Here is a 288,358-nt window from a genome sequence, read left to right on the forward strand (position 1 = left end):
AAAACCAAATGATTATTTTGGTCTAAATGAGTCTACTCCACCAAACTACTGTTATAAGCATGAGCCCCGTCAGACTGGTCGTGGCGGAGGTGTTGCAACAATATATAGTGATATTCTCAATGTTACCCAGAAAACAGGATACAGGTTTAACTCTTTTGAAATACTTCTGCTAAATGTTACACTGTCAGACATGCAAAAGAAATCTAATGTATCTCTTGCTCTGGCTACTGTGTATAGACCACCAGGGCCGTATACAGAATTCCTAAAAGAATTTGCAGATTTCCTCTCAGACCTTCTAGTTACAGTTGATAAGGCACTAATCATGGGAGATTTTAATATTCACGTTGATAATGCAAATGATACATTAGGACTTGCGTTTACTGACCTAATAAACTCCTTTGGAGTCAAGCAAAATGTCACCGGGCCCACTCATCGTTTTAATCATACACTAGATCTAATTATATCGCATGGAATCGATCTTACTGCTATAGATATTGTACCCCAATGTGATGATATTACAGACCATTTCCTTGTATCGTGCATGCTGCGTATAACTGATATTAACTATATGTCTCAGCGTTACCGTCTGGGCAGAACTATTGTTCCAGCCACCAAAGACAGATTCGCAAATAACCTGCCTGATCTATCTCAACTGCTATTTGTACCCAAAAATACACATGAATTAGACGAAATTACTGACAACATGGGCACTATTTTCTCTAATACATTAGAAGCTGTTGCCCCCATCAAATTGAAAAAGGTTAGAGAAAAACGTACTGTGCCATGGTATAACAGTAATACTCACTCTCTCAAGAAAGTAACTCGTAGTCTTGAACGCAAATGGAGAAAAACTAACTTGGAAGTTTTTAAAATTGCATGGAAAAACAGTATGTCCAGCTATAGACAGGCTCTAAAAACTGCTAGGGCAGAGCATATCCACAAAGTCATTGAAAATAACCAAAACAATCCAAGGTTTTTATTTAGCACAGTGGCTAAATTAACAAATTACCAGACGCCACCTGATTCAAATATTCCACCAACGTTAAATAGTAATGACTTTATGAATTTCTTCACTGATAAAATAGATAACATTAGAAATACAATAGCGAATGTAGATTCTACAGCGTCTAACACTTCAGTTTCATCCATCGCACCCAAAAATAAACTGCAGTGCTTTACAAATATAGGACAGGAAGAGCTAAATAAACTTATCACTGTATCTAAACCAACAACATGTTTATTAGATCCTGTACCCACTAAATTACTAAAAGAGCTGTTACCTGTAGCCGAAGAACCGCTTCTCAATATCATTAACTCGTCGTTATCTTTAGGTCACGTCCCAAAACCATTCAAGCTGGCGGTTATCAAGCCTCTTATTAAGAAACCAAAACTAGATCCTAGTGTACTGGCAAATTATAGGCCTATTTCAAATCTTCCATTTATGTCTAAAATTTTAGAAAAAGTTGTGTCTGCTCAATTGAGCACCTTCCTGCATAAAAATGATCTGTATGAAGAATTTCAGTCAGGTTTTAGGCCCCACCATAGCACAGAAACTGCACTTGTTAAAATTACAAATGACCTGCTTCTTGCGTCAGATCAAGGCTGCATCTCATTTCTAGTCTTACTTGATCTTAGTGCTGCGTTCGACACCATAGATCATGACATACTCATAGATCGATTACAAAACTATACAGGTATTCAAGGGCAGGCTCTAAGATGGTTTAAATCCTACCTGTCCGATCGCTATCATTTTGTTTACTTAAATGGGGTGTCATCTCATTTATCATCAGTAAAATATGGAGTGCCACAAGGATCCGTCCTAGGTCCCCTTCTATTTTCAATATACATGTTGCCCCTTGGTAATATTATTAGAAAATACGGAATTAGCTTCCACTGTTATGCTGATGATACTCAGCTATATATTTCAACGAGACCAGATGAAACTTCCCAATTATCTAAGCTAACAGAGTGTGTTAAAAATGTAAAAGATTGGATGACAAATAATTTTCTCCAATTAAATTCGGATAAGACAGAGATATTAATTATTGGACCAAAAAACACCACACAGAATCTTGTAGATTACAATCTGCAACTAGACGGATGTACTGTTACTTCCTCTACAGTCAGAAATCTGGGTGTTATATTAGACAGCAATTTGTCTTTTGAAAATCATATTTCCAATGTTACAAAAACCGCATTCTTCCATCTTAGAAACATTGCCAAGCTACGAAACATGTTATCTGTTTCTGATGCAGAAAAGCTAGTTCATGCTTTCATGACCTCTAGACTGGACTATTGTAATGGACTTCTAGGTGGTTGTCCTGCTTCGTCAATAAACAAGCTACAGGTAGTCCAAAATGCAGCAGCTAGAGTCCTTACCAGGTCAAGAAAATATGATCGTATTACCCCAATTTTACAGTCTCTGCACTGACTACCTATTAAGTTCCGTATCTGTTACAAATTATCATTACTTACCTATAAGGCCCTAAATGGTTTAGCTCCTGCGTACCTAACTAGCCTTCTACCACGCTACAACCCATCACGCACCCTAAGGTCACAAAACGCTGGACTTTTGGTAGTTCCTAGGATAGCAAAGTCCACTAAAGGAGGTAGAGCTTTTTCACATTTGGCTCCCAAACTCTGGAATAGCCTTCCTGATAATGTTCGGTGTTCAGACACACTCTCTCTGTTTAAATCTAGATTAAAAACGCATCTCTTTCGCCAAGCATTCGAATAATGTATCTCTTAAATTGTGAGTGTAGTTGCATCTGCATTTTTATTCTTTAGCTTGGGTTAAACTAATTTTACTTTGTTGGATCAGCAGCTATGCTAATGATGTCTCTATTTTGTTTCTATGTTTTGCCACGGGATTTACATCCCGTGGTAACTAGGATTTACACAAGCTCCAGTCTGGATCCAGAACACCTGAGAAGAGATGATGCTGACCCTCAGAGGACCCCAGATGATGCTAACCTTGAATCAACAAACAGAACTAACAATTATTGCTACATGTGTGACTGCATCCTATAATTACTATTAATTAATAATATTGATAGTTCATCATCTAGCTGACTACGTCTTGTATTATTATTATTTATTTTTTTTTTTTTTCTAAAATCCTGTCAAACGTGCACAAACTACTAGCTACTACTAAATATTGTAGAAACATAATTTTCTGTAAAGTTGCTTTGTAATGATTTGTATTGTAAAAAGCGCTATACAAATAAACTTGAATTGAATTGAATTGAAAAGTCTAGCTCAGGGATTCCTGTACATTGTTCGGTTCCGGAAACAGAGCCCCAGCAGCAGGGCAACTGGGTGACGGTGAGGCAGCGTAGTCGTGGGTCAAAACACCGCTCTTCTGTTCCGATCAAAACATTAAACATGTTCTCCCCACTCAGTGATGCACCCACTGAGAAACCTGATGAAAGTGCTTTAGTTATTGGTGATTCTATTGTACGGAACGTGAATATAGAGACACCAGCCACCATAGTCAAATGTTTACCGGGAGCCAGAGCGCCTGACATCTTGGTAAATTTAAAAGTGCTGGCTAATGCTAAACGTAAATACAGTAAGATTGTTATTCATGCCGGCGCTAATGATGTTCGACTTCGCCAGTCGGAGATCACTAAAAATAACATTAAAGAGGTGTGTGAACTTGCAAGCACGATGTCAGACACTGTAATATGCTCTGGTCCCCTCCCTGCTTACCGTGGTGATGAGATGCATAGCAGATTGTCATCACTCAATGGCTGGATGTCTAAGTGGTGCCCACAGAATAACATAGGTTTCACAGACAATTGGACGAGCTTTTGGGGCAGACCTGACCTGTTTAAAAGAGATGGTCTTCATCCCTCCTGGGGTGGCACCACTCTTCTCTCTAGAAATATGGCAAATAGTCTTAGTGTTTATACTTGACTAACTGGGGCCCAGGTCAGGAAGCAGACAGACTGGCTAAACCGACCGTCTGCTAGCTGCCTCCCGTCACAGAGGTCAGTTAATTCTCAGCACATAGAGACTCTTTCACCTAGATATCACACTATAGAGACTGTGTCTGTTCCCCGAACTAGAAAATACAAAAAACGTCCAAACCAAGTTAAGATTAACAATTTAATTGAGGTTCAACAAATAAAAAACAGAAGCAATATGGATAAACAAATGATAAAGCTTGGCTTATTGGATATCAGATCCCTTTCTACGAAAACACTTTTTGTAAATAATATGATCACTGATCATAATATAGATGTACTCTGTTTGACAGAAACCTGGCTAAAACCTGATGATTACATTATTTTAAATGAGTCCACCCCCCAAGATTACTGTTATAAACATGAGCCACGTCTAAAAGGCAAAGGTGGAGGTGTTGCTTCAATTTATAACAACATTTTCAGGATTTCTCAGAGGGCAGGCTACAAGTATAACTCGTTTGAAGTAATGGTACTTCATATAACATTATCCAAAGAAACAAATGTTAATGATAAATCCCCTGTTATGTTTGTACTGGCTACTGTATACAGGCCACCAGGGCACCATACAGACTTTATTAAAGAGTTTGGTGATTTTACATCCGAGTTAGTTCTGGCTGCAGATAAAGTTTTAATAGTTGGTGATTTTAATATCCATGTTGATAATGAAAACGATGCATTGGGATCAGCATTTATAGACATTCTGAACTCTATTGGTGTTAGACAACACGTTTCAGGACCTACTCATTGTCGAAATCATACTCTAGATTTAATACTGTCACATGGAATTGATGTTGATGGTGTTGAAATTATTCAGCCAAGTGATGATATCTCAGATCATTATTTAGTTCTTTGCAAAATTCATATAGCCAAAATTGTAAATTCTACTTCTTGTTACAAGTATGGAAGAACCATCACTTCTAACACAAAAGACTGCTTTTTAAGTTATCTTTCTGATGTATCCAAATTCCTTAGCATATCCAAAACCTCAGAACAACTTGATGATGTAACAGAAACTATGGACTCTCTATTTTCTAGCACTTTAAATAAAGTTGCTCCTTTACGCTTAAGGAAGGTTAAGGAAAACAGTTTGACACCATGGTATAATGAGCATACTCGCACCCTAAAGAGAGCAGCCCGAAAAATGGAGCGCAGCTGGAGGAAAACAAAACTAGAGGTATTTCGTATTGCTTGGCGGGAAAGTAACATATCCTACAGAAAAGCATTAAAAACTGCTAGATCCGATTACTTTTCTTCTCTTTTAGAAGAAAACAAACATAACCCCAGGTATTTATTCAATACAGTGGCTAAATTAACGAAAAATAAAGCCTCAACAAGTGTTGACATTTCCCAACACCACAGCAGTAATGACTTTATGAACTACTTTACTTCTAAAATCGATACTATTAGAGATAAAATTGCAACCATTCAGCCGTCAGCTACAGTATCACATCAGACAGTGCACTATAGACCCCCTGAGAAACAGTTCCACTCATTCTCTACCATAGGAGAGGAAGAATTGTATAAACTTGTTAAATCATCTAAACCAACAACATGTATGTTAGACCCTATACCATCTAAGCTCCTAAAAGAGGTGCTTCCAGAAGTCATAGATCCTCTTCTGACTATTATTAATTCCTCATTGTCATTAGGATATGTCCCCAAAACCTTCAAACTGGCTGTTATTAAGCCTCTCATCAAAAAACCACAACTTGACCCCAAAGAACTAGTTAATTATAGACCAATCTCGAATCTCCCTTCTCTGTCCAAGATACTAGAAAAGGTGGTATCCACACAATTATATTCCTTCTTAGAGAAAAATGGTATATGTGAGGATTTCCAGTCAGGATTTAGACCGTATCATAGTACTGAGACTGCTCTCCTTAGAGTTACAAATGATCTGCTCTTATCATCTGATCATGGGTGTATCTCTCTATTAGTTTTATTGGATCTTAGTGCTGCGTTTGACAAAATTGACCACAACATTCTTTTGCATAGACTTGAACACTTTGTTGGCATCAGTGGAAGTGCATTAGCATGGTTTAAATCGTACTTATATGACCGCCATCAGTTCGTAGCAGTGAATGAAGATGTATCCTATCGATCACAAGTGCAGTATGGAGTACCTCAAGGCTCAGTACTAGTGCTGATACTCTTCACGCTTTATATGTTACCCTTGGGAGATATCATCAGGAAACATGGTGTTAGCTTTCACTGTTATGCTGATGATACTCAGCTCTATATTTCTTCGCAGCCCGGTGAAACACACCAATTTGAAAAACTAATGGATTGCATAGTCGATATAAAAAACTGGATGACGAGTAATTTCTTACTGCTAAATTCTGAAAAAACAGAGGTGTTAATTATAGGACCTAAAAACTCTGCTTGTAATAACCTAGAACACTGTCTAAGACTGGATGGTTGCTCTGTCAATTCTTCGTCATCAGTTAGGAACCTAGGTGTGCTATTTGATCGCAATCTTTCCTTAGAAAGCCACGTTTCTAGCATTTGTAAAACTGCATTTTTCCATCTCAAAAATATATCTAAATTACGGCCTATGCTCTCAATGTCAAATGCAGAAATGTTAATCCATGCATTTATGACCTCAAGGTTAGATTATTGTAATGCTTTATTGGGTGGTTGTTCTGCACGCTTAGTAAACAAACTACAGCTAGTCCAAAATGCAGCAGCAAGAGTTCTTACTAGAACCAGGAAGTATTACCATATTAGCCCGGTCCTGTCAACACTGCACTGGCTCCCTATCAAGCATCGCATAGATTTTAAAATATTGCTTATTACTTATAAAGCCCTGAATGGTTTAGCACCTCAGTATTTGAATGAGCTCCTTTTACATTATAATCCTCTACGTTCGCTACGTTCTCAAAACTCAGGCAATTTGATAATACCTAGAATATCAAAATCAACTGCAGGCGGCAGATCCTTTTCCTATTTGGCGCCCAAACTCTGGAATAACCTACCTAACATTGTTCGGGAGGCAGACACACTCTTGCAGTTTAAATCTAGATTAAAGACCCATCTCTTTAACCTGGCATACACATAACATACTAATATGCTTTTATTATCCAAATCCGTTAAAGGATTTTTAGGCTGCATTAATTAGGTAAACCGGAACCGGAAACACTTCCCATAACACCCTATGTACTTGCTACATCATTAGAAGAATGGCATCTACGCTAATATTTGTCTGTTTCTCTCTTGTTCCGAGGTCAACGTGGCCACCAGATCCAGTCTGTGTCCAGATCAGAGGGTCACTGCAGTCACCCGGATCCAGTACGTATCCAGACCAGATGCTGGATCAGCACCTAGAAAGGACCTCTATATCCCTGAAAGACAGCGGAGACCAGGACAACTAGAGCCCCAGATACAGATCCCCTGTAAAGACCTTGTCTCAGAGGAGCACCAGGAAAAGACCACAGGAAACAGATCATTGTTCTGCACAATCTGACTTTGCTGCAGCCTGGAATTGAACTACTGGTTTCGTCTGGTCAGAGGAGAACTGGCCCCCCAACTGAGCCTGGTTTCTCCCAAGGTTTTTTTTCTCCATTCTGTCACCGATGGAGTTTCGGTTCCTTGCCGCTGTCGCCTCTGGCTTGCTTAGTTGGGGACACTTCATCTACAGCGATATCGTTGACTTGATTGCAAATAAATGCACAGACACTATTTAACTGAACAGAGATGACATAACTGAATTCAATGATAAACTGCCTTTAACTATCATTTTTGCATTATTGACACTGTTTTCCTAATGAATGTTGTTCAGTTGCTTTGACGCAATGTATTTTGTTTAAAGCGCTATATAAATAAAGGTGACATTGACATTGACATTAATATTCAATTATTATCAAAGAATTGCAGTTTGTAGTTTCTGGAACCCAGATGTCATTGAGTGGTCAAAAAGGTTTAATAATTTTTACTCTGTGTTATATTTACACAAAATATTTTTCCTACTACCATCTTTACTTTAGGTTCAAAGAAGGTCTAAATGCCCTTGGGCTCCTAGATGATCTTGTGGCTCACCCAACAGTTTTTCAAGAACAATTCCTGAAAACCGATGCTCAAATTACTGCTGCTGACATTGTGGAGCTGTTCAAGCCACAATTCACATCACCAATAGGCTCCCATAAAAGGAGACAAGAGACCAGGACCATTGCATTCTGGCAGGACTGGCTTCTGGAGGTGGAGGGTAAGACAGTTTTCAAACTCAGAACCACAAAAATCAATTTTAAATTATTACTTGTTAACAAAGTAATAGAGCTGCACAATTAATCATTAAAATATTGAGATCTCGCTTCCAACACCCAAAAAATATTATACCTATTTAAAACAGATTTGTCTGTCTGTTTAACCTTGGGCAAGTATGGTCGATCACAGGGTACAGCTGCCACTGACCCAGAGAGTCATAGATATGAAAAACTTTACAAATTGTATTTTTCAACCACACCTTATCATTATTTTTTTTTAATTATTCAAATTATCATAGATATTCAAAGAACTGTGATACAAGTTTTTAGTTTGAATAACTGATAAAAATAATAGAGTAAATCACTTTTTGAAAGTAACTTCAAATAAAGGTGCTTCAAATAAAGATTGTATCAATTACGCTGTTACACCAGCGGACAAGCAACTGTTTCATGTATTTGTCATTGTATCATTAATGTAAGAGATTGTTAAAAAATGATGATTCATCCAGTGATTAAACAAGTGAAGTCTTAATGAGAGAGTCATCGAATCATTCATACAAACTTTTTTTTTATATATTTAAACTTTATTAAATTGACTGCAGCAATAAACAATTTGTCAGAACCTTGAGTAAATTACTTTTTTTATTGTATTTTCAGAATTGTGTGAGAATTGTGATCTATTTGAAAGAGAAAAAAAAACATGATTCTAAATTGATCCAGAAACGTGCAGCTCTACTAAGTACTTAAAAGAAAGAGTTTATAATCATAAATTTTTCTCATCACTTGACAGGTGGAGATGCAGCTCCAATTTCTCTACCCGATATCTTAATATTTGCCACAGGATTGGAGAGGTTTCCAGCAATGGGGTTTCAACCCCAGCCACAGCTGTCCTTCCTCCATGAGGGTGATGAACGACTGGCAATGTACCCAACTGCAAGCACATGTTTACTTATTTTAAGAATTCCGGTCAAGAATACCTATAGGGATTTTAAAAGTGCAATGGAAACAGGGATTGGCTGTTCGGACCAGTTTGGTTTCCAGTAAATGTTTTGTTTTTTTCTAGAAAAGTTTTCTATTTTATCTGAGTTCCTGTCACGTTTTGGTTTTGTTTCATGTCTGTCACAGTCCTGTTATAGTCATGTGATCCTGCCATGTGTTCCTCATGTGAATGTGTCATGTTGTCCTTGATTGATTGTCTTATGTTTACAGGTGTCCCTTGTCTAGTAATTAGTCTAGTGTATCTTAGCCCTAATGTTTGCCGTTTGTCTTTGTCAAGTATTGTTCTGTATCCACTGTTTGTAAGTCTATGTTCACATTTTTGTTTTGAGATGCATGCCACGCCATGCCTTTTTTTATGTTTGATCTTGTTCTGAATATATACTGCACTTGGGTTCTTCAAACTTGCCTTCAGTGGATATTATTTACATTTGTTCCTTTGTAAGAAGTTCATATTTTTTATTCATGTTTAACATGTTCCGATGTTTTTACTGAACTGTTTCCCTGTTCACTATTTCACACAATAAACAGGCTGAAATAGTTTATATTGTTACAGTTTTATTGACTTTAACACATGAAAGAATTGTCTTATGAATGTTGCAGATATCAAGTAAACTGCATGTGAAATGACACATCTAAACTAAATTGATTGGATAATAACTATAACTTTCTGAAGCAGAAATATTATGAACATTTCAAGTAAAATCTATATGTACAAAGCAAAACCAAACCTTAGTGAGATGAATGAGTGATAGAAATGGGGAGAGAGCTACTGTACATAAATACAATGTGAAAACAAATAATACAAAGAACAATAAAAAGGTTATTACAGAGAGTCAAGAAACCTAATGGCCTCTCTTAAGAGGTCCACTCCAAGGTTGTCTCTTGGCCCTCCCAAGGGATCAACAAGTTGCTGAAGTTCACCCAAGCAGTCATTGTCCAGGGCATATTCAGTCAAGGGGACCTCAACGCTGTCTGGCCAGTTAAAAGTGGGTATCTGAGGTGAGTGGGGCACTTCTGCATCCAGTTGAGTTGGCTGCTCATCAGCACCAAACACTCCCTGAATCCCAGTCAGATTTTGAGCCTGTAAGCGAAGACAGCCACACACAAAGATCTGATATGGCGACATGTACCTTGCAGTTCTCAGGCGGTGATGGTTCCACTGATTAACAAAACGATGTAAGTCCCGGTTAATTCGAGGAAGGTAGATGTAAAGGAGTGCCCAAAGGTGCCTCTCATTGTTACAGTCTACTACTCCATCATCTTCTAAAAGGGTGAAAAGTGAATGGTACACATTAAGAACACCTCTCCAAACATCTCCCCACAGTCTCTCAATCCGTTGATTGTGGGTGCTCCTTCCCCTCAAAGCACTCCCCCTGTCAGAACCTCGAAAAACCTCCATGAAAAGACGAATGGCATTGTTCTCTCCACCTTGGTCACAGCGGACTCTTGATGGCACACCATACTGGTCAACAGCCTCAACAAACTTCTCCATCACAGTGCTGTTTTGGTTGTTGTTTGATGCTTCCAAAAATTTAACCAGTCTGCTAAAGCCATCAATAGCCCCGTGAATAACAATTCTCCACCTGAAAATGAAAATGAAATATTAATACACTTGCTAAAAAATCATTGTCCTGACCTGATGTATTATATATATATATATATATATATATATATATATATATATATATATATATAAAAGAGGAAGTATTCAAAACTATGCTCCACCTAATTAGCTTGTGGTTGCCATCCAGATGCCATAAAGAATCTGGGTATGTCCGCCTGTGTAGTCTGGAAGACATGGCTCTGCGTGCATCCCCTTCTGGGTTGGTCCAGAGCATACTTTGACGAATACGCCTCCATTGCATCAGTAGACCTTCTCCAAAAAGTCTTGCTCGTACAGCCTCTGGACCCAGTAAGTCATTGCCGCAGACTACCTGTTGGACTCTTTCATCCAACTCCGCATCAGAGATGTTTGTGAAACGCCCACGCAGAGATAGATTGAATGATCTGTTTAGGATCAAACATTTAAAAATAATTCTAAGTGTAACATTGATTTATTTTACATAATTTTAAATAATTCTATATGATTTTAGTTTGTAAGGAGTGAAGTCAAGCTGACAGTCATTATGCAATTAAACAAAATTATGACAATTCCCTTGGGTTCATAAGTAAGATCTATATTTACCCAAGACGTCGTTTCACAGAGCGACTTGAAGTGCCCAGTATTTCTGCAATTAACTGCAAAAAAACTGCAGTTGTTCAAGGGTGATGTGGCACTTTGGACGCCCAGTATGTCCCCTAACGCGTGGAACTATATAACCAAGGAAAGCTACAATAGAAAACATTTAATTAGATATAACAATGATTAGTGCTTTGACATCCACTTTACTTTGATTGTTTTTTTTTACACTTTATCCAAGTATGCTTATTTTCAACTGTTACAACTTCATGATTTATGTTTTCCATTACAGTTTGAGTACATCGAACATTAAAACCTCTAATGTGAAAGTACATTTATTTCTGTATCCATCAGAGTCCAGATATAGTCCAACCCATCCACTAGTTTCTCATAGTGAAAAACAACAATACCACCATGTTGTTGTTGCTGCCGAACGTCTGCCACAAACTCGCCAATTAAATTTAAGAGTCCGTCAGCTAGTTGGGATTCACAAAGTCTGCCTTTTGACCATTGAAGGCTCCGTGCCATCGTTTCCATTCAAGACAGAATTTAACAAGAAACAGGGCAATCAATGGATAGCCCTACCTTACAGTCAAATACAAAATAGAGGAGCTGGAACAGATATTTATTCATAATCAGTTGCCTTTTAGGTTAACTTGTCATCTATAGGCTAAACACCTTAAGGCCAAGAAAGAAAACAAAAATACTGGGCAGCCACAGTGACACAAAACAAGATCACTTACCTTGTAATTATTGTTTCAATAGAGTCCTGGTCGTCTGTTTGAGCCAATCGGGTGCACTCCTAAAATGCTCTATTGCAATCAGATAGAAACTGTCTCAGCGCCATTGTAATCCTCCTGGAAAGAGGTGTATTATAGTGTAATATAGTTAGGAGTAAAATAAGTGCAATATAGTTAGGAATATATTTAAGAAATAATGCTGATGTGAGGTCTTCCGGTCTCTCTATGAATCAAACATAATAAAATTCTATATTACAACAGTTCAGCACACTCATCAGTCTTTGAGCTCCTATCTGTCTATCTATCTGTCTATCTGTCTATCTATCTATTTGTCTATCTATCTATCTATCTATCTATCTATCTATCTATCTATCTATCTATCTATCTATCTATCTATCTATCTATCTATCGCAAAAAACTCATGACAAACTTAAAGTAAAAAAAAAATACTCTTTTCAACCCACCGTAATATGTTTAACAGTGTTTATCATAAGCTAAGTTTGTTTTCACAGTTACCTGTAAAGAAGTGTAATTTATAATTTTGAAAGAATGATGTATGGATTCCCTTCTCTCTATTTACTATACGATCATAGTATACGATGCGCATCATGGGCGCGCACCCAACGGAAGATGCCAGGTGACGTAGGCTCATCGTATCTATTAGGTAAGCGCTTGTTCGCAGTCTCATTAATAAATACAATAAAACGAATGTGTGCATCACCAAATTAATAGTCATGAGAATGATGACAAACAGCAAAGACAGGCGGTGTCACCGTGACACAACACCTTTATTTTATTTGAATTATTCATGATAGAGTGACTCAAGCACTACGCTGAGCTGACCTCATCAGCCATCATGAACCATCGACATTGACGCAAGGGTAACTTAACATTTAAACAGATAGATCACGAGTGTATTAGGGTTCCAAATCTATCCAACATTTTGTGAGAATATTGATTAATCTCGTGTTCTGTGTAGTAGCCTATTACAGTTTTTCTCAGTCGCTTTGGTACATTTCTCGAATCAAAGTCACAATTTGCAAAACAGTAAGTGCATTTCTCAAAACAACTCGTACAAATAGCAAAACACCATGGATTACCTGCAAAAGCCAGTCTCTTGCTCAAAATCCTTAGTTCATCTCTCAAAAATAAATATCTGTGTCAATGAACATGTCAGTGCCATCAAATGACAAGTCCTTGTGTCATAGTTTACGAATAAGACAGTCAAATTGCTTAGTCATGTTGTCAATATAACAGTGTACTCTGGAGAGATGTTCTGATGTAAACTATGGCAACATTTTGGATGACAGTTACTGTATTTAACAGTATGTAATATGCTTATGTATGCCATATATCCATTTCAAAAGTACAAATTTACACATTACTGTATGTGGGATATTGATTGAAAGAGACTGGATAGAATTCCCAGTTACACTTTTACTAGGTCTGGCCAAAAAAAAAAAAACCTTACAATGTCATTGTGATATAGAAAAGGAAAAAGAAATATGGGCACAAAGAAAAAAATAAGTCAATTGTCAGAATGTGTAACTCTTGTGTTCCCTTTCGAGAGTACTCTCGTACTGCGTAAGCTAGCTTACGCTATGGGAAAAGGTCCCCTTTTCTCAAGAATATGAAGCCAAAAATTATCCTTAATTTTTAATAATGTAAAACGCAGTGCTGCAGCACAGCAGACCTAAGCGAAGCGGCTCGCGCGCTTATTGGCTGTGCTGTGGCAACTGCAGCAACCTATGGTGAGGCGGCGGAGAGGAACGAACCAATGGGGGCGCTTCAATCAATCAATCAATCAACTTTATTGATCCCACAGGGGGCAATTGATTAAGAGCAGCATGTAAATAACAATAAATAATATAAATCACACGCATTACTCACACACGTAACAAAGTCCATCAGTCCATCACACACACGCACACATAACGTACAACAGTGCACAGTATTCATCAGCATGTGCAATTTTTCCCTTCTCCAGGAGCTCTATGTGGAATTTAAAAGTTTGATCGCATAAGGAATGAAAGATTTAGAATGGCGATTCGTCTTACATACCGGGAGCGCGTAACGACGCCCAGAAGGCAGCAGAGAGAATTCACCTGCCAAAGCGTGACCTGGAGCAGCCAGGATGCTCTTTGCCTTCCGCAGTATTTGCTGGTTACAAAAGACATTTAAGTCTCTCTGTTTTACGCCGATAATTTTAGAGCAAATCTTTACAATGTTATTCAGGCTATTCCTGTCTTTGATGCTCAAATTATGGAACCAGCAGATACAAGAAAAGTTTAAAAGACTCTCAATAAAAGACTGATAAAATCTGCACAGAATTACCGGCGAGACGGAGAAAGTATTTAATTTACGAAGGAGGTGAATTCTCTGTTGCCCTTTCTTTGCAATGGTAGCGCTGTTAAGATCAAATCTAAGATGTTCATCAAAGACAGTGCCCAAGTATTTGTATGAGGAGACAATTTCAACCTTTGCATTATGTATAGTGCTCTCAAAAACAATATCCCGATTTCTCCTGAAGTCAATAATTATTTCTTTAGTTTTAGATACATTTAGTTCTAAACAATGGTTATCACACCATGAGATGAATTCATTTAGAGCATTTCCATCATCCGATGCTGGACTTTGTAATAGTGACAGCAACACAGTGTCATCTGAAAATTTAACCAGGTAGCTGTTCTCCTGGGTGCTTCTACAATCATTTGTGTACATAATAAAAAAAAGGGGTGAAAGAACACACCCTTGAGGTAGTCCTGTAGAGAGCAGTAAGGGATCTGATAGATTGCCATTTACTGCTACCCTCTGTTCTCTGGCGGTTAAAAAATCTAAAATCCATGAAACAAGTTGATGAGGCAGGTTGAAATCACTTAACAGCTTGTTAATTAAAATATGTGTTTGTACTGTATTAAAAGCTGATGAAAAATCTGCAAACAATAACCTTGCATGTGATTTTGGTTTATCTAAGTGCTTGTATATGCTGTTCAAGATAAACAGCTTTGCGTCCTCCACTCCCCTCCCTGTTTGATAAGCGAATTGCAGGGGATCTAATCTCTCCTCTATAGATGTTTGCACTAAATGTTTAATAATTTTTTCAAATACCTTCATAATCAACGAAGTTAGAGCAACAGGCCTAAAGTCGTTTAGTGTCCCTGGTTTGCTAATCTTTTTAGGAACTGGAATCACTATGGATGATTTCCAAAGAGTGGGAACCACACTACACTTCAGTGACATCTGAAAGATGTGCTGGAATACGCTGCTCAATTGATCAGCACAATAGCGCAGTGTCCGCCCGCAAAGCAAATCAGGGCCAGGTGCCTTCCTTATATTTACTCTCTTCAGATGGTCCCTAACGTACTCTTGACTGATAATGATCTCATTTTGAGACAATATTGTTTCTCCTGTAGAAGTAACGTTTCTTGAAGGGTCATTTTTTTCGAAACGAGAATAAAAAGTATTAAAAGCGTTCGGGAGATTAGCATCAATTGTCCCCGTAATTGTTATAGGTTTCCTCCTGTCTCCATTTCCCTGGGTGACTGAGGACATTTCTTTAATTCCCCTCCACGCTGCCCGAAGGTCTCCACTGCTGTACTTGTTCTCTATCTTATCCTTATACACCCTTTTTGCTTTCCTTATCCCATTCCTTACTTCTCTATTAATTTCTTTCTTTTCCTGGCTACTCCCTGTATAAAAAATAAGTTTCTTTTTATTTAGAATGCTCTTTAATTCTTTAGTAACCCATGGTTTGTTGTTAGGGAATATTGTTATATTTTTACATGGGATATTACTGTCTACACAGAAAGATATATAAGATGTCACAGTTTGTGTTAGTTCATTTAAATCATTGCAGGAGCTGTAAAACACGTCCCAGTCTGTACATTCAAAACATGCCTGTAAGCTGGCAATGCTATTTTCTGTCCAGCATTTCACTGTTTTTACAGTCTTCTCCTGTCGCTTGCAGATGGGACTATAAGTAGGTATCAGGAGGAGACTGTTATGATACGATGCGCCAAAAGCAGGCTTGGGCATAGATTTAAAAGCGCCAGGTACTGAGCCTAGGCACAGGTCAAGAGTAGTATTGTTCTTAGTTGTTGCGCAGGTGATATACTGCTCGTAAGTTTTTAGTGTCCTGTGAATCTGGCAGTGGTTAAAATCTCCCATAATAAATTTAGGAGCATCGGGTGATATCGTATCGAGTCTGTTAGTCACTTCTGAGATTAAGTGAGCGGCTGTGGAGGCGTTTGCGCGCGGGTGTATATACACCAGGGTGAAGAAAAGCTGGGGAAACTCCCTTGGAAGATAGAAGGGGCGAAGAGAGATAGAGAGTAGCTCGAGATCCGGAGTACAAATTTCCTCTCGAACAGTAACGGTGTTACAGTACCTCTCATTGATGTAAAAGCAGACTCCTCCCCCGGTGGATTTGTTTGTTATTACAGGTGACCGATCCATGCGCACCGGGCACCCGAAGCCGCTAATGCGCAGATCCACATCCCTGTCAGCCTCTCCCAACCACGTCTCCGTGAAAGCCAGCATGCATGTGTCTCTGAAGTCGCGCTTAAACTTAGCATAAGCCTCCAGTTCATCGACTTTGTTACGGATGGATTGTATATTGGAGAGAAGGATGGAGGGGAGCGGAGGGAGCCGGCGTCTATCGGCCAACCCGCGTCTCCTTAGTCGGCGTGTGACACCCCCTCTCCTACCTCTCTTCCTTCGATGATTTTTGGGAGCTTTGTCAATATCCTCTGTTCCCACACTGTCCTTGCTGCAAGCCAGATATGGGCTGTTGTCCCTAGTAGCGGGTGCAACTGGACGGAGTTCGAGCAATAGCTCACGGGAGTAGATAATCCTGTGACCAGCCCCGCCGTCGTCATCGCTTCCCCAGGTAAAACGATTAAGAAGTGTAATCAACGCGATCAAGTAGATGCAATTCATGGCTCCAGGTTGACAGAAAATGTTTTAGAGTTTAAAAATGCACATCAACATAAAAAGAACAACAACAACGATCAGGCGTTCGGCATGCACGCTGCTCATGGGTCGCACGTCAGGTGGAGCGCCCCAGGTGGGCCTGACGTGCGACCCATGAGCTTCGCGCCCATTGGATGTCAGAGCGCGCCAAAATAGGCGTGGCTGGAACTATATAAGCCGCCGCTTTGCCATAGGGATCAGATTTCATCTCCTTCAGCGATCTCACCTGCACTTCGCTGTCTTCTCCGCAGAAGCCTCTACACGCCGTCGAAAAGCCTCTCAGCGGGATAGCACTGCAACGCAGATCTGAGGACGTCGGCTCGTGCTTCATCTCGACGCCGCCTTCAGCATTCGCTTCCTGCTGCGCCATCCGGCGTGACTATATCCTTTAAAAAAGCTAAGTGTGTTTGCCGCTGCATCACACTTTTCGCAAAAGAGCAAATTTCGAGGCGTTGTTTCAAATGCCTCGGGCCTGCGCTTCCTGCCGAGGCCCTCTGCCCAGCAAGGACCGCCACATCCTCTGTGTCTCCTGCCTGGGCCGCGAGCATGCTGAGAATGCACTCTCCAAGGGCGGCTGCCCTGAGTGCGACAACATGGCTATATCGACCCTGCGGGCTCGATTAGCTCAAACCAGCCACGATGCTCCACCCGCTCCGCCTCTTCTCTCTCAAGTGCCGCGTAAGAAACGCCGCTATCAGAGAATGCCTGAGCACACTGCTACACGCGAGCTCACGCCGGAACACTCCCCGCGTGCCTCGCCCGCTCTCTCTCCTTCGCCTGTCCTCTTCGTGGACGAGCAGCGCCAGTCTCTGCTCACCAGCGCCCCCTTCTCCTTCGGAGCGCCTGAGGCGGAAGAAGACAGACACGACAGCCTTTCTCTCGCCGCGTCCAGTAGTGAGGAATGGTCGGGCTCCATTGCGGACCCCCCCCCCCCCCTCTACAGCCCCCAGCTGAACCGGACAACGCGCTGATATCGACGCGGAGCTTACTCGCGTGCTTACAAGGGCTGTCAGCGACCTTCAGCTCGACTGGTCTCCTCCAGACGAGCCCGCTAAAAGCAGGCTGGACGAATGGTTCTTGCAGGGGCGCCCTTCGGTCCCTCCGCAAAGAAACGCCCCCTTCTTCCCGGAAGTTCACAATGAACTCACGAAGTCGTGGAAAGCCCCATTCTCCGCACGTTTGAAAACTTCTGTCTCGTCAGCGCTCTCCTCTGTCGACGGCGCCCGAGACCACGGTTACGAGAGCCTCCCCCCTCTCGAGGAGGTGATTGCTGCACACCTCTGCCCGCCCTCAGCCACAGGATGGCGGTCGAAGCCCGTGCATCCATCCAAACCGTGCCGCACCACCTCAGCTCTCGCTGGCCGAGCATACACCTCCGCTGGTCAAGCTGCTTCGGCTCTACACACCATGGCTGTGCTTCAGGTTTTTCAGGCCAGACTTCTCCGTAACCTGGACGAGTCTGCCCCAGATACCTATGATTTTAAAGATCTCCGCAGCGCGACTGATCTAGCCCTGCGTGCGACAAAGACCACAGCACAAGCGATCGGCCGAAGCATGGCAAGCCTCGCTGTTTTAGAGCGACACCTCTGGCTCACGCTCACGGAGATGAAAGACGCCGACAAATCCAGTGCGCAACCCTACAAATAAGCGCTGTCACCACAGTGTCCCAAGCACAGCATACTCGAGCTACTGGTCCCCTCATAACAGGCGGCCAGTGCCCGAAGCACATTCAACCCATAGCCGCACAAGCCGCTGCATGGCAGGCCATCCCCGGCATATCAAATTGGGTTTTGAATATAATAAAACGAGGTTACTCGCTCCAGTTCGCTCGCAGACCGCCGCGCTTTCGCGCCGTGGTCGAAACGAAAGTGAAAAGCGAAATGACACACGTCCTTCGCGCCGAACTGATAAACCTTCTTGCAAAAGGGGCGATAGAAACTGTCCCCCCTACGCAGCGCGAGTCAGGCTTTTACAGCCGCTACTTCCTCGTACCAAAAAAGGATGGCGGTCTCAGACCCATCCTAGATCTCAGACGTTTGAACAAAGCGCTTATGACGCGATCGTTCAAAATGTTAACTACCAAACAAATACTCGCGCAAATTCGCCCGAGGGATTGGTTTTTCTCAGTGGATCTGAAAGACGCTTACTTTCACATTCAAATAGCACCCCATCACAGGCCATTCTTGAGATTCGCCTTCGAGGGGCAGACTTATCAGTACATGGTTCTTCCATTCGGCCTCTCCTTAGCACCCCGTACGTTTACACGGTGCATGGATGCCGCTCTCGCACCCCTGAGAATGCGGGGAGTGCGAGTATTGAACTACCTCGACGACCGGCTAGTTTTAGCCCATTCCGAGGAACTACTGACGACACACAGATCCTGGATCCTCAGCCATTTAGAATGCCTGGGTCTCACGATCAACACTGTCAAGAGCGCTCTGTCTCCCAGCCAGAGGATTTCCTTGGGGATAGACATAGACTCTGTGACATGTACAGCGCGTCTGACGTCACAGCGCGCTCTCACTATTCAGCATCTAGCCGTGTCGTTCAAAGCCGGGTCTCTTTACCCGCTCAAACGATTTCAAGAAATGCTAGGTCTGATGGCATCAGCCTCTGCGGTTCTCAAATTGGGCCTGCTGCGCATGCGCCCACTACAACGCTGGCTGAGAGACCGTGTTCCAGCGCGCGCCTGGATTTCCGGCCCCGCGCGCATCAAGGTGACCCACGGCTGCATCACAGCTCTGGCCCCTTGGAAAATAGCCAACTGGTATCAGTTAGGCGTAAGCACGGGCGCTGTCTCGAAATGGAAAGTAGTCTCGACAGATGCATCCAACCTCGGTTGGGGCGCCCTGTACGAGGGCAGGTCTGCCTCCGGCCTCTGGTCGAGCCCGGAGCGACTGTTACACATAAACTGTCTGGAGATGATAGCGGTCGAACTATCCCTGAAAGCTTTCCTCCCATTTTTAAAGGGCCACCACGTTCTGGTCAGATCAGACAACATGTCAGTGGTGGCCTACATAAATCGCCAGGGTGGTGTCAGGTCAAAAACCTTGCACACCCTGACCGAACGTCTTCTGACATGGGCACATTACAACCTGCGCTCGCTAAAGGCAGCGCATGTACCATGTCCTGAACCGGGGCCCGGACATGCTTTCCAGGGCGAATGTTCCCCCTGGGGAGTGGTCTCTTCACCCACAAACGGTTCAGTTGATGTGGAGCATCTTCGGCAGGGCAGAGGTCGACCTCTTCGCCTCAAAAGACAACGCTCATTGCCCAATATATTTTTCAAAGAGCAGGGACGCGCTGGCCCTCGATTAGCCCAGACGCCCGCTTTATGCCTTCCCACCGGTCGCGATGCTACCGCAGGTCATCGATCGGGTCAGGAAGAGCAGATGTGCTATGCTGCTAGTAGCCCCACTCTGGACGACCCAACCTTGGTTCTCCGAGCTGATGCAGCTGTCCAGTACAGCCCCATGGCCAATACCGCTGCGGAAAGATCTCCTCACGCAGCTGAAGGGCGCGCTCTGGCATCCCCACCCCGAACTTTGGGCCCTTCATGTATGGCCCCTCAACGGGTACCCGGGAACCTCCCTGAGGGAGTGTTAAAGACCATTACGGAAGCCAGAGCGCCCTCAACCAGGCGCCTTTACGCGCAGAAATGGTCAGTGTTCTCCACCTGGTGCGGGACACGGAACCTAGACCCTCACTTATGTGACGTGACGGAGATACTCTCCTTCCTACAGGAGCGTTTAGATGCGGGCAGATCCCCGTCCACGCTCAAAGTGTATGCGGCGGCCATTGCAGCTTCTCATGCTCCGGTGGCCGGCCTATCACTGGGAAAAAACGAACTGGTCATTCGTTTCCTTAAGGGAGCTCGTCGGATGAACCCTCCCCGACCCCCTTCAATCCCTTCCTGGGACCTGTCTACGGTCCTAGAGGCCTTAAAGGGCCCCCCTTTTGAACCGCTTCAGTCTGTCGACATGAAGCTTCTTTCGTTCAAAACCGCTTTTCTACTGGCTCTGGCCTCAGTCAAGCGAGTGGGAGATTTACATGCGCTATCTGTAAGCGCTGACTGTCTCGAGTTTGGGCCTAATGACTCCAGTGTCATTCTCAGACCAAGACACGGCTATGTCCCCAAGGTGCTCTCAACACCGTTCAGAGCACAGGTCATCTCGCTGTCAGCCCTTTCCTCGCAAAGCGACGAAAGCAACACGAGCTTCATCTGCCCCGTCAGGGCTCTCAAAACCTATATTACGCGCTCCGCCTCATTCAGGAGGTCGGACCAGCTCTTCATATGCTTTGGTGGGCGCACCCGAGGTCTCGCCACCACGAAGCAAAGCCTATCGCGATGGATAGTAGACACTATCTCGCTGGCTTACAAATCTAAGGGCCTTCGCTGCCCGTTCGGCATCAGAGCCCATTCCACCCGAGGTATGGCCTCATCATGGGCGTGGTCCTGCGGGATACCACTGGATGATATCTGTGCTGCGGCAGGCTGGGCCTCTCCGTCCACATTTATTAGATTCTATAATCTGCAAGTCCCTGCCCTGCAGGCCAGGGTACTGTCTATATAGACGTGCTAAGCCTTATCACGTCCCCCTTTTTTTTCGTTCCCTACATAAAGCTCACTAAGGTTGGCTGTTGGGACTGGGATTTCTCCTGCTATAAAGCCCCGGGCTCTCGCCTCGGGCTGTGACAGGTCGAAGTTCCCGAGCACGCACGGCGTTTTACATTGTGTTCCCATAGCGTAAGCTAGCTTACGCAGTACGAGAGTACTCTCGAAAGGGAACGTACTCGGTTACTAACGTAACCTCGGTTCCCTGAGATGAGGGAACGAGTACTGCGTAACCTGCCGTGCTATGTGCTCGGATCGGGTGATCGCTTCAGTCGATTTAAAACCTGATCCCTATGGCAAAGCGGCGGCTTATATAGTTCCAGCCACGCCTATTTTGGCGCGCTCTGACGTCCAATGGGCGCGAAGCGCCCCCATTGGTTCGTTCCTCTCCGCCGCCTCACCATAGGTTGCTGCAGTTGCCACAGCACAGCCAATAAGCGCGCGAGCCGCTTCGCTTAGGTCTGCTGTGCTGCAGCACTGCGTTTTACATTATTAAAAATTAAGGATAATTTTTGGCTTCATATTCTCGAGAAAAGGGGACCTTTTCCCATAGCGTAAGCTAGCTTACGCAGTACTCGTTCCCTCATCTCAGGGAACCGAGGTTACGTTAGTAACCGAGTACGTTTTCCTCTGTCTATACAGTTTTTCTCAATTGCTTTGGCACATTATTCGAAACGGTCTTAACATTCTCTAAACTGTGAGTGCAAATGTCACAACTGTTTGCAGGAACTTCAAAACTTTATAGCATGTCTGCAAAATGTAGTAACTCACCCAAAACATTTAATTCATGCTTCAAAACCTAGTTATTGTGTCAATAATTTGGCCAAGGCCACCAAAATCTAAAGTATTTTTGTCATTGTGTGACCCACACTGGTCAAAATGTTTAGTTGTTTTTTCACCACAACAGTCAACCATGAACATTAAGGGTTTAAACAAAAATTTCATATTTGTTGAGAAAAGTCAATAGTATGTAGAAAAAAAAAAAAAAAAAGTCTATGAACATTTGTATTTTTACAGTGTTTATTTTTGTACTTCATGTGTATATACACAATACAAGTGTATTTACTGAACATGTAAAGTAACTGACAAGAGTAACAAGATTTCACTTTACATTTCATATTTGTGTATTACCACAAATACACAAACAAATAACATTCATGGGGAAAAAAAAAAAATTCTTGGTGGACATCTTGTCGCTCACGTTGGTCAGGCCAAAGATTTTCATCAACATCACATCTGATGTTTTCCATTGCCACACACCATGGAAAAAATCTACTTGAATGCCGCACCAATCCCCTGCAATGGTCAGCTGTGATGTCCTCACATGCAGCATTCATGGCATCCAACAAAGACATCTGATTTTGTGGTCTATGATCATACACTTTCCACCTCCATGCTGAAAAAAACTCTTCTATTGGATTTAGGAATGGAGAGTATGGTGGAAGGAATTCCACTGTTATCCTTTCATGTGCAGCAAACCAGTCCCTAACACTGTTGGTTCGGTGGAAGCTGACATTATCCCAGACAACAACATAATTAGACAAATGTGGTCTAACTAAACCTCTTTCTTGTTCTGGAATCAGGTCTCTGTAAAGTGCATTTAGGAAGGCCAGGAGAGGTTGGTTATTATAGGGCCCAATGTGTGCTCACACCATTCTCTGAAATGGCAGCACACATTGTAATATTGGCCCCACGTTGGCCTGGTGTGCCAATTGTGGCTCGGTGTCCAATGAGATTGCGACCACGTCTCCGGCCTTTGGACGGATTAAACCCAGCCTCGTCCACAAAAACAAGAATGTGGGTCATTTCATTTACTTCTAACTCCATGATTCTCTATGAAGAAACACAGAAAAAAATGTAACAGTAAATGTATTTTCTTATGGGTTTCTGAAACTTACAGTAAAGTAATACAGGCATCTTAGAAAAACAGGAAAACTCACTAAGTGCACACCATTGGTTTACCTGGACATACTGGTACCGCAACGCCTTGACTCTTTCACTGTTCCTCTCAAATGGCACCTTATAGAGCTGTTTCATAGTCATCTGATGTCTTTTTAAAACTCTGTCTATGGTGGAAATGCTGACAGAATTTATATTTGCAAAGACATTATTGTCATTTATGATTGCACTTTGGATCTCTCTTAGCCTGATGGAATTGTTGGCTATGACCATGTTGCAAATTTCTTGTTCTTGCAGTTGGTTAAATACTGCTGCTCTGCCACCACCACGTGTTCTTACACGCCTTACAATTGCTCTTCCACGAGCATGTTGCTGCAGTTCAGGGTTGTGAACGTCCTCCATTCTCAAAAACTTCTACAGCAGTGATTGTGCTGTGGGCAATCTACATATATATATACATTGTTGATTGGTTAAATGGTTAAATGGTTGATTCATATTAGAGGTAATTTGCAATTAGATTGCGAATGCAATTAGAGGTCATGTGCCAATTTAGCAGACATTACAAATAATGTCAATGTCAGATATATTTTAGAATATACATTCATGTATACTAATTATGATAATTGAATAGATCGTTTTGAATGTGATGGCTTACACAATAAAAAATGTCTGAGAAGTTCTGAAGTGTTTGACAGTGTAAGTGAGAATTGAGTCAGCAGTTTTGATCAACGAGCCATATGCAATTATTTGTTGTCCAAACTGCAGACAGTTGTATGTACTCTTTGCACACATGTGCTAAAGCATTTGCAATTTGCTCAAATCAATAAGAAATTCCAATCTGATGTGAAAAAGAAGCGAATTGTTCAGAGATCTGAACTTAATGTTTTGGGAAATAAAAAAATCATTTGAGAACTGAGCCAAAGCAATTGAGAAAAACTGTAAGCTTTCCAACTGAAGATTCATGAGATGAACCTTTGAGCTATTTCAGAGAAATGGTTTGTCATTGGTTTATCATCTACATTCTCCTCATTAGTAAATATTCACTTGCTTGTGCATGGCAAATTGTTCAAATTTCATGGCAAATTGACAAAAAGTCTAATAATAATAATGTTTTAAAAAAAAAAAGTGTACTTGGCAGTTTATGACAACTAGATTAACCATTTTGCATTTAATGACTTATATGATGAACTAAAGACCCGATGTTTTGGGGGGTAAGACTATTGCACAGAAAACTATATAATAAATTTTGAGCAACATAACATTAGCAACTGATAATGTAGGAATCAACAGAGAATTGTACATAATCATTTGCATGGATGTACCAAAGCATTTGCAACTTGTTCAAAGAAATGAGAAACTGCTTTTTTGATGTGAAACTGTGTTTTTTGAAGTATATATAAATAACAAGAAACACAATATATATGTATATATATATATATATATATATATATATATATATATATATGTATATATATATATATATATATATATATATATATATATATGTATATATATATATATATATATATATATATATATATATATATATTCGAAAAACACTGCAAAACAATGCATCTCAAATCTCAGATTCTCAGGCTTAATGGTCTTATCAGAAGGGGCTCTCTAACAAATAATGCATAATGGTTGAATTATAAAAATATGCTTTAGAAATATGCTACAGTATAAGTGTAAATGTAAATACTGTTTGGAGAAATGTGTAATTATATTGCACAATTTCTATTGTGATTGTGTGCTTGAACAGTTATAGTTAACTGTCTAAATAGGCCCATTTAAAATATGCTGTAATTATTATATGCAGTTATAGCCTATATTCTGAAAAGTCATTGTTCAACATGTATTTTCACCTTAAAAACTGGTATTTACAAGCTTAATTTAGGTTCTCTGTGTTTGAGCAAGAGCAGCACCAAACCAGTAGGAGGTGCTAATGTCCCAAAAATGAAGGTACGTGTTAACACGCAATTTACGTGTTAAAACGCAAATTACAGGTTAATGCGTAATGACGTGTTAACGCGTAAATTACGTGTTAACCCTTGTGCGTTGTTGGGGACGTTTTCGTCCACTAGGGGGTAAAGTTGAGTCTTATTTTGGCCACAACTTTCTCTGTGTTTGAGCTAATGGAATGATTTTTGGTGACAAATCTTATTTTGACCCATATTTTGGGAAAATGCTTTAAACTCAACGGTACACTGTGGGCAAATTCACTACCCTTTCGGGATGTTCGTGGATGAAAACATCCACTAAATTAAACTGCTGTAAAAATGTATCAGATAAATATTTTTTTCAATTTTTTTTGCATAAATCTATTAATCAACCTCAGTCCTGATCAAAACTACCAAATTTTTAAAAAGAATTCCAAGATTTTAACTTTTTAATTACCAAGTTCATAAATGATGTCACTGATTTGGGAAAAAAACACACAAAATTACATATTTTCAATATAAAAAGTGATTGTGGACTGGATTTTTTTTCCTTTTATCACAGTCTTGAGCATGTCAACGATTAGTAAAAAGATTGGCTTTGATGCATTGTTAGTTTTTGTGCAGCATTAGATTGAAATTTTTTCTCCCTAATTTGTTGTTGGTGGCTGTTTTTGCCCCATTGACTTCCATTATAACGACATTTTTTGATTGCAAAGCCATGACACCATATAATCACACATTCTTGATTGTTTGTGATTTTCACTTTTGGGAAGAGGTAAAAAAAATCTATTTTTACAGTTGATCACTAGGTGGGACCATTAACCCTTTAAATAGGCCTGTGCAAAAAAAAGGCTTGGTTTCTGGCTTGTATATGGAGTTATATTGAGTATAACAGCAAATTATAGTGTTTGTGTGTGTGTGAGATTCTTGATTGTTGGTGGTTTTCCCTGTTGGGAAGAGGTAACATTTGTTATTTTTTACAGTTGATCACTAGGTGGGACCATTAACCCTTTAGATAGGCCTGTGCAAAAAAAGGCTTAGTTTCTGGCTTGTATGGAGTTATATGGAGTATAATAGCAAATTATAGTCTGTGTGTGTGTGTGTGTGTGTGTGATAGAGAGAGAGAGAGAAAGAGAGGGTGTGAGAGAGACCTTTGTGCACTTACCTTGATGTACAGTATCTGAAAAAAATCTAAATATGCACCTCATGCTCTCATAACTACATGGAGTAAACAATAAAAAAAGAAGTGTGTTTATGCACCTGCTTCCTTTTGATGGTGAAAAGTACAGATGGCCTATATGTGAAATGCTCCTCTTTTCTTGATGGTAAAGCCAGTTTAAAACCTTAAAATCCTGTAAAAAAATCTACTTCGCATCAAATTTATGAACATAATGTATTATGAACCAAAATGCAATACCAACTTCAAATAAGCTGCAGCTCGCTGGAGGGGTCACGCTACATAATCATTTCTAAAACTTTGGTACAAGTCAAGCCCTTTCTCGTGTTGCTTGCTGCTCTTCTCACCATTAAATATCCAGCACGATGGCATGCAAGTGTTTAAATCCACGTACTTTGCTTTTGTTTAGTCTATTCGCTTGTTAAGTCTGACGTCAGGTAGCAGTGCTACCGTGTCCAAACACTCTATCAGTTACCACGAGAAAACAACAAAAGGTGCTAATATAAACTCACAATGTGATAGAATACTAGCGAAAAAGTTATAATATTAACCTTTAACTCCATACCGAAGTACCAGATAGCCATACAATGAAAATATAAATATTAAAAAAATATATAAAAATTATTTGTGTTTGGGAAGCTGTGAGCACGGAGACTGTAGTGTATATCGTAAGTTCGAAAGCGTTCAACTTAAATTATCAATATCAATAAACAGTGCTCATAAACGGCTGCTGAGGTCATATTCTCAAGTGAAGCGAGTTGAGGCCTGGACCCGGAAACAGCGCTTCTTACGTCATCACTTAACAACCGAATACAACCCGAATTCCGGAAAAGTTGGGACGTTTTTCAAATTTTAATAAAATGAAAACTAAAGGAATTTCAAATCACATGAGCCAATATTTTATTCACAATAGAACATAGATAACGTAGCAAATGTTTAAACTGAGAAATTTTACACTTTTATCCACTTAATTAACTCATTTAAAATTTAATGCCTGCTACAGGTCTCAAAAAAGTTGGCACGGGGGCAACAAATGGCTAAAAAAGCAAGCAGTTTTGAAAAGATTCAGCTGGGAGAACATCTAGTGATTAATTAAGTTAATTGATATCAGGTCTGTAACATGATTAGCTATAAAAGCTTTGTCTTAGAGAAGCAGAGTCTCTGAGAAGTAAAGATGGGCAGAGGCTCTCCAATCTGTGAAAGACTGCGTAAAAAAATTGTGGAAAACTTTAAAAACAATGTTCCTCAACGTCAAATTGCAAAGGCTTTGCAAATCTCATCATCTACAGTGCATAACATCATCAAAAGATTCAGAGAAACTGGAGAAATCTCTGTGCGTAAGGGACAAGGCCGGAGACCTTTATTGGATGCCCGTGGTCTTTGGGCTCTCAGACGACACTGCATCACTCATCGGCATGATTGTGTCAATGACATTACTAAATGGGCCCAGGAATACTTTCAGAAACCACTGTCGGTAAACACAATCCGCCGTGCCATCAGCAGATGCCAACTAAAGCTCTATCATGCAAAAAGGAAGCCATATGTGAACATGGTCCAGAAGCGCCGTCGTGTCCTGTGGGCCAAGGCTCATTTAAAATGGACTATTTCAAAGTGGAATAGTGTTTTATGGTCAGACGAGTCCAAATTTGACATTCTTGTTGGAAATCACGGATGCCGTGTCCTCCGGGCTAAAGAGGAGGGAGACCTTCCAGCATGTTATCAGCGTTCAGTTCAAAAGCCAGCATCTCTGATGGTATGGGGGCGCATAAGTGCATACGGTATGGGCAGCTTGCATGTTTTGGAAGGCTTTGTGAATGTTGAAAGGTATATAAAGGTTTTAGAGCAACATATGCTTCCCTCCAAACAACGTCTATTTCAGGGAAGGCCTTGTTTATTTCAGCAGGACAATGCAAAACCACATACTGCAGCTATAACAACAGCATGGCTTCGTCGTAGAAGACTCCGGGTGCTAACCTGGCCTGCCTGCAGTCCAGATCTTTCACCTATAGAGAACATTTGGCGCATCATTAAACGAAAAATACGTCAAAGACGACCACGAACTCTTCAGCAGCTGGAAATCTATATAAGGCAAGAATGGGACCAAATTCCAACAGCAAAACTCCAGCAACTCATAGCCTCAATGCCCAGACGTCTTCAAACTGTTTTGAAAAGAAAAGGAGATGCTACACCATGGTAAACATGCCCCGTCCCAACTATTTTGAGACCTGTAGCAGAAATCAAAATTGAAATGAGCTCATTTTGTGCATAAAATTGTAAACTTTCTCAGTTTAAACATTTGCTATGTTATCTATGTTCTATTGTGAATAAAATATTGGCTCATGTGATTTGAAAGTCTTTTAGTTTTCATTTTATTAAAATTTAAAAAACGTCCCAACTTTTCCGGAATTCGGGTTGTACTTTCACCACCATTAAAAGGAAGCAGGTGCATAAATACACTTTTGTTTACTCCATGTAGTTTTAAGAGCTGAGGTGTACATTGTGATTTTCTGAAATACATTAAGGTAAGTGCGCAAAGGTCTCTCTCACACACACTCCCTCTCTCTTTCTCTCTCACACACACACACACACACATACACACTCAATGTAGTATACTCTTATACTCCATATAGCTTCATATACAAGTCAGAAACTAAGCTTTTTTTGCACAGGCCTATCTAAATGGTTAATGGTCCCACCTAGTGATCAACTGTAAAAATAACAAATGTTACCTCTTCCCAACAGGGAAAACCACCAACAATCAAGAATCTCACACACACACAAACACTATAATTTGCTGTTGTACTCCATATAACTCCATATATAAGCCAGAAACTAAGCCTTTTTTTTTCACAGGCCTATCTGAAGGGTTAATGGTCCCACCTAGTGATCAACTGTAAAATTAACAAATTTTACCTCTTCCCAAAAGGGAAAACCACAAACAATCAAGAATGCATGATTACATGGTGTCATGGCTTTGCAATCAAAAAATGTCGTTATAATGGAAGTCAATGGGGCAAAAACAGCCACCAACAACAAATTAGGGAGAAAAAATTAAATCTAATGTTGCACAAAAACTAAAAATGCATCAAAGCCAATGTTGCTACTAATCTTTGACATGCCCAAGACTGTTATAAAAAGTAAAAAAAAATCCAGCCACAATTACTTTTATATTGAAAATAAGTCTTTTTTTTTCTGTGTTTTTCCCCCAAATCAGTGACATAATTTATGAACTTGGCAATTAAAGAGTTAAAATCTTGGATTTTTTTAAAAAACATTTGGTAGTTTTGATCAGGACTGAGGTTGATTAACAGATTTATGCAAAAAAAATTGAAAAAAAATATCAATCTGATACATTTTTACAGCAGTTTAATTGAGTGGATGTTTTCATCCCGAACAACTCGAAAGGGTAGTGAATTTGAACAAGCCACAAGGGGTAATGCGTAAATTGCGTCTTAACACGTAAATACGTGTTAACAAGACAGTTTCACACGTTTTGGCCCTTTTGGCCTTCCATTTACTAAGTACGTATGAACTAGCTACGTCGTTTTAGATGACGCCTGATACAGAGGCCTGATATATACGTTTTCTCAATAGACCCCTTAATCGCCTACGTCACTGTGACGTCACCACTTTAGCTGGAGGCAAAACATAAGGCAGAACTCATAGCAGGTGCGCTAAAAGTTTGAGGTTTTGACTTTAAAATGTCTTCTTGTTGGGTTTTTGGCTGCCAGAATAGAAGAATCAGCACTTTTGTTTCAAAACTAAAGTTTAACCGGATCCCGGCAGACATTCCTTCACAGAAATCAAGAAGACAATTGTTGTTGAATGCAATACGGTGTACAGACTGGACGGAGATGATCATAAATAATGCTCGTGTTTGCAGTGCACACTTCATACCAGGTAAAATAATCTATGCATATGAACTGGTGTGTTTTTTCTAGTAAATCAGCAAGTTTCTGTTTTATAGGTGAAAAGTCGCCAACCTTCAGCGCACTAGCTAGTTTAAATGTTAAACAAACATACAGCGATAGATGTGTGTGCCATCCTTTGAATGGTCTCTTAAAATAATACACATTGCTAATCATAGTTAGCCCAGCGATAGGTTACATTAGAAAATAAGCCTTGACAAAATTCCCCATACCACCCAAAAGTAATTCATTTGGCCGTATGGCATACGGGTCAGGTAGCCTGCTTCCATCCGCGAGAGTTAATTTAAAAAAAAAAGCTGTCACGGTCCTGCATAGTCAGGGACTGTACATATTCGGACAGTTCCGAACCTTCTTCTGCATCCATGTTTAATAAATCCCTCCTAAACTTGCTAGCTTATGCTTGTCAACATTGCGTCCTCGCCTCTTTTTGCCACCAGCTAAGTCCCGCCCACCCGGAGACGTTGGAATGTTTACAAACTTTTAAGGGGTCTATATACGTCGCTTCAAAAGACGGCTGATATATACGTTGTCTCAATATACGTCGCCTCAAAAGACGGCTGATATATACATTGTCTCAGTATACGTCGCCTGAAAAGACGGCTGATATATACATCGTCTCAATATACGTCGCCTTACACGAAATGTAAAGTTTGCATTACAGTAGATGTATTTGTAACCGGTTGTTACTTTTTAGATATTTCCCAAAAAGTGGTAATAGTGCATAATAATTACTGCATAATAAAGCCTATTTTATGTTTGATAAATTCTGCTTATCTGTTAAGTTGGTGTTGAAGTGAAGTACAGCACATTAATGTTCAGTTTGCTTGGATGCTACAAAAAGTAGGAGAAAACAGAGGAAATGCATGATTTCTGCTTGAATTACATTTCTTTCTTGTTTCCTTGTGATCTCAACATAAAAGAGTGTAATTTTAACAGAAATAAAGTTGTATTTATATTAGATATTCATTAGACATTCGATCTTTAACATTAAATTGCGTCAAGAACAAAGTCGTTCTAAGCAAACATGCTTAGGTTTATTAATTTATAATATTTGGGACGCTAAGGCTGTGATATTAATGTAGTCCACTGTGGCGCCATGGGATTGATTTTAACCCAAATATTTTTCTCGAAGTTTTAATCCTTATAAATTGAAACAAACGCGATGATCTACTTAATTTGCTTAACTATGGTGCGCTGACAGTATAGTTTTATATAATTACAGTACATAGAAATCTTTGAATTTTATATTTATTATTACATTAACTTTTATAGACATCCATAAGACATAAAACATCAAGATAGGATTAAATACAACCTAAAAATATTTTTTTTTAAATGCAATAAAATCAAGATCTTATAATAAAAACGTAATTCTATTGTTTATTTGATTGGCAAAAGTGCAAAGAAAAGATTTTCAATGTTTTCACTGATCAAATAATTGGTAATCTGTAAATATGAGATAACTGGGACAGAGACATGTTTAACACTGTGTCCCACCAACTCTCTTTTTAATTACAATGTTTAATTGTTTGTAAATCGAGGATACTAATAGTTTAATTTAATTTATTTTACAATTAAATTAATTTAATTTTTTACAAGACTTCAGCTGCTCATCAGTCTGTGGTCATCATTGCCTGGATGTCCTTTTCATGATGGGTCATACATGTTCAATATAGGAGACAGATCTGGACTGATCTAGCACATTCACTCGTCTCTACGAAACCATGCTGTTGTAGCACATGAATGAGAGAAGGACAGAATGAGAGCTGGCGTTGTCTTTGTCTAATAACCATGGACTTCTCTTGAAAGATATCATCTTGATGGCAGTATATGTCTCTGTACAATGCCAATGACATGTAATGCCTCCATGTCAGTGTACCCTCACACATGCCAGTCACCCATGCCTCTTGCTCTGATAAACCCCCATCCAATAACAAATGTTTGCTTTTGCATCTATCACTGGTAAAATTCTGGATGGCCCATTGGTCTTTGGGACTGAGAACTCATCTGTCCACATCACACATTTCCATTGTCTCTGACCATCTGAGAGAATCCGTGGCATCACTGCATAGAATTGATGTATAGCTTTCTGATGAGTCAAACCTGATACTCTGAGCTATTACCAATTTACTCTGATTATAGACAGTTTGAACCCTTTAAGCCCTGAGGCTTCACCTCAGTGAAGGTATTGTTTTTGTTTTGACATACACAAAAATAATGACTCATAACTCAAAAACTGTAGCAAGGAGAGTCAAAAGGATGGTATCATTTGATAGAAATCTTTCTATATTTTTAGGGGAAAAAATCTTTGCCCTCTGAATATTCTCATGTGGAGAAATAGATGATAAAATGTAAGAGAAATTTGCATGGTCAAGGGATATTTTTTTTATATCTCTCTTATTTGCCATCCAATATTTATCTCAAGATAAATCGAGCGCAGCGTTAGTTCAGTCAGGCCATGGAGGCAAGGCTGTGAACAGCTGATGTGGTCAGCTGTCAAATCGCTCCAATCACCAACCCTCCCTCCCTCCCCATTATAAGCATGAGCACACTACTGTGCACCTTCTGGTTGTCGTCTTGTTTGTTTCAGATCACTAAGGCTTCCAAAATCTTAGCTGGTATGGACCTCACTGCTGAGAGACACCCATCTTCATAACCAGGCTACAGGATAGACGTCCCACTGCCACATCTACATGATTATCACTGTTTGCTTTAAAGAATAATTAAAAGTCTTAATTGTTATGTATTTCTAAATTCATAGTTCCAGGGGGTTAATGTTAAAGCTCTTGTATGTTTAATTATTCTGGGAGCAAGAACCCCCATAAGGAACCATACCGCCAAAGATAAATTGTGTTTAATATACTCAAGTAAACTTGCCAAAGTGGTTCCTGTCTGAAATAAGGTAGGAGAAAATTTCATTTTTGGTGATGTTCTACATGATTCATTCATGTATCTGAATTACATTTTATGGTGATATCATGAAGTAATCAAAAGTTTCAGCATTTGAAACCAAGGTAGCCTTTCTCTTAGTCCTTGACAGTTTAGAAATTGTTGTTTTGAATTTCAAGTTTAGTCAAAGTCCTAAATAATTACACTTGTTTTATTTTACTATGAGACCTTTCAAATTACATATGACAATGACTAACTGAGCTGTATGATGTTTCTGACATATTAGGGTACATGGCACAAAAAAAAAAAAGATTTTATTTATTTAATTATATATAGTTATATAAAAGATAAACTACAGAAGCATTCTAGTTTTTATATTCTGCTTGCCAAGTGTCCAAAGGATATTTCCAACTGATTTCTTATTCACACGAAAAACTAAATGGATTGTTTGGATTTTAGACTTATTTCAATCGTGAGAATCTGCTGTAAATAATGATATGACATTTTTCACAATCAGAGCATGTGTTATGACATGACCAGCATAAAAATCCACGAGAAAGTTACACAATGTGCACACTTGGGAGTTTAATTCGATGATGAATATCTTTAGATCTATGACAGATTATGGTAAACTCTTTTTAATCAGGAGAATTTCCTGAAAATAATGACATCCAATTATGTGCATGTTTCAAGAAGTTACGAATAAAAACTTGTAGCATTGGGCCTTTTTTTCTTTGCTAATTTTTATGTATTTATATTTGTTTAAAGTGCTATATAAATAAAGGTGACTTGACTTGACTTGTTACATCAACCTCTTCCTTACTGCAGTCTGAAATTCAAATGAAATGAAACATTCCTCAAATTATTCCAGTAACATTTATTTTAACATTATTTAAGTTATCAGTAAAATACAGACTATAAATTAAATTATCAAATGGTCAGTAATATGTTCACACAATATGTTGTGATGGGTAGACGAACCGGTATCCCTCTCTAATCATCCATCCTCCTTATACCGTTGTGCCACTTGTGTCGCTTCTTGACATGGGTTTAACGACTTCTAAAAATTATGTAATATACTTTTATATTAATGGTAAGGTACTTTACAAACAGAATTGATTGGCAAGCAGCTGCAGTTCTGATTAATGCGCTATTGATTGACATTGGTTAATGTTTTCAATAAAAAGCAACCTATCTACAATGAACAGAGAGAGAGAGTTAGATATGGAATATGGTGGGGAAGCCATGAAAAAAAGGGCACCAAGCTTTTGTCAGAGGAACTTGAAGTTTTGCTGGACCTTGCCACCAGGTCGGAGATTACACCCCTGCACGTTTATAGCCACGTATCCCTTTCGTAATGTATACGCCTGATCAATCACTGATGGATTGGCGATAGGGATGAGTGTGCCATCCACCAGGCCCAAGACTCTGGGGATGCCAGCAATGGCATGACAGCCCTGCTGCACCTCCTGGACCTCCCGACGTGTTGCCGGCAGCCGGATGTAATCCCCGGCTTGGCACAGAAGGGCGGTGGTGACAGTGTGGACGTACCTTCACACCGAGGCCTTGCTTAGTCCGTAGCCCTCTCCCACCTCGATGAAGCTCCCTGTAGCAAAAAACCTTACACTGCAAGCAGCTGGACTTCAGGGCTTAAAACTAAATTCCGCCGTGTTAGCATGGCAAGCGCAGGTCTGAGAAGGTCCAACAGCTCCATAATGAGTTGTCTTTGGGAGACAATTTTTTTATATATAGCCACGTCAGACATGTTATAGACACAAAGACATGTTGGATAGCTGCCATAGTTGGCCGCTTACTGGACACCACCATGCCTACCCATTTATAGATCTTTTTGAGCCAAATTGTTTGCCAGATTTTAATTATCAAAGTTGATTGCCAATTTAAACGCTTTAATGACATTACGAAATAGCCTAGGCTAATTACCACCATATTAGTTCTGATACCACATAAAGTCAACTTCATAAATATGCCTGTATCCATTGCGAACATATTTTATTATTAGTCTTAAAATGTCCATAACATAAAATCATTGTTGAGCCACAACATTGTCAAAATAGAATAGTTTTTGATTTGTACTGCGCTAAGAGAGAGCTTACGAATAGTCCAGACCAACCTTACGAAAGTGTGACTTACAGAAGATATACTTAGCATATGAACGTGTTGGGAATCGTGCCATAAGGTTAAGAGAGAGGTTAAGGAATAGGTTAAAGGCAGGGTAGGTAAAAAATGTATAAAAAACTTTTTTTCCAAATTTGTTCAAACTTTATTTATATATCAATACATAATTAAAATGTAAGTACTCTGAAAAAGAAAGTATAAAAATCGGGTGTCTGTAGACCTCTCACGACTGTTTTAAAGACAGCTCATTATTTCCATTCACTCCACCCCCTCCCTTCTGGGCTCCTTCCAAAGCCTCTACTACGGCTCGCTAAGTAATGTTATGTTAGCTATATTACGCAGCTACATGTGCTAATGACACATGCTTAAATAAACAAAAAAAAAAATAAACAAAAAATATGTATGATCAAAATACAAAAAGAAAGATTTACCTGTCCAGCAGAAATAAAGCCATCAAGGAGTCACTTTTCAGCCCCTTGAGTTCCCTCAGTTCTCGCCATTGCAGGAAAGCCACGCCGATATTAACTTGCGTTTTATTTCTTTGTTTATCCAAAGACTTTTTGTTCATTGCCTTTTCTTTTACTGTTACTGTCTTCCTTTTTTTGCCTGGTTTGCCTTCACTAACTGCATAGGCCGGTACTGTGAATTTTGCTTGCTGTTTCTCTGCCATTGTTTTGGTATTCCTAGGATCCGTGCCTGTTGAATTCCTCAAATCAAACGTACGCGCGCAAGTGGGCAGGTCATGTATGGCAAAAGGGTGGTTGCCATGGTTGCGAGAGAGTGACAGTCGCCTAAGCCAATCCTATGTTTCGTCCCGAATGGACATAATGAGCTGTGTTTAATACAGATTAAACGGTCTAGATTCACTCGATTTTTATACTCTTTTTATCAGAGTACTTACATTTTAATTATGCATTGATATATATAGAAAGTTTAAACAAATTTGGAAGAAAGTTGTTTATAAATTTTTTACCTACCCTGCCTTTAAGAACTACATAGCGATAAGAACGTTTTGGGGAACTGGGCCCAGTTCTTTTTATCCTTACCCCATGTAAGACACCTCTGACATTTTCTGTGTTTCAGGAGTGGCTTAACAAGAGGAATACAACAACTGTAGCCAAATTCCTTGACACGGCTGCATGCCTTAACCCCAGCCTCAGTCCATTCCTTGTGAAGTCACTCGAATTCTTGAATCGATTTTGCTTGACAATCCTCATAAAGCTGCGGTTCTCTTGGTTGGTTGTGCACCTTTTTCTTCCACACTTTTTCCTTCCACTCAACTTTCTGTTAACATGCTAAGATACAGCACTCTGTGAACAGCCATCTTATTTGGCAATGAATGTTTGTGGCTTACCCTCCTTGTGAAGGGTGTCAATGATGTCTGATCATTGCTGTTTGATCAGCTGTCTGATCAGCAGTTTCCCCCATGATTGTGTAGCCTAGTAAACCAAACTGAGAGATCATTTTGAAGGCTCAGTAAACCTTTGCAGGTATTTTCAGTTGATTAGCTGATTGGCATGTCACCATATTCTAATTGGTTGAGATTGGTGAATTGGTGGGGTTTTGTTAAATGTGAGCCAAAATCATTACACTTAACAGAATCAAAGACTTAAACTACTTCAGTCTGTGTGCATTTAATTTATTTAATACACAAGTTTCATAATTTGAGTTTAATTACTATTAATACTAAATAATTAACTTTTCTATGACATTCTAATTTATTGAGATGCACATGTAGTCCATGAGAGGTTGGAATTTAATTTATTTATAAAATAAATATTCATTTTATTGGCTATTTTTTAAATGACCAGGATATAGGCCTAATTCCATGTATTTAATGGGTTCTGTTTATGTTTTTCATAAGAAGTCAAATTCTTTGGCTCACTGCGCGATTCGTGTTTAACATTTTTTTCTTGGAAAGAGGAAAAGAAGCATACATAGAGGGGAAATCTGTACCAGAGGAAAGCGAAAACTGATTTCTCATGTTAGATGCATCCTACCAGCAGCACATGCTTCTAAATACTGGGATGACAACGGAAAGAGAAGAAAATAAAAGAAAAACACTCCCTCGTCTGTTCACTTTTTCTTCCTTCACTTCCTTACACCACCCACCCCCCTCCTTCTTCTCTCTCGCTCGCTCGCTCGCCTTCCCTGTCCTTCTCGCGCTCCAATTTAGTTCGTTAAAAACATGAAGGAAAAGAGGAGCAAGTTCCAGCGAGGACCAAAGTCAACTGAAAGTTTACTCTGAACTGGGATCTCATCATTACCGAGCGGATGGACGGACAGGAAGGAAAATATCAATTCAAGTCCTTGCTGTGATAAGCTCCTAAATGAATAAACAATCACCGAAGTCATAAACTGCGCTTGCTCGTGGATGTGTGACAGTCGCGCCCGCGTGCGTTGAGCCAGCCGAACTCGAGGCATTCGCTCGGGCTCTGGTTCTCTCCACTGAAGGTCAGAGACTTCAAACCGAGAAGCAGAGGCGTCGCCACCCGCCGACTCAGCAGTCATGGCCGGGGCGAAACCGGGAGTACACGCGTTGCAGCTCAAACCGGTGTCGGTCCATGAGGTGCTCAAACGGGGGAGCAAGTTTATCAAATGGGACGAGGTAAGAAGACATCGTCCGTGTCTGTGGTTTTATGTAGCGTGATAGTCGACTGGTGTTACATGTTGAACTAATTTACAGAGGAACATCTGACACTCAGGATCTGTAGTTCAGCACTCTTCTTCTAGATCTCGAGTTTTTTTAATCCATACCTTGATATTCGAAAGACTTTTAAGTGTTTATATTTATAATCTAAATATTCTCATCTGGTGAGAAAAAAAAACTAACACAAAAAAATCAAAACAGTCTTTCTTGATGTGCTGAATATGTAAGATCATGAAATCCATGAGTCGGTTGAATATGGAGTTGAGTTTAATTAACCCTTTCACAGATTCTCGACTGATTTGTAGACCAGTTTAGTGTTGGACAAGAAACACTGTGAATCAGGATCATTTTCTGATGATTATCAAACCCCATTCTCAGTGCCATTAGTCAGGAAACCATGTTATTGTTTGGGTCTTTTAAACTTTTCCAGGAAGAAAGAACAGAAGTTCAAAACCATCCTCACAATTTTATGTTAATGTTAGGAAATTGTTGGGTATTGGGTCAGTGATATTAGGAGATAAATTTCATATCGGGTTGTAGAGTGTAAGTAATATTCAGCATACCACACTTTTAAAAACCTGAACCAACAGGTACATTCAGTCAGTCAATTGAAAGTAATAAAATGAATAGGACATACATTAAGTTAATTTGTAGTAGATATGGATAAATAATAATAAAAAAACATTTAACATATTGATGTTAGGTATGTTACATGAAGGTAGACTTCCAAAATCTATCAATATGATTAAGTCGCCTCCCACTGATAGAGATCAAGATGTCCCTTTTCGGGACAGTTTGAGGTACACATGACTACTGCTCATATGAAGGCAATTAGAATAAATTAATAATATAATAAACTGGAACAAGATCAATTATGTTTTCTTATTATAATTTTTTTCTTCATATGTATCCTATTTATTGTACCCACTCTGTAAAATGTCACTTGAGGAAATCAGTTTTCATTAAACATTTAAGAATCATTCACTGGAAACAGGAAAAAAAATAAAAATCTCTTTGAGAATTTCTTCTGATGGGGTTAATGCCAACATAAACCGATATGTTTACAAGAAATCACCATCTCCTCTGAAGTCTTCCGCATAGTTGCTCTCCTGGCAACAAGGGACTGTGTGTGTACAGATCCTGTTTCAAATCTTGCATTGGATAGCCATTACAGTTGTAATTATGTTGAAGGATTAGGGGGGAGGAAATCTTCGCCTCTTTTCCATTATTTGATCAAATCACTGAGCACTGTTTTTTTAGCTGATCCCCACTGCTTTTAACTGGAGTTCAAAGAGCCAACATCTTTTGATAAGAGCAGTGTTGAGTAGGAGAAAGTGGCCTGTACGACTTGATGCACTTCATGTCTTAAAAGTCATTAATAATTAACTTAAGCAGTCTGTAAATGCTGTGTGGTTTGTATTTGGTTAGCTCTACTTAGACTTGCTCCAGGTGTGTGTGTATGAAAGAGAGAGAAGTTGTTGTAAATCTTCAGTATTATAGAACTGTTCTGACTGTTGTCAAGTCACCTTTATTTATATAGCGCTTTAAACAAAAAAGATTGTGTCAAAGCAACTGAACAACATTAATTAGGAAAACTGCACTGCAGTGTGTCAATAATGCAAATTGACAAAGGCAGTTCATCATCTCAGTTCAGTTTAAATAGTATCTGTGCAATCAAGATTTGCAATCAAGTCAACGATATCGCTGTAAATGAAGTGTCCCCAACTAAGCAAGCCAGAGGCGACAGTGGCAAGGAACCAAAACTACATCGGTGACAGAATGGAGAAAAATCCTTGGGAGAAACCAGGCTCAGTTGGGGGGCCAGTTCTCCTCTGACCAGACGAAACCAGCAGTTCAATTCCAGTCTGCAGCAAAGTCAGATTGTGCAGGAGAATCATCTGTTTCCTGTACAGAGAAAACTGCATTTCATCTGGAGAGTGTGTGTTGGTGCATCCATTGGCATATGAGTCTGTCTTTAGAGGCATCCAAAAATAAATAACTAGCTGTATTTAACCACAATGGGGTCTTATTTTATCCTTAACTGAGGTCATAACTATAGTCATAGGTGCCAGAAAGGCAGTTCTATACTATTGTCTAGGCCAAGGGTCTTCAGTCGGGGGTCCACAGTGGTACTGCAGGGGGTCTGCCAATTAATGTATGATCACAAATATTTTTTTGTTAAAGTTGAAATGAAAAAAAAAAAAAACATCACAAAGTCAATTTTAAACATAAGCACCCTGAAACAAAAGCAAGAGAACCCACAGTTGATACTCCATTGTGTTTTTTTAGTTTGAGTTCTGGAAAATGTGAAATGTTCCTATTTACAGCCCTTTTTTAAAATTTGAGAAATTTAGCCAATCACAGACATGTTTGGTGATCTCCTGAAAACAATGGCCAATCAGAGGTGTTTGTTATATTCCATTCACAGAATAATCTTAAATGCCTCTGTTTTACATTGCTATTTTTGTTATGGTGAAGCCGTTGCTTGCACATTACATCTTCATTACTCACTAATTACAGATACTCAGTGATTAGATTGTTAATTGCCCATCCCACTGTAAAATTTAAATGTTAGGTTTTAGTAAACTTAAAGCTAAAGTTCAAGTAAATATTTATTTGTCCTTCTGGCAGTTACATTTTTATACTGTTTTAACATAATATACATACAACATAATCTTAATTATAATATGGTTCATTTATATTAATATTAAGCACAACACTATATGTAGCTCTGTCTGACACATTTTGTATTGGGGTCCCTGAAAAACATTGTAGACCCCTGGTTTAGGCTATATATATATATGTATATATATAAAATTTTATTATGATTATTATTTTTTTTAATAAAAATAACTTTTTAACTTTATAAAAGTTTTTTGTTTGTTTGTTTTGTTTTGTTTTTTAAGGCCCCTTTTATGCAATGTTCACCTGTAATTACCATAACAATGTATTTTGTATAAGTGGGGATAAATGGTTTTGTTTCATTGGGTGTGCAAAGTTTGACCCATGATACAATCACAGTGGATTACATTTATCACAGTGATTTATTTATTTATTTTATTTGTTGTAGCTCTAAGATCTACTATCCTAATTAAATAATCAGAATAAAACAAAAATGTGAGATTATTAATGTGAGAGTTATTTAACATCTCTTGTTAAATAACATAATATATAATATCTCTCTCTCTCTCTCTCTCTCTCTCTCTCTCTCTATATATATATATATATATATATATATATTTCTATTTTTTTTCTCTATCATAAAATAGGTGGATTTATATTTTTGTAAGTTTTCAGAGATAACAGGTGAATGCTGTTAAGTTATGTAAGAGGGCAAGACAGTGTTATGTTTTAGCTCTTAGATGAAAGGCGTAAGTCCAGTGGCGTAACTTTGCTTTGAAAAGTGGTGGGGACTTCGCACAACTAGTTTTGCTCGTTTTTTATTTAATAACCTAATTTACTTGGGGACTGGGTTTAGAGTTGGAAAAACTTAATTTCCGCTTTTCAAAAATACATTGATGTACCAGGGACAGCGCCAGTTAGTTTTTAACAGGTGCTGAGGGGGTGCTAGATCATTGACAGGGGGAGCTGGGCAATTCAAGGCTCCACTTCTTCCCACTGGTCGCTCTTTTGCGACTTACTTTCTCAGTTCGTCACACAAGCACAGTTTATTTTTATTTATTTATTTTGCTACAACATGCTATTAACCAATGTATGCTGATGAAATGTAATCATAATTTATAGTTATACGCAAATGGAAGTGGTTAACAAACAACCCTTTCTTTTTCATCAGTATTATTATTTATGATTTGAATTATGTGAACGGAGTTTCTCTTTTGCTATGTTATAAGCCCAGCTTTGGATAATTTCACTTTCGATTTCACGATCTTGTCACGTTTTACATAAAAATATAATTGTCTTTTTTGCTTACATCTACAGTATACACCTTTCACCTTTTAAGAAAAAAAAAGATGGATTCATTGTTATTTTTAATTAAAATGCACAACAACTATAAAAAAGTAAGATTCAATGACAAACTAGCTATAATGTTTATTAACAAAAACGAATAAGATGAGGCATGGCAACTACATGCTGTATTAGGCTATATAATGACTAATAAATTACAGAACATTTAGCAAACACTGAGGAATCAAATAACGTGGGGTAAACTGCAAATGTAATATTTTCAAAATGAAAACAAAACAAAAAGAAAAGAAAAGTAAAACTAAACTTACAGTGCTTGCATGACCCCCCCCCCCCCCCCCCACAAGAATACCAACATGTTCACCTTCTCTGGTTTAAGAAGTGGTCTTTTACTTTATTTTAGCGTGAAAACCATCAATATTCGCGTCACTTTTGCTGCACGCAGTAGGCTCATTATTGCACTGCATGAGTTATGAGTAATGCGTAAGGAGTCAACATTTTATTAATTCGATTTTTAGCTTATGAAGAATGATTTGTTGAACCTGTATTCCCTTTAATACATACTTTTCACAATATATTTTTCAATTACTTTCAAAAAGTGGTAGGGACAATATCAACCCTGCAAAAAGTGGTGGGTACATGTGCATATGTGTAAGTCACATAATGTTTCTGATGTCATAATGCATTTCGAATGATCACACAGACCTGGATTAAAGCTGTTAAGCTGTGCAAGCAAACTCACAATACATAATTATGTCATGTTGGGGCATGAACTCTTTTATTGATGACATTTTTGTTTTGTGAAGTAACAGTCCGGAGTGTGTTTGAGTCCCTTTCATGCCATCAATGCTTCTAATGCTGTGACAGTGCAGTTGTGTTACTGATAATACTGCGTACATACATAACTGCTTTTTGTAATATAACTGCCTACAATTGTCATTTTTTATTTTGTTATTCCTTACCTACTTATTTGTATTTTTTTTTTTTTTATTCTTTTATTATGTGTTTTTTTTTTTCGGTTGCTGTCATTCAGTTGCACCACGGAGCTTCTATCACGAAAACAAATTCCTAGTATGTGTAAACATACCTGGCAATAAAGCTCATTCTGATTCTGATAATATATACTGAGGAAATGAAACCGCACGAGACTCATTTTCACATGGTCCTGAATTTCAGACTGCAGTAAGGAAGAGATTGATGCAACAAGTCAAGTCAAGTCACCTTTATTTATATAGCACTTTAAACAAAATACATTGCTTCAAAGTTCAAAGCAACTGAACAAAATTCATTAGGAAAACAGTGTGTCAATAATGCAAAATGACAGTAAAAGCAGTTTATCATTGAATTCAGTGATGTCATCTCTGTTCAGTTTAAATAGTGTCTGTGCATTTATTTGCAATCAAGTCAACGATATCGCTGTAGATGAAGTGACCCCAACTAAGCAAGCCAGAGGCGACAGCGGCAGGGAACCGAAGTCTATCAGTGACAGAATGGAGAAAAAAACCTTGGGAGAAACCAGGCTCAGTTGGGGGGCCATCTGGATCCGCCATCTGGTCTGGATACGTACTGGATCCAAGTGACTGCAGTGACCCTCTGATCTGGATACAGACTGGATCTGATGGCTACGGTGACCTCGGAATAAGAGAGAAACAGACTAATATTAGCGTAGATGCCATTCTTCTAATGATGTAGCAAGTACATCAGGTGATATGGGAAGTGTTCCTGGCTCCGGTTTACCTAATTAATGCAGCCTAAAAATCCTTTAACAGATTTGAATATTAAAAGCATATTAGTATGAGTTTTGAGAACGTAGCGGACGTGGAGGATTATAATGTAACAGGAGCTCATTCATATGAGGTGCTAAACCATTCAGGGCTTTATAAGTAATTATAAGTACAATGTTTTAGGGAGCCAGTGCAGTGTTGACAGGAGCGGGCTAATATGGTCATACTTCCTGGTTCTAGTAAAAACTCTTGCTGCTGCATTTTGGACTATCTGTAGTTTGTTTACAAAGCGTCTAGAACAACCACCCAATAAAGCATTACAATAATCTAACCTTGAGGTCATAAATGCATGGATTAACATTTCTGCATTTGACATTGAGAGCATAGGCCATAATTTAGATATATTTTTGAGATGGAAAAATGCAGTTTTACAAATGCTAGAAACGTGGCTTTCTAAGGAAAGATTGCTATCAAATAGCACACCTAGCTTCCTAACTGATGACGAAGAATTGACAGAGCAGCCATCAAGTTTTAGACAGTGTTCTAGGTTATTACATGCAGAGTTTTTAGGTCCTATAATTAACACCTCTGTTTTTTCAGAATTTAGCAGTAATTACTCGTCATCCAGTTTTTTATATCGACTATGCATTCCATTAGTTATTCAAATTGGTGTGTTTCACCGGGCCGTGAAGAAATATAGAGCTGAGTATCATCAGTGTAACAGTGAAAGCTAACACCATGTTTCCTGATGATATCTCCAAAGGGTAACATATAAAGCGTGAAGAGTAGCGGCCCTAGTACTGAGCCTTGAGGTACTCCATACTGCACTTGTGATTAATATGATACCTGTTCATTCACTGCTACGAACTGATGGCGGTCATACAAGTACGATTTAAACCATGCAAATGCACTTCCATTAATGCCAACAAATTGTTCAAGTCTACGCAAAAGAATGTTGTGGTCAATTCTGTCAAATGCAGCACTAAGATCCAATAGCACTAATAGAGAGATACAACCACAATCAGATGATAAGAGCAGGTCATTTGTAACTCTAAGAAGAGCAGTCTCAGTACTATGATACGGTCTAAATCCTGACTGGAAATCCTCACAGATACCATTTTTTTCTAAGAAGGAATGTAATTGTGAGGATACTACCTTTTCTAGTATGAAAGCAACTCTTTTAGGAGCTTAGATGGTATAGGGTCTAACATACATGTTGTTGGTTTAGATGATTTAACAAGTTTATACAATTCTTCCTCTCCTATAGTAGAGAATGAGTGGAAATGTTCCTCAGGGGGTCTATAGTGCACTGTCTGATGCGATACTGTAGCTGACGGCTGAATGGTTACAATTTTATCTCTAATGGTATCGATTTTAGAAGTAAAGTAGTTCATAAAGTCATTACTGCTGTGATGTTGGGAAATGTCAACACTTGATGAGGCTTTATTTTTCGTTGATTTAGCCACTGTATTGAAAAAAATACCTGGGGTTATGTTTGTTTTCTTCTAAAAGAGAATAAAAGTAATCAGATCTAGCAATTTTTAATGCTTTTCTGTAGGATAGGTTACTTTCCCACCGAGCAATACAAACTACCTCTAGTTTTGTTTTCCTCCAGCTGCGCTCCATTTTTCGTGCTGCTCTCTTTAGGGTGCGAGTATGCTCATTATACCATGGTGTCAGACTGGTTTCCTTAACCTTCCTTAAGCGTAAAGGACCAACTGTATTTAAAATACTAGAAAAGAGAGAGTCCATAGTTTCTGTTACATCCTCAAGTTGTTCTGAGGTTTTGGATATACTAAGGAATTCGGATACATCAGGAAGATAACTTAAAAAGCAGTCTTTTTGTGGTAGAAGTGATGGTTCTACCATACTTGTAACAAGAAGCAGAATTTACAATTTTGGCTATATGAAGTTTGCACAAAACTAAATAATGATGAGATATCATCACTTGGCTGCATAATTTCAAGACTATCAACATCAATTCCATGTGACAGTATTAAATTTAGTATGATTTCGACAATGAGTAGGTCCTGAAACGTGTTGTCTAAGCCTAATGCAGTTCAGATATCTATAGTTCATATCTATAGTTCATATCTATAAATGCTGATCCCAGTGCATCCTTTTCATTATCAACATGGATATTAAAATCACCAACTATTAAAACTTTAACTGCAGCCAGAACTAACTTGGATGTAAAATCACCAAACTCTTTAATAAAGTCTGTATGGTGCCCTGGTGGCCTGTATACAGTAGCCAGTACAAACATCACAGGGGATTTATCATTAATATTTGTTTCTCTGGATAATGTTATATGAAGCACCATTACTTCAAACGAGTTATTCTTGAAGCCTGCCCTCTGAGAAATCCTGAAAACGTTGTTATAAATTGAAGCAACACCTCCCCCTTTGCCTTTTGGACGTGGCTCATGTTTATAACAGAAATCTTGGGGGGTGGACTCATTTAAAATAATGTAATCATCAGGTTTTAGCCAGGTTTCTGTCAAACAGAGCACATCTAGATTATGATCAGTGATCATATTATTTACAAAAGTGTTTTCGTAGAAAGGGATCTGATATTCAATAAGCCAAGCTTTATCATTTGTTTATCCATATTGCATACTGTTTTTTGTTTGTTGAACCTCAATTAAATTGTTGCTCTTAACTTGGTTTGGACGTTTTTTGTATTTTCTAGTTCGGGGAACAGACACAGTCTCTATAGTGTGATATCTAGGTGAAAGAGTTTCTATGTGCTGAGAATTAACTGACCTCTGTGACGTGAGGTAGCTAGCAGACGGTCGGTTTAGCCAGTTTGTCTGCTTCCTGACCTGGGCCCCAGTTAGTCAAGTATAAACTCTAAGACTATTTGCCATATTTCTAGAGAGAAGAGCGGCGCCACCCCAGGAGGGATGAAGACCATCTCTTTTCAACAGGTCAGTTCTGCCCCAAAAGCTAGTCCAATTGTCTATGAAACCTATGTTATTCTGCGGGCACCACTTAGACATCCAGCCATTGAGTGATGAAAATCTCCTATGCATCTTGTCACCACGGTAAGCAGGGAGGGAGGCAACAGTGTCTTTCTGTTGATCTCTGCCTCTTTACCACCCTCCTGTTTGTGTGCTGTTAATCTCTCCTTCTCTCTAAGGGTAACTGTAGTCAAACTTATGTGATCTAATGATCTATAATACATTATCTAATTCTCAGAATGAACTGGTGTGAGTCAGACAGTAAGATGTAATGCTCTAGTGCACCTTTAAAAATTCAATGAACCATTTCCCAAAACTAGGATAGACTGGGATTGAAAGCCAACTTGGATAGAATCCCAAGCAATCATAGAATGGTCCGCAGTTAAACTTAATCTCCCCCATCAAGACTGCTGCCTGTCTGTATAGTATACATGTACACTCATGCTGCACTAAATACAGTTGTCACTCCTCTGCTATCTGATCGACTTCACTCTGTACACTCAGTTTGGTTATTTGTGACAACTCTACATTGTGCCACACTGTACCACTAAACACGCTCCTGAAAAATCTAGGTGGTGACAACAGAATTTTCATTAAATTTGCACGCTGTTGATTACAGCACTCAACTTAGCAACTTAAAGGATAAGTTCACTTCCAGAATGGAAATCCTGTCGTCATTTACTCACCCTCGACTTGATCCAATGAGTTTCTTCTATTGTAAACAAAAGACAATTGAACAATTGAAACAATTGAAAAATGTTAAAAGGGCACCACTGACTTCCATAGTAGAAAAAAATAAAATACTATGGATGTTAATGGTGCCCATCAACTGTTCGGAGACTAACATTAGAGAGTATTGGGCGGCTTGTCTCCAAAAAAATTATTGATGACGGTCATAAAAGCCATCTGTTCTGGACACCTGTTTGGACCCCCCTCCCCTCCCTGTACAGCCCTTGTGTGACCTAAATATGAACCTGAGAAGGAATTTTGGTGGGAGGGAAAAGTGTTTTTTTTTGTGTGTCTTTGTTGGGAACTATGTGCTTTTTTAAACATTAAAATGTGAAATCGTGAAAATGGTATAAGGGAAGTTTTTATTAAGGATTTAAATACACAGTGCATTTCAAGAAAAAGGTTATAAACATAGACAAAATGGAAACAATGTAATGATCGTTTTTGTACTCTGAAAAGAGTAAAAAAACTACCAGATACGTTCATTAAGCAACAAATGGAAAAGATGTGAGAGCTTGTAGCATTACAATTTAAAAGGTGTTTTGTTTCCAGCTAGAAAAGAAAACTAGGTTACAGAGTTTTATAGCATTTGTACCTTACCTCAAACTAAAAAAAGAAGTGAATGTAAAGCAACGATACAAACCAGAAAAGTTGGTGTTTGTCATGATGTTAGAAAAAGTTAAAACAAAAGAAAAAAGAGGTATGCATTTACGCGGATCTAAAATAAAATACATCAGACAAGATACTTGTCAAATCTATGCCGTACTTTACCACTAACAAAATTTTTTAAAATCGAGACTGTTACTGACAGAGAGTTAAACAAAAGAAAAAAAGATCCCCCAGCAGAGTTTGCGAAGTCTCAGTTGGATCAACCTCACAGCATCGCTGACACACTTAGACTGCTTACGTCTGGTCCCTCTCAAACCACTTCTTCTTCGTCTTTGACGCAAAGCTTTAGGTGCATTTACTGCCACCTACAGGGCAAGAGTGTGGAGCATTGACGTTAATGAAAACTAACTCGAACATACACTAAGTAGACATCGAAAACGCCTCTTTTACCGACGCGGGTCCTGCCGCCGCGGCGTTTGTAAAGTGCATTTGCAGCTTTTGACCGCTGAGTGGTGCTTTAATCTCAAGTTATCAAACAAGCGCATCAAAGCACATTTCCGCAAATAGACGTCAGTTTTGCCTCGCTGATGTGTTACATTTGACTGCTTCAGTCACGGAAAATGAAAGAAAAACACTATAGTTTAAATATTTAATATATTTAATATTCACAGATGAAAGTTTGGTATTTATTAAGTTATGTGCATTTCTTAGAACGAATTCAAGCAGGATAAATGTCAAGCCTGTACCTGAGTCTGTGCTTATATTTTCTAAGCTACATGGTATTAAACCATATTTTAGATTTGACACATTTAAAAGGTGTGCAGTATTATTTATATTATATTAATTATGCATTATATTATTCAAAAGAAATTGTGGTTTACTTTGCATCGGAGCATTAAAAGTGGTAGCCTATTTTAGGGGGGTAGGCTACATGGATTAATATGCAAAATGTCAATATTTTAATATATTATGCCTATATTTTAACATATTTTAAATATAAATATATTTTTTCCTTTAATAAAACATGCATTTTTGTTATTCATTACCTGTCCTTTATTTTGACATAACAACTTATTGGGAAAAAGACATTTGTCTGTAAACTGATTAAGAAATTGTTGCATGTTTAAATGTGAAGCACTGTATAATTTCGTTCCCATTATTTAGGCCTAATTTGCCTAAAACAATAAACGAATAAAATTAAACCGGCACGATTAAATCTTTGAAACTCTAAAGAATTAATAAAACGTCCTCACGATTAAACTCAAGTTCTCTCATTATAATCAACAACATTCACACGATGTAAAAAAAAGCTTTAGTAATTGACAACTTAAGTGATTTTAAATGGAACCTTCTTTACTTGCTTTTAAAGTAGGGTAATATCATATGGCCTTAAAAAAAAATCCCAGTTTTTTTTATTTTAGAAAAAAAATCTGATTTATGATTTAAACCGATTTTTAAATCAATATTCAAATGACGAAGAAATTTTACAAAACAAGTTTTAATATAGTTCTTTATCATTCATTTAGCAGTCAAATTTATAACTGCAACAAGATGATTTAAAAAAACAGTACTGTTATTACCTTAATGCTGGAAAGACCTTTATTATTATTTCTTTTAAAACTAGCCCATCATGCATCTAACCATCCACTCAGTTTTAAGAGCTATCAGATTAAAACTGCCAGCTCCGCAGTGAGTCAGTGTCATGGACGGAGGACCTGTTAATATATTTTCTAGTTTATATTTTCATCTCGTTATGCCACTGGTTTAGATTTTTTTTTTTTAGAACTTATTTGTAAATAGAGCAGCGACTTTCTGTGTGTCTACACCGGACGCGAAAGTTGTCATCTGTGCCCCACAGCGAAAAGTGTGTCTAAACTTGATGACGTCACACTATAGTGTCAAATCATCTGAACGCAGTGTCAGAACATTTTGTCATAAACAGAACGAGCATCAGTTCACTGATGGGGATCGTGTCCAGTGTATCCATCACTGGGTTCTGCTGTCTTTTGTTGGATCGTTCCACTTGTGTCCGGTGTAGACCTGGCGTGCGTTTTTTATTGTTTTATTTTACAGCCCTGCTTGTTTTAATGTTTTTATTAAATATCTGTATTGACTGCATGGTCATATTATAGAATTATTTACTGCCATGCGACCTACAAAAGTAAAGCTTGGCGAGTCGATGAACGAGCATTGCTGCAGGTTGATTTTTGGCGGATATGCTGTGCTTGTGTTCCCGCGGTCTTCATTTCGTCATGTGAAACATCTCTCTCACTCCCAGCAGAGTCTGTGAGCAGCAACAACTTCCCCTCCGCACGCACTGATACCAGAAACACGCTCCGCCTTCACTCCATGGATAAAGTATTTCAGTATATTTAAAATGTTATGTTCATAACATAGCATATAAAATAATAATAAAAAAAAATAAAATAACAGGAGAGTTTCAAAGTGGCTTAAGCTATGTGTAAACTTTTTTCCCTACATCACATGCCAAACTAATAACATTGTAAGCATTACATCTTTAATTGCTGCTTTCTGCTGTGAAAATTTTGTTTGTGATGAAAATAACAGTACATTTTTGTCAGTTATTTTATCTAAACAGATCGATTAACTTCAAGATTTCAAAATCAGATGGCATGCTGATAATGTAGTAGCACTGTAAGATTACATTTGTATGAACGCATTATTGCAAAAGAGATTGAGTGTGAATCTGTTTAAATCATGCTTTAACCCGAAAATAATCAGTAAAAGAAACAGACAAACTCTTAACATCCCGCTCGACTCTTGCAGTCATTGTAACCTTCTGATCAAGCTAAATATGTTTAACATGAATTCTTGCTGAATATGCAGTTATATGGCTGTTGGCATGAATTGTACTACTCGTGATGGAGCGCTCTTGGAGCAGGTGAAAACCACAAAGCTCATATTCAAGTGTTTGTGCAAAAATTATTAATGTGCATTAATGACAGGGAGGCGCCGTCTCATCACTTTAATTTTTTCATGATAATGAATGTATCATTTTTTAATTAACATAATATCGTGGTGTCTCACATACATTAAAATATATATCTACAGAAAGCTTGAAATGTTTTTTTAAACGAAAACGAATTGTGTAATCTGTGAATGTTGCATTTCTCTCGTCAGAGAGACTGTGAATATAACCAAAACAACAGTCCTAACACTGTAAAAAAAAAATCCCGTAAAAAAACGGTAAAATTCCGGCAGCTGGGGTGCCGGAAAAATACCGTTAAATAACGGGCACATTAAGTAACAGTAATTTTCCGTAATTAAAAAATACAGTTTTTTGCTGTAATTTTACAAGGTTTTCTGTATTTTCTTTTAATGCTTAATAAGTTGTTTTACAGAAATTAAATATTAAATTAATATTAAAAATATTGTAGAAAGTTAAGGAAAAAAAACAACATTAAATTATCATAAAGTTTGAACACTGCTTTAATTCAAATAATCTGCCGTAAATGCGAAAATGTGTTTTAATAATTTATTGACATATCTGCAAGAATCTACCAATAGTTTGTTCAGGACTGCAATTTACAAATATTCTTTGTTCAAAACTGCAACAATATACCAGTATAAAGATTATAGCGCTGCAACAATATTCCAACAACAATTTGTCCATAACTGCAATAGTATAGAACATATTATTACAAACGATCATAACTGCAACAATATTCCAATTAAAAAATAAGCCCAAAAGTTTAAATTAGATCAAAACTGCAACAACATACCAATTCAGTTTGTTCATAACTCCAACAGTATAAAAATATATATAAAAGAATATCATAACTGCAACAACACACAATAAAAGAATTTTTCAAAACTGCAACAATATCGCAGTTTGGTAAACAAATAAAAATTAATTAATTTGTCCTTAACTGAACCACCTGTGAACAGATTAATTCATCTCGACAACAGATGATGCATGAAAAAAAATAATTCAACCATGAAAGCAAATAATCAGCAAGTATTTTAAGTCTGTGACACTGTCAAGAATTTCTGCTAAGGCAATGTAGGAAGATCTGACACTCAAAGTTTTACTCCATCCTTTCATCGCAATCTTGTTAATCAATGAAAGAACCTTTGGACTGACTGCCGATTTCTTTCTCGATGTGGTCTTCTTCACTTTCGATCCCTTCTCAGGGTTCATCTTAAAAAGGCATCTGTTGAATGAAAAAAAAATCCTTAGTAATGAAACATGGACTGTAACATATGCTGTGAATATATTTAAAATAAAAGCAGAACAATAAGAACTTGTAAAGGGCATGCTTGTGGTGGATGTTTGCTATAAGGAAGTATGTGAGAGGTTGTGTGTGAGGCAGACTGAGAAGGTTGTGACAATGTAAGAGAGTGTGTTGTGTGAGTATAAGAGTGAGGATGCATGTAGGACTGCACCATTAATCACATGCGGTTGTCAGATGCGTTTGCAAATGAATCGCATTCGATTATGAACAGGATATTGCGTAGCTTGTCAGTGAACTACAGCTCTGTGTATTAAATGTTGCTCGATTTGAAAACAGGTGATGGATATTTACTACTAATCAAAGGACTGGCTTTACTGACGAGACACGCCTGAAAAATGCATGTGATTAATCGTCTGGCTTTAAGAAGCATGTGTGAGGATGCGCGTGAGAGTGTGTTTGTGTGTGTGAGGATGCATGTGTGACTGTCTATGTGAGAGTGTGTGGATGTTTGTATATAAGGACGTGTATGTGAGAGTGTGTGAGTGTAAGGATGCATTTGTAAGAGTATGTGAAAGTGTGTAACTGTGTGTTTGAAGATGCGTGTGAGAGAGAGAGTGTGTGTGTGTGTGTGTGTGTGTGTGTGTGTGTGTGTGTGTGTGTGTGTGTGTGTGAGAGTGTGTGTGAGGATGCATGTGTAACTGTCTATGTGAGAGTGTGTGGATGTTTGTATTAGAATGTGTGTGTGTGTGTGTGAGGATGAGTGTGTAAGAATGTGTATGTGAGAGTGTGTGAGTGTAAGGATGCATTTGTAAGAGTATGTGAAAGTGTGTAACTGTGTATGAAGATGCGTGTGAGAGTGTCTCTAAGTGTGTTAGTGTGAGGATGCGTGTGTGACTGTGTGCGAGTATGGATGTGAGAGTGTGTGTATGAGTGAGGAAACGTTTGTGAGACTGTATCTGAGAGTATGTAAGTGTGAGGATGCGTTTGAGAGAGAGAGAGAGAGAGAGAGAGAGTGTGTGTGTGTGTGTGGATGCATGTGTGAAAATGTGGATGTGAGTGTGAGGATGTATTTGTGAGTGTGTGTATTTGAGAGTGTGTGAGTTTGAGGATGTGTGTGTGACAGTGTGTATATGTTAGAGTGTGAGAATGCATATGTGACTGTGAGTGTGTGTGTGTGTGAGAGAGAATGCATGTGAGAGAATGTGTATGTAATAGTGTGTGAGTATGAGAATGCTTTTGTGAGTCTGTCTATGTGAAAGTGTGTGAGTGTGAGGATGTGTGTATGACTGCGTGTATGTGAGTGTCTGTGTGTGTGAGAGTGTGTGAGTATGCATGTGTAACTGTGTGTGAGTGTGAGAATGTGTGAAGATGTGTGTGTGACTGTATGTGTGTGTTAGAGTGAGTGTATGTAAGGATGCGTAAGTCAGTGTTTGTTTAAAAAGTATGAGTGACTGTGTGTGAGGACACACGTGTGAGTGTGATGCGTGTGAGAGTGAGTGTATGAGTGTTTTTTTTTACCTTTTCACAATCTCTTGAGTTTCTCCTTGGTTCCTGGGTATGAAATGTTCAAGCAGTAGTATGACGCAAACATTAACTTCAGAGCATCGCAGAAGATGGTTATGTGGCTGTTAACTATTAACTTGGTCAACAGAAAACATAAAGTTCTCTGTGGTCAAAGGGGGAACTTCCTGTTGTCATGCATAAGAAAAAGAAGAGGTCAGTTACACTGTGATAAACTTACTGCAAATATGAAATAGTTTTCCTTTAAATATATTTAAACATACCACACACAATTATGTTTCTTACAGCTAGTAACTTGACATGAAAAGGTCCCTGCCTGTGACACAGAAGATAACTGCCTATGATGACGGTAAACATGACTTTTAAATGCATTGTAATTTCTGAACCGTAAGTGCAAACTGCTATGCAACAAGCTAATAGGTATTGTACCTTATTTCTGTGTAGCCCTTGATGTTGTGAATTGTGAGTTTTCAAAGAAACACCACAACTATTACAAATGTAATCTGTGAACATCTTTGCATTGTGCAACTCACCCTTTCATGTTGACCTTGGTTTTAGCCGCTCACAGAACTGTAAGGAGAAAAAAAAGCATGTAAATATGAAATTTTAGGAAATCTACAAAAATACAATTAAATATATTGATAAATGTATTATATCTAAAGTTCTGAACCTTATCTGCGTCACATGTTCATCCCTATCAGTGAGTCTATCAATAATCCCTATAAGCTTCAATAAAAGTGCTTTAATTATAGAAGGGTGATTAAAACTGTTATGAAACAGAAATTGTGAAACTTTTTTCCCTAGGAGTAGATTACAAGATTACAAGATTATATGAATTCTCAGATGACACACTGCAGACATTGTTTTTTCATTCACAATTTTAACTGGTCAATGGTTTTAGTCACCAGCTTTTTTAAATACTTTTAATATTTTTTATATATGCTTAAAAATACAACCCGAATTCAGGAAAAGTTGGGACGTTTTTTAAATTTTAATAAAATGAAAACTAAAAGACTTTCAAATCACATGAGCCAATATTTTATTCACAATAGAACATAGATAACATAGCAAATGTTTAAACTGAGAAAGTTTACAATTTTATGCACAAAATGAGCTCATTTCAATTTTGATTTCTGCTACAGGTCTCAAAATAGTTGGGACGGGGCATGTTTACCATGGTGTAGCATCTCCTTTTCTTTTCAAAACAGTTTGAAGACATCTGGGCATTGAGGCTATGAGTTGCTGGAGTTTTGCTGTTGGAATTTGGTCCCATTCTTGTCTTATATAGATTTCCAGCTGCTGAAGAGTTCGTGGTCGTCTTTGACGTATTTTACGTTTAATGATGCGCCAAATGTTCTCTATAGGTGAAAGATCTGGACTGCAGGCAGGCCAGGTTAGCACCCGGACTCTTCTACGACGAAGCCATGCTGTTGTTATAGCTGCAGTATGTGGTTTTGCATTGTCCTGCTGAAATAAACAAGGCCTTCCCTGAAATAGACGTTGTTTGGAGGGAAGCATATGTTGCTCTAAAACCTTTATATACCTTTCAGCATTCACAGAGCCTTCCAAAACATGCAAGCTGCCCATACCGTATGCACTTATGCACCCCCATACCATCAGAGATGCTGGCTTTTGAACTGAACGCTGATAACATGCTGGAAGGTCTCCATCCTCTTTAGCCCGGAGGACACGGCGTCCGTGATTTCCAACAAGAATGTCAAATTTGGACTCGTCTGACCATAAATCACTATTCCACTTTGAAATAGTCCATTTTAAATGAGCCTTTGCCCACAGGACACGATGGCGCTTCTGGACCATGTTCACATATGGCTTCCTTTTTGCATGATAGAGCTTTAGTTGGCATCTGCTGATGGCACGGCGGATTGTGTTTACCGACAGTGGTTTCTGAAAGTATTCCTGGGCCCATTTAGTAATGTCATTGACACAATCATGCCGATGAGTGATGCAGTGTCGTCTGAGAGCCCGAAGACCACGGGCATCCAATAAAGGTCTCCGGCCTTGTCCCTTACGCACAGAGATTTCTCCAGTTTCTCTGAATCTTTTGATGATGTTATGCACTGTAGATGATGAGATTTGCAAAGCCTTTGCAATTTGACGTTGAGGAACATTGTTTTTAAAGTTTTCCACAATTTTTTTACGCAGTCTTTCACAGATTGGAGAGCCTCTGCCCATCTTTACTTCTGAGAGACTCTGCTTCTCTAAGACAAAGCTTTTATAGCTAATCATGTTACAGACCTAATATCAATTAACTTAATTAATCACTAGATGTTCTCCCAGCTGAATCTTTTCAAAACTGCTTGCTTTTTTAGCCATTTGTTGCCCCCGTGCCAACTTTTTTGAGACCTGTAGCAGGCATTAAATTTTAAATGAGCTAATTAAGTGGATAAAAGTGTAAAATTTCTCAGTTTAAACATTTGCTACGTTATCTATGTTCTATTGTGAATAAAATATTGGCTCATGTGATTTGAAATTCCTTTAGTTTTCATTTTATTAAAATCTAAAAAAGTCCCAACTTTTCCGGAATTCGGGTTGTAACTGATAGACAGATATAAAGGGTAACCAACAGAAATAATTTATTAAAAAGTGATTAAATACTGACTAACAATATTTCAGACCATCAGTGAGACTATATCTGGAAGTAAACGAGTAAAACATGCAGACAAATTAAAGTAGTTAACGTTAAGTGAATTTCATTATACAAGCGTAATAACGTTACTAACGTTTCAAATCGCGCGTCACTTTAAGCGCTGGTCCTAATGAATCTGTTTCTAAATTCAGAATTTTCATCCAATCTCGCCTAGGAAAATATGATTTTTTTGAGCTCTTAGATTTTAGATCGATTATGTATATAAAAACCGATTTAAAACACTGCAATATGCGTCGAAGTTCGGTAAAGTTGACAACATATCTAACGTACAGATTCGAACTTAATGTTACCTGAGCTAACGATTAAATTCATGAGTTCTTAAACCACAAATTATAATAATATTTAATAACAGTATCGTAGACAACCAGCTAACGACTTTCCTGAAAGTCAGCCTGTTTTTCCCTCAGGGACAAAATAACGTTAGAAGTTAGCCACACTTAAGGACTAACGGCACTGGTCAGCGCCGAAGTTTGAAACACTGGTTTAACGATTCAAAATGGTAAACATTCTAAATGCTAGAACTCCAATATAGTCGAAATAACATATAGTAATGACCAAAATTAGAAAACATGAACTTTACCTGCTTATTTTCGACTCGCATCGAAGATTGACCGTGAAACTGAAGGTCGAGTGATTCCTTCTGCGCGCGCAGCAGCCCCACTGCGTGCTAAGAGTAGAATGTATCCTTGCGCTAGGGCGGGAATTCCTTCAGTTCGAATATTTAAAATCGTACTTTTTGTAATTTAAATATCAGCATATTATTATATTATTATATCACATCATGAAACGATACTATGAGAATAAATGTGTAATAAAACACCAAACTGAGCAGAACTATTTTGACAAGCGGAAGAAGATGTGGTCAGTCAGTTGACAGTACTATGGAAATACGATTCTTTCGGGAAGGATGTTTCAACAAACCGGTTCAAACTGTTTCAAGCAAACATGCAGTGTAGGCTACATATACAACATATTTTATCAATAATAATAATAATAATAATGAACGTGAACTTTTGTACAGTTATGTATATTTTTAATCTATTAAAAAATATGGCATTAAATTATTAATGCCACGCGCACACACACACACACACATAACTGCACATACTGTACATATACATACAGCGCACTGTTTTTGGTGTGTGAAATAAATCTTCAAATGCACATTGACATGTTTTTCATGTGATTTTACATAGAATATGTAAATTTACATTCTATTTCTGTAATTTTACAATTTTAAACTGTATTTCAAAATTACGTGAAAAAAAAAACTGTAAAATAAAACAGTAAAATTCCGTAAAATAACAGTTTTTTTTTTAAGTGGTAAACCAGTTCAGCAAGTGAAAGCCTCATAAGACACTGTCCATATGAAAGAGCAATTCACACCTTTATCTCGACCCCCACAAGCCATGAATAACTACCCGAAACCCAACCCCCTCCAGCTGAACAGAATTTGGTCTGTGTTTTGGCTCTGAGGAACGGTGTGTTACTGGGCTGAAACATGTCTGCACTCAGCAGCACTACTCTTTGTATTCATAATTTTCTCGCAGCCCATATTATTATTTTCACAAGACCATAATGATAATAACAAATCATCAATTAATAATTAATCATTATTTTACGAAAATCATTGTTATTTGTGATCGTGGGTGTTTGAGGAAGGCTTTAGGACCAAGCGGAATCCTCTGTTCCCGCCTCACTCCGCTCAGTGAGGCAGCTTCACTGTCTGCGATTTGACTTTACTGAATCAGATTGAGGCGAATACAACTTATTGATCATGAGCCCAACATTTAGCAAGGCAGGAAAACATTCATTCTAACGGAAGGAAGACGTATTTCATTGAGCTAATGCTGTTAAAGAGAGAGAGAGAGAGAGAGAGAGAGAGAGAGAGAAACGAGTCTAGGGGTATTCTTAAACTTGGAGCTCATTATATTGAAGTACAAATCCAAACACCAGAAACGTTATGCATTTTATAAATAATGAAATGTTATGAAAAGTATGCATTTTATTTATTCACATGCTGTATGGTTGAAATAATATTTTAGTTCACAACTTTAAGTTCCGTTGTTTAAAAAAAATGCTTTATTGGCTAATGTTTCATAAACCTTCAGTTGTTATGATCTAAAATCCATTCCATTATTAATTTCACAGTATTTTTACCACCTAAATGACTAATCTTTAAAGTCACAATTCTATAATGGTCAAAATTACTCAGGCCAATGGTATTTTTAATGACATTATTTTATTATTTTTTATTTTATTTTTTTAATAATTGTAGCCTACATAAATAGGTAAAGCAAAACAAATATTCGGATTGTCCCTTATTTTTTCCCCTTGTTTTCTCAAAGAATAAACACATATTTTTTACAAGAATAAACATGATAACATATTATTAATTAATAAAAATTATTTAAGCAATTAAAACCTTTTTTTAAAAACTTGAATTTAAATACTATTAAACTAACTTTAAATTCTCAAGGAGTTTATAAGTAAAAAAAAAAGTTCTAAATGAACTTGTGTTAACAATATAATTAGAACTAACAATATAATTCGATTTTTTAAAATGAACAATTCCTGTATAAAATGGGACAGCAACCTAGTGGTTCTCAACCTTTTTTTCCAGCGGGCCGCACTATGGTCTAAGTGCAAGTCGCATATAATTTACATATTACGTCAGCAATACAAACCACCCTGATTTATAATATTATAGCCTAACTATTATGATATATAATCTATTACATTCATTGAAATAAACAATTCTACTCCCCATAAATAAAACACCTGATGCTGTCGGGAGCTGACCAATTTTGTGAGATTCAGCTTGAAAGGAGTAACACAAAGAAGTTGCGATTGTAACGCCTGTGTTATACTTTCCGCATGAGCAATCCGGACGCAGACACGGCCAGCGCGGATGCAGACTTCTTCAATTTATACTTCTGAATGCGCAGGCTGATGGTCCGCTCTGCAATTGCCCAGAGTTATTGCACATCTGACTGTCTTTATATTCTTTTATTGACGGATTGCACAGGTTCGAGTAGCAATGAGCTTCTTCACTCTGTCTGCACATGTGCAATTTTGCTTTTGAAGCCTGCTGACCACGCGCACCTTTCCGCGCGGTCGTCTGCTCAGAGCCCTGGCACACACTCTCCAATGACGATTTTTAAGTCACGTCTACCTAGCGGTCCATAGCGGACTCGCGGACGCAGAAAGTTTGACAGAGGCTTTAAGGTGCAGGCTTGCATGACCTGACGCGCAACATTTCAGAAAATGTGGGTTCACAAATGTAGCCTATTTTGATCCAAATATGGAAAGCAGTTTTGAATTTAATAATATGAGGTTCTCTCCAGAGATGTTTTGCCACATTTCTTCAATTAAGGATTGCTACGTAGTGTATGGTGTTTCTATTTGCCTGAACTTCTTCAAGTGAGTTGCGGGGCAAAAAAAACGAAAATCCAGCACTTCTCCTTCAATACTGATACTGCTACTATTCACAGTTTGTAGCCTACATGTTCATTCGCTGGCATTTTTTTAATTTCTTTTTTTCTCCCTTAAAAAACAAATTTGTCCATTCTGATGCGCAATTTTACCTATTGGCTGTTGATGACTATTTGAATTGAATTCTGCCAAAGTGCGCGCTTGTATGTGTTCGTTAAATGCTTATGCCAGTCTGCTCATGTCTGAAAATAATATATGAAGAAATAAAATTCACATAAAAACATTAGGATATAGCTTATATTTCATTAGTAGCATTTTTTTTTTTAATTGATGTAAAAAACAAAATTTTACAAACTGATAGTTTTTTTTTTTTTTTTTTTTTTTTTTAATTCAGCATGTGGTGCGGGCCGCATTTGAATTCGTGACGGGCCACAGGTTGAGAACCACTGCTTTATATCAAACATTTTTAAATCGTCCACAGCTGAGCATCGCGGGAGGCTGATCTGCGCCAGAGCGAGTGAAGTGATTGTAATGAACAAAGTCATTTTCAGATGCAATGAAAAAAAACAAACCCTGGATAGCCTAGATTAGTCCCAGGCTCTATTCTGAAGTAAAATAATTATAATTACTGTTAACCAAGAGTAACAAATTTTAACGGATTAATCGCCTATTTTCATTTGCTGAATGTTTTCTTTATTTTTTATTTTTTAAACACGCTAAAAAATAAATTAAGTTTGTCAGAGGAAAAAAATATACGAGTCGGGTATATGTTTCATTTTAACGGATTAATCACCTATTTTCGTTTGCTGCATGTTTTTTTTTTAAACACGCTAAAAAATAAATCTGAGTTTGTGAGAGGAAAAAAATAGGCTATAAGAAAATATTTTACAACAAATCCTTTAAATTTAACAAATTTATCAGAACAAAACAATAATTAAAAATATATAATTCTAATGGATGAATATAAATGCAGTATATAATAATATAGGCTTAGTAATAAAAAAAACAAAAAATAATAATAATTTAAAGCTAAGCATAAGGTAAGGTAGGGCTTTCTCAATCGGGAGAAATCCAAACGTTTCCATATTCGTGATGTTGCCCATTTGAAGCTTAACTATTATTCATGAGGTAAATAGGCTGTGTGCGTTTCAGTATCGATGGAAAATAATCATAATTAACAATATGTCAAAGTGCTCACGCCAAATGTCTGGTGAACGACTGCTGTTTCCAGTGAATATGTGCGCGAGGCACCAGCGCGATCAAACAGCTGAAACAAATAATACTTAATTTTTGGTCACACATAAGGCATAATTCAAAAATGCAAAGTGTTGGTAGTTTGAAAAATCAAGAATAATAACAGAGTTAATACTAATTATTGCTGTGTGTGTGTGTATATATATATATATATATATATATATATATGTGTGTGTGTGTGTGTGTGTATATATATGTATGTGTGTATATATATATATATATATATATATATATATATTAGGGGTGTAACGGTACGCAAAAATCACGGTTCGGTACGTACCTCGGTTTTAAAGTCACGGTTCGGTTCATTTTCGGTAAAGTAAGGGAAAGAAATGCAAACATTAAACTGCAGGTTATTACTATAAACTTTTTTTTTACAATTTGTTTACACTTTTTTTTTTTTTATATACTTTTTAATAAAATATAAAATAAAAAAAGAATAGGAAATAAAATACTGCTGCAAAGTTCTCCACTAAATAAAATACTCTCAGTCTCAAACCAATATCATAAAATATAATGAAAAATAAAAATAAATAACTAAGATTACAGTGCAGCATTACCAATCCCAGCTTGTAGGCCTGCTCATGTTTTAAAAAATATATATAACTTAAGTGTAAAGTGCAGCATGAACCGTTTAAGTTTTTAGACCTGCTCAGATTTCGTTATTGCGTTGGACCGATCGGAATTAAGAGGAAAGGTCTGTTTAAATGCCGACGGGAGCTGCGTTTGAATTACAATCGTTTTTTTCCTAGTTTTAGTGATGTTCACACTCGCGTGATGCCTTTTCAAAACCTTCGGCCGGTGACACACTGGCGTATTGCACCTGTCAAACATAGTCTATTTTGCCGTCAATACTGTTGACGGTGTCCTTTATGTCACAAACACGCCAGGTTCCACCTCCACACAATCACAGCGCACACCCTCACCTGAGTACTAACCATCACCACCTGATCCTCATCACCAGGCATCCACCACAGCACTATAAAAGTCACACACACGCACCCAGTCATTGTCCGGTCACGTTCGCAACAAGATCATTCCTGTGCGCTAACAATTAGGACTAACTCCTCTTTACCTTCTCTCCAAGGATAACCTCCGAAGACTCTTCTTCCATCTTCTCTCAAAGGATTGCCTCCAAGATCCTCCAAGCCCCTACGGTGCGTGTGTGTGGTCACTACCTTCCCGGCACGGATCCCAACACCCATCCACTCCTCACTTCCCGCTTCTCTGCTTGTGTCTATACAATAAATACTAACTTCATCTGTTACTCCTCTGTCTCCGAGTGATCCGTAACAGATGACCGGACCTGCACCGAGAGACACAAGCATGAGCCTCACGGACCCCTTCCAGGAACTAGTGGATGCACTCCGTCGGACACTCATGTCAGCACCTGCATCACCACCACCAGCGAGCACTTCCGCTGATCCCGTCATCCCTCCTTCACCTGCCATGCATGCCAGTCCCATGGCACGGCCAGCGCCCTACTCTGGTTCGGCGGAGGAATGCAGCGGTTTCCTGCTTCAGTGTTCACTGGTCCTGGAGATTCAACCGCTCTCATATCCAACGGACCGATCCAAGGAAGCTTTCATTATCTCCCAGTTACAAGGCAAGGCTTTACAGTGGGCCGATTCTCTCTGGACCCAGAATAACCCTGTAACCCAGTCATATTCTAGTTTCATCGAACATTTCCGGGAAGTTTTCGGCAAACCTGCCTGGGACTCCTCGATAGGTGAGAGACTATACAATTTGAAACAAGGGAATATGTCTGTCAATGATTATGCCTTGCAGTTCAGAACTCTGGCGGCCTCTAGTGGGTGGAACGAACAGGCCCTTCTCACTCCCTATCGCCATGGACTGGAACCCAGAGTGCGGTTGACTCTTGCTGCATATGAGGATACCATCGGCCTCGAGCGATTCATCCAGCTGTCCATCCGCTTCACCACTCGTATGCAGTCGTGCTTAGAAGAGCACCAGGGCCAGGCGCATTCCTCCACACCGCTCTGCCGACCAGAGAACGTCAGCTCCCCAGAACCAGCCAGCGAGCCCATGTTAGTGGACTCATACCGCCTCACGATGGCGGAGCGTCAAAGATGGCTGGCCCGGAATCTTTGTCTATATTGTGCAGCTTCGGGGCATACCATAGCTGGGTGCCCCGTTCGTCCTCCTCGTCCCATGGTGAATGCCATCCTTCCTTCACGATACCAGATGAAACCACTCACCACTGTTGTGACACTTACTACGGCTGATGTGTCTCTTCCAGTTTCCGCCCTCCTCGATTCTGGGTCAGCCGGCAACTTCATCTCCGGCGCCCTCTGCCATCAGCTCAGGCTCCCAACCGTGGCCACGCCGGCCGCTTACCAGATCCACACAATCACCGGCAGGCCGTTAAGCAAGAAGTATGTACGCCACTGCGTGGGCCCTATCACCCTTCAAACAGGACTCCTACATCGCGAAGACATCCATCTGCTGGTTCTGGAGGATTCCACCGCTGACGTCATCCTAGGGCACCCATGGTTGGAGCAGCACAACCCGGTGATCTCCTGGAAGACCGGAGAAATCCTGAAGTGGGGTGAAGCCTGCTTTCAATCATGTATCTCTGGCTGTCCTGTTCCAGTGGAATGTCCCCCCGAACCACTACCAGTCTACTCCACCTCTATTGAAAGCCCTGACGAGAACCAGTCCATCTCCATACCCCAGTGCTACGCCCCCTTCAGTGATGTCTTCTGCCCGAAGCGGGCCTCCAAGCTGCCTCCACACTGGCCGTGGGACTGTGCAATAGATCGGCTGCCGGGTGAACCAGTGCCTAAGGGACGGATCTATCCCCTATCCATTCCCAAGGAGAAGGCCATGGAGGATTACATCAGGGAGGTGCTGGCTCAAGGATACATCTGCCCATCTACCTCCCCTGCTGCTTCCAGTTTCTTCTTCGTGGCCAAGAAGGATGGAGGTTTACGGCCATGTATTGATTATAGAGCCCTTAACAATATAACTCAGAAGTTCCGTTATCCTCTTCCCCTCGTCCCAGCGGCCCTAGAACATCTCCGTGGTGCCACTGTGTTCTCCAAGATGGACCTCCGCAGTGCGTATAACCTCCTCCGGATACGTGAGGGGGACGAGTGGAAGACTGCCTTCATCACCCCTACTGGTCACTACGAGTATTGTGTTATGCCATATGGGCTAGTAAACGCCCCCTCCGTATTCCAGGACTTCATGCATGAGGTGCTCCGGGATTTCCTCCATCAGTTCGTCCTAGTCTATATCGATGACATCTTGATATACTCCCGGAGCCAGGCTGAACATCAACGCCACATTGCACAGGTCTTGCAACGCCTGAGGGACTACCAGCTCTACCTAAAAGCAGAGAAGTGTTCATTCCATCAACCCTCAGTGCAGTTCCTTGGATATACCATCGACCGCAGTGGCATCCGGGATTGGCCCATTCCTACCACCATAAAGGAACTGCAGCGATTCCTTGGCTTCGCTAACTTTTATAGACGATTCATTCAGAATTTTAGTACTATCACCAGTCCTCTAACCCAGGGGTTTTCAAACTGTGGGTCGCGACCCACTCGTGGGTCACGGAATGGAACAAGGTGGGTCGCACAAAGTCACTTGGCTGCAGCTAATTTTGCGTTTCAATGACACACAGACACTAACACAGTTCAGTCTAGGGCTGCACGAATGTGACGAGTGGGGCGGGGCCTAGTGCCATGGGAACAGAGCTAGGCCGGTGGAGTGATTGGGAAATGAGCAACACTCACCGGTCTCAAGAACCACGGAGGAGATCGGAAAGATACAAAAGAGGAGCGATGACAGTGAAGGACGAGAGAGGACCAGGCCTGGGTTTTATTTTGTGTTTGTTTTTTATTTGTGCACGGCAGTCATCCGAGAGGGGCTGTCGCGCTGTTTTGTGTTTATTTGGTTATTAAAACTTTGTTTGATTGTCCGCCGGTTCCCACCTCTTTCCACGAAGGAGTCATCGAGGCGGTGGGCTGGAGTGAGTTCGCCCACCCCCCCCCCCCCCCCCCCCCCCCCGGCAACTCACTCCAGCCCACCACATCGAGCACCCTCGGCGGCAGACTCCTTCGCCCTGCTCGATGGCACTGCGGATTCACCCCAGCGGCGAAGGATCTTCGGCAGCGCGCCCCTCCTTCCTCCCTGGCTTCGGCACCAGTGTAAAACATTAAAATCTTCACAATCACAGGAAGAAGGAGGCGGGAACTGGGAACCCACTCATCACAACGATATAGCCCACCAACATTAATAATGAACTGCAATATCCTTAGTGTGATTTTCAAATTGCAATTAAGTCCGTGTGCGTTGCGTGTTTTGAAGGTCTCAGAGCAATGTCATTAAAAGGTTCAATCGGTCTTTTTTTACCTATTTCACAATTATTTTAATCTCCAAACTGTTTTAGATAGTTCTGCTTTGCTTCTTATGCTTTTCTAAAAAAGTGTTGGATTGTGCTCCGTTCTCGCCGACACACACGGAAGGATCATGAATGCAACAAAACACAGCAGCGCAGATCACACTTCACTGGAGTGAGCCTGCTTCACGTTTTTATGGACACTACATATTTTAACGCCAGTAAACAAAAATTAAAACTTGTAAATTTGTAGTGAAATTTTCAGTTGTACTCTAAAATAAAATGGTTATTTTTCTTAAATACTTAATTTCTGTCATAAAAATTTTAAGTAAGATTAGGTTTAAAGTAATTTCACTCGTTGTTTTTTTTTTTTTTTTAATATTTTGGTGGGTCGTGAAATATATTACACTTGTCTAGGTGGGTCGTGGAATGGAAAAGTTTGGGAACCACTGCTCTAACCAACCTCCTTCGTCAGAAGCCCTAGTCCCTGTCATGGACTCATGCCGCCATCGAAGCCTTCCAGGCCTTGAAGCTGGCCCTTAAGACCGCCCCACTCCTCGTGCATCCAAACCCAGATCTACCATTCGTCGTGGAAGTGGACGCCTCTACTACCAGAGTGGGAGCGGTCCTTTCTCAGCAGCAGGGGACGCCCAGCCGCCTCCATCCATGTGCCTTCTTCTCCAGGAAACTCAACCCGGCGGAGGTCAATTATGACATTGGAAACAGGGAGCTACTTGCCATCAAGCTTGCCCTGGAGGAGTGGAGACATTGGCTGGAGGGAAGTTCTCACTGACCATAAAAATCTGGAATACCTTAGAGCAGCCAAGAGACTCAACCCCAGACAAGCCTGCTGCGCGACCATTCTTCACCCGCTTCCATTGGTGGCCCAACATGGCCTCGGATGTCAGAAGGTACGTGAGTGGATGTACCAGCTGCGCCATGTCCAAGAGTCCTCGCCATCTACCATCTGGCAAACTCCATCCTCTGCCCGTTCCCAATCGCCCGTGGTCACACCTAGGAGTGAATTTCCTAACAGACCTTCCACCCTCTGACAACAACATATGTATTCTGATTATTGTGGATAGATTCGATAGGATAGGATTCTAAAGCTTGTCGTCTTCTTCCTCTGAAGGGTCTCCCCACTGCCATGGAAACGGCAGAACTGATGTTTAACCATATCTTCAGGTCCTTCGGCATTCCAGAGGACATAGTGTCGGATCGGGGTCCCCAGTTCATCTCCCGGGTATGGAAAGCATTTCACTCCCTCCTAGGTGTGGCCATCAGCCTGTCCTCCGGCTACCACCCACAGTCCAACGGGCAGACGGAAAGAAAGGTCCAGGAGATCGGCTACGCACAGAACTCCCTCCATCAACTCACCACCGGACTCACACCCTTCCAGTGCGTACTCGGCTACCAGCCACCTCTATTCCCCTGGTCTGGAGAGCCCTCTGATGTTCCCGCGGTCGACTATTGGTTCCGGGAGAGCGAGAGGGTCTGGGACGCGGCCCATCACCAATTGCAACGGGCGCTCCGTAGACGCAGGACGGCAGCCGACCTTCGCCGTTCCGAGGCTCCCCAGTATCAACCCGGTCAGAAGGTCTGGCTGTCTACCCGGGACATCTGCCTGCGTCTACCCTGCTGCAAGCTCAGTCCCAGGTTCATTGGCCCGTTCACAATCACCCAGCAGATCAATCCGGTCACCTACAAACTTCAACTCCCCCCCCCCCCCCCCCCCCGAGTACCGGATTCACCCCACTTTCCATGTCTCACTCTTAAAACCTCACCATCCTTCTGTTCTTCCCTCCACAGAACCTGGCGAGACGGAAGCCCCCCCTCCTCTCCTCCTAGATGACGGCTCAGCCTACTCGGTCAAGGACATCCTGGACTCCCGGCGGCGTGGTGGGCAGCTGGAGTACTTAGTGGACTGGGAAGGATACGGTCCAGAGGAACGTTCCTGGGTCCTACGCAACGACATCTTGGATCCCGCCTTGCTGGAGACCTTCCACTCCAGACACCCCAACCGACCAGCTCCCAGGGGAAGAGGACGCCCACCACGACGTCGGGGTCCCCGGCCCTCAGGAGCGGGCCCTGGGGAGGGGGGTACTGTCACAAACACGCCAGGTTCCACCTCCACACAATCACAGCGCACACCCTCACCTGAGTACTAACCATCACCACCTGATCCTCATCACCAGGCATCCACCACAGCACCATAAAAGCCACACACACGCACCCAGTCATTGTCCGGTCACGTTCGCGACAAGATCATTCCTGTGCGCTAACAATTAGGACTAACTCCTCTTTACCTTCTCTCCAAGGATAACCTCCGAAGACTCTTCTTCCATCTTCTCTCCAAGGATTGCCTCCAAGATCCTCCAAGCCCCTACGGTGCGTGTGTGTGGTCACTACCTTGCCGGCACGGATCCCAACACCCATCCACTCCTCACTTCCCTCTGCTTGTGTCTATACAATAAATACTAACTTCATCTGTTACTCCTCTGTCTCCGAGTGATCCGTAACACTTTATCAGTAGGCTTTATATTTATGCTAAACATGAAGTATAGATATTGTTGTCGTGAAGACAAGATCCTGGTCTGTCGGCGGTCTCCCTCTGTCACCTACAAAAGGAGCAGCAGCGCGCCAGCGCCGCGTCAGGCATGATTCTGGTGTGTAAAGATGGTAAAGACATAGAAAACGTGAAGCAGCCGTCACGCAACTGACACTCAGCAGAAACGCACGCTCACGCCACGCAGCCAGTGTGTCGCCGGCCTTAGAATCAACTGCAGGGTGGGATTTGCGCTGAACGCGGATACTTCCGCCACTTAATATGTTCGTTTGGAAACACAAAAATGTATATGTTCTGCATACAAAATATTTTATTCAGTACACACGTGCACCGTACCGAAAGCACTGTACCGAAACGGTCCGGTACGAATACACGTACCATTACACCCCTAATATATATATATATATATACATATATATATACATATAAATATATATATATATATATATATATATATATATATATATATATATAGGCCTTATATGTATTTACTGTTTAATAAAAATAGCATGCATATGATCCTTTGTGTAAAGGTCTTTTTTTAAAGGTAATTTTTGTTTAGTAGACTGTAGCCTAAGACTATCCTACATTTTAAAAATTAACAAATTGTAAAAAAAAATTTTTTTTTTAAATGTTACAATGTTATATCATAATGTTATTGTTGTTTTACTTCCTTCTTTTATGTCATTTTACAATTACATTCATTTCGCAATCCGTCCCTTTGCGCCACCTGGCGGTAGTTTCGCGAATGACTTTAACACGTGACTGAAAGCGGCGGTACGCGCGGCGGTAAGGCCCAGATAGGCTGGCCACCTACTGTAAGAGATAAAAGAAATACAAAAATAAAATAAATAATAATAATAAACTTAGTAGTGATTCTTTAAATCCTGTTTATCAACTCTTTGACATACTTAATCATTAAAACATTTCTATAGTCACATTTTATTTAACATTTTCTAAATGAGATCTGATTTATTTCTATATTAAGTGCTTCTGTAAGTTGTAATCTTTCGTTGTCATATCTTTTACATTTTATTAAAATAGGTTCAACTGTTTCAGGAAGGTCACATTTAACACAAAGTCCAGACACATGTTTTGCTCTTTTTATTTTTTTATTTTATTTTTTAATTAGCCCTTTTATTTCTAATTTACTCATTGGAGTATTAAATTCGATGTCTGACATTTTAATGTTTTTATCTGATCCACTACTTCATTACCTTCTATTCCTATATTGTAGGTATCCATACAAAATAAATATTTGTTTTTGTTTGTATTCTGAACAAACTCTGTAAAATGACTGACAAAATGTCTTGTCTCGTTGAAGATTTGCCTCTTTAAACTTGATAGTGCTGAAAATGAGTCTGAACATATGACTACTTTAGGTATATTAACGTGTTCAACCCACTGAAGAGGCAAAAATATGGCAATCATTTCTGTAGTATTAACTGACAGATGATTAGATGTTCTTTTTGCTATTCTATACCTAACCCTTGGAACATATGTGCCCTGTTTCAGAATCGTTAGATCCATCTGTGTATATGAGTTACTTTAAAACTAGGTTAGCCTATATGATCTTTATTTTTCACCTAAACAAAAGTCCTTGTTGTTTTATTTTATTTTAATGAGCCACTCACACTTACTTTAGTAGCCTAAATCCTTTAATGTCTTTTATTTTGTCACTATTAACTTCTGGCATGAAATTCTACATTCATAAATGTATGTTTTTCAAAACTCCCCAACGTTTAGTGGCATTTTACAGAGGTATTTGTGATGTATTTGGAGATGTTAAAAAGAATGAAAAGTCCCAAAGCAAGATTTTTGTATTCTTCATTAGAGGACTTTGGTTTCTTAATGTGAAAATCTGTTACCCCCTACTTTTTCTTTATCTTTATTTTATTTATATTTTTTTTCTTAAGTGTTGTTTTATTTTTTTATTTTACATTTATTTAGTTTTATGATGTACAGAGTGTGAATGAAAATTGAGTGTAATCTCAGACCGTATTTGTAAATCTACCAGTAATGTATGCCTTACATATTCTGTGTTAATGTTCAAAGCAACCATTGTTTTTACTTTAAAATTAGGTTAACCTATACGATTTTTCTTTTTTAAAAATCCTTGTTGGAAAAAAGTGTTTTTTTATTTTGTTTTAATAAGTCACTCACACATACTTTAGTATCCTAAATCCTTTAATATGTATTTTATGTTGTCAATATTAACTTCTGGCATTGCTATATCAGTTTAAACCCTGTAGACGCATACAAATATTAAACAGGAATGAATGTGGTAAGTCAAGATGGGATTTTCTTGCCAAAGAAACTTTTACAACATTACACGAAAGGCTAAATATTTCATCTCAAGTCGTGCATAGAAACGTGTCTGGTGTCTGGCATTTACTGTTACGAACATGTCAGCGAAGATTGTAAAACATCTAAAGGTTTTCGGGATTGCAACTCGACTGTAAATGAATTAGTTTTGCCGGGGTTATGGCGTTGTAAATGGTGGTGTGGCAGGTCAGCTAAAGTAAAAAAAAAAAATTGTGTATTCAATGGTCAAAGGGTGACAATTTCAACTTTATGACATAGGCCTGTGAACGCGAGGTTAGCTGAAAGTTCATTTACTGATCAAAAGGATGTGAGATCTTTTAACAAGTCAGACCATATAGGAAGATGTAGTTTAATTCAAGTTAATTTAGTTTTTTTTTTTAGTTACATTTATAATTTTTATTAACCCCCTAGATCTTTCAAGCATCAATGCAAACAAGTACACAAACACAAGCATACAAACACAACCACACACACACACACACACACACACACACACACACACACACACACACAAACATACAGAAAACATGAACATGCAAGCAAAATAAATACAAATATACACTCAAACAAGTACATAAATAAACAAACAAACAAAATAGGTCACAAACACGAAAATACCTATATTAGATTGAAAATGATCTGTCATAAGTTTTCTTTGAAATCAAAAGTGCTTTTTATACAAGTTGCTACAAATGTCTTTATTGTATAAAGTCAGAACTTTATACAATAGATTAGACGTTCTTTCTCACTTTAAAAATGGTGTTGATAACCATGCTGTCTAAAATGGTTTCAAAAAGTATTCTTTTTTAGCTTTCATGTAGGATTCATGTCCGCACTCAAGTGTTTTTAGTAAGAGTCCAGAGACAAATGAAAATAAATGTGTGAAGAAAAAAAAACAAAAAAAACATTTTCTCTTTAAGATGTTTTTAATGACAGACTAAATGGTTTAGATTGTTTAAAACAATTGAGTTTGTGCATTTCTCTTTAATATGTATACAGTAACCGATGAGTACATAAAGCAAAAGAAATACATAACCTCATAAACGCACTGTAGTTGATGTTAAACAATAAAAAAAATACTTATTTATATATCATAACTCAATTTCTTTTCAAAACACAATAAACATTCTTATAACTTTAACTGCGAACAACCGGTTTGGTTGGAAAATAAAAAAATGAATAAAAACATTTTCTTAGTTAGAATGCTTATAGTTTGTAGTAAAATCACATATATAAGCTAAAACATTTTTCATCAAATCACGCGGTTTTCACACACACTCCTCACAAAACTGTCAACAAGGACCTTAAGTTTTGTTTTAAAGTTTAGCTGTAGCTGAGACCTTGGTGGAATTATTTTACGCACAGTTTTGGGGAGGTTACTATGAACTTTGTAATAGGTTATAGATCACAAATTACCCTATTTAAAATCCAAAAGGTAGTGTAACTATTTCAATTTATTTAAAAAAGTAATGTAACTGATAACGTTTGATTACATGTTTTAAGACTTGTAATGTTTTCAACCGTTAATCTTTTGAAACATGTAAACAGGCCGGGGGTTAACATTAGAGTACTCAACAGCTAATGACGGTCAGACTTTTCAAAATCCTTCATCACTTAAATTAGGATTGTGATCTTTTTTATTTTAAAGCACCACCACCACAAAATCAGATTTGCTTGGAGATTGTTCTGAGATTAAACACATATTTAAAAACACAACAAGAAAGTTTAATAGCTATGATACTGTTTTGAAATCAAGTTTTATGCAGACCTATGAAGGGAAATGCCACGGCATCTAACAACGGGTTGGTAAAACAGTTCAATTTAACAAATAAATATACATCAGCCAAATAGGAAATAAGCATTTGTCTTTAACTACTGAAACATCTGGCTCATATTTTAGAGTAGTCAATGTGGTTTATGAAATATATCAATTAAATCTGTACATGTGTAAAAAAAAAAACATTCAGATGTAACATTTTCATTATTAACTACAATTTAATTGTTTTTTCTCAGTGACTGTACCTGATTACATTTATTTTTGTAATCAAATGATATACAGGAATTTAGCTACTAGTTGACCCCTAACACTGATTATGCATTCTAACAATAATAGATGGTGAAAGGGTTCATTAACCTTTTTAACTTAAAAAATGCGAACAATAGGGCTGCACGATGTGTCGTTTAAGCATATCGCGATGTACGAATCCACGATAGTCACATCGCAGGATGTGCGATGTAGGCTGTCGTAGTTGATCCGTTATTCACTAACTGTACGGGCCAGCTGCTCCCTGGCCCTTGACGAATGTGATTTGCGGAATAATTGCACAGCTTAACCATCATAGAGAGAAAGTTTATCATTTGCATGTGAGTTTAATTCCTGTCAGTTTAGAGAGAGAGAGAGAGAGAGGGAGAGAGAGAGAGAGAGAGCACGAGAGACTTTGACTTTTGAGGTCTTCTTTAATAATTCAATAAAACATAAAAGACCTATATTTTTTTAATTCAAAACGATTCAAACATACATATATTTACAATTTTCACATACAAAAAAAAAAAAACCTTAAACACAAATTAAACACTAAATCTCCCTGAGACATCAGCTTCACATAAAAAAACCATCAGCGCATGAAAAGAAAAATTACATTATTAATGAGGCTATAAAAAAAAGCATTTTCCATAATTAGTCTTTTCTTTATAAACCCTCTCATCACCAGAACAACATCCACATTTTCCCTCCCTTCTACATTTTTCCTTGTACACCAGATTGCCAACTTTGCTCCATCATATAAGACATTTAATAAAACAACTTTAGATTTGTTTTGTTTTAAATATTTAGGACCAAAAATAAACAATTCTTGATTAAAATTTCCTGTAAATCGTACACTCCAGCTTTCCATTAAGCCCAAAATTTGATCCAAACGTGGACATTCAATAAAAGTATGGAAAACAGTTTCAGACACCCCACAAAAAGGACAACCCCCATCATCTGAAACATTAAGGAGTGCTTTGTGTCTGTTTGTAGCTAAAATCCCATGTACAACTCTCCACTGAAGATCACCCACCCTCTTTTCAATGGGTCTTTTGTACAGGGACCGCCAGCTACCTTTCGGGGAAGAGCCTGATTCAAACACTGTTGTCCATTTAATATCTCTTACATTTTTGAGATGTTGATAGTTAATGGTTTTCACACATGCTCTGTAAAGTGTTTGTCTGTTCAAAATACTAAAAAGATTCAGTTCTGGTGTGTCCAAAGACAGTAATTTTCTGTCATCTTCTTGCCAGTCTTCTTTTTTTATGGATACATGCAATTCAGGAAACCAAGCTTTACCTCCATCATTACAATTCTCCACATGAGAAACTTTCATAAAATCCCTTATTGGAGCAGGGAAGACCTCCTCAAGATCATGTAAAGCCTGGAACACACCAAGCCGACAGTCGGCCGTCGGGCAGTTTTTGTGCGTCGGCCGACTAAGTTTCCTCAGTGTGTTCCGCACCGTCGGCTGAAATTGGTCCTCGTCGGCTTTTCTTCTGCCGATTCGACATGTTGAATCAGCGTCGTGCCGTCGGTGAAAGAGGGAACTCTGATTGGCTGTTCGGCTTAGTGAACGAGAATAATAGCAAAACAGCGAGCAAAGTCAAAACGGTACAGATAGAGGCTGTTCTAATGATATGTCATCTTACCTGATTGTTCCTTGGTGAATATTTCAATATTAACACGAGAGGAGTGGAATAAAGAAAGTGTTTAGCAGGATTAATATTCAAAACAGTAAGCACGCACTGCTTTGTTTACGGTTTGTATAACTTCAGCCGGCAGCGTCAGTTTCCCTTTTTGAATGACGAATATAGACGAATCATTTGACAGTTGTCTCATTTACACGCAGGCGCAGAACGCGCATTCTACCTAACAGTTGGCAGTAGTTCTCTCGTGTGTTCAAGTGCAGCTTTTTACCCCAACGTGAGGCGACAACACAGTTGGCTTTCATCAGCGCTAGTTCGTCGGCGTCGGCTTGGTGTGTTCCAGGCTTAACAACTTCTCAATTATGCGTTCAGACCTGAATCCCAGCATACGTGTCAAAACCTCTGCAGGTATCCAGTTCAGTCCCCTTCGAAGATGGCATATTTTGGAGACTCCTGCTTTCAACATTACCGACCTAACAGTGGCAGAACACAGCAACTCAACAGAGATAAGTGGATTAAAAAAACAGAGGCTCTTCATATACCCAGTGATTGGATTCATCCCATTCTCTTGAAAAGGATAACGTCTGCCAAGCTTGCAACACACCCTGATAGAATATAGTCAGTCCTTCTGAAACTACTCCTTCAAGGGACATGACAAACTAGAATTAAAAGTTAGTGAACTAACTTTGATGTTGGCTTGGCCATCTTGGCCATGGGGCAAAAGAGCCACAGTACTTGTGTGCCCAACATTCTTGAGTTGCCCCGCTGCAAATAAAATAAAAATAATAATACCATAAAAAAATACACCTGCAACAGTCTTTTTCCATGGTCCTTTGCTGTTTTCTTTTCTAATAAAAAGCCTAGGCTACGATAACAGCTACGACAGGGTTGTCTAGCTGGATGTGAAATAAGTCATGCCTATTTTTCTTGTGTATGTATTTCACAGTCCTGTCACCGTCGCGTTGTGGGCAACGACACACAAGATAACTGAAACAATGCATTTTAAATCAAGGTGATCATAAGGGGTCCAAGCACAATGGTTTGTATAGATGATGATCTTTTCAAGTAAATTATGAGTCCTTTTGTGAGTACTATTATATGCACAACATGAAAATAGATAACTATCATAGTGTCCCTTCTTCACTTTTTCAGTAATGTGTGATAACTTGATAAAAATATTGGCAATACTATTAAAATATGTTCAAATTTAATGACAACAGAATGCTCGGAGCACGTTATAAAAAGTATTCTTAAAATACACATTTCTGTTTTAATAAATGCTCATATTAAATCATAGCATAACACATAAGTAGGTCCAAAAATAATCAGTGATGCATATGCGACCATTTTGGTCGCAGTGTACTTCCCTGCTTTGTGGTGCAGCGCTGAGCAATTGCTGTGACGTTGAGCCCGACAGAGAAAATCTCACAAGCACATATAAACACTCATTTTCATGTGTATAATATATTCTTCTAATTGTTTTGTGCCATTTCGTGTATTAATGTGAAAGGCTGTAAATTCTCTATGTGGACTTCAAGTGTTCAGAGAATACATCGCGAGCTCGCGGCAAGTTGGCTGCTGCGAATATATCATGTTATTACTTTAAACAGTTCAGAAACATCTGAATTTAGCTCTTGGTGTGTTCTAACGTGTGGATTGCGTGCAATCGCCGTTTTAAAAGGTCTTAAATAAGAATGAATTCGCTCGTTGTGAGCTCCGTGGAGACAATGCCTCCAGCAGCTGACCAGCAGTGATTCTTCTCTCGTCTTTCTGACTGCTCTCTGCCCAGAAATCAATTATTAATGAGCCCTGACCCCTGTAATAATCAGATATGTTGGTTTAGCTTGTCAGTTTGAGGGATATTGGATTATTTACTTGTATTGACCGATTTAAAAGTGAAAGTAAACCAGACTCCGGGTATTGCAACAGTAGGGGCGCGATTTTTCTAAGACAATGTAAGTCTATGGGTAATGTATTAAACATTTAAAAATTAATTTTAAAAAAAACTTTAAGTCTGATCACTCTGAAAAGATATAGCACACACCACCGCTCTATCCCGCAGGTGTCTGCCGAGTTTGGGGCTTGTGGCTTTAAAGCCCTAGGAGGAGTAGCGTTTAGAATTTTTTTGTCTCAGAAAAATAATAATAAAAATAAAAAGAAGTTTAAATAGCATAACAGTATGTTGGCTTTGCCAAGCCAACATAATAATTGCTTATCCAGACCCATTCTTCTGTTTTTCTGCAGCAGAGCACATGCAACATCCATCCACTGCTGATGCTGATAATACAAAAGACCCTGCTACTTGCAAATGGAAAACGGCAATCCTAGAAAAAATGTCAATTAGTCCTTGTCCTCCCTCATGAACTGGAAGATAGAGGATGGCAGCTTTTAACCAGTGTTGTCCTGACCAGAAAAACTTAACAAGACTCTTTTGAATGTCTTCAATTATGTTTCTTCGAGGATCCAAAACCATCAACTTATGCCAAAGGTGGAAGCAATAAGATTATTAGCTATCAAGACTCTCCCCTTATAGGATAACTGGGGTAGCAGCCATTTCCATTTAGACAACTTAGCAAGCACTCCCTCTACTAATCCTTCCCAATTTTTCATCCTATATTCCTCTTTTCCAAGATGTACGCCTAAGAATTTAATACCTGTCTTCCCCCACTTTACATTTTCGGGGAGTTCAGTTAAAGAGCTTCTTTCAGAGCCATACCATAATGCCTCTGTTTTTTCCCAATTAAGTTTGGTTGATGAAGCCCCTTCATAAATCTTTAAAGCTTCCTTTAGAACTTGAACATCATATTTATTTCTGACCATAACAGTTATATCATCTGCATAGGCTGAGAGCTTAATAGCTTCAGCTTCTGGCTTCTCACTTACTAAAATACCTGTAAATTTAGTTCTTAATTAACAAAGTAGAGTTAACAGTAAAACCTTCCCTAAAAAAGTGTTTTGAGAGGTGTAGAAAAAAAGAAGAAAAATAAATAAGAAAAACGAAAAGGCAATTATACAGCTTAAAGGAAACTGAAAAATGCCAGACGCTCTCACACACGTGTCTCTCACACACGCACTCGTTCCCAGCATCCACTCCGAGAGAGAGCGAGAAAGCGCGAGAGAGAGAGAGAGCGTGAGAGAGAGAGAGCGCGAGATAGAGAGGGAGAGAGAGAGAGTGCGAGAGAGAGGGAGAGAGCGAGAGAGCGCGCGCGCGAGAGAGAGAGAGAGACAGATAGCGAGCGAACCCCGGCCGCACGCTCACCGTCTTCAAACAACACTAGCGCTGTCTTGCGCTCTCTCCCTCGCGCATTTTAATCAATTGACAAGACGGTGTCGATGTTTAAATCATTTAAAATGAGAATGTAAGTGTACTCACCCCATTTTTGTTTGTAAGAAAAAAATTTATTAGATTTCATATCGCAATATATATCGCAGAAAAATAAAATATCGCAATGTTATTTTTTCCCAATATCGTGCAGCCCTAGCGGACAATGTCGCTTAACACTAGTTTGGCAAACAAGGGTTTGCTCATAAAACAACCCAGACCCCGACTTGAAAGCACCATAACAAGTATAGCTATTGCAGAAATTTATTATAGAGACGCAGTAAGATAAACTCTGGATGCACGATTGACCGACTTATCACATGTTTACTATATTATTACAATGCCCTGCTTACCTAGTTTTATGATGAAATATGTCTGTAAAAATAAACAAACATACACACAATCTCCAGAATGGGGCTGATGATGGGGCTCATCATTTCATGGCTGGATACAGAACAACGGTTGCTCCATTACAACATAGCCAACACTTCAAGTTGGTTTTAGCACATGCATATTGTTCTCTTGTTAACAATTCAATAATAATTAATAAGAAACGATCTTTTATCTTATATCTGATATAAACTAGAATAATATAATGATGTTAAGCAAACGTCTCGAATGAAGACGAGGACAAATTCACAGAAATATTGCTTTGTATGAACAAAGAGGCCCGCTAACATGAGAGCAAAAACTAGGAAAACGAGTCATATAAGGCCCTAAGCACAAGACCAAACCATTACAATTAGGAAAAAGCTAACAAAGTCATGGAAACATGTCGTTCTGGTTTCAAAGTGTAACGTTACGAAAAACATTGCGGTTTATATCTCACAACTCTAGCAAATTTTAGGTGTACTTAACAGTTCTATTGTGCTGTTAGGGTATATTGTACTTATTGTCATTATGAATATTTGTATGCTTATTTTCATTTCGGCATCTTAATGAACGCTTACACAATTTGTCCAAGTGTTTTTCGACTGAATATTTTATTTAAAGATGAGGAGGTGTACTGGTTGAGTACCTAACGCACTCGTCTGTCACATTTAGGGTCACATTTAAAGTTTTCACCACTTACACTACCCAAAAAATACCCGAAACCTGTAACTCTATCGCAATTAGGGTAGTTAAAAATACAAATAAACTTAATGTCTGACACTTTTGTAACTGACTAAAAAACTGATATTTAAGCTAAACATACGAAAAAGATCGGTGCCTAAAACTGCGTCCACAAACATAATAAACTTAAATGAACAAAAGATAATAACCACCAATATGTGTTCACACAGTTAACTTTATTTAGATAATTCTACATTAACTTAAATGTACAAAAGACAATAACCACCAATATGTTCACACAGTTAACTTTATTTAGATGATTCTACATTAACTTAAATGAACAAAAGACAATAACCACCAATATGTGTTCATACAGTTAACTTTATTTAGATGATTCTACATTAACTTAAATGAACAAAAGACAATAACCATCAATATGTGTTCACACATTTAACTTTATTTAAATGATTCACGGAAATAAAATTACTCTTGAGTTGTTAGAAGAAAAAAAAATGTGTACTGACATAACTGCGAAATGACTGAAGGACCCTATGAATCGGTTCATTGCACCGAACTGTCCAAATGATTTAAAGCGTTGCCACGTACAATATGAGTATTTTGGGGTCCATGACAGTCATGTTTGAAGTCTGAGGTATGCTGGGTATTGTAGTTCCCAGCCCTGAAGATCTAAATAGCTTGAATGAGGTATTAGTTAAATTTATTAAATTGAACCCCTTTGTAAAACAAAAACATATAATACATATAATAACAATAAAATAATTGTTAACACATATTTAGACTAAACTATTATATTCAAGAATAATATGATATACATGTGCTAAAACAAGCTTGAAGTGTTGGCTTTGTTGTAATGGAGCAACCGTTGTTCTGTTTTCTTGTGAAGCATTGGACTTTAGGATTCGTGTGTTCCTGAAACCAAATAATTGTCTTTATCTTTAGAAAAAGACAATCATGTCCTGCTGTTGCGGTCTGAATATCCAGCCTGTCTTCATCATGAAATGATGAACCCCATCATCAGCCCCATTATGGAGATTGTGTGTATGTTGTTTATTTTTACAGACATAATTCATCATAAAACTAGGTAAGCAGGGCATTTTAATAATATGGTAAATGTGCTAAGTCGGTCAATCGTGCATCCAGAGTTTATCTTACTGCGTCTCTATAATAAATTTCAAGTCGGGGTCTGGGTTGTTTTATGAGCAAACCCTTGTTTGCCAAATTAGTGTTAAGCGACATTGTCTGCATTTTTTGATGCAGGTTAATGATCTCTTTCACCATCTACTATTGTTAGAATGCATAATCAGTGTTAGGGGTCAACTAGTTATTATATCATTTGATTACAAAAATAAATGTAATCAGGTACAGTCACTGAGAAAAAACTATTAAATTGCCGTTAATAATGAAAATGTTACATCTGAATGTTTTTTCACACACAGAAAAAACAGATTTAATTTATATATTTCATAAACCACATTGACTACTCTAAAATATGAGCCAGATGCTTCAGGAGTTAAAGACATATGCTTATTTCCTATTTGGCTGATGTATATTTATTTGTTAAATTGAACTGTTTTACCAACCCGTTGTTAGATGCCGTGGCATTTCCCTTCATAGGTGTGCAAAAACTTGATTTCAAAACAGTTTCATAGCTATAAAACTTTCTTGTTGTGTTTTTAAATATGTATTTAATCTCAGAACAATCTCCAAGCAAATCTGATTTTGTGGTGGTTGTGCTTTAAAATGAAATGATCACAATCCTAATTTAAGTGATGAAGGATTTTGAAAAGTCTGACCGTCATTAGCTGTTGAGTACTCTAATGTTAACCCCCGGCCTGTTTACATGTTTCAAAAGATTAACGGTTGAAAACATTACAAGTTTTAAAACATGTAATCAAATGTTATCAGTTACATTTCTTTTTTAAATAAATTGAAATAGTTACACTACCTTTTAGATTTTAAATAGGGTAATTTGTGATCTATAACCTATTACAAAGTTCATAGTAACTTCCCCAAAACTGTGCGTAAAATAATTCCACCAAGGTCTCAGCTACAGCTAAACTTTAAAACAAAACTTAAGGTCCTTGTTGTCAGTTTTGTGAGGAGTGTGTGTGAAAACTGCGTGGTTTGAAAGAAAAATGTTTTAGCTAGGGCTGGATGATTAATCGAAAAGTAATCGAATCCGAAATTCAGAACCTCTAACCGACTTAATTTTCCCATGTCAGTTATTTCGGTTTTTTAATCCTGTTAATACTTCCCCCCAAAAAACATACTACCGCATGTGTAGCCACATGACTCTACACCGTCCAGTCAGTGGCATAAAAGCAAAACACGGAGGTGAACGCCGGTCAACACATAGTGATGGCGCGCGAGCGGTGAGCCTTGCGTCTTCACTAAACTTTGTCAGTTGTATTTGTTATATGGTTTGGACATTAAAGCGATTAGACGGTCGGATGTGTATTATTATTTCGAGCTCCCATGTTCGCGCAGCTGCATTGTGGCATGAACACTCATACTGTATAAACAGCAGTGAAGATCTCTGTGATTTATCTCTTACACCGAGCAATAATCTATAAGAAATGTTACGAACATAGATAAAATAACTGCTGATAGTGACCTATACAGAGACGAGAGAGGGGAGAGAGGAAAAAAATAATAATAATAATTCCGGTTCCCAGACGCACTGCTGCTCGGCCCTCCACCAACTGGGTGATCTCCTCCGCAGTGCCTGGCGGTGGCACTGGACGGCCCTTGGCGGACGGCACGACACTCCTCCGCCGCCCGGTGGACGGCGACGGCTCCTCCGGTTTTGGGCAGCCGGCAGGAGTCCCCCGTTCCCTGCTCCTCCCCGTTCAGGCCTCCTCCACATCGCGGGCGGTCGGCAGCGAGCTCGCCCGTCCCCGGCAACTCACTCCAGCCCCCCGCCTCGAGCGTCCATGGCAGCATCCTCCTCGCCTGCTTGATGGCACCGCGGATTCACCACAGCGGCGAGGGATCTTCAGCAGCGCGTCCCTCCTTCTCCCGGGTTTCGGCACCACTGTAATAATAAAACCTTCATATTCATCAGGAAGGAGGCGGGAACCGGCGGACAATCGAAATGAAACTTTAATTACAAAAATAAACACAAAACAGCGCATCAGCCCCTCACGGACGACTGATGCGCACAAATAAAAAAACAAAACATAAAGCCCAGGCCTGGTCCTCTCTCGTCCTTCACTGTCGTCGCTCCAGTTTTATATCCTTCCATATCCTCTGTGGGACTCGAGACCGGTGGTGGGTCGCAGGTGTCGCTGATTTCCCAATCACTCCACCGGCCTCGCTCGTGTTCCCACATCCCTCGGCCCCGCCCCACTCGTCACAGTATCATTTTCACGTGTTATTAAGCCTTGCCACTTGCCACTTTAACCATTCAAAAAACTTTAAAGCATTCAAACACAAGACGCGGAAAAGCTGAACTGAGCAGCTGGTTACTCGCGCTGTGCTTGGTGCGCACCCGGAGAGAGAGCCGTGTCTCACAGACAGTAACACTGAACTGAGCTCTCCTTTGCGGAATTGCTAATGCAAACTTTTCACACCACAGACTGAACACAATTAATCATTGCTTGGTAATTGGCCAACAAAGTATTGACATTTGTATGAAGTTTTGTTTGATAGAAAGATATGTAATGGATTACAATCAAAGTTATCTGAAATTATCAAGATGAATTTGTTCTGACAGTTTAACTCTGATTTCTTGTACTATTTTATTACCATTTTCTAAACTATAGCAAATAAACTGATAATATGAGAATTGTTGAAGGTGTCTGAATAAATTTTGTTTTGACTGTATGTTTAATTTTTACAGTGCTATTTTACATTTAATTATTCGGTTTCTGTACCTGGACACTTACAAACTTGAAAAAACTTAAACACTGTGTAAATAGCACAAACAAATAAACAGAACGGACATACAAATTAAACACTTTCAAACAGGGCCCACTGGTACAACCTGCACCGGGGCCCTGCTGACCCCAGCTATGGCCCTGCTTACAGTACAAACCTTGTCAGTGAACTATGAGGGCAAAAAAACAAAACAGAAACAAAATAATCGTTCATTAATCGTAATCGAGGTAAAATGTTCAATTAATCGAGGTTTTGATTTTAGGCCATAATCGTCCAGCCCTAGTTTTAGCTTATATATGTGATTTTACTACATACTACAAGCATTCTAACTAAGAAACATAATATGTTTTTATTTATTTTTATTTTCCAATCAAACGGTTGTTCGCAGTTAAAGTCATAAGAATGTTTATTGTGTTTTGAAAAGAAAGTAAGTTATGATATATAAATAAGTCTTTTTTATTGTTTAACATCAACCACAATCCGTTTATGAGGTTATGTATTTCTTCTGCTTCATGTACACATCGGTTACTGTATAATTATTCAAGAGAAATGCACAAACTCATTTGTTTTAAATAATCTAAACCATTTAGTCTGTCATTAAAAACATCTTAAAGAGAAAATTATTTTATTTTTGTTTTGCTTTTTTTCTTCACGCAACTATTTTCATTTGTCTCTGGACTCTTACTAAAAACACTTGAGTGCGGACATGAATCCTATAGTGTTGCACGGTGCACCGATACTTCAAAAGTATCGCAAATCTCGGAAATTAAAAACGTTACGATTCCTAATTTTTTTAGTATCGATACTTCAAAGAATTACTGCGTTCCAGATTTGTAAGAGACGTATTTCATGTTGGTGTGTGCAACGCACGCTTCCAGTGCCTCCCTATGGACGTTTGTGTTTTTTCTCCTCACGCAAGCAGCAAAAAAGCACTACAGCGAGATGGCTGCATTAGTGGCTTTACTAAACTGATTTGGCTTTACTAAAATGTGTGCATAATCGCAATAAATAGTTTAAATAAGTTGTTCAGATGAACAAAGCACGAGGTTTTCTTGCATAATTAACATTTTAATTGTTTAGTCAGACAGTTCATATATAATATTCACATTAATCAGAGATTAAACGTGGAGTTATGTTCTGTATGCTAAATATGAAAATGAGCGTATCTGCACAGCACCTATAACTGCGATTTGTATCTGCTGATTGCTGATCGAGATTTACATGCTTGGCTCACTGACCCTGTATACTCATTAATTTCGTTCATAAACGAGATGTATCAGTTCATTCAACTCGTTCTCGAATGAGAAGATCTCTCGATCTCGTTCAGTGAAGGGCGTATGGGTTCCCTACATTCAACAAATCACATGCTCAGTCACATCTTGAGTAACTCTTTGACAGGATGAAACAGTTCACAGAGCTGTTCACGAGCTGCGCATGCTCTGCTAATAACGCTGCTGTGGAGGGAGGAACTTCAGTGAACGAGAAATATGAAATATGAGTCTAGTAGCAACGTATCGTCCGTGATGTCCCCAATGCGCGGGTCGGGGTGGGTAAAGAAATTTAACTTAAACTTTTTTACTTTAAACTGGCCGACGGTCCACGACTGGTAGAAAAAGATGACGCTCACTAAAGATGACGCTCATTAAAGCTCACTGGCTGAGTTTTCTCCTCTGAAAGAAAAGGTTGCACAACTGACAGAATAAGTTACAATATCTGAGATATTGCTGATAAATTTTATATTTGCTTTTTTTTTAACTTGAATGCCATTGCTTAAATTGATATTATTTATCTTTTGACATTTAATCTTCTGAGTTAAGAAACATTGTTTAATATAATCGCAGTTCATATTTCTATTCAAAGTTCAGAATCAAGATAAATTTATTACTCTTGTGTTTCTCATGATAACTGAGATAATGCTGCTAAATTTATTCTTTCTTAGAATGTCATTGCTCTAATTTATTTTTTATATTTTGATATTTCATATTTTGTTCAAATGTTTAATATACCTGCTGTTCATATGTTCATTTATTAGTGTGTTATATCATTAGAATGTTGTCCCAGTTTTAAAATAAAGCACATCAATGATATTTTGGAGTGTATTTTCCCTTTTCAGGAAAAGTATCGAAAAAGTATCGAAATCGCAATTCTTGACTAGGTATCGGTATCGAAACAATAATTTTGGTATCGTGACAACACTATAATCCTACATGAAAGCTAAAAAAGAATACTTTTTGAAACTATTTTAAACACCATGGTTAACAACACCATTTGTAAAGTGAGAAAGAACGTCTAATCTATTGTATAAAGTTCTGTGAGACATTTGTAGAAACTTGTATAAAAAACACTTGATTTCAAAGAAAACTTATGACAGATCATTTTCAATCTAATATAGGTATTTTCGTGTTTGTGATCTATTTTTTTTTGTTTATTTATGTACTTGTTTGAGTGTATATTTGTATTTATTTTGCTTGCATGTTTATGTTTTCTGTATGTTTATGTTTGTGTGTGTGTGTGTGTGTGTGTGTGTGTTTGTGATTGTATGCTTGTGTATGTGTACTTGTTTGCATTGATGCTTGAAAGATCTAGGGGGTTAATAAAAATTAAAAATGTAACTAAAGTAAACTAAATTAACTCAAATTAAACTACATCTTCCTATATGGTCTGACTTGTTAAAAGATCTCACATCCTTTTGATCAGTAAATGAACTTTCAGCTAACCTCACGTTCACAGGCCTATGTCATAAAGTTGAAATTGTCACCCTTTGATCACTGAATACACAAACTTTAGCTGACCTGCAGCACACCATTTACAACACCAGAACCCTGGCAAAACTAATTTGTTTACAGTCGAGTTGCAATCCCCGAAAACCTTTAGATGTTTTACAATCTTCGCTGACATGTTCTTAACAGTAAACACAAAAACATCAGATGCCAGACATCAGACGCATTTCTATGCATGACTTGAGATGAAATATTTAGCCTTTCGTGTAATGTTGTAAAAGTTTATTTGGCAAGACAGTTCGATCTTGACTTACCACATTCATTCCTGTTTAATATTTGTATGCATCTACAGGGTTTAAACTGATATAGCAATGCCAGAAGTTAATATTGACAACATAAAATACATATTAAAGGATTTAGGCTACTAAAGTATGTGTGAGTGACTGATTAAAATAAAATAAAACACTTTTTTCCAACAAGGACTTTTAAAAAAGAAAAATCGTATAGGTTAACCTAATTTTAAAGTAAAAACATTGGTTGCTTTGAACATTAACACAGAAAAGCATACATTACTGGTAGATTTACAAATACGGTCTGAGATTACACTAAATTTTCGTTCACACTCTGTACATCATAAAACAAAATAAATGTAAAATAAATAAAACAACACTTGTTTTAAAATAAAATATATAAAGATAAAATAAAAAGTAGGGTGTAACAAATTTTCACATTAAGAAACCAAAGTTCTCTAATGAAGAATACAAAAATCTCGCTTTGGGACTTTTCATTCCTTTTAACATCTCAAAATACATCACAAATTCCTCTTTAAACGCCACTAAACATGGGGGAGTTTTGAAAAACATACATTTATGAATGTAGAATTTCATGCCAGAAGTTAATAGTGACAAAACAAAAGACATATTAAAGGATTTAGACTACTAAAGTAAGTGCGAGTGTGAGTGGCTTATTAATATAAAATAAAACAACAAGGACTTTTGTTTAGATGAAAAATAAAGATCATATAGCTAACCTAGTTTTAAAGTAACTCATATACACAGATGGATCTAACGATCCTGAAACAGGACACATATGTTCCAAGGGTTAGGTATAGAATAGCAAAAAGAACATCTAATCATCTGTCACTTAATACTACAGAAATGATTGCCATATTTTTGCCTCTTCAGTGGGTTGAACACGTTAAAATACCTAAAGTAGTCATATGTTCAGACTAGTTTTCTGCACTATCAAGTTTAAAGACTTGCAAGAGATTTTGTCAGTCATTTTACAGAGTTTGTTCAGAATACAAACAAAAACAAATATTTATTTTGTATGGATACCTACAATATAGGAATAGAAGGTAATGAAGTAGTGGATCAGATAAAAACATTAAAATTTCAGACATCGAATTTAATACTCCAATGATTAAATTAGAAATAAAAGGGCCAATTAAAAATAAATAAATAAAAAGAGCAAAACATATGTCTGGACTTTGTGTTAAATGTGATCTTCCTGAAAGAGTTGAACCTATTTTAATAAAATGAAAAAGATGACAACGAAAGATTACAACTTACAGAAGCACTTAATATAGAAATAAATCAGATCTCAGTATCTCAAAGAGTTGATAAACAGGATTTAGAGAATCACTACTAAGTTTATTATTATTATTATTATTATTATTTATTTTATTTTTGTATTTCTTTTATCTCTTATGTTTGAGTTAGTTTTCATTAATGTCAATGCTCCACACTCCTGCACTGTAGGTGGCGGTAAATGCACCCCAAGCTTTGCGTCAAAGATGAAGAAGAAGTGGTTTGAGTGGGACCGGACGTAAGCAGTCTAAGTGTGTCAGCGATGCTGTGAGGTCGATCCAACGGAGACTTCGCAAGCTCTGCTGGGGGATCTTTTTTTCTTTTGTTTAACTCTCTGTCAGTAACAGTCTCGATTTTTAAAATTGTAGTTAGTGGTAAAGTACGGCATAGATTTGACAAGTATCTTGTCTGATGTATTTTATTTTAGATCCGTGTAAATGCATACCTTTTTTCTTTTGTTTTAACTTTTTCTAACATCGTGACAAACACCAACTTTTCTGGTTTGTATCGTTGCTTTACATTTGCTTCTTTTTTTAGTTTGAGGTAAGGTACAAATGCTATAAAACTCTGTAACCTAGTTTTCTTTTCTAGCTGGAAACAAAACACCTTTTTAAATTGTAATGCTACTTAAATTGTAATACAATTTTATTCCTCCCACCGAAATTCCTTCTCAGGTTCATATTTAGGTCACACAAGGGCTGTACAGGGAGGGGGGTCTAAACAGGTGTCCGGAACAGATGGCTTTTATGACCCTCATCAATCAAATTTTTGGAGACAAGCCGCCCAATACTCTAACATTTTTCAGAATATCATCTTTTCTGTTCAAACTCATACATTTTTGGAAGAAGTGGTGGGTGAGTAAATGATGACGAAGGGAACTTATCCTTTAATGCAGTAATTTAATAAAAAGCATTAAACGCTTAGACCATTGTTTAAAAGCAACACATTTAAATCAAAGTCCCTCTAAATGACACCAGTCAGTTCACGTACTACATTTGTAATGTCACTGGGAGATATTTTTATTCATACAAGTGATGATCCTATCTCTCCAGTTGATCTGTTTAATGGATATGTACGTTATAACATAAGCAAACAGGTGATTGGCTTTTTTTAATATGCAGCTGCCTATAACTGCAATATTGAGCGATGATTGGCTCTTTTAATTACTGCCATATTTATTTAGGATTTTTCCCATTCATGTACACTGTCTTTCAAAAGTTTGGTGTCACAAATTTTATTTGTATTTTTTTTACTTTTATCCAGCAAGAGTGCATTAAATTTATCTAAAGTGATAGTAGACATTTATAATGTTACTTAGTATTTCTATTTTAAAACCTTTGTATGAAGAGTGATCAGATGAATTGCATAGTCCTTCTTTGCCATGAAAATTAACTTAATCCCAAAAAAAACTTTCCACTGCATTTCATTGCTGTCATTAAAGGACCTGCTGAGATCATTTCAGTAATCATCTTGTTAATTCAGGTGAGAATTTTGACGAGCCCAAGGCTGGAGATCATTATGTCAGGCTGATTGGGTTAGAATGGCAGGCTTGGCATGTTAAAAGGAGGGTGATGCTTGAAATCATTGTTCTTCCATTGTTAACCATGGTGACCTGCAAAGAAACGCGTGCAGCCATCATTGCGTTGCATAAAAATGGCTTCACAGGCAAGGATATTGTGGCTACTAAGATTGCACCTAAATTAACAATTTATAGGATCATCAAGAACTTCAAGGAAAGAGGTTCAATTCTCGTAAAGAAGGCTTCAGGGCGTCCAAGAAAGTCCAGCAAGCGCCAGGATCGTGTCCTAAAGAGGATTCAGCTGCGGGATCGGAGTGCCACCAGTGCAGAGCTTGCTCAGGAATGGCAGCAGGCAGGTGTGAGCGAATCTGCACGCACGGTGAGGCGAAGACTTTTGGAAGATGGCCAGGTGTCAAGAAGGGCAGGAAAGAAGCCACTTCTCTCCAAAAAAAACATCAGGGACAGATTGATCTTCTGCAGAAAGTATAGTGAATGGACTGCTGAGGACTGGGGCAAAGTCATATTCTCCGATGAAGCCCCTTTCCGATTGTTTGGGGAATCTGGAAAAAGGCTTGTCTGGAGAAGAAAAGGTGAGCGCTACCATCAGTCCTGTGTCATGCCAACAGTAAAGCATCCTGACACCATTCATGTGTGGGGTTGCTTCTCATCCAAGGGAGTGGGCTCACTCACAGTTCTGCCCAAAAACACAGCCATGAATAAAGAATGGTACCAAAACACCCTCCAACAGCAACTTCTTCCAACAATCCAACAACAGTTTGGTGAAGAACAATGCATTTTCCAGCACGGTGGTGCCATGAGGCAAAAGTGATAACTAAGTGACTCGGGACCAGAATGTAGAAATTTTGGGTCCATGGCCTGGAAACTCCCCAGATCTTAATCCCATTGAGAACTTGTGGTCAATCCTCAAGAGGCGGGTGGACAAAAAAAAACCCACTAATTCTGACAAACTCCAAGAAGTGATTATGAAAGAATGGGTTGCTATCAGTCAGGATTTGGCCCAGAAGTTGATTGAGAGCATGCCCAGTCGAATTGCAGAGGTCCTGAAAAAAAAGGGCCAACACTGCAAATACTGACTCTTTGCATAAATGTCATGTAATTGTTGATAAAAGCCTTTGAAACATATGAAGTGCTTGTAATTATATTTCAGTACATCACAGAAACAACTGAAACAAAGATCTAAAAGCAGTTTAGCAGCAAACTCTTTGAAAACTAATATTTATGTAATTCTCAAAACTTTTGGCCACGACTGTATTTTGTTTATAGCGCTATATAAATAAAGGTGACTTGACTTGACTTGATAATATTGATAATGAAAATTGCCTCTTGAGCCCCAAATTGGCATATTAAAATGATTTATTAAATTAATGTTTAAATGAATTGATCAGAGAGAGTGAGTGAGTGAGTGAGAGAGAGAGAGAGAGAGAGAGAGAGAATGTAGCTGTCTGGCATAATGTTTTTTAAGCGTGAATATAAATGTCCAAATCCAATTAAGGACAGTTTGGAATGAACATACCCTCTGTCTAAACAAACCAATCTGACAGAGGATTAACAGGAACTATAATATTTATATTTTTCTCTCCAAGGGTATTCCAAAGGAAGTATTTAGGTTTTGTGATTAACTGTGTGAACGGCAAGAAACTATGCAAACATTTCTCTCAATGGAGCAGAAAAATAGCAACGACTTGGACACACAGGGTGACTGAGTAAGGGATTGGCTTGTGTGGGAGGATAATTTTGAGAGGGAAGCAGGGAGGGCAAACTGTGCATGAGCAGAGAGAGGTTTCATACACGGAGGCCAAACAATGAGATTACATGGAGGAAAATGCTGAGAAGTGACACCAGTCACGGTGGGCCACAGAAATTAGAGACCATAAAGGCAGTGAGGAGAAAATCACAGGAACAGAGCAACTTACAAACAATAGTCTATCTATGTTCCTGATGGCCCGCTTGCTGTCTCCTCACTTGTCAGTTTCTTTCCACTTATGTCTTTCCACCCCTTTATCATTCTTTGTTGTGTACTAATGCTAACTGCTCTGTTTAGCAGGGGCGTAAAATATGCGTGTTTGTATGTGATGTGATAAATCTGTAAATCTCAAACTGTTAAGCCCACAAGTTAAATATTATTGTTTTGACTATATCAAGGGTGGCACAAGCTGTGTGTTTTGTGTGTGTGTTTAAGAGACTATTTGACTTTGAGGAAGAAGGGAGTAATGCATGTTTAGTCATGTCTGGTGCGCATGTGTATACAAGAGTTCGGCACATCCCATGAAGGGAATTGCTACACATATTATAATATTAATGTTGTTTATGTTTTGATGGTTCCCTAAATATCCTAATTGAGGCTATGTGTTTTTGTGTAGAGATTCATGATCGAGCTTGTGAAAGAATCACATTTTCTGGAAATATTATTACATATATTGTAAATTTTCTAGACAGAATGAATCTAAACAAGTTAAGCAATGATGGTAATTGTAATTTTTTTTTTTATCCGAAACCATATTTTGACAAAACATTTAGTAAACACACAGGTGTTAAAGAATGTGTATAAATCTGTGTTCAGTTTTTCTCTGCTTTTACTTGAGACAGTAAGCAACCAACCAGAACACTACAGGATTTACACTCATGTATATTCATTTAGCAGACTCTTTCCAAATTAACATAGAAATGAGGAATACAAGTGATTTATCATAAGGAGGTATTGACACAAGAAGTTCTAGCAATACAAGGTTTCAAACATTGTCCTACACTACATGTCACGATCGGTGTTACTGGAAACATGGAGAGAGAACTAATAGCAGGTAAGTCATTTATTAAAGGGTTATCCAAAGGGGTAAACAGTCCAGGCAGGGGTCAACACCAAACATAATCCAAACATGAAAACAAGACAAGAAGACAAGGCAAGGGCAAGACTGATTTGACGGACATGAATAATCATAAGACATTAAACAAGGACTCCGTAACACAGACTCAGACAGACCGGGTATAAATACACAGAAGGATAATGAGGGAACAGGAGACAGGTGGGGAACAATCAATTACTCAACAAGGAGGAAGGTGACCAAATAAGGGAACAGGAAGTGATAAGGTGACAGACACCGTGAGAAAGGAGGACATCTAGTGGAACCCCAGAGAACACAACCCAGACACTGTGACAGTACCCCCCCTCTACGGAGCGGCTCCCAGACGCTCCACGACAGACACAAAACAGAGACCAAGAGGGAGGCGGACAGGTGGAGGCTCAGGGGGAGGGACGGAGGGTTAGAGAAGAAAAACATGGGGAACAGGCACCAGAATGTAAACACAAAACAGGGAGACCAGGAGGTAGGAGGACCGGAGGAGGTTCAGGGGGAGGGACGGAGGGCCAGACTCACTGAGGGGAACAGACAGAAACATAACAGAAACCAAGAAACACAAAACAGAATCCATGAAGGACATCATGTGGCGCCCACCAGGGCGGAGCAGAAGACCACCACAACCGTGTGGTCAGGACGGAAGCCCCCCAGGGCGGTGCAGAAGACCACCACAACCGTGAGGTCAGGACGGAAGCCCCCAAGGGTGGAGCAAAAGACCACCACGTCCTTGTGGTCGAAGCCAGAGTCCTCCAGGGCGGAGCGGAAGACCACCACAGCCATGTTGTCAGGACCAGAGCCCCCCAAGGCGGAGCAGACCTCCTTGCGCCAGGACCAACGGGACGACTAAACTCTGGTAAACCCCTGGTGTCCTAACTGGACTCCAGAAGATCGGTGCTGGCCTGACTCTGCTCTCGAAGATCATTGGTGACTGGCCTTTGAACATGAAGACCATCGGTGACTTGCACTTGTACATGAAGATCATTGGTGACTTGCATTTGCTCATGAAGATCAATGGTGACTTGCCTTTGTTCATTTAGAGCAGAGGTGACCTGCCTTTGTTCATGAAGATCACTGGTGACTTGACTCAGTCCTTGAAAATCACCAGTGACTTGACTCAGTCCTTGAAAATCACCAGTGACTTGACTTGACTCTGAAAGGTCAACGGTGACCAGCCTAGTCTCTGGAAAGTCCATGGTACCTAGCCCTGGCTCTGGGAGGTCATCAGTGACTAGCCCTGACTCTGGAAGATCAGTGGTGACTTGACTTGACTCTGGAAGGTCAACGGTGACCAGCCTAGTCTCTGGAAGGTCAACGGTGACCAGCCTAGTCTCTGGAAAGTCCATGGTACCTAGCCCTGACACTGGAGGGTCATCGGTGACTGGCCCTGACTCTGGAGGGTCATCGGTGACTGGCCCTGACTCTGGAGGGTCATCGGTGACTGGCCCTGACTCTGGAGGGTCCACGAACACCTGACTCGACTCTGGAAAGTCCACGGGCACCTGACTCGACTCTGGAGAGTCCACTGGAACCTGACTCGACTCTGGAGAGTTCACTGGAACCTGACTCGACTCTGGAGAGTTCACTGGAACCTGACTCGACTCTGGAGAGTCCACTGGAACCTGACTCGACTCTGGAGGGTCAACTGGAACCTAACTCGACTCTGGAGAGTTCACTGGAACCTGACTCGACTCTGGAGGGTCAACTGGAGCCTGACTCGACTCTGGAGGGTCAACTGGAGCCTGACTCGACTCTGGAGGGTCAACTGGAGCCTGACTCGACTCTGGAGGGTCAACTGGAGCCTGACTCGACTCTGGAGGGTCAACAGGAACCTGACTCGACTCTGGAGTGTTCACTGGAACCTGACTCGACTCTGGAGAGTCCACTGGAACCTGACTCGACTCTGGAGAGTCCACTGGAACCTGACTCGACTCTGGAGAGTCCACTGGAACCTGACTCGACTCCAGGGGGTCAGCTGTGACTGTCATCCTGTGCAGCGGCTCTGGGCAAGCAGCCATCTTGGGCCATGACTCTGGACAGGCGGCCATCTTGTGCTGTGGTGCTGGGCTGGCGACCATCTTGTAATCTGGCGCTGGACCGGTGGCCAATTTGGGCATTGGCGCTGGGTTAGCGGCCATCTTGTGCTGTGGCGCTGGGCTGACGGCAATCTTGTGCTGTGGTGCTGGGCTGGCGACCATCTTGTACTGTGGCGATGGACCGGTGGCCAATTTGGGCATTGGCGCTGGGCTGACAGCCACCTTGTGCTGTGGAGCTAGGTTGGCGGCCATCTTGGGCTGTGGCGCTAGGCTGTCGGCCATCTTGGGTTGTGGCGCTGGACTGGTGGCCATCTTGGGTTGTGGCGCTGGACTGGCGGCCATCCTGTACTGTGGCGCTGGACCGGTGGCCAATTTGGGCATTGGCGCTGGGTTAGCGGCCATCTTGTGCTGTGGCGCTTGGCTGGTTGCCATCCTGGGCAGTGGTGCTGGGCTGACGACCACCCCGCCGGAAGAGACAGGAGTGGCTGGGGCCTCCCACCGAAGCCGATGCTGCAGGTAGCGCACGAATTCCCAGAATTCTCCTCCTGAGACACTGGATCATCCAGCCCGCCATTGAAATAGTCTTTGAGGGCCGCATCGTTGTAGCCCATGCCCTCGGCCAGGGACCAGAACACCTGAGCCAGGGCACCCACTTCATTTCCCTCTTGGCAGAGGGCGGTCAACCTAAGATACTTGGCTCGCCGCTCCGCCATCTTGGCTGGGGAACGGAAAAACGACATACCGCTGGTTCCTAGAATGACGGAGTCCTTCTGTCACGATCGGTGTTACTGGAAACACGGAGAGAGAACCAATTGCAGGTAAGTCATTTATTAAGAGGTAAACAGTCCAGGCAGGGGTCAACACCAAACATAATCCAAACATGAAAACAAGACAAGAAGACAAGGCAAGGGCAAGACTGATTTGACGGACATGAATAATCATAAGACATTAAACAAGGATTCCGTAACACAGACTCAGACAGACCGGGTATAAATACACAAAAGGATAATGAGGGAACAGGAGACAGGTGAGGAACAATCAATTACTCAACAAGGAGGAAGGTGACCAAATAAGGGAACAGGAAGTGATAAGGTGACAGACACCGTGAGAAAGGAGGACATCTAGTGGAACCCCAGAGAACACAACCCAGACACTGTGACACTACAAGCTAGAATAGGAAAATAAATGTGTGGGTTTCATTTTCAGTAGATTCAGTTAAGTGCTATTTGAAGAGATTTAATTTGTTTCTTGAATACTGTCAGGGATTCAGCTGCCTGGATAGGATTAGAAAGATCATTCCACCAGCCAGGAACAGTGAATGAAAATGTTCTGGAAAGTGATCTTATTGTCTCTCTATGATGGTACCATGAGGCGCCGCTCACTTACTGACCACAGGCTTCTGTAGGGGATGTAGAATCATACATAACTAGCCACAACACTCTAGTATGCTTAAGTGCAACACTTGTAAGCATACTTGACTACTTTTCGACTATGCATGCTAGTTTGCTTTCACATGTAAGTGCCACATGTAAGTTCAGGTTTTTTTCCCTTATTCATTTCCTCCTTATGTTTTCCATTACACTTTTTGTTTCTTAGCTTGTTCTCCCACCAAACTGATCACATTCTCCTCCCTTTCTCGTTTCTTAATTTCTCACACATCTGTCCAGTGTTTGTCAGACGAAAGCTCACAGATCCTGTCAGAACACATGCTCAACAATGATGTGTGGTGGTCTTCTGCAATGTGAAGGCAGAGTCTTCTTTCTGAGTTTGTCATTTTAATCCAATAAAGGGTTTAATAAAAGGCATATGGAACAACATTTATATGACAGTATAAACAAATAACTAATACTGTAATATTTTAGTATGTGTATATTAGCATATTATATACAGTATTAAAATCATATACTCTCCCCAAAAAGAAAATTCTTTCCTTGATTATGATCACTGTAAGGGAAACAGGTCAATTTAGCTCAAGGGGAATCATTTAAGATTTTAAAAGGAATTTGAACAGAATCACTGTTTCACGGCTGATCACTGAGACGCCCTGCGATTCACTGAACGAGCCGTTTAACATCAAATCTGCGCTGGATATTAATATCCAAAGTATAGTGAAAACACTATCAATTAACACAGTAACAAGATCGGCAGTTTAAGACATTAACTTGTAAGCACAAAACACAAGATACTTCTCTTTTCGATATGAATAAGGCTTTATTAGATAAATCTAAGACATATAAACTAACACATAAGCACACGCACTCAGACATTCATACAAGTTGCAGGAAGATAGAACGTTAGGGAAAGATGAGTTTAAGATAATGGAAATGTGAAGTCCCAAGTTTACAGCAATACGTGATATTGCATAGACATGAACAGCCATTAATCACTTAATTAACCCTTGCATTGAGTTCCTCAATGAGGTTAAAATTATATTAGATACACCAGTACAAATGTCTGGAGGTAGTACTTGCGTCTCCTATGTAAAGTTGTCGTTGAAAGGGGGTTTCCCAATGTCGCTGATTGGCTGGAAGTTCAGTAGTCGTTGAAGTGACGTCTTTGGAAGCCAGTGGTTCGGCGTTGGCTGAAGATGCGGAGTTGTGTGGCTGGTTGAATTTTCTAATTCTGGTCTAATTTTGGATATGATTCCTATAACAAGAATATGATACATTTGACAAATAACTGATGGTCAGGACTGTTTCAAGCTAACAGATTCAAACACATACATACTAATCATGAATATGTAAAGTGAAAGTGAAAGTGAAAGTGAAGTGACATTCAGCCAAGTATGGTGACCCATACTCAGAATTTGTGCTCTGCATTTAACCCATCCGAAATGCACACACACAGAGCAGTGAACACACACACACACACTGTGAGCACACACCCGGAGCAGTGGGCAGCCATTTATGCTGCGGCGCCCGGGGAGCAGTTGGGGGTTCAGTGCCTTGCTCAAGGGCACCTAAGTCATGGTATTGAGGGTGGAGAGAGAACTGTACATGCACTTCCCCCACCCACAATTCCTGCCGGCCCGGGACTCGAACTCACAACCTTTCGATTGGGAGTCCGACTCTCTAACCATTAGGCCACGACTTCCCTCGTCCTTAAGCTATCCAATAGTTATTAAAAGACATACACAATAAGTGATTATAACATGATAGTCAAATGTGTGGGTTACATATAAATGAATATGGAGTTAAGCAATGGACTGACATTAATTTATAAGTAATTTTGAGTTCATTTTGGTCCACTTATATCTAGGAAAGACAGTTTCTGTGCCATTCTCTGACATAAAGACTTCTCTGGGGACCAGAGGTTAAAAGCCCCCCCCCCCCCCCCCCTCCCTTAGGAATTTCAGTGTGGTTCTGGTAGGTGGGGGAAGTCAATCAAAGGATCTTGTGTAGTACTCTCATGGGTTTACATCGCACTAGGACTGATTTATGACCTCCTGTTGCCTTCCTGAGGAATTTGGCTCATGTTTCAACCACAGTCCTGATCGACTCTTTCATTTGTTTGGTTCGGGTCAGATACGCTACATCACCATCAAGTTTTTCCAATTCCATGAGTCCATTTCATCTCTTATAGATTAATAAACATATTTTAATAAGATATTTATGTCCTTGCATTGAAAGTCTACAGGTGCTGGTCATATAATTAGAATATCATCAAAAAGTTGATTTATTTCACTAATTCCATTCAAAAAGTTAAACTTGTATATTATATTAATTCATTACACACAGACTGGTATATTTCAAATGTTTGATTTAATAATATTTCATTTAATTTTGTTGATTATAACTGACAACTAAGGAAAATCCCAAATTCAGTATATCAGAAAATTAGAATATTGTGAAAAGGTTCAATATTGAAGACACCTGGTGCCACACTCTAATCAGCTAATAAACTCAAAACACCTGCAAAGGCCTTTAAATTGTCTCTCAGTCTAGTTCTGTAGGCTACACAATCATGGGGAAGACTTCTGACTTGACAGTTGTCCAAAAGACGACCATTGACACCTTGTGCAAGGAGGGGAAGACACAAAAGGTCATTGCAAAAGAGGCTAGCTGTTCACAGAGCTCTGTATCCAAGCACATTAATAGAGAGGCAAAGGGAAGGAAAAGATGTGGTAGAAAAAAACGTGTACAAGCAATAAGGATAACCGCACCCTGGAGAGGATTATGAAACAAAACCCATTCAAAAATGTGGGGGAGATTCACAAAGAGTGGACTGCATCTGAAGTCAGTGCTTCAAGAACCACTACAGACAGACATATGCAAGACATGGGTTTTAGCTGTTGCATTCCTTATGTCAAGCCACTCTTGAACAACAGACGGTGTCAGAAGCATTATTTTAAAAGTAAATTTAGCATTTCCTTTATAAATCAGGGTCCCAGAGTCTGGAGGAAGAGAGCAGAGGCACACAATCCACGTTGCTTGAGGTCCAGTGTAAAGTTTGAATTAATGAATGAATATAATATACAAGTTTCACTTTTTGAATGGAAATAGTGAAATAAATCAACTTTTTGATGATATTCTAATTATATGACCAGCTCCTGTATTCCAACAAAAATTTAAGGCTAAAAATGAATGTTCATGGACAATACATTGTAAAAGTAATCCATATGAATTGAGTTGTTTAGTCCAAGTGTTCTGAAGACACATGATCGCCATACATAATAACATAATAACAGATTTATTTTTTAGGCTGAAATTTACATATAAAAATAAATCAACACAAATACTGTACATAAAAACACATCACGTCTGGTAAATGGGTGGCTTAAAGTAAGGCTCACTTTCCGATAATTAAGTGAAGTTTTATGATTCTGACTCAAGTCTAAGTGATCATGTCATGCTGTGTTCACACCAAGCACGAATATAGTGTCAAATTCGCGTCAACCACGTCTAGTTTGCCGCTTGAACATTTTGAGATCATTCGCTTTATTCGCGCTTGAAATTGACTTCGCGTCATGTGGGGGCTTCTGCCAGGTGAGTTCACGCAGCATTTTCAACCACCATTTTTATTCGGATAATTTTCTAAATATTACTGTTATCGTGTCATGAAATTTAGTTTTAAAAGTATTTTAGGCAAGAATGTAATTGTTTTAAACTCAAATATGCGGTTTATTTATAAAGACAGCATCTATTTAAACACTATATCGAACACTATATCGAACTAGACGTGCGAATGAGGCGAATTCGCGTCTTCCACGCCGCGCTAAACGCCTCATTTGCACCGCGAGACCTCCAGATGCACCTAAACGCACCTTTGCATTGACTTAACATTGAAATCATTTGCGCCAGACGCTCTATTCGCATTTGGTGTGAACATAGCATCAGAATGGGTGAGCTGTTTAAATTATAATCAAACACCCATTTCCACCAGTTCTAGTTGTTTAGTGGTCCTATTGTGAATGTAATAGGTAATCAGCCAATCACAGATGGATGGAGACCCCACTTGCATTCACTGAACACTTTTGGACCTCTTTGAGAATGCACTGGTCTCAAATGGGAGGCAAAATACCTGTTTGTGTCTGTCTGAAACGTTACTTAAGGACAGGATTGCTTTACAAGAACGTGCTTCGATCTCATATTTCGTAATATTTGTCTTGTTTATTTTGGAAGTTTTAATTATTTTTCATCTTAAATTTGTTGTAAAGACATGCCTCCCTGCCTTCTTGGGTAGAAACGCCTTTGGTGCACACAGATGCACAATGCAAGGGGTTGATGTGGTTTGCATTATGCAAAACTTACCGGCCTCATACCATGTTATATGTGTATGTTTACTGCCAGAAAACAATTGTTTTGAAACGTTTGGTTATGTGTGTTGATTATACAGGAAAAGTGCTAGGAACAGTTTCTTTGAAAGGGCTAAGAGGTGAACACATATTCAGGTGGCCCACTGCAGCCGTACTTGCGTTTGATGACTCTCAGCACACTGCTAATGGAGTCTCACCTCAATGCAAAACAAGCCTCTGCACACTTTCAGCAAGGAGAAAACATAAGAGCTCAAAGAAGAGCATGAAGAACAGAGGTGTTATTGCACACTCAAACAGAACCTCTCATTCTGAAAGACCTTTTGTGTTTGTTCATACCAAGTAATTTGCTCTTATGAACGGCTGCTGTAAATCAGCCTTTATAGTGTATTAGAAAACATCTCTCTTACTCCTTCCTTCCTACCTTAATCTGGGATTTCTTTGGCATTTTCTTCCCACTCTTTGTCATTCCTTTTTTCTTTTTTTATCGCTCTTGGTGAATGTGCTAAAGGGATAGTTTGCTCTCATATTAAACTTGTAATCATTTTCTAACACTCATGTTTTTCCAATCTGGAATCTGTATAAATTCTTTTGTTGAACAGACTGTAAAGACTGTGAATGGAGAAAGTATCATAAACATGCTCCATAAAGGCTTGTTCAAATGTTCAAATGTGTGATTGAACCATTTATTTTGAGTAAACATTTGCATGTTGTTAATGCAGTGACTCCTCCTTTTTTATGAAAAGAAAACTGGCCAACCAATAAGATTTGCCACCGCTATTACATGAAACTATGACTTTGTGGCACTCATGAAGAGTATTTTTTTAAAAAGGGCAGAAGATTTCAAAACTGTCTTTTGTGGCCTCTTTTGTGTTTAGTGGTGTTTTATAAACCTCAAAAATTTGAACAGCCATTTGAAAATGTGAATACTGTTTGACTTCCTTTCATGTCCATGATAAGCAGGTGTCAGAAAAGGAAATTCACATAGCGCATTGTGAACTGTAGTAACTGTGGTAACTAGGGCATTTCTGTTTTCAGTAAGTGCCACCTGCTGTCAAAGAGTTAATTTACATATTAATTCACCGGGTCTGGCTTTTTTTAATTACGTTTTGGTATGAACAGACAAATCACATGCAAACTGGACCAAATTTTATGCCCAACATTCATGTCAGTGTGAACTGGCCTTAAGACTTGTGCATTTTCTTGTATCAATATGTATAGCTCGTATCCATTTTAAGTATATCAGACAAGTAATATCTATTATATAAGTTATATTATATTATTCTTAGCTATAGCTTATCTACAAATAAGATGATAAAATTGTTTCTAAACAAATCTGTGTAACAGACACGCCAGGCTCCAACACCAACCAATCACAGCGGCAACTTCATCTCCGGCGCCCTCTGCCGCCAGCTCAACTTCACTACCACGACCATGGTTGGAGCATCATAACCCCATCATCTCATGGAAAACCGGCAAAGTCCTGAAGTGGGACGAATCCTGTTTCCAAGGCTGTCTGTCTGGATTCCCTGTTCCATCCAATCTTCTCCCAGAACCACTGCCCATCTATACCACCTCCATCGAAAGCCCAGTTGAGAGACAGTCGATCAACAGTCCACCGTGTTACGCCCCCTTCAGTGACGTCACCTACCATCTGGCAAACTCCTCCCTCTGCCCGTTCCAAAACCGCCCATGGTCGCACCTAGGGGTGGACTTCATCACTGACCTACCATCCTCAGATAATCATACATGCATTCTCGTAATTGTTGATAGATTCTCTAAATCTTGTCATCTTATTCCCCTGAAAGTACTGCCCACAGCCATGGAGACCGCCGAACTCATGTTTAACCACGTCTTCCGATACTTTGGCATCCCTGATTACATCGTCTCTGACAGAGGTCCCCAATTCATCTCCCGAGTTTGGAGGGCTTTCCATTCCCTCCTAAGGTGTGGCCGTTAGCCTGTCATCTGGATACCATCCTCAGTCCAACGGGCAGACGGAGAGGAAGATCCAAGAGATCGGCCGCCTCCTCTGTACCTTCTGCCATGGCCACCAGGACTCTTGGAACCAGTTCCTAGGGTAGGCCGAGTACGCACTGAACTCCCTACATCAACCTTCCACCGGACTCACCCCATTCCAGCGCGTGCTCGGCTACCAGCCACCACTCTTCCCATGGTCAGGTGAACCCTCGGACGTACCATCTGTCGGCTACTGGTTCAGGGAGAGCGAGAGGGTCTGGGAAGCGGCCCTCCATCAGTTACAACGGGCCCTGCATAGATGCAGGATGACAGCTGACCTTCACCACTCTGAAGCCCCAGCATACCAACCAGGACAGAAGGTCTGGCTGTCAACCCGAGACATCCGCCTGCGTCTACCGTGCCGCAAACTGAGTCCCAGATTCATTGGCCCATTCACCATCGCAGAGCAGATCAACCCAGTCACCTTCAAACTATACCTTCCCCCAGAGTATCAGATCCACCCCACATATCATGTGTCACTCCTCAAACCTCACCATCCCTCTGTCTCCCTCTCCACAGAGCCTGCCGTATCCGAAGCCCCCCTGCCACTCACCCTTGACGATGGAGCTGCCTACAAGGTTCACGACATCCTGGACTCCCGGCGCCATGGTGGACAACTTGAGTATCTAGTGGACTGGGAAGGATACGGTCCAGAGGAACGCGCATGGGTCCCACGCAATGACATACTGGATCCGAACCTCAGGAGCAGGCCGTGGGGAGGGGGGTACTGTAACAGACACGCCAGGCTCCAACACCAACCAATCACAGCGCACACCCTCACCGGAATACTAATCACACCCACCTGCTCCTCATCCACCTGCAATCAACCCCTCCTACAAAAGTCACACACACACACTCAGTCACCGTCTGGTCTCGTTCGCAACTAGGTCAATACCTACCTGCTTACTCTAAAGGACTAACCATTTACCCTGCTTACCTCTCTCCAGCGTCCTGTCTCCATCGTGTGTGTGTGTCATCTGTCTCCATCGCCTTGTGTTACTACCCTCCGGATTAACTCATCACTCCAACCTCCAGCACCATATCCTCACCCATTGCTCACCATTCACTACCTGTGAATAATGTACAGACAGATGGTTATTATAGCAAAGTAAACCCTTTCAGGGTAATGCATGACCCCTCTGCATCACGTCAGTATGGCTGGATATTGTTTAAAAAAAATTCAATACCGATACCTTAGTGTCAATACCGGTTCTTGAACTATTTTTTTTTCCCAATACCAATTTTACAAAATCTGTTTTAACAAGATTACATTACCTCAGAAAATTTACATTACACTTTACTTTAGTTTTTTTTTTTTCAGTTTGTTGAGGTTTTTACAGACTCAAAGATTAATCTGCTAAGCCACTGCACAATGGAACAAAATGTAACCAACACAATAATAAGTGCTAATAGTTTTAATAAAGTTCAAATAGTTTTCAGTGCAACATGAACAGCTTTAAGTCGGTATGGACGAGATCATTAAATTAGACTGTATAATTTCGAAATCTGAAGCAAAAACAGAATGGTCTGACTTTGTGAAAGTATGCTACATAAAACATATCTTAAATAAACAGCAGACAAGCCGAATGAGACAACAGGTGTGCGCTTATGAATAGCAATTATACAGCGTTTCCCTGTTTACCACTGTAAACAAAGCAGAGCTATGAACACTACTCTAATATGCATTGATCAAAGGCAAGATAAAAAAAAAAAAATACCATGTAAACTTTTCTAAAAATAGTCAGCTCCCCTCAGAGATAAATTCATATAAACTCCTACTCCAATTTTATTGTGATTTGTTTGGCATCTCAACTGATGAGATCTCAATTTTCAAATTTTTTAATCAAATCTTTGACCAGCTCGCGGTTAATCGTTACATCCCTACTTACCTGTATGTATATGTTTCCATGCCCTGCTAATCTGCTCTGTCCAAAGGTGAAGCATTGACATTAAAATCTACATGTTGACAATGTGGCCCATAAAATGTAGATTTTGACTGTAAAATCTTTTTTGTCTCTGTCCATTGTCTCTCTGCGTTCCCAGACTTTGAGGTGTTAAGGTCAGTCATGTTGTAGTTTGTGTGCATTATGTAAGGGCTATAAAAGCATGTAAATACTGGAAGCCAAATACACCTGAGAGCCAAGAGAGCATTGTTGATGCATTAGCAGTGTGTGCCTCTGTCTGAGAGATTGCATGCACTGTGGTGGTGTGCAGGCCACAGGCTTCAGTTCACTTAAATGATGTACTCAAATAACCCTTTTGATTCCTCTGACATGCACAAATGTCATATATGCACACAAAAATGTAGCTGTAATTTATTATGTTACGTTGTATACTTCCATATGCATGTGTGTGTGTGTGTGTGTGTAGTATGTATGTATATATATCTCATTTGTGTGTGGTAATGTTTTCATGTGTCAGATCATTAGGGTTTGACATAGGGAGTCAGAGAGTTTGACAGGTTTTTATAAGCCTGTACACACACACTAATGCGACTCTCACAGGATAAAGGTCACTCCCCTCCCCTCCACACACCCACAGACACACTCTGTCTTAGATGATTCATAAAAAATTTCAATGAATACAAAGATTTAATCCTTCTTTTATGATCATAAGTCAGGGTCAACATCATATTTAACTTAACACACACTCGTACAGTTCAACGTAAGTTTTAATGTTGTTTACCCTGTTTTATATTTCCAAAATATTACCAGTGCATCAAAAACTCCTGTTGTGGTGATTTGTAGCCTAAGACCTTAAATGTTAGTTAATGAAATAAAAAAGAAAGAAAATGGTGTTATCATTTACTAATTTTACACTTTTGGTGACCATTGACTTCCATTGTATAGAAAAATATTTCACAAAAAGCATTTCCGTCACCTCATAAAAATTTAGTTTAAACCAAACTGGATTCACATGTACTACTTCAGTGATGTTTTTAGTGTCTAGGCTGTGAAAGTGGTAGATGCATAGGCTGTCAGTGGAGGGACAGAAACCACTCAGATTTCATTACAAATATCTTTATCCTTTTTCCGAAGATGGGAGAGAAACGTAGGGGTTTAAAACAACACGAGAGTGAGTAATTAATGACAATTTTCATTTTTGGGTGAACTATCTCTTTAAGACCATACAACCTGTTGAACAGAGTAAAATATTGTCTTTCATAGCCTTGTTGTAATTCATGTCGGATGAAATATGTTGTTTACCCTGACTAAGGTCCGCTACTCTTTCTGTCTTTAATATATGCGGTTTGTCTTTTTATTTCTAGCTTTGTCTTTTATATTATAATCAACTCACCTGATGTCTTTGAGAGGTCTGTGCAGACAGGAGATATGGTGCTTTAAATCAAGCTTATTCAGCGTAGGATCACAACACTTAACATATTTGTTTATGCAAACATTAATAGCAGTCAGCATGTAAATGTATTTGATTGTGTTTAGAGACAGTGGTTGTTGGTGTGTGGGTGTGTATCTCCCAGCACTGGGTAGAGTTTTTCAGATAAGTTATAAAGGAAATCTGTGCTCCCAGATTTATTAAATAATATGCAAACATTCCACAAGACTACCTCTATAGCTCAGCAAGCAAATGTTACATCACCTCTAACACATACAGATGAGATAAGTACTTAGATTATGTACTCTTATGTAGGTGTCTTTGATTTTTTCAGTAAATGGACCAGTGAAGAATTTAAGATAGGAAAATAAAGAAATAGATAAAATACACATACATACATAAATATATATAATGTGTGTATGTATGTATGTATGTGTATTTTATCTATTTCTTTAATCTATATTAAAGAAACATTTTTCATTGTCACCAAAACATAATGAGATGCTGCTTAATATTTTTGTGGAAACTGTGTGTGATACATTTAGTTCATGTGTCTTTCTGATGTAGAAATTATGAAAGTCTTCATACTGTCAATTAGGGGTGCTCCGAGCACGATCGGCCGATCATTAATGCGCATCTTGTCAGTAAAGCCGGTTCTCTAATCAGCGGTAAATTCCCTCAGGTGAGTGATTTCACATAGAGCAGCTGTTACTATACAGAGCCATTGTTAACTGAGAAGATGCGCAAATAAAGGCTGAAAAAGAAAAATTTGCGCAGCTTCTCAGTTAACACTGGCTCTGTGTAGTAACAGCTGCTCTATGTGAAATCACGCACCTGATGGAATTTACCGCTGATTAGAGAACCGGCTGTCTGACAAGATGCGCATTAATGATCGGCCGATCTTGATCGGAGCACCCCTACTGTAAATTTTTTATCAATTTCATGTGCCCTTGCTGTATTTATTTATTTATTTTTATTTATTTAAAAAGAATTCCGGGCACTTCACATTTATCTTACTTACAATACTTATGCCTAATTGCCCATGTTATGTCTCTGCCTTTCTTATTATTACTGGCTGTTTTTTCATCATTGATCTGTAGAATTGGCATAGCTGCCAATGCGATCTGGTTGCCGTAGTATCAGTTTAATTAAGTTGCAATTGAATTCCCTTACGAAAAAGTAGTTTACTTCAAGTTTTTTTTACTAAGTATACTTAAGTAAAGTTCAAGTATATTTTTAAGTATACTTCATGTAGCAAGTATACAATTATCAGTGTTCTAGTAGTATACTTGTAAGTGTACTGTTTCAGTACTCCTTGGGACTAAATTGGCCCACTTTCTAGTATATAAAAGTATACTTTTAAGTATACTTTAAGTATAACAGTAGTAAACTTTGAGTACACTACTAGTTTACCTCTTTGTTTGTAGTTTGTACTGCAATTATACTAAAAGTTAACTTATAGGTTTACCGACAGTTTACTAATTAAATACTTTGTACACTTTGAAGTATAGTCTCACTAAACTACTAGTTTAGAAGTTTTATACTGCAAGTATACTCATAAGTTTTCTTTAAGTGAACTTTACATCATACTTTATGTCCCTATTTAGGTTTTAATGTGTATATATTTTGGTGTATGAATATCTGAACATAGAAAACATACAAAGAAAGAACAGGTATCTGCTTGTAAACAAAAACATTTTATTTTAGCTTCATGCATTATATTTTAAACACTTTAATGTGTTTCATAAAAAATAAAGAAATAACATTTTGAACTAAAAACTGAAAAAAGAATTGGATTCAGAATGATAATCAAAATGTAGATGGAGTCGATCAACACCCCAAAGCTTGACTGTATTATTACCTCTTCATCTGTCGACATTTTATTCCATAACTTTACAGTTTTGATGTTGTTTCATGTGAGATGATCGTGTTACATGTGCTAGTATGTGGTGTTTCATTTTTCTTCTTCACTTGTGTTTTTTTTTGTGGGAATTCTGTGCAGAAGATGTGTACTAGCACCCTCTATCGTATAATAATGAAAACACAGGTTCTAGGAATAGCTCAAATATATTTAGACTTTTTGTAAATATAAGTCAAGTATATTAAATGTCATTTTAAGTATATTTCTGAGGAGTACATAAAGCCCATTTCTGAGAAGTACATAAAGTAAACTAAAAGCATACTTTCTTATTTTTAGTTAAAAATAGGTATACTAATAGCACACTTGAATAAACTTATTTTTCATAAGGGTTAACAACAATTATTTCTATGTAATTAATGTTCTAAACCGTGTGATTGTTTCTCAGTGATTAGTCTTCATTAGCATTCATGTCAGTTGCTAATGCTGTTCATATTATTACGTGAATTAATTTCTGCTGCTCTCTTTATGGAAGTACTGATGTTGTTGGTAAAACTGTATGAATTTACTGAATTCTCCCTAAATGCTTTTTTTTATTTACTTGTGTGTGTGCAGGAGGCCAACAGCATACCCAGCCTTGTCACCCTAAAAGTGGACCCAGATGGATTCTTCCTCTACTGGTCTATAGGGACCAGCATGGTCAGTTCATTTTTCTTTCTTTTTGTCTTTCTTTTATTTAATTTTACCAGCCAATACCAGTCTCCAAATTTTACTGCCTAAATTTTTAAGTTGGAAATTCAGATGAATTTCTGTTCATCTTTGGAACACGAGGGAAGATATTTTTTATATTTTCACTGTTGTCCAGCCATTGAAATTCTGTGCAACCAAGCAACCTCATAGACCTCATAAATTTAGTATTTTTCATACCCATCATTTTATAAACATAGTAATAACAACAAAAACTGTTTTATGAAGTCTTTTTCAGAAAGACATTTTGTCAGCTTGACAATCATATGTTGTTAAACAACAATACAATCTATATTATACACTGTTCTTATGTCCTTCACAGCCTCAGCCTTGTGTCAGAAATTAAATACTCTGACTAAAGTCTGTTGGTTCTTGTGCGAAAAGCAAGGATGTTCAAGCTTCTAATGTTTCATGTAAATAAAACCCCAAATTAGATCTATTCATAATATACAGCAATTGTGTTTCTTCAGAAAACTTAATTAAACCACTCTATTCATATGGATTGTTTTACAGTGTCTTTATAAATTTGTGTCAATTTTTGGTTGCATGGACTTCAAATGGAGGGATAGAAATCTCTTTGGTTCCATTTAAAAACTTCATTTGAGTTTTGAAGATAAACAAATGTCTTATGGGTCTGGAATAATATGAATGATAAGTAGTGGCAAATGTTATGTTCCTTTGACTGAACTGTCCCTTTAATATTAGTTCAGTCATGTAGTGGTTCAAACATAAGTCATAGGTTGTACAATGTAGAAACTAGGGCTGCGTATTGATTCAGATTTTCCAGATCAAATCGATTTCGATTCACAAGCTCTCAAATCGATTCGAATTCGATTTCGATTCTCGATTTCGATTTTCGATTTCGATTCTCGATTCGATTTTCGATTTCGATTCTCGATTCGATTTTCGATTTCGATTCTCGATTCGATTTTCTATTACAGCTGTAGTCGGGCTTTAAAAGTTAAGCCCGAAAGGACCCGAGCCCGACAGTTTTCGAACCGAGCCCGACAAGTACATTTTGATTGACAGCTTTTTAAAAGCCCAAACCCATTTACAACCCGACATTATTCAAATGAACGCACGCAGGCAGCTCTTTTGCCTTTTGTTGGGAATTAGTTATTTATACATGTTTTAACATAATTTATACATGACTAACGTAATAGGCCACTTGGAAGTTTGAACAAAGAAATGAAATAAGTCCTCTGTAACATCGTAATATCTCAGCACTCTATAAATAGCCCTAGGTATAGGCTCATTTAGCATATAAATAGGCCAACGCACCAATAAAAACAAGTCTTTCTTAAATTTAATTAAGATAAATTCTAAATTAAGATGGGTTTTTGGCAATAACGAAATTAATTAAGATAAAGGCTCTGCCGGATTTGCTTCGCCATAGCAGCTGACAGAATAAAATAATAATGCCAACATTAGCTTATATAGCCTACTCTGTCTACATTATGCATTTAAGACTCAATTAATATTTAGTTATTATTTGAAAAACATTTACTCACCAAGATTAGGTAAGGCCTACGTGTTTTTGTGGAGGAAAATGATTGAATCCACTGTAGATGTCTTCAGCGCGTTCCTGCGTTCACTAATGGTGCATGCGTCCAGCAATATAACCCTCTGGCTCATTATTCGAGGATTCTCATTATAAACAAGGTCAAAACTTTTCCAAACATCAGACTTTGCTTTAGTTGCTGGTGCTACCAAAACGTAATCGTCAGAGGCAAGCCTCCGTTTCAACTACTCAGCATACATTTTCACATCTTTCTCGCGCTAATCGAAACACATTACATGACCGCTCATTTACCGCATAAGCCCGAGCCCGTGTAAAATGATATAAATGAAGCCCGAATCAAAATGAAGTCCGATCGGGTCCCGTCGGGTTCGGGCAAAGATCTTAAGCTCTATTTTATATACTCGATTCTTGATTCAAGTCAATGAATATAGATTTAATACAAATACTATATGTATAAAAAAGAACAGTGAACATAAGTTTACAATTGGGCAATTAATAAAAAGAAATTAAGAGCCACAAAGCTGTATATTAAACTTTTATTTTAGGTACACTTGGGTACATGCAAGATGAAAAATGCTTTGTTCTTGTCCACAACACTATCGTCGTCTTGCTTACGAAATGTAAAATGCTTCCATACCTCTGACTTTTTATCTGAAGGTGGCATCAACGTCGACAAAGCACCTGAAACCCTTTAAGCCAGTGGTTCTCAACCTTTTTTCCCACCGGGCCGCATTATGGTCCAAGTACAAGTCTCGCGGGCCGCACACACATTACGTCACCAATACAAACCAACCTGATTTATAATATTATAGCCTAAATATTATGATATCTAATCGATTCGATTCATTGAAATAAATAAATAATTCTACTACACCTGATTCGGTCGGGAGCTCAACAATTTTGTGAAATTTGGCTCGATGTAGTAACAGCACAATGAAGTTGCGATTGTAAAGACTGGGTTATACTTTCCGCATGAGCAATCCGGACACAGACACGGCAAGCGCTGACGCGGACTTCTTCCATTTATACTTCCGAAAGTGTACGCTGATGGTCCGCTCTTCAACAAACATGTGAACAAACAATTGCCCAGAATCATTGAACATCGCTGTCTTTATATTCTTTATTGACGGATTGCACAGGTTCGATTGGCAATGGGCTTCTTCACACTGCCTAAACATGTGCAATTGTGCTTTTGAAGACTACTGTCCACGCGCACCTGTCCGCGGGGTTGTCTGCTCAGAGCCTCGGTACACACTCTCCGATGGCGATTTTTACGTCACGCCTATCTAGCGGTCCATAGTGGACTCACGGACGCAGAAAGAATAAGAGGCTTTAATATGCAGTCTGTAAGACTCGCACGGGAGCATGACTTGACAATCTGCGTTCACTAATGTAGCCTATGTTGATCCAAATATAGAAAGTTTTTTCGAATTTAATAATATGAGGTTCTCTCCAGAGATGTTTTGCCACATTTCTTCAATTAAGGATGATTGCTGCATAGTATATGGTGTTTCCATTTGCTTGAACTTCTTCAAGTGAGTTGCAAAAGTTTTGTGTGTGTGTTCAGCATATGGTGGGCCACATTTGAATTTGTGACGGGCCGCAGGTTGAGAACCACTGCTTTAAACTGAATGAATGAATGACAGGTTCGTTGGTAACATTACACAAGGCACATAAGAGGGTGACATCTAGTGGAGAAGATTTGTAATTAGATTAACGCTAATCTTACGTTCAATGTCTGCGGATATTATGGAAAAAAATCGATTCATGGCCTTTGAGAATCGATTATGAATCGACCACATTTTAAAAAACTATTAATCGAAAAATCGTTTCTTTTTTTACCCAGCCCTAGTAGAAACATTAGAAACTGTTCTGTTCCCCTTAACTAATGTGATTACTTAAAAATATTCTGGATCTTGAAAACCTGGGAATAAAATGCTGCTATATTTATAAATTGTTTTACAATATTCAGATCAGTTGTAAACTTTGAAAACTTTAACTTCCTGAATTATAATTCACAACCCACCCCCCCCCCCCCCCAATGTAGGGCTGGGCGATATATAAAAAAAACACATCTCGATATTGTCAAAATTTGTACGATATTCGATATATATAGATGTTTGCATTTGCATTTAAATATGTATTTTTTAAAACATGATTTTCTTTTGCCCATTAAAAAAAAAATAATGATAATAATTGAACAGCTAATTTAAGCAGTTAAAAAAGCAGTCTAGACCAAGTGATCACTTACTGCTTATCACTTAATCACCAAGTGATCACTTAACTTAAGGTCATTCCAGCATTAAGGTAATACTGATTTTTTTTTAAAGATCATCTTCTCAGTTATAAATTTGACTGGTAAATTATAAAGAATGATAATAACACTTGTTTTGAACAATTACTTTGTCATCTGAATATTGATTTTAAGTAGGGGGGAAAATATCGGATATTTTGTTAATTTTCTTTTTCTTTTTTTTTAGGCCATATAGCCCAGCCCTAAAATCAATATTGAAATCTACACTTACTGTCTAAAGGTAAAATTGAATGCGGCGTCTTTAATCTTCACTTTCAGCTTTTCCTGATTCACATAGAAACCTTGAATACTCAGATACAGATAAGACTAAAATCAATTGAATCCAAAAAGGGCCTACTTTTATTTGTGTACACTGACAATAACAACAAAACATTGTGCTTTTGCAAAATAAATAAAACAAATTGTGCACTTTCTGCCATCTAGGTCTCTGTGAGCAACTTTCTACATGTCACAAATTCTGCGAATATTTGACACAGAGACATGAGAAATATGTCTATAGAAAGCTTGTGTCTACTTGAACAAATTCAAATCGCAAATGAATATTCTCTGATTATGTAATCCTTGTGAAACTAAAGTGAGGTACAGTCTTTCCCGTATCTCAGCTCATTATTTGTAGTCACCTGTGCACAAATATCCTCATCTAGATACAAAAAAAATAGATTTAAAAAAAAAATCTAGATTAGTCTAATTTTCAGGATTTTTGAAAGAAGTCCTGCTATGAGGAATTTAACTGGGAAGAACAGCGTGATCTGACATCTATGACATTTATTCAGCAGAGAAGATCATTTGTAATTTATTCTTACCTACATTAGTTAACGTGTTATTTTTACATAAACCTGTACAGATAGTTGGGCTTTTCCTGAAAATCATGCCAAACTGAAATGTTATGTATTTTATAAAAATGTTTAAGTATTACAGTTGTTTTAAAGCTAAAAGGCTAAACTATTCTATGTTTGACTCAAATTGAAAGAATAGTTACATTTCTAGTAAGGTTTATAGGGATTTTAAGATTTTTCCTTAATTAGCTATTTGAATAATTAAGTTACTTATTGAGTAACGAAGTTACCTTTCAGACAGAGTAATTAGTAAAGTAATTAAAATACAATATTGATGATGTAATTAGTAATAGTAATTAATTACTTTTTGAAAGTAACTTACCCAACACTGTTGACGTGTCCTGACAATTCTGCCCTATCTATTATCAGTCCTGTCTACATTATCTCTTTATTCCTGTATGTCTCCCCTCTCTCTCCTCCTGCCATGGGCTACTGGCTTATCATGTGAGTGCTCATGAATCAAATTAAATTTTAGCCAGTGAAATTCAATCAAGACATCCTCCCATCCCCTCACTCTATCTCTCTTTAGTTATTAGATTTGTTGTTTTCCCTCTTTTCTATTGTTCTTGGACTGATCAGTGTGGCATGTGTGGTATGGGGACTCAAATGGCCAAAGTGGATTCCAGTCAGTTTAGAGAAGGGACATTTTTGCAGTTTGAGGAGACATAACACAGTTTGTGTGAAACTCGCATCAACTCCGCAGCAAATTGCCAAAACTAATTGTTTATTTTGCTAGCTGAGTGTTTTATTTGGAGATTCCTTCATGTGCCGAAGGTGATAATGTGTTTACTTTCTAAATATTGAAGCAAGAACTGGAGTGTTGTTGCTATACGGTATTAGGACACTAGGCCAATCTTCGCCGGAGGAAAGGCAGTAACCTTGTTTGATGAAGGGAATATTGGCTCTGGGGAGCCTGTCTTCTCCAGTCAATAGTAAAGAGGCCACCTCATCTAATCTCTTCAGTAACTTACTTGCATGTTCAGTAACATTTAATGCCGCTATTATTATATTTAAAGATGCCATTATCAAACACACTCCATTTCTTTTCCTTCTAAGTACTGATAGGATGTTAAAAGTCAGCCTTACTTCCATGAATCCAGTTTATGTCATTCTCAGTTCTCCCTTTTTTCTTTTTTTTTTTGGCAAGTTGGATGAGCGTGCACACATTCTCACAGGCTCACCAGCACATGCTCAGTCAAGCTTCACCAGGAACAAAAAATAAATTAAACTTGATTTTGGCACACTCACACAACGTTGTGGTAGAACCGGTTTTGTGAGCAAGAAAACACACACACTTGCACTGCATTTCTGAGGTTTTATTTTTATTTTTTATTTTTTTTCCTGTTTTCCTGTGTTTGTGTGTGGCTGAGCCAATATGTTCCCTGTGCTGCTCACTGAACTGACAGGGCAGGTTTTCATGTCTATCCATCACAATGCTCTGTTAATCTGTGTACAACGTTTGCAGGCGTTTCAGCATGTGTGGCCTAATTTCAAGGCAAATCTAGTACCTGATTAGTGGTTACTAGATTCCACATATAGCCTTCAGCTCTACAGGCAGTGACATGAATAGCAAGACTCAGTTGTCTTATAGGACTTTCCACCACTGACCTATCCAATTCTTTGCCTGGGCTTTTTGTTTTTCTTCTATTTTCCTGGCACATGTCCAGACTCGTCACATTAAGATTCACAGGTAAGAATACGACAGACAAATCACTGTACTTTTTACTTGCGAGCAAGGTCAGCTTTTGCTGAAAGATGGAGCAGTTCCCAATTTGTTGGGACAATATGCTATATCTGTATCACAGCCTGTAAGTGTAATGCTTTATTTGTTGTTCTTTGTGTTATTAACGTATAAGTTGTATGTCGTTTCTGCGATGTTATACGTATTTCCATTGCACTTATCTGTACATAGTAAATACTCTTATTTTATATCTAAAATTAGATTTAGCACAAAAACTAAAAACAAAAAAAAAAACAACAGTAACGTAACCACTCTAATGTCTTTATCGTCTTCACAATCCTCTTGCTCAGTATTCTCAGGATTTGAATTTAGTTCAAATTGATATAGCAATATTGATGCCATCTTTAGCTATACCAGAGCAGATGGAACTTGCTGCTTTGGCAAGGGGCAGGCAGTACTGAAACAATGTCTAAGCAGTTTGCCAATCACAACGCACTTGGACAGCTAACCAGTGACAACACATTTCTTTTTTCGGAAGGTGGGCCTTCATCAAATCCAGAACTAATCAAGCCATTTGTGCCAGGCTTGGGAGAAAGAAATTGTAATTATGTAGATTATGTGGAATTTTTTTTTCGAAGCACCAAAAATGAGAGCGTATTCTAGTACACCCCCAAAACAAAATCAAGACTTTGTAAAAGAGTGTAATAGGACCCCTTTAAAGTGCTCTTTTGGTTGCTCAGTAATATTGTCCTGTATTTGTACTATTGTTGATAGTGCTTTCATTTATTATTGATATTGTCTGGAGTAGATTGAAAGTCTGTTATATTAAGAGTTACTTTGTCAATAAGTGCGTTTGCTTGCACTTTAAAAGTTCTGTTTCAATCAGACTGAAGCAATAGTTTTTTCAATTGTCAGACAGCAGACCTGGATACTCTGAATTAGCTTTTCAGCAACATCTATTTAATCCTTCAGATTCTAATCATATTCAGCATTTTGTCATCTGTACTTGGATAGACAGATGAAAACCGTAGCTCAAGCACGCAAAAACACACTTGATTATATTATGCACCTCTATTATAACTGTATGTCTTAACAAAATTAGTGTCAGTTTAAGTAACCTGGCAGTAAGACAACCGAGATTTGCCTGTGCTTCTAGCCAGTTTAGCTATTAAAAAAAGAAATCAATAATGAATTGACAATCTGTCTTGTCAATGTCTGTATGGTTTTATTGGGTGCTTAAAGAAATCGATTTTGACTGTCTGACTAGCTGAGGTTTTAACCATGCATTTTATGGCTTAAAGAGCACAGCGTCTATTAAAATTACAAAACTAACTGAATTAGGGACAAAGTGAAGTGATTGTATCATATAAACATGGTTAGCTTTAGCTAAGCACTGACATGTTGAAATAATGTATTTATTCCAATAGAAGGAAGCTTTGTTAAACCACTGTCATTACGAAGAATCAATATTAAATTGGCGTTAGCATCAGAAAGCTTGTGGTTCTCTGGGATTTTGTACATTGGTATTGCTGTCCTTAATAGCAGATTGTGGTTGGAGGGTAACAGCAGACTTGCTTTCGCTATTCTTCAAATAGCAGAATTTGTTTGCTATAGAGCAGGATGATGAGCCCATCTGTGCTGAAGCTAATGGCTAATGAGGGGATTGTGGCTGCATTAGCTTCTCTTCTCTGGTTCACTTTAGACCACAGACTCATTCTAACTGGTCTTGCTCTTCCCATGTGTCTGTTTCCACTCCTCATACATATTTCACTTCTCCCCTTGTTCTCTGCATTTATTTATTTTTTGTTTTTTTAGTGCTGTCATTCTCTGTAAGGGACAGCTGGTTGTCATCAGTGAGGAACAGAAAGGCGTTATTGCATCCGTTAATTGTAAATGGAGACATGACACTTCCTCTCTCCTCTTTATATCACTCTCTGTAGTATCTCCCTTCCTCTCGTTCTTTTCACTTCTCTTGGTTTCTTTTTCTCCCACTCTCTTTACAAGCGTGGGAAAGCATACAGGAAATCGTTCAGACTGTTAGGGCAGTTTTGGAGCATATCTTGCCATGTGCCCTCCACCAGTAGCATGCCTTCCAAAAAAAAAAAAAAACTCACTTTCTCTCTCCTTCTCGCTCATTCACACTCTCTTCCTCTTTCTTGCTCTCTCGCTTTTACCTACTGTGGTGAACAAATTTGGGGTGTTGAAATTAATTGTTGCATCGCGATGCGGACGAGGACGATTCTGCATCGATGCTGTAATAGACCTTAATCGATTAAAGCCTATGACGTCATTCACATATACGTGTGTCAGTCATGCGAGTTTTAAATGGCGGACAAGACACACGTGGTGTGTAAAATCTATAAAGCTTTTTTTATTAAAGAAATAAAAAAATGTTGGGAATATGACTAACTTAAGAAATCATGTTAGACGTTTTCACCCTGAGATGCTGACGGCTGCTGGTCCCAAGGCCGACCCCGCTCAGTCAACAATAGTTCAAACAATATCAACTCTGCTGCACAACTCGGAGAAAGGGAAGAAAATAACTAGATCAGATCTGTATTTATTAGTTCTAAATGCTCTGTTGTCTGTTGTGTGCAGAATTAAAATTAAAATTATGCATTTAGCAGACGCTTTTATCCAAAGCAACTTACAGTTCATTCAGGCTATCAATTTTTACCTATCATGTGTTCCCGGGGAATCAAACCCCCAACCTTGCGCAATGCTCTACCAATTGAGCTACAGGAAATTTAGTTTAATTTTTGCTACATTCAGGAAGTGCCCAGTGCTGTTATTTTATATATTGATTTTATGTTGTATATTAGAGCTGTGCAGAATGTTTTTGTTTTGAAGACTGTACTATTTATTTTGGGTTATAAATTAACTTCGTTTTTATACATTTGTTAACATTTAAATACTTTTTAAAGTAGTACACTGCACTTTAAATGCATTCAGTACTTGACAGTTTCATGTGCCTTTAGTATTTATTTACTAGTGTTCACTTAATACTAGTGTTCATTTCTAGTGTATTTACTCTGTTCAGACTTATGTTTTATTTGAAGTAGATAAAATAAAAAGGGAGTTCATATATCTGACCGCTTGTATACTATTTACTGATAAAAATGTAGCCATGTTCAGGATTATTGAAAACCGAGGTTGCAAAGAATGCATCGTAATGCATCGTGAAATCGAATTAAATCGAATCATTGACATGATAATCGTAATCGAATTGAATCGTGAAACCAGTGCCAATTCACACCCCTAGAACAAATGGCTTAGAGTGACGAAAGGTTTATGTACAGTGGGAACCCAGGGTCCACATTCAAAATGTGGGATTCAAAATCGGTAAATTACTGAAAAGGAAATCTTGGAAAATTTAAAAGTAATAAATTCATATTGAAAAATTAGATAATAAAAAATATTTTTAAGATTTTTTTATGCAATAAAATAAAATATAGGATTTGTGACACTACTTATCATGTGATTAGTGTTTTCCATGCTACTTAAAATGTACTCTATTTTTTATTATTATAGTTTGTAATGGAAAATATAAAAGCTGGTTAGTATGTTTTTATTAAAGACGGATGTATTAAAAGTGACAGTAAAAAATCTTAAATGTTGCAAAAGATTTCTACTTCAAATAAATGTTCTTTCTATTCATGAAAGTATCCTGAAAACACAAAATCTATCACCATTTCCACCTAAATATTAAGTGGCACTGTTTTCCACAAATCGGCCTATTAGAATGATTTTTGAGAAATAATGTGAGACTGAAGACTGATGAAATGGCTTCTGATAAAGTACATACAAAATAAAGTACATTTTAAAATACAATAAAATGGAAAACAGTTATTTTGTAGTTAAATTTCAACATTATTAGCAGATTGTCAAATATATATATTTTTTACCACTCTGTAAACTTTTCATTTTACACTCTGAGTTTGCAAGACCTGTCTAAACCCAGAAAAACAGAACAGTCGAACCATGTGTAAACAGACTGGGAGGGCAGTCAACCACCTTAATTGTTTTTCCCCTCTTTTCTCTCTCTCTTTTTCTTTTGGGTTGGGATAATGAACATCAAATAGTCTGTCAAAAAAGAAACTGCCTTCCTTTTAAAAAGTTATGGTTTCAAACTGCCTTGAGACACAACATTAAAACTTACCCTGTAAACTGAGGAAAGAGAAGACCATGATTTTAAAATACCTCAGGAAAAACAAAGCCCATTAATGAAACTAAACCACATAACCTCACAGAAAAATAGTGTGTAGGAGAGATAATGGAGGAGAGATATCAGTCAGTGCAAACTCCTCAGAGCTGTCTGGCCATGTCAGGCATGATCTAACTTTAATCTCTGTGTTCCGTTATATATTAATTAATGTCTCCCAGTCAGTTGGCTAGTTCATTGTTTATGTTATTAGAGTATTAATGTTTTGAAGGGCTTTGTTGTTGCTTGTTGTTTTGTGTTTTGGAAAGATGTAGTTTCAAGATATTCTCAAATAACATCAGTACAAGTTCAAGTGCAAAGTCAAAGTCATCAAATGTAACATGAAGTCTGCCCTGACTAAAAGTGTGGTCACACACTATGCTATACTCACTTCCATTCAGAGTTTTTTTTTTTAATTTTGGAGTGTGTGTGCATGCATCATACTATCCACATATATTTATGCACATTCAACAAAGACAATTTTGGATTATAACCAAGATGAGACATACTTGTTTTACCAGACAAACTGTAGGCTTCAGCCAATCTGAACCTGCAAAAGAGTCACAAGATTTTACACCCTGAAGTAATTTCACACACTCTAAAGCCTTGTGTGACTGCAATTCATGGAGCCAGTTCCTCTCAAGTGCACACAGTTTTCCCAACTGAGTAATTCACTGAGTATGTCAGTGCAAAGTATTTTATTTACATTTACATTTATTAATGTAAAGTATAAATGTCCAAATATTATCTGCCAAAACATTAAACTATTCACCATTTATACTTTTAAGTGTATCTTAAGTTTTCTCATGAAATTACATGGGCATATAGGCACTCAGTTATTTTGTTAGGTGGCAATTTCTTAAGAATTTGAATGATGTGATTTATAAGATAATGTAAAAATCTTAGAAAAAAGTAAGCATAGCCCCACCCCTAAGCCTAAACATCAGTAGGGCGTAAATGGATTTACAAATTTATACAAATCCTCCAAAACCTAAAATCATTAAAAATTGTGAAGAGAGTGTGTTACAAATACTGTTTGAAGCTATACTGTATAATGAAGCTAATCCATCTGAAGTTGACACACATTTACACATACAGACAGGAAATGTGTTTTCTGAGTCGATTATATAATAGTTTCCTTTCTGTCCATATCCTTCTTTCTTCCTCCACAATTGGGCTTTTATTCCATGACATCTAATTTTCCTGTTATAGATGGCTCTGGACTCGTGTCTAAAATGCAAGCCTGTACAAGCCATCATAAATACACAGTGGTCTGGTGCTTCGATCATTGTTCTCTCTTGGTGTATATGTGCGTGTGTGTGTGTGTATATATATATATATATATATATATATATATATATATATATATATATATATATATATATATATATATATATATATATATATATATATAGTACAGACCAAAAGTTTGGAAACATTACTATTTTTAATGTTTTTGAAAAAAGTTTCTTCTGCTCATCAAGCCTGCATTTATTTGATCAAAAATACAGAAATTTTTTTTAAAATTGTGATGTATTATTACAATTTAAAATAATTGTTTTTTATTATACTTTAAATTATCATTTATTTCTGTGATGCAAAGCTAAATTTTTAGGATCATTATCACATGATCCTTTAGAAATCATTATAATATGATGATTCATTATCAAAGTTGGAAACAGTTCTGCTGCTTAATATTTTTTAAGAACATGTGATACTTTTTTGGGATACTTTGATGAATAAAAAGTAAAAATAAAAAAAAAGAAGCCTTGTTTTTAAAATATAAATATTTTGTAATAACAATATACACTACTGGTCAGTAATTTGTTTTTCTTCTTTTTAAATAAAATCAATACTTTTATTCAGCAAGGATGTGTTAAATTGATAAAAAGTGATAGTAAAGAAAATATATTATTAGAATATATATTATTACATTTTTTTTAAATAAATGCAGTTCTTTTTAACCTTTTATTCATCAAATATATTAGACAGCAGAACTGTTTCCAACACTCATAATAAATCAGAATATTAGAATGATTTCTAAATGATCATGTGATAGACTGGATGTTACATGTGACACTGAAGGCTGGAGTAATGATGCTGAAAATTCAGCTTTGCATCACAGGAATAAATTATTTTTTTTAAGTATATTTAAATAAAAAACTATTATTTTAAGTTGTAATAATATTTCACAATATTACTGTTTTTTTCTGTATTTTTGATCAAATGCAGGCTTGATGAACAGAAGAAACTTCTTTCAAAAACATTAAAAATAGTAATGTTTCCAAACTTTTGGTCTGTACTGTATATAAAACACTTGTACTAGAGGATTTCATCCTTAAAGGTATGTGTCAAAGGAATGACATGAATGAATCACAAACTCTTGACCCAGACCTATTTCATTGTCTATACTGAAAACCATCTAGCTGAACACCAAAACCCAAAATAGTGTTTATTTAATAACCTTTAATTCAGTTATTTAATTAAAAAAAACTTTCATGACCAGTTATTCAGATGTTCTAGAGCAATTTTTGCTTGCCAATTTACGGTTATTACAAGATCTTTTTCTGACATCTTGCCACAAACACTGATTGAGCAAATACATGGGACCTGATATGATTTCAGTAAGTTGTACATTTTCTGTCAATATACCTTGACTCATGTTTATCTTGTGCTCTAACTAAAGAGGAAGAGATGAACTTTCCACATAGCTACAGTGATAAGTTAACATATTAAAGAGTACTAAAGCAACATTTATTGATACAATTTTACGATGGAGTTGACAGAATTTGAAGTTTGACTTTGATTCATATCCAAAGTAGCAAAGCATGAAGATGGTGATTATTAGATGGGAAATCAGGCTACATAAATTTAGGTTTTGTTCACACATCAACTGAGAACAGCACAGGCTAAAGGATTGATTTTGGTAGTCAATATCAGCTCATCAAAATGACTGATTCGAAAGAAGAAATCAATATTGACAACCTAACCCTAGTACCCTCAATAATTAAACATCACTAGCATCACATGTTTTTTTTTTTTTGCTGTTTTAGCTCAATATTTTCCATTTGCTGATATTTGTATTGCACCACTTATAGTTGTGCTTATGGATATTTAGTTTACTTGCTGACTAACTTTAGCAAATCTGGCGATTAGTTCTTCAGTAGTGCCCGTTTTATTGTCCTGGGCATTTAATCATGGTTAATTTCAGGTGGACTAATGACTAATATCTGGTTTGACAGCACTCAGCAGCAATCTCTGCAACTAAATACCACATGTAATTTAATAGGTGTCTTCCAAATCTCTGTTGAGGAATCTTGGCTTGTTCTTCTTTGACAGTTTGGTAAGTCTTGAACCGGTCCTGCCACATCACCTCTGTAGGATTCAGGTCAGGACTTGAACTAGGCCACTGTAGACCTTTATTTAGATATTTTTTGTCAGCTATTCAGATTTGGAGTTGCTTCTGTATTTTGAATCATTGTCTTGCTGCATCATTTAGCTACAATAAAAGATGATCAGATGTTCACCTGAAAAAGTATTTGGTCTATAACTGGATCTGTGCCTCTTTTTTTTTTCTTCAGCCAGCTATTTGCTTTATTTGCTTTATTGTTCTATTGTGAGTCTGTAGAAATATTTAAGTGACCACTTGATCTGAAATGGGTAAAAAAAAAAGGGAATATAATAAAATAATAAATATAATATATACACAGCATTTCAATTAAGAATACTGAAAACACTTTACTGCAATCAGTCTTAACATAAACTATAATAAATGAAACTTTGTTAGAGTAATGTGATTTGCATTATGAACATTAGTGTCATTTTTTTTATTATATAAATATGAAATATTTTTTTCAAATGAATAACTTGTTTTTCATGTTTTCATTTAACATTCAGTGGAAGATACTGTTAACACCACAATAACATATGCAATTGTTGTACACTCTTAAGAATATCCATCATGCACTATGAGTGTTGCATCTCTGCATTATTTGGTGTTCATAGTAGTATCACACAGGTGCATTTTCCTTTTTAATTAATTATTAATGGTTTATTTAGGGTTTATTCATTCTAGTATCCATGACAGAATTTAAGAAGAAACATTTCATTGCTACTGGAGCTTAGTAGTATTATCATATCCTTTGTCTCAAATCTTGATGATTTATGACCCTGATTTATGGCCTGATTTATGTACGTACAGTCAGCGTAGACTGACAGGTAGTCAAAAGTGTATATGGTCAGTTTGGATTGATTTATGACTATATGGCCTGTCTGTCAAAGCGGTTGCCATGTCACTGGGTCCTGTCACCCTTGATTGACATGACAGAGGTGTGTGTAAATCAAAAGTTCAAACATGTCTCAGATCTGACTTGTGTTGCGTTTATTACTGGATATATGATGGTTGTATCTGTAACCAGAGCTGTGGGGGTTTCTGTGAAGTTCCTTCCTGACCTGTTACCCACTTCCAGTCAGGGGGTGTTTGGGTTCTTCCTGGAAAAAAAATGGCTGAGTAAAAGTGAGTGTATTGACGCCTTGACAGGATCAATGTTTGTTTGATCTATATGGTATATGTTGATACCTAGACACCTACAGGCCACATGCTCCCCGTCTACAACCAGCTTTGAAAAGGAGGAGGATGTCTGGAGTCTTTCCAGGTGAGAATTTTATTTTTATTTTAGGAAATGCAACAGGAAAAAAGGAAGTACCGACTTAACATCTTAGAAACATCAATGTTGTCTTTTATGTAGGACACTAGGTTTTTATGACTTCTATGACAAGTCAAAGAGAGAGAGAGACAATTATTTAAATCAGCAACTAACCAAGCCAATGAAGAGATAAATAATTTAATGTTATCTGAAATTAATAAAATCAAACAGGCATTAATTAATTTTAAGAAAATATTATCCATAATATGTGATGTGTAAAAGGAGTTGAAATCTCACGTTCAATTTAAAACACACACACACACACACACACATTGGGTTTCCATGTTCTATGGGACATCCCGTAGACGTAATGGTTTTTTATACTGTACAAATTGTATTTTGCATCACCATACACCAACCTAACACATAAACCTATCCCCTTACAGAAAATTTTGTTCATTTTAAGATTTTCAAAAGCACTTCATTCTGTATGATTTATAAACTTGTTTCCTCACGGGGACAAAATCAATCCCCAAGGATTATGGATATTGCCATCATTGTCCCCCATAACATGGGGTATACCTGAACCACACACACACACACAGTAAAACTGAGTAAACTAAATTTTAATTATGAGCAAAATCGTATTTGTTGTTTTTACTTTTTGTTGTTTTTTTAAGAAATGTTTTCATTTAATAATCTAACCTTTAGTACGTGTACTGTAAATGAACAAATATACATTTAGCTTAAACTCAGTAAAATAATTACACCTACCATTTTAAAAATGTTTAAAAGATTAAACCCATTGTGTGTCACTAAAGCAAGGCACACTGTCTATTGTCTTAATTATTTTTTAAATAACCTGATGACCAGCATTGTTTCTTTAGATCATTTATGCACACAAGTGCTTTTTTCACACGAGTAGAAAAATCTTTGGATGTGTTTGACAGAAACATCATTTCTACATCTTAAATGCATGACTGAACTTTTCTCATTCGACAGAAATACTATTTTCAAATTATTTACCCAGGCCTATAACACCTTGTGTAAATGATCTTACCTAGAACAGAAAACATACACTTTGACTATTTGACTATTTTGTAGGCATCATGTAATGTTAAATGGTGTACTAAAAGCACCAGCAGCTGTGATTTTCAAAATGAAAGAAATGTACAAGCTAAGGATGTTTCAACTCATCATCATTTCCTTTTGACCCTGATAAACCGGTAATGAATTTTCTATGCAAGTGACACGACAGTTCTCATACTATTTGTGTAAATAGCAGTGCTAAAACATTTATGACTATTTTTGCATGCCGACAGATTATGTCAAGGATGTGTCACATCTAAGAATCACAATGTTTTGTAAATGACATTTTTCTTACACAACTAGACTAGACCCATATCAAGATTTTGGATGGCTGTTCACAATTTGTTTGTTGGACTGTAAGTTTTTAGGTGAAGACATCTCTTTGTGAGCTGTCATCATAATAGGAATAAATGAAAATTAAGAAATTAAGTTACAGTTTTTCTCTTTGAGATATTTCTTTTAGTGCAACTTTGTGTCTGTCCAAAAAGTGTGATCACATGAAGCATCAGCACAAAAATGAAGTCTACAACCAAAACATATGAAAGCTGCACTGAAAGCTGCACACTCGTTTATGTTTGAGCATGTTAAAGTTTCCACACTCTTGTGTAGATACATTTTATCCATAACCTTTTGCTTATTCGAGCAACCAAATCACTAAGAAAGAGAATATAGCAAGAAAACGAATGTTTACAATGCATTTAAAATTCAGAATACAATTGTTAAAAATGTTTTATGTTGATTTGTAAATGGTATTTTTATTAATACACTAGATTAAGTCATCTTGTTCAGATAGCAGATGAAACTATTCACATTTTGGGTTTTTTGGCCGTTTTTGTTTTAAGACTCCTGTAAGTTCATGCTAATCCTTGCATGGGAAAGAGAGCAGGATGAGCACATCCTATTCATTTAAGAAAAATTATTAAACATTTGCCCGAACTTTTTTATTATTTTGACGAAACACAACACAACAACATTAAAGAATGTTATCAGTTCCTATCGCCATCTTCTTTGATTGAAATAAAGCAACATCTCTGGTGTATGTAAGCATCTACAATGTGTGTATGTGCTAAACATCTTTGTTTCTCCACTACTGCCAGATTTGTTAGATGGGCTACTCTTGTAATACAAACACATTTGAGAACTACGATGTTCTCGCTTTTGTAATGGTTATAGAAAAATTCAAACATAACTTTTGCATACGGATTATCTGTGAGCAAAACTGACTAAAAAATCACTGAATTATGAAATGCAAAAGTGTGTACGGCATTTGGCAAAACAAGATTTTAGCTGTAATGAGCACATAAGACAAAAACTGTCAATGTGTGACTTGTAAATATATATAATTTAATTTTATTTATTTATTTATTTTTACCAGAGATAGTTGACTGATCTGTTTACATGTTGTTTTGCAGTTTTCTGATGAAGAGTTTTCTCTGACTGTGGTCAAACATACAGTGCCTGTTCATAGGAATTTTTACAGCATAACTACAGCATACAAATATTGCCCCTACATCTACAGTCATGGCCAAAAGTTTTGAGAATTACATAAATATTGGAAATTGGAAAAGTTGCTGCTTAAGTTTTTATAATAGCAATTTGCATATACTCCAGAATGTTATGAAGAGTGATCAGATGAATTGCATAGTCCTTCTTTGCCATGAAAATTAACTTAATCCCAAAAAACGTTTCCACTGCATTTCATTGCTGTCATTAAAGGACCTGCTGAGATCATTTCAGTAATCATCTTGTTAACTCAGGTGAGAATGTTGATGAGCACAAGGCTGGAGATCATTATGTCAGGCTGATTGGGTTAGAATGGCAGACTTGACATGCTAAAAGGAGGGTGATGCTTGAAATCGTTGTTCTTCCATTGTTAACCATGGTGACCTGCAAAGAATGCATTGCATTGCAATTGCTGCATTGCGTTGCATAAAAATGGCTTCACAGGCAAGGATATTGTGGCTACTAAGATTGCACCTAAATCAACAATTTATAGGATCATCAAGAACTTCAAGGAAAGAGGTTCAATTCTTGTAAAGAAGGCTTCAGGGCGTCCAAGAAAGTCCAGCAAGCGCCAGTATCATCTCCTAAAGAGGATTCAGCTGCGGGATCGGAGTGCCACCAGTGCAGAGCTTGCTCAGGAATGGCAGCAGGCAGGTGTGAGCGCATCTGCACGCACAGTGAGGCGAAGACTTTTGGAAGATGGCCTGGTGTCAAGAAGGGCAGCAATGAAGCCACTTCTCTCCAAAAAAAACATCAGGGACAGATTGATCTTCTGCAGAAAGTATAGTGAATGGACTGCTGAGGACTGGGGCAAAGTCATATTCTCCGATGAAGCCCCTTTCCGATTGTTTGGGGCATCTGGAAAAAGGCTTGTCCGGAGAAGAAAAGGTGAGCGCTACCATCAGTCCTGTGTCATGCCAACAGTAAAGCATCCTGACACCATTCATGTGTGGGGTTGCTTCTCATCCAAGGGAGTGGGCTCACTCACAATTCTGCCCAAAAACACAGCCATGAATAAAGAATGGTACCAAGACACCCTCCAACAGCAACTTCTTCCAACAATCCAACAACAGTTTGGTGAAGAACAATGCATTTTCCAGCACGATGGAGCACCGTGCCATAGGGCAAAAGTGATAACTAAGTGGCTCGGGGACCAGAATGTTGAAATTTTGGGTGCATGGCCTGGAAACTCCCCAGATCTTAATCCCATTGAGAACTTGTGGTCAATCCTCAAGAGGCGGGTGGACAAACAAAAGCCCACTAATTCTGACAAACTCCAAGAAGTGATTATGAAAGAATGGGTTGCTATCAGTCAGGATTTGACCCAGAAGTTGATTGAGAGCATGCCCAGTCGAATTGCAAAGGTCCTGAAAAAGAAGGGCCAACACTGCAAATAGTGACTCTTTGCATAAATGTCATGTCATTGTCGATAAAAGCCTTTGAAACGTATGAAGTGCTTGTAATTATATTTCAGTACATCACATAAACAACTGAAACAAAGATCTAAAAGCAGTTTAGCAGCAAACTTTTTGAAAACTAATATTTATGTAATTCTCAAAACTTTTGGCCACGACTGTAGAGCTCTTATTCATATAGCTGATGACCATGTTCACATTTTTATTTGTCATACTCATTTGTTTCAACATTTCCGCTTGACATTAAAGAGTAGGCCTATGTGTACCCCCCTTCGGTCATAAGCATTAGCATCTACCATGTGCTGAGATTTTTCTGCTTTGTCCACTTTTGGCAGATTTGCTTGAGGGACTATGTCACATTGTTGCTGATTAAGTTTAAGATCCATAAGATTGCACTAAACGCCCTTGAATAGGTTATAGACATACTCTTTTTTACAGGAAATATGTTGAAATATGTTTGTTAAAAGTTTAACTATTGTGAAAACTTTTAATGTTGATCTGGCCCACCAGCCATGTATCTTTTTCATTGTTTTTTAGATAAAGACTATTCTCAGAGTTTGGTCAAACAGGCAAAACATGAACAAAATAAGAGTACAAGATGATTAAATGATTGTCAAGAGAGTGTTTAAACTGAGATTGTGATGCACTTTAGAGCTTTTTCTGGTCTACCTGTGTCACAAAGACACATAATAGCCACTACCTCAACTTGAAAATGAGTCCTGCCATTTTCTGTTCTGACTCTTACACTTAATACAAACCCGTCTATTACACTTAAAGTTAGACATTAAAAGTCTAAGGATGCCACAGGAACTATTTCCTTTGTCTTTTTCTCTAAACATCACACTGGTAAATAAACCAAAGATGACATGTAGAAAGAATTCATTGAAAGGGGCATGTTTTAGTCCATTTTAGATGATCTGAACCAACACATGTTTTAGGTATTCATCAGACCAAAAGGTTTGATTCGGGAAACACATACGACTGGAACTGCGTGTTGTCATGACTGTCTTTATAATTGATCTACTTTTACTTTTAAAACAACACGGTGTGAAATTACGGCCTTCGACAGCATGGGCCCCTGAAATATGGTAGTATATCTTTATTGTTTTCACAAAATATCTAAACATTTATCTATCTTAAAATATTAGTTATTACGTGTTTACAAAGTTGTCATGTCCGACGTTTACATTAAGAACATTTGATATAGTTTATAGTTTTTTACATTTTATAACATATTGTAACGATATAACCTTTGTATTCATCCGGAAGAAGGAGGCGGGAACCGGCGGACAATCAAATAACATTTAATTATTCAAAATAAACACAAAACAGCGCACCAGCCCCTCACGGACGACTGGTGCGCACAAAATAAAACCAAAACACAACTAAAATCCCAGGCCTGGTCCTCTCTCGTCCTTCACTGTCGTCGCTCCAGTTTTATATCCTTCCATCTCCTCCGTGGGCCTCGAGACCGGCGGGTCGAACAGGTGTAGCTCATCTCCAATCACTCCACCGGCCTCGCTCCCATGTCCCTCGGCCCCGCCCCACTCGTCACATACCCCCATCGCCCCTCGCAGGCCGGGGGGTACTCCCGAGACTGCACTCTACTCCCCCCCCCCCCCCCTCCCTCCGGGGGGGACCGCTCACGGGGACCTGCGGGAACCTGGGGGTAGGACAGGCGAGGCGAGAGAAAAGGAGATGGAAGGAGGAGCGACAGAGACGAGAGAGGGGAGAGAGGAGAAAAAAAAAAAAATTCCGGTTCCCAGACGCACCGCTGCTCGGCCCTCCACCAGCTGGGCGATCTCCTCCGCGGTGCCTGGCGGTGGCACTGGATGGCCCTCGGCGGACGGCACGACACTCCTCCGCCGCCCGGTGGACGGCGACGGCTCCTCCAGTTTTGGGCAGCCGGCAGGAGTCCCCCATTCCCTGCTCCTCCCCGTTCCGGCAGATGGCAGCAGGCTCCGGCCACCTGGCGAACGGCGCCGACTCCTCCGCTCCCTCACGGACGGCAGCCCTCTCTCCACATCGTGGGCGGCCGGTAGCGAGCTCGCCCGTCCCCGGCAACTTGCTCCAGCCCACCGCCTCGAGCGTCCATGGCGGCACACTCCTCGCCTGCTCGTTGGCACCGCGGATTCACCACAGCGGCGAGGGATCTTCAGCAGCGCATCCCTCCTTCTCCCGGGCTTCGGCACCACTGTAACGATATAACCTTTGTATTCATCCGGAAGAAGGAGGCGGGAACCGGCGGACAATCAAACAACATTTTAATAAAGAAAAATAAACACAAAACAGCGCACCAGCCCCTCACGGACGACTGGTGCGCATAAAATGAAACCAAAACACAACTAAAAGCCCAGCCCTGGTCCTCTCTCGTCCTTCACTGTCGTCGCTCCAGTTTTATATCCTTCCATCTCCTCCGTGGGCCTCGAGACCGGCGGGTCGAACAGGTGTAGCTCATCTCCAATCACTCCACCGGCCTCGCTCCCATGTCCCTCGGCCCCGCCCCACTCGTCAAACATATATTTCACCAAACCTTGAGGCCTGAAAAATAGGGTTAGCATCAGTCCACATTTCAGCTGTTAGCCAGAAAATGCAAGTGAGCCGAGATTTCATTACTGAGATAATCTACATAATGTGAAACTAGCTCGCAGTTACATTAGAGTTTTGGGTTCTAGTTTATGTTGAATAGTGTCTGTTTCTTTTCCACATGTTTAACACCGCATTACTCCATTGTGAAGACATGTACTGTCTAAAGCGTTTTTCACCGTAGTAGTCCAACTCTGAAACCAGACCAAACAAAAATTAGCTTGAGCCTTAGTTGTAGCAGAATTAAAATGTTTTCTTTTTATCTTTCCATGATTTGTTCGTATTGTTCCGAACGACGGTTTCATTTTTAACATCACAATTCATATTGTATTGTCCTGTGTGATTGTAAAACGTTTTTGGGTGAGTGTCTGTTTTTTTATTTTGCAAACAGTACTGCTGTAATGTTAGCGAGCTCTTTGTGTTCTCTGCTTTACTGTGTTTATATACGTCAGTATTCTTAAAATTTGCTTCTTTAAAAATATTTTTTCTTGAAATATCCATGTAACACTCGGAATCGAGTTATAATTAACACATTTTTCATGAGCTCAGACCCATTGTTTCATAAACCACAAAAGATTAAAATGTGATTCAACATTTTATTTCAACAATACATTTTTGAATATACATTCATACATTGAAGTAGTGAAGAAAATGGTCAAATTGACATTACTAACAAACAGTAGTAATGACATTACAGGTGGTCTAGCCAGAAAAGAAAATCTCTACAAGCCAGCATGTTTTGTTCTAGTATGTAGTTGACATAAGTTTGAACAATCTCACATGTCATGGAACCATAATTTTTTGAAACCAACAATGTACATAAATCTGTTACACATGTACAGTAGGTGGCCATCCTATCTGGGGCTTACCGCTGCGTGTACCGGTGGTAACTGTGGTAACTGTAATTCAGTCGCGTGTTAAAATCATTCGCGAAACTACCGCCAGGTGGCGCAAAGGGACGGATTGCAAAATGAATGTAACTGTAAAATGAGATAAAAGAAGGAAGTAAAACAACAATAACATTATGATATAACATTGTAACATTGAAAAAAAAAAAACATACTTTTTTTTTACAATTTGTTAATTTTTAAAATGTAGGATAGTCTTAGGCTACAGTCTACTAAACAAAAATTAAAAGAAGACCTTAACACAAAGGATCATATGCATGCTATTTTTATTAAACAGTAAATAAATATAAGGCCTATATATATATATATATAAGCTAAATGTTTTAATTTCATTTTCATTTCGGTTCATTCTTGGTTTAAAAAAATCTTCAGGTTCTATATGCAGAGCGAAATGGGAACGGTCCAGCATTTAGCAATAATTAGTATTAACTCTGTTATTTTTCTTGACTTTTCAAACTACCAGCATTTTTGAATTATGCCTTATGTGTGACCAACAATTAAGTATTATTTGTTTCAGCTGTTTGAGCGTGCTGGTGCCTCGCGCACATATTCACTGGAAACAGCAGTCGTTCACCAGACATTCGGCGTGCGCACTTTGACATTGTTAATTATGATTTTTTTTTTTTTTGCTCGATACTGAAACGCACACAGCCTATTTACCTCATGAATAATAGTTAAGCTTCAAATGGGCAACATCACAAATATGGAAACGTTTGATTTCTCCCGATTGAGAAAGCCAAACCTTACCTTATGCTTAGCTTTAAATTATTATTATTTTGTTTTTTTTTTGTTTTATTACTAAGCCTATATTATTATATACTGCAATTATATTTATCCATTAGAATTATATATTTTTAATTATTGTTTTGTTCTGATAAATTTGTTAAATTTAAAGGATTTGTTGTAAAATATTTTCTTATAGCCTATTTTTTTCCTCTCACAAACTCTGATTTATTTTTTAGCGTGTTTAAAAAAAACATGCAGCAAACGAAAATAGGTGATTGATCCGTTAAAATGAAACCTATACACGACTCATATTTTTTTTCCTCTAACAAACTTAATTTAATTTTTAGCGTGTTTAAAAAATAAAAAATAAAGAAAACATTCAGCAAGTTAAAATGTGTAAAAAATGTGTTACTCTTGGTTAACAGTAATTATAATTATTTTACTTCAGAACAGAGCCTGGGACTAATCTAGGTTATCCATGTTTTTTTTTTTCATTGCATCTGAAAATGACTTTGTTCATTACATTCACTTCACGCGATCTGGCGCAGATTAGCCTCCCGCAAAACTCAGCTGTGGCCGATTTAAAAATGTTTGAAATAAAGCAGTGGTTCTCTACCCGTAGCCCGTGACGAATTCAAATGCGGCCCGAACCACATGCTGAATAAAAAATTTTTTTTTTATAATTTTCTAAAATTTTATTATTTACATCAATTAAAAAATAAATTATGCTACTAATGAAATATAAGCTATATCCTAATGTTTTTATGTGATTTTTTTTTCTTCATATAAAGAAAAAAATGCCAGCGAATGAACATGTACAAACTGTGAATAGTCGCAGTATCAGTATTGAAGGAGAAGTGCTGGATTTTCGTTGTTTTTTTTTTGCCCCGCAACTCACTTGAAGAAGTTCAGATAAATGGAAACATCATACACTATGTAACAATCCTTATCGTCATTGGAGAGTGTGTGCCGAGGCTCATGAGCAGACGACCGCGCGGACAGGTGCGCGTGGTCAGTAGGCTTCAAAAGCAAAATTGCACATGTGCAGACAGAGTGAAGAAGCTCATTGCTACTCGAACCTGTGCAATCCGTCAGTAAAAGAATATAAAGACAGTCAGATGTGCAATAATTATGGGCAATTGCAGAGTGGACCATCAGCCTGCGCATTCAGAAGTATAAATTGAAGAAGTCTGCGTCCGCGCTGGCCGTGTACACGTCCGGATTGCTCATGCGGAAAGTATAACACAGGCGTTACAATCGCAACTTCTTTGTGTTATTGCTTTCAAGCTGAATCTCACAAAATTGGTCAGCTCCCGACAGCATCAGGTGTTTTATTTATGGGGAGTAGAATTGTTTATTTCAATGAATGTGATAGATTATATATCATAATAGTTAGGCTATAATATTATAAATCAGGTTGGCTTGTATTGCTGACGTAATATTTAAATTATATGAGTAGACTTGCACTTAGACCATAGTGCGGCCTGCTGGAAAAAAAAGGTTGAGAACCACTGATATAAAGGTTGCTGTCCCATTTTATACAGGAATTGTTCATTTTAAAAAAATCGAATTCTATTGTTAGTTCTAATTATATTGTTAACACAAGTTCATTTAGAACTTTTTTTTTTACTTATAAACTCCTTGAGAATTTAAAGTTAGTTTAATAGTATTTAAATTCAAGTTTAAAAAAAGGTTTTAATTGCTTAAATTATTTTTTATTAATTAATAATATGTTATCATGTTTGTTCTTGTAAAAAATACGTGTTTATTCTTTGGGAAAACAAGGGAAAAATAAGGGACAATCCGAATATTTGTTTTGCTTTACCTATTTATGTAAGCTACAATTATTCAAATAATAATAATAATAATAATAATAAAATAATGTCATTAAAAAAATACAATTGGCCTGAGTAATTTTGACCATTATAGAATTGTGACTTTAAAGATTAGTCATTTAGGTGGTAAAAATACTGTGAAATTAATAATGGCATAACATTTTAGAAATTAACAATGGCATTTTAGAGCAACCGAAGGTTTATGAAACATTAGCCAATAAAGCATTTTTTTAAACAACGAAACTTAAAGTTGTGAACTAAAATATTATTTCAACCATACAGTGTGAATAAATAAAATGCATAATTTTCATAACATTTCATTATTCATAAAATGCATAACGTTTCTGGTGTTTGGATTTGTAGGCTACTTCAATATAATGAGCTCCAAGTTTAAGAATAGCCCTAGACTAGTTTCTCTCTCTCTCTCTGTTTAACAGCATTAGCTCAATGATATACGTCTTCCTTCCGTTAGAATTTTCCTGCCTTGCTAAATGTTGGGCTCATGCAGGGCCGGCGCGTGCCTATATAGGCAGCCGCCTAGGGCGGAGAGAGAGAAGGCGAGAGAGAGAGAAAGAGAGAGAGAGAGAGAGAGAGAGAGAATTATTAATTTATTTGTTTGTTTCACATTAGGTATAAATAAAATAGAAGCTATAAATAAATAAAAAAAACTTTACATTTCGAATAAAAATTCCCGCACGGCAGCGCCCTATTAGTAGGTCTATATGTATGCAAAATACTTTAATGTATATTCAGAAATGTCAAACCGAATAAATGTATCTGGTCATGAGTAATCGCCTCCTTGGAAGAGCGCTTTTCGCTGCTTAGAGACCATGGGCGCGTATTTGGATTTTTAGATGACATCGTATCTCTCAAAGAAAAGGAGAATAGAATAGCCTTCAGGATTGCTTAGGACTGGAAAAGGCCCTGACTCATGGAGACTCGCGAGATGTTGATGGGCATGAATTGTTTGAAGAGCTGACTGCTTTGGGCAGACGCCTGGTTGCTGGATCTAAACCAGTGGATGCGCTTAAATTCATCTGTGAAAAAGGGATGGAAAACAATTTTCCAAATGTTTTTGTAGCATTGAGAGTGCTTCCCACTCTCCCTGTCACTGTGAGCTATGGAGAACGCAGTTTCTCAAAGCTTAAACTGATAAAAATAATCTTCGAAGTACAAGTTAAACTCGAGGACGCAATCAAAGCGTTTGCCGCTGCGAAAGCCCGACGCGCACGCTTCTGAAATGTAGGTGTGTGAATGTGTGTATCAGTCAAGAAAACAATCGAAAACTCCAGTTTTGTGAGCTAAAAAGTTGAGTGCACATGTTTAGTTTTATTCTGTACACTATCTATTAGCCTATAAAACAGAATTTATACTTAGCTGTTGCATTGTGTAGGCTACCCTTTTCACCTTTTTGCAGAATGAAAAAATTAAAAACTCTGAAAACATGCTTGCACGTTTTTATTTTAGTGTAATTTCATAGATTTAAAAAAAAATGTTTACATGCATCTTAAGGATCCCTAATTGTGAATGTGAGGGGGGCGGCACGATCGTGCTCTGCCTATAGCTGCATTTGAGCTTGCGCTGGCCCTGGGCTCATGATCAATAAGTTGTATTGGCCTCAATCTGATTCAGTAAAGTCAAACCGCAGACAGTGAAGCTTGCATCACTGAGCGCACGGGACTCGCTGTGAGGCGGGAACAGAGGATTCCGCTTGGTCTTAAAGCCTCCCGCAAACATCCACGATCACAAATAACAATGCTTTTCGTAAAATAATGATTAATTCTTAATTGATGATTTGTTATTATCATTATGGTCTTGTGAAAATAATAATATGGGCTGCGAGAAAATTATGAATACAAAGAGTACTTCTGAGTGAAAGCATGTTTCAGCCCAGTAACACACCATTCCTCAGAGCCAAAACACAGACCGAATTCTGTTCAGCTGGAGGGGGTTGGGTTTTGGGTAGTTATTCACGGCTTGTGGGGGTCGAGATAAAAGTGTGAATTGCTCTTTCATATGGACATAGGCTTTCACTTGCTGAACCGGTTTATATACGACTGTTGTTTTGATTATATTCACAGTGCTGGCTCTCTCCGACGAGGGAAAAGCAACATTCACACATTACACTATTCCTTTTCGTCTAAAAACATTTCAAGCTTTCAGTAGATATTTTTTTAATGTACCTATGTGAGACACCACGATATTATGTTAATTAAAAAATTATACATTCATTATCATGAAAAATTAAAGTGATGAGACGGCGCCTCCCTGTCATTAATGCACATTAATAATTTTTGCACAAACACTTGAATATGAGCTTCTTATCACGAGTAAAATTCATGCCAACAGCCAACATATTTAGCTTGATCAGAAGGTTGACTGCAAGAGTCGAGCGGGATGTTAAGAGTTTGTCTGTTTCTTTTACTGATTATTTTCGGGTTAAAGCATGATTTAAACAGATTCACACTCAATCACTTTCGCAATAATGCGTTCAAAAAAATGTAATCTTACAGTGCTACATAATCAGCATGCTATCTGATTCTGATATCTTTGAAATCTTGAAGTTAATCGATCTGTTTAGATAAAAAAAACTGACAAAAATATACTGTTATTTTCATCACAAACAAAATTTTCACAGCAGAAAGCAGCAATTAAATATGTAATGCTTACAATATTATTAGAAAAAAGTTTACACAAAATAGCTTAAGCCACTTTGAAACTCTCCAGTTATTTTTTTTATTATTATCATTTTATATGCTATGTTATGTTTCTGGTATCAGAGCGCCTGGAGGGGAAGTTGTTGCTTCTCACAGACTCTGCTGCGGAGTGAGAGAGATGTTTCACCCGATGAAATGAAGACGACCACGGGAACACAAGCACGGCACATCCGCCGAAAATCAACCTGCAGCAATGCTCGTTCATCGACTCGCCAAGCTTTACTTTTGTAGGTCGCATCATGGCAGTAAATAATTCGATAATATGACCATGCAGTCAATACAGATATTTAATAAAAACATTAAAACAAGCAGGGCTGTAAAATAAAACAATAAAAAAAACGCATGCCAGGTCTACACCGGACACAAGTGGAACGATCCAACAAAAGACAACAGAACACAGTGATGGATACACTGGACACGATCCCCATCAGTGAACTGATGCTCGTTCTGTTTATGACAAAATGTTCTGACACTGTGTTCAGATGATTTGACACTATAGTGTGATGTCATCAAGTTTAGACACACTTTTCGCTGTGGGGCACAGATGACAACTTTCGCGTCCGGTGTAGACACAGACAGTGACTGCTCTATTTACAAATAAGCTCTATTAGAAAAAAAAAATAAAAATAAAAAAACCTAAACCAGTGGCATAACGAGATGGAAATATAAACTAGAAAAAATATTAACAGGTCCTCCGTCCATGACACTGACTCACTGCGGAGCTGGCAGTTTTAATCTGAACAGCTCTTAACGCTGAGTGGATGGTTAGATGCATGATGGGCTAGTATTAAAAAAAATAGCATCTTTCCAGCATTAAGGTAATAACAGTACTGTTTTTTTATCATCTTGTTTCAGTTATAAATTTGACTGCTAAATGAATGATAAAGAACTATATTAAAACTTGTTTTGTAAAATTTCTTCGTCATTTGAATATTGATTTAAAAATCAGATTTTTTTTTTTCTAAAATAAAAAAAACAGGGATTTTTTTAGGCCATATGATATTACCCTACTTTAAAAACAAGTAAAGAAGGTTCCCTTTAAAATTACTTTAGTTGTCAATTACTAAAGCTTTTTTTTTACTTTGTGTGAATGTTGTTGATTATAATGAGAGAACTTGAGTTTAATTGTGAGGACATTTTATTAATTCTTTAGAGTTTCAAAGATTTAATCGTGCCGGTTTAATTTTATTCGTTTCTTGTTTTAGGCAAATTAGGCCTAAATAATGGGAACGACATTATACAGTGCTTCACATTTAAACATGCAACAATTTCTTAATCAGTTTACGGACAAATGTCTTTTTCCCAATAAGTTAAAGGACAGGTAACGAATAACAAAAATGCATGTTGTTTTATTAACCCTCTGGAGTCGATTAACGCGGATACGCGTTATGAGTCATTTTCTCCTGATAACCCCGAAAAGAACTTAAATTACACTTTCAGTTTTAATCGTACAGATAAGAGCAAAACATCAATCGAATCTGTAAAGGGTCTACTTTTTTTTTGATACAGACATAATAACAACAAAACTTTGTGCACTTAAAGATAACAAACAAGGTGTGCTGTCTGCAGCCTTTGTCTGCGCCGATCTTCATTTACAAACACGTCATTAAAATGAACTGTAACTCCGTGAATACTCAACGAAAATACATGAGAGAGATATCTATAGAAAGCTTGACATGTCTACTTTTAAACTAAACAAGTGTCGCCGAAAACAGATATTCTGTGATAAAGTAATCCTTATATTGACATTTTGCATATTAATCCATGTAGCCAACCCCCCTAAAATAGGCTACCACTTTTAATGCTCTAATGCAAAGTAAACCACAATTTCTTTTGAATAATATAACGCATAATATAATATAGATAGTACTGCACACCTTTTAAATGTGTCAAATCTAAAATATGGTTTAATACCATGTAGATTAGAGAAAATATAATCACAGGTTCAGGCACAGGCTTGACATCCTGCTTGAATTCGTTCTAAGAAATGCACATAACTTCATAAGTACCAAACTTTCGTCTGTGGATATTAAATATTAAATATTTTAACTACAGTGTTTTTCTTTCATTTTCCCTGACTGAAGCCATCAAATCTAACACATCAGTGAGGCAAAACTGACCTCTATTAGCGAAAATGTGCTTTGATGCGCTTGTTTGATAACTTGTGGTTAAAGCGCCACTCAGCGGTCAAAGGCTGCAAATGCACTTTACGTGCGGTGGTAAAAAAGGGCCTTTTGGATGTCTACTTAGTGTACAGTCGTGGCCAAAAGTTTTGAGAATTACATAAATATTGGAAATTGGAAAAGTTGCTGCTTAAGTTTTTATAATAGCAATTAGCATATACTCCAGAATGTTATGAAGAGTGATCAGACGAAGTGCATAGTCCTTCTTTGCCATGAAAATTAACTTAATCCCAAAAAAAAACCTTTCCACTGCATTTCATTGCTGTCATTAAAGGACCTGCTGAGATCATTTCAGTAATCGTCTTGTTAACTCAGGTGAGAATGTTGACGAGCACAAGGCTGGAGATCATTATGTCAGGCTGATTGGGTTAGAATGGCAGACTTGACATGTTAAAAGGAGGGTGATGCTTGAAATCATTGTTCTTCCATTGTTAACCATGGTGACCTGCAAATAAACGCGTGCAGCCATCATTGTGTTGCATAAAAATGTCTTCACAGGCAAGGATATTGTTTGGGGCATCTGGAAAAGGCTTGTCCGGAGAAGAAAAGGTGAGCGCTACCATCAGTCCTGTGTCATGCCAACAGTAAAGCATCCTGACACCATTCATGTGTGGGGTTGCTTCTCGTCCAAGGGAGTGGGCTCACTCACAATTCTGCCCAAAAACACAGCCATGAATAAAGAATGGTACCAAAACACCCTCCAACAGCAACTTCTTCCAACAACAGTTTGGTGAAGAACAATGCATTTTCCAGCACGATGGAGCACCGTGCCATAAGGCAAAAGTGATAACTAAGTGGCTCGGGGACCAGAATGTTGAAATTTTGGTTCCATGGCCTGGAAACTTCCTAGATCTTAATCCCATTGAGAACTTGTGGTCAATCCTCAAGAGGCGGGTGGACAAACTCCAAGAAGTGATTGTGAAAGAATGGGTTGCTATCAGTCAGGATTTGGCCCAGAAGTTGATTGAGAGCACGCCCAGTCGAATTGCAGAGGTCCTGAAAAAGAAGGGCCAACACTGCAAATACTGACTCTTTGCATAAATGTCATGTAATTGTCGATAAAAGCCTTTGAAACGTATGAAGTGCTTGTAATTATATTTCAGTACATCACAGAAACAACTGAAACAAAGATCTAAAAGCAGTTTAGCAGCAAACTTTTTGAAAACTAATATTTATGTAATTCTCAAAACTTTTGGCCACGACTGTACACAGACAGAGAATTTCGTTAATGTCCATCTCATCATCACATTCAGACATCACATCCAGAATTTTTCTAGTCGTTACACAGACTGATTCTTTACTGGTAATAAACATACTAGTCAAATCAGGCCATGGGTTATTTTTCAGGCTTCTTACAACATTCATTTAATTCTTAAGATTTTTTACACTCTTGGTATCCCCGGTACAATCATGATTTGGATTGCACACCTGCTCTATGACCGCATGCATCAGTTTGATCATTTGTGCTCGGTAATGCTGTTTAAACATAGTGTCTATGTAGTCTGTTACATGACACGCTTCCCCCAGGGTGCAGTCGCACTTCAGCTGATCATCCGTAGCGGCGCCAGAACTCCAGTTGCAATCCATCTGCTTTTGCGCAGCGTCAGACATCCTTTTCAGAATGTAATTCAACAGATAAACTTTGTACCCTAATCAATATAGAATGTTGTCACCATTTCCCAGAATCTGGACTGACTGTATTAATCCATGACGATCCAGGCCTTTAGCAATTTCAGTTTCAATTTCTGGTTTATGGTTCAGATCCGTCGAAGCCTTATTATTTGAAAAATTAGAGAGTGCATCAGTTTCAGACAAATTTGATTGTGAAGCTGATCCTGTCAGTCCACGTAGATAATGTTTTGATGTTGCAGTAGCTCCGTCGACCGTGCTGTAAAACCCTTGTTCGCAGATCATAAGAAAACCTGCGATAACTGCAGAGTTTATGAGGTCAGCCGCTCACAGGGGATGAAGACTAGCCATAGTCACGAGGAAGTAGTGGTGGATCTTCTGTACATTCGAACAAAAAATAAAAATGGGTGGTCTTGTTTCTACATTTTAAATGTTGCTTGGTTGGTTGTTGAGATGGGGGTGTTGCACTCAAAAGTGGAGGAGGGTGAAGGGGCCTAATTAGGGATGTGTTTTGATCGGCGAAGCCTAGCTTATGTCACCAAAGAGAATTCGGTCATTTTCACTGGAAGATATTTTGATTAAAGATTACAAGGTTTATTAGGATTTTTGTTAAGACACTGGCAATTTGTTTCAAGTAACGGTAATGTATTGTTGCTTGGGAAAACTTAATCCAACAACCATTTATTAAACATAGAACAAGGAACACATAGATGGGTGAGTAAACACCGGAAAAGAAACATTACAACATCATTGTTCAGGTTTGTTATACCGAATACACTATTATTTGACCGATCATTCGGTTTTAAAATAAATTTAAATTGACTTAAACAGCTTGTTTATCATTGAAAAAAATGTGTTCAACATGGGTATGTCACATTGCTGAAAATATAGTCTCTTTTTGCAGCATTCGTAAGGGTTGACCTCAGGAAGAGGCCAGTCACGATCAGACTCATCAGAGTCAAAGTTTGTTTCAAAGTCCTCCCGACGTTTATTTACCAACATGAGATAATTCTGGTCATGAAGCGTTTTGTTCCAACAGGATGCTATGGATATGTAGTCTGGTGGCTTGCTCGCATGGTACCTCATACCAGGCGTTGTACCATCCCACTGGAAAATGTACCAGATGTTTTCATCCATATTAAAGTTTCTCCAAATTTGATTGTAGAAGTATGCCCAGTCTACGGCGGTCAAAAGCAGGTAGGTGCATTCGGATGTATATTCTTCGTAAGATTCCAAAACGTAGAGCTTCACAATCTGCAACTCTTTGTCAAACACAAATCTCCCCACACGATCATAAGGCACGGTGAAATCTTGTTTCACAATATCTTCATCTTCACTGAGAACCTTTCTTATGCTCTTCCCTTGATTTTTCCTTGGTGCAAAAGTCAGCTCCTCTCTTATTTCAACAGAACTTCTTGGCGGTGTTACACACATCATTCTTCTAGATGTTTCAGGACTGTTTGGAGCAGCGGCAGCCATTGTAACAGGAGCATACAGACAGTCTTCTGTGGTTAACTATATGCCCCTAAACCTTTTTTAAATATCACACTTGGAATGTAGGTAGGAGCCCACAGGTGTGAAACAAACAAGGATGTGACACCTTCAGTAGTCATAAAACATTGGATGCTTTAGCACTTTCAGTGAGATTATTTTCTCTTAAACAATGTATGTTTTCCTTACGAACAAAGCATTAAAACGATCTTGCTAGTAAATCTAAAGCACACTGTTGCAAGGTAATTTTGTTTACACCTTAAGTTTGTGATGACCACTGATATAATTTAATAATGTACAAATCAGCCGAGAACTATTATTATTATTAATGTGTTAATTATATTTAAAAGAAGCAGTCTCGATTCCGAGTGTTACATGGATATTTCAAGAAAAAATATTTTTAAAGATCCTTGTGCCGCATTCTATATTCACACACACATTACCCAAAACTGTGTAAAATACTTAATTTAATCGAGCAAATTTTAAGAATACTGACGTATATAAACACGGTAAAGCAGAGAACACAAAGAACTCGCCAACTTTACAGCAGTACTGTTGCAAAACAAAAAAACAGACACTCACACAAAAAACTTTTTACAATCACACAGGACAATACAATATGAATTGTGATGTAAAAAATGAAACCGTGGTTTAGAACAATACGAACAAATCATGGAAAGATAAAAAGAAAACATTTTAATTCTGCTACAACTAAGGCTCAAGCTAATTTTTGTTTGGTCTGGTTTCAGAGTTTGACTACTACAGTGAAAAACGCTTTAGACAGTACATGTCTTCACAACGGAGTAATGCGGTGTTAAACATGTGGAACAGTAACAAACACTATTGAACATAAACTAGAACCCAAGACTCTAATGTAACTGTGAGCTAGTTTCACATTATGTAGATTATCTCAGTAATGAAATCTCGGCTCACTTGCATTTTCTGAATGCAGTGAAATGTGGACTGATGCTAAGCCTATTTTTTCAGGCCTCAAGGTTTGGTGAAATATATGTTATAAAATGTAAAAACGATAAACTATATCAAATGTTCTTAATGTAAACGTCGGACATGACAACTTTGTAAACACGTAATAACTAATATTTTAAGATAGATAAATGTTTAGATATTTTGTGAAAACAATAAAGATATACTACCATATTTCAGGGGCCCATGCTGTCGAAGGCCGTAATTTCACACCGTGTTGTTTTAAAAGTAAAAGTAGATCAATTATAAAGACAGTCATGACAACACGCAGTTCCAGTCGTATGTGTTTCCCGAATCAAACCTTTTGGTCTGATGAATACCTAAAACATGTGTTGGTTCAGATCATCTAAAATGGACTAAAACATGCCCCTTTCAATTAATTCTTTCTACATGTCAACTTTGGTTTATTTACCAGTGTGATGTTTAGAGAAAAAGACAAAGGAAATAGTTCCTGTGGCATCCTTAGACTTTTAATGTCTAACTTTAAGTGTAATAGACGGGTTTGTATTAAGTGTAAGAGTCAGAACAGAAAATGGCAGGACTCATTTTCAAGTTGAGGTAGTGGCTATTATGTGTCTTTGTGACACAGGTAGACCAGAAAAAGCTCTAAAGTGCATCACAATCTCAGTTTAAACACTCTCTTGACAATCATTTAATCATCTTGTACTCTTATTTTGTTCATGTTTTTGCCTGTTTGACCAAACTCTGAGAATAGTCTTTATCTGAAAAACAATGAAAAAGATACATGGCTGGTGGGCCAGATCAACATTAAAAGTTTTCAAAATAGTTTAGAAGAGAGGATTTCACTATTAGGTATTTGTTATTCTGATACACATTTCCGTTGTGGAAATATATTTCCTGTATAAAAGAGTATGTCTATAACCTATTCAAGGGCGTTTAGTGCAATCTTATGGATCTTAAACGTAATCACATTACAACAAGGTGACATAGTCCCTCTAGCAAATCTGCCAAAAGTGGACAAAGCAGAAAAATCTCAGCACACGGTAGATGCTAATGCTTATGACCGAAGCGGAGTACACATAGGCCTACTCTTTAATGTTAAGCGGAAATGTTGAAACAAACGAGTATGACACATAAAAATGTGAACATGGTCATCAGCTATATGAACAAGAGCTCTAGATGTAGGGGCAATATTTGTATGCTGTAGTTATGCTGTAAAAATTCCTATGAACAGGCACTGTATGTTTGACCACAGTCAGAGAAAACTCTTCATCAGAAAACTGCAAAACAACATGTAAACAGATCAGTCAACTATCTCTGGTAAAAATAAATAAATAAATAAAATTAAATTATATATATTTACAAGTCACACATTGACAATTTTTGTCTTATGTGCTCATTACAGCTAAAATCCTGTTTTGCCAAATGCTGTACACACTTTTGCATTTCATAATTCAGTGATTTTTTTAGTCAGTTTTGCTCACAGATAATCCGTATGCAAAAGTTATGTTTGAATTTTTCTATAACCATTACAAAAGCGAGAACATCGTAGTTCTCAAATGTGTTTGTATTACAAGAGTAGCCCATCTAACAAATCTGGCAGTAGTGGAGAAACAAAGATGTTTAGCACATACACACATTGTAGATGCTTACGTACACCAGCGATGTTGCTTTATTTGAATCAAAGAAGACGGCACGGTGCCATCGAGCAGGCGAGGAGTGTGCCGCCATGGACACTCGAGGCGGTGGGCAGGAGTGAGTTGCCGGGGACGGGCGAGCTCGCTACCGGCCGCCCGCGATGTGGAGGGGCGGCTGCCGTCCGTGAGGGAGCGGAGGAGTCGGCGCCGTTCGCCAGGTGGCCGGAGCCTGCTGCAATCCGCCGGAACGGGGAGGAGCAGGGAACGGGGGACTCCTGCCGGCTGCCCAAAACCGGAGGAGCCGTCGCCGTCCACCGGCCGGCGGAGGAGTGTCGTGCCGTCCGCCAAGGGCTGTCCAGTGCCACCGCCAGGCACCGCGGAGGAGATCACCCAGCTGGTGGAGGGCCGAGCAGCAGTGCGTCTGGGAACCGGAATTTTTTTTTTTTCCTCTCTCGTCGCTGTCGCTCCTCCTTCCATCTCCTTTTCTCTCGCCTCGTCTGTCCTACCCCCAGGTTCCCGCAGGTCCCCGTGAGCGGTCCCCCCCGGAGGGAGGGGGGGGGAGTAGAGCGCAGTCTCAGGAGTACCCCCCGGCCTGCGAGGGGCGATGGGGGTATGTGACGAGTGGGGCGGGGCGGGGCCGAGGGACGTGGGAGCGAAGAAATCATCAAGATTTGAGACAAAGGATATGATAATACTACTGAGCTTGCCAGTCAGTTAAGTCCAAATGTGCAAAAGCGGCAGCCCTTCCGGTGCATTCAGTGTTTGTCAGTGTTCACTATGTTAGCGGACTAAAATAGGGACCAGTGAATGAGGATATTGGGGTGATTTTGTAGCTTCTGTAAGTCTGTTTTGTGTTCTCTCTTTCATTGGGTCTCATTGTCTACGCGTGTATAACAACCAATTTGTATATAAAATCTGGGCCCTATTTTAACAATCTAAGTGCATGGTCTAAAGTGCACTGTGCAGGTGCACTCAGGGCGTGTCCGAATACACTTTTCCTAGTTTAACGATGGGAAATCGGTCACCGTGCCTGGGATATATGGTCTGAACGGGGTTGTCTCTATTCTATTAATGAGAAATGGGTGTTTTTTGTTCACCAAATCTAGTTAAAACAAAACCAATATGAAGAGAGAACTGAAGATGAACGCAGAGCAAGATAACGAGCAAAAGATTGACTCGTTCTCGAGTCAAGAACCGGTTGCATCGGTTTTCGGATCACCTTCGGAAAGCCTTCGGTTTACCTGGGCTCAAAACATTAGCACAGAATCAGTTCAGAATCAATCACCAAAAGAATCAGTTCGGTTCAGATGCTCTGTGTCATTTTGCTTCACGCTGAATCACACATGCGCAGTATCATCAGCTTCTCGGTTCTCGAATCGGACGCATCCGACAGAAACGGTTCTTGACTCGAGAACGAGTCAATCTTTTGTTCGTTATCTTTCTCGGCTCGGTGTTCATCTTCAGTTCTCTCTTCACAGCAGTTCAGTCAGTGTACTGTTTGAGTACATGAATTACTTCAGGATATTGGTTTGTTTTAACTAAGAGTGAGTGTCAGCCACATTAAAAAAGTTAACAGCTTAAGTAATTTGCGGATTAATGCTTATTGGAGACGTGAACTGTTTTAAACGATTCAGTTCGATTTGGTGAACTGGTTAAAGAAGATCCGGTTACATTGAGTGATTCCGGATATCATACACTGCAGAGTTTTGAACTCTCCCACAACAGACACAGAAGAAAAGACAATGATTAATAAAGTCGTAGTTTTTGCTATTTTTGGACCAAAATGTATTTTCGATGCTTCAAAATATTCTAACTGACCCTCTGATGTCACATGGACTACTTTGATGATGCTTTTATTACCTTTCTGGACATGGACAGTATACCGTGCACACAATTTCAATGGAGGGACTGAGAGCTCTCGGACTAAATCTAAAATATCTTAAACTGTGTTCCGAAGATAAACGAAGGTCTCACGGGTTTGGAATGACATGAGGGTGAATTATTAATTACATAATTTTGATTATTGGGTGAACTAACTCTAAGCTGAAGAATTCCATAGGAATGCCGTTATTTTGACAGGAAAATACATCAAAGAATATTGTTTACATGTGGCGCGTCAATTCTCTCTTCTCTCTCTCTCTGCGTGTGTGTGTGAGAAAAAGCGACAGCGTGGTGTGTGCCTTTACACTAGAGTTTACGGTACGTCAAAGGCACATTGCACATCCATTCATAAAAAAACTATAAAAAATATCACAGATCGCTTGACGGAGACTGAAACTCTGAAGCTCTCAGTCAGACAGTGTTTGGTGAGTGAAAATATATCTGTGCTAAACTCACTTAGCCTCCAACTCAAACACTGGTGAGTAAAATCTGAGAATTAAAAAAAAAAAAATTCTGAAAGAATTAGGGCTGGACGATTAATCGAAAAATAATCCAAACCGAAATTCATAACCTCTAACCAACGTTTTTTAATCCTGTTAACACTTCCCCCTTAAAAGCATACTAAGCGCGTGCAGTGTTGCCAACTTAGCGACTTTGTCGCTAGATTTAGCGACTTTCCAGACCCTCATAGCGACTTTTTTCCAAAAAAGCGACTAGTGACGAATCTAGCGACTTTTTTTGACAGACCTTATTTAGTCTCTGAGATTCTCCGGTAGTGCCGCACGAGCATGATCTCTCTCTCTCTCTCTCTCTCTCTCTCTCTCTCTCTCTCTCCCAGGGCGCGCACACGCCTCTGTCTCTCTCTGCATCTGCTCTATTCAGCGAGAAGAGAGGAGCAGCACTTTCAGTTAAAAAAAGATATTCTGTTGCTTCTAACTCTATTTTACATGCAAGTATAGCCGAAATCACAGTACAACCATTGTCTTAATCTTATGTGTATGTGATTTCATTAGACAATGTCGTGAATAGGATTTTAGTGCAGAGATTAACATCTGGAGCTGGTTATGCAGTCTTAATGGACAGCGTTTCAGTCATTATAATAATAATTCCGTTGTCAGACAACAGAAACATTAAAATATAATAATAAAAAAAAAACGTTTTATTGATTTATTTATTTTGGCTTCATTAAAATGCAGTACATGAGCACAGAAAGGGCAAGATAATATGACGCACTTAAGACATTAATATGCTATTTAGCATATGACGTCATCTAGCAGCATTTAGCGACTTTTCAGGCAGGGTTTAGCTACTTTCCATTGAAAGAAATTGGCAACTCTGAGCGCGTGTGTAGCCACATGACTCTGCTCTTCAGTCAGTGGCATAAAAGCAAAGCGGTGTGAGCGGTGAGCCTTGCGTATTCACTAAACTTTGTCAGTTGTATTTGTTTTATGATTTGGACATTCAAGTGATTAGATGATCGGATGTGTATTCTTATATCGAGCTACCATGTTCGCCCAGCTGCATTGTGGCACGAACTCTCATATAAACAGTAGATGTGAAGATCGCGCGCACAGAGGAACACAGAAACTAGTTGTCAGCGCTGTCCTGTGATTTATCACCAAAGTAGCTTAGAATCTCAAAACTTATTATAGCATGTTTGTGTGAAGCACACATGAAGCACAAGCGCGTGCACAGAGAGCAGCGGTCGGCGGTCGTGCTGCAGGTTCCCGGTTTGTGTCCGTTCTCGGACTGTTCTGTGTATTTTAACTGTAGAAAAGGTTGTTCCGACTCGAAACTATGATACAGAAAACTACATCAGTATATCATCATAATGCAGCCGTTTTTGTCTTACGTGAACATAAACAGATGAGAAAGAAGACACACATGTGCAGTATTTTTGCTTAGAGACAACAGCCTAATAAACGCTCTGCCTGTCATTAAAGGCACAATATGTAATTTTTCTGCTTTAAAAATAGCAGATATCACTATATCTATGTTATATATATTTTTTTGTTGTGTACTTACATTATCCCGACAGTTTCCACAAACTTTAAAATCCGGAGAAAATTATAGTTTAATTAGAAGACACGGCACGTTTCTTTATTTCCGTTTTGTCGCCCGTCTATGGCGTCATATAAACTTTGACCCCTCTAGTTTATCTAACTTCCTGCGGAACCGCCAAATACAAAGGTGGACAGAAGCAAAGACGAGACGAAGAAGAAAAAGTAGTAGCTAGCCTTGATCGAGACTATTATATTTTATATTTATATTGTTTATATTCATATTTATACCTCAATCAATAACTTAGTTATGGATCATGATTATGCTTTGCCTGCACGTTCTGTGAAGCGCAAACGTACGGGTGAAATAAATGACCTAAGAAGGTTTTGGGACGAAGAAGAAACGAGACACGGGTAAATATTGGAGTTGCATTTCCAAGATAGAGAGAGCTTCGTGACAAGCTGAAACTACAGAGAGATGTTTGCATTCTGATAAACAGGTATGCATCCATTCAGCTAACTATATCTACCCGTATATTTTGTGAAACGATGATGTCTTGTGTAAAACGCAAACGGACTAGCTCTCATGTAGAGTATAATGTAAATCTACATGTGTTCTATATCTAGCTGGATAAAGTAGCTTTTTTTAACATATGTTTTATACATATATTATTACTAGCTAGATGGAATATTGATTTGATAGGGGTCTGATAATTCATATATCTCTCCGTTCGAAAAGACGTGATTGTCAAAATACTAAGCTGCTGCTGCTGTAGGTGAAGGGAGACCGCTGACAGACCAGGCTCTTGTCTTCATGACAACAATATCTATACTTCATGTTGAACATAAATATAAAGCCTACTGATAAAGGACACCGTCAACAGTATTGACGGCAAAATAGACGATGTTTGACAGGTGTAATATTTGAAAATCGATAATTATTTATTTATTTTTTAAATTACATTTATATCTGAATTTATGTCAACCTATAGACTTCAAACATCAAAATGTCATGAATTAATATGTATTTGTGTACAAAATTACATATAAACATATTTTCCTATTATATTTTGCCTGGAAACGCTTCCAACACGCGTGCGTGTCGCGTGAAAAATAGGCGTCTGTTCTATTTCTAGCAAGCACGCGTGAGCCGCGCCTGAGACACGCGTCTCACACAGGCAGTCTGCAAGCTCTAACCTATTAACATGGGAGCCGAATTAAACTGACACGCCACGCAGCTGAGACGCTTGCGCCACGCATCCAGTGTGTCGCCGGCCTCAGTTAAAATGAGTGAGGAATGTCAGGAGCGACAGAGCGCGTGTTCCAATGAACAACAACTCCCATGAGCCTACGCTCTTTCCCGACGTCATCAAAGTACGTCTTATGTTATTATTTTGATTGATGACCCCTGGTGGCCAAAAATTCCATACTGTGCGTTTAATGTTAATCAAAGAACAAAAGAAAATCATTCACTGATCTTGACTGAATATATTTAATAACCTTACTTGATTAATCTTTATTTTATTTATAAAAAGAAAACTCTGCCGTGTTTTTAAAGTTTTAATTACAGTTTCTGTACCTGACATTTAGTTTAGTTGTATTTATTTATGATATTGCTAATTGATTTGTTTGTTCCTTTCTTATTACTGACCTATCTTATTACTTGTCTTTAACACTTTAATATTTGTAATTTATATAAATCTAGTTGTTTTTGCTATGGTATTTTTTTTTATCACAGGCAGAATTCCTCTTGCAGTGTTTTGTAGGCTGCTGATTTTTGCTCATGTTATTCAGCTGCAACAGAATGCTTTGTAAAAATGTTTGACATCTAAATGTTTGACTTAATTTTTTTTATATTGGATTTTTTATCTTATTGGAATCGAAACTAGGAATCGATAAGAATCGATAAAATTCAAACGATACCCAACCCTAGTAAGAAATGTGTAACGGATATGCAGGTCATCGATTCATGGGTTCTGAACTAATGAATCACGGTTCGTTGAATCTAAAACAATGCAAACCTAACACTTTTAGATTTTGATTTCAGGCATATAAAATGAAACCTTTTTACACTAAGTGCCTGGCCGGGCGCCAGCCTGGCTGGATTTAAATTATTTACGACACAGGATGAGACATTCCAAAGTCACGTGAGCAGCCTCAAGGAGAGACGAAGTCTCCTTACAAACTTACACACACACCCACAAATGTTTTATCTTACACTCATCATGTAAGTCCTTAATAATATGTATTTTGAGTATGTTTGTGCGTTGCATAAATGGTTAATCATTGTTATGTGAAGAGTATAAGTGCTAACTTCTGATTTGGAAATAATTAATGTTCCCAAATAGAGCCCTGTTGGTAACCCTTCCCTTCCCCCAAGTCATAAAAAACTTTACGACCGCATCTGGGAGAAACGGGGAAGCCAGCTCTCGCTGGGATCTTTTGTAAGGAAAGAGAAAAGCACCTTTTAAAGGTATAGAATGTATCTCTTTTTGTGCTTAGATGTCTCCCCATATCAAATTGGAGTATCTGCAATTTTATCATGTGTTAATCAAATTTTAAATGTGTGTAATTCTGCATTTGAATGTAACTTCATGTTTTGATCATTTATATATGTCACTTTTGGTGTCTGTTTAATCGTCATGCTTTGACGAACTCATTTATCTAAAGAAAATTAATGAAAAATGTATTTAATCTCGAATTACGAACTTGCTAAAATATCACTGCTGAGATCTGACAAGCCTAAGTTATTAGGGTGGGTGTTTCCACAGAGACAAAGGAACTTTTTCCCGCTTCAGATCGCGGACGTTCATTGGTTGTTCACGCGAACAGAGGCGTGAACCATTTCAAGATATAAAGGACTGACCCAGGAAGCACCTCGCTGCTCTTCCTCTTGGCTCTTCTCTTACGCGCTGCTCTCCTGATCCTCGTCGACCCTGCTCGTCCCTCTGCGCGGCCTTGGGCCGCTCTCCTATCGCCGTCCCTCTCAGCACGGCGGCTGAGAGGACAGCCTTTTCATGACTCCTCCGGGAGCGTTTATTTCTTTTGTTTTCGTTTCTTTTCTTTACTAAGTTTATTCACCTATTCGCCTCTCCACACGAGGAAGACGAACTCTGAAACATTGCTTTGTTGGACTTTTCAAATATCGCGCGATTCCGCAGCAGCCTTACGGCCGTTTGCTGGACGAACCACGTTTGATTTACATTAATTTCTAGTAAAAGATATCACAATAATTGATATGAAGAATAGAATATTGAAATATTAATGAGTAAATTACAGTGCCTTGTGATGAGTTATTAATATATACAATTGACCTATTTTTCATCTTCAATCATTTTAATGCAACTGTAATATGATATATATATATTAATCATATTCCTGATTAATTACCCAAATTCCCTATATATCATTTGAGTTAATTATTATGTACAACCCAGTGCGGCTACAAATGTTACAAACATAGATAAAATAACTGCTGATAGTCAATCATATTTACAGTACAAACCTTGTCAGTGAACTATGAGGGCAAAAAAAACAAAACCGAAAACAAAATAATAGTTCAATAATCGTAATCGAGGCAAAATGTTTCAATTAAGGCCATCCTTAAAAATATTCTTGTTTGCCGTAACCCGACCGACCCTGTCAATTTAGCACCGACTCAAATTTATTTATTTTTTTTGCTTTTAGTCCGACCGACTTGCCGATTGTAAATTTGCGTTAAGACCGACCAATTGTTTTTTTTACTCTTCAAACAACTAATACAAACGCAATAAAATACTATTAATTATATTTAAGTAAGTATTGTAAATATATAAATTGCCTTGGCCTACATACAAATGAAGGCTATCTTTAATTAAAAAATAAAACCCTTGACGTCATCTGTGTTTACACGGATGTCACACTGTGGCCTGTGCGTTCGCTTCGTCTCATACTCTCATTCACTGTCAGAGTCAACGGTTCGCGCTTGGTAATGATGGCTGCGGCTGCAGTAAACGAAATGTTCGTGATCACTGTTCAAAGTCATACGGGTTCGGCCACCATAATACATCTAAAAAAATTCATTAAAACAGCTCGACACCGCTTTAACTTGGCACAAAGTTCTGGAAAAACTGTGCCCAAATCTTTTCCCATCCCTTCTCCTCTCTAGTCTAAAACCGTGACCGTGTCGACTGTCACTTTATGTTCGAAAATCTATTGCACGAATCAAGCACGAATCAACCAACACAAGTTTCGAAAACGAAAATAAGAAAATTATTTTAACGACCTTTTCTCGGAGCGCGTCCAGGTTTTTTTTTTTTTTTTGAACAGGCGTCACACAGCAACTGCAGCTTCGGACAAACACGCATAACAGCAAATAATACTTCTGCACAATGTTTCTGTTTTTACAACAGATATGTGAATTCAGCCGGTATTCAGTCTCATACAGTGTCGGGCTTGAATCGGCTAGGGCTGTCAAAATAGCTGAAAAAACTAAATTCGAATTTTTTACTTAAATATGATCAAAATTCGCATTGTATTCGAATTTTAAATGCATAATTTCAGTTAGGGTGAAGAAAAGCTTTTTGCTTCTCTTCTGAGGCTCAAGATAGCGCATCGAGCAAAATATTACTGCATGTTTATTCAAAGCATTAGAATACATGACTGTGAAAAAAAACATAATATATAAAATAATGTTTATGAACCAATTATTATTAATTAAGTTGCTTAAAGAACTATAAACAAAACAGCATCATGTATGCATGCATTGTTAAATAAATAAAAAGGGCGGAAAACCAGTCACACAGGATACATTTTTTAATTTAAAAACATGAGATGCGCGAAATATGCGTTCTGTGTGAACGGCTTGGTTTCAGTTTTGATGTAAACAAGATCTTCTCCACATTGATTTATTTATTTATTTTTTTAAAGTGGCTTCAACTGGATAGGCTAACATAACCTTATAATGCAATGACACATATATTGTCATCGCATCTCGTGCGCGTACACGAGGTGAAAGATGAGAAAGCAGATACTGCGTGTCGAGCTCGTCCGCCTTTGAAAGTTGTGTAGACACAGCTGTGCGCGCGGCGAGATGGAATGGAACACGTACCGGGGCTCATAAGGCAGCTTCCTTAATGCACACCTAAAATTCATATGCGCATTCGAATGTGGATTTTTATTTTAAATTCGACAAATATTCGAAAAAATATTTTTTTTGATAGCCTAAGAAAATCGATTTTTTTTTTGTTGTTGTTGAAATTTAATCATAAACACAGCCATGTTGAAGCCTGCAGTAAATGTTTTGATTTATGGCAGTCCACTCTGCTTATTGTTTTTCGAAAATGTTGCACTCCTGTTTGTCATTTTGCACGTAACTTCACGCCAATAAATCATCAGAAATATTGGTCTTTACCAATATATTGAATCTTTACATTCCTCCTGCCTGTTGTCCGTGGATTTACCTATATTTGGTGTTATTTGCCGTATAAAACTTTAGACATGCAAAATCGATTTTACAATCAATTCAATGAACACTCGTCACTCAAATCAAACAGGATTTTTTTCACAAAAGTGACAACCCAAGAAAGCAAAGTAAACTTTCTCTCACTTGTAGGTTGCATTGATACGTAGCGGTGGATGCAAGTAAAACAGTAGGCCTACCTCATTTTTTTTCTCACCTGAAATTCATGCAATAAACATGTTTTTGACAAAGATTTAAATTTGTTTGTGGTCTATATAGCCTGCATCAAAATGAGGTTTGCAATGATGCGCCCGAAGGCACAGTCAGTGACGTCACGATATGCTAATTTGTTTAAATTCAAACCGCCGTCATCACCATCACAAAAATTTACTTTTTTTTTTTACATTGAAACTTGAAAAAAAAAAATAGACCGACCTACCGACGCTTTTTTTTTTTTTAAATTACTGTTACTGCAAACCAAAATATTTTTAAGGATGGCCTAATCGAGGTTTTGATTTTAGGCCATAATCGTCCAGCCCTAGAAAGAATTCAGTCAGCGAGTGAACAAAACAGCGGCATTTCAGCAATTACTCATCTGAACACCTCTGATTGGCATTGCATTCATAAGCTCAACAGAATGTGTGATTACTTAAAATGCGCAGCACTGTAAAACTGTGTATGTCTCTGGATCTGTGCCAGCCAGCGAATGCATATTTGAATTTAGCAGCAGGTTATATGCAGCACTGAACGTTTTATTCACAGTGGTGTGATTGTATCAAATATATTATTCATCTATTTTTTGTCTTTTTGAAACTGCATTCAAAATCCACTTGACTCAAAAATTTGAGGGGGCACAAGATCTCAGTTTGAATTGGCATGACGCCTCTGTGGAGATTGTTTTGGCGTGCAGATAACTATATGGTCACTCATTTAGAATGCACAAAATCTTTAGATTGAGGTTAAGAACACATTCATGTGTGTATTCATGTATTGTGAATTAGGCTGAGATTTTTTTGTGGTATGTTCTTCTGTGCATACAAGTACAAAATCATCCTTGTCATCCAATTACTTATGATTGAGATCCATTTGTTGTTGTTGTTTTTTTTTTCTCAAGTCATCTGCGAGCAGTCCAAATATCAGTAACCTTGAGTGAAACAAACAGAGGAGAAGAAGGGGAGGGAAGAAATAATAGTGAGCCTGTATGGGAAGGTGTGTCGTTCTCATGGGTGTTACATTTCAACAGTGCTTGTCAATGCCTTGAGATTTTACCATCATTACAGTTGTCACACACTCTCTTACTCTCAACACCTGTATATCTTCCCAGTGCCAGACAGGACAGGAAGTGACTGTTGCCAGGGCAACACGAGGAAGTTACAACAAGATATGTTCACAGTAACACACATGGTAGTTTCCCTTTAACCTGAACTGAGTTCATGCCTTCTCTTATACTCATTGTTCATTTATTTTGTTTTAGTTCATTTATCAGTAGTGGAAGCTTTATTTCATGTTAAGTACTTTATATTTGGAGATTAATTGTTTCCATAATTAGGGTCTGACTTCACAAGAAGCAACAAGAAGGACAGTCACTCATGGGGTGCAGGGCATGGAACAGCCCCTAGGGCCTTGTGGCAGTTATAGTGGGAGAGGCAGTTCAAGTTCTTAATCTCAGAGGCACAGCAGCAAGCAAAGACAGTAAATTGGGGTCAGGGTGTGGTGGCTCAGTATTGTGTTGTACTGTTTTGCATTGTAATATGTTCAATGACTGTTCCCTGGAGATTCCCGCTTGCTCTTTCTTTTCTCAAGAAAATAAATAACTAAATAAATACAAAAGAGATTCACTGATTTGGAAAAGGATCACCCCCTCCTAAAATGACTAAGCACTTTTTTAGTGGCCCACAAAGCCATTTGATTTTCAACTGTGATCAGCTGTGGTCATTTTGATTAGCTCAGCATGAAAAGAGCTTTCCTGGAGCATTTAAGTCCTTGGTAGTGCAACTGAAGTAAACCGTCAACTATGGACATCCATCAAAAGATCTCCGGAATAAAGTTGTGGACAGGCACAAGTCAGGAGACAAAAAAGATTCAACGTCTCGATCAATGCCTAGAAGCACAGTGAAGTCTATTATTTGGTACAACACAGCCCCTCCCTGTATCAGTACATTCAAACTGGATGAAAGAGCCTGGGGGGATCTGGTCAGAGAGGCTACAAAGTGCCCTACAGCAACCCTGAAGCAGTTGCAGGAAATTATGACAAAGAATGGTCATTGTGTGCATATGACAACAATATTACAAATTCTCCAGATGTGGCTTGAATGGGAGGTTTGCAGGAAAAAAGCTGCTCCTCTAGAAAGGCCACATGCAGTCAGACTGAGCTTTGCCAAAACACACCTTGAAGATTCTGAGGCAGATGAGACTAAAATTGAATCATTTGGCCTCAACACCAAATGATATGTCTGGCGGAAATCCACTACAGCTCACCATCCAAAAAGCAGCATTCTTCCAGTAAAGCATGGAGGTGTTAATGTCCTGTTATAGGGGTGTTTCTCTGCAGCAGGGACTGGAGCACTTGTCAGGATAGGAGGAAAAATGGATGGGGCAAAATACTGTTAAATTCTTGTAAATGGGAAGAAGGTTTGCCTTTAAAACATGACAATGACCCAAAGCACACAGCAAAACTGAGCACAATGATTGAAGGAGAAAAGGGTGAATGTCCTTGCATGGCCTCATCAAAGCCCAGACTTAAACCCCACTGAAAATCTGTGCAATGATTGAAGACTGCAGTCCACAAATGCTCACCATCAAATTTAACTGAACTTGAGAAGTTCTGTAAAGAAGAGTGGGCAAATATTACAGTATGGATGTGCAAAGTTAGCGGAGAAATATCCCAGCAGACTAAAGGCTGTAATTAAAGCAAAAGATGGTTCAAGAAAATACTGACACAAGGGGGTGATTCTTTTACACATATAGACAGACGGCTAATAAACATGGGTTTTCTGAGGGTAGTTTATATAAACTGATATTCTGTAACCTTTTGTCATGATGATGTACTGTAAGTTAACAAGTCAAGACAAAAGTCAAAATCCAAAACTGAGAAGAGGAATTACTCTGTGACTGTAAAGGCCTATTCAAACCAAATACGATAACTATAAAGATAAAGATATAGTTCTAAAAATCATTCTCAATATTAAAGAATAGCAAAGTCCACATCACAGCTGTAATGATAAACATACAGAGAAACGATATCGTTGAAATCACTTTCAGAAGGCTAAAAACATTGAAAGCCAATCAGAATCAATCCTGCTATAATGAGGTTGAGAATTTAAAGGCAGTCGAGCGTGCATTTAAACAGAAGATATAGTCCGCTAGTGTGTAGGATAATATAGCCAGGGGTTAAAGTGGGCTGGAACGGTCCGGAACTGCGTTCCGGCACGTCAGATAAATTAATAAATAAGTAGATTAATTAATATCAATGAAAGAGTGATGTTTTTTATATTTAAAAACACTTTGCATGTGCACTGTCAAATTGCAGCCAGCCTGGTGCTTCTGATCTGAAGGAATCGTGTGTTATGTTCTCAGTCACGGTTCTCCTGCCTGATTTGAGGGCATTGCCGGTTCAACGCAAGTTTGTGGTGTTTACAGTTGCTGTTCTAGCCATAACTAGTGGATGTTGCAGTGGAGTTAAAAGTCTAAGGTGAAGTAGGCTAATGTTACATTTCCATAATTTAGACATGGCAACAAACACAAGTTAAAGAACGAGCAAGGCTCAGAGTTAGACTATTATTTGCAGGGCGGTATGGCTCTGTTCATCAGCTAGTTAATGAGGAATTCAACAAGGATATTTTCTTAAACAAAAACTGAAACTATTTTTTTTTCATAAACTGGAATAATAATGAAAAAAAATCACAATAAATAAAAAACGAAACGAAACTAACAACAGTTACTGAAATAAAATTAGGGCTGGACGAATAATCTAAAAGTAATCGAAACCGAATTTAGAACCTCTAACCGACATAATTTTCCCATGTCGGTTATTTCGGTTTTTTAAATCCTATTAATACTTCCCCCTTAAAAGCATACCACCTGCGTGTGTAGCCACATGACGATGATAAGATGCGTGCATTTTGATTCTGCTTAACGATTCCTTTGTTCACATTTCAGTTTGATTTAAAACGATTAAGTGCAGGAACGGAAAGAATTTGTGCCCTGTTTGTGTACAGCGCACATGAAGCACAAGCGTGTGCACAGAGAGCAGCGGTCGCGCTGCGGGTTCCCGGTTTGTGTCCGTTCTCGGACTGTTCCGTGTATTTCCACTGTAGAAAAGGTTGTTCCGAGCCGAAACTGACTTCTTTCATATTTGTCGACCAATATACAGAAAACTACATCAGTATATCATCATAAACACAGCCGTTTTTGTCTTACGTGAATGTAAACAGATGAGAAAGAAAACACATGTAAAATTACAGCATTTTTGCTTAAAGAGACAACAGCCCAATAAACGTGCTGCCTGTCATTAATGTTAATCAAAGAAAAAAAGAAAATCATTCACTGATCTTGACTGAATATATTTAATAACTTTAATTGATTAGTCTTTATTTTATTTATATAAAGAAAACTATGCAGTGCTTTTAAACTTCTAATTAGTTTCTGTACCTGAAATTTTTAGATGTATTTATTTATGATATTGCTAATTGATTTGCTCCTATCTTATTACTGACTGTTTACTTGTCTTTAACACTTTAATATTTGAAATTTATATTAATCTAGTTGTTTTTGCTATGGTATTTTTTTTTAAAGCACAGGCAAAATTCCTCTTGCATTTTTCTCATATTATTCAGCTGAAACAGAATGCTTTGTAAAAAGACAGAATTACATGTTTGACATCTTAAAGTTTTGACTTAATTTCTTTTATTTTGGATTTTTTATCTTATTGGAATCAAAACTAGGAATCGATAAGAATTGGAATCAATAAAATTCAGATGATACCCAACCCTAGTAAGAAATTTTACGAAAATAGATAAAATAACTGCTGATAGTGAGCTATGATGTCAGATCACTCTAGTCAATCAAATTCACAGTCCAAACTTTTTCAGTGAACTATGAGGGCAAAAAAAACAACAAAACAGAAACAAAATAATCGTTCATTAATCATAATCGAAGTAAAATGTTCAATTAATCGAGATTTTGATTTTAGGCCATAATCGTCCAGCCCTAAATAAAATATTAATTAGCAAAAATCAATAAAGGTTTTGGTTATTAATAAGCTCTTTACTGTGGCGGAAAATCTGGCCTGTGGCTGTTTAGAGAAATGCCTGTTCGTGCGTGAAGTTGCTGAGACGATTAACCGCTCAATGAAGGACCGTAACCTTGAACACATCGCTAACATTGTTAGTCCTAAGCGTCTGATCATAAAGGATGTGTCTGTGGCAGTGAAATGGAAAACAACACAATTTATGAGACAGAAGTTGAACTTTAAACTTGAGCGCTGCATTTTTAGTTTCTTGTGCGAGACGTGGGTGCAACAGCAAAACAAGTCCGTCAAGCACAAAAAAAAAACTTTATTGTAGCCTACTATTTGAGATGTCATATTTTCACGAAGGTTGACAGGCTGAAATGTGCTGTAATTATCTTTGTTTTTTTACAAAACATTACTAATAATATTATCATCCATGTGGAGAGACATTTCAACACAATGTAGAGAATACAAGGACAACACACTAGGGATATGCCGGTATCAAATTTTCCTGTTGCGGTTAATTGATTATGCTTTAATCACGGTATACGGTATTATCACGGTATTTAAATTTTGTTCTAAAAAAGTGGTCATAATACAGTATAACAGGTTAAATAACTTTTTTTCTTATAACAAAAATAACTAAACATTTAAAACAATAAAAGCAATACAGAAAATATACAAAAGTTAAATGTTTTACACATTAAAGTGCAAAAGAACTATAAAAACCAATAGGTATCACTTTAAATAATACCTCATTAGTTAACATTAGTTAATGCATTAACATTCAAGGCAAGGCAAGGCAAGTTTATTTATATAGCACATTTCATACACAATGGTAAATCAAAAAGAAAGTAAAAAAAAAAAAGTCATGAAGAAAAATAATCACAAAAATAAAACACGCAATTTAAGGACTTGAAAATGAAAATTAATTTAAGACAGTTTAAAAATAGAAAATGATTTTACATAAAATACAGTGCAATACATAAAATATAGTGTAATCAGTTCGGACATCGCATAGTGCTCATTCAATAAATGCACAGCTAAACAATGAGCAATAGCTACATTTTCTATAGAAGTTATTAATCTTTGTTAAAAAAGTCTTATTTCATGTTAGCTCATTAAATAACACAGTTACAACTTTCAATTTTAACAATGTGTTATTAAATATAGGAATACCTAAGATTAATGAATGTTCAGAAATTTTTTTTCATTGGCAGTTTATGTTAACTAATGAAGCCATAATGTAAAGTTAGGCTGCAGAGAAAGGGCTGCATTTAGTGCCATCTACTGTCAGAGAGTGAATGTTCTTTCATTCAGCGTGTCTCTCATGTGTAACTCCATGTGCTTCTCATGCGTGCTTGTTTACATCAGAGCGCATGCGCTCTTTCAAGCAGCATACAGCGATGTTGTGCATTTTAAGCAGCTGATGGTCAATACTTAATTCTTAATGCATTCCAAATGAAATTAAAATGTCTTGCTTTGGTCTTCACCGGAAGTGTTCTGTTTGCTCTGCTAAACTATAATTACTAATAAAATAATATAATATAATTACTAAAACGGAAACTAAAATGAAATAAAGTAAAATAAAAACTTTATAGAAATGTGTTTGTAAAACAAAAAATAAACTAAAACTAACAAAACCATTGATAAAACTAACTAAACTGAAATTTAAAACAAAATTGAAAACGATATTAAAATAAACTGCAAAACTATCATAACCTTGTGACAAACATAAGGTTAACTGCAAGGTAGTTGGTTAGTACTCCGGCTTGTCACTATTGAAAGAGACAAAAATGTCCATGAATAGTAATTACACAGAATCAGGCAGTCTGTCAAAACAAAACAAAATAAAACCATTAAAATATCAAGTAAATAAGTATTGTGATACTTGGTGCCACAGTGACACTCTTGTCCCAAAAATTATTTCTATACCACAATACTCAATATGTTGTCCCATGGCGAGTAATTTTGTATGAATTACAGAATGTATGTATGCTAGAAACAAGCAGCACACTTGCATATACCCTTGTTCAGAAATGCTTGCTTGATTTTCAGAAAGACATTTCACAAGTCTGAGCTTGTAGCGGTTAGTTGAATGCAACCTGTTGAGATAATCAGTGTTACATTACAGTTGTACTGTGGTAAATATAGCTTTGTGTTTGTTTGGATCATTTTTTTTTCTTCTTCTTTTTTCATTGTTTATATCATGGTGTTTATTGAATGTGAACTTTTTAGGATTTTGTTTTGGTATGCTAAAAGCTAAAAGGGCTAAAAGCTTTTCTGCTTTTGTTTTATTTTCATGTCCATATACCAGATAAATTTGAATGAGCTTTAAATTAATTGTTAAATTAATTTAAATTAATTTAAATTAATTTATTTAATTTTGTTATTTTTGTAATTATAATTAAAATAATTAAGGTATTATTGTGGTATGGTTCTGACTGCTATCGAGGAAGGAGACCGGAGTCGGCGTACGGGGCTCGTGAGACTTTATTTAACACTGATAAATAAACATAAAACAAACGCGGCAGGTGCGCGCACTTCACGAAGCACTTCTTTGCTTTGATTCTGCAGTCTTGGGTCCTTTCCAGCTCACCAGCTTCCCAAGCTCACGAGTCCCCGTCTGTCTCGTCCTTCGCTGGCTGTCGCGCTGCTTAAATGCCGGTTCCCCACGCCAATCACTGCAACGAGACCCAGGTGTTACTTGTTCCTCACCTGAACCACTTACCGCCGCTTGCCTCTTCACTCGCTCTCCCGTTGCAGACTTCGCTAAACCACGCTTCCCCCACCACAATTATATATATGTGTGTGTGTGTGTGTTTATATATATATGCGTGTGTGTGTGCTTTAAGAGCATTCTGTTATAAGCCAAGGCAAGTTTATTTATATAGCACATTGTATACACAATGATAATTCAAAGTGCCTCACATAAAAGGAATTTAAAAAATCATAAAAAATAGTCACAACAATAAAACAAGAAATGAAAAACTTTTAATCTAAAATTGGTTTAAAATAAATGGAAACAGTTAACAATAGAAAAATATTGTACGCAAAATACAGTGGAATCATTTTGGACGTAGCAAAGTGCTCATTCACTAAATGCACAGCTAAACAAATGAGTTTTGAGTCTGGATTTATATGTGGCTAATGTTTTGGCACATCTAATCTCTTCTGGAAGCTGATTCCAACTGCGGGCGGCATAAATAAAAGCAGATTGCCTTTGTTTTGTGTGCACTGACTCGATCCTAATGATCTGAGTGGTCTGTTATATTCAGTGAGCATCTGCAATGTGTTTAGGTCCTAGGCCACTGAGTGATTTGTAAATAAGTACTTTAAAATCAGTCATAAATGTAACTGGAAGCCAGTGTAAGGACATGTGGAGTGGTTGATATGCTCAGATTTTCTGATTCTAGTCAGAATCCTGGCAGCAGCATTCTGGATGAGCTTCAGCTGTCTAATGGTCTTCTTGGGAAGGCTGGTTAGGAGACCATTACAATAGTCCACCCTGCTGGTGATAAAGGCATGAACAAGTTTCTCCAAGTCTTGACTGGAAAAAAACCATCTAATTCTTGAAATGTTTTTGAGATGAAAGTATGTTGATTTAGTTACTGCTTTGACATGACTACTGAAACTAAGGTCTGACTCCAAAATCACACCAAGATTCTTTACTTGATTTTTAGTTGTTAGACCCCTAGAGTGAAGGTATGCATTCACCTTGAAAATCTTCTTAATCTTAATCTTTGTTTCCAAATGCAGTGACTTCAGTTTTCTCCTTGTTTAACTAAAGAAAGTTTTGGCACATCCATCTTTATTTCATCAATGTATTGGCAGAAGGAGTCAACGGGGCTGTAGTCATTTGGAAATAAGGCTAGGTAAATTTGGGTGTCATCTGCTTAGCTGTGATAGGCAGTTTGGTTCTTTCTCATTATTTGACTTAGTGGGAGCGTATACAGGCTAAACAAGATGGTGCAAGAATTGATCCTTGTGGGACTTTGTATTACATGGACGTCCACTTCGACTTATGCTCTCCTATACTCACATAATAACCTCTCCCTTCTAAGTATGACCTGAACCATTTGATTACCATCCCAAGAAAGCCCAACCCAGTTTTCCAGTCTCTCTAGTAGTATGTTATGACCAATCTTGTCAAACGCAGCACTGAGATCTAGTAGTACCAGCACTGATATTTTGCCAGAATCAGAATTTATGCGAATATAATTTATTATCTTTATGAGTGCTGTCTCTGTGCTGTGATGCAGTCGTAAACCAGATTGAAAATTCTCCATGTATCCATTTGAGTTCAAGTAGTAGTTCAGCTGATTAAAAACAACCTTTTCAATAATCTTGTCTATAAAAGGAAGATTTGATATTGGTTTGTAGTTACTCAATATTGTGTTAAAGTACATGTACATGTATAGACGGAGACATATCTGGCTCAGAAAATTCCCAGTATCTGAAAATGAATTATCATCACATAAATAAGTTGTCCCAGTATCGCTTCAAGGAGCCAGTAATGGTGAGTCAATACTTGCAGGGAGAAAATACAAGAGTGTGTTTGTTTATTTGTTTGTGTGTGTGTTGATCCATCCTGCTGGGCCTGTTTGGACTGGAACCAGTCCTTAGCAGACTTCGACCAGTAACCCATGACCTTGTGAACATTCTGGGGAACGTTCAACTCAGCAACTTCATCCACAATGTCACACAACATGGTTGGAGTGGGACAGGAGTACAGGAATGTGAAAGATGATAAAGAACGAGAGAGAAAGGAACGAAGCCCTCGGCTATAGAGCAAGTATTTACAGTCCTGATCTGTTTTGTTTATTGTTGAAGTTTACAAGCACAGTTATCCAACCACTGCTCCAGCTAATTTTCTCAGCTATTCTCTTTATGAGCCCAGGATCCTGTTTGACTCTCCTTCCAGAACACATGAAGCAGAATTTAGAGATGTTTATCTGAGATGTGAATCTGTCATAAAGTCATAAAGTTAAAGTTCACTCATGATTTATGATTGCTTCTACACTTCAGTGACAATATCCTTTACATTGTCATTGTTTGTGTTTGTGTGATGTGTCAGGGATTCTCTGAAACTGTTCAGTGTTATTTAATTCCCGATTACTCTTAGGGGCCGTTTACACCTGGCCACTTCATGCGTTTTCTCAGATCGGATAGCTATCCGATCGTGAAAAGACCAGGTGTAAATGCCCTCCGAAACGCATTTGAGAAGGATTTGATTCCGATCGCTCAAACCACTTCAGGAGGTGGTCTGGGCCGCATTCCAGACAAAACTAGACAAGTGTAAATGCATCTGGTTTTTAAAACCACATATGTAAATTGTACTCATCCCCAAAATGCTAAAAAAATAAACGTGTGAGGGCGTGTTATAGGCTATATGTAATGTTATAGCCAGATATGATGACGCTACTGGAACACGCACCACCAGATGAGAAGCTGAGCATATATTCATTAAACCAACGTGCAAACTATCGCAAATCAAAGTGAAAGTCGCGAACTCTTAATCATCATCATTAATAGTAGAGAAACGAAATGATCTTACCAGTGCTGTTGCCGCTCTCTCTTATTGCGGTCTTTGATTTTGAAATTTTAGCTGATGATCAATAAAATGCAGCTCATATCTGTTGCTTTCGGTGACGTGCACTCCATTAAATCTGCATATAGCGCGGGAATTGAAGATCGGATTTAAATCCGTTTCGCAAAAACACATTCATGTGACCAGGTGTAAATGGAACCGTTTTGATAAATCAGATAGCTATCCGATCTGAGAAAACGCATGAAGTGGCCAGGTGTAAACAGCCCCTTAAAGACCCCATGAAATCACTTCAAGAGCACAGTTTTCTATTATGTCCTGACATATTTTCCTGAAACAGACAAGACATACTCTTCCTGTAAGTTGTAAATAATGCACAGGGCAGCTTAGAGCCATGATTGGCTACTTCCTAATTGGTGACAGGTGGTTTAGGAGGGAGGGGCATTATCACTTTCATGATAATCTGATTGGACAGAAATCTGTGCAATGCTGAATGAGTCGTCAGTATTTTTCCCAGGAGAAATAAAGTTTTTTTATTTATTTATTATATATTTTTTTATGTCTGCCATGAGACAGTGTCAACATTTATAAGTACGCTGTAGAGTATATAACATTTTGGCATTGGATTTGAGATAATAAACCACAAAACCTTTGATTTTAAATGTATGATGTATGCCTGTCTCCACTGACATTAATTCAGATTTACTGAATGATTGAATAAATGAATGAATGAGGAAATGAAAGTAAATGACAAAACTTTTATTATTGCTCGTTACTGGGGTTTATTGTTGGGGTGATTTATCTACTTGGCTTTAATTGTTTAGCTTATTTAATGCTTGTTCTGTCCAAATCATTTTAAGTAATTTTGAAGCCCACTATTGGGCCCAAGTTCTCTGGTTGAGAACCACAAGAATATTTACAAGAATATTTATTATTATTTATTCATGTCTTTGTATTTATCTCTCTCTTTTTTCTTATAGGAAGTGGAAGTCCTGGACATTAGTCAAATCAGGGACACCAGGACAGGGAGGTTTGCCAGGATGCCAAAGGTCTGTTTTTATGTGTGCCTGTGTTGGAAAGAGTCAGTTTGAAGGTTATGTTTGGAAAGGTGCATGTAGGTGTTAAGGTTTGCCTGTGTTTGTAGGACCAACGTTTACGTGAGACGTTGGGATTGAACAAAGGAGATTGCAACTCAGAATTAAAGCTGCTAACTATAGTCTACGGCAACGACCTGGTCAACATCTCCTTCCTCAACTTCCAAGCTGTACAGGATGGCTATTGCAAGGTAACCACGACTACTGGCCCATCACCTAGATACCATGTCCATGTGTCCTGCTTTTTCGCTTTCTACCTTTGCAAGTGTACACTCTGAATGAACTATATTAGATGACTCTCATTTCATATTTTTCTTCCCTCTCTTTAAAATCTTAACAAATGTGACATTTGATTGATTTATAGGATTATCATATTTACATAATAAATGTATGAGTTCATTTATACACATTTATTGTGTTTTATGATTGGGTTTCCAGGAGTGGACTGATGAGCTGTTTAAACTGGCCACAAACATACTATCCCAGAATGCTTCCCGGAATACCTTCTTATTGAAAGCGTGAGTACTCTGTGTGTATGTCTGAAACTGATGTTCAAGTACCATATGTTAGTGTAGCAATAATACACAAAAGTCTCAGTCCACTTAAGTGAACTTTATATCGCACAGTTGCTTGTAATAAATTATTTTAATTGATGTATTTGAAAATGTAACATCTCACAATGCAACTTAATTTCTCACAATTGTGACGAAATCTCAAAATGTGACTTTTTTTTAATCTCATATTGCTATTTTATAATTTTCAAATGCTACTGCTTTTCCTTTTCTCTGTGACTTTGTCTTACTGTTGTCACTTTATATATCAAAATTGCAACCTCATTTCTTCAAGTAAGACTTGTTGCAGATTTATTTCTCATAATTGTGACTTATGTGACCCCTCTGTTTTTTTGTTCGCAATTCTGCTTTATTATGTGACCTCACTATTTCACTTTGACTTGAATTTTCTCAACTCAAGCCTCAACTGTATTTGACAAAATGTAATTTTCAACATTTTTTTTTTCAAATTTCAGTTTTCATGTGTAACTTTCAGTTCAGTATTTTATTATTATTATTTTTTTTGTAATCGATGGTCATGTTAGTTCACCCAGAAATGAAATTGAAAGCTCTGGTAGAAAGTCATGGAAGAAAGAAAGTCATAAAGACTTGGTAGGTGACATAGTTTTCAATTTTGGGTGAGCTATCCATGTTAAAAGATTTTGGGTACGCTCCATACCAACCAAAATAACATACGCCTTATTGTCATAGTCTTTGCCTCAGACTGAGGCAATGCAGATGTCAGGTGATTGTTGTTCTAAAAGTCTGTAGTTTTATTCACATTAAGACTGTGTTAAAATTAAAAGTGCAAATAATCATTATATTCTAATGAGTGAAAGATGAAAGATCACAAAACAAGCGTGATACAGTCATCTGTCTCTTACTGTCTTTGTGTGTGTGTGTGTGTGTGTGTGTGTGTGTGTGTGTGTGTGTCTGTGTGTGTCTGTGTGTGTGTTTTTTCATAGTTATACCAAGCTTAAGCTGCAGCTAAATCAGGATGGGAGAATCCCAGTGAAGAAGTGAGTAAACACAGGCTGTCTTACTCAAACATAGCTGTGTTTCAAGTTCTTCAGGGCTTTCATTACTAATTTGCCACTTCTTCTTTCATCATTCCTTTCACTTCTTTTCTTTGTCTTTCACTTTTACTTCTCTCAGCATCCTGAAAATGTTCTCAGATAAGAAACGTGTGGAGATGGCACTGGAGCACTGCGGTCTGGTCAATAACAGGGTAATCAGTAATGCACCAATCACCAGTTATTACATGTTTAACCATTCAGTTTTATCCTTAACTGTCTGCTGTGCTTCCATGAGACATGATTGTTTTTGTCTTTTTCTTTTGTTATTTAATAGAAATGCTTTGTTTTTCAAATAACCCACACTCGATTTCTCCGATTATCTCTATAGTCCAATCTCTTGTTTTGTCTGTCTTCACTTTTTTTTTTTTTCTTTGCCACTCCATGGTGATCTGCGACCAGTCCTTTTATGGTTCACTTTGGACATAGAGGAGCTGGTCTTAGATCAGCACATGGCCACATGACACTCTGTTTACTGTCTTACACCTCCCCCTGCTGGTTGAACTTCAGCCATGTTCTGGACTCATTTCTGCATTTTATTTTCATAACATTGTGAACATATTTGCCTGTAGTACATCAGAGTCTTTATTTATTTCCAAATATTCCCTTGTTAAAATAGACTGCAGACCCAAATTCACTAAAACTTTTAGTTTTAAGATTACTTTTGCTGTCATGGAAATATTACAGGTTAAGGATTCATGTTTTCCTTTTAATTAATTCATTCATTTATCCATCAGGCTGAGGCTATAAAGCCAGATGACTTTACCTGGGAAATGTTCCAGAACTTTCTCAACAAACTAAGTCCCAGACCAGAAGTGGAGCGTATCTTCGTGGAACTGTGAGTGAACAGAGTCCAACAGCAATGACAAAGATAGATTCAGCAGCCCTCAAAATATATTTGGATACTTGGCAACATTAATAAATGTATGAATGCTATCCTGTTATTCATATATCAATCAAATAGCATTTATATTATAGAAAAATAGCGCCAAACACACTTTTCATGCAATCATTTCAAAAAAAAGTTTGTTAGGTTTGTAAATTTCAAAACAATATATATGCTATTCAAAAATAATTAAAAAATGTATAGCAACAATTAAATAATGTCTGTGTAAAAATGGTCCAGAAAAGTTAAATGCCACCAATAGATTTTCTGATGATATTTATACATTTACTAAGTGTCCAAATATGTTTTGGGGTTACTTTGTTTTAACAACTATGTAAAGATGCTGTGCATAGTGTTTTTGACATGTTTAATTCTTTACTGTATGTGTATGCAGTGGCTCCAAAGGGAAGCCCTTCCTGTCTCTGGATCAGTTGATGGACTTTATAAATCGCAAACAGAGAGATTCTCGATTAAATGAGGTTCTTTACCCACCGCTCAAGCGAGATCAGGTTCACCAGCTCATGGAGAGATATGAGACCAACACCAGCCAGCTGGAGAGAGGTACAAATGCACACTCTTACACACATTTAGACATGGTGATGGTGAGACTGATGATGGCTTGTTTCACATGTCCATGTGTAAGCAGATCAGATCTCCCTGATGTGCTTCGCAAAGTATCTTGGTGGGGAGGAGAACTCTGTGGTTCCTCCTGAGAGGTTGGACATTATTGATGATATGAACCAACCCCTGTCCCACTATTTCATCAATTCTTCACACAACACATACCTCACAGGTACACTTACTCTTAGAGACACAAATATGGTAATAAATGCATACACGTAGATATCTGTGCTTTCCCCCTTCAGTGGGTCAGTTGACGGGCCTGTCATCAGTAGAGATGTACCGCCAGGTGTTGCTGACAGGATGCCGCTGTATAGAGCTTGACTGCTGGAAGGGCCGCCCACCTGAGGAAGAGCCAATCATCACACACGGTTTTACCATGACAACAGAGATTTCATTCAAGGTGTGTTTATGGTCCCATCACAGTGTCCATTGCACATTTACCATTGTTCTGCAGATTTTCATTGGCGAAATACAGCAATTTCAGTATGAATCCTTGCGATCTAGAAAGGAAGATTTCCTCATAGATTTTGCAATGGGTTCAAGTTGACCTACAGAAAGCTGCTTGGTTTGAAAGTGACTTCTGGTGAGCTGTGCTTCATACATCGCTACACTATGGACAATAGACAAAGGAACTTTTTTGCCTGCAAAATGTTGTTAATGTGACAGCACCTTTACTGTCAAATGCAAGCTGATCACATAAACTGCGCACACTGAACTGCAATGAGATATTGTGTGTTAATGTTTAATCTTTGCGTTTTTAGGAAGTAATAGAGGCCATCGCTGAAAGTGCGTTCAAGACATCTCCCTACCCTCTCATCCTCTCCTTTGAAAATCATGTGGACTCGTAAGTATAAATGTGTGGATAATGCGTATTTCTTGTTTGTTTGGTTGTTGTTTTTTTCATCTTGATTATTATCTGGTCTTTTAGGGCAAAGCAGCAGGCTAAAATGGCAGAGTACTGTCGCACTATGTTTGGGGACGCGCTGCTCATTGAAGCCCTGGAGAAATATCCGGTGAGTTCTTCCCAAAAAGCACTGCTGATTAAACTCCAACTGTCAAAAATGCTAAAACAAAATCTTAGTCTAATTGTTTTTTTCTAAACGAAATCCATCTATCTGCCTCTCTATCACCTTAAAATTTAAAAGGTTTTAAAATCATTTTAAACTTTCAATGCAAGTTTTTAAAGCCAGCATCAAAGTTTGTAATGCTAAACTTTACTCATAGTTAAGGATGGTGTACAGTAATTTGGCCATTATCACAGAATAAATGTAGGGTAATCAGGGCCCCAATAAAAATGACAGGGGTCTTGTATCATCTGTCAGAGTTTGTGTCCCACTTATTACGTGGCTACTTGCCAGATAAAATAAAAAATTAAAGTTCTTTTGACCTGAAATCATTGCATTATAGTCGAAAGAAAGAGACCAATGTAGTGATATAACAGCTGTGTAGGACATTGACTGTCTGGGAGAGTTGTTAATTATACGGTTTTGGTCATTACAAAACTATTTGACTACAGAATACAGTGATTTGGCAGTGATTTCATTTTTATATTTGTAGTTTAAGATTAGATTTTTATGTTTTACAATCTTGTTTTTACAGCTGGTTCCTGGTCAGCAACTGCCAAGCCCCCAGGAACTCATGGGGAAGATCTTGATCAAGAACAAGAAGAAACATCAGCCCAGGGCCTCTAACGGTGGGAGCATCCGACGCAAGGACGGGACAGACGAACAGTCCTCACCTTTGAATGGTGTGTACACACACCAAACTCTAGCCTGATCCACTCTGGCATGACTGTGATTAAAATGGTCGGCAATTCAATTAAAAAAATATGTATGTATACTGTAGTAGCTTGTGTCAAGATGGGGTTCAATCACGTTAGGGCTATAAAAAGAGAGACATAGGACAGATATTACAATGAAAAATTGGTCTAGAGATGCATTTTTTTGTAAAAAAGGGACTATTACATGAAAAATCTATTTTTCTTTGATCTTTTAATTAAAACCCTCTCCAGTACACAATATATTTATTTTATTTATTGTATCATGCGTAAAAAAAAATCTAATTTGGGTGTTGTGGGATTTGTAACATCACATGGAGATGGATGTGAACAAATAGTTTTACATCATCACACCATTGACCCTATCCATTAATGTTCAATCACTTAATGCCTGACTCCTGTCTACACCAAACATTTGTGGCTCATCTCAGATGAGAGGGAGAGAATGAGAGTTGAAAATAATCATTTTTGCAAATATATATATAAAAATTATTATTATTATTATTATTATTATTATTATTGTAGCTCAAGGAACATGCTGAAATAATTTTTAACAAATCCATGTCATAACATAATGTTAACTTGTTTTAACTTGAATAGTGAAAAGCAGTATAAAGATGCAAAAACATCTTTGTGAACGGTCTTTTAGAGTGCACGTCAGTGTTTCATCCATCAGCATTCAGCATTGTTTTCCTGCTTTTACATTTAAATTTATTCATTTAGCTGATGCTTTTATCCAAAGCGACTTACAATTGCTATATATGTCAGAGGTCACACGCCTCTGGAGTAAATAGGGTTTAAGTGTCTTGCTCAGAGACACATTGGTGTCTCACAGTGGAGTCGAACTTAGGTCTCTCACACCAAAGGCATGTGTCTTATCCACTGCGCCAACACCATCCCAGAAATAATTCTGTCCCAGAAACAAGTGTTACTATCAGCCTTTTTTTAAATTATTTATTTATTTATTTATTATTATTTTTTTTTACGAGTTTAAAACCCATGTTTTCAGTCACAAACCCATGACGCATCAAGCTGAATTAGTCTGACAGCAAGCTCACTCCCTGAGCGGTGAAAAAAAAATAAGACACTTTAATGTGCACATTTTTGTCTTTTCTAGTATTACACAGTCTTCAACAACCATTTCACATCTGATCTTTTATGACAAAGAATAACATTTAATGTAATTTTAACATAATTCTCGTGGGCCATTTTATTGCACATCTCTCTCATATCTGCAAGATTAGAGAGTTAGCTCATGAACCAAGTGTCATCGCTTACTCCTCTTCATGTCATGCCAAACCTTTATGACTTTTTTCTTGTTTGTGAATGATGACATTTAAAACTTTGCAACAATTTGAACTCTTTCATTAGCTTTTTTTAGTTGTAGTTTTAACTCTTTTTGTGGTCTTGAAACAATTCTGGCCCATTCTGTTATACGCAATTTCATATACACATCATACAATTTTCTTTTTCCAATTTCATTTCACATTCAAATCCATTCATTATGAGATTTGTGTTTAGATTGTCCGTTGTCTGATGGGGAGGTTGGCCAGCTCATGTCCAATGGGGGCGAGAAGTTTGGAGAGAGGATGGCCAAAGATCTTGATATCCACAAGTCTATTGGTGGGTTTGTGCCTAGTTGACATGAGGTCTCAACCAATCAGGATGAAGAATGGTGTAACTTAGGCACCAGTATGGATGTTCATGTTCAATTCATTTATGGTGTATATAAAATTTTCTGTCTCTGTGTGTGTATTTTTTTTTTATATTAATTTCTAGATCGGGGAGATGGGGAGACTGATGAAGAGGAGGAAGAGGAGCCCATTCCAGATCCAAAGAAACACAACAACACTGATGAGGTAACTACTGTCAATCTGTCCTGTTCACTATTCTTCTCTCTGTCTCTCTTTCTATTTGCAACCTTGGCATATCTCTCTATTTCAGGGTACTGCGTACAGTGAGGTGAACGCTACAGAGGAGATGTCTACGTTGGTCAACTACATAGAACCTGTCAAATTCAAATCCTTTGAAGCGTCATCCAGTGAGTAATGATACCTTCAACATCATAGCCATTACTATGCTGTGTGTTCTATGGCTGAAACCAATACTGTGTTAACCAATTAGAAGCCAGGACAGAATCATGTGTCCATTTTATAAAATCATCATTTAGACATGATAGTCTATCACGTTTAGCTTAGAATACAGAATTTAACATTGATATCTCTCTCTTTTCAGAGAGGAATAAGTATTTTGAGATGTCATCCTTTGTGGAGACCAAAGGCATGGACACATTGAAGAACTCTCCCATGGAGTTTGTTGAGTATCCTTTCCCAGCCTCAGTCTGCGGATAACGACTGCTGTAATGTGCTGCATCCCACTTTACCTACTTATATTATCTCCTAAAAATATGTACTCTTTTAGTGAAGAAAATGTACATTTGAATGTGTAGCAGAGGAGCTGGCAACTTTTGGGACATACTACAATGTCATAATTATGTATTTTTTTATATATATTAGTGTATTTTTTTTATTTATTGTCTTTTTGCATACTTTTGTGTATCATGTTACTATAAACAAGCTTGTCAATAATCTTGTCACATTTAAGGTCCTCATATATAGACCCACAATTTGGTTCATTTATTTGCGCTGTGCAACAATTTCTAGTGGAAATTTGAAGGGCAGATACATGCACGCATACATGGAGTGTTTTTTTTGTTTTGTAATTTTAGGTGTAGTTTTGATCTGAAGACCATCCAGATACATTTGGGATTCTCATTTAAACGTTCTTTATTCTAATTTTGAATACTACTTAGGATGGGTAATATACGGATCAGAAGACAGCAATAGATTTAGTTATATATATTCGATGTGTACATGTTTGTGCTTTTATATTCAAGTAACCTAGTTTTTCCTAAGCAAAATGTCTGTGTTCAGATACAATAAAAAGCAGCTGAGTCGCATCTACCCCAAAGGGACGCGTGTGGACTCTAGCAACTATATGCCACAACTCTTCTGGAACGTGGGTTGCCAAATGGTGGCACTTAACTTCCAAACTCTCGGTTAGATATGCAAACAGCACTCTGTTATTGCCTTCTTCGTTCTGTCTAGTTGTTTTTCTACATTTATATATGTTATAGTAGTCTTAAAATCTTAAAATAAGCTGAATACTTTTCTGTTTCAGACTTGCCGATGCAGCTGAACATGGGGGTGTTTGAATATAACGGCCACTGTGGTTATTTGCTGAAGCCAGAGTTCATGAGACGCACGGACAAACACTTTGACCCCTTTACTATGGACATTGTGGATGGCATCGTAGCCAACACAGTTAAAATCAAGGTATTTTGTGCACATGTAGCATGCTGTGTAAAGATTTAGTAATAGTCAGTTATTTTACTTTGTAATTTTAAATGTAGTCATATATACAAGCATACAGTCGTGGCCAAAAGTTTTGAGAATGACATAAATATTGGAAATTGGAAAAGTTGCTGCTTAAGTTTTTATAATAGCAATTTGCATATACTCCAGAATGTTATGAAGAGTGATCAGATGAATTGCATAGTCCTTCTTTGCCATGAAAATTAACTTAATCCCCAAAAAACCTTTCCACTGCATTTCATTGCTGTCATTAAAGGACCTGCTGAGATCATTTCAGTAATAGTCTTGTTAACTGAATGTTGAACGAGAATGTTGACGAGCACAAGGCTGGAGATCATTATTTCCGGCTGATTGGGTTAGAATGGCAGACTTGACATGTTAAAAAGAGGGTGATGCTTGAAATCATTGCTCTTCCATTGTTAACCATGGTGACCTGCAAAGAAACGCGTGCAGCCATCATTGCATTGCATAAAAATGGCTTCACAGGCAAGGATATTGTGGCTACTAAGATGGCACCTAAATCAACAATTTATAGGATCATCAAGAACTTCAAGGAAAGAGGTTCAATTCTTGTAAAGAAGGCTTCAGGGCGTCCAAGAAAGTCCAGCAAGCGCCAAGATCCTAAAGAGGATTCAGCTGCGGGATCGGAGTGCCACCAGTGCAGAGCTTGCTCAGGAATGGCAGCAGGCAGGTGTGAGCGCATCTGCACGCACAAGTGAGGATGAAGACTTTTGGAAGATGGCCTGGTGTCAAGAAGGGCAGCAAAGAAGCCACTTCTCTCCAAAAAAAACATCAGGGACAGATTGATCTTCTGCAGAAAGTATAGTGAATGGACTGCTGAGGACTGGGGCAAAGTCATATTCTCCGATGAAGCCCCTTTCCGATTGTTTGGGACATCTGGAAAAAGGCTTGTCCGGAGAAGAAAAGGTGAGCGCTACCATCAGTCCTGTGTCATGCCAACAGTAAAGCATCCTGACACCATTCATGTGTGGGGTTGCTTCTCATCCAAGGGAGTGGGCTCACTCACAATTCTGACCAAAAACACAGCCATGAATAAAGAATGGTACCAAAACACCCTCCAACAGCAACTTCTTCCAACAATCCAACAACAGTTTGGTGAAGAACAACGCATTTTCCAGCACGATGGAGTACCGTGCCATAAGGCAAAAGTGATAACTAAGTGGCTCGGGGACCAGAATGTTGAAATTTTGGGTCCATGGCCTGGAAACTCCCCAGATCTTAATCCCATTGAGAACTTGTGGTCAATCCTCAAGAGGCGGGTGGACAAACAAAAACCCACTAATTCTGACAAACTCCAAGAAGTGATTATGAAAGAATGGGTGGCTATCAGTCAGGATTTGGCCCAGAAGTTAATTGAGAGCATGCCCAGCCGAATTGCAGAGGTACTGAAAAAGAAGGGCCAACACTGCAAATACTGACTGTTTGCATAAATGTCATGTAATTGTCGATAAAAGCCTTTGAAACATATGAAGTGCTTGTAATTATATTTCAGTACATCACAGAAACAACTGAAACAAAGATCTAAAAGCAGTTTAGCAGCAAACTTTTTGAAAACTAATATTTATGTAATTCTCAAAACTTTTGGCTCAATTTTCCCTTGCATACACAGATCATCTCAGGTCAGTTTCTGAACGATAAGAAGGTTGGTGTTTATGTGGAGGTGGACATGTTTGGACTTCCTGCAGACACTAAAAGGAAATATCGAACAAAAACATCTAACAACAACTCTCTGGACCCAGTCTGGGATGATGAAACCTTTGTGTTCAACAAGGTAAAAAAAGATGGGAATAGTTTGTCCTAAAACTGCAGTTCTGTCATGCATAAAACTGTGAATATAATACTATACTAATCTGTATTTTTTTATTAGATGAAATGCTGTTAATTTCTGTCATTCTAGGTGGTGTTGCCCACCCTAGCATCTCTGCGAGTAGCAGTGTATGAAGAAAACGGGAAGTTTATTGGACATCGTGTCTTGCCAGTATCAGCACTGCGCCCAGGTTTGTGCCCAATACCTGTTAGTCTCATACTGTGCTGAATATCTACTCACATCTACTATATATGTGTGTGTTTGTGTGGTAGGATATCACTACATCTGTCTGAAGAATGAGCTGAACCAACCGCTTATGCTGTCATCCCTGCTTGTGTACACTGAGGCACAAGACTACATTCCCAACGAGCACCAAGGTAAGGAGATAGATCTGTGGGACTATGAATTCCATAAAAATGTGTTTGTAATCTGCTACATGGACGTAATATTAACAGCTGGTGAACAATATGGCTGTGCAAATGCAAATGTTTGCATATACATATTTAAATAAAAAGATGGCTCATAGGTCACCCAGAGTATGATTCAAACCAACAGTCTTTCATTTAAAAGCCCTGATCTTTCCTCTCTTTACCACTCATCCTGAACCTTTTTAGCGGAGTCTTACTGTTTCCCCTCTGTCTTCCTCTTGTTTTTGTGTAGAGTATGCAGAGGCTCTGACAAACCCCATCAAACATCTCTCTCTGCTAGCCCAGAGAGAAAGGCAGCTATTAGCACTTATGGAGGATCCCACTGAGGTCAGTCACGCCTGTTTTTTATGTGTGTTTGAGGCAGCATCGACTTGGATGCAAATGCATGACAGAAGCCTATATAAACTTCTGGTAACAGTGACTGTCGTCAAATTTGAATTTCTGCAACCAATCAATCCACTTTAGTGATCTCCTAACTGAACTTGCAACCAACTCTGTGAAATGAAAAAGTCTTAATTTGCTTACCTTTCTGTTGTTCCAAACTTTTATTTTTGTGTGAGAAACAGACAAAAAATATTTGTTGCTCAGTGAAGATCCTGACATCCAAGTATTCCTTCATGAGAGAAATAGCAAACTCAAAAATCATTCTTTTGACTCATTTTTATTTATAACTGAATCATTTGAAATCTAGAAAGTTCCCATTTGTTATAAAAACACGAAGAGTGTCAAATATATTATTCAAACTTTCTCCTTTTCTCTTCCATGGAAGAAAGAACATGACTTTGGAATAAAAAGATGGATAGGGAAAATTATGAATTTTCGTTTTGAATGAGATGTCCACTTGAACTAACATCTTGCAGATATTTCAGCCATTCAGTGAAAACAAACTGTGTGTGCGTGTGTGTGTGTGTGTGTGTGTGTGTGTGTGTGTGTGTGCGCGTGTGTCTGCAGGGTGAACCTGTGAAACAAGAGGAAGTAGACAATTTGGACCCTGGCTCAATGACCTCTGGAGACCCTATCTGCCCTCTGCCATCTCCAGTACTTCCTTCTGTGCTCACCGAGGTCCTGAACCCTCCTGCACCAGGTTCGGCCTAACCTCTGAAACAGTAACTTTTTCCTGCTGTCTTCCTCTGTTGTTCTCTCTTCGTGCATGTGTTCATTCGGCCATAATGTTACAGTCATTCCATTTCTCTGCTAATGTCTACTAGGGGTTGTAATGTTTCTCTGTTAAAAAAAAAAACTAAATAAATAATTAAAATCAAAATATCACAACAAATAAAAAACAACCATATGCATTTGTGTTGTGATAAACAATGGTTAACAAAGCACATGGATCATCTGTTTTGGTAAAGACATTTGGAGTGACAACATGCACTAATGCGCAGTGCATGGTTCATCTGTGTCCTTTCTGTATCCATGCATCATTCTGCAAGTTCACAGCCAAACCATTTCATGCCACTCTCGACTATAGGAACAAAGCATAGCAGAAGATGTTTGATTATCTCTTCGAAGGAGTAGCATTGTTAACGAGTGGACAACAATTTATAAGCTTTTAGAAATTGCCTTTATAGGGAATTCCCTTTTAAATTTAGATGTCATGTTGTTTGGAGTATTTGGATCTCTAGAATTATTTATGGTTTATATTTCACAAGTCAGTTTGATTTATCAGCAAGAACATTAGCTGTAATAAAATCATAACAGAGTCCCTTACGTTTACAGAAAAAAAATCAGTGTTGACAATTTTTTTTTTTTTACCCTGTCCTGCTGCTCTTTAAACTATGTTCTTTATAAAATGTATGTTTTTGGCACACAATGTTTAGTTCATGAAAATGTTTTTTTAGTCATTCAAAACAGACTTTTACAGTTAAGGCAAACTATTACTAAATGATAGTGAATTCTTGTGAAAATTTCTAAATACACATTAAGAATACACCCCCCCCCCCTACACACACACACACACACACACACACACACACACTTTTAAACTGAACCGTACAGAAATAGTGATCTCAAAACAGCAATACATACTGAACCATTAATCACAATTTCTACTTATGAATATGCATGTCATGTCCATTAAGTGACCTGAATGTTTGTTTGTAATATATTGTAGGCCAAAAAGAAGATTTAGTCAACAATATTCTTAACGGTAAGATCCACTCACCCTCATGTATGCTCATTTTCATCAGTCTTCACCAGTCATTCGTCCTCTGCGAAGAGCTGAGAAGTGTTGTAGATCATGGACATGGTGTATGTCTGTCTGTGTTTTGCAGTAATCGAACCTCAGTCCATTGATGAGCTCAAGCAGCACAACTCCTACCTGAAGCTGTTGAAGAAGCAATGCAAGGAACTCAAGGAGCTGAAAAAGAAACATCTCAAAAAGGTCAGAAGCACTCTATACTGCAACACCACTTGCAGTTACATGTTATGTAGGGAATGTACCATCAAGGGTTAAATTTTTACCCAGATATGCGCATATATTTTTAACTACATAAAATGGTTCAGTCCAGACCAACTTTGATGTTAGGTTGAGAAGGCCTGGCTAGAGGGTGTTTTAGCACATTGCTAGGCTTTGCTAGTATGTCTGAACATGTAGCTAGCATGTCTTGCCTTAGTTGTTATGCTTTCTAGTTGTAAATGTATCAAATCAGATCGTGCAGATATATTTCCCATTTGTCTAGCGAAATTTTGCTAACAAAATTCAGTCATTATTGTAGGAATCCATGCAATTGTGATTTTGATATGGGGGCAAAAGATTTCCCCATGCAGATTTCCCAACATCTTTAAGTTGGTCAACAATAACTTAAAAGATGTGTTTTTGTGTTTCAGATGTGGGCTCTCAGTAAGGAAGAAAGGACTCGCTGTAATCAGCTGAACTCTGACCTCCAGAGGAGACGGAGTCAGGTGGAGAAGCGTCTGCGCTCCAGTCTGAAGAAAAAGTGAGGACATTTAGAGTCAACGTTGACCTTTTGACCTTAATTTATTTTTGCCAGGTGAATCTTGTGCTTGAGTGTCAACTGTTTGCTGTAAATCATACCATGATCATAGAGAGATCAAGAGGTCAGAAGCTCAGAGTGGTAAAGCAGGCAAACTGAAATGAATGTTCAGTCCTCACGTGTTTAACAGAGAATAAAGGAAGAGTATGAGCTCAGAGCCTCTGATGGATATTTTACATTGTTTAAAGCAGGGAGTGACACCAGTGGTTAAACACAGACTGCTTTATGTAGTTATAAGTTGCATGAGAAGCCAAACTATGGGGGTAGAATTGTTGCATTATTCCAAATAAAATAGATTATAATCCACAAATAAATGTAAAGCGATTAACAAAGACAAAACATACTCGCAAAATAAATAGAACGAGATCCACAAATAAATCTTAGTTTCACAAACATGAATTCACAAAAAAAAAAATGAGACTTGCAAATAAAAATATATATTTACAAATATCTTTTTATTCTACAAACACAACTTTGCTTGGCATTCATTTGTGAATCGTGTCGTGTATTTGTAGATCAAGAATGCATTTTTGGATTTTGAAATATTTCTAGCTTCAAGAAGCTGACAATCCACAAATATATGGACCACAGTATACTCAAGTCAATCATATAACAGCTACACTTCGCTGACCAATCGTACAGTATATACCACGTTTTCGCTATAACCAATCACGTTTTGCTTCAAAATCAGGGCAGTTTGCACCCCTGTAAGGAACTGCATTCTATGGACACTTTGTTCAAATTGAGCTGAAGTGCTGTTTTTGTGGTTAAAACATTTTTCCAAAAGATATTTGGAGTGTAAGGATTCTTTATTTTTCCATCAGGATCGGTGAATAAGGATTATACACAATTTATGATTAGTCACAGATCCTGAACATCATCAGCAATACCCTCGCGACGCTTCCAAAGCAAATAGAAATCTAATGCGATGCTGTCTTTGGATGATGCATGACACGATGAAGGACAAATGATTTTCACATTTGCATTGATGCATCCAGTTGCAGTTACAGCTGTTGCAGTGCAGCACGACAGCGAGTAGAAACACAACGTAAGGCATGGCTTATTTAGCCTTCTAAAATATAGGGCACAACACGTATATATACGTATAAAATATAAATTATGGACCAAAATGACCATCTGGGTACCTGTCTCAGCATTACTGTATGTGTATGTCAAGTCAAGACAAGTCAAGTCAAGTCACCTTTATTTATATAGCGCTTTAAACAAAAAGGATTGCGTCAAAGCAACTGAACAACATTAATTAGCAAAACAGTGTGTCAATAATGCAAAATGACATTTAAAGGCAGTTCATCATTGAATTCAGTGATGTCATTATCTCAGTTCAGTTTAAATAGTATCTGTGCAATCATTTGCAATCAAGTCAACAATATCGCTGTAAATAAAGTGACCCCAACTAAGCAAGCCAGAGGCAACAGCGGCAAGGAACCGAGTCTCCATTGGTGACAGAATGGAGAAAAAACCTTGGGGGAAACCAGGCTCAGTTGGGGGGCCAGTTCTCCTCTGACCAGACGAAACCAGCATTTCAATTTCAGGCTGCAGCAAAGTCAGACTGTGCAGAAGAATCATCTGTTTCCTGTGGTCTTGTCCTGATGGTTGTCTGAGACAAGGTCTTTACAGGGGATCTGTATCTGGGGCTCTAGTTGTACTGGTCTCCGCTGTCTTTCAGGGCTGTAGATGTCCTTTCTAGGTGCTGATCCACCATCTGGTCTGGATACGTACTGGATCCGGATGGCTGCAGTTACCCTCTGACTTGGATACAGACTGGATCTGGTGGCTACGGTGACCTCGGAATAAGAGAGAAACAGACTAATATAAGCATAGATGCCATTCTTCTAATGATGTACATCGGGTGTTATGGGAAGTGTTCCCGGTTCCGGTTTAACTAATTGATGCAGCCTAAAAATCCTTTAATGGATTTGGATATTAGAAGCATATTAGTGTGTTATGTGTAAGCCAGGTTAAAGCGATGGGTCTTTAATCTAGATTTAAACTGCAACAGTGTTAGGTAGGTTATTCCAGAGTTTAGGCCCCAAATAAGAAACGGATCTGCCACCCGTCGTTGATTTTGATATTCTAGGTATTATCAAATTGGGTTTTGAGAATGCAGCAGACGTGGGGGAATATAATGTAACAAGAGCTCATTCAAGTACTGAGGTGCTAAACCATTCAGCGCTTTTTAAAGGGATAGTTCACCCAAAAATCAAAATTATGTAATTGTACCGTGTCTGTTGTGAGAGAGTTCAAAACAAAGCAGTTTGTGATATCCGGTTCGCGAACTAATCGTTCGATGTAACCGGATCTTTTTGAACCAGTTCACCAAATAGAACTAAGTGTGCAGAACAAACAAACAATAAAGCATTACAATAATCTAACCTTGAAGTCATAAATGCATGGAATAACATTTCTGCATTTGACATTGAGAGCATAGGCCGTAATTTAGATATATTTTTGAGATGAAAAAATGTTGTTTTAGAAGAATTGACAGAGGAGCCATCAAGTCTTAGATAGCGTTCTAGGTTATTACATGCAGAGTTTTTAGGTCCTATAATTAACACCTCTGTTTTTTCAGAATTTAGCAGTAAGAAATTACTTGTCATCCAGTTTTTTATATCGACTATGCATTCCGTTAGTTTTTCAAATTGGTATGTTTCACCGGGCCATGAAGAAATATAGAGATGAGTATCATCAGCAAAACACGTCAAACACTGTGTTTCCTGATGATATCTCCCAAGGGTAACATGTAAAGAGTGAAGAGTAATGGCCCTAGTACTGAGCCTTGGGGTACTCCATACTGCACTTGTGATCGATATGATACCTCTTCATTCACTACTACAAATGGATGGCGGTCATATAAGTACGATTTAAACCATGCTAATGCACTTCCATTAATGTCAACAAAGTGTTCTAGTCTATGCAAAAGAATGGTGTTGTCAATAGTGTAGAATGCAGCACTAAGATCCAGTAGCACTAATATAGAGATACAACCACAATCAGATGATAAGAGCAGGTCATTTTTAACTTTTAAGGAGAGCAGTCTCAATACTATGACATGGTCTAAATCCTGACTGGAATTCCTATAGTGCACTGTCTGATGCGATACTGTAGCTGACGGCTGAATGGTTACAATTTTATCTCTAATAGTATCGATTTTAGAAGTAAAGCAGTTCGTAAAGTCATTACTGCTGTTATGTTGGGCAATGTCAACACTTGTTGATGCTTTATTTTTTGTTAATTTAGCCACTGTTTTGAATAAATACCTGGGGTTATGTTCATTTTCTTCTAAAAGAAACTAAAAGTAATCAGATCTAGCAGTTTTTAATGCTTTTCTGTAGGATAGGTTACTTTCCCGCCAAGCAATACGAAATACCTCTAGTCTTGTTTTCCTCCAGCTGTGCTCCATTTTTCGGGCTGCTCTCTTTAGTCTGTGAGTGTGCTCATTATACCATGGTGTCAGACTGTTTTCGTTTACCCTCCTTAAGCGTAAAGGAGCAACTATATTTAAATTGCTAGAAAAGAGAGAGTCCATAGTTTCTGTTACATCATCAAGTTGTTCTGAGGTTTTGGATATGCTAAGAAATTCAGATACACCAGGAAGATTACTTATAAGCAGTCTTTTGTGGTAGAAGTGATGGTTCTACAGTACTTGTAACAAGAAGAATTTACAGTTTTAGCTATATGAAGTTTGCACAAAACTAATATCAATTCCATGTGACAGTATTAAATCTAGAGTATGATTTCGACAATGAGTAGGTCAGTATGAGTTCAGAATGTCTATAAATGCTGATCCCAATGCACCTTTTTCATTATCGACATGGATATTAAAATCACCAACTATTAAAACTTTATCTGCAGCCAGCACTAACTAAAATCAGCAAACTCTAATAAAGTCTGCATGGTGCCCTAGTGGCCTGTATAACAGTAGCCAGTAAAAACATCACAGGGGATTTATCATAAACATTGCTTTCTCTGGATAAAGTTATATAAAGCACTATTACTTCAAACGAGTTATACTTGAAGCCTGCCCTTTGAGAAATCCTGAAAACATTGTTATAAATTGAAGCAACACCTCCCCCTTTGCCTTATGGATGAGGCTCATGATTATAACAGTAATGGGGGTAGCCTCATTTAAAATAATGTAATCATCAGGTTTTAGCCAGGATTCTGTCAAACAAGAGCACATCTAGATTATGATCAGTGATCATATTATTTACAAAAAGTGCTTTTGTAGAAAGGGACATATTTAATAAGCCAAGCTTTATCATTTGTTTATCCGTATTGCGTCTGTTTTTTATTTGTTGAACCTCAATTAAATTGTTACTCTTAAATTGGTTTGGACGTTTTTTGTATTTTCTAGTTCGGGGAACCGACACCGTCTCTATAGTGTGATATCTAGATGAAAGAGTCTCTATTTTTGCTGAGAATTAACAGACCTCTGTGACGTGAGGCGGCTAGCAGACGGTCGGTTTAGCCAGTCTGTCTGCTTCCTGACCTGGGCCCCTGTTAGTCAAGTTCACACTCTAAGACTATGTGCCATATTTCTAGAGAGAAAAGCAGCACCACCCCAGGAGAGATGAAGACCATCTCTTTTCAACAAGTCAGGTCTGCCCCAAAAGCTCGTCCAATTGTCTATGAAACCTATGTTATTCTGCGGGCAACACTTAGACATCCAGCCATTGAGTGATGACAATCTGCTATGCATCTCATCACCAGCATATTACAGTGTCATAGTTTCAAGTTCACACACCTCTTTAATTTTATTTTTAGTGATCTCCGACTGGCGAAGTCGAACATCATTAGCGCCCGCATGAATTACAATCTTACTGTATTTACGTTTAGCATTAAGCCAGCACTTTTAAATTTGCCAAGATGTCAGGCACTCTGGCTCCCGGTAAACATTTGGCTCTGGTGGCTTGTGTCTCTATATTCACGTTCCGTACAATAAAATCCCCAATAACTAGAGCACTATCATCAGGTTTCTCAGTGGGTGCATCACTGAGTGGGGAGAACCTGTTTAATGTTTTGATCGAAACAGAAAAGCAGTGTTTTGACCCACGATTATGCCGCCTCACTGTCACCCAGTTGCCCTGCTGCGGGGGCTCTGTTGCCGGAACCAAACAATGTACAGGACTCCCTGAGCTATACGCATCCAACGCCGTATCTAGAGCCCTTACATTCTTACTGTCCTCAATTAAAGTTTGGATGCATGTCTCTAATTCTGAAATCTTCTCTGTCAGCCTAACTATTTCCCTGCATTTATCACAAGTGAATCCCTCATCACCGACAGAGATAGATAAACTGTACATGTGGCAAGCAGTGCAAATAACAATAGCAGGAGAAGCCATTACTCACCGTGCTTGATGAAATATTCTTACCACAGTTGTTTGATGAACTTGTGAAAAACTGGAGAGAGAGAGAGTAGCGAGAGAGAGCATAGGAGAAAAGTAGACAGCGATAGGCATGAATGGAAACGCTAATGACAAGCTAAAGAGTGCTAACGTGATGCAGTTGCACTGCACTCACAGGTTTAAAATAAGAGTGAACGATCAAATTAATCAGATTAGATTGATAGATAATATCAGAAATATGGTGGGAATTAAGTCATATTTTATCACCTTAAACAACAGAGAGTGATAGTAAGATAAAGATTCTACAGAAAAAAACAAAGCTACATGGAGCTACAATCACAAACAGCAGCAAGGCCAGCAGGAAGCAGGAATAACACTGACCAACAGTGACACCCGCAGGTAATTGGTGTCTTTTGTGTGTAGTACAGCGGGTGGTAGTTAACATTTACAAATAAAACTGATTCATGTGAAATATTTTTTGCGTGATCTAGTCTTACATTTATATCTATTTATTTTGACCACACCTGCGCCAGATTTAAAAAGAACCCACCAATATTTTTTCCTCCCAAAAAAAATGGGGAAAAATGTGTAATTACTTTTAATCAGGGGTTGAAAACGGAAAAAAAATTCAATCGGTTCATGTAGTGTATTTTCATCTGCCATGGATCTGAGGAATCACACAGTCTCGGGGTTTTGTTTCTAGAAGATAGACTTTATTTCAGAGAGAAACGAAGCAGAGATGTTCTCTGCGAGAAGATCTCCCGAATGCTAGGTGGCATTTAATTATATACCGTATACAGGGCGTTCCAAATAGTCAGACTTCCTTATGCTTATCTCCCTAGGGAGAAGGGGCCCCCTACTTGTTTTGGAATAGAGAAAGGCCCTTTCTGTATGTCTGACCAGATGTTTCTCATCTAGTCTGTACAATCTGGCCAAGTAGGCATATTCCTCTAATACTTAACCTATGGGATTATAATGGAATAATAACTAGCAACAAAAATGGCTAGATTCACATTGATTATACATTAACATCTTATAAAAAAAAAAATCTTCCACATATTCTCCCCTTTGAGACTTAATAAGTCTCACATTTGATTTTTTTTATCCTACTCTATAATTCAGTTTTATTAGTTAACACCACCTAGCGACTAAATAAGTCACACTGTATTATCACCCGTGACTAGATTTTGGATCTTTGGAATAATTTTTTATTAATTATTATTTTATTCAGTCTAGCCTTAGAAAATTGCCTTTTAAACAAAATGGAGTGACCAATATTTCTATTTTCAAGTCTGCTTATTGTCAATTCTTTCACATGTACAGTACATACATACAGAGAATAGAAATTGCGTTACTCTCAGACCCCCGGTGCACAAAGATAACATTTACATTAAAGCCTAAAAATCTAGATCAAATATAAAATGTAGATACAACTATACAATAAGGGAATGTAAAAAAAAAACATAAAATAAAAAAAAAGTTAAATAAAGCAGCGCAAGGCAAATGGCAGATAGAGTGCAAATCAATGAAGTAAACAACAGTGCAGATAAAAGGTTTTTTTAGTGCAAAAACAAAAGCTTATTAAGTCTGATTAAAGTGACAGGGCTCAAGAGCAGTTATTTTATTTAACTGACTGATGAGGTAGTGGAATGACATCAGTTCCATGGAGAATGAGGTAGTGAGCAGACTAATGCTGCACAAAGTGACTGGTGCATGTCATCATATATTAGTGGGGGGGGATCTGGGAGGGGTGTCATAGTTCAGTGGTGCCTGGGGCAGAAGAGGGGCAAGTTCGGGATGGAGTTCAGCTTCCTTACAGCCTGGTGGATGAAGCTGTTCTTCAGTCTGCTGGTGCTGGCCTGGAGACTCTGCAGTCTTTTCCCTGATGGCAACGGACTGAAGAAGCTGTGTGACGTGTGGGTGGGATCACCTGCGATGCAGAGGGCTTTGCGAGTGAGACGTGTTCCGTAAATGTGCTGGAGGGAGGGGAGAGAGACACCAATGATCTTCTCAGCTGCTCTCACTATGCGTTGCAGAGTCTTTCGGCAGGACGCGTTGCAGGACATGGCATGTGTCTCCGTGCACGCAGCTGATGGGGCAGGTAGCTTTGTTTTCTCCGCATGGCGTGAGGATGTGAGATTGCACTAAGCAAACCGCACTGCCGGAGTCTAGGAGGGCTTGGACTGGACGGCCGTTAATTAACACCTCCGCCTCAGGCGCCCCCTGGGGCAGGTCGCCGTGTACAATACAGCCCGCCAGCCACATCCGTGCGGGAGATGCTGGTTACATCATCAGCCTGGGCTGTTGCACTGGGTCGTCAGTCTGTGAAGGCACTCAAAGACCTGATGTTGTGGTGTATGGTCTCCGTTGTTTCTTTGCTGCTTGTCAGTCTGGCTTCTGGTTACTTTCTGCCAGAGTTTTGCATTTCATAATGTTCTTTTCACCCTCAGGAAAATTCTCAAGTGAAAGATTCACCTTTCCTGCTTTAATTCAGTCTTTCTCCTTGCTGAAGAGTGCTCTCCTCTTTCAGGAGGGGAGGGGAACATCCGTCAGCCCCTCCCTCTTCTTCTCTCTGCAGCTGTGTTTGCTGCTTTGCCACTTTACAGACTCCAGTTCATTGCTTCCCTGTGTCAAGGCACTGTTCCAGAAGTCATCTGAAATTTTAACACTCAGACTGCATTAATCAAATGTATCTATGTCATTTCCGACCAATTTGTGTCTGAGCAGTCAGCTCTTTTTCTAATTTTCAATTTTCAACCTCCTCTTTCAGTGGTCCCTTAATAAAAATAAAAACATCTGGTTGAAAACAGCAGTTCTCTTATTCTATGTTAGTAAAGCAAGTTATTCATTGCAGGAAAATAGCATTTTCTTTTCTTTGCAAAATGCAGAAATCAGCTACCTTTATTATCTAAGTATACTGCAAAAAAATCCTTCCTTTTATAACAGCATGACAATGCATATTGTAAAATAAAGACTTCAATCATAATTTTTCTTCTAAATTTGCATACATGATTCAGAATAATCTGGTATTGGTGAATTAATGTTTCCTAACCAACATAAAATAATTCCTATTATTGTAAATATAATAATTTAATTTAAATATTTAAGCAATTAGTTCCCTTCCTATTATAAAATGCCTATGGTTTTTGAATCAAAATGTCTATTAACTTGGTCACCCAACCTTGCTCTCATTCCGCATTACACTACACAAGTTATTTTTTTTTAGTTAACTCAAGCCCAATCTCTGAAACTCTGTAATGGATTAACTTTCATACTGTGTCCCAGGGATAAAAAGATATTTTAGACATTTTAGATGTCTTCACATATTAGAGTTAAGTTTTTAAGCACATGCATATTTTACATTCATCTATTAAGACACGTTATTAAATAATAAATGCAAATCTTATTTTAATTAATATATTATTATTTTTATATTTTGCACAGTCCATTTCTTGGAACATTTTTTTTTTTTTTTTTCTCTAAAACATCATTCATTCAATTCACTTTATTGTTTTAGGGCTCATGCACTCATCCTTTCTTAACACCAACCACGCCCCTCTCTGTAGCCTAATCACACTCAAGTGATGGTCCAGGAGAGGAGAGCACCTCTTGCTCCGCCAGATATAGAGTCTATTTTCTCATACAACCACAGCCAGTCACACAGACACTTACATTTAAAACATACATTAAAACAGAGTACTCTACAGACCTGTCAGTTCTACTCGCTCTTTCACTGATGCACTTCCTCAACACAGTAAAATGCAGTACTTTGCAGGATTTCTGCCTTCCCGTTCAGACCTCTGTATCTTACAACTTCTACAGAGCGGTATCCAAAGGACTTTTCCACGCTTTCTATACTACATCTGTTTCACGTTTATTGCTGTCCCTTTTAGGCCCAGTCTACAATAAACAGACCATTGCATGCAATGTATTTCTGCCTAGACTATCTAGATTAAAATTAGGTCACCTATCAAGGACCTTTCAGTAAACCAAATATGTGCATGCAGTTTTTCTTCTGGAAACAAAACACCCCATTTTTATTTATTTATTTAGTTCTAAACTTGGAAGAGCAGATTTTAAGTGACCTTACCGCTCAGAACTGACCGGTCAACAACACACACTAATTATATAAGCAAAAATGCTTACCTTATTCTATGGTGGCCACCACTGTGTGTGTGTTGCTCATCGGTCACTTCAAAAGCGGTCGTCCACTCTGCTGCTCCTTTCCTGTCCCTGTTCGGGTGCCAAATGTAGTGTATTTTCATCTGCCATGGATCTGAGGAATCACACAGTCTCGGGGTTTTGTTTCCAGAAGATAGACTTTATTTCAGAGAGAAACGAAGCGGAGATGTTCTCTGCGAGAAGATCACCCGAATGCTAGGTGGCATCTCATTATATACCGTATACAGGGCGTTCCAAATAGTCAGACTTTTCCTTATGCTTACAATTTTGATACCTCCATAGGGAGAAGGGGCCCCCTACTTGTTTTGGAACAATCTGGCCACGTAGGCATATTCCTTTCTATACTTAACCTATGGGATTATAATGGAGTAATAACTAGCAACAAAAATGGCTGGATTCACATTGATTATACTAAAATCTTATTAATAAAAATCTTCCACATTCACTCTGAGCAGAATCAAAATTTTAACGTTTCTGTTCCTGCGTTCCTCTGATATTATTATCGTTCCGAAACTGGTTCGGGTGGAAGAAATACCGGTTAATAACGTTATTTTTTAAAAACAATATTTGCCTATAATTTGCCTAATGTAATAATGTAATGCACGTCGTTTGTATATGCAGGCTTTACAGTTCTTACCGCGCACTAGCTCGTGGACTCTTGGCTTTGTTGGAAGGAGGACACTGACAGGGAGCTCGGCAGATCATAACACCTGATTTATTAAATATGAAGAGGTGAACATCAGGAATTATCCACATCTGATTACACAGTGTGCGTCATCTCTCTCTCTCTCTACCTCTCACTACTGCGTGCAGACTATTCTCTCCCGCAATTCTAATTGCGGGTCTCTGTTCTCGCGATATTACCTTTACATCTTATTTATAAAGGTATAGAACATTAATTTTAACCTTAAATTTCACTCCCTACAATAATAATAATATAATAATAATAATAAAGGACAGCGTTTTCTTTACTCAAAAAGAAAAGGAAAAAATAGTGATCTAACATTAGTTAATAACCCACTGCGGCTGGTCACAGCCAATACATCATCATCTTTTCTAGATCTTTTCTGGCCAAATGTAGGCTACTTAAAGAAAAAAAAAACCTATCAACACTTTAAAGACAAATTATTTTTAATATATTTAAAAATGTTTGCTGCAATGTTTAAGAAAAAATAATAATAAGATTGCGTTTTGAGTGAAAAAAAAAAAAAACGTAAGTCACTGCTCACGTTGCATTTTATTATTAGCCCTATTACTTTCCGAAATAATGAAGGCTCAAATGCCTGTAGTCTAAAGCAAAATGTTCACAAACATTATGTGGTAAGATGGTCGACGCAGTGGCTAACTGACAGCTAATGAAGTGGCAACACTCCAGAAAAAGTCCATGGAAAGTCCTTTTTTTATTTTTGGGATCCACAAGTTTCAAATAGACATTCCGAAAACCAAGGCAACCTATCCAATAAATGGGCAGGTTTAACCCAGGAAAAAACACTTATTTAAAGTACAACTCGAGACATAACAGAAAAACTAAAGAAAAGACTAAATGGTTGGCTACTGTTCCAACAAACACCCGTCTTCTGTTCAAACACTTCCATCGCTCTTTTATACTCTTGACCCCCTCCCTTAGTATTCAAACGGACCAATCATAACACTCCACTTGTTAAACAGTACATTTCACACTTCACATAGACTTTCAACCTCACAAGTCACACCCAAGATAAAGTTCTCCTTTAACCAAAGGCTACTCTCCCTAATAATTCAAAGCATACATGTAAAAGACATTTTAATCCACACATCCTTAATTGTGTAACTCATCCCCTTCAGGATGCCATAAAACTGGTTTCCTGTTTGCTGGCCACTCCTTTTTAGGCTTTCCAGGAACCGGTAAGACAAAGAAACGAAACACATGTTACTATTCACACATTTTTTGGATTTTAACTATATTGAATGTTTCACATTCCCCACAGTCACCATGGGATGTGCACCTTCCATGTTACTGCTTCTAAGTAAAACAAACAAAATAAAGATCTTGCCAAACAGGTCTATGGGGTTTTCATTTGACCCATGTGTGCCACATTACACATTACACATCACGCATTATGTCTAACAGTTGTTAGTTTCTCTCCAAAACAAATCCTCTAAAGTTTAGGCTATAAAAATGTCAATCCCAAAAAAAAAAAAAAATTAAGGTGAAGCTGATACCTCTCGATTCTCGATTTTCGATTCTGTTCGGAACTATAAAATTTGATTTCGTTTCTGGTTCTGTTCCTGTCAAAATTTCGTTTGTTTCCTTGAACTGGGTCAGAACCCTGCTTTTAATTAATGTTTGAACTTATTATTTTTAATGCTATATACATTGTTAGATCTACATAGCTGCTCATATCTGCTTCACTGAAAAACTGAAAAATGCTGTTATGTTGGCTGTTGTGTGACGGTAATTTAACCTATTAGGTGAAATAAACATTAATGATGCTTTGCCACAAGCAGGAACTGCGAGAGCAACTACGGATGTGATATTCTTGGTAGCCATTGGTGGCAGCATGATCAGCATAATGGTATTGTTGGGAATCCCAACCATAACCACCTTGAGCCAGTCTCTGCTGCTGCTGCTATATCGCCGGTGGCTTTCCTCAGTCTTATGTTCATTGGCTTTAATCCTTTGTAGGTCTGTCCATTTGCCAATTATACCAAGGACCTTATCATGTCTCCATCTGAGGCGTCCTTCTCCTAGAGCCTTGGGACATCCTGTTAAAATATGGTTCAGGGTACACAATGCTGCTCCACACTGATGGCAGGATGGATCCTTGTCTTTGCCCCAGATCTTAAAATTGTTTGGAGTTGGTAATAAGGCAGCTTCAGCACGCAAGAGAGAGGTTAATTTGCCCTGGTCGGCACTGCAGAGTTCGTTCCAGGACAATGAGCATTCAAGTGCCTGATCCCATTGCATCCACTGCCCTTAAGAGGCAAGCCCTACTGCCCTTATATGCCGGTTTTCTTCTGTTGCCTCTCTAACCATTTGTACCACAAGTGTCCTCCTTCCTTTGGCATCGGCAAATTGATTGTATCCCAATCCCAGTTGACCTTGACAGACCACACCAATGATTTTCTGGTGTTTCCAATATGATTCCGCTTCCTTCACTGCTTCTTGCAGCTTCCACTTCCTGTCACACTGGACTTTCATGTTAGCATGAAAAACTTTCTCATCCTTAGACAAGTGGCAGAGTGCTGACAGATCTCACCTTGGTGACTTTAAATACTTCCACATCTGAGGAGACTTGTAACCGGAGCTTGGAGGTCTTGCTGTACAGATTGAATGAGCTCAAAGTTGGAGGAGCACCCAACCATCTTCATAAAAATGTACTACACAGCTTCTCCATTGCTTCCACCTGAAGCAAGAATGGCCACTGTAATCTAGGTATGATGCCATAATGAAAGCACCATACCTTAAACCTTCCTGTGCAGCTGGCTGTTATCAATTTCCTTAAACCAGATTTGAGCTATAGTCTCCTTGAGATTGATGCTGTTCCTCAGAGTGTAATCATAGCTTTTTCCCAAGCACAGAATTTTTTGTTCTTCAATAGTTGGAATTTTGGCCCCTTGAATACTGAAGTTCCTTGATAGCTTTCCTTTCAGGATGCAGAGGCTCCTAGATTTTCCTGGTTTAAATTGCAGCCTTGACCAGGCTGAGTACACAAACACACGTCTATCGTGGTTGAATCCAGTAATTTATTAGTCAGGTACTTATTGATGCTTTTCTTTCCATTTAGAATGACGCTTCCATAACGTGTTTGTGTTCAATACAGCATTGTTTCCATAGCTGTGATTTAAAGCGCTGTTTCTCTGGCATTTTCAAAGGCATGTATAATGTACTGTGGCTTGGCTTAATACACAGTCTACTGATCAAAAAAATTTAATCAAATTTTAGACTTTTAATGTATCAGTTTTTATGGCCATTATATTTCCTATTTGAGCCAATGCATTTTATGAATGAAGTTATTTCAGGAAGAGACCACATTGATTGCAAAGCAAAACGTGGTTGGTTATAGCGAGAACGCGCTATGATTGATCAGCGAAATGTGGCTGTTTTCTGATTTGTTTGAGTAGATGGTGGGTAGAGTTCATGGATTGTCAGCGTCTTGACACAAGAAATGTCACAAAATCCACAAATGCATGCAGCGATCTACAAATGTACAGGATGCGATTCACAAATTAATGGCAGGCAAAGTTGTGTTTGTGACTTCAAAATGTATTTGTGAATATATTTTTAGTTTGCAAATGTCATTTTATTTATTTATGAATTTAATATTTGAGAAACTCAAACTTTAACTTTATTTGTGGATCTCATTCTATTTATTTATCATTATGTTTAATTTTTTTGTAAATCTCTTTACATTTATTTGTGGATCATAATCTATTTATTTGGACTAATGCAACAGTTGTACCCCCTATATCAAACACTTATCTTTCATAGAACATCTGACCTTTTAGAACCATTTTCACATGCTCACTATCACAAATTTACTTATTTTATTAGTGACCTAGATGTAGTGTAGAATAAGAACGATTGGTTCAACAGTTTGCTTTGAATAATTTTGAATATTTTTGTGATTGAGTCATTCATTCATTACTATTTAATTACATTAATATTAAATGGGTATTTGCTATTTGTGTGTGTGCAGTGGATCAGAGGAGCCGGAGCAGAGGGAATTGAACAAACTGAGTCAGGAGCTGCACACACAGATGAAGCATTTAAGAGAGGAGCACATGCAGGAGCTTCTTGTGCTTAGACATGCACAACATCAGACAGAGAAAGAGGCTAAACAATTCTACCTCAAAGAGGTATGACGCACAACAACATCTCAAAGACACAGCGATCACAGTTGGTCTGCTAGGCACTACTCTCACACACAAACACACTGCTAAAAATGCTTATTCTTTTGTGACTCTGTGCTTCTGTATCAGGCCAATCAGAAACTGATGGAAATCGCCCAAGATTGCCAAGCAACCCAGATCAAGAAACTCAAGGAAGTGTGTGACAAGTAAGACATTTTGTGTGTGTGTGTGTGTGTGTGTGTGTGTGTGTGTGTTTGAGGTGCATTTTTGTGTTTGTTGACGAATGTTAAAATGTCACATTTCTGCTTGCAGAGAGAAGAAAGAGTTACAGAAGATTCTGGACAGGAAGAGGCAGAACAGCATCACTGAGGCCAAGAAAGCAGAAAAGGACAAGGCTGAGGCGTGAGTAATGGCTTTTCTCATCTCAAGGACAGTGCAGGTGACAGTCTAGGTTAAGAGGTTAGTTTCCCCAAAAATTTTTTAATTCAGTCATAATTTACTCACTCTCTTTTCATTCCATACATGCAAAACTTTATCTTCTGCTGAACACAAAAGAAGATATTTAAAAAAATGTTTGTAACCAGCAGTTTTAGTGATCATTAACTTCAACTGTATGGACTTCATAAAGAAAAATCATAAAAAAAACCTTATCTAAATTTGTGTCTTACAAAAGAAATTAAGTGTTACAGGTTTGAAACAACACAAGGGTGAGTAAATGATGAATTAAAATTTTTGGGCAAACGATACCTTTATGAGGCTTGTCTCAGCAGCACAGTGGATTAACGATACCATGATAAATGAACGATAAATGCAAATGAAATATTAGTAGCCTGTGAATGGATTGTAAAGAATGGACATTATCTGCCTTAAAAGGATACATCACCTAAAAATTTAAATTCTGTCTTCATCATCCTCACCCTCATGTCTCACTGTTGTTTTGGTCCCCATTGACAATCCGACCTACAGTATATCCTGATCAGAGATGTTCTAAGATGCCTACAGATGTCTTTAAAAGCAGCCATATTTTTCATTGTCCTATTATTGAAACTGTCAGGTAAACTGTAAGGGTAATCATAGAGAAAAATTTGACCATTTATTAATGTTCTGCTGAGGCTTATCAACCTATTAACATCAATGAAGCCACTGGAGAGGTCAGCATTGTTCTCATCACCTCGATGGTAATGTACAAGGAATGTAACCTTCTGTCATTCTCTCACTCAGCAGGGAGCTGAATGAGATCAATAGAAAACACATCAATGATTCGGTCAGCTTAATCCGTCAGGTGAGTAGAGTTGTGAAAAAGTTTATGTATTTAGTGTTATTTGGATTTTTGTGTATATATCTTTATATAGTGGGGAAGTCGTGGCCTAATGGTTAGAGAGTCGGACTCCCAATCAAAGGGTTGTGAGTTCGAGTCCCGGGCTGGCAGGAATTGTGGGTGGGGGGAGTGCATGTACAGTTCTCTCTCCACCTTCAATACCACGACTTAGGTGCCCTTGAGCAAGGCATCAAACCCCCAACTGCTCCCCGGGCACCGCTGCATAAATGGCTGCCCACTGCTCCGGGTGTGTGCTCACAGTGTGTGTGTGTGTTCACTGCTCTGTGTGTGTGCATTTCGGATGGGTTAAATGCAGAGCACAAATTCTGAGTATGGGTCACCATACTTGGCTGAATGTCACTTCACTATACCTTTGCGCTTGCCAACTTCTGCCTTGTAAATAGCAAATCCGTCATGGTACAAGCGCAACTGGCTCTTTAAGGGAATGGAAGATGAGACTCTGATTGATTTATTGCACGCTACGCCCAAAAAACACCCATTACTCATTAAGAGAATAGGGACAACCCGTTTAGACCATGCGCCCGGGCGCGACAAACGTTTTTCCGTCGTTAAAATAGCAAAAGTGGATTTGGACACGTCCTGAGTGCACCTGCGCCGTGCGCTTTACACTTTGCGTTTAGATCGTTAAAATAGGGCCCCTATGTTATATGTTATCTTATCAATCACATGGTCCGAATTTTCCCGCTCTTGCAGTGTATAATTTTGGACATGATTCCTATAACAAGAATATGATACATTTGAAAAATAATTGATTGTCAGAAACGTTTCAAGCAAAACGATTCAAACACACACATACTAAACATTAATATGAACCCTTAAACTATTCAATAGTTATTAAAAAGACATACACAATAAGTGTTTAGAAATATGATAGTCAAATGTGTGGGTTACATATATGATATGGAGTTAAGCAATGGACTGATATTCCTTGTAAGTCTTTTTTGAGTTCATTTTGATGCATCTACATCTGTAAAAGACAGGTTTCTGTGCCATTCTTTGATATAAGGACATTCTGTGGAGACCAGAGGTTAAAAAGTTCCCTTAAAGGAATTTAAGTCTGGTTCTTCTAGGTGGGGGAAGTCAATCCAAAGATCTTGTGATCATGATTACTATCATGGGTTTACAAAAGTTGCGCATGAACACACCTCATAACAGCCAATAGCCACATAAGTACTGCACCTACATGAGAGGAAATAACTCTCCATACCAGTAGGAGGCACTAGACTGTATTAAACAAAGGGTAACCAGAATAACTACAACTGCAGTTACATTGAACTCTATTAGTAACAATGGAACTTGTGACCATTGTTACTTTTGGGAAACGCACCCCTGATTGATGGAGTCACAATACTATATTGTTCGAAAAGCAACCCAGGTGGATCTAACCAGTGCCAGCGGTGTGGAACACAGCAACAGATGTTTAATGCTGCACAACATTTCCCTATCGCCAATCATCAGCTTGGTGTGTAACACCAACAAAATCGTAGCCAATCAGAAGATATTAGATGTTTCTATTTGTATTTCAGTGCTGGGGTAGCTCTGCCCAGAGTAAAATCTGAGTGGTCCTACTCCACAAAGCTGTCTAGTAGACAAGCACTTGACAGAATGTCTAGTCACTTTTGGACAGAAAGTCATCACTGTTGCTCGACACCTTGTTAGGACAAAGTTTTTTTGTGCCATACCAAACAAAAGTTTAAATAAACAAGGTCTGTCTACCTCATAAATTTCTTAAATTCTTTGTCTCTCTTTGTGTAGCTGGAAGTTTCTCAAGGGAAGCGTCAAGAGAAGTTAAAAGCCCTTCACAAGGACATCCTTCAGAAAATAGAGGAGGAGGTTCCTATGGTTAGTCCATACAAAGATTTATTCCACCTTCATTCCTGACATGCTAGTTCCAAATCTTTTACTGATCGTTTATCCTATTTAAGGCAAAGCTTAAATAGTATCCCTTACAGAAATGTACCAGTACCATAATAACTATATTTTCTGACAAAATACCATAGTTACAGGAGATATAATATGTGTGAGCTTGGATCTTTTTTTCCTCCTGCCTTCAAATGTTGAATGGCACTCTGAATCATCCTGTCTCTGCAGGATCAGGCCCGTCTGACACGCGACTGCGAGGCAGAGCTGAAGCGATTGCCAGAGGAGATCTCACAGTACCTGCAGGAGCTCGAGAACAAAGGCTCTCGTAAAGACACTCTGATGGGTCAGGCCAATGACAGCCCATGCTCTGGCCCCCCCTCTAACTGCAGCACATCCCCTTATTCCTCCCCCAACCACAGCTGGAGCAGCATGGGCAATATCTCTTCCTAACTGCTGGACCCCTCCTCCACCTGAAACACTCCTGTCAAGTCAGAGACGGATACTACAGGAGTGTACTAGTGATACTTCCATTTGTTTTGTTTTGTCTTATCACTCTCTCTAATCCATTTCTGTCCGAAGTGGATTTTAAAAATAGATATAGTATTGCTAAAAATTATGCATTTTTAGAGGAATTGTGTGTTGGTGTTTTGTTTTTTTGTTTTTTTTTTTTGCTACAAACATTTTACCACTGTCTGTCTGAATCAACCCTGATGTCTTTTTACTTTCTTTTCATCTAAATTCCTGTTTTAATCCATAACGGTGGATTTTATCTAGCATTAATAATGTGGTCTGGTCTCTCATACATACTACCACCTTTACCTAAGATGCCTGTGGAAATCAGAGGGATGGGGGTTTTCTATTAATTTCTTATGTATATTGTGCAGTTTGCAGCTTTATGTGTAGTCCAGTGAGTTGTCCTGAAGGTGGCAGTGTAAATTTGGCAGTAATCGGATGCTGTGATGCTAGCGCTAGGCTCATGCTGATTCTAAAAGGTACTTGTTTATATTATAATGCCCAGATGGACTGTTGCTTATACACCCCCAACACAATTCATTTCACAGCGATGAATCATCCTGTCTTGTGCATGTTGATCTGGGCCCGAGCATACTGTCTGAAAAATGTGCTGCTTGCCACTCTGGCAGTACCCTTAAGGGACAACTTTGTACCTGTCTACCCCTAAAAAAGTGCATATTAATATTTCAGAGTAGTAATATGTACACTTAAAGTAAGGGCTTAATAAGGTACCAAGTCGGAATCAAGGGGAATGTCCCAGTGGCAAGCTGCTATAGGCGTAAATATATGATTTTTGCACATTTTTTTCTTAAAAGTGTATATTGTGCTTTTTTGTGTCCAAAGACACTTAAATGTTTAAGTGCCTCACATTTGCAAGTTCTTCGCTTGAAGTCTCTCACCCAGTTAATGCTTTATAAAATCACATAATCCCACTCGCTGTCTTTCCCATACATCCCCCTATCTGTCTCTCTGGTGGTTGGTTTAATCTAATTTGATCCATAATCGGTGTGTAACTGGCAGTGATCCCACATCTCACACTGTCTGAAATCCAGTGATGTCTAGGAAACTTCATGCACCACCATTTATTTAATTTTTTTGGCCAAACCCTGTTGAATCTACTCGCGTTCTGGGTGCAGTTTCACGTCACATCCCATCTCAGGAACGCTACACAAAAATCCCGGGTCTGGTTTATCAGGGTCTATTCAATGTCATGTTGTATAATATACAACAAAGCAGAGCATAGGAGATGAGTTTTTAATGTGAGATTGAAGCAAGACTTTTACAGCTTAGCTCTGATCACCACAATTCAGGGCTTTTTTAATCCATTGGAATGTATGATGGTTGGATTTTACTTTCTCGTATTGTAATCTGGTTGCTGTGCAAACCCATACCCACCCCCACCACACACACACACACACACACACACACACTTCTTTTTTACTTTAATATATTTGTTTGGTTTTTTTGGTTCTATGTCCAAGTTTGTCTTTTCCCCACCTTTTTTTTTCATTTTCTTTGTGTCTCTCAGGGCTCTGTGGCTGAATATTATTAAGGCAGTTGGAGTTGAGCGAGCATCATTCATGCTGGTGTGCTTGGTGCATTATGATCTTGATGGAAGCACTTTAAGAAAGATAATGATTACAGCACTTATGATTATCAAACAATAACCAAATGTGCATCATGCACATGACAGTTCTTCTCCATGCTTGAATGATGATATTTCTTAGTGTGATTTACAAAGTGTGTTTGTTTGTATGTATGAGATAAGCGCTGGCTATGAGAATAGACACTGCACAGTAGAGTTTAGAAAGCCAGAAGGCAAAAGGGCTGAAGTGAAATGGACAACACCATGTTTAACTATGAGAAGTGAGGGTTGAGGTTTGTGTGAATTTAAATGACTCAGCCCATATAATGTGTTCAAATAATAATTTGATAGCTTTATACCCATATGAACAGGTATAAACGGTACTTGCATGTCAGCATTTCCTCTCTCCATGTCTCATTATCTTTGGAGTGTTGTATGTACTACCTGGAAATATTAATGTTTGTATTTCAGTCAAAACCATGAGTTTATATCAATTTACATATAATTAATTCCATTTTATATGTAAATTAATTATACTACTGACTTGAGGAGAAGTTGAGGGTGACGTCTGTCTTTTTGCTTGCGTCTTATGCTGGTTTAGTGTCCCAACAACACACACACACACACACACTATACAGCCATCCTAAGAACCGTCTTCTGCAGACAGTCTGGCATTTATTTCTTGGTTTTTAACACATTATGATTCTCCTGTTCTTTACAGTGGCATGATTATATATTGTGCCTATGTGATATCACATTATGGTTCTCTTATGTGTATAGACCGTAGTAATGGTTGAATGGCGCTATTTTATAATTTCAAAAAACACCATTTCCTTTTTAAAAATGATGTTATTTAGAAACCCACTTTTTAGTGTCTTAAATGGGACAAAATTCAGGTTCAGGTTTTGTTTTTAGCACCTTTTATTAATGCTTCTGTAAATTGAGTTTGTTGTTTGGTACAGGGTTTTTTCTCTCTCTCTTTATCTAAAGCAGACATTAGCTAATTTCAGTCTATAATCAGACATCCTCAGGGGATAAGTCAGGCTGGTCCATCACACATGTGGGCCAAACTGAGTGATGCTGGTGTGTGTATTGAAATCTGTGGACTGCAGTCAGACTTTAAGGGACAAAACATGCTTACCAAAGGGCTAACTTCTGCTCGGCCTCAGTTACAGTTTTAACCAAGTACATATCTCATAGTTTCTCTCTCTCTGCATGTGTCTCTTTTGTTAACACTGTATGTACATAATGTACTGGTCTGCCTTGTTTAAAGGGAAAATTATTACTCTGGATGTAATTTTTATTTCCTTAATAAATAATATAACTACATTCAATAAATACATGACATTTTCAAAAATATCTTGCTTGTTCTTGCCTTTTTCAGTTCTACTTTTATAAGATGAGAAAGAATTATGATATTGAAGATCCAATAGTAATTATGTAATCATCCTATAGCAATGTCAACTTATAAATGGTCATTTTTTATAAATTCAGTCATTACTAATTCCACGAATGTTCTTATTTTCTTAAAATTATTAACATTTAGCATATTCTTCCTTACACTTAATGTTTCATGTACTTTGAGTGTAAGGTGTATTTTTATTTCAGTTTTACTTGATTTTTGATAGTTTTAGATTAAGTTCCAGTCGATGAATTCTTTTTTTTTTTTTTTTTTTTTACATTCAAGTGGTCACACTTTATTTTGAGGACCAATTCTCACTATTAACTATGACTTTTGCCTCAAACTCGTTGATAATTAATAGTTTGTAAGGTATTTGATAAGTTTAGGTATGGGGCAGGATTAAGGGATCTAAAATATGGTCATGCAGAATAAGACAGTAATATGTGCTTTTTAAGTAGGCTAATAATAAACAATAAAATATGCTATATACATGCTAATAAGCAAGTTAATAATGAGAATTGGTCCCTAAACTAAAGTGTTACCATGAATTTGTGTCTAAGGCTGGGGTTATTAGTGGGGTTATGAGTGATGTGCATGGCCGGATTTACATTTGGGCTTGACTGGGCTGCAGCCCTTGGGCCCCACATTTGCCCATTTACGTTTGTCTGATTTGTTTAATTATGCCAGTCAGAAATTCCTATTAGCCACATTTCCACTGCATGCAAGGGCTAAGAGGGACAGCCTTCCAACTACCACCTTCCAGGCCATAATCAAACAGCATAAAGTGGTATTTATGTTTATTTGACATAGAAGGACACCCACATGAATCGCTACTGTGTCAATTTGTCATCACATGGCTACTTTAAACAGCTTCATTAAGCGTTTAGCCCAAACAAGCACACATTTAAAAAGATATATGATAAATTATCATACCATGATTCTATAAGATATGATAAATTCTCATATGTTCACACCTCATTTCTTTACAGAGAATGATTCTGTTATATTAATGTTCCGCTAAATAATGCAATCTGAAGAGTTTTGAGCGCTCTCTCCCGTCTCACTGCCATCACACATAGTGGGGAAGTAATGCATTAAAAAAAAAAAAAAAAAAAAATTTGATAATATAAATAACCATGAGTTTCTATTTTTTTATAGTATCTGCCTTTGATTTTGGAGTAAGCCTATATCAGGGGTGGCAAACTCTGGTCCTGGAGAGCCGCAGCCCTGCAGAGTTCAGCTTCAACACTAATTAAAACTCGCCAACCTGTAGCTTTCTAGTAACCCTTCAGACCTTGATTAACTTGTTCAGGTGTGCTACATTAGGGTTGGAGCAAAACTCTGGAAAAAGGAGTTTTCCGGTTTTTCGGCACCCTTGGCCTAACACACAAACAGTCTTGTTTTTCTATGAATATCCGCATGATCACATATTGTACAATTAGATAAGTGAAGTTTGTAGACAAACTTAAAGTTGGCTTGTAAGAGCCTAGCCAGAAAGTTTGAAGTAGTTTTAAAGGTTTGAAGTTAGAAGGATTTCAATAGTTTAAGTTTTAGTTTAGTAGTTTTAAGTGCTTAGGGTAGGGTAATATACAGTAGTTGTTATATTATAGTTATATTATATGCATGTTTTTATTGCATAAGTGGGGAACATTTTACTGTTAATGAGGTAGATTGCCTGGGGGAAGAAACTGTTCTTGTGCCTGACTGTCCTGGTATTTGCGTCTCTGAAGCGCAGGCCAGATGGCAAAAGTTCAAAGATGGGGCAACTTGGATGTGAGGGATCCAGAGTGATTTTCCGAACCCTTTACCTCACTCTGTATGAATACAGATCTTGAAGAGTGGGCAGGGGAGTACCAATAATCCTTTCAGCAGTCCGAACCATCCTCTGTAGTCTTCTGATGTCTGATTTTGTTGCTGAACCAAACCAGACTGTTATTGAAGTACACAGGACAGACTCAATGACAGCTGAGTAGAACTGTTTCAGCATCTCCTGTGGCAGGTTAAACTTCCTCAGCTGGGCCTTTTTCACAATGGAGTCAATGTGATTGTCCCACTTCAGGTCCTGAGAGATGGTGGTTCCCAGGAATCTGAATGACTCCACTGCAGCCACAGTGCTGTTCATGATGGTGAGTGGGGGGAGTGCAGGGGGGTTTCTTCTGAAGTCCATGATCATCTCCACTGTTTTGAGCGAGTTCAGCTCCTGGTTGTTAAGACTGCACCAGACAACCAGCTGCTCGACCTCTTGTCTGTAAGCAGACTCGTCACCATCCTGGATGAGGCCGATGACTGTAGTGTCGTCTGCAAACTTCAGGAGCTTGACAGAGGGGTCTTTAGAGATGCAGTTGTTGGTGTACAGCGAGAAGAGCAATTGGGAGAGAACACATCCCTGAGGGGCACCAGTGTTGGTGGAGCAGCTGTTTTACATGAATTTCCCCAGTCTCACTGTTGCCACTGTTGTCAGAAAACTGGTGATCCACTTACAGATAGAGCTAGGAGCAGAGAGCTGGGTCAGTTTGGTCTGGAGGGCTGTTGGGATGATGGTGTTGAAAGCCGAACTAAAGTCCACAAACAGGATCCTCACATAAGTCCCTGTTTTGTCCAGATGTTGCAGGATGAAGTGCAATCCCATGTTAATTGCATCATCCATGGACCTGTTTGCTCGGTAAGCAAACTGCAGGGGGTCCAGTAAGGGTCCAGTGATGTCCTTCAGATAAGCCAGAACCAGTTTTTCAAACAACTTCATGATGACAGACGTTAGAGCCACTGGTCTGTAGTTGTTAAGTCCTTGGGTTTCTTTGGAACGGGGATGATGGTGGAGCGTTTGAAGCAGGAGGCACTTCACACAACTCCAGAGATCTGTGAAGAGATGGGGGCCAGCTGGTCAGCACAGGTTTTTAGACAGGCTGGTGTAACGCCATCAGGGCCTGGTGCTTTTCTTCTTTTGTTCTTCTTCTTTTGGGCGCACATCATCTTCACAGATTTGAAGAGCAGCAGGGGTGGAGAAGGGGATTGCAGGAGGTGTAAACGGCTGTGTCATGATTCTGCCTTCTTGTCTCTGATTTTCCCTGGTCTTGAGGCAGGATCATGACAGGCCCATGTTTTATGTGCAAGCACATGGCCATTTGTTTGGGCCATGTGCTTGCATTGTCTTGTCACCTTACCCCGCCCCCTTGTCATCATCTTGTAATCATTAGATTGTTGCTTTCACCTGTGTCACCTGTTCCTGATTAGTTTGCTCCCCATTTAATCCCCTCATGTTCTCTGTCCTGTGTCGGTACATTGTCTAACATTGCGTGTTATTCTATGTCAGATCTGTCCGTGAGTAAATCTATTGAAAGTCTTGTCTAAGTAGAAGTTTGATCCTGTTTTTGTTATAGTGTAGTTTGTCAAGTGTTAGTCTAGTTTTGTCTTCTCTCGTCAGTCTTGCCCTTGTTTTGCCCCCTCGTGGGCTTTGTTTTTCCTGTTATTTGTACAATAAACTGTGTTGCTGTGACTACTGTCTGCAATTGGGTTCATCTCCTGCATCTTCATAACAGAATGTACCGACCAAAGCAGAACCCAGCAGACAGTTTGCCTTCCCCTGGCGATCAGCAATTGGATCTTCTTGAAGAATGGAGGTGGTTCAAGACCATTTCTGACTCGAGGGGGGGAGAGCTCCCAATTCCCCCACAGGGTGAGCTGCTGTTGAAAGAGTACACTCGAGTCGCAGAAGAAAGGAGGTTTTTCTTACCTGACATTCTCCTAAATCGCTACTTCCTTGCTGGCCTCAAGGTTCCCCCACCTCTGGCTGAACGGGAGAAGCTGGTCCACCGCCCGTTCCGGGACATGGTGAACTGTCTATGTCGAAAGGAGCCGCAGGGTCCCACCGTGTTGTCGCCACCCGCCAAGCTGCCCGTGATCCTGGAGGGTCGGGTCCTGGCTGTTGTTTCTCAAGGGGACCAGGCTCACTCCACTTCTTCCGAGGTCCCATCCACTCCTGTTGATCTTCGTGGCAAATGAGGGAGACGGACTTCGTGGGATTCTCCGTCGGAGTCATCCTCGACTGAGTCAGCGCTGCCTGAGACTGCCCTTCCAACTCAAGTCACAGATCCCTCTGAGCTTCTCCAGCCGGTCACAAGTCCGGCTATGACTTCCACACCACGACCTAAGAGAAAGAAGAGGAGAAAGGGAGCCTCTCGTCCTTCATCTCAGCCCGTCCCAGAGCCCGCTACTTCAAGCGCTGTCCCAAGCGCTGTTCCAGAGCTCGCCACTGCAAGCACTGTTCCAGAGCCCGCCACTGCAAGCGCTGTTCCAGAGGCCGCCACTGTAAGCGCCGTCCCAGAGCCCGCTGTTGCAAGCGCTGTCCCAGAGCCCGCTGCTGCAGGCGCTATCCCCGGATCTGCTGAGAGAGTTGCGGCCGACTTAGCAGCTAGAGAGGTTCTACAAGCTGTTTCTGCCCCTAAGACGATGCCTGTCGTCTTAGCTGTTCGAGCTGTTTCAGATTATCTTTCCGCTCTGGTCAAGATCCTCGAGATGCCACCCAGAATCAATCTTCTAAGTTCCGAACCCACGACATCAGACAGCGCTTCCCCTGAGCCAAGTGGATTAGGTCTGAAGGATACAAGAGAATCATTTACGTCTAGCCTGAATGATTCTGATGAATCAAGTCCTGTTCCGAGTCCTGTTCCGAGTCCTGTTCAGAAGTCAGCTCTCAGTCTAACGCGGCCTGGAGTCATTGGCCCAGAGGGACTAGTCCGGTCCATCTGTCCTCTCAAACAGGGTCCTGTCCCACAGTCACCCGCTTCATCCCCTGCTTTGTCTCCCGTGTCGTCGCTTTCTGTACCCCTGTGTGTTTCCCCGGACGCCCCTGTCACCACTTCACCCCGAACTGTTTCTCGTGTGTCCCCATCCAAACCTTCCCGGATTCCTTGTCCACAGCCCTCGTCCGGAAGACCCAAGACTTCAGTCCCACCCACCCACCCTGGACATTCCCCCATGAACTTTGTTGTTCTTCCGCCCCCCCCCTCCCGTGTTTGTTATTTTTATTGTTTCATCCCAACCCGGTTGTCGTGTTTTCGTGTCTGTCTTTGTTAGTTTTTGTCATGTTTTGTTGGTTTGTGTCCTGGTCTCAGTCTGTCATGTCACGTGTTTAGTGTCTGGAAGCCGCTCCTTAGGGGAGGGGTTCTGTCATGATTCTGCCTTCTTGTCTCTGATTTTCCCTGGTTTTGAGGCAGGATCATGACAGGCCCATGTTTTATGTGCAAGCACATGGCCATTTGTTTGGGCCATGTGCTTGCATTGTCTTGTCACCTTACCCCGCCCCCTTGTCATCATCTTGTAATCATTAGATTGTTGCTTTCACCTGTGTCACCTGTTCCTGATTAGTTTGCTCCCCATTTAATCCCCTCATGTTCTCTGTCCTGTGTCGTACATTGTCTAACATTGCGTGTTATTCTATGAGAGATCTGTCCGTGAGTAAATCTATTGAAAGTCTTGTCTAAGTAGAAGTTTGATCCTGTTTTTGTTATAGTGTAGTTTGTCAAGTGTTAGTCTAGTTTTGTCTTCTCTCGTCAGTCTTGCCCTTGTTTTGCCCCCTCGTGGGCTTTGTTTTTCCTGTTATTTGTACAATAAACTGTGTTGCTGTGACTACTGTCTGCAATTGGGTTCATCTCCTGCATCTTCATAACAGGTTAGGGCGATGGTCAGAATGGGTGTTGGGGGTTTCAAATCTACAATAAAACTCATTCAGGTCATTAGCAAGTCGTTGATTAGCCTCAGTGCAGGGGGGTGGTGTCTTTTTAATACAGCAAATTATATTATTAGCTTAGCAGTTTAAGTTAACTACACAATTCACATTTATATTGTAATGTCTTAGTATGTTATTATAATTTTGCTTTTATGACATCAACACTCAAGCTGCATGTACTCCACAAGTTTGCACTGAACATTGATGATCATGTTCTCCGGCATGATTTGAGATGATCTAAAGAGCATCTCTTTTTTAAGTGAGAGCAGAAACGTTTAACTGTCTGAACAAAAGAGTTCATGTCATTAATGTTTATTTAAACTATTCAAATACATAAATCTTTTAAATTAGGTTTAAATTAGATTTTAAATCCCAGATGTGGTCTTAGACTTTCGAACAACACTGTATGTAACAATGCATTGAACAATCCAATTCACTCCATATCTGAGGCACATAACCTGTGCATTCAGGTTCTCTCACAGCCTCACAATGGCCCCAGCAGCCTGTCAATCTTAAATTAGATTTCCATGTAATTTATTTTCTGAATGCTTCACATTCTATCTCTCTCTCTTATCTCTTGCTTTTGTATTTCAAGCAAAAAGCTTGTCTCCTCTCTCCCTTTTTCTGGTTTGTTCCCCAGTGAGCATCTGCTTCCTTCAAGAGCATTATTTCTGTCTGTCCTGGTTGTCTTTTTTTTTTTTCTACTTTTTTTTCAGTGGACAGGTCCATGAGAGTGAGAGAGGAGAACCCCAATGTCATGCCTAACATCTATCCAAAAAGTATGTATACGTCCCACTCTCCTTGCTCACTTGCAACTCATTGAGCACCCAATCTGCCATTTTGTAATTTGTCTGAGCAAGTTCATCTAAGCAACATCACATGAACAATCGTGCTGCTGTTCCAAAAATCAGCCAGGCTGTGATTTGGCTGTATCTGCTTGTGTAGCCTGTCAGAGTGATTCATCTTTTCTTAATGATAAATATTGGTGCCCGGAACTCCGTGAGCCCAGAGACTGTAGTCTACAAGTGAATAAGCTCCACAGGTTCAGCTGTGCTGATATTCAGACCAACAGCATGGTTGAGTGAATGTGATATTGCTTTCATATGCAGTATCAGATCAGTGAACAAGGAATTACCATTTTTGGTAACACTTTCTATGAAGCTCGTATTTATAAAATATTATAAGGGTATTCTTAAGGCATTATAATGAATATATAATGCATTATAAAAAACTTATGTTATATCAACTCATGAATAATCATAACAACAATTATGATTCATTATAATACTTACATATTTGTGGTTATAAGTTTAAGAGTATGATTATTCATCACACACAATGAACACCATATTAAATCTACTTCATTTACAGTATAATAGACTGTGTCATTGTCACACACCTGGACTCATTTTGTGTGTTTTTTGCCCCTGTGACCCAGTTTCTGTCTCTATGTGGTTTGATTAGTTCCCAGGTGTGTCTAGTCATTTCCGCATGTGTTCCATGTCCCTGTTAATTTAGTCATTCCATCCACCTGTGTTTTCCCTATTATCCCTTGTACAAAAGCCTTGTCCTTTCAGTTCTGTTTGGTCGGGTCTACTCGTTACTAGTTACTTGTCCACTTGTCCATTTGTTACTTGTCACTTGTCACTTGTTACTTGCTACTTACCTTGCCTATGTTTGATTTATTAAAGCCTTGTTTCGTTTATCCTTCGGCTCCGTGTTCCTTCCAGCAGCGTAAGCCGTGACAGAAGACCCGACCTAAAAAGTTAAAAACTGCGTGTTTTCCCTCCGTTTTGTTTTCCGTTTTTTCACAGTCTTTTTCTTTCCGTAGTGTGTCATGGATCCCCTCTATCGCCCCGAATACCTCCTCCTCCTGCTGGAGCAGGAGGGACTGTCTCTCGAGGACCATACCAGACGGTTTCTCTTGATAGCTAATGCCACCAGCTACCCGGACCACGCGCTCTGCACCTTTTATCACGCCAGCCTGAACTCCAGGTGCAGAGCGTTGTCGCCCGAAGATGGTCCTCGGGAGGATTTCGCCGCCTTTATAGAGTGGAATCTGGTGAGAAATGGGTCACCTCTCACGGTCGGCCCAATGGAGGATCTCGCCAGGTCCACTCTGGACCCAGAGCCCAGCCTACAATCTCCCCACGGTACGAGGCATAAGCCCGAGCCCACCGATGACGGAGAGCCAGAGAGCAACCCGTCAGACCAGGTGCGAGAGCCGGCGACACTGCCCACCACGAGGGAGCAAAATGTGGAGCGCCAAATGGGTCAAAATGAGGGGGTTTCCAATTCACCTATGTCAGTTTCTCAGTTAAGCCCAGGAAGGGCTCCTGATCTTCCGTTAAGCCCAGGACGGGCTCCTGATCCTCCTGTAAGCCCAGGTCGGGCTCCTGATCCTCTGTTAAGCCCAGGAAGGGCTCCTGATTCCCCGTTAAGCCCAGGACGGGCTCCTGATCCTCCTTTAAGCCCAGGACGGGCTCCTGATCCTCCGTTAAGCCCAGGACGGGCTCCTGATCTTCCGTTAAGCCCAGGAAGGGCTCCTGATCTTCCGTTAAGCCCAGGAAGGGCTCCTGATCTTCCGTTAAGCCCAGGAAGGGCTCCTGATCTTCCGTTAAGCCCAGGAAGGGCTCCTAATCTTCCGTTAAGCCCAGGACGGGCTGCTGATCCTCCTTTAAGCCCAGGACGGGCTCCTGATCTTACGTTAAGCCCAGGACGGGCTCCTGATCCTCTGTTATGCCCAGGACGGGCTCCTGATCTTCTGTTAAGCCCAGGACGGGCTCCTGATCCTCTGTTAAGCCCAGGACGGGCTCCTGATTCCCCGTTAAGCCCAGGACGGGCTCCTGTTCCCCCGTTAAGCCCAGGACGGGCTCCTGTTCCCCCGTTAAGCCCAGGACGGGCTCCTGATCCTCTGTTAAGCCCAGGACGGGCTCCTGTTCCCCCGTTAAGCCCAGGAAGGGCTCCTGATCCTCTGTTAAGCCCAGGACGGGCTCCTGATCTTCCGTTAAGCCCAGGACGGGCTCCTGATCCTCTGTTAAGCCCAGGACGGGCTCCTGATTCCCCGTTAAGCCCAGGACGGGCCCCTGATCCCCCGTTAAGCCCAGGACGGGCTCCTGATCCCCCGTTAAGCCCAGGACGGGCTCCTGATCCCCGTTAAGCCCAGGACGGGCTCCTGAACCCCCGTTAAGCCCAGGACGGGCTCCTGAACCCCCGTTAAGCCCAGGACGGGCTCCTGAACCCCCGTTAAGCCCAGGACGGGCTCCTGATCCTCCGTTAAGCCCAGGACGGGCTCCTGATCCTCCGTTAAGCCCAGGAAGGGCTCCAGCCCCAGAGCTTACTCCAATGCCTGCTCCTCCAAAATTCCCACCCTCCCACCCACTCCTGCCTCCTCCTCCGCTGTCGTCTGGCTGCCCCTCTGCTCGCCCTCAGCCTACCATCATTGTGGTGCGAGCTCAGCGGGACCGCCATCCTCCAGCGACGCCTTGGTCGGCGTGTCCCTCACCTCCGCCTCCAGCCTCTGAGGCCGGGACCCGTTGACCCGTCGGCTCCACCATGGCTCCTAGCTCCTTCCTCTCTGCCGTGGCCCGGCAGTCCACATGCTCTGCCTGGCTCCCTCGTCCCTCCGGCTCCGCCTTGGTCTGGCGTCGGCCATCCTATGCCTCGGGACTCCACTCCTCCGGCTTCGCCTCATCCCTCCGTCCCTCCGGCTCCGTCAGGCTCCTTCATCCCCTCGGCTACACCTCAGTCCTCGGTCACTCTGGCCTCACCGCGGCCTTCCGGATCCACATCGCCGCGTCAGTCACCAGAGCCATCTGTTCCGCCTAGGACCTCCGGCTCCTCCCTGTCACCCTGGCTCTTCGGCTCTCCGTCTCCGCCTCGGGCTCCTCCTCCACTTGCTCCGTTGCCGTGGGTCGAGTCCCTGGAGTCAGTGACCATTCCTCCTCCATGGCTCCTTCCACCGTCGGCCCCACCTTGGGCCGTTATGGCTGTGGCCTGGGTCCTGCTGGGTACCTCCTGCTTCACATCCTTCCTGTCTCCTCCCTGGCTCCTCCCTCCGTCATCTCCTCCCTGGCTCCTTCCTCTGTAGTCCCTGTCTGCTGGCCCCCTCCTGGGAGGCTGTCCTCCACCGGAACCTCCTCCCAAGTTCCCACCCTCGCCTCCCTTTGTTGTTTCTACGGTGCGAGGACGCACCTACCGGGAGGGGGGAGTACTGTCACACACCTGGACTTATTTTGTGTGTTTTTTCCCCTGTGACCCAGTTTCTGTCTTCCGTGTGTGGTTTTGATTAGTTCCCAGGTGTGTCTAGTCATTTCCCCATGTGTTCCATGTCCCTGTTAATTTAGTCATGCCATCCACCTGTGTTTCCCCAATTATCCCTTCTATAAAAGCCTGGTCCTTTCAGTTCTGTTTGGTCGGGTCTACTTGTCTAAATGTCAACTTGTCACCTGTTACTTGCCACTTGCCTCTTGCCACCTGTTATTTACGACTTACCTTGTTTATGTTTTATTTAATAAATCCTTGTTTCGTTTATCCCTCGGCTCCGTGTTCCTTCCAGCAGCATAAGCCGTGACATATATATATGTATATATATATGTGTGTGTGTGTGTGTGTGTATATATATATATATATATATATATATATATATATATATATATATATACACACACACACACATATATATATGTTTGTGTTTAACAAAATATAATTCATCCTAGCAATTGCACTGTCCCAGTTTCCTACATTCATAAGTGTTCCTTTATATGTTAGCACATTCTTTCAAATCATATGTATTCAGAGTGACCCTGACTATCACTCTATTCATTTTCAAGGCATTTTACTGTATAGTTTTGGAAAAATAAAAATAAAAGCAGAATCACCCAAAACATCAAACTCAATTGTTGCACTTGTACTTTTTCCCATTTTCCAACATTCATAAAAAGGGTTCCTTTATAGGTTAGCTCATTCTTTCAAATCACATGTATTCAGAGTGAGCCTGACCATCACTGTATTCATTTTTAAGGTATTTTACTGTATGGTTTTTGAGAAATTTAAAAGCAAAATCACCCAAAAAAACAAAATGCATCCTAGCAATTGCACTGTGTCCCATTTTCCAACATTCATGAAAAGGGTTTCTTTAAGGGTTAGCTCAATCTTTCAAATCAAATGTATTCAGAGTGAGCCTGACTATCACTGTATTAATTTTCGAGGCATTTTACTTTATAGTTCTTGAGAAAACAAAAAGCAAACTCACCCAAAACATCAAACTCAATTGTTGCACTTAAACTTTTTCCCATTTTCCAACATTCATCAAAAAACGTTCCTTTATAGGTTTACTCATTCTTTTAAGTCATATGTATTCTGAGTGACCCTGACTATCTCTGTATTACTTTTCAAGGCATTTTACTGTGTAGTTTTTGATTAAACTAAAAGCAAACTCACCCAAAACATCAAACTCAATTGTTGCACTTGCACTTTTCCCATTTTCCAACATTCATAAAAAGGGTTCCTTTATAGGTTTGCTCATTCTTTCAAGTCATATGTATTCAGAGTGACCCTGACTATCACTGTATTCATTTTCAAGGGATTTTACTGTATAGTTTAAAAAAAAAAAAAAAGCAGGATCACCCAAAACATCAAACTCAATTGTTTCACTTGCACTTCTTCCCATTTTCCAACATTCATAAAAAGGGTTCCTTTATAGGTTTGCTCATGCTTCCAAGTCATATGTAGTCGGAGTGACCCTGACTATCACTGTATTAATTTTCAAGGCATTTTACTGTATAGTTTTTGAGAAAACTAAAAGCAAATACCCAAAACATCAAACTCAATTGTTGCACTTGCACTTTTTCCCATATTCCATCATTCATAAAAAACGTTCTTTTAAAGGTTTGCTAATTCTTTTAAGTTATATGTATTTGGAGTGACCCTGATTATCACTGTATTAATTGTCAAGGCATTTTACTGTATAGTTTTTGAGAAAACTAAAAGCAAACTCACCCAAAACATCAAACTCAATTGTTGCACTTGCACTTTTTCCCATGTTCCATCATTCATAAAAAAAACGTTCCTTTATAGGTTTGCTCATTCTTTTAAATCATATGTATTTGGAATGACCCTGACTACCACTGTATTAATTGTCAAGGCATTTTACTGTATAGTTTTGGACAAAAATAAAAGCAAACACCCGAAACATCAAACTCAATTGTAGCACTTGCACTTTTTCCCATTTTCCAACATTCATAAAAAACGTTCCTTTATAGGTTTACTCATTCTTTTAATTCATATGTATTTGAAGTCACCCTGACTACCACTGTATTAATTGTCAAGGCATTTTACTGTATAGTTTTGGAAAAAACTAAAAGCAAACTCGCCCGAAACATCAAACTCAATTGTTGCACTTGCACTTCTTCCCATGTTCCATCATTCATAAAAAAAACGTTCCTTTATAGGATTGCTCATTCTTTGAAGTCATATGTATTTGGAGTGACCCTGATTATCACTGTATTAATTGTCAAGCCATTTTACTGTATAGTTTTGGAAAAAACTAAAAGCAAACTCACCCGAAACATCAAACTCAATTGTTGCACTTGCACTTTTTCCCATTTTCCAACATTCATAAAAAGGGTTCCTTTATAGGATTGCTCATTCTTTCAAGTCATATGTATTCAGAGTGACCCTGACTATCACTGTATTCATTTTCAATGCATTTTACTGTATAGTTTTGAAAAAAAAAAAAGCAGGATCACCCAAAACATCAAACTCAATTGTTGCACTTGTACTTTTTCCAATTTTCCAACATTCATAAAAAGGGTTCCTTTATAGGTTTGCTCATTCTATCAAGTTATATGTATTCAGAGTGACACCGACATTCACTGTATTCATTTTCAAGGCATTTTACTTTATGGTTTTTGAGAAATTTAAAAGCAAACACCCAAAACATCAAACTCAATTGTTGCACTTGCTTTTTTCCCATTTTCCAACATTCATAAAAATGGTTCCTTTATAGGTTAGCTCATTCTTTCAAATCACATGTATTCAGAGTGAGCCTGACCATCACTGTATTCATTTTTAAGGCATTTTACTGTTTGGTTTTTGAGAAATTTAAAAGCAAAATCACCCAAAAAAACAAAATGCATCCTGTGTCCCATTTTCCCAACCCTGTATCACACGAAATACGTTCTGAGGAAACTATTTAGCAAATCGCAATTACGTTACATGCCAACATATAAGCAGTAATATTACGTTGGTCCTTAACCTAATATAAGCAGTGCTATTACGTTGGTGCTTGACCTAATATAGCCAATTTATTGCAGTGCTATTACGTTTGTCCTGAACATAATACATCCAAAGCAGGTTTCTTTTCACACGTAGCAGCTAATGCTGTTCATTTTGTTTTAATTATTTACTCCCTTTTTTCTCATCGGGCTACAAAATATTATCTATGCCAGGGGGAGTCAAACGGCGGCACCCAGATAATTTTATCTGGCCCTCCAACTGGTTTTTGATGTTTAAAACCCCTCGCAATCTGATATCAAAGTCCCCGCAAAGGTTTAGCGCTTTCAGCGGTGAGTTTAACAACACTCAACTCCAGGTAAAACAGCATTCAGCGGTGAGTTTGACCAAAGCAACGCTCAACTTCAGGAAAAACGGCATTAAAAGGTGAGTTTAACAACGCTCCAAGGCGCATGCAAGTAAGCAGTTTAACCGTTTTCTTACCACCCATTCTCGCTTATCGCTTATTCATAGTTTATCACTATGAAATCACGTTCAAGAAGTCTCATTCAGCACACATCGCGATACTTGTCATCAGTTTACATGTGCCACAGGTTCGGTGAGTAACTTAGATGTAAATTCGCTCTTTTAATGCCTGTTATAAAATGTATTCTGTCTTCTTTATTAATCAGATTAGCGCCGTATTGTTTACTCGCTGTATTATATCAGTCATCCGAGGCTGTCTTTGAGTTTCATTGCGTTTAACTAAATGAACACAGCTGCTAACTAGTGTGATTAAACTCTGTCGGTCACGTGACGTGCCATAGACTTTCAATATATTCATTCCAGGTTCAAAGATGTAAATTTGTAGTAAAATCATGGTAACCACGACACGTACAACAGTAACAAATTAAATTTGAAGTTAAAACCCAGGAACGGGCCATTTACCATGTTTTTACCACAGTAACTGTAGTTTTACTATGGTATATTAATAATCAATACAACAATACAATAATCATCAAACTAACTATGGTTGTACAACTGTAATGGTCGTTTTTTGATGTGCTTTTATATGACAGATATCACAGTAGTCACATTTACTGTACCATGCTTTTGATACCTTTTTATGTAAATCCAAAAAAAGTAAATAAATCTTTAAAAAATAAATTATCTGTTTATAATTATATTTTATTGTACCCCCCCCCCCTTCTTATTTTTATTATTATTATTTTTTTAGCTGAAAAGATGTAAAGGAAGCAGTCATCCCTGGGGTGTTTCTGGAGAGGTATTCCTTCAGAAATGGAGAAGACAGAACGCTGCGGAGGCAGACATTTTCAGCAGTAAGTCTGTGATAGTTTTACCCTTTTATCAAACTGCTGTTATAAATTGCACAGCATTTGTTGTTTCTTAAACTTTTGCACTGTCCAAATACCCACACTTTCCATCTTTGCACTTGACCACTTGATTATTTATTTGACATATTTCCTGTGTTTAGCCCAAGTGTTCGAGTGAGCATGGTGACCAAAAGTGTGTGTCGAACTTTTCATGACCTGATGACTGTGTTTCCCAATCCTGGTCCTGGAGAGCCCCAATACTGCATGGTTTTGGTGTCTCTCTTTCCTGACAAACACACTTTTGAGGTCTTGGAGTCTACACTGATGAGCTGATGAGTTGAATCAGGTGTGTTTGATCATGGAGACATATCAAATGTGCAGTGTTGGGGTTCTCCAGGACCAGGGGCCGTTCTTCGTATGTCGCTTATTACATCCGAGATCAAATGACACATCCAAGATGATATCATCGTGCTAATCATGATCTGGCTAATTGGGTTCTTCGAACACACCTGTTGTGTATGATTAGTATCGCTGGATTGAGTTATCTGAGATAATTGCGCGTTCATGTGTTGGCTTAAAAGGGGATATGTATCGATACTCGAAACCATGATCAGCAGTGCAGCGATTGGCTGGTGGCAAGACGGCAATGTGATGACGTCATATAATTTAAAACGACACCTGACGAAAAACTTGACAAATTTCTGGACTTTTATAAGAAAACAGCCAAGAAAACAAAACTACATAAATGTTATAATAGATACATTAAACAGATAATAGATACATGTTTTTATTTTTTTTGAATTTTTTTCATGATTCCCAATTATTTATATTCTCAATTTATAATAGTTGTGCAGTCTTTACATTTTTATTTCAATGTAGAAATTATCTATTCATTTCATTTTATATTTGGACAGATTTGTTACATGACAGCATTAATGAAAGTTTCTTAAGGGTCAATATCATGTTATCTGCATCTCCTGCACTCCATCAAGCCACTCTTATAATAGCAGTCATCACTCAAAATAATGCACGACTCTATTATCTGTATAGCATGTGTGTAAGACTAATACAATTATGAAGTAATACTTTTATGACAAATAAATATTTCAGTGAGTAAAACTGGCTGTGTCTATAGTAGGCTGTTATGGACTACACAGCATTTTTATATTATTTTTAAATATTTTTTTAAATGATTATTATTTTAAATTATTGTCCCTGGATCAGTACGATACTCTTGTAATAAAGTAGCGGTGGTAACAGACATATTTTGAGTATCAGTTCTGGTTGAAAAGAAGTGATCTAATCCTGTTTACATGAAATAAGCCTACTCCCAAGCAGGTTTAAGATTACAGACCTGTTGCTATGACAGCAGCTCCGGGATGAGCTTCGAATAACCAAACGATCCAAGATCACGCCAAATCGTCAACAATCAAATCCAGCTAACTGAGTTAGCGACGTACGAAGAACGGGCCCCAGAATTGGGAGCCACTACTTTATGGGGCACACTTTGTAAAAATTGATTTGTAATAGTGATTTTGACCACAGGAAGAACAGCATTCATATGTATATGAGATAGCTGATTGTTGGATCAATAAACAACAACAACAACTTAAGTGTTTACAGGGTTTTAGTTTTTTTAATTTATTTATTCAACTTTGCATTTTAATATAAATTCAAAATCTCTTTTCATTAGTCCTTATTACAGAGGACAATTTAATTTTTGGTGCTTCTAATTAAGTGAAAAAAAAGCAGTTGCAAATGATGTAGAAAATAAATATACTTTTCTGTGCACCAAGAAAACGTGCAACACTTTGTTTTACTACCAAATTATTCTCAATACCTTTATTATTATTATTATTAATATTTCCCATACATTGGAAAGGTTTCTGTGACCAGATCAATTACACTACTGATAACAGTCCTTTAAGCATGTAATATTTTTTTAAATAATTCATATGAATATAGCTTGCTATTATTGACTAGCTTTTAATAATAGATGCATTTAACATTTAATTAAACAGCATCTTTACAGAGGCTGCTTTGATGGTCTAAAAAAAAAGTTGCATGTAATTAAATAATATTTCCTTTCTGTCTTTCAGGATTGTTTGAAGATAATGCTGTTCTTCTCCATCATGCACAAGGACTCACCTCTTTAACTCTTTATCCCCCCCACACACAGAAATGGTCCCTTGATCAGTGTTTAGACTTTGCAGTGGTTTGATTTTTGCAGAAAATGCAACTTTGTTTTAATTCTAAGCTTATAATGATTACATTGTGACCTTCCAGCAACCCATATACTGTATACAGAACCAGTGATCAAAACAATAGTTGAAAATAGTATTTTCATATTGATAAAGCATTGTGTTCCCTTTTTCAAGCTTCATACTGTAAACTTTACTTCTGGTGCTTTTATCATTAAAAAAAAACATCAGTTCTCATCAGGAGTTTTCGTAAAGGACGTATTCATGCACAGCCATCCCCTAGTTCCAGTCATAAAGTGAATGATGTTATTGTCGGTTTTATTTCTGCATTTTTATGTAGCAGGTGTTTGTTTTCCTGAACACGTTTTCTTTCTTCCATTGTTCGGACAATCAGTGTTTATTTGATGCTGTGCTGATGGAGTTTTATAGATGATATTGCACACTTGACATGCATGTCTTCATGGTTTTTATTTTCTGAGTTTGAAACCGTGTGTTGTATCACTTTTTGGTCAATTAAAATCTCCAGTGTTCTCTGAAAGACTATCTGTTTTTTTTTTGTTTTTTTTAATAAAAGTATTTGCAAAGTATCTTCATAGTGGCAAAAACAAGCTTATTGACAGAGGATGCAGTGCAGTTATATGGGCACTTTGTCTTTGAATTAGTTTTTTCTTTCTGTTTTTATTGCTAGAGTTCAAATGGTAGAGAATGGCAAATCACAGAAACACAAAAGTTAATAATTTTTATAACTTTAAAACACAACATAACATACAATGTAAATGTTAGAAGATCATCATTTGATTAGAAAATGCACTTGTCTTTGAAAAAAAAATCTTATATTTAATGAGAGGAATCGGATAGATAGAACTGCGAATGCTGGCCATGTGCTCATCAATATTGCCCAATTTTTGTCAAGCTGAACAACAATAATTAGAGCATTTGCATTATTGTTGGAGGAAGGTGTAGACCCCTTACGAAAAATAACCATGGTTTTACTATAGTAAAACTGTAGTAACCCATGGTTTTTTGGCGTGTTGACTACCATTTTTATAACCACAGATTTACTACAAATACCATGGTTAAACCATGGTTAATATAGCAAAACCATGGTTAATTTGTGGTTACCATGGTTTAACTATAGTAACCATGGTGTTTTGGTTTTATTTGTAGTAAAACCATGGTTAATTTTCGTAAGGGATGTTAATAAAACACAATCTAATAGGTAGCAAATGTTATTGATTGTTAACCAATCTATCCCTTCAGCTGAAATACATCGATCATAATGGATAAGGAAGCGTGACGCCGCTGCTCAGCTTTGATATCATTGGCTGTCAATGTCCCTTGTCACCGCAGGACAGTCTGTGGTTGGACTATCTTTTAACCCATATTAAACAGCGCATCGTGTTACAAAAGTACGTTTTGCTGCTATTATCACATTAGTAATAGATTAAGTCAATAAGTAAGGGTTGCTATGTTGAGAAAAAATTACCTCTTTAGCGAGATCCTAACCCTAACCCTAAGCATAACTTCAAAGTTTACAAAAAACAGCGCCTAGTTTTCCCTTTCCATAGATAAAACGACGGAGGCTTGTGGGTAATGTAGTTTAAATCGTTTCATTGACGAAATGAAATAAATAAGATATTTAATGGAAAACTGGATTTCTAAATATTTTCATTGTGTAAACCTCTATGATATAATTGAAAGACAGAGTGAAATTTGGTATTTTAGAGTGAGCAATATTTAAAATGCCTTTATGACACATTTCCATTCATTTATGAAAACTGTGCCCGACATTATTTTGTCAGCATAGCATAAGAAATAATCCTTCCGGTTTTCTCTTTGATTCGTTAATTAAACTCTGATTTACAGCCATTTGAAATGTACAGTTTTTGGCTCTTTCGGGGGGTGCTACTGGGCCCCTGGGGGTAGAAGGGCAGTAAAACCAACATATATGTATTCTCCTCATCATGGACAACAAACTGAGCAGAGTCACATTTATATCTGACAGTTTTCACAGTCCACACTTTTCTAATCTTAACATCATGGCTAGTAAAGCTTTTGACAGGACATGGTGAGAACATCTGATGAAACATGGAAAAATTATAAAGAAATTATTTAATAATAAAAATAATAGATTATTTCTTTTATATTTTAAGTTAACAGTAATAAATAGAATGGATAAACCTGCAACAACTTGCCATTATCTATTCCCCACTGTAAAGCAGTAATCAAGGACAATGCATACACATTGTGATACTTCACTATTACACAAGGAAGAATTCATGGAGTACTAAGAATACTATATATATATATATATATATAAGAATACTATATATATAAACTAATTAGCAACAATCAGTGTAAAAATGTTGTCCTCACCCCTGTATCTTGCTCCTCAGATGCTGGACATCTGTAATGTGCATGCTCTTGGTTTTAATGGAGTACAAGATCCATGTTGATCATTCCTGCTACATTCTCAGTTATCCCTCAAGTGTTTGTAACAATAAAGCAAATGGCTTTTCAAAATAATTCATCTAGTAACTCCCTTTGTATATAAATATATTTTTAAAAAGCCATATTTGTGATAAATATATACAATAATAACTTTCTGGTATATTTTTGTTCCAGATTTCATTAATCTGATGAAAAAAATGTTTATGTCTTAAGTAAAAAATAATCCTGTAATTAATAATTTGTAGTTTTTCAAGTGTAGAATAAACACATATGAGCCTACCTAGTAAAATTAGGAATTTACCAAGAATTTTCAACACACAATATTCACCATATTAATTTTATTGAAGCATAGACTATGAAGTTGATAAAGTAGCATCAAGACAAACACGATTTAAGGAAAATAATAATGGATCAAAAATTCATTAATATCATAAATTAATCAGTTCACACAGAGGAGTGATGAAATGTCCTTAAAAGTAAAAAGATTCCATCCAGTCAACTGTGATACAGATCATGTGATACATACAGTCAGGATTTAGACCGTATCATAGTACTGAGACTGCTCTTCTTAGAGTTACAAATGATCTGCTCTTATCATCTGATCGTGGGTGTATCTCTCTATTAGTTTTATTGGATCTTAGTGCTGCGTTTGACACAATTGACCACAACATTCTTTTGCATAGACTTGAATACTTTGTTGGCATCAGTGGAAGTGCATTAGCATGGTTTAAATTGTACTTATATGACCGCCATCAGTTCGTAGCAGTGAATGAAGATGTATCCTATCGATCACAAGTGCAGTATGGAGTACCTCAAGGCTCAGTACTAGGGCCGCTACTCTTCACGCTTTATATGTTACCCTTGGGAGATATCATCAGGAAACCTGGTGTTAGCTTTCACTGTTATGCTGATGATACTCAGCTCTATATTTCTTCGCAGCCCGGTGAAACACACCAATTTGAAAAACTAATGGATTGCATAGTCGATATAAAAAACTGGATGACGAGTAATTTCTTACTGCTAAATTCTGAAAAAACAGAGGTGTTAATTATAGGACCTAAAAACTCTGCTTGTAATAACCTGGAACACTGTCTAAGACTTGATGGTTGCTCTGTCAATTCTTCATCATCAGTTAGGAACCTAGGTGTGCTACTTGATCGCAATCTTTCCTTAGAAAGCCACGTTTCTAGCATTTGTAAAACTGCATTTTTCCATCTCAAAAATATATCTAAATTACGGCCTATGCTCTCAATGTCAAATGCAGAAATGTTAATCCATGCATTTATGACCTCAAGGTTAGATTATTGTAATGCTTTATTGGGTGGTTGTTCTGCACGCTTAGTAAACAAACTACAGCTAGTCCAAAATGCAGCAGCAAGAGTTCTTACTAGAACCAGGAAGTATGACCATATTAGCCCGGTCCTGTCAACACTGCACTGGCTCCCTATCAAGCATCGCATAGATTTTAAAATATTGCTTATTACTTATAAAGCCCTGAATGGTTTAGCACCTCAGTATTTGAATGAGCTCCTTTTACATTATAATCCTCTACGTCCGCTACGTTCTCAAAACTCGGGCAATTTGATAATACCTAGAATATCAAAATCAACTGCAGGCGGCAGATCCTTTTCCTATTTGGCGCCCAAACTCTGGAATAACCTACCTAACATTGTTCGGGAGGCAGACACACTCTTGCAGTTTAAATCTAGATTAAAGACCCATCTCTTTAACCTGGCATACACATAACATACTAATATGCTTTTATTATCCAAATCCGTTAAAGGATTTTTAGGCTGCATTAATTATGTAAACCGGAACCGGAAACACTTCCCATAACAACCTATGTACTTGCTACATCATTAGAAGAATGGCATCTACGCTAATATTTGTCTGTTTCTCTCTTGTTCCGAGGTCACCGTGGCCACCAGATCCAGTCTGTGTCCAGATCAGAGGGTCACTGCAGTCACCCGGATCCAGTACGTATCCAGACCAGATGGTGGATCAGCACCTAGAAAGGACCTCTACATCCCTGAAAGACAGTGGAGACCAGGACAACTAGAGCCCCAGATACAGATCCCCTGTAAAGACCTTGTCTCAGAGGAGCACCAGGACAAGACCACAGGAAACAGATGATTCTTCTGCACAATCTGACTTTGCTGCAGCCTGGAATTGAACTACTGGTTTCGTCTGGTCAGAGGAGAACTGGCCCCCCAACTGAGCCTGGTTTCTCCCAAGGTTTTTTTCTCCATTCTGTCACCGATGGAGTTTTGGTTCCTTGCCGCTGTCGCCTCTGGCTTGCTTAGTTGGGGACACTTCATCTACAGCGATATCGTTGACTTGATTGCAAATAAATGCACAGACACTATTTAACTGAACAGAGATGACATAACTGAATCCAATGATGAACTGCCTTTAACTCTCATTTTTGCATTATTGACACTGTTTTCCTAATGAATGTTGTTCAGTTGCTTTGACGCAATGTATTTTGTTTAAAGCGCTATATAAATAAAGGTGACATTGACATTGACATTGACATTGACATAAGACATGTGACACTGTTTCAGAAAATAATGATTCCTTATCATCACATCTAATCTGGTTTCATCTCCCCATCGTGATCTTCTTCTCTCGTGTCTGGAAACAGTTAGTGGTTGATATCCAGCACTGATTTCGTGTAGCCTTTTCTCAGGCAGAGGATCTCTCATTCCTAACATCCCATTTTCAGACAGTTCCCAGACCTGGTCAAAGTAAAACAAACAATACAAACAATTCAGATGAAGTTGTTTAATGGACAGAGAGCTCAGCTTATGTTCTGTGTGATTTTAGCAGTGTGAGCAACTATGACCCTTGTAGTACTCTACACTTACCATTATTCAAGCTGTTTTAAGACCTTTTGAGAAGCTTTTTCTTTGAAGACAATTTACCACATCCTCTTCTTTCACTCCTTTCAAGAGCATCACTTGGTCAAAACCCCTCATTTGGCTGATGAGATCATCTGTACAAATTAAAATACTGCAATAAAAATTTCATTCTGCAAGAATTAAGAAAAAGTTAGAGGCAAAGGACTTGCTCATGAAACACCCCTTAGCACGTGACAGAAATTTTTGCCTCTATAATTAATCTATTGTTGCAGTAAATGTGTCTTTCTTCCTCTAGAATCTTTCTCCAAAGTTCCTGACTTCTCTCACAAATGTGTTTTAGTCTGTGCAGTGTAAGGCCTGGCTTCAAACCAATCAACTATCAATCCACAAATTATAACAAAACATTTATGAAACAATTAAATAATGTAAACCACTTTTATAAAACTTGTATTCTTTTATTTAAGACAAACAGGTGTTTTTTTTTTAAACTTAAAATTTAAAAATGTTCCTGTCACACTTTGCCAACATGCTATAATTGTAATATAATTCTGACAGATAGGCAACAGTTAGTGAGACTGGGGAAATTCATGTCAAACAGCTGCTCCACCAACACTGGTGCCCCCCAGGGTTGTGTTCTCTCCCCTCTGCTCTTCTCCCTGTACACCAACGACTGCACGTCTACAGACCCCTCTGTCAAGCTCCTGAAGTTTGCAGACGACACTACAGTCATCGGCCTCGTCCAGGACGGTGACGAGTCTGCTTACAGACAGGAGGTTGAGCAGCTGGCTGTCTGGTGCAGTCTTAACAACCTGGAGCTGAACACGCTCAAAACAGTGGAGATGATTGTGGACTTTAGGAGAAACCCCCCTGCACTTTCCCCACTCACCATCATGAACAGCACTGTGGCTGCAGTGGAGTCATTCAGATTCCTGGGAACCACCATCTCTCAGGACCTGAAGTGGGACAATCACATTGACTCCATTGTGGAAAAAGCCCAACAAAGGTTGTACTTCCTTCGCCAGCTGAGGAAGTTTAACCTGCCACAGGAGCTGCTGAAACAGTTCTACTCAGCCGTCATTGAGTCAGTCCTGTGTACTTCAATAACTGTCGGGTTTGGCTCAGCTACAAAATCAGACATCAGAAGACTACAAAGAACTGTTCGGACTGCCGAAAGGATTATTGGTGCTCCTCTGCCCACCCTTCAAGAACTGTATACATCCAGAGTGAGGAAAAGGGCTCAGAAAATCACTCTGGATCCCTCACATCCAAGTCACCCCATCTTTGAACTTTTGCCATCTGGCCGGCGCCTCAGAGCCGCAAATACCAGAACAGCAAGGCACAAGAATAGTTTCTTCCCCCAGGCAATCTACCTCATGAACAGTTAAATGCTCCCCAATTATGCTTATAAATGTGCAATATCCTTATATTTATTTGTTAACCCTCCATCCTAGAACATTCCTGCATCTCACTCAATCCTATTCCATTATCATTTATAGCACAATTGTTTATACACTTATTTATTTGCCAATTTGTAATTCTCCTTTTTGTAATGTGTTTTTTTTGTCTGTGTGTTGTTGTCTCTGTGTACTGGAAGCTTATGTCACTAAAACTAATTCCTTGTATGCGCAAGCATACTTGGCAATAAAGCTCTTTCTGATTCTGATTCTGATTCTGATTCTAATAGCTGTATCAAAAAAAAAAAAAAAACATATTAGAAAGAATAATCACGGCTAACATGACCAGTCCTGTGAGAGATCATCATAAAGTGCTGTAACACATAACACAGCATTGCTTCAATACACACATACCAGTGGACTTCTGTCTTTGTTTGAGCACAAGATGGCCATCTTCATTCCTCATCCTGGGCAAATCATTTCCTTGGTCTTCCTTATCTTCTGAAAAACAAGATAATCTCTACTTACTCTGTGTGTAATTAATATTGCTCTTTAAACATATAATTAAGTTAATTTAAAGTAAGATTCAGACCAGAGCATTTGATGAGTAAATGTTGATTCAAAAATATTCTAAACAAATGTACCTGGTAAGAGGTGATCATGGCAAGATTCGCTGAGACTCAGTAATAGCTCTTTTAGTTTTTAGGAAGATTTGTGAGGGTTGGCTCACCAAAAACTTCTGAAAAAGAAGAACAGCATTTTCTGCAAACAATCCTGTAAGACTGAAAGAAAAGAAATATTATTACATTACATGCAACTTATACATTACTGTGTATGTGTGTGTCTAATTATACAGCCTATAAAAAAAGATGCTGTATAATTAAATGTTAAATGCATCCATTAATAAAAGCAAGTCATTAATAACAAGCTATATTATATTATATAACCTATAATAATAATATAAGCTATAATATAACCTTTCCAATGTATGTGAAATATTAATAATAATAATAATAATAATTAGATATTGAAATTTTTTTTTTCACTTAATTAGAAGCACCACAAATTAAATTGTCCTCTGTAATAGGGACTAATGAAAAGAGATTTAGAATTTATTTTAAAATGCTAAGTTGAATAATAATAAAAAAATAAAAAAATATGTAAACACATAAGTGTGTCCCATAAGGCAGTGGCTCCCAATCCTGGTCCTGGAGAACCCCAACACTGCACATTTGATATGTCTCCCTGATCAAACACACCTGATTCAACTCATCAGCTCATCAGTGTAGACTCCAAGACCTCAAAAGTGTGTTTGTCAGGAAAGAGAGACACCAAAACCGTGCAGTATTGGGGCTCTCCAGGACCAGGATTGGGAAACACAGTGTCACAGTGTCTCTAAATGCGCCATCTCCTCCTGAGAAACCGGATCATCCAGCCCGCTGTTGAAATAGTCCTTCAAAGCCGCATCATTGTACCCCATACCCTCGGCCAGGGACCAGAACACCTGGCTAGCCAGGATGGCAGAGCGGACAGCATGGTATCTCTGGTTGACCGCCCTCCGCCAAGGAGGCAATGAGGTGGGTGCCCTGGCACAGGTGTTCTGGTCCCTGGCCGAGGGTATGGGGTACAATAATGCGGCTTTGAAGGACTATTTCAACAGCGGGCTGGATGATCCGGTTTCTCAGGAGGAGATGGTGCATTTGGAGACACTGTGACACACAGTCATAAGGTCATGAAAAGTTTGACACACACTTTTGGTCACCATGCTCACTCGAACACTTGGGCTAAACACAGGAAATACATCAAATAAATAATCAAGTGGTCAAGTGCAAAGATGACAAGTGTGGGTATTTGGACAGTGCAACAGTTTAAGAAACAACAAATGCTGTGCAATTTATAACAGCAGTTTGATAAAAGGGTAAAACTATCACAGACTTACTGCTGAAAATGTCTGCCTCCGCAGCTTTCTGTCTTCTCCCTTTCTGAAGGAATACCTCTCCAGAAACACCACAGGGATGACTGCTTCCTTTACATCTTTTCAGCTAAAAAAAAAAAATAATAATAATAAAAATAAGAAAGGAGGGGGGGGGGGGGGTAGAATAAAATAGAATTATAAACAGATTTTAATAATGTTTTGTGAGCAAAATATTTAAAATATAAACTGATATGAATGAACTGCAAGAGGGGAAAAATGTGTCCTTTTATTTATTTACTTTTTTGGATTTACATAAAAAGGTATCAAAAGCATGGTACAGTAAATGTGATTACTGTGATATCTGTCATATAAAAGCACATCAAAAAACGACCATTACAGTTGTACAACCATAGTTAGTTTGATGATTATTGTATTGATTATTAATATACCATAGTAAAACTACAGTTACTGTGTTAAAAACATGGTAAATGGCCCGTTCCTGGGTTTTAACTTCAAATTTAATTTGTTACTGTTGTACGTGTCATGGTTACCATGATTTTACTACAAATTTACATCTTTGAACCTGAAATGAATATATTGAAAGTCTATGGCACGTCACGTGACCGACAGAGTTTAATCACACTAGTTAGCAGCTGCATGAATGAGACTTCTTGAACGTGATTTCATAGTGATAAACTATGAATAAGCGATAAGCGAGAATGGGTGGTAAGAAAACGGTTAAACTGCTTACTTGCACGCGCCTTGGAGCGTTGTTAAACTCACCTTTTAATGCCGTTTTTCCTGAAGTTGAGCGTTGCTTTGGTCAAACTCACCGCTGAATGCTGTTTTACCTGGAGTTGAGTGTTGTTAAACTCACCGCTGAAAGCGCTAAACCTTTGCGGGGACTTTGATATCAGATTGCGAGGGGTTTTAAACATCAAAAACCAGTTGGAGGGCCAGATAAAATTATCTGGGTGCCGCCGTTTGACTCCCCCGGCATAGATAATATTTTGTAGCCCGATGAGAAAAAAGGGAGTAAATAATTAAAACAAAATGCTGCTACGTGTGAAAAGAAACCTGCTTTGGATGTATTATGTTCAGGACAAACGTAATAGCACTGCAATAAATTGGCTATATTAGGTCAAGGACCAACACTGCTTATATTAGGTTAAGGACCAACGTAATAGCACTGCTTATATGTTGGCATGTAACGTAATTGCGATTTGCAAAATAGTTTCCTCAGAACGTATTTCGTGTGATACAGGGTTGCATTTTCCAACATTCATGAAAAGGGTTTCTTTATAGGTCAGCTCAATCTTTCAAATCATATGTATTCAGAGTGAGCCTGACTCACTGTATTAATTTTTAAGTCATTTTACTGTATAGTTCTTGAGAAAACAAAAAGCAAAATCACCTAAAACATCAAACTCAATTGTTGCACTTGCACTTTTTCCCATTTTCCAACATTCATAAAAAGGGTTCCTTTATAGGTTTGCTCATTCTTTTGAGTCATATGTATTCGGAGTGACCCTGACTATCACTGTATTCATTTTCAAGGCATTTTACTGTATAGTTTTTGAGAAAACTAAAAGCAAAATCCCCCAAAACATCAAACTCAATTGTTGCACTTGCACTTTTTCCCATTTTCCATCATTCATGAAAAACGTTCCTTTATAGGTTTGCTCATTCTTTCAAGTCACATGTATTTGGAGTCACACTGACTATCACTGTATTAATTGTCAAGGCATTTTACTATATAGTTTTTGTGATAGTGAAAAGCAAAATCACCCCAAATAACAAAATCAATCCTATTTTGCATCCTATCAGTTGCACTGTGTCCCATGTTCCAACACTCATAAAAAGGGTTCCTTTATAGGTTATCTCATTCTTTCAAATCACATGCATCCAGATTGACCCAGACTATCATTGTCTTCATTTACAAGTCAGTTTTGGAGAAAATTTAATGCAAATTCTCTCCAAGCATCTGAGTGAGTAAGCACTTTTACATCACGTCCCATTTTCACTCATAAAAATCTTTCATTTATAGGTTTGCTCATTATTTTTTCAAGTCTTTTTACTGTATGGTTTTGTAGAAAATTACTGGCAAATTCACCCTTTATACACCATGTCCCATTTTCAAACACTCATAAAAGTCTTTCTTTATAGGTTTGCTTGTTCTGTCAGTTGATTACTGTTCACAGTCACCCTGACTATTACTGTATTAATTTTCACATATTTTTACTGTATAATTTTGGAGAAAATTAAAGGCAAATTCACCCAGAATCTAAGTGAATAAGCACTTTTACATCATGTCCCATTTTCGAACCCTCATAAAAATCTTTCATTTACAGGTTTGCTTGTTCTTTTGATTGATTCCTGTTTACAGTCACCCTGACTATTACTTTATTATCATTATTATTATTTAACATTTACATTTAGTCATTTTGCAGATGCTTTTATCCGAAGCGACTTACAATTGGTGGGATACATAAAGTGATTCTTCTTAGAGGCAAACAGACACAGTAAGTGCTTGTAATACCAAGTTTTAGACTATGTTCAAATAAGTACAAGCTAGAAAAAGAAGGAATAAATAGAGTTGTTGTTGTTGTTTGTTTTACGATGAAGCCAAGTAGTTTTGAAAGTGATGAGTTTTCAGCTGTCACTTGAAAATTGTCAGGGATTCAGCATTCCTGATAGGGGTGGGAAGATCGTTTTTTCTTTTTTTCCTTCTTTTTTTATGTTTTTTTTTTTTAAGATTTATGGTAAAATCACTTAAAAAAAACTAAGTGCATTCTACCAGTTGCACCATTACCCATTTTCAAACACCCATAAAAATATTTTCTTTGTAACTTTGCACGTTCTTTCAATTGATTACTGTTCATGGTGATCATGACTATTACTGTGGTCATTTTCAAATATTTTTACTGTAAAGTTTGGGAGACAATTTAATGGCAAATTCACCCCAAGTATCTATGTGCACCTTTGCATTATTACATCACGTCTCTTTGTCAAACACTCATAAAATTCTTTCCTTTATAGGCTTGCTCATTTTTTTATTGATTCCTGTTTACAGTGACCCTGACTATTACTGTATTCATTTTCATGTCATTTTACTTTACAGTTTCGAGAAAACGCAAACTCACTTCAAAAATGTTTTTATAGAGTGTATTTTTGTACTCATGTCCCATTTTCCAACATAAAGTTTCAGTTTCTGAAGGAATTATTATGCAAATATAACATGCTTATTACCACATGAAACTGACTCTTATTTCATAAATAGTATTGGTCAAAATTGCTAGGAAATACCCTTCTGACGTCATACACTCAACCTCTTCTTACATTTTAATTATTAGTGTCACATTTAATTAAGTTAAAATCTTAATTTTAACCGTAGGAAATTATCATGTTTGATCAGTCCTTATTTGTGTCCATGGAATATAATTTTTAGTTACATTTCTTATGTCTTTGCTTTTATAGCCCTGAGGTTGATGTATTTGTTAATGGTGATTATGCTTGAAAAGATATTATTTTTATTTTTCTGTGTTTGTTTACCATAATCATACGTCTGTTGAATAGGTCTGCTTAGCTGCAATTTCTTGTTTCCTTACCTGTAACTGATCAATTACAATTGTATTAAAACGGATTTTAGAATAATCAATCTAAATTCAAATCCAGATACTGTACAACAAGATTACACATGGTAAGATGGTTGACAACACAAAGTAAAAATAAGTAAAATAGTATCAGTGCCCTTGATTGAAAATGATCAAACTTTTATTTTAACTTTACTAAACCTTATTATATCGTATTCTATGTACTTTTAAAAACATTATGCATTTTATATAAATACATGCTATTTATATATATTATACATTTATTTTATTTGTGTATTTTTTTGTTGTTTTTGTTTTTGCCTTTCTTGTTTCAGAAAACAAATTTATGCATCTTAAGGAATAATACACTGTAAAAAATTGCTGTAGTTTCTACAGCAAAATTTTACATAATTTTACTGTATAAACATTTTACAAGATGCAGCTGTAATTCGCAATGCATTATGGGTCAAATAAGGTTTTACAGTTGTTAACGTGTATATTTCCACGTCAACTGTAATTCATTTACAAGAAGCAGGTGTTGTCACTGTAGTTCCTGCTTTTTACACTAATTTACTGTAGTGTGGCATTATGGGATTGCGCGCGCATCATTCAAATCTGAAACCCAGCCGACTGGAGCAGCGTGAGAACGATTGAAGATTAGAGGCTTTATTCATAATTCCTGGTAAGTCTACTTAATTATACTTGAGAAATATATCCTTTTTATATTTATTTGAGTTAATGTATAAGCGATATCATGTCACAATAGCCTCCTATCCTGACATTTAGAGAAGTGGCCTTGGTAATTTCTGTGCAGTAAACTGGGAATTGCTATCATAGCATTGTTAGGCCAAATTTTCGATTTTTGGAAGTTAGTTACATTTTCTTATTGAGAGCATTTAAAGTAGTGTTTACCTAACTTTTATCATAAAGCCCAATGCGAACGATTGTCATAGTAACTATACAAACGTTATCTGTCGAAATAACTGACAATCAGCAAAATATGTGAAATTTCATTTGTTTATATGTGTTCAACTGTCCCATATTGAAGTGCGCCTTACTATAATAAGTGAAAGACATCTTTATATGCCCGACTGGACAAGTTAGCCTGATTAAAAAAAAAAAAAAAAAAAAGACTGAGGAAGCATCGAAACGCGAGACTGATTCTGATTATATTAACGTTTCATTCAACTTCAAAACAAGCTTAACGGCACACATAAACTCACGGAAAATACATGAGGTAAATGTTCAACTGTTGAGTTTATTTATAACATATGATATAAGTAGCATCAAAAGTGCGCTGTATTCGTGAGTATCACGATTGCAAATACATAGTTCAATAAACAATTAGTTAACAAGTTACTTACTTTTTTAGACACAATATTAACTGTTGTTCTATTTCACTAACGAAAATAGTTCCAAACAACGATCAAAGCAAAACTATTTTCCTCATTCTCAAATCAAAACTAAGCGGTGTTTTTGCTGAATGATTCAGCTTTTTGAACGGATCGGTTCAATGAATGACTCAGTTGATTCACTCATTAAGTTATTCGCTGCCACCTAATGGCGGTTCCCTTTCATAGGTCACTTCGATGCTGCGTTGACGTCACCACCTATGGGAAAACCTTCGGTGTGACAAATGTCTGAAGCCCTATACCATCCCGCCAATCCTATTGGCCAAATAGCGCGTGGCACCGCCCATGCATGCGTACGCATATATATACCTGGTGCCGCGCGCCATTTAACTCAGATTTCATTCCTTCAGTAACGAAGTGAATATAGCGAATCTTCTGTGCCCTATTTCTCGCGTTCAACAGCGATCTTCACGAGCAGTATTACTCCTCTCCGCGGACGCGATGAGTTTTAGGAAATGCAAAGAGCCGTGAAGGGGGACACTCATGACAGGTGCGTAGTTTGCCTAGGCTTACACCACGCACAGGCGGCGCTTAGCGGCCTTTCTTCATGCCCCCATTGCGATGGCCTGCGGCTCAGAGTGCTGCGCTCGAGGGTAGATGTTTTTTCCGATGTCGCCCCCGTGTCTAACCCCCGCCATAACACTTCTGCGACTGCCGAGGCATCGCACGAGGTGATAGCTTGGGGTGACATGTGCGACATGGATTTTGAGGACAGCTCAGCGCTGGAATATTCTCCACATCACTCGCTCTCCCCTACCCTAGTGCAGAGGAAAACTTTTATTGAGCCCGTCGTCTTTTCCTGTGAGGATTTACGTCCCACACCGGAGGCATGTAGTGCCATCTCCTTCGGCCGACACTAGCCCTCTCCCTCCTAGTGGACAGGAGAGGCATGTTTCCCCCTCCTACAGTGAGCTGTTGGACGTGGTTTCTCGTGCGGTGGGTACATTGGGGCTGGAATGGGAGGTTGAGAAGGCGAGGCCCAACCTTCTTCGAAGCTGGACGACCATTTTTTAACCAGTCGGACACCTGCACAGCCCCGGAAGCCTTTACCTTTTTTCCCGGACCTCCACCAGGAGGTTTCGAGGTCCTGGAAACAGCCGTTCTCGGCACGGATTACGAACGCTGCGGCTGCGGATTTCGCCACCATTTCTGATATGGCAAACCATGGCTATGCAGCAATACCACCGGTGGAAGAGACTCTCGCCGAGCACCTCGCGCCTAACTCGGCCACGGCGTGGAAGTCTCGCCCCCTTCTTTCCTCTAAGGCGTGTCGAGTCACGTCCAGTTTAGTGGGGAAATCTTACATGGCCGCTGGCCAAGCGGCTGCTTCGCTCCATTCTATGGCGGTCCTTCAGGCCTACCAAGCGGAGCTGTTAAAAGGATTAGTTGAAGGGGAGGGTATTACACCTGAGGCGGTAAAGGAATTATGGCGGGCAACGGATTTGGCGCTTCGTGCTACCAAACATACTGCTCGGGCAGTGGGCCGTTCCATGGCCGGTTTGATCACGGTTGAGCGCCACCTCTGGCTTAATCTCACCGACATAAAGGAGAAGGATAAATCTTTTCTCATGGACGCCCCTGTTTCCAAGGACGGTTTGTTCGGAGAGGCTGTCACTTCAGTGGTGGAGAAATTCAGGGCAGCGAAACAGCAATCAGCCGCTTTCCGCCAGCTGATTCCCCGCAGACCCAGGGAGGTTGAACGCCGACAGGCGCCCGCGCGTTCTCGCTCAACCTCCTCTCACCGCCAGCAAGTAGCCTCTCGGGAGGAGCCTTCACCTATGGCGCCCCCTCGCAAGGACTGGGGCCCTTTGGTTGTTCCACCGGCTCAACAACGCCAACGTAAGAGGTTGAACCTGAGTTCGACAGCCAACGCCTCTCGTTCTCGGGCACCGAACAGCAGCTCCTGATCCTTTTGCTGCTTGCCAGGGACTGTGCCCTCCGCTAGAGAGCGCTGTTGGACCGCTTTCGCGCATCAAACACTCTCATTGCAGTCCCCACGCTCAAACTCTGACTGTCTCGCCGCAAACAGCGCCTCGAACAGCATTGGATCGAACTGTAACGCCAAACGCTCCCTCATACACTCTGCGCAATCCAGCTTTCGGAGTTCGAGGGGCGTTTCAAAGGGTCTTGCACGGACGGCCCGTCATGACGGCTCGCACAGCCGCCGTTTTTTCGCTAGCAGCAGAGCCTGATGTTCAATCCGTTGGCCTAACTCCTGCTGTGGACACGTTTCAGGATTACGCACAACGAGATGCAACGACTATTATGCATACACTTCCCCTGTGCATGAACACCGCGAGTTTTTCGTGCCCGGACATTTCAATGTGTGTGACAGCGTTGCAGGAAACGGACATTTTGAGACCGCTAATATTGTTTCAGGCCGCGTGGGAACGCTTGCCCGGCATTTCTCAATGGGTGTTATGCACAATTTGTCACGGATACACCATTCAGTTTCGGAAAGGCCCACCCCCTTTCCGCGGAATTCTCTCCACGGTGGTGAAACCGATGGATATAGCGGTGCTGCGACGGGAGATGTCAGCTCTACTGAACAAAGGGGCTATAGAAGAAGTACACCCCTCTCAGATGGAGTCAGGGTTTTACAGCCGTTATTTTGTGGTACCAAAAAAAGACGGCGGATTACGACCCATTCTGGATTTACGCCGTCTGAATCTTGCACTCAGGCCGAGCAAATTCAAGATGTTGACGGTAAAGTCTATTTTGTCTCAGATTCAACCAAACGACTGGTTTGTCACGATCGATCTGAAGGATGCATACTTTCATATTCATATCATCAAGAGACACAGGAAGTTCCTCAGATTCGCTTTAGAGGGCAAAGCGTATCAGTACCGCGTTCTTCCCTTTGGCTTAGCTCTAGCTCCCCGTACTTTCTCAAAATGCATGGACGCAGCTCTGGCCCCGTTGTGGCTCCAGGGTGTCCGTGTTTTGAACTAGTTGGACGATTGGCTGGTGTTAGCGCAATCGCAGACTCAAGCACACTCTCATCGGGATTTTGTGCTGAATCATTTACACAGCCTGGGCTTACGCACGAATTTCCAGAAAAGTGTGTTAATCCCCTCTCAACGGATTACCTTTCTGGGAATAGAATTGGACTCTCGCACGATGACAGCAAAGCTTTCTCTCCCGCGCGCTCAGTCGATTGCGTCATGCATGCGGCACTTCAGAGCGGGTCACGCAGTGACAGTGAGATTGTGCCTCAGACTTTTAGGTCTAATGGCGGCGGCTGTTCCCGTAATCCATCTGGGATTGCTTCACATGTGCCCGTTTCAGTGGTGGACGAAACGACGGAATATTTCACCCCGTAGTCTTCCGCATCGAACGATCTCTGTGACACGGAGGTGTGTGATGTCGTTAAAACTGTGGACGTCAGCCGAATTTCTCCGTACCGGGGTTCGGCTGGGGATCTGTGCTTCCCGAGAGACTGTCACGACAGATGCATCTTTGACCGGTTGGGGAGCTGTTTGTCAGGGGCGCCCAGCCCACGGAGTGTGGACAGCGGCACAATGCAGCTGGCACATAAACAAATTGGAATTACTGGCGGTCTTTCTGGCTCTCCAGTATTTTTCGAGTCTGCTGATCGGCCGTCATGTGCTTCTCAGATCAGACAACACAGCGGTCGTGTCGTACCTGAATCATCAGGGAGGATTACGCTCTCGCCCCCTGTGCAGGCTGGCGAGACGTATTCTTCTTTGGTCTCGCAACAAATTTATGTCGATCCGGGCTGTTCATATCCTCGGACGACTGAACTTCGGAGCGGATTAACTATCCAGACAGATTCTGGAGCAGGGGGAATGGAGATTGCACCCCCAGACGGTGAATCACCTATGGCGGATTTTCGGAGAAGCGAAAGTGGATTTATTCGCGTCGAGCACGACTACGCATTGCCCGCTATGGTTCTCCCTATGCCCTCCATCGCCCCTGGGTTTGGATGCGTTAGCTCACAACTGGCCCAGGACCAGTTTGTATGCGTTTCCCCCAATTCGTCTGATCCCAGCGGTATTATGCAGAATACGGCTGGACAGAGTGGAACAGCTGCTTCTGGTGGCTCCGCGGTGGCACACACAGCCGTGGTTTGCGGATCTGATCAATCTGTTAGCGGGCTCTCCGTGGGAGATTCCCCTCAGACAGGATTTATTATCGCAAGCACAGGGACTGATTTGGCACCCGAGGTCAGATCTGTGGAAACTGTGGGCGTGGCCTCTGAGCGGAGTGAGTTAATATGTCCCGGTCTTTCTGTTGAAACCACCGAGACTATACTGAACTCTAGAGCAGCTTCTACGAGACGCTTATATGCTTTCAAGTGGAGACTGTTTACGACATGGTGCGAAACTCATAATATGGATCCAGTTTACTGCCCAGTGGCTTCAGTACTGGAGTTCCTTCAGGACAGTTTTTCGGATGGAGTGACACCAGCCACCCTGAAGGTTTATGTGGCAGCCATTTCAGCTTACCACGAGTATATAGGTGGTGTCTCAGTGGGTCGTCATCCACTGGTTTCTCGTTTCATACAGGGTGCACGGCGGCTGAGACCTTTCCGCCCTGTGCGAGTTCCTTCATGGGATTTATCCATTGTGTTGCATGGTTTGTCAGGGCATCCGTTTGAGCCCCTGGAAACTGTATCGGATAAAATCCTGACTCTGAAGACACTTCTTCTTATGGCTTTATCCTCCCTCAAGAGAGTTGGGGATTTACAGGCTCTCTCTGTCTCACCCTCGTGCATGGAGTTTGCACCGGGCTCTGTGAAAGTGTTGTTGCCACCTAGGCCTAATTATGTCCCTAAGGTCGCATCTAATCCCTTTTGCTTTCAGCAGGTGGTCCTGGAGGCTTTATCCCCTGCTGTGGCGGAGTCTGGAGATCTAAGTCTTTGCCCTGTGAGAGCTTTAAAGACTTATGTGGATCGTACTGCCCCATGGCGTGAGTCTGACCAGCTGTTTGTCTGTTTTGGACATAAGAATAAAGGCCATGCAGTTACAAAACAGCGCATGTCCCATTGGCTGGTGGAGGCAATATCCTTACACCGCCTTCACACTGGCAGTTGAAATCAGCTCCGTAATACGCAATACACCCCCAGTGGACGTCGTACACAACGGTGAATAGTGTCGGAAGCCTCGGAACCGAGTAGAACAAAAATGGCGGAAAGGTTGGAAAGGCTGACAGCGCGACACCCTGAAATACTCCCTGAAATCCTCACCGTTGTTCAGACGCAGCTCACCCACCAGGCGGTGAAACTCCCTGTACTGATACCTCTCTGCCAGGTAGTATTTTACCCACTTCTCCAGTATAGGAGAGCAACAGCAAGAGCATTGACAAGTCTACGATTAGCCATAATATAATTTTCTGGCTGTATGTGAATGAGCGGGAAAATGGCCACAACATTGAATTGTACAATATTTAAATATTTAATTATTTAATTGTATTAACTGCATAAATTACGTTATAAAATCATTAAAATGAAAAAATGACATGACAACTTGTCGTTATAAAATCATTATTTATTTTATTAAAAGTTAAGAATTCAGGTTTGTTTATCAGTACCATAGCAACGCCAACTTCCGCTGGAATTGTCGGATAGGAACCGTCCGTAGCCTTTCGCAAGAGTTCAATTTTTTGAACGCATCCGGATGGCCAACGGACACGATTTGTTTCGCACCGCACTCGTTCGCACCTGGTTCGGACCCATTCGCATGCGGTCTGCGAATCTCCATAGAAAATGAATGACTTCCGGTCGTTTCGCTGCTGTATCGGAGCTGATTTCAACTGCCAGTGTGAAGGCGGCATTAGCCTATGAGGCGCGCGGGCTCGCTTCGCCCTTAGGAGTAAAAGGTCATTCCACGAGAGCTGTGGCTTCTTCTCAAGCCTTTCTCAGTGGATCTTCTATGGATGATATCTGTGCTGCGGCAGGCTGGTCCTCACCGAGCACTTTTATCAAGTCTTACAGTCTGGATGTGAGGATGGCTCCTGGCTCCCGGGTTCTCTCCGCTTGAGCAGATGCTTCCTTGGATACCAGCTATCAGGTACGTCAGGCGTTATGGTATAGCGTTCCCATACGTGGTGACGTCACCGCAGCATCGAAGTGACCTATGAAAGGGAACATCTCGGTTACGTATGTAACCTTGGTTCCCTGAATAGGGAACGAGATGCTGCGGTTCTGGCCGTGCCATACCTTGATAGCATTCTTCTTCTTCAGTCATGAAATCTGAGTTAAATGGCGCGCGGCACCAGGTATATATATGCGTATGCATGCATGGGCGGTGCCACGCGCTATTTGGCCAATAGTCTTATAATTTGCAGTCTTATTACAACTTCAGTCTGGCGTCCCAGGAGCAGGCATCTTTTGCACATTTGAATTTTTTCAAAGGTAACAAGTTTTACTTAAGTAATTTCATTTGCGAAAAAGGTTACTTATTTAGTTTAAAGAGTTACTCCACCCCATAATGACAATTTAGTCATTAATCACTGTTAACGTGATTAACAGTGGTTAATGTCGTTTCAAACCCGTAAAAGCTTTGTTCGTCTTCAGAACACAATTTAAGATATTTTGAATGAGAACCGGGAGGCTTGCGTCTGTCCCACTGACTGCCAAATAATTAACAATGTCTAAGCCCAGAAAAGTATGAAAAGCATTGTCAGAATAGTCCATCTGCCATCAGTGGCTCAACTGTAATTTTACAAAGCTACGAGAATACTTTTTGTATGCAAAGAAAACAAAAAGAACAACTTTATTCAACAAAGACGTTATTTTTGTTTTTGTTCAAATCAAAGCGTAAATAAACATAGAAAGTGTGTCCATGTGACCCAGCTGACACAGAACAGCGGCTGCAGTTTGTGTCCAACAGATACTCTCCAAAATGGTGCTACACTGATGCGTAGAGGAGGCGAATTGTTGAATAAATCGTTATTTTTGTTTTCTTTTCATACAAAAAGTATTGTCGTCGATTCATAACGTTACGGTTGAACCACTGATGGACTGTTCTGATGATGTCTTTCATACTTTTCTGGGCCTTGACAGTTGTATTTACTTGGCAGTCAGTGGGACAGTCACAATCCTCCCAGTTGCATCCAAAATATCTTAAATTGTGTTCCGAAGACGAATGAAGCTTTTACGGGTTTGGAACGACATTGAGGTAAGTGATTAATGGCAATATTTTCATTTTGGGGTGGAGTAACCTTTTAAGTACTGGTAAATGCTGATTGTATTGTATAAGTGGCATTTTGACATTTATTTTATTGAGCTAGTTTCATTCAATACTTAACTTTATCCTGATGCTTTTGCTTGTTTTTATGTGCAGATGTTTTCTTGGAATCACAACACTCACTGGATACAAGACAGACACATAGAGGCAAAACAAGTGGAAAGGTCTCAGAGAAGATGGACTTTCAGTATGTATTTATTAAATTGTCTTTTGCAGGAATATTCTTAATTTAATAGAACATAAGCTCAAACAACAGAATTTGTGATTTAATGTTGATTCCAGCATTTTATTTTAATCCTTTTCTTTAAAAAAATTTTTTTTACCAAAATTATACAAATTCTGTTGATTGACCTTTATTTTTATAGAAAGTTAATGTTCTAATCTGAATATGGCTTATTTTTTTAACATGTATTTGTAGTTATTTGTGATGCTATGTTATTTTTATGATAAGATTTTAACTGTTGAAAGACAGTTTTAATAAATACCTATTTGCATAGCTAACACATTTGTGAAATTTTGAATAAAAAAGGAAATAAAAGCAGATCATCAGTCATTCAGCACTATTGTGGCTACGGTGTGACAAGCAATGAATGGCGCGTCTCCATGGGAACCATAAAGCGATACTACGATCAATAACGGTAGCCTTGAAATACTTTTAAACTTACGTGTGAAGAGGTTAAGTAACGTCAAGGCTTACATTTAAATGTGTCTTTGTTTTGAGTGTATGGTCAATAAATAACGGAATTTAAAAGATGGGCACAAAACCTGTTTGTCATGTTTCTATTCCCCACACTTTGAGAAACGCTGAGCTAACTTAACAGCTAACTTAAGGGTACCTCCGTTTTTCTTTTTTTTTTCTTTTTTCTTTTTTTTTGGCTGGTGTCGACAAACAATAAAAAATCGTTGTCTGGCTGCCTTTCAGTGTCCTTTTCATCTTTCCGTCAGATTTCTCCAATCATTCATCCCATCGACTGCGCAAAATAGTGAACAAACTTGGTACAGAAAGCGGGTTGGGTAATACCAGAGACTTTGGTAATACCAAATCGGTGCGGTGGGCGGGGGGTACATTACAGATTATTTAAAATATGATACTATCTTTCTTGCTGGCAAATGAAATTAATAAAGAAAATGAACAAAAGTATTCATTCTGAATATTTCATATCTATTTTAATCTGAATGATGTGATGATATTGGGGGGGTTATATAAGCTGGATCTGATTTTTGGGGGGGTCATGACCCCCGTAACCCCCGTGCAAATTACGTGCATGATTGTCCTATCGGGGTGCAGAAGAGATCGTTGGTAATGCACAAAGTGATGTGGTGGCAATTTTAAGGAATATCATAGAGTGTCAACAACAGCTCAACGAATCATTACGTCATGCGGCTGAATTTTGGAGAAGTTGCCACGAACTGCTATATGGAGAATTTCAACAGTTTCAACAGCGTATGAGCGGGGTACCGGGAGAAATCCATCAGGTACAAGTGGAACAAAATCTATCTGTTAATGCTCTTACTCTGATCACAGAACGTTTAAATGTAATGCAAAGAATGTTATCAGATTTGTACCGGCGTGATCACCCTTGATATGTATTATATTGTTGTTTTTTATTATTATTTATTTTTTTTTATTTTTTTTTGGCTTCGATTCGTTATTACCGCCAAATATTTCTTGCATTATTGTTTGTTATTTCTTACATGTAGTATTGTTTTGTTGTTGGTAGTGAATTATCATTAGTTTCTTTCATTTATTAATATTGTTTGTTGTTGGCATTGATTTATACCTTAGCTATTGCATGTTATTGTCTCCATATTAGGTGTTGTTTTACTTACGGGGAAAAGGTGTTTTGAATTTATACCTGCTGTATGTTTCTGTTTTTCATCTGATTATATCGCATTGTGAATCGGTGTCGGTGTTTTCAGGAGTGTGCACGCTTGTCTTTAAATTTAAAAAAGGTGTGTTTTTCGATTTAAAATAAATAAAAAATAATAATTCAAAATGAGTAGTAAAAGGTGTCACGATGATTTACATACCCACACTTCAGAAGATGATCAGAGACCATTAAGACCCAGATATGATTTTCAAAACAATACACAACAGTTACATGAAATTATTAACAATCATTTACAGATGTTACCGCCTAATCCTCTTAACATGATAGATAGATTACACGAGATTATAGACGAACAACACGAATGGTTGGGTGCCGCTATAGACAGCGATGATCAGGTCGGTGCAGGTCCTTCTAATAACGGTCCCTCAGGATATGATCCGACAGCTCCAGATATGGGTCTCAGTCGGTCTTACATAGACAGACTGGTGAGAGAAGGAGGTAGTGTGGGTGATTTAACGATTGTCCCAAGACCTCGATTTAATGGATTAGAAATTCGCAGAACTTTAAATTTTCGTGAAATAGCAACAGATGATTTTGCCGCTTATAATATATTTTTACATGATATTTTGAATGAAATTGTTACGCTTTCCAGATTATTAGCTGGTGAGGGCGGGTTTTTTAACATCTCTCTGCAAGGTGCAAGTCTCCCCACAGATATTAATGCCGTTCTAACGCCTGATAACAATCACGACGTTAATGTATTTGTAGACCAAATCGAACGAACCGTTCAAAGCAATACGGATGTGGGTTTTGACACCGCTTTAGAGTTATGTGTCTCTGTAGCGCGAAACAAACAAGGTGGGGGTCGTAGGAAGTTGGCAGACCTCGCACATAATCAGGTCATACAGAAAAATAGAATGCATTTGTTTGCCCCAAAAAATTTCACAGAAAATATGTGTTTTAGCATGTGCATAGCTCACTTTCTAAATCCACAGTGTACCGACGCAGAATTGTTGACATTAGCCAGAAATATACATACCGATCTGGGTTACGATCCACAACATAAAATTGCGTTGCATGTTTCTAAATTTGAAGCCTTTCTAGATCTGAAAATAGTTATCTTTCACAGATCTGATTCAGGTAAATTAGAAGTGTATAAAAATACGGATGAGCCGCATCACAAGACGTTGCATTTGTATTTGCATGAAGATCATTTTATGGGATAAAAAATCTGAAAGGTTTCTTAGGTTACTCGTATGTTTGTGAGTTCTGCTATCAAGGGTTTAATGATCGTAGTGTACATTATTGCAAATTTACATGTAACGTGTGCACGAACATGTCTTGCTACACGCATCCCAAGAAACCGTTGCAGTGCGATGATTGTTTGAGATACTGTGGATCTGATTTCTGTTATGAAATGCATAAACAACCACAAAGTGATGGTTCAAAGTCTCAGTGTGATAGCATAAAATACTGTGATAAATGTTACAGACAGTACAGAACAAAATGGGCCGGTGATAAGCTATTAACACACAAATGTGCACCATCCAGATGTGCGCATTGCGCCGAAGTTCTTATGGGTGAAGACCTGCACTGTTGCTATATTCAACCAACCAAGCCTAGAGAACATAGCCAAGACTATATTTATTTTGACTTTGAGACGATGTATGAAGACGGGCGGCATAAGGCTAATTATGTTTGTGCATCAACGCAAGCTGGGGATGAATTTTCGGCGGAAGGGTTAGATTGTGTAGATCGCATGATCAAGCATTTCAGACGATCGAAATTTGAGGGTTACACATTTATCGCAGACAATTCTTCGGGTTTCGACTCTTTTATACTGTTCGAGTATTTTACTAGTCAGGGACTAACTCCAAAAATCATACTCCAAGGCTGCAGACTTGTTTACATGTACGACCAAGCCTTTAAACAGAGATACATCGACAGCTATAGCTTCTTGCCCATGAAATTGTCAAAAATGACCTCTGCTTTAAATCTAAACACCAGCGAAAAAGGGTTCTTTCCACATCATTTTAATCGCTTGCAGAATGCAAACTATATCGGTCGGTATCCGTCAAAAGATTATTATGGATACCAGACAATGTCTGACGCTGAACGTGTGAAATTTGATTCGTGGTACGAGGGCGTAGCAGGAGAGGTGTTTGACTTCAAAAAGCAATTAGCCTTGTACTGCAAGAATGACGTTGTATTGCTACGTGAAGGATGTATGAAATACCGAAAAGAGTTTATAGAATGTACAAACGTTGATCCTTTCGGATGTTTAACATTAGCCGGATGTGCTATGAAAGTGTTCAAAACGCTTTTTTTAACCAAAGACACAATTTCCTTAACGCACAAAAATGCCTACATCAATCAGTACAAATCTTATTCAAATCCTTCCATACAATGGTTGGAATACATTAAAGCACACAGAATGTCGATGTTCATCACGCTTTAAATTATGGCGAAGTCAAATTTGGACCATATCATGTGGACGGCTATTATGAGGCTGATAATGGCGATAAAATAGCTTTGGAGTTTCTGGGATGTTTCTGGCACGGACATTGTTGTCGTTTTAATCCTAACGATTTGAATCCGGTGTCAAAAACACCTTTTGGTCAGCTCAGAAGACAATCTGACAATAAGCTGAAAGTTTTGCGTGATACCTATAATCTCAAAGTGCACAAGATTTGGGAATGTCAGTGGGAGTCTGCTAAACAAAACGATCCCAGTGTCGTTGCATTTATGAGTAATTATAATGCACCAGCGAGACTGAATCCTAGAGAAGCACTCTACGGAGGTCGCACGAATGCACTCCTCTTGTACCACGAGACCGGTGAGGGCGAGCGCGTGTCATATCTGGATTTCACATCTCTATATCCGTATGTACAGTCGTGTAAAACCTACCCTATTGGGCATCCTGAGATCATTTTAAAAGATTTTGAACCGGTCAAATCTTATTTCGGTCTCATTAAATGCAGTGTACTGCCCCCACGTAAACTACTGCATCCAATATTGCCTGTCAAATCCTCTCAGGGGAAACTACTATTTGCGCTGTGTCGCACCTGTGCTGAGGCACAGTATCAGGGTCAGTGTCACCACAGTGATGACGAAAGGGTCATTTCAGGAGTTTGGACCTCTGTCGAGCTCTCCAGCGCTATTGATAAAGGTTATTCGGTAGTCAGAATTGAGGAAGTCTGGCATTTTCCACAGACATCAGACACTTTATTCAGCGGTTATGTTAAGACGTTTCTCAAATTCAAACAAGAGGCTTCAGGTTTTCCATCACACGTAGTGACAGATGCTGAAAAGGAGTCTTACGTCAGAGATTATTTTGAGAAGGAGGGAGTTCAGCTCGACCTTGACAAAATAGCACTCAACCCTGCACGTAGATCTATAAATAAATATTTATTGAATTCGCTTTGGGGTAGATTTGGACTTCGGTGTAATCAAGCTACAGCGGAGCTTTTAACAGACCCTGAAGATTTCGCCCGCTATATCTTTGGAAACGGACGGGTCATTAAACACTTCTCATTCGTGTCGGACACTGTGGCTTTAGTTCAATGGTGCTATGCCGATGAAGACCCCACCCCCGCGAGTGATGTTAATGTGTTCATCGCAGCATTTACCACGGCTTACGGGCGTTTGGAGTTATATGATCTCATGGATCAGTTAGGGCCCCGTGTTTTTTACGTAGATACAGACAGCGTTATCTTTGTATCGAAAGATGGAGATTGGGTTCCTAAAACAGGTGCATATCTTGGTGAATTGACGGATGAGCTTGATGATGGAGATTTCATAAGTACTTTTGCGTCAATGGGACCGAAAACATACGCGTTTAAAACCACAAAAAATCAAGTAACTCTTAAAGCTAAAGGGATCACGCTGCATTCTGCTAATGCGAAAATTGTAACTCTAGAAAGCATGATATGCCTGATACATGGATATGTAACATCACGTGACACTAGCCACCTGCTCACGCGCACAGAGACCATTGTGCGGAATAAAAAGAAGTTCACTCTGCGTAATAGAGCAGTCTTGAAAAGATTCAAAGTGGTATATGACAAACGCGTGCTACTTCCTGATTACACCACACTTCCTTATGGGTACTAATGGTATTTCTAGCATACAAAATGTGTATGTTGAAGAGGATTTTGACTTTCGTTTCCAATATCCTTTCTCAGCCTTAGTCTCCGGGCCATCCGGAAGCGGAAAGACTGTTTTTGTAAAGAATTTATTGTGTAACACACTCAAGTTGATCAATGTAAAAATTGACAGTATTGTATTTTTATACAGTTGTTGGCAACCTTTGTATGATGAACTGTTGTCATTGTATGATATAAAATTTATTGAAGGTATTCCAAACTCTTTAACCGATGAAACTTTAATAAAGCCTAATGTCAATGTGTTGATTATCTGTGATGATCTAATGCCTGAGGCATTTTCAAACGATGAACTCTCGCGAGCTTTCACACAATATGTTCATCATATACCATTTTCTATCATACTGATAACACAGAATCTGTTTTTTCACGGTAAAACCAGTAGGACTATCGCTCTCAATACTCACTATCTTATTTTGTACAAGAGTCCGAGAGACTCGATGCAAATAATGACTTTAGGACGTCAGATTTACCCAGGAAATACAAAGTTCTTTATGGAGTGTTATAAGGATGCTACCAATCAACCTTACGGATTCCTTTTGATTGACTTTAAAGCTAAAACCCCAGAGCGTTTTCGTCTCAGATCAGAATTGTTTTCAGATCAACAGGTGGTGTATGTACAGAAAAGACTACGGTACTGTTGTTGAAAATGAGTGATAGGCTCTGTAAAAACCTACCTCTTTTAAAACTATTATATTATATAAGGCTTCACCGAGACAACGCCGTGTTATTTTACAGTCAGCGTCAGATCAGCTGATTCTATCCCTGTGTGAGATAGCTCTTAATGTACTTCACGGTAACATACCTCTAAACACCAACCAGTTCCGGAGGTTAAAAAAGAAAAAACAGGAGATCAAATACGCCGCTAGTAAAAAGGTTAACATCCAAAGAAAAAAGCGGTTGATTAATCAACGAGGCGGTTTTCTTGTACCTCTGTTAAGTGTGGCAATACCATTTATCACTAGTTTAATAACCTCCAGACAGCATTAGGAATGGAATATGCCGAAAAACTTTACCTAATCCCTCAGAATCAGATGAATAAATTAAGAACTGCCGGTGTTCGTGAGACAATTCAACAAACTGTGGAGAACGATTTAGATACAGCTATAAGAAACGTATTGCAGAGGAGTGATTTAGATTCGCATGGGAAGGCTAAACTTTATTCCAGCGTCTTACAGAGGTTTTTAACTATAGTAAAACAAGGTGATTTGGAGAGTAGTACTTTAACTCTTTCACTACCTAAAACGGACGCTATTCACTCCGATGAACCTGCTAATACACCTGCTAATACACCGACTACTACACCTGCCTCCGCACCTGTTAGTGCAACTGCTGCTGCACCGTCGCATGATGAAAGCGAGGATCAGATTGTCAATGAAATCTTAAACAATGTGCCGCAAAGAAGTTTAAAAAACATCAAACTCATTCTGAATAAAATGTCTAATGCCAAACAAGTGTCTTCATGGACAACTTCTGGCGAGTTTGTATTTAAAGGGAATGTAATCGTAGGTTCACACATGTTGGATTTGGTTAAAAGTATAACGGCGCCTCACACGCTCCGTGATGAATACAGACCGCGTGGTTGGGATGAATTTCTGGATGCTTTTGCAACTTTAAATATACCATTTTCCACTATCACGAATCCGCAGCTTAAACGCATGGTTGAAACCCTTAAAAGGAAATCGCCTATCCCCATGAAAAAAGGGGTTCGTAAAAAGCACGCGGCAAAGACTACACCACGATCTACTGCCACTGATGGACAGTTGTTTAATTCACCCTCACTCGATACTACTGCCTGGTTATCTTTTTAATTTTTTTTTTTTGTGTGTAAATATGTTTTTGAAATAATTGTGTTGTGTTATGTATTAAATGTTTGATGTTAATAAAAAAAAAGATGGAAAAAGAGATCTGTCTATACATTGTCTTTATTTATACAGTACAACCATATTGTTAATACATTCAAGATTACATAGCATTTTATTTATTATTAAACATAAAATAATAATACAGTTCTAGGCTAGTACAGACACCTTTTACAATTTTGTACACACTTAATACAATTAAATGTATCACAGAGAGAAGGTTTCAGTCTCTTTACAAATCGTGCAACCATATTATCATTTTTAATCAGATCATCATGATACATTTTAACAACATTTTTATAATCATAACCCTTTGACATGTGATACAGAAAAAACACACAATGTTGTCCGCAAGTGTCTGATGTGAAGTCTTGAACCTGTTTGTTAGAGTATTGTACACAGATAGAATTGTTTTTTAAAAAGGTTTGTACGGTCTTTGGAAAACGGGGGTCTTTTGGAGATCCTCCAAAGGTATCAAAAAAGCAGCTCACGCCATCCTTGGTTATGTAAATTGCTAACCAATGCAACCCCGGTTTTGTGGAGGGGTCCGAGTTAAAAATAAGCATAGACGGGGTATTCTTTACGGTCACTTTGGGTAGATAATCGCTGGGAAGCACTCCTAAAAAACTTGTATTGTGATCAATTTTATCCATAACAGACGTTAGTTGAACCATATTCATTTTCCCTCCTCCTCAGTAATAATCCACTAACACCTGTCTTCGATTGGATATTTCAACAATTGAATCAAAAATCGCATATACGATAATGGTTATGGATTGTCTGAGAGGTTGTCTGAATCGTGCTTCTAGTCTAATATTTCCCGATTTAATGAGTGAAACATGATTCGAACAATCTTCATCAGGGGACAAATTAAAGGCATAGAGCGTGTAGCCGTTTAGAAAATCCTGACAATCTATTACAAGAGGTTGATTTTTAAGATGTCTTCCGGTAGCCGTCACAAGTTGATAAAAGTCCCTAACGGCTGATCCGCTTTCATATTCCGGTTGAAACGGTTTGGATGGAATTTGGACGCCGTCTTGATATAAAGCCAAAAACTCCAGGTTAAAATGTTTAAAAGCAAAGGGGTTTTTATCATACGCTCCTGAAAAGGCTGAATTTTCGGTCATTGCTAAAATTATTGATTTTGGTAGTGTACCGAGAAAAAGATTTTCTTGATTAGATACGCGAGAACCAGCTGGGATAGAAAAATTCTTCACACACACACGGTCTATGGGGTATTTAGCAGTAGTGCTTAGAAGCGCCTGAGCATGCCCCAACCAGACTTTTTTGACAAAAAGAGATGCTGACACAATATTGAGTTTTTAACCAACAGCGTCATCTCGCATTAGGCAGAACTCATCTTTAGCTCTTGTCATCCTTATTTTTATATCTACACCATTCAACATTAATTTTTCTTGAAAGAAAATGTCGCTGTGAATGGGGGCTAGTAATTCTATCACATTACTAGCATTGGTAAATGCAGCTCTCTTCATTAACCCCGTATTTTCTCCAGCAGGGTCAGTAGCATCCATGTGACCCGGTGTATCTTTGTAGAACAAACCGGCTGAAAAGACGCTTTCGAGTGTATCTTTTCCAAAATTAATCAGAGCTTCAATCAAACATCTGTAGGGGTAGGTACTGGAACTCTGGGTTATCAGACGATCCCCCAGAGAGACATCCACCTGTGAGAATATACATGCCCCCGGATAGTTTATTAAACCAACAGGCGATCCGTCTGGTATATTAGAACCGTCGGGTCCAGTTATTTTGAGTCTAGTGTATAAAAGAGTGTTATTAAGATCCAAATAATCCTCTCCCGTGCCAGCGATAAAAAAATTCTAATGGTGATGAATCGGTTATTGCGGATAGAGGCGGTATTTCGACGTAAGTATTTTTTTCAATGGACGTCTGTGTCATGGGGATCGTGAATAAATCTAACTCTGATTTAATACACTCCTCGGACATGCGATGGAATAGAGCCATGTTTAGTAAATAGTGTTCAGAAATCTTTTGGTACGGACGGTTTTCTTTACACGTTTAGTGCGGGGACGCCGGTTACGTTTTGGGGGCCGCGCGCTTGTTACTGCGACGTTTAGCTTTCTTCACACGGCCACTCCCCCTACGTAGACGCTCACCCGGTGGTTTAAAAGAACCTCGTGACATCACCATTAACCCGTTGCCATTTTGTCCATTATTATTATTATTGTCGTTATACGATCTTGATAGAGCGCTGGTCAAAACATCGCTAGCTATATTTCTAGCAGCAGTTTTTAGATGTGGTTTTACTATACTAAAACCTCTTTTCAACAGCGGTAGCGCCGTCCTAAAAAGAGATTTGAAGATGCCACCTATGCCTGCTCCGTACATTACAGGTCCGCCCGCGTAACCTGGTAACCCGTTACCCGCCTGGTTCCGGTAGTATGTAACATATCGCTCGGGATCCATAGTTGCGTAATAGTTTGCTAAAACTAAAACTTATTTCACCGGTCTGAAGTGAAGTTTAGCCACAACTTTACCATACGTGAAACGCACGTGTTTGTTCTGATCGTCTTTAGCCTCAATGCAGATATCTGTAATATTAGATTTATTCACAGGTACGTAATGCGGCTTGTCGAATCTAACACTGACGCTGTCATTAGATGTACCGTCTATATGTACAGTTCTCAGTAGCGGTACATACGAATCACCTACTGCTTGATATTCGATCATATCACTGTATATGTACATGCTATAAAATGCACCTCTTATGTCAGCTTGATGCGGTGCGTATGTGACGACAGGTGCGCCGTCAGAACTATTTTTGGTGTGCTGTTTTGCAGTTCCTAGAGACACACCAGACTTTAATCCTAGAATAATAGCCAACTTCCCATAAAATATCAAAGATGTGTTTGTCGGTGCTTTTAGAAATATCCTGTTTTTGATGTGATCGTAACCAAGTGAGACTTTCGGGGGAAGGTTGGCGTTGATTTCTCTAACCAGAAATAGTACATCTTCATAATAACCCGGTTTTAACGTATTGCACACTTTAGATACATTTTGTAGATTTTTTTCTTTAATGTAGATAATCACATCGCTGTCCTCTTCGTAATGCGTCTCATCATATCCCAGTATATTAGGGTCGGTGTTAATAATAAAGGCGGCATCCTCCTCATTAAACGTATACCAGGAAATAGGATAATAAAACTCGATTAAACCGACTTCCCATTGACCTTTGAGGTTCATACTTCTTGCTAGTCTCGTTTTGTAATTTGAGATACGATTGTCAGGGTAAACATCCATAGATGCATTACAAGGCAGCGTGATATAAAAGCCGCCCTCACTCATGGTGTAGTTTTTCACAAATGCTACTTATGACACCTCCGGTTGTTACTTTAATGGATTCTGTATGTCCACGATCTCCTTTTCTGGTAATCATGAGGAAAACTTAGTAGGCCAGCCCAGCCACTTGACAAGACAAAGCATTTGGCGGCCGCTTTTTTTTCGATCTAAAATCTTTTCTATTTTAAACGATTTGTCTTGGTTCACAATGATTTTTTGTAATTCTTTTTCATAAAGGCAACCGTCGATAACATCGCCGTCATAATCTTGTAGTCTGTACACTGGAGGGTTTCGTGGTATACGAGCGGCTATAGTGAAATATTCCTCTGTGTAATTCTGTTCATAACCCTTCGAAAATACACCTCTAACTTTTGAAACTCTAACTACATCCCCTATTTTATACTTGAAGACAGGTGTTCCTTTACGTAACTTTCCATACAGATTATTGAACACATCTGTCTCATTTTCTTTATTGACGTCCAACGGTCGCATTTTAATACTTTTGTGATAACTGGCGTTATATCCTTCTATAATATCTTGTAAGATATTGTAGTAACGCTTTGAACTGATAGCCGTTAAAAACCGAGCCATTTTCGATTTAAAAGTGCGATTAAATCGCTCAACACAAGACGATTTTACATCACTTGCTGTAGCAAAATGATGTATGTTATACTTTTTCATCAGTTGTTGGAAATGTTTGTTGAAAAATTCTGTACCTTTATCGGTCTGTAATTTTTGAGGTATACGGTTTTCTTTGAGTATGGAGTCGAATGCTTTCGTAACCTCTACACCTGTTTTATTCTTCAGCGGACGTACCCAAGCATACTTGCTAAAAACATCTATACATGTCAGTAAAAATTTGATACCGTCGTTTTCTTTCGAAAAAGCAGACATGTCAACAAGATCTGCTTGAAACTGTACATCTTTTCCGTACACTATCACTCTATTCCGTTTGTATTTGATAGGTGCTGTCTTGTGTAATGTATAAGTGTCCTGAGATGCTAGCCAATCTGATATTTCTTTATCCTTCAGAGTTACCCCGTATTCCTGTAGTACACCGCGTTTTAATCGTTCTTTACCTCCCAAAGAACCAGGGTGCGCTGGGTTGTAGTACACTTTTTTCATTAATTCGGACATCTTACCACCACTAGTGTTTACACAAAACAATGACAGAGTTATTAGGGTCAAAAGCTTTTTATTACCAATCGTTGCAGAAGACGCATACGAGTTCAATTTGATTGGTCATACATTATCTAATAATACATCATCTAGATATTGAAGGAATTTCACACACATTAAAACATTTTTTGCTATCATATGCTCAACTAGCATGTCAATAATTTTATATACGTCTATCGGATCATTTCTTGACAACAACATTAACACACACATCGGTTACATAAGTACAAAGACATAAAATGTTACCTATTTTAAGACTTTCTTCACATTCATGCATAAGTTCAAGAATATTTTTAACAGTCATGCGCGGGTTATACGTGTTTGAGAGGCAGTGTGTTGTCATAACACACCACTCCTCCGACATTCCCCTCACAAATAACATTTGTTTTTTTAATTTCATTAAACGTTTATTGTCCACATAACATTCACTCTCATCATCTATAATCTTATACAATAAAAAAGTTTTTTCACTCTTAATTCTTTGTTTAAATATGAGTTTTCCCAGACAGTTTGTGCTGCAGAGGTTACCCATGTCCCCACGGTTAATCAGAATCAGCAGGTGTACTCTTCTTCCAGCTGTCAACAGCATCGTAAATGGCCTGCTCGCAAGTTTCATCCACAAGTTTCGTCCGGAGTTCTGCCAGACCTTCCACTATGTACATCTCATCTCTGAGGTCACACAGAACACCATCGACAACCCCCTGAATTCTTTGCTGATGCGGTGTTAAACCAAACAGTTTCAAGGTTTGTGCCAGAATGAGTTTCAGATCAGGTTTACACAATTTATGCGAGAGTTGTTCAAAACATCCCAGAAAATAGTATGCAGGTGCCTCATAGAGACATGAATGTTGTGTTTGCGAAGGATGATCGACCTGACATCCGTAACAATCTTTCTTCAGCTGTTTGTCAACCAGATGTTCCACAATTATGGCAACAACAGCTTTAATGATCTTATGTCCGATCACCCCGATGCAACCGTGCCAGATGGACCAACGTGGGGAGGTGGTGGTGGATTGTACTTTGCGAGGAAGGCGAGGTTATGGTATCCGAGCTCTGTACAGAATTTGTTCAGCCAGGCGTCATTGTCCGTCGCTGACCACGGTGCGGATGCGCTGTCATCGCATACAAATTGTGGAGCTGGCGAGGTATTTTCTTGAGTCATGTTGGTGGTGGTGATGTAGCTCGAAGTCTATTTCCACAGAGGCCCCTGACGTGCGTATTTAAGATTATAGATGGTAGGCGGGGCCACATGAACCCCTCTCCGGCTGGCCACACACCATTCAGGGCAAATAATATATATATAATCATCAGCATACTTGTTAATGTGATCTCCGAGCACTCTGTAACGCATTCCTGGAGTGATACCGTTCCATTCGCCTATGAATAGAGGATCGTCGCCTCCATCTTTTAGATCACGCCAGACATAATTGTAAAATAAACACCAATCTTTTACTGTGAAAAACAGATCAGGATCCTCGGCTGTGTCGTACGTGACCCTTTCATCACTGTCCACGGTGCTCAGTCTGACCTCGCGGTTGCACTTGTCAAAATCGTAACTGCAAATACGATTACCGGATAGATGAAACTCACGCTTAACATTGTCCAAAGGTTCGTGGAGGAAATTGGCCAGACACGGCCCATGTTTTATCTTCCTCGGGGCCAGCATTAGCTGTTCCATAGCTAACTCAACACTCTTCTCAGGAGTTTTAGGTGATGATGTCGTGGCCATTGTTACAGAATAGCTCTCCAATTTTTCCAATTCACAAAACACCGTTCGTATTTTACAACTAGGTACGGATAAATTAGTTTCAACAAAAACCTCTTTTTATACACTTGTTACAGCCAAATTGATGCTTCTATCACGCCTCCAGCCCTGCCCTCTCTAGCGCTGGAGGCGTGGTTTTTTTCCGGAGCATTCCCAAGCCTCATTCTAACTGTGTCTGCGGTGGTGGGAGGAAGACTCAACGGAGATGACTTAACACATTGCTGGGAGAAATTTTTATTTTCTTTCGTTTAACTCTTGTCAGTAAAATTGTAGTTAGTGGTAAAGTACAGCATAGTTTTGACAAGTATCTTGTGCTGGTGTTTTAAAGACGGGGTCTGGTGTATTTTATTTTAGATCCGCGTAATGTCTACCATCTTTTTTCTTTTGTTTTTAATTTTCTCTAACCTCGTGACAAAACGCCTACTTTTCTGGTTTGTATCGCTGCTTTACATTCGTTTCTTTTTTTCAGTTTGAGGTAAGGTACAAATGCTAAAACTCTATTACCTAGTTTTCTTTATTTTCTAACTGGTAACAAAACACCATTTTAAATTGTAATGCTACAAGCTCTCACATCTTTTTCATGTATTGCTTAACGAAAACATATCTGATAGTTTTGACTCGTTTGGTTGTATCAGATAAATAACCAGTAACCTAGTTTTATTTCATTTGTAACAACTTTAACAACGTTTTTACACTTTTCCAACTACGAAAAACGATCATTACATTGTTTCCATTGCTGCTATGCGTTTATAACCTTTTTCTTGAAATACACTGTTTATTTAAAACCTTAATAAAATCTTCCCTTACACCATTTTCATGATTTCGCCCCTTTTCAAAGTTAAAAAAAAAAAAGCACATAGCTTCCCACAACTTCTCCCCCCTCCGAAATTCCTCCTTGGTTCATAAGTTCATATTAAGGTCACTGGAGGGTGTACAGGGAGGGGAGGGGGGTGTACAAACAGGTGTCCAGAACAGATGGCTTTTATGACCCTCATCAATCAAATTTTTGGAGACAAGGTGCACATTACTCTCTCTTTCGCCGTTCCGAGGCTCCTAACTACCAACCCGGTCAGAAGGTCTGGCTGTCCACCTGGGACATCCGCCTGCATCTACCCTGCCGCAAGCTCAGTCCCAGATTCATTGGCCCATTCACCATCACCCAGCAGATCAATCCGGTCACTTACAAACTCCAGCTTCCCCCTGAGTACCGGATTCACCCCACATTCCATGTGTCACTCCTTAAACCTCACCATCCTTCTGTCTCTCTCTCCACAGAACCAGGCGAAGCCGAAGCCCCCCCTCCTCTCCTCCTAGATGACGGCGTGGCCTACACAGTCAAGGACATCCTGGACTCCCGGCGGCGTGGTGGGCAGCTGGAATACCTAGTGGACTGGGAAGGTTACGGTCCAGAGGAACGTTCCTGGGTCCCACGCAACGACATCCTGGATCCCACCTTACTCGATACCTTCCACTCCAATCATCCCAAATGACCAGCTCCCAGGGGAAGAGGACGCCCACCACGTCATGGAGCGGGCCGTGGGGAGGGGGGTACTGTTACAAACACGCCAGGTTCCACCTCCACACAATCACAACGCACACCCTCACCGGAGTTCTAAATCACATCCACCTGATCCTCATCACCAGCCTATCACCGCAGCACCATAAAAGCCACACACACGCACTCAAACATTGTCCGGTCACGTTCGCGACAAGATCATTCCTGTATGCTTACTATAAGGACTAACTCCTCTTCTACTCTCTCCAGCGATTCCCTCCGAAGACCCAGTTCCCCAAGTGTGCTTGTGTGTGGCTCACCGTCCCTCCAAGAAGTCTTCACCCTACCTTCACGGATCCATCCTCATTGTCACTCATCACTACCTGATCCTCTGCTTGTGTCTGTGTACAATAAACTACTTCATTCTTTTACTCCTCAGCTTCCCGAATGATCCGTAACAATAGTAGTGTTACAGTGTTAACATTTGATAGTAGTTTTTTATTTATTAGTTGTTTTTTTTACCTTTTCAGTTAGTTGCAGTGCATACCTTTAATACCTACCATCATTAAATGTTTTTTTACTTATTTTTATTTTATTTGTAATGTAAAATTTATATTTTGTATAAAAATGAAAATAATTTGACAGACACAAAGAAATAGATGACAATGAAAAGTATTTTTATAATAACTCACGAAAAAATCTTCTTTGTTATATCATACAATGTATCAAATGTAAATATACACAACTAGTAAAAGAATATGCATATCATATACATTACAGAAGATTTAATACAAATGTATTCACCTTGGCATGTACAAATTTCTAATTAATACCAAGTACAATATATTTATTGTTATAATTTGTGATGTATCTAATATGTTACAAAAGATCTACTACAAAATATGCTACATACTACTCAACTACATAAAGTATATATTTACAATGAATGTAAAAATAAATCTTAGGTTCATATTATAATATGAATAGAATCTGTCCATTCATACCACTGAAAGATACACAACCAGGTAAACGTTATAATAGTACTTTCATTGAAGCTATGAAGGCATCATCTCACCAGATCATCTGTATTATGAAATCTGATTTTGTGTCAGTCACAAAGTCACACCAGTGTAGACTAGTGACTGCAGTCTGACCTTGTACCTGCCAGTAGTACTTATGGGTCTCTTTAAGTTTGGCTATTCCTCTTTGAATTTTCACAAATGGAACCTGAACAATGTTTTCAGCAGATGTGCTTTTACCTCCACTAATCCAAACTGGAATGTTTCAGATGGATCATGCACTCATCCGTCTGGACTATTTTAAAATTACAGCCAAACTGAAAACCAAGCACAGGTAGAGGGGGAAAATTAAGATCAGGAACACCTGCAGCTATAGGGGGACATTGGTATGAAAGTGGACTGCCAAGAGGTACAACTCTACTTTTGACATGCCCTCAAGTATGTGTGGCAGCAAAGGCTTGGGATTAATCTGACTTAGTTTTGCACCAGAAGCCAAGACATCAGCATCTGGAAGGGGACCTAAAGAAATGAACACAAATTATGAATTGTGAAGACATTAAGCTATAGCTGTGCGCACACACACAATTACCTGAGTAAGCCTTTTATGGGGTAGACTTGATTCCATTCTTCCCAACTGATTCTGGCTTCAGGACTCAAAGTTCACTCACTGCCTCTGGATGAACTCCCTTAATATAAAACTAATACAGTAATAGTTAAAGATAGTTTACTGATTTTGGGTGGTTTTCATTTATATATTTGTTACTTAATCTGCACTCTTGTTCATTATTAGTCTATGATGTTCAAATGTTTACATATACTTTCTTTGAGTTAATAGTGTTCTTACCAATGCAGAAAAGAAAAATACATGCCTGTGCTCTTGGACGATGCCATCTCTGTGGCTCACTTGATTTTATTCATCTTCTTAGATGCGTTTCACTGCAAGATAAAAGCATTAGATGCTGTAAACATTTCTTTTCCATTTGTATAAGGATATTGTATAACATCAGTGAAGAAGTACATTATCGATTAAACTTAACGGTAACACTTCCTATTAAGCCCGTATTTAAAACAAATTATAAGAGTATTCTTATGGCATTATAATGAATGCATAATGTATTAGAAAAAAAAAAAACCTTTATAATATGTCATATCATCTCATGAGTAATCATAACAGTTTTAATGTGTTATAATATTTACTTATATGTGGTTATAGCATTTAAGATTATGATTTATAATACGCAATGAATATAATGCATCCACAACTTACAATAGAATGTTTTCCTTAGATATAATATAGTAAAACCATGGTTATTTTTCGTAAGGGTAATTTTACTACTTGGCCAAAATAAAAGCTCGCTAGTTGCAATATGGCTAACTAACTTTTTAAACATGCACACAAGACTCTCGAAAAGCATGTTCTCTTCCCTATATAACTTATTTAGTGTAACATTTGAATAATACTGTTAAAATATAAAATATCAGACGCTGCTTACCTCCTTTTGCCATCAATCAACCATTATGTACCACTTCCTACCTAAATTAGAGACACGCATCCAAACTTTAATTGAGGACAGTAAGAATGTTAGGGCTCTAGATACGGCTTTGGATGCGTTTAGCTCAGGGATTCCTGTAAATTGTTCGGTTCCGGAAACAGAGCCCCTGCAGCAGGGCAACTGGGTGACGGTGAGGCAGCATAGTCGTGGGTCAAAACACCGCTCTTCTGTTCCGATCAAAACATTAAACAGGTTCTCCCCACTCAGTGATGCACCCACTGAGAAACCTGATGAAAGTGCTCTAGTTATTGGTGATTCTATTGTACGGAACGTGAATATAGAGACACCAGCCACCATAGTCAAATGTTTACCGGGAGCCAGAGCGCCTGACATCTTGGCAAATTTAAAAGTGCTGGCTAATGCTAAACGTAAATACAGTAAGATTGTTATTCATGCCGGCGCTAATGATGTTCGACTTCGCCAGTCGGAGATCACTAAAAATAACATTAAAGAGGTGTGTGAACTTGCAAACACGATGTCAGACACTGTAATATGCTCTGGTCCCCTCCCTGCTTACCGTGGTGATGAGATGCATAGCAGATTGTCATCACTCAATGGCTGGATGTCTAAGTGGTGCCCACAGAATAACATAGGTTTCATAGACAATTGGACGAGCTTTTGGGGCAGACCTGACCTGTTTAAAAGAGATGGTCTTCATCCCTCCTGGGGTGGCGCCACTCTTCTCTCTAGAAATATAGCAAATAGTCTTAGTGTTTATACTTGACTAACTAGGGCCCAGGTCAGGAAGCAGACAGACTGGCTAAACCGACCGTCTGCTAGCTGCCTCCCATCACAGAGGTCAGTTAATTCTCAGCACATAGAGACTTTTTCACCTAGATATCACACTATAGAGACTGTGTCTGTTCCCCGAACTAGAAAATACAAAAAACCAAACCAAGTTAAGATTAACAATTTAATTGAGGTTCAACAAATAAAAAACAGAAGCAATATGGATAAACGAATGATAAAGCTTGGCTTATTGAATATCAGATTCCTTTCTACGAAAACACTTTTTGTAAATAATAGGATCACTGATCATAATATAGATGTACTCTGTTTGACAGAAACCTGGCTAAAACCTGATGATTACATTATTTTAAATGAGTCCACCCCCCAAGATCACTGTTATAAACATGAGCCGCGTCTAAAAGGCATAGGCATATGTCTAAAAGGCATAGGTGGAGGTGTTGCATAGGTGGGAAGTCGTGGCCTAATGGTTAGAGAGTCGTACTCCCAATCGAAGGGTTGTGAGTTCGAGTCCCGGGCCGGCAGGAATTGTGGGTGGGGGGAGTGCATGTACAGTTCTCTCTCCACCTTCAATACCACGACTTAGGTGCCCTTGAGCAAGGCATTGAACCCCCAACTGCTCCCCGGGCGCCGCAGCATGAATGGCTGCCCACTACTCCTGTTGTGTGTTCACAGTGTTTGTGTGTGTTCACTGCTCTGTTTGTGTGCACTTCGGATGGGTTAAATGCAGAGCACAAATTCTGAGTATGGGTCACCATACTTGGCTGAATGTCACTTCACTTTCAATTTATGACAACATTTTCAGGATTTTTCAGAGGGCAGGCTTCAAGTATAACTCGTTTGAAGTAATGGTGCTTCATATAACATTATCCAGAGAAACAAATGTTAATGATAAATCCCCTGTTATGTTTGTACTGGCTACTGTATACAAGCCACCAGGGCACCATACAGACTTTATTAAAGAGTTTGGTGATTTTACATCCGAGTTAGTTCTGGCTGCAGATAAAGTTTTAATAGTTGGTGATTTTAATATCCATGTTGATAATGAAAAAGATGCATTGGGATCAGCATTTATAGACATTCTGAACTCTATTGGTGTTAGACAACACATTTCAGGACCTACTCATTGTCGAAATCATACTCTAGATTTAATACTGTCACATGGAATTGATGTTGATGGTGTTGAAATTATTCAGCCAAGTGATGATATCTCAGATCGTTATTTAGTTCTGTGCAAACTTCATATAGCCAAAATTGACTGCTTTTTTTTAAGTTATCTTCCTGATGTAACCAAATTCCTGAGCATATCCAAAACCTCAGAACAACTTGATGATGTAACAGAAACTATGGACTCTCTCTTTTCTAGCACCTTAAATAAAGTTGCTCCTTTACGCTTAAGGAAGGTTAAGAAAAACAGTTTGACACCATGGTATAATGAGCATACTCGCACCCTAAAGAGAGCAGCCCGAAAAATGGAGCGCAGCTGGAGGAAAACAAAACTAGAGGTATTTCGTATTGCTTGGCGGGAAAGTAACATATCCTACAGAAAAGCATTAAAAACTGCTAGATCCGATTACTTTTCTTCTCTTTTAGAAGAAAACAAACATAACCCCAGGTATTTATTCAATACAGTGGCTAAATTAACCAAAAATAAAGCCTCAACAAGTGTTGACATTTCCCAACACCACAGCAGTAATGACTTTATGAACTACTTTACTTCTAAAATCGATACTATTAGAGATAAAATTGCAACCATTCAGCCGTCAGCTACAGTTTCACATCAGACAGTGCACTATAGACCCCCTGAGGAACAGTTCCACTCATTCTCTACCATAGGAGAGGAAGAATTGTATAAACTTGTTAAATCATCTAAACCAACAGCATGTATGTTAGACCCTATACCATCTAAGCTCCTAAAAGAGGTGCTTCCAGAAGTCATAGATCCTCTTCTGACTATTATTAATTCCTCATTGTCATTAGGATATGTCCCCAAAACCTTCAAACTGGCTGTTATTAAATCCTCTCATCAAAAAACCACAACTTGACCCCAAAGAACTAGTTAATTATAGACCAATCTCGAATCTCCCTTTTCTGTCCAAGATACTAGAAAAGGTGGTATCCTCATAATTATATTCATTCTTAGAGAAAAATGGTATATGTGAGGATTTCCAGTCAGGATTTAGACCGTATCATAGTACTGAGACTGCTCTCCTTAGAGTTACAAATGATCTGCTCTTATCATCTGATCGTGGGTGTATCTCTCTATTAGTTTTATTGGATCTTAGTGCTGCGTTTGACACAATTGACCACAACATTCTTTTGTATAGACTTGAACACTTTGTTGGCATTAATGGAAGTGCATTAGCATGGTTTAAATCATACTTATATGACCGCCATCAGTTCGTAGCAGTGAATGAAGATGTATCCTATCGATCAGAAGTGCAGTATGGAGTACCTCAAGGCTCAGTACTAGGGCCGCTACTCTTCACGCTTTATATGTTACCCTTGGGAGATATCATCAGGAAACATGGTGTTAGCTTTCACTGTTATGCTGATGATACTCAGCTCTATATTTCTTCGCGGCCCGGTGAAACACACCAATTTGAAAAACTAATGGATTGCATAGTCGATATAAAAAACTGGATGACGAGTAATTTCTTACTGTAAATTCTGAAAAAACAGAGGTGTCAATTATAGGACCTAAAAACTCTGCTTGTAATAACCTAGAACACTGTCTAAGACTTGATGGTTGCTCTGTCAATTCTTCGTCATCAGTTAGGAACCTAGGTGTGCTATTTGATCGCAATCTTTCCTTAGAAAGCCACGTTTCTAGCATTTGTAAAACTGCATTTTTCCATCTCAAAAATATATCTAAATTACGACCTATGCTCTCAATGTCAAATGCAGAAATGTTAATCCATGCATTTATGACCTCAAGGATAGATTATTGTAATGCTTTATTGGGTGGTTGTTCTGCACGCTTAGTAAACAAACTACAGCTAGTCCAAAATGCAGCAGCAAGAGTTCTTACTAGAACCAGGAAGTATGACCATATTAGCCCGGTCCTGTCAACACTGCACTGGCTCCCTATCAAACATCGTATAGATTTTAAAATATTGCTTATTACTTATAAAGCCCTGAATGGTTTGGCACCTCAGTATTTGAATGAGCTCCTTTTACATTATAATCCTCTACGTCCGCTACGTTCTCAAAACTCAGGCAATTTGATAATACCTAGAATATCAAAATCAACTGCGGGCGGCAGATCCTTTTCCTATTTGGCGCTTAAACTCTGGAATAACCTACCTAACATTGTTCGGGAGGCAGACACACTCTTGCAGTTTAAATCTAGATTAAAGAACCATCTCTTTAACCTGGCATACACATAACATACTAATAGGCTTTTAATATCCAAATCCGTTAAAGGATTTTTAGACTGCATTAATTAGGTAAACCGGAACCGGAAACACTTCTCATAACACCCTATGTACTTGCTACATCATTAGAAGAATGGCATCTACGCTAATATTTGTCTGCTTCTCTCTTGTTCCGAGGTTACCGTGACCACCAGATCCAGTCTCTGTCCAGATCAGAGGGTCACTGCAGTCACCCGGATCCAGTACGTATCCAGACCAGATGGTGGATCAGCACCTAGAAAGGACCTCTACTGCCCTGAAAGACAGCGGAGACCAGGACAACTAGAGCCCCAGATACAGATCCCCTGTAAAGACCTTGCCTCAGAGGAGCACCAGGACAAGACCACAGGAAACAGATTATTCTTCTGCACAATCTGACTTTGCTGCAACCTGGAATTGAACTACTGGTTTTGTCTGGTCAGAGGAGAACTGGCCCCCCCAACTGAGCCTGGTTTCTCCCAAGGTTTTTTTCTCCATTCTGTCACCGATGGAGTTTCGGTTCCTTGCCGCTGTCGCCTCTGGCTTGCTTAGTTGGGGACACTTCATCTACAGCGATATCGTTGACTTGATTGCAAATAAATGCACAGACACTATTTAACTGAACAGAGATGACATAACTGAATCCAATGATGAACTGCCTTTAACTATCATTTTGCATTATTGACACTGTTTTCCTAATGAATGTCGTTCAGTTGCTTTGACGCAATGTATTTTGTTTAAAGCCTTATATAAATAAAGGTGACTTTGACTTTGACTTTGACTTCCTGTGAACGGCGTGCGTGTGACGTCACATGGGGCGGGGCAACGTGATACTCCACCTGAGTCTGTTTCGTCTGATGACTTTTTGTCTGAGGCATGACGCCTTTTCATTTGATGACTGAGGTCTGAGGAAGTCCTAAAATGTACACCGTACTGCAGAGCAGTGTCTGTGTTATTTATTTTGTTCCTTTGGTGTTTTTTTATCCTCATCTTTTATATTAATATAATGTGCAAAAATTTTATGTTGTGTTCTAATGTTTACATTTTGCAAAAGACAACTTTTTTTAAAGAGGTAGTCACAATGTTGTTAGTCTATTACTAATAGAGTACTGTTTGCAAAGCACAAAGTTAATTTATTATGTACATATATTGTACTAAAAAGCACTGTATTAAAATAAATATTTAGTACAGTTACTTGGTTCATGTTTAAATCAATAATGTCTCATATCTTTATGTACTAGTAATTCCATACAATAATAGGTAAAATGCAGCAAGTCAAAAGACCAACTGGACCGTCTTTGCCAATTTGCACACATTTCTTTAAAGGATTGCAAAATTATCGTCTAAATATCGATATCGAGATATTGAAAAAAAATATCGAGATCGCCCACCCCTAGCTGAACGCGCTTTTAAGATTATAATGTTTCACTGAAGTGCACAGCTTGAATACGCCCAAACAACAGAAGACAACGCAGCGAGACTGTTCTTCAAGTTTTTTTATTTCAACTCATTGCTTTGCAAAGTCAAGTCACCTTTATTTATATAGCCCTGTAAACAAAATACATTGTGTCAAAGCAACTGAACAACATTCATTAGCAAAACAGTGTGTCAATAATGCAAAATGACAGTAAAAGGCAGTTCATCATTGAATTCAGTGATGTCATCTCTGTTCAGTTTAAATAGTGTCTGTGCATTTATTTGCAATCAAGTCAACGATATCGCTGTAGATGAAGTGACCCCAACTAAGCAAGCCAGAGGCGACAGCGGCAAGGAACCGAAACTCCATCTGTGACAGAATGGAGAAAAAAACCTTGGGAGAAACCAGGCTCAGTTGTGGGGCCAGTTCTCCTCTGACCAGATGAAACCAGTAGTTCAATTCCAGGCTGCAGAGAAAGTCAGATTGTGCAGAAGAATCATCTGTTTCCTGTGGTCTTGTCCTGATGGTCATCTGAGACAAGGTTTTTACAGGGGATCTCTATCTGGGGCTCTAGTTGTCCTGGTCTCCGCTGTCTTTCAGGGATGTAGAGGTCCTTTCTAGGTGCTGATCGACCATCTGGTCTGGATATGTACTGGATCTGGGTGACTGCAGTGACCCTCTGATCTGGATACAGACTGGATCTGGTGGCTACGGTGACCTCGGAATAAGAGAGAAACAGACTAGCGTAGATGCCATTCTTCTAATGATGTAGCAAGTACATTGGGTGTTATGGGAAGTGTTCCCGGTTCCGGTTTACCTAATTAATGCAGCCTAACAATCCTTTAACGGATTTGGATATTAAAAGCATATTAGTATGTTATGTGTAAGCCAGGTTAAAGAGATGGGTCTTTAATCTAGATTTAAACTGCAAAAGTGTGTCTGCCTCCCGAACAATGTTAGGTAGGTTATTCCAGAGTTTAGGCGCCAAATAGGAAAAGGATCTGCCGCCCACAGTTGATTTTGATATTTTAGGTATTATCAAATTGCCTGAGTTTTGAGAACGTAGCGGACGTAGAGGATTATAATGTAAAAGGAGCTCATTCAAATACTGAGGTGCTAAACCATTCAAGGCTTTATAAATAATAACCAATATTTTAAAATCGATACGATGTTTGATAGGGAGCCAGTGCAGTGTTGACAGGACCGGGCTAATATGGTCATACTTCCTGGTTCTAGTAAGAACTCTTGCTGCTGCATTTTGGACTAGCTGTAGTTTGTTTACTAAGCACGCAGAACAACCACCCAATAAAGCATTACAATAATCTAACCTTGAGGTCATAAATGCATGGATTAACCAGTACTCCGTACTGCACTTGTGGTCGATATGATACATCTTTATTCACTGCTATGAACTGATGGATCTGTTAAGACATAATTCACCCCAAAAAGATGTGATGTGGATTACCTGAGGATTTCAGATTTGGATTTCCTCAGAAAAAAAAAGAATGAAGTGCTTTATTCATCAGAGATCATAAACACGAGTAAGTCTCTCTTTATTTATATATATACTTGTACTAGTTTTCACATAACGTGTGAACATTTTACTAGTTAGACTTTTTCCAAACTTTAATTACTGACTAAATCAAGTGAAACATAAGTTTCAATAACATTATACAATGCTATACCTTTCAAAAGCTTGACATAAATAATATAAATGTAACAAACAAAAGTAACAAACAATGCTGTTCTTTCAATTTATCCTCCCAAAATAAACTAAAAAAATATTATTTTGTTGAAAAATCTGATTTTTAAAAGGATTTCAGAAGGATTGTGTGACTGGAGTAATGATGCAAAAAAATTCAGCTTTGAAAGTCAGCTTTGATTGTTCCTAATAAACTGTTTAACTGCACTCGCAGGTGAATATTAAATTATGTTGTGAGATAATTAAATCTATTCTAAACAAAATACAAACATAAAATTATATACATTTATTTTGTCCTTACATTCTTACTTGTAACTCTTCCCTCTCAGTCACACAGCTGACTGAAAGGCTCATTATGCAGCTCATTATGCGGGCCTTTGTCTTCTCAGGTGTAAATCACAATGATATTCATGATAGTTGACACCTACTCGCATATGACTTTTACAAACAAAAAGTGTCTTAGAATATTAAAATCAATATATTGTTTTCTGTAAGTAAACAAGATGATTTTCAATTTAGAAAGAAAAATTCTAGGCTACAAGCTCCAGTTCTCAAAAGTCCCAGCAACCAATGCTCTGTATGTGTTTTATGGCCTTATTCAAGTTATTTAACATTTTTTGTTTTTCACTATCCACGCATAACGCATTTTCTTTCTCAAAAACACAATCATGTACATACATGCTGTTCACATATTATTATAGCCCAGTTTGTGCTGAGTACAGTGAGATTAGACTTTAGCCATTTAGATGTTTATAAGAAACTGAAAAAAGCACAAATGTCAGGGCATGACAAAACTTATCCAGGCCCCAAAAATACCCTTAGACCTCAGAGGGTTAAAGTTCAACTTCTGTCTCATAACCTGTGTTATTTTCCATATCACTGCCATAGACGCATCCTTTATGATCAGTCGCTTAGGACTAACAACGTTAGCGATGTGTTCAAGGTTACGGTCCTTCATTGAGCGGTTAATTGCCTCAGCAACTTCAAGCCACAGGCCACAGTAAAGAGCTTATTAATAACGAAAACATTTATTGATTTTTGCTAATTAATATTTTATTTCGGTAACTGTTGTTAGTTTCATTTTGTTTTTCACTTATTGTGATTTTTTTTATTCCAGTTTACGAAAAAAAAATTTTTTAGTTTAAGTCTTAGTTTCAGTTTTTGTTTACGAAAATATCCTTGGTGAATTCCTCATTGAATAGCTGATGAACAGAGCCATACCTTTCTCCCCAGCTTGGCACAAATGTCTCGATTAGTTCTGGGTTTGATGCAGACCTGCCTTCCGAAAAACAAAATGTGTTGTGATTGGTTAGCTGTCCCAGTGCGTTGTGATTGGTGAACAGTTCAGATGGTGTTCCCTCTGATAAGGATGGCATCAATATAGCTGTATCAATTTGATATTGTTTTGGAAAACAACGCTGTAGTCCAAACAAGCTGTTTATGGTAGTTCTTGAAAAGGGATTTTAAAAAAATGGTCAAGTCTACTCCAATCTCCCTTTGGAGTAGACTTTGAGATGTATAACTTTGTAGATCTTTGTTATGCCCAAACATACACACTGCACACTGACTAAAATTCAAAAAGTGAAAAAAAAGCATAATAGGACCCCATTAAGAATATCTGCTTTTTAAGTCTGACATCATCCTTCACCACTCCTGGGACCTAATGCTCTGCCAGACGCCCCCTAAATAACAACAAACTGATTCAGCTAAAATATTAGTGTCTGAGATACTGTGAGCACGGAGACTGTAGTGCGCACAGCAAATTACGCTTATCTTAAATACGTAATATTAATGAAATAGTGTTAATAAATGGCTGCTGAGATAGTATTCTCAAGTGAAATGAGTAGAGGCTTGGACCTGGAAACGGCAGTCCTAACATCATGACAGTCATCAAACTGACTTTATCAGAGCAAAAACGCCATTCCAGAGCCGGAAGCAATGGCAGACAATTTTTTTCCCAGTGTATTGGCTTGCATGGTTCAACTATTTGCTACAAGACTAGTTCTATGCACTAAAAAAGCAAGTACTGTTATTTCTGATTTCATGATGTACAATCATTTTCAATACCATTGGCAAAACTACCACATACTGTATACTGGCCATATACCTGTAGATATATTTTTTTGTCCATCCATTTTTTCAAGGCAATCATTATTTAAAGCTTTGAAATTGGTTTAATCCAAGTCTTCTAAAAAGACACATTCACCTTATATGATGAATAGATTTTACATAGGCTTTTATTTACACACATAAATATTATGCCCCTAATTACCATTACAAAAATCTCAATCTTAAACATTTGCTCATTGTGTGTATTTGTGTTGTTAAAATGGGGTAACTTACAGCACAAGGATGCTTGATTTCAAATTTGTCTTCAAAATGAATTGAATTTTTAAAAAAAAAAGACAAGTACACAGTCAGTAATAAAGTTCTTAAACAAATGACCTCAATTCAGTTTGAGGTATTCGAATTATGACCACACTGAATTTTTACAAGCAAAGATTTAAGAGCCATATACAGTATGTTAGGCCTATTTATGTAGATAAATGGAACATCAGATGGCTTTGACCTGTAATGAATGTAAATTGTAGTGATGCAGTAGACAGACTAGGATATTTATATGTACAAAACAGACAAATATCCCATTCCCAAACATTTCTAGCATAAATTTACATGGTAAAGAAATTAAAGTTCCATCTTTGATTGTTGAAAGACTTTCTGGTGCATTTCACTTACAACCAATAAAACTTCTAGAAGGATTTTCATCGGTCAGGTGTGGATCTATTTGAATGGTTGATAACTTTTGAAAAAATGTAATCCAGGAGCAAATGAAATTATTTGTACTTTAAAAGCACGGAGAGATCACGACTACACACAGTCTGCGCACAAGCAGTTCATTTGTATAAGTTAGGCCTATTTGAGAGCTCGCATCCAGTTTTCTGTGATTACATGACAGTATTCTCATGTTACAATAAAGCGCTCAGCACATTTTTGCAGGACTGATTATAATAATGCGGAATACCTGCAATCCCGCACAGACATTCAGACTGTAATTGACAGGAGACAGATTATTGTCAAACTCATTCGGAGAGGAGAGAGAGACGCAGCTTGTATCGGTGTATATTCAGATACGGTGGAAAATGAGTAATGGAACAGTGTCAGATATTTCAGTATCGGTATCAAAAATATAGATATTTATGATAACACTACCATGTAGTTTGTTTCTCCAAGCTCTGAGTCCATAAATGACGCTGATCTCCATCTCTGTCTGATCAGCTCTTCACCCGCTGCAGCGGTTCAGATATCAGCGCTTTGATTGGTCCCTTCACGATCGGATATGTTTAATGGCTGCTGAAGTGCTGTCAAAAATTTGAATATCAATTCAAATTGTGGGCGTACTCAGTAACGAACTATGATTTAAAAGTAACGAAGTAGATTATTTTGCTTAATTTATAGTGATGGGAAGTTAGGATCATTTTACCGACTAGGAATTTTGAGTCTCGTTCAGCAAAATGAGCGAATCTTTTTTTGGGTCATTTCGTTCATTTTAGCAAAATGTAATTAAAATGTTACGTGTTACTTCCCCAACGTGTCGTGTCGTTTTCTGTACCTCCAATAAACTAACAAATTATGAATTGAAGTTCTAAATCCTTCCTAATAAACATACAGAACCGGAAAGGATGACAAAATGGCTACAAGCAATAAATTGTGAGGATGATCAAGGGAAGTTGTGGAATCCCAAGACTAAGCATGTGTATGTGTGCACTCAGCATATCATCACAGGCAGGCTACGTTAACATTGTGTTCATTATTAACGTTATCAAAATGGTGTAAGGTTGTTTCAGAAAATGGCATGCATATATAATTAGCATTATAATTCTACCTTAAGCAAAACTATGTAGCCTAGTGTCGAACATAAACTCGCATGAAAATGCATCTGCTAAGAGGTGTAGTCTAAGTGATACGCAGGTATATGCCGTATACCCACTAGAAAAGGCCAAGTATTTCTGTATACCCACTTAAAAAAGCATGAGGATACGTAACAACTTAGTTTTGTGTCAAAACTTTCACACTTTCATTCATAAATTCTGTGTTTGCGAAGCGACACGGATCAAATCGCGGAATTCAGTCACAAGTGGAACTTGCTATATAAAGCAGAACGTCACGGAATTTGGCTATTTTTGAATGAATAAATCTAAAGTAGGCCTGTACAATGAATTAAATATAGATATGGACTAGTGTATATGAATATTAAAGACAAACGAGACTACAATTGTTCTACGCTCTTCTGAGAATGAGCGCTCAATACGTGCATTTTTGTCATTCAAATACACACAATGTCAAAAACCCGATAGACCCGAACTATGAAGTAATCAATTCTCTTTCCGGCTCAGACTGCATTGGGTTAGTGTATGGGGCTGTCACTTGATTAAGGAATGAGTCAAAAACCAGATAGACCCGAACTATGAACTAATCAATTCTCTTTCCGGCTCAGACTGCATTGGGTTAGTGTATGGTGCTGTCACGTGATTAAGGAACGAGTCAAAAACCCGATAGACCCGATCTATGAACTAATCAACTCTTTCTGGCTCAAGACTGCATTGACTGACACAGGTGAATTACTACTAGCGGAACAGAACCTATAGAATATTGCGCATGCGCGACTGAACAAATCACTCCCCGAGACGACTCGTTCTTACCAAGTCACATTAAAGATTCGTTCAAAATGAACGAATCGTTCAAGAACGACACATCACTATTAATTTGTGCTTAAGTACAAGTAAAAGTACAGCTTTAAAATATATCAAAAAAGTACAAGTATCCGAAAAAACTACTTAATTACAGTAACGTTAGTAGTTGTAATTCGTTACTTCCCACCACTGCTAGTGTTAATATTTAAACAAAGCCTGATAGCACACATATGGTGTACATCATATTTGTCAGGCAGTCCTCCACACTTTAACATCTGAACTTAATTGGCTTATATAAAAAATGATGTGTATGTGTTTTAGTGATAAATTTGACATCCATTTTTAATATAGTCTTAGTCTTAGACTTTTACATGAGTGTTTTTGCTCAAAATCATAGAAAAAAAAATGTTTTGCTCAAACTTATAAACAAAAATATTGTTGTCATTTGCAAAATAATTTTTACATTTCAGTTATTAAACTTTCACCAATAAGCACAAAACAGTAGAATATGGACTCATGCACATGGTTTATTTTACCTCATAGGCTATAGTGTACTGATTTATCATAGGCTAATTCATATATAAATTAATATCAAAGACTTAGATATGCACTCTCTATCTACAATATGAAAGCTAGCAAAAACAAACAAGAAATATTTTAACAGTAAAATTCCTTATAGTAATTCCAAATTGCAATAATGTATCTCTATTAAAACAACGCTGAGTTGAGTAAGTGCGATTATTCAGCAACCACAATCACAAACAAAATGTTGAGATCTCATGACAGAGCACAGACTGGCTGAATGCCAATTTAATTTAAGCTGAACATCTTACATGGAGATTGCTAAACTTCAGCTTACTTGCTTGTCGATGTTTTCAGATCATCGTCGGCTCTTCCACCAGAACGAGCACGTGTGCTTTGGTTGCCAGATTGCAAAAATAAGCAAAACACCTGGTATACACTTTATAGCCTGGTAATACCAAACTCTGCTACTTCACTTTGCGAGTCTGGAATAATGTAATTGACAAGCGTTTTCTTTCTCATGGGGGGTGGGGGGGCCACTTGTCTGAAGTTAAAAAACATTGGTTACCCGTAAAAAACATTGGTTACGCCGGCTCAGCTGCCTTGAACTTCCACTGTAAACACAGGAATGCTGCGAAAACAAAACCATCGAGCGAAATACCAGAGTGAACATGGCAGTTCACAATCACAATTGTCGTCTTGCCGGACTTTGGCCTCCCCAGTTTCTCGCTAACGATCGGTAGCAGTTGATAAATTTAACTTTTTCCAAAACCTGTCGGGACTCGGGAGTAGGGCCACAACTTCACCTCCATTCAAAATGTGAAACAAACACTCTTCTTGTTCAGGCTTCAGTTGGCAAATGCCGGGAATATTCTCCACAACAGAGCGAATAGCATCCCATGTCTCTGTGTCCATTTTCGATTTCCCTAACCTAAACTACAATCCTAATTTCTGCGCTTAGCGTCTATGTCATGGATCTCAGCCCACCCTCTGTTTGTTGATTAGCCGGCTGTTTTGAAGCTGGAGGAAAACTGGGAGATAGTTCGTTATCTCAGACTGAGTACAGAAGCGAACTGAAATTGAGCAGTAGTACGAAGTCTGGGATACGCACTGGGATACGTCACTTCCTGTTTGGTGTTGGTGCCTGTACTGCGTTTGAGCTCCGTCACTATATTCTTTTTATCGACTATTTTTATCTTAAAAATCAATTTTATACACCATCGTTTCCGTTTATATAACATGTGAATATATCCTCTATTGTATTCTACAACAAAAACAATCAGAGCACCTCGTTATCACTAGTTTTATTTTGAGCTCCTCGGTCCACTATTAGCTTATAGCCCGTTAGCATCAGCGGTGTGGTTGCTGCTAACTGCGCTTACATTGCTAATACTCTATTCACACACATTACCACTGCTGTACTCACTGTTATTTGCTTTAATGGCGGATGAATGTCTACCTTTGATTGCAGGCTAGGACACAGAATGCAGCTCGAGCTCGAGGCCGTGGAGAAGCAGATTCGCGACCTGGAGGTGAGGCAGGCCCAGCTGAGAGAGCGGAGAGCTGCGCTGGAATCATCCCGGGCTGACGCTCACAAGTCCGGGGGAAGTATACAGCATGCTGTTAACAGTCCCACCACGTCTACTCCGTGTGTTTCTCTGCACAGGCCCGGTGCACCCAGGACGCGATCTTCCCAGATGTCCTTCAATCCGGCGCCGGGACACCACGGACCCTGGGTGCATCCACAGCAGAGGACGCGAGCCAGGCCCCGGGCGACGACTTCTCCCCCTCCGGTCTTTGAGATCTCCACACGGAACCTCTTCGCTCCCCTCCGCGAGACAGGACGCGACGCTGTGATCATCGGAGACTCCATCGTCCGACACGTCCGTGCTACCTTAGCCGAAGGTAAAGTGCAAACTGATTGTTTCCCTGGTGCTTGTGTTCTCGATGTTTCTGCGCAGATACCCGCGATCCTGAAGGCCGACGAGAGCCCCAGAGCGGTCGTGCTTCACGCCGGGGTTAACGACACCACGCTGCGGCAGATGTAGACGCTGAAGAGGGACTTCAGCAGCCTGATCGAGACGGTTGGCAGCACAACGCCCGCGGCGACGATCATCGTGTCAGGACCACTGCCCACGTATCGACGAGGACACGAAAAGTTCAGTAGACTTTTTGCTTTAAATGAATGGTTGTTGTCATGGTGTAAAGAACAGAAACTGCTATTCGTTAATAACTGGAATCTTTTCTGGGAGCGTCCTAGGCTGTTTCGCGCTGATGGCTTGCACCCCAGCAGAGGCGGAGCAGAGCTGCTCTCTGACAACATCTCCAGGACACTTCGCTCCATGTGACTAGTAAGACAATTCTCAAATAACTATTATGATGACTTTTGTTCCACCCGCTTAAATGATAAAAGTACTTGCGCTGAAAAATCTATTAAGATTGTGTCTGTTCCCCGAACAGTGAGGTGAAAATATAAATTTAATGTAGGATCTAGAAAAAATCTTATCGTGATTAAACCAGAAACATGTAAAGTAAATGAACAAAAACAATCTTTAAAGTTTGGGCTCATAAATATTAGATCACTCACACCCAAAGCAGTTATTGTAAATGAAAGGATCACAGATAATAGTTTTGATGTACTCTGCTTGACTGAAACCTGGCTAAAACCAAATGATTATTTTGGTCTAAATGAGTCGACTCCACCAAACTACTGTTATAAGCATGAGCCCCGTCAGACTGGTCGTGGCGGAGGTGTTGCAACAATATATAGTGATATTCTCAATGTTACCCAGAAAACGGGATACAGGTTTAACTCATTCCAAATACTTCTGCTTAATGTTGCACTGTCAGACATGCAAAATAAATTTAATGTATCTCTTGCTCTGGCTACTGTGTATAGACCACCAGGGCCATATACAGAATTCCTAAAAGAATTTGCAGATTTCCTCTCAGACCTTCTGGTTACAGTTGATAAGGCGCTAATCATGGGAGATTTTAATATTCACGTTGATAATATAAATGATGCATTAGGACTTGCGTTTACTGACCTAATAAACTCTTTTGGAGTCAAGCAAAATGTCACCAGGCCCACTCATCATTTTAATCATACACTAGATTTAATTATATCGCATGGAATCGATCTTACTGCTATAGATATCGTACCTCAATGTGATGATATTACAGACCATTTCCTTGTATCGGTTATGCTGCATATCACTGATATTAACTATATGTCTCAGCATTACCGTCTGGGCAGAACTATTGTTACAGTCACCAAAGACAGATTCGCAAATAACCTGCCTGATCTATCTCAACTGCTATTTGTACCCAAAAATACACATGAATTAGACGAAATGACTGACAACATGGGCACTATTTTCTCTAATACATTAGAAGCTGTTGCCCCCATCAAATTGAAAAAGGTTAGAGAAAAACGTACTGTGCCATGGTATAACAGTAATACTCACTCTCTCAAGAAAGTAACACGTAGTCTTGAACGCAAATGGAGAAAAACTAACTTTGCACTAATTGCATGGAAAAACAGTATGTCCAGCTATAGACAGGCTCTAAAAACTGCTAGGGCAGAGCATATCCACAAACAATCCAAAAAACAAAACAATCCAAGGTTTTTATTTAGCACAGTGGCTAAATTAACAAATTACCAGACGCCACCTGATACAAATATTCCACCAACGTTAAATAGTAATGACTTTATGAATTTCTTCACTGATAAAATAGATAACATTAGAAATACAATAGCGAATGTAGATTCTACAGCGTCTAACACTTCAGTTTCATCCATCGCACCCAAAGATAAACTGCAGTGCTTTACAAATATAGGATAGGAAGAGCTAAATAAACTTATCACTGTATCTAAACCAACAACATTTATTAGATCCTGTACCCACTAAATTACTGAAAGAGTTGTTACCTGTAGCCGAAGAACCGCTTCTCAATATTATTAACTCATCGTTATCTTTAGGTCACGTCCCAAAACCATTCAAGCTGGCGGATATTAAGCCTCTTATTAAGAAACCAAAACTAGATCCTAGTGAACTGGCAAATTATAGGCCTATTTCAAATCTTCCATTTATGTCTAAAATTTTAGAAAAAGTTGTGTCTGCTCAATTGAGCACCTTCCGGCACAAAAATGATCTGTATGAAGTATTTCAGTCAGGTTTCAGGCCCCAACATAGCACAGAAACTGCACTTGTTAAAATTACAAATGACCTGCTTCTTGCGTCAGATCAAGGCTGCATCTCATTTCTAGTTTTACTTGATCTTAGTGCTGCGTTCGACACCATAGATCATGACATACTCATAGATCGATTACAAAACTATACAGGTATTCAAGGGCAGGCTCTAAGATGGTTTAGATCCTACCTGTCCGATCGCTACCATTTTGTTTACTTAAATGGGGAGTCATCTCATTTATTATCAGTAAAATATGGAGTGCCACAAGGATCCGTCCTAGGTCCCCTTCTATTTTCAATATACATGTTGCCCCTTGGTAATATTATTAGAAAATACGGAATTAGCTTCCACTGTTATGCTGATGATACTCAGCTATATATCTCAACGAGACCAGATGAAACCTCTAAATTATCTAAGCTAACAGAGTGTGTTAAAAATGTAAAAGATTGGATGACCAATAATTTTCTCCAATTAAATTCGGATAAGACAGAGATATTAATTATTGGACCAAAAAACACTACACAGAATCTAGTAGATTACAATCTGCAACTAGATGAATGTACTGTTACTTCTTCTACAGTCAAAAATCTGGGTGTTATATTAGACAGCAACTTGTCTTTTGAAAATCATATTTCCCATGTTACAAAAACTGCATTCTTCCATCTTAGAAACATTGGCAAGCTACGAAACATGTTGTCTGTTTCTGATGCAGAAAAGCTAGTTCATGCATTCATGACCTGTAGACTGGACTATTGTAATGCACTTCTAGGTGGTTGTCCTGCTTCTTCAGTAAACAAGCTACAGGTAGTCCAAAATGCAGCGGCTAGAGTCCTTACCAGGTCAAGAAAATATGATCATATTACCCCAATTTTACTCTCTCTGCACTGGCTACCTATTAAGTTCCGTATCAGTTACAAATTATCATTACTTACCTATAAGGCCCTAAATGGTTTAGCTCCTGCGTACCTAACTAGCCTTCTACCACGCTACAATCCATCACGCTCCCTAAGGTCACAAAACGCTGGACTTTTGGTAGTTCCTAGGATAGCAAAGTCCACTAAAGGAGGTAGAGCTTTTTCACATTTGACTCCCAAACTCTGGAATAGCCTTCCTGATAATGTTCAGGGTTCAGACACACACTCTCTGTTTAAATCTAGATTAAAAACGCATCTCTTTCGCCAAGCATTTGAATAATGTACCTTAAATTGTGAGTATAGTTGTATCTGATCAAATGTGCATTCTTATTCTTTATCTTGGGTTAAACTAATTAATTTTACTTTGTTGGAACAGCAGCTATGCTAATGATGTCTCTATTTGTTTCTATGTTTTGCCACGGGATTTACATCCCGTGGTAACTGGGATTTACACAAGCTCCAGTCTGGATCCAGAACACCTGAGAAGAGATGATGCTGTCCATCAGAGGACCTCAGATGATGCTAACCCTGAATCAACAACAGAACTAACAAATATTGCTACAAGTGTAACTGCATCATATAATAATTATTTATTATTAATAATATTAATAATGTTCATCATCTGGCTGACTACGACTTGTAAAAAATGTTCTACAAATCCTGTCATACGTGCACAAACTGACAGTCACCACTTAAGCTATGTGCTTAAGCCACTTGTGCTATAATACCTCCTACAAATTCTCATTATAAACACTATAAACACCTTAAAAGAGACAGACATATAAATGTTTGTGAAAAATGTTTTCTCTGTTTTGGAGAAATTATAATTGTTTAATTATACCCTATCTTTATTGCATCAAATGTTGTTAATACTTTACTATAGTTAGGGGTGGATAATGTTATATTCAGTTGTTTATTATTCATGCAACAATACATATTACTGTTATAGTTGTTAATAACCATTATAATATAGCTGATAACATTTTCTAGTGCTATTTTGAATGAAAGTTTGACTTCTATACTCAATGACATAGAATAGAATTCTTCATGGTTAACGTTTACATATTTAATTTCATTCTGTAACCTACTTGTTCAACAGATCTGTTTACTAGTGTTAAATGATAATGTTTTTGAAAGCATTGATAATGTTTCTGACAGATAATATCATGATATTTTTTTTAGTTTCCCGATTGTCATATCCTTGTCAGCAAGAATTACCTCCTTTAGGCCATTTCTTCTTCAATCATACCTTCACTTACTCACATTATCAACACCTCTCTTCACTCTGGTACATTGCCCTCAGCATTTAAGCAGGTTCGGGTATGTCCACTGCTTAAGAAACCATCTCTAAATCCAGCACTTTTAGAAAACTACAGACTTCCCTTGTCCCTTCTTCCATTCATTGCAAAGACACTTGAGCAAGTTGTGTTCAACCAACTCTCTATGTTCCTTGTACAGAACAACCTGCTGGACAGCAACCAATCTGGCTTCAAAAGCGGTCACTCAACTGAGACTGCTCTGCTCTCGGTCACTGAAGCCCTGCGACTGGCAAGAGCAGCTTTTAAAATTATCAGTATCATCATCCTTCACATCTTGCTGGATCTGTCTGCTGCTTTTAAAAACAGTTAACCACCAGATTCTCCTGTCCACCTTCAGAAAGATGGGCATCTCTGGAACCGCACTCCTGTGGTTTAAGTCCTATCTCTCAGGTAGATCCTTCAGGGTGTCTTGGATGGGTGAGGTCACAACTTCTTGCTACTGGGGTTCCTCAAGTCTCAGTGTTTGGACCACTTCTCTTCTCACTAGTTCAAACTTATGCGCCCTCCAGAAGCTCTGCAAGTGAATGGTGCCTTGTGGTGCCATCCCAAAGAGATTCAAAATCACTTTCACGAACCATTTCCTGGATTGTGACCAGCCAGTGGAATGACCTCCCAATCTCAATTGGAACAGCTGAGTCTTTTCTCATTTTAAAAAAAATATCTAAAGACAAATCTTTTTTGCCAGCACTTGACCAACTAATACTAGCACTTACCTTTTCTTTTTTAATCTATTATATTCTTGAAAAAAAAAACACGCAATGTACTTTAATGTACTTTATGACCTTTACCATACGGTTTGTAAATTAATATATTTTAATGTTTGGCTATTAACACAGTGTAATAGCTCCATATGTATGATTTTTCCGACATAAACTTGATCAGTAGTTCACCTGGTACATCACAGCAATGCCAACCACTCTGGCAAGAGTCCTGTGAAACACAAATCACAACATTCAACAGAAGTGCTCAAAGCCCAGTAGAAGAAAGATAAAATTGTGAGTTTGTTTAAGCAAGTAAGTTTTAAAAATTATAGATTTTTATTTTATGCCAAAAATCTTTAGGATATTAAGTAAATATCATGTTCAATTAAGATATTTTGTAAATTTCATACCGTAAATACATTGTAGGACCTGAGTGAACAATTACAGAAGTAAACTGCACAATCCGAACACCATTAATGATTAGCTGAAGGGAAACAATGCTCAGTTGTAAGTCAGCATTTAAGAGAAGTGATAATGTGATTTCACAACAGAGGATGTCTGTTCCAAACTCCCGCTATCAGAAAAAATCATGAGCTATTCATGTGACATCGACATTGAGTTGGTTTCCTGTCAGCCGTGTTGTTTTCCAATTAAAAGAGTTGACGACATTAACTCTTTTCACAAGATACAAGGACCCTGTGTATCAAAAAGCATCTCATGATCAAAATGTATGGAAACCCCTGCAACGCCACAGGAATCATTAATAATTAATGGACCTCAAAACAAAGGATTCATACAGTGTCCCATGACTCTGTTTCTTGCTTGCTTGTGAATTTTTCTACAAACTGAACTTTTCAATAAATAATCTCAAAAGGATAACCATTGAGAAATCTGAAGTTTTAACTACATTCACAAATAATGTTTTATGTCTTAGATATGTTTGATGTGTTCAAGGTAATCGGTGCAACTTTAACCAATGTTTTATAACAGCAGATGCTATTGTACAGTGCTATTAAATGTGTGTAAGAAAAGGAAAAGTTTAGTGTTGAACGAAAGGCCGTGATCTTTTGCAAGACTGTGAAATAAATGAAAAGATGGTATTTTGAATGGTGTGTGTTGTACGACACGTTATAGAAGTTATTAAGTTATTAGTGTACGATCCTAATAAACCTTACAACAATGGAAAGATTATTTATTCAGCTTTAATGATGTATAAATCTCAATTTCGAAAAATTGACACCTAAGACTAGTTTTGTGATCCAGGCTCTCATATGTACTTTTGTTGGCTTGTCACTGTGAAATAATAATGCAAAAAGTCAAGCCCCACTCCACTTCTGTTTTCAGGAGAACATTTACTGTGTGATTTACAGTGTAAGAACAAGTACATTTTAGACGGAAAATTCATTTTTAGTGGAAAGTCACAGGTTTGACTGCTGTTCCTGTGCACTTTCATGGGTACGGTTGGAAAAGCACGGGTTGCCTGGAATGCAGCATAAACTCTGCAGGAAAGTGGATTTTGAGGGCTAGAGTTGTGAATCCCTGTTTTAATCAGGTGTCTATTCTGATCAAATATGTATTTTAGTGGGTATGGTGTACCACTATATAAATGAGTTCTATGAGTAAAAGCCCTGGAACTGCCATCACTATTGGACAGTTCCCGCAGCACTGAGACACAGGCGCCCTGTGCTGAACATCATCAGCCAAACAGCCAGTGTGACATTAGCAGATAGTAGGTGGGTATACATCACTCACACACACATGCACGGTTTGCAAGGTGGCATCTAACCATGAGCAGTTTATATTCCTGTGGCCTCACATGGTTGTCTGCATTGTCAGTCACAGCTTGCTAGTGTCAAATGTAGAAATGTTCCGATACCCTTTTTCGCTTCCCGATACCGATTCCGATACCTGGGCTCAGGGTATCGGCCGATACAGAGTACTGATCCGATACCTGGGTGTGTATCTCTATATATACAGCTGTATATATTCTACTAGCCCTGTGTAAATTGCTAGAATTATTTTATGGTGTGCTGCTTCAGACTGATCCCTTAATAAAACATGAACAAATACATGGTGAACTACTGTATTTATTATATTTATTATATTATCTGACATGAATTGGACAGTAATATTATTTATTTTCTTATGCAGAACTTCAAATGCAGCCAAAATTTCTAACACCGCAAACTAAAGCAGGTATTTTAGTTTTACAATATAACTATATAAAAGACTGCAACATATAAGTCTAGTAATATAAAAAATGATATATTAATCAGTAGGGGTGTAACGGTACGTGTATTCGTACCGGACCGTTTCGGTACAGGGCTTTCGGTACGGTGCACGTGTGTACCAAATGACCGAATGCAATATTTTGTGTGAGGAACATAGGTACATTTTCGTGTTTCCAAATGAACATATTAAGTGGCAGAAGTCTCCGCGTTCAGCGCAAATCCCGCCCTGCAGCTGATTCTAAGTCCGGTGACAACACTGGCTGCATGGCGTGAGCGTGGCGTTTCTGCTGCTTGTCAGTTGCGTTACGGCTGCTTCGTGTTTTCTGTGTCTTTACACACCAGAATCGTGCCTGACACGGCGCTGGCGCGCTGCTGCTGCTGTAGGTGACATAGAGGGAGGCCGCCGACAGACCAGGATCTTGTCTTCACGACAACAATATCTATACTTCATGTTGAGCATAAATATAAAGCCTACTGATAAAGGACACCGTCAACAGTATTGACGGCAAAAGGCATCACGCGAGTGTGAACATCACTACAACTAGGAAAAAAACGATTGTAATTCAAACGCAGCTCCCGTCGGCATTTAAACAGACCTTTGCTCTTACTTCTGATCGGTCCAACGCAATAACGAAATCTGAGCAGGTCTAAAAACTGAAACTGCTGATGCTGCACTTTACACTTTGGAAAAGTTATATATATATATATATTAAATATGAGCAAGCCTACAAGCTTGGTAATGCTGCACTGTAATCATAATTATTTATATTTTTCATTATATTTTATTATATGATATTGGTTTGAGACTGAGAGTATTTTATTGAGTGGAGAACTTTGCAGCAGTATTTTATTTCTTATTATTTTTTATTTTATATATATTTTATTAAAAAGTATTTTAAAAAAGTGTGAGTGACCGAGTGTCTGTGTTTATGAAATGACAGTTTTCTTAAATGAAACGGTAAATTCTCATGAAGTAAAGGTTTATGCGTTCGTGTTCTCATATAGTGACAGAGATGTAGAATTTGCAGAAGTAATATTTAAATAGTATTTTGCAGTTTAATATTCACAGACAGTATATTCGGCTACAGTCTGGAGCCGTGCGATTAGACTAACATGGAAGCGACTGAACGCAACTGCGGGTATCGAATATACTCTGGAGTCGGTAACTTACTACCGGTACTACAGAGACGCTGGTATAATCACATTTTTTAATTTTCAGCACCGACTTGGTCAAGTCAAGTCACCTTTATTTATATAGCGCTTTAAACAAAATACATTGCGTCAAAGCAACTGAACAACATTCATTAGGAAAACAGTGTGTCAATAATGCAAAATGATAGTTAAAGACAGTGATGTCATCTCTGTTCAGTTAAATAGTGTCTGTGCATTTATTTGCAATCAAGTCAACGATATCGCTGTAGATGAAGTGACCCCAACTAAGCAAGCCAGAGGCGACAGCGGCAAGGAACCTTGTAGTTCAATTCCAGGCTGCAGAAAAGTCAGATTGTGCAGAAGAATCATCTGTTTCCTGTGGTCTTGTCCTGGTGGTCCTCTGAGACAAGGTCTTTACAGGGGATCTGTATCTGGGGCTCTAGTTGTCCTGGTCTCCGCTGTCTTTCAGGGCAATAGAGGTCCTTTCTAGGTGCTGATCCAAGATTCAAGATTTTTATTCGTCACATACAAAATTATATATAGCATATATAACCAGCAGTGAAATGTGAGTCAGGTCTGCTCCATGGACAGTGCAATTATTAAAGAAAACAACACAGATGAAAATATACATAAATATAGCTATGTAAGAATGAAATAAAAGTAAACAATCAAAATATAAGAATAAAATATAAAAAAGATGTATATTGTAGAATTAAATATAGAACGCAAAATAATGTGCATAAAAGTAAACTGTCTTAAAGTCTTAAATATTAAGATATACAGGGATGTACAATGTGCATATGTGCATTTTACTGTAGTCTTAAATATTAAGATACACAGGAATGTACAAGAAGCAAATGTGGAAACAGGGTGACACTGTCAGTGTGTCTATGTGAGGTAGTGAATGATGAATATCTTACTGATAAAGTGAACATTAAGTGGAGGCATGAGGATGTTAAGAGGCTGGTTTAGAATTTAGGAGCCTGATGGCCTGGGGGAAGAAACTCCTCCTGAGTCTCATGGTTTTTGCCATCAGGCTACGGTAGCGCTTACCAGATGGCAGCGAAGTGAAAAGATGGTTACTGGGGTGGGTGGAGTCTTTGATGATTTTAGCAGCTCTACTTCTGCAGCGTTTGAGGTAGATGTCCTGCAGAGAGGGGAGAGCAGACCCTGAAATGCGCTCAGCTAAGCGCACAACTCTCTGCAGGGCTTTGCAGTCTTGACTGGAGCTGTTCCCAATACACTTATAGCCCCAGAATAGAAAGTTTTCAGGATTGCTGGTGAGACCCTGAATTTCCTCAGCTGTCGCAGATGGTACAGTCTTTGCCTGGCTTTATTAACCTGTGTTTGAATGTGAGTAGTCCAAGTCAGGTCCTCGGAGATGTTTACACCAAGGTACTTGAAGCTGCTCACCCTCTCCACAGGGGTCCCGCTGATCATAAGAGGAGTATAGGGCTGCTGCTGTCTCTTCCTGAAGTCCACAATCAGCTCTTTAGATCCACCATCTGGTCTGGATACGTACTGGATCCGGGTGACTGCAGTGACCCTCTGATCTCGATACAGACTGGATCTGGTGGCTACGGTGACCTCGGAATAAGAGAGAAACAGACAAATATTAACGTAGATGCCATTCTTCTAATGATGTAGCAAGTACATAGGGTGTTATGGGAAGTGTTTCCGGTTCCGGTTTACCTAATTAATGCAGCCTAAAAATCCTTTAACGGATTTGGATATTAAAACCATGTTAGTATGTTATGTGTAAGCCAGGTTAAAGAGATGGGTCTTTAATCTAGATTTAAACTGCAAGAGTGTGTCTGCCTCCCGAACAATGTTAGGTAGGTTATTCCAGAGTTTAGGCGCCAAATAGGAAAATGATCTGCCGCCCGCAGTTGATTTTGATATTCTAGGTATTATCAAATTGCCTTTTGAGAACGTAGCGGACGTAGAGGATTATAATGTAAAAGGAGCTCATTCAAATACTGAGGTGCTAAACCATTCAGGGCTTTATAAGTAATAAGCAATATTTTAAAATCTATACGATGTTTGATAGGGAGCCAGTGCAGTGTTGACAGGACCAGGCGAGACTGTGTCTGTTCCCCGAACTAAAAAAACAAAAAACGTCCAAACCAAGTTAAGATTAACAATTTAATTGAGGTTCAACAAATAAAAAACAGAAGCAATATGGATAAACAAATGATAAAGCTTGGCTTATTGAATATCAGATCCCTTTCTACGAAAACACTTTTTGTAAATAATATGATCACTGATCATAATATAGATGTCCTCTGTTTGACAGAAACCTGGCTAAAACCTGATGATTACATTATTTTAAATGAGTCCACCCCCCAAGATTACTGTTATAAACATGAGCCGCGTCTAAAAGGCAAAGGTGGAGGTGTTGCTTCAATTTATAACAACGTTTTCAGGATTTCTCAGAGGGCAGGCTTCAAGTATAACTCGTTTGAAGTAATGGTGCTTCATATAACATTATCCAGAGAAACACATGTTAATGATAAATCCCCTGTTATGTTTGTACTGGCTACTGTATACAGGCCACCAGGGCACCATACAGACTAGCGGCCCTAGTACTGAGCCTTGAGGTACTCCATACTGCACTTGTGATCGATATGATACATCTTCATTCACTGCTAGGAACTGATGGTGGTCATATAAGTACGATTTAAACCATGCAAATGCACTTCCACTGATGCCAAAAAAGTGTTCAAGTCTATGCAAAAGAATGTTGTGGTCAATTGTGTCAAACGCAGCACTAAGATCCAATAAAACTAATAGAGAGATACACCCACAATCAGATGATAAAAGCAGATCATTTGTAACTCTAAGGAGAGCAGTCTCAGTACTATGATACGGTCTAAATCCTGACTGGAAATCCTCACATATACCATTTTTCTCTAAGAAGGAATATAATTGTGAGGATACCACCTTTTCTAGTATCTTGAACAGAAAAGGGAGATTTGAGATTGGTCTATAATTAACTAGTTCTTTGGGGTCAAGTTGTGGTTTTTTGATGAGAGGCTTAATAACAGCCAGTTTAAAGGTTTTGGGTACATATCCTAATGACAATGAGGAATTAATAATAGTCAGAAGAGGATCTATGACTTCTGGAAGCACCTGTTTTAGGAGCTTAGATGGTATAGGGTCTAACAACAAGAAGTAGTGAAGTGCCAGTACTTGGTGGCATCCCTAGTCGCAGTTTTACTGTCTGGTTGGTCCAGTCTGAAATACTGCTAAACAGCGGACATACTGCTAACCACTGATCCTTAATATAGAAGTGGCTTCACTGTCTGTTGGCAGTTTAGAACGCGATAAGCGATCCAGTCATATATAGATCAGTGCTGCTAAAGTGTTTTCATTTCTTCTTCGCTGCTCTAAAAAGGGGTTGCTTGTGGAAACACAGCACAACTTCCTGTGTTTGCAATGCATTCTGAACAGCGAAGAAGAACAGTGCAGCGGTTAGGCAAAGCTAGCGATCATAACTAGGTCTTGATTAAGAAAATGGTATCGGATCGGTATATGGGTTCATGTACTCGCCAATGCCAGAATTTATTGTGGTATCGGTGATATTTCCGATACTAGTATCGGAATCGGAACAACTCTAGTCAAATGAAAATGTCCTCAAGGGGACAATGGCTACAAGTGCTCAACCCATAACATCAACTGAAATGACTCCACATTGTGATCTCCTTCACATCTCCCTTAGATAAACTTCCTCTTGTTTGATATTTCTTACATTTAATCTCTCCATCTCCCTCAGAGTTTTATAAACATACTTTTTTCTGTTCTTTAACATCTGTGCTCATTGATGTAAAGGTCTATTCTGTGTGAACTTGTGAGGCACTGAATAAATACATCCAGTAAAAAATAATCAAGCTGCACCAGCTGGTTAAAAGTCATTGCAATAATGGCTAAAAAGTACAGTACTGTAGGTTCTATAAAAAGCTCTAAAACTTTTTGTTTGACTGTGCCACTTGTCTTGATGTTTGTATGCAATGTAATCAGAGTTTGAAATTAACTGTCAACTTGTCAAATGTGATGTAAAATCAACTATGGTTGAGGTAATGCTATGAACCAATTTCCTAGGTTCTGATTATTTTTTATCATTTTATCATATCAGATCCCCCAACATCAGCAAAACATGTCAGAGCCGATGGCCTTGTGGGTATCACTCTAAAATATAGTGCAGCTGCACTTGAAGGAAACCTAAAGTTGAGTACTGGGTCGTGGTCCTTTGCCTCTCTTTCTACCTCTTCGCTTCCAGTCCTCTCACCAACTATACTGTCTAAATAGATCTTTAAAAATTGAGATTGTGAATTGAAGGGTTTTTGTTAAATGTGAGCCAAAATCATCCCAATTAAAAGAACCAAAGACTTAGACTACTTCAGTCTGTGTGCATTGAATTTATTTAATACATAAGTTTCACAATTTGAGTTGAATTACTGAAATAAATTAACTTTTCCTTGACATTCTAATTTATTGAGAAGCACCTGTAAGTGTCATGCATAGGTGATTGTAACGAGGCCCACGATGATAGAAAGTACAGGAAACAAGCAATAATAATTTTAATAAGCAAAACCAATAGGAAGACAAAACCACAGGAGTAGGAATACACAAACACCAACTAAAATGAGAACAGACAACAGAACTAATGAAACTCAGGGCTTAAATAGACATAGATAATTAACTGAAATGGAACCGGTGTGCCAAACTAATTAACATGCAAGGAGACTAACTAGCAGGAACAAAGGCACATAAGAACATAGGAAAACCAAAAGGCTAATGCTGCGTTCATGCCATATCGTAATTACCTAATTACCGTAAAAAACTAGTGGTCGACCGATTTGTGTTTTTTGACGACCGATGCCGATATCTAGGAAGGCAAATTATTGGGCGCGCCAGAAAACACATCAGCAGCATCATACATCAACAGTCACAGCAGTCGCACTCACAACAGACCCGGAAGAGAAGACAATGCTGAATAAAGTCGTAATTTTTGTTATTTTTGACCAAAATGTATTTTCGAGGCCTTAACAAATTCTAACTGACCCTCTGATGTCACATGGACTACTTTGATGATGTTTTTATTACCTTTCTGGACATGGACAGTATGCCGTACATACATTTTCAATGAAGGGACAGAATGCTCTCGGACTAAATCTAAAATATCTTAAACTGTGTTCCGAAGATGAACAGAGGTCTTATGGGTTTGGAACAACATGAGGGTGAGTTATTAAAGATATAATTTTCATTTTTGGCTGAACTTACCCTTTGGAAGACTGTGATAAAAGAATCAATCAATTCAGTGATTAACAAATTATAAACGTGTTTTATAACAAATATATTTAAATCTAAGATGTGATTTTGATATGTGTTTATATCTTTCTTTTTGCTAGTATAAGTTCGGAATGAGGGGTAGGCCTAAACTTAAATGAATAGCCATTTCAAACCCTGATTGCAATGACATTCACACATTTTTAAGAGTTCAAATTATTTTTTGGGGCTACTGCATGCACCTCTACAGTCTATATAATGTAGTGGTTTATGTGTTGCCGTTTAAGAGTTGTCCCCAATTCAAAAGATTTTCCAAGAGTGTCTGAGAGTGGTATCTAACATAAAGAGCCTGTGGGAGAAATCTGACCTAAAAAAAAAGCCTCCCCAACCATGCCTTCTTACTTATAAACTTCTTTCTCTTTCTTCTTACATCCTCACATAAGCCAGTTTCTGTACAAAGTTGCGAATTTAACTCATGTGCAAAATGTAAATATCGCATAAAACGTGCGAATAACGAGTCAAACAGAAAAAATTCATCACTTCCTGATAAAGTGGAAATAAATATCACAAAGAAGAGTAGGATATGCCACACTGAATATAATCATTTTCATATAATAAATTATTTGTGCCTCAGAGCGAACGTTCATTGCTTTCGGAGATGGATTCTGCTGTTTGGGAAAGCAGTTGTGTAAGACAGTTCTGGTAGGCAATTATACAGAAATACTTTAATGACAGATTTTGCTCGGGCATTTAAGAATGACCATGAATACATTTCAAGATGCTGTGCAATGAGATTGGTCTGTTGGTTAGTCAGGTTATGGCGTCTCATCGTGCAAAGTCACATGTTTTTATATATATATATATATATATATATATATATATATATATATATATATATATATATATATATACACAGGTTATTCAGGTAAATAAAGGCACCAGCTTTTATTTGAGGAATTTTACACATGGAGGAATTTGCAAAATGCATTTTCATCTCCCATTATTCGCATTAACCCTTTTTCGCACAGGTCAAAAACCACCCCAAGTGAGCATAACAACTTACATAACTATTGATTTCTTCATCACACTTCTCATTTACACTCTTCTACTCTAAGGTTCTCTCCATCTTTGGCAGATGTTATGCATCACTTTTTTTAATCAGTTGACATGTATGTGAGAGACTGTCTCCCCTCAGATAATCGGAGATCATCCCTCACATTTACATTTACCCCTTTTTTATCTTTGACTTCCTCATGTCCCTTCCACATGACACTGATATCAATTATCTAAAGAAATGAATCACCAATTCAAAAGTTGTCACTGGGGGAGTAGCTTTGTAAAAGATATGTACGGTTTAGGTACTATCTACACTTTAGGTACTAATATGTACCTTTAAAGTATGAATAAGCACCCTTTTGGTGGTAAATAAGGTACAAAGGTGTACCTTTTGAAAGGGTACTGCCTCAGTGACAGATTTTGTACCTTTTTTTCACAGTGTATACTAAAAATTTTTTTTAAAAAACATTAACCTAACCCCTTACCAGTCACCCCCATTTTTTGGCATTGAGACAGAAATGACATACCCAAAATAAAAAGGTTTCTGCTCATGATTCTTTCCGACTAGATACATAATCAACATTTGTTCACATAGCTGACACTTCAAAGTTTACTGTTCAGGAATCAGAATTACTCAGACTGTAATGATAATAAAGATATAGAAGCTCAAACATAAAAACAAAAATATTAAAAATATATTTTTTAAATGTATTAAAAAAAATGTTGAGGTATGATATGAGTTTAGAAACACAGTAGCTAAAGCCACAAGTCTTCCAAAACTTATTAGAAATTTCATAATCGAATCTGTAAAACTGAATTTAATTAAATATTTTCTAAGGCCATGTCATGTGTGTTTTTAGAGAAGGCTAATCAGATTGATTTATGGCACTTGTCATCTCTGTAACATGTAAACTCTCCTGTGAGCTTTGTCTGTGACAACTCCCCCATTCGTGATTATATTGTTCTCACCAAACGAGTCTTTCACACCTCCGCCAGGTATGACACATTATCTGCATTCTTCTTTTATCATTATTCTTTGGCTTTTATTCCACCTTTATTAGCCTTTGTTGTGGTATTTTAGGCTTTACAAAGACTGAAGTGAGATAGCAGCTTGGTGGCTCAGTATGCATTTAGCACTTATTTATCAAAAGTCTTACTATAAAAATACAACAAAACATTTTCTTATGACCTTACGTGAATTATTGTGAGAGAAATGCATTATGAAGGAGAAATGCACCTGCTATTAGTAGCATTAGAGCTAACGTTAGCATCAAGCTACATAAGACAATTTACATTTACATTTACATTTAATCATTTAGCAGATGCTTTTATCCAAAGCGACTTACAAATGAGAACAATAGAAGCAGTCAGGTCAACAAGAGAACATCAACAGTATACAAGTGCCATGACAAGTCTCAGTTAGTCTAGTATAGAACGCATAGGTAGGTTTTTTTTTTTTTTTTTTTTTTTTTTTTTTTTAAATTAAAAAGACAAGAAAAGGAAAAGTGCTAGTGTTAGTTGGTTAAGTGCAGGCGAAAAAGATGGGTCTTTAGCTGTTTCTTGAAAATGATTAAAGACTCAGCTGTACGAATTGAGATTGGGAGGTCATTCCACCAGCTGGGCACAGTCCAGGAAAAGGTCCGTGAGAGTGATTTTGAACTTCTTTGGGATGGTACCACAAGGCGTCGATCACTTGCAGAGCGCAAACTTCTGGAGGGCACATAAGATTTAACCAATGAGTTTAGGTAAGTTGGTGCCGTGCCAGTGGTCGTCTTGTAGGCTAGCATCAGTACCTTGAATTTGATGTGAGCAGCTACTGGTAGCCAGTGTAACCTGATGAGGAGAGGAGTAACGTGAGCTTTTTTTGGCTCATTGAAGACAACCCTCGCTGCTGCATTCTGGATCAATTGCAGAGGCTTGACAGTACATGCAGGAAGGCCCGCCAGGAGAGCATTACAATAGTCCAGTCTGGAGAGAACAAGAGCTTGGACAAGAAGTTGGGTTGCTTGCTCTGACAGGAAGGGTCTAATCTTCCTAATGTTGTATAAGGCAAACCTGCAGGACCGGGTAGTTGTAGCAATGTGGTCTGTGAAGCTTAACTGATGATCCATCACTACTCCTAGGTTTCTAGCTGTCCTCGAAGGAGTAATGGTTGATGAGCCCAGCTGTATAGAGAAGTTGTGATGAAGCAATGGGTTAGCTGGAATCACCAGGAGTTCTGTCTTCGTAAGGTTAAGCTGAAGGTGATGGTCATTCATCCAGCTAGAGATGTCACTCAGACAGGCTGAAATGCGGGCAGCTACCGTCGGGTCATCTGGTTGGAATGAGAGGTAGAGTTGGGTGTCATCAGCGTAGCAGTGATAAGAAAAGCCATGCTTCTGAATGACAGATCCTAATGATGTCATGTAGATTGAGAAGAGAAGTGGTCCAAGTACTGCGCCTTGAGGAACCCCAGTAGCAAGGTGGTGTGACTTTGAAACATCACCCCTCCAAGACACACTGAAGGATCTGTCAGAGAGGTAGGACTTAACCCACAGGAGTGCTGTTCCAGAGATGCCCATCTTTCTGAGGGTGGACAGGAGAATCTGGTGATTAACAGTGTCAAAAGCAGCAGAAAGGTCCAGTAAGATGACTACTGAGGATTTTGAAGCTGCTCTTGCTAGTCGCAGGGCTTCAGTAACCGAGAGCAGAGCAGTCTCAGTTGAGTGGCCACTTTTGAAGCCAGATTGGTTGCTGTCCAGGAGGTTGTTCTGTACAAGGAACATAGAAAACTGGTTGAACACAGCTCGCTCAAGTGTCTTTGCAATGAATGGAAGAAGGGATACCGGTCTGTAGTTTTCAAGAATCGATATATATATATATATACACAGGTTATTCAGGTAAATAAAGGCACCGGCTTTTATTTGAGGAATTTTACACATGGAGGAATTTGCAAAATGCATTTTCATCTCCCATTATTCGCATTAACCCTTTTTCGCACAGGTCAAAAACCACCCCAAGTGAGCATAACAACTTACATAACTATTGATTTCTTCATCACACTTCTCATTTACACTCTTCTACTCTAAGGTTCTCTCCATCTTTGGCAGATGTTATGCATCACTTTTTTTAATCAGTTGACATGTATGTGAGAGACTGTCTCCCCTCAGATAATCGGAGATCATCCCTCACATTTACATTTACCCCTTTTTTATCTTTGACTTCCTCATGTCCCTTCCACATGACACTGATATCAATTATCTAAAGAAATGAATCACCAATTCAAAAGTTGTCACTGGGGGAGTAGCTTTGTAAAAGATATGTACGGTTTAGGTACTATCTACACTTTAGGTACTAATATGTACCTTTAAAGTATGAATAAGCACCCTTTTGGTGGTAAATAAGGTACAAAGGTGTACCTTTTGAAAGGGTACTGCCTCAGTGACAGATTTTGTACCTTTTTTTCACAGTGTATACTAAAAATTTTTTTTAAAAAACATTAACCTAACCCCTTACCAGTCACCCCCATTTTTTGGCATTGAGACAGAAATGACATACCCAAAATAAAAAGGTTTCTGCTCATGATTCTTTCCGACTAGATACATAATCAACATTTGTTCACATAGCTGACACTTCAAAGTTTACTGTTCAGGAATCAGAATTACTCAGACTGTAATGATAATAAAGATATAGAAGCTCAAACATAAAAACAAAAATATTAAAAATATATTTTTTAAATGTATTAAAAAAAATGTTGAGGTATGATATGAGTTTAGAAACACAGTAGCTAAAGCCACAAGTCTTCCAAAACTTATTAGAAATTTCATAATCGAATCTGTAAAACTGAATTTAATTAAATATTTTCTAAGGCCATGTCATGTGTGTTTTTAGAGAAGGCTAATCAGATTGATTTATGGCACTTGTCATCTCTGTAACATGTAAACTCTCCTGTGAGCTTTGTCTGTGACAACTCCCCCATTCGTGATTATATTGTTCTCACCAAACGAGTCTTTCACACCTCCGCCAGGTATGACACATTATCTGCATTCTTCTTTTATCATTATTCTTTGGCTTTTATTCCACCTTTATTAGCCTTTGTTGTGGTATTTTAGGCTTTACAAAGACTGAAGTGAGATAGCAGCTTGGTGGCTCAGTATGCATTTAGCACTTATTTATCAAAAGTCTTACTATAAAAATACAACAAAACATTTTCTTATGACCTTACGTGAATTATTGTGAGAGAAATGCATTATGAAGGTGAAATGCACCTGCTATTAGTAGCATTAGAGCTAACGTTAGCATCAAGCTACATAAGACAATTTACATTTACATTTACATTTAATCATTTAGCAGATGCTTTTATCCAAAGCGACTTACAAATGAGAACAATAGAAGCAGTCAGGTCAACAAGAGAACATCAACAGTATACAAGTGCCATGACAAGTCTCAGTTAGTCTAGTATAGAACGCATAGGTAGGTTTTTTTTTTTTTTTTTTTTTTTTTTTTTTAAATTAAAAAGACAAGAAAAGGAAAAGTGCTAGTGTTAGTTGGTTAAGTGCAGGCGAAAAAGATGGGTCTTTAGCTGTTTCTTGAAAATGATTAAAGACTCAGCTGTACGAATTGAGATTGGGAGGTCATTCCACCAGCTGGGCACAGTCCAGGAAAAGGTCCGTGAGAGTGATTTTGAACTTCTTTGGGATGGTACCACAAGGCGTCGATCACTTGCAGAGCGCAAACTTCTGGAGGGCACATAAGATTTAACCAATGAGTTTAGGTAAGTTGGTGCCGTGCCAGTGGTCATCTTGTAGGCTAGCATCAGTACCTTGAATTTGATGTGAGCAGCTACTGGTAGCCAGTGTAACCTGATGAGGAGAGGAGTAACGTGAGCTTTTTTTGGCTCATTGAAGACAA

The 288,358-nt window shown here is 38.7% G+C and overlaps 1 protein-coding gene across 1 annotated transcript; it reads left to right on the plus strand.

Moving 5' to 3' along the window:
• Positions 1-38,150: 38,150 nt before the first annotated feature.
• On the plus strand, positions 38,151-195,606 carry LOC132109419 (1-phosphatidylinositol 4,5-bisphosphate phosphodiesterase beta-3-like). The gene is made up of 34 exons (XM_059515474.1): positions 38,151-38,249; positions 106,832-106,915; positions 163,907-163,975; positions 164,071-164,211; positions 164,459-164,538; positions 165,537-165,590; positions 165,727-165,799; positions 166,382-166,482; positions 166,925-167,091; positions 167,177-167,323; positions 167,397-167,554; positions 167,916-167,998; positions 168,083-168,167; positions 168,754-168,901; positions 170,453-170,554; positions 170,711-170,790; positions 170,876-170,972; positions 171,167-171,251; positions 171,865-171,989; positions 172,112-172,266; positions 173,936-174,097; positions 174,224-174,323; positions 174,406-174,510; positions 174,794-174,888; positions 175,513-175,645; positions 176,675-176,710; positions 176,835-176,944; positions 177,391-177,500; positions 191,785-191,944; positions 192,068-192,144; positions 192,251-192,340; positions 193,160-193,220; positions 195,033-195,119; positions 195,369-195,606. Exons 1-34 carry the CDS (start codon positions 38,151-38,153, stop codon positions 195,588-195,590), a joined length of 3,681 nt encoding a protein of 1,226 aa, XP_059371457.1. The 3' UTR covers positions 195,591-195,606.
• Positions 195,607-288,358: the final 92,752 nt, after the last annotated feature.

This window comes from Carassius carassius, chromosome 2 (genome assembly GCF_963082965.1).
Source record: "Carassius carassius chromosome 2, fCarCar2.1, whole genome shotgun sequence".
In the NCBI taxonomy this organism is placed as follows: Eukaryota; Metazoa; Chordata; class Actinopteri; order Cypriniformes; family Cyprinidae; genus Carassius; species Carassius carassius.

What these genes read in the sequence shown, in the direction of transcription:
- LOC132109419 (XM_059515474.1), top strand. Translation starts at nt 38,151, where the DNA reads ATGGCCGGGGCGAAACCGGGAGTACACGCGTTGCAGCTCAAACCGGTG. An exon ending in GGTTTGCCAGGATGCCAAAG is followed by an intron (nt 163,976 to 164,070) that starts GTCTGTTTTTAT and finishes CTGTGTTTGTAG; the next exon opens with GACCAACGTTTACGTGAGAC. An exon ending in AACAATTCTACCTCAAAGAG is followed by an intron (nt 191,945 to 192,067) that starts GTATGACGCACA and finishes CTTCTGTATCAG; the next exon opens with GCCAATCAGAAACTGATGGA.